Source organism: Monodelphis domestica, chromosome 5, assembly GCF_027887165.1.
Source record: "Monodelphis domestica isolate mMonDom1 chromosome 5, mMonDom1.pri, whole genome shotgun sequence".
NCBI lineage: Eukaryota > Metazoa > Chordata > Mammalia > Didelphimorphia > Didelphidae > Monodelphis > Monodelphis domestica.
The window spans coordinates 125273248-125561605 of NC_077231.1; the positions used below are offsets into that span (position 1 = coordinate 125273248).

Genomic DNA, 288358 nt, shown 5'->3' on the forward strand with positions numbered 1-288358 from the left:
TTAATTTTAATAGGCAGATCAATTTGGTCTGATCGACATTTTTCTTTCCTATTAATCCTCCCAGGATTTCTGAAAAGGAGGGACCCCAAACTCTGCTCTTAGTCTTAAGGATTCCACACTGATTTTCTATTGAACATCCTAGCTTCCCAATTTATCAACCTTTTGAACTCATAGGATTAAAATCTTCATTTTATCTCAGTCTGACACAGGAGTTCAGTCATGTGCCATCATCCAAGACAATTTTGTGATGTTACTTCTGTTATCTTAAACTCTGAAATTATTTTTTCTGATCCAAATCTCTTATACTTTCATGTCTCTACCTTATTCCTCTTAAATTTATTCTTTGTTTTCATCATGATCTCTGTCCCTCTTTGTTCTCTTAATTAATGATCCTTGTTCTAGTTTTTCTTATGTTCTTAGCACTGGATCCTTTGGAGAACCAGAACAACAATGGACTATCCTCCAGCTTTGACTCATCTGCCTCTTTATCTTTCCACTATTCACATCCAGATCACCATCATCCTACCATCTCTCCACCTTCCCTGCTCTTCCTCATGAACTGCTGACACTGCTAGAGGAAGTTATGCAACTATGTCAGATGAGTCTACAATGAAACAAATGTTATCTAAGCTGAATTGGCCCCTCTCTGTTGTGCAGTAGTCCTTTTATTCATCAGTATTATAATCCTCACATTGATTTTTCCAGACCTTTTCCTTTTTCTTCAAGACACTCATGCTACCCACTCCTGCTTTTTCTCAGCAGATGACCTTGTCTTCTTATGTAAAAGAAAATGGAGACTTTTTGTAAAAAGTCTCTCTGGCCCTTATTCCAAACCTCATTCATCTTTTCCTTCTTTGGTCCAGTCTCAGAGGACGAGGTAGCTTTTCTTTTTGTTAAAGTTAAACCACTTAATTTTTAAATATATCCTGTGCCCTCTAATAGCTTTCCCAAGGAATCATTCTTTTACTTTTTCTTATCTTCAGTGCACTCTGTATTGATTGGCATCATCTTTATTGCCTACAAACTTCCCCAGCTTTATCCTGTTTTAAAGAAACCTTAACTTTTTGATCCCTTAATCTGTCTTTCAATCTGTCCTTTTCCTTTCATTGATTATGTGCTCACTTTGCTTGATTGTTTACCAGTGGCAATTTGGCTTTTGATCCAGGTTGCTCTACTGAAAATGTGCTCCCTAAGGTTATAAATGGCCTATTAACTGCTAAATTTCATGATCTTTCCACTGCCCTCTCCTTCCATGATCTCTCTGTGACTTTTGGCATTGTTTACCACTCCATCTTTCTACATAGCTTTTATGTTGTCCTTTCCTCATCCTTCTTTTTTCCTTTGAGGGACATCAATGGAGAGGGTGGGTGAAGATGGGATAAGTCAATAAAGCAGCTGTTTATTTACATGGATAGTCAAAAGAATGGAGCTGGGGACAGAGCTGGTGGTGGAGGGAGGAGGAAAGAATAAGGCCTAAATGCAAGTTTTAGGGGAGAAAACTGGGAGCAGTTTTCAGACTTACTCTAGAGTGGGAAAGAACTAGATACTTTTATCTTCCTTGCCAGAAGTAGCATTCTTCACCCATCCCAAACTGAACTGATATACCAGTTTTAGTACCTCCTAAGTAGCCATTCTGATGCTGATGCTTCTGTACAGCACAGGGACCCAAAGATAACCCAGTTTCAGCAAAAGATACTACACTAACTAGCAGTATGCATAGGATCCAAGTGATCTCCATTCAGGCCACAGTGTTAACTGTTCCTTCTGAGTCCCATTTGCTTTATCATCAATGCCTCTTGGGCCATTAGCATGAATGTCTCTTAAAGCTGTCTTTATCTCTACATTATCTTCCTTGAATTCTTGAGTCATTAATTATCTTCAATGAAGTCTTGAGTCACTTCAAGATAGATGACTCTTATAGACACATATGTATATTTATATGTTCTTTTCTTTCATATATATATCTATATATGTAAATGTAGATATATATATGAGAGAGTTGCATATATATATATATATGTATATATATATATACATATCCTAATTTCTCTTTTGAACTTCACTTTTTTCTCTTTAATTGCTTGGTGGGCATCTCTATCTGGATGTCCTATGTATCTTAAACTCAGTATGTCCCAAATGGAACTTAATATCATTTTCTCACTTAACCTGCTCTTCCTTTAAAATTCCTTTTTTTCAGGGTAGTACTACTAGTCACCCAGAATCATAATCTCAGACTTAACCTCAATCCTATCTTTTTCCTTAATCCCTATATCTATTCAATAGCTAGGTCTTGTTAATTCTACCTCCACAACATTTTTTTTCATCAACCTCTTTTCATTTACTTCATTGCCATCCTACCTCAACCCTTTAGACTCTTAGAATATCCTCCTAATTGGTACTAGTCCCCCATTGCTAATATATTCTCCAGACTGTTGCCAAAAATATTTTTCCCAAGACACAAGAAACCATGCCACTACTTCTGTTCAGAAATTCTACTCTTAGATGAGCCATATTCCTTAGTCTGACATTTAAGGCATTCCACCATCTGTCTATTTTCCAGCTTTATGTCATATTTTGTCCCCTTATGTGTTCTTTATTCTAGCCTAACTGGACTACTATCTGATTCTCAAATGTGATGTTTTCTCTATGTCAAATTTGAATATTTGGACTTCACTCTCTATATTTCACTTTTCAGAATTTTGATTTTAATTTCAATAAACATTTATTAAGTGCTTGATACTATTTTGCCCTCACAGCCCTTCTCAGAGCTATTAGTGTTTTTCTCTCTTTCTTTCCTCAGTTATTTCTAGAATATTTTGCCTAAGCATTTAATTAATCTATTCATACCCCATCTTGTATCATGTTTACCTGTGAATTTATAGAATTTAAGTTCCCTAAGGAGGAAGATACATTCCTTGAATTCCCAGTGCTAGCATAGTACCTTGTATATAGGAGATATTTTGGCAACATGTTGAATGAATAGTTATAAGCTGGTACAAATAGCTAAGATTTATATAGTACTTTTAGGTTAAAACCATTTAGATTTTACTTAGATGGAAATTATAATGGACAGAGAGATTGTTTATGGGTTCTAGTTTTTGGTAATTCTTTTGTTTTTATCAAGATTTTCTTGTTGCTTTTGTAATCAGCCTTTTATTGTTTCTGACATTGTTCTGTGCTTCTTTTCAGACATCCTTTCTTACCTGACTCCACTGTCACCTTTCCACTAATTGTTGAGTGTTTAAATTCCTAACAACCTCTGATCCCTTTCTTCCACTCTGTCTAAAAAAACCAAAACAAAACCTGGAAAGGCAAATTGTCTTTTAAAAATTGTATCAAATACTAAGAATAGCTTACATTTTATATAAATTGAGTTCTACCATGAATTATAAATACCCCAACAACAGTGGCTATATTATAGAGATTAACTCTTAAATCAATAGGAACTTATGAAACCTTATCATAGAATATTGTAGTAAGGGAGGCAGCATGATGTAATGGAAACAGTGATAGTCAAGAGACCTTTGTTTCTGAGACCTACTAGTATGTGATCTTGGGCAAACCAGTTCTTCATTTCTTTATGTATAAATGGAAATAATAATTATTGCACTCCCAGATTTTCAGGGTTGTTGTGGGAAAAGGGCTTATTATATGAACTATTATTGCCAGAACATTTGAGAAGGTTTTTAGGCTAATGAAATTATTTTGGGGAAGTAATGTAATATAATGGAAATACCACTGGATTTTGAGGTCAAAAGACCTGGGTTCAAATGCTGTCTTTACTAGCTGTGTGACCCAAGACAAATCACTTTATTTTCTGGGCTTTCTTCAGTTTTCTGATCTGCAGAATGAGGGAATTGGACCAGTTGATGTCTAAGGGCCCTTTCAGATGTTAGTTGATGATTCTGTGCCTTCTACAATCACTCAGATACTTAGTAATTATGGTATTTCAGAAAGTTTCACTTTAGAGCAGTGATGGTGAACCTTTTAGAGACCAAGTGCCCAAACTGCAGCCTTCATGCTGCATGTGAGACCCCCCCTCCTTACTCCTGACAGAGGAGGGAGGAAGTGCTCCCTTTGGGCTGCTGAGCAGAGGGGCGGGTGATGAGAGTAATGTCCTCAGGTGTGTGTGGAGGGGGAGGGAGCAGCTCTCTCCAGCATACTCTGGTATGCACACCAAAGGTTTGTCAACACAGTTTCAGAGAAATAATAATATAATAATAATACATAGTAATACTAACAGCTAACATGTCAGTAGTACTTTCAAGTTTTTAAAAGGGCTTTATATATATTACCTAGTGATTCTCACTAGGCAAGTATTCTTATTATCCCTATTTTGTTGAGAGCTCAGGGTCACTTGGCTAATTAATAAGTATCTTAGGATGTGTTAGAACCACACTTTTCTTATGCCAAGTTCACCACTATTTCTTGTTTCTTCCTTCTGTAAAGTAATTGCTATTGACCAAATAAAGAGGGAGGTAGAATACAGAGGGATACAGCTGTCTGGAATCCAGTACTGAGGAGTGGAAATGTTAGGTGTAAAATAACTTTATTATGAACCTGAAGCTCCCTTTTCTTCCATCCCAGGGCTTCTGACTGGAAACTAGATCAGCCTGATTGGACTGGCCGTCTCCGAATCACTTCCAAAGGGAAGATTGCCTACATCAAACTTGAAGACAAAGTATCAGGTAAGCCCTTTAACAGTCAGCCCTTTAACAGATTTGAATATTTATGTTTTAGGAAGCATTCTGTGTTGTGAGATATCTTAAATGTGAATGCTAAACTTTACTTTTGCTCAAAAGATGTCTTTTCCTTCTTTCTCCTTTTTAATCCCTAAGGGGAGCTATTTGCCCAAGCACCAGTGGATCAATATCCAGGCATTGCTGTGGAGACAGTAACAGATTCTAGCCGATACTTTGTGATCCGGATTCAGGATGGCACTGGTAAGAGAGCCAAAGTTGGAGTTTGGGTGGGACTAAGGGAGAATCATTTATCAGTTTCAGTCTTGGCTCTGGTACCTTTGTGTCTATCTCACCCAAACTTTCTTGGCTCCCTACTAACTCATTAGTGATACTAAAGAGGAGATCCCATGTTTCATTGTTTCTTCTGTTAGTGGTTAGGGGAATCTTGATACATCATAGAAATGAGCAGATTGCCCAAGACAAACCTCTTAAGTGAGTTTGAATCAGCCAATCAATACATCGGGGGGGAAAAAAAACGAGCAACTCTTGCAGCACCTTTTCTCTGTGTGTTTGGTATATGTGGGAATTTCTGAAATATATTTCCTGTAAGCATATATTTAGTAGATTTAAGGGGAGTATTAGATTGCAGGTACATATGGCAAGGAGGTGGGAGAAGTCATAGTAGCAAATGTGAGTCAGGCTAATATATAGTTTGTAGAAGATGAATGGGAAGTTTATTTTGTTATTTTGCTGGTTTTTTTTTCTTTTGATTCATACATAAGGAATTCTCTTCCCATGTTCAAGATTGTGGATAGATAAGATAGACAGACCTGTTTCCCAGTTCAAGTGAGGGGATTTGTTGCTTATTCTGGGAGTGCAGAGGTTTGATGTGACCATAACCTGCTGGAATACCTTTTGTAGTACAAGACTGCCTTTACTATATCAATAATCAGTAATTTTACTGGGGTGGGAACTCCCTTCACTGGTCCCAATTACAACCTCCCTGACTTAGTGCTATTCTTCGAGAGCTGTTGTAACTGAGTAAGTGACCAGCATGCTGCAAATTTGATAATGAGTCTCTTTGGAAATTAAGTAGTTGGGGCATTGGACAATAGACAAGTAGTTAGACAGCAAGCTAGAACTCAAAGCTTTTGTAGCCAGGTCATTACCATGTTATGATGAGACATTTGAGTAGAACTTTAGTAGCTTCAAGGGCATATTAGAAATCTGAACCAGGGCCTTGGTCATTGCATTGGCAGTTGGCTTGGGTGTAGCAAGTGCTAGTAGAAAGAGTCCACAGTTAGCTAACTGCCTTCCATGTAGCAGGGTCTCTTAGAAGACTCACTCTCCCCTGAGCGTTGCCCTCCTTCCCACAGGACGTAGTGCTTTCATTGGCATCGGCTTCACAGATCGGGGTGATGCCTTTGACTTCAACGTTTCTCTGCAAGATCACTTCAAGTGAGTGTGACCTGCCTCTTAAATCAGGGAGAATAGCCTTCTGTTTTCTTTTTTTCTACTGCCTTGAATTCTTTACATTAATAAGCCCATCTGTTGTGAATCAAGATTTCTCCCTTTTCCCTCACTGCTCTTGACACTATGTCCATTCTAAATTTTGATCCCTTATTTCTATAAATCTGGGGTTGGAGCACTTTGTCTGAGGTTTTGGGTTTGTGTTTTTGGCCTTGTGGGATTTGACTTTAATTTTGATGAGAAAGAGAAAGCTCTATCAGGGCTGTTTGTGAATTGTGGGTGGGGAGTTATCTACTATTGTCTCTTTAGCTACTTTATCCTTCCCTTGAAGATGGGTAAAACAGGAATCTGAGATCACCAAAGAATCTCAGGAGATGGACAGTCGCCCCAAGTTGGATCTAGGCTTTAAGGAAGGACAGACTATCAAGTTGAGTATTGGGGTAAGTTTGTTGTATATATTCTTATGACCCAACCCTAGGAGGACCCTTGTTTTTCCTTCCTATATCCCCATCTGTTTCTGAAAATCTATCTTTTTTAGAATATTACAACAAAAAAAGCAGGAACCTCTAAGCCTCGACCTGCAGGAGCTGGGGGCCTGAGCCTACTGCCACCTCCACCTGGTGGCAAAGTGACTATTCCCCCACCCTCATCTTCAGTACCCATATCTAATCACGTCACCCCACCTCCTATCCAGAAATCCAACCAAGGTGGCAGTGATGCAGGTGAGTCTCTCTTTCACATTGAAAAGTAGCCTCTTCTGTTTTAACTGGGAAATTCATATGTGGTTGCAGGCTTTTCTCTCTGATCTATAGGAGTTTAAATTGCTCCTTGAAATGAACATCATGAAATAGAACATATCAGTTTTAGGCTTCCAGGCTAGTTCCATAGAAACAAAGGAATCAGGGTAGCTAGGTGACTCAGTGTATAAAGAGCCAGGCCTAGAGACAGGAGTTTCTGGGTTCAAATGTGACCTCAGACATTTCCTAGCTGTGGGACCCTGGGCAAGTCACTTAACCCCCATTGCCTAGCTCTTACCACTCTTCTTGGAACCATTAGTCAGTGTTGATTCAAAGTCAGAAGGTAAGAGTTTAAAAAAAGAAGAAGCAAAGGATTTGGAGCCTTTTTGATGGGTTTAGGAATATGGTTCCTCCTAGGTTCCTTGGCATTGAATAGGAAATAGTAAAAGGACAGATTCTATCAGTTATATTCTAGTAGGCTTTAGAGTTGATTCCATGATCATTTTATCTCATGATTTAGGGTATCAGAGTAAGGGCCTTGTTTTGTTGCTGCTCTCATTTTATCACATTCCTTTTAGAAAGTGGATAGGGACAAGGGTTCTTTTCCTTCCCTTCTTCCCTGCTCTATTTCATTAAATGGGGATGCTGAAATAAGGAATGAAACTTTCTTAAAACTTCTAATCCTGGAGGCAGCTGGGTGGCTCAGTAAATTGAGAGCCAGGCCTAGAGACAGGAGGTCCTGGGTTCAAATATGACTTCAGACACTATCTAGCTGTGTGACCTGGGCAAATCACTTAACCCCCATTGCCTAGCCCTTACCACTTTGCTGTCTTGGAACCAATGCATAGTTTTGATTCTAAGACAGAAGGTGAAGGTTTTAAAATTAAAAAAAAAAATTCTAGTCCCAGGAGTTAAGTGAATCCTAACAGTTTCCTAAACCATGCTTTCCTTGGTGTGGCCTCATGGCCACACCATACCACACCAATAAGATCACTGTCCAAAGACCCAGATTCATGTCCCAGGTCTGCCACTTCTAGAGCTTTAGTTTAGCTCTTCTTGGGGCTTTGGTTTTCTCAGCTGACAGATGAGAGATAAGACTGCTTCTCTTGATTTTCTCCCAGGGTTATTGTGATATATGTACTTTAAAAACTGTTAATGTATCACATAGATTGAGTTTTTGTGATTAATGAATTCTTTAGGGTGATTCCTTTTTTTTTTTCTCTAGTAGGCCATGGGAGAAAAAGGATGATTTGAGTGTTTAGACATTTTAAGAACCTTGAAATGGACTAGGAAAATTTCTTCTACTTCTTTGCAACTTTTAATAACCATGTCTTTTGGTTTTTCCTCTTTCTTTTCCTTCTCTGTGCTCAGATATCCTGTTAGACTTTGATTCTCCTGTTCCTATCTCAAAGACACCAGCACCTGCACCTGCTCCTGCTCCTGCTCCTGCTCCTGCAGTGACTGACCTATGGGGAGACTTCAGTACTGCATCCAGGTAATGGTCAGGGAGCAGAAGCTTACTTTAATCAGGGACTAGGGCATGGGTAGAAATTTTGGAGTGGAATATATTTAGTCATAGGACAACCCTAAGCACGGAAGAAGGATTGGTCTAGCTGCCTTCAGCTTAGATGCTTTTGGAAAAGATGGGCCTTAGCAGAGGTAGAGAGGATCATGAGAATGTTAGGCATAGAGGATAAAGAGGTCTGGGTGTAAGGTGCGAGTATAATTTTTTTACTTTTTTAACAGAAGGGATCATTGTAGTGATTCATTGGATTTTCATGGAACACTAAGTTGAAATTGCTTGGGAATTGCTGAGTAAATAATTGGATAGCTTTTTTCTTAATGTTACTTTCCTGGCTTTCTTTCTTGTCTCCTGGAATGCAGCTCTGTTCCAAACCAGACACCACAGCCGTCCAACTGGGTCCAATTCTGAGCAGCAGGGATAAACTTGAAGACCAAGAGAATTCAAGGGCACCAATATGAGGGGGGTGGGAATTGGGAAACTCCACCTTCTCCAGAACTGAAATTCCTGGACAATCTTTTTAAAAGCTTTCCTATTGCAATCAAGAGCTGGTATATGTTCCTCCCTACTGTTGATCAAATGCTGTGCAGCCCAGGGAGCATCTCCTGCTGCCTAACAAAGCTGAGAGGTGGGTGTGAGCCCACTTGTGACTGAGGAGACAGGGTGTATAGGGCCAGGATCTCTATTTCAAGGGGAATTTGGCTATACTCACAGTTGCTCACCTCTCCCTTTTTAATTCCTTACTCCCTTCTCCGAGGCCATCTGGTGGCCTTTTTTGGTGGCATTGTGGCAGGGTAGTCTTAAATAGCCTTTCTCTCAAGTAACACAGTGGGTAGATATAAACTTTTTTGCAGCTCCATTTGGTTTCTGCAATTGAAGGGACCTAATTCTTTGGGAATAGATGTTTAGGAGGTAAAGAAACACTGATCTCATCACCACCTTCTTTATCCCAGGGCTCTTAGGTTGGGATAGAGTTGTCTAAGGTTAATTTCAGGCCTGTGTGTTTACAAAAATCAGTGGTGAAAGGTGAGTATAAGGCCATGTAGATAGATAAGTGAAGCACTTGCTACCCACTTTCTGCTGTATTTTTTTCATACTGATCTCATTTGGGAAATGACAGTGCTGGGAGCAACTCCATTGCCCTCTTCTATGTTTACATGTCTCTCCCTTTGAGAAGAGGGTTGTATTGGTGCCATTTGCTCCATCACCTTGTGTTTCTTCACCAAGGCAATGTCTGACCGGGGAGTGTCTAGGTAAGATTTTTTTTAAGTAACTGTTCTCCCAAGTTACCCATTAGGTAGGCATTAGGTTCCCATTGCTCCATCTGGTTGCTTCATTTGAAGTAGACCTTCTCCTCTTGCCTTTTGTTGACCTAGAGTTAAAGGGGTCAGGATTTGTGCATTGGAGAAATGTGAAGTGCTTAGTCCTCTTGCAAGTGATGGTATAATGTGCCATTGGTACTTGGTGTCTGACCTGGATAGTTTTGTGGGACCATGTATATCTTCTCTGCCCTTCCCCCCAGAAAGCTTGGCTCTTTTAACCAGAGAGTTCATTTCCTATACTCAGCTCTTATGCTGCTATGCCCATACCTGCCATTTATAAAGAAAGCTCAGGAGAACCATAGCTACAGTAGTTTGACAAGTTTTGAAAAATGAAGGCTCTGATAACCTTTGCCCAGGGGTTTGATTTTGTTTGGTTTTGTGTTACTTCCCATTCCTCCTCCCAATGCTGTGAAGAGAGTTTCCTTTCCTATAAGAAAGGAAATTCTCATTTGTTTCTTAGTTAATTATGGTAAGAGGAGAATTTATTGTGATAAATAAGTATCACTCCCTTTTCTGCCATCAGTCCATTCTTTTATTCTGGATGAGAGAAGCCTTTGAGTCCAATCTGGAAATACAGATTATCATTTTTATCTCTGAAATCTTTTCTTGTCTTCATGGACTTGTGAGCCCATGTTTGTTTCTGTATTTTTTTCGTTTTTCTCTGTGCTGTGTATCAAGCAACTTTATACTTAATGAACTCTGGAAAGTCCTTTTTCATTTCAGATGGAAAACACTAAAGGAAAATATGGAGAATCACTAGTGGTTAACCATTGGGAGCCTCTTTCTCATCTTCCTTCACCTGTTCTTACTTTGCATTCCCTAAGATGATAATATATTATGTATTTGAACTGCTGCAAAAGTGAAAAAAAAAAGATATATGTATATAAAGCATAAGGTGTATTGGTGCAATAATGGTAATTAAAATATAGAAAAAAGTAGTGTCTGCTTCAACTTTGCTTTGCTTTTTTAATTACCCTATTGACTCTCTGATTAACTTTCTAAACTCTTTGATTAACAATATAGGAACACTTCAGACTTATGTTTATTTTTCAAGAAACTCATTGGACTTTCTGGATATGGACTAGGTTTATGCTTTGCCTAGGTCTCAGAAACTCCTCAGAAGATTTTGCCAGCTATGGACAATTCTTCATTTCTCTCATTATAATCTATATTATTCCTTATCGATATGTAACTCTAAACTTAAGCAGAAATATTAGAACTGTAAGATCTATAGAGATCACCCATTACAACCCCTTCATTTCATAGATGACGAATTTTGAGTCCTATCTAAATTGTGATTTGTTCTAGGATTACAATCCAGGTTTCCTGACATTGATTTTTTTAATATGCCACCATACATACATTTTATATATATATGTATGTATTTTTTTAAACCCTTAGTTTTTGTCTTAGAACCAATACTGCTTTCCTTGAGATTTCTCATTTTAAATGAAAGCAAAATTAAAAGGTACTATACTGATTTTTTTAAACACTTACCTTCTACCTTAGAATCAATATATTGATTCCAAGGCAAAATAGAGGTAAGGACTAGGCAATGGGGGTTAAGTGACTTGCCCAAGCTCATACAGCTAGGAAGTGTCTGAGGTCAAATTTGAACCCAAGACCTCCTATCTCCTGGCCTGACTCTTAATCCACTGAGTCACCTAGCTGTCCCGCTGATATAGTTTTTTAACAAATATAATTGAAAAACCAAATAAATGTTTTCCTCTTCAAACCTTTTATGAGGCTGCTACCAGTACTTAAAACATTTTTTGAATTTTTAAAGTTGTCTTTCAAAACCTGAGGCACCTAAGTAGTCTTAATGGTGACAAATCATTCTTCATCCTTTGAGAATGGCTTAAATTTTTTTCTTTCTAATTCATTTATAATAAATTAGTGCTGCTATTATTTCTTTTTTCTTTCATTCATTCATTCATTCATTTATTTATTTGTTTATTAAAACCCTTACCTTCCGTCTTGGAGTCAATACGGTGTATTGGCTCTAAGGCAGAAGAGTGGTAAGGGCTAGGCAATGGGGGTTAAGTGACTAGCCCAGGGTCACACAGCTGAGAAGTGTCTGAGGCCAGATTTGAACCCAGGACCTCCCATCACTAGGCCTGGCTCTCAATCCACTGAGCTACCCAGCTGCTGCTATTTCTAAGGTATCAGTCTCCCTGTTTGAGAGACAGTGTCAAGAGGTAGTGAATCAAGAACTGGCCTTCCAGGGCAATCTTGGTTTTCTAACACATAGCAACTTTGTAAGCTACAGCAAGTCGGTTAACCTGTCAGTGGGCCAGGTAATTCTACAGGACCAAACTGCAGAACAGTTATTCATCTGCATTTGGAGAGGCCATTGATGTTATGATAAAATTACAGGCCTAGCTGGACAAAAACAAAATCTGTTGGAGACAGGCAAAGGAAACAAAAATGTTTTGGCCTGAGCTAGGAATAAAACTTGGGGAACCAGATACCAAGTCTTTCTGGTGCTTTCTCAGCCCTACTCATTTGTTTTACTTAGAAATCACATAGGATATAAATATGTATATGTATTAACCATCATTAAAAACGATGCAAAATAATTGCAATGTGTGTAAAAAGTGAGAGGCAGAGTAGTATGTGTAGAGGCAACCTTAGTATCAGGAACCTCAGTTCAAGATTCCTCTTTGACATATTCTAGTAACAAGAGTACTTAAGAAACCATATGGGCAGCCATGTGGGAGATAGAGCAGTAAGATAGGTTTTAGTTACACCTAGATAAATAAATATTTATGTGGGATGAAAGAAAAAGAGGAGAAGGAAGACAGCTTCTCTCAACCATCCGGCCTGTATAGGGAGAAGGTGGAAAGTGGATAAATTCTCTAGGTCAATGTGAGGCAGGTTCATTCAGGCACACAAAAGCTCTGGTAGGAATATAGATATTTTTAATTTATTCATTTTATATTTATTATGTACCTGCATATGTAAGGTATTTTGTTCAATGGCAGGAATATCTCAAGCAGATCACTGAACCAGAGAAAGTTCTAACAGCCATGATTATATTAATTTTGGGGTAGTAGAACCCTTCCCTTGTAATCTCGCCATTGTCTTCTGTCTGCCTCTGGACTGGACAAGCTCAAAAGTTTCTGCCTTCCATAATTCTTTAGTCCATCCTTGTAGATGGCAAAAACAACCTTACTCATCAAGCTCTCGACTGATAAAGGATTATACTTACATGTTTCCTCTAATTTCAGGTGATGAATGACTGGATGTGAGGGCCAGGTGTTGGGGCTAACCCACTGTCAGCCATGGTGAGAGAACCCACTTACAAGGAGGAGGCCAGCTCTGAGTAAGAGAAATAGTGAAAGAGAGACAGATAGGAAAAAGCAGCAGCTATGTGATTGAGGGTGAGGACTGAGTCAGTAAACACACAACACAATGATTGTAGCTAAGACTCCTTTTATTATGTCAAAGAGAAAGATTTTTTATAGAAAGTAGAATGCTAAAAGCATTAAGTCATTTTTAGAAGGCATTTCTTTCCTGCAGAATATTGCTTATGAAAAGACTACCCAAAACATTTCTAGGGCTCCTCTAGAAACCCAAGCAAATTGAGGAAGAGTGACAGTTGATCTATTCTGAGTAACTTGGGGAAAGGAAAGTCTAGGTCAAATGACATTATAAAGGCTTTTTTGGTCTTCAAAATAAGGAACAGCTCAAGGTTTTTTTAATGACCATTTGGAGAGGAAGCTTTCAGGAATTCTACTTTTCTGAGTTTCAGCCAGACAACACTGTGGCTTCGAGATTTTGGCCTTGCCAGAAAACCCCAGGCAAACCTCCAAACTTGTCTTTATGACTGCTTTTTCCTCAGTGGGTCTAAATTGTCCTAGGTTACTCCATAAATTAGAATGTAAACTTGAGGGCAGGTATGACTTCACTTTTGCCTTGTATCCCTAGCACTTAAAAGTGCTCAGTGGATAGAGTACTGAACCTGGAGTCTTGAAGACCTGAGTTCAAATCTACTTCAGGTACACTAGCTGTGTGACCTTGCAGAAGTCACTTAACCTCTGCTTCAGTTTCCTTATCTGTAAAATGAGGATAGTAATTTTTCCTACTTCTCAGGGTCATTGTGAGATAAAATGAGATGATGTTTGTAAAGGGACTTGCAAAATTTAAAATGCTGTATAAATACTATCTATTGATCTTTAGCATTTGACTTGTGACCACCTCCTTTTTCTGGATATTTTTCTCTGGGTTTTTATGACCCTGCTCTCATATTTCTTATCTGTCTGACTAGTCCTCATTTTCAGATCCTCATCCATGACCTGCCTCCTATTTATGGGTGTAGCTTAAGTCTGTGTTCTTGATACTTTCCTTGTCTATCAAGGAGTTCATATTCTAATGACTTGTTATATGTTATTTCTCTTCATGAAGGCAACCTTTTGCTTGCTGTTCCTTTTCCCTGCCTTTACATGAGTTGTCCCTTTTGCCTAGTATTCTCTCCTTCCTCATTTCCACCTCTTAGAATCCCTATGTTTCTTTTGCTTTCTTAAATGGCCCCAGATTATTTAGAAGTTTTAGAGTTGATCTGTCCTATATACTTCGGTACTCATCTTTTGTTACCTAATCTTGCTCCTACACTAAATATCTTTTTCTTTAAACCTTTACTTTCTACTTTGAATTAATAGGAAGTACTATTCTAAGGCAGAAGAATAGCAAGGGTTAGGTATTTGGGGTTAAGTGACTTGCCCAGGGTCACACAGCTAGGAAGTATCTGAGGCCACATTTGAACCCTGGGCTTTCTGTTGCTAGGCCTGACTCTATCCATTGAATCAACTAGTTGCCCTTACAATATATATCTTTTAACAGAATCTGGATTGGTTGGTGAATTCTCAGTACATTCACATTGTGTTCTTTAAATGATTCCCATCTTATCAATTTTGAAAGACTTAGAATCACCAATCAACACTGAACAACCATGACTCCAAAGGACAGATGAAGAATGATGCTTATCTTCTGCCAAAGATGATAACTTGGGAGAGGATTGTGGGAAGATGGTAGAATAGGATTCAAGGTTATCTCACTCCAAATTCCCCCCCAAACAAAATAATGCCTCAGAGTCAACTCTAAAGCAAAGAAATAGTTAGGAATGAAACATTTCTGCCAAGGATAACTTGTAAGGAAGATCTCTGACTTCCCAGGTGATGGTCTCATCAGATTGAAATGTAAACACCCCTGAGGCAAATACCACAGAATCAACAAACAAGCCACCCCAGAGGCAAATACCACTAGAATCAATCAATAAACCCTTAGAGTGGTTGTATAGGGTTCAGCTTCAGCTCCAGAAATTTCTATCTACCCACTGTGGGAAGGTGGGATTGGGTAGTTGACCAGGGCCCAGATGCGTTCATTAGATACCACTCCGTCCCAGGCTGTGGCTTTGTGAGAGGGCTGAAGGGCAAAAATACCCCAGTGAGTGTGGTTTGGGAGTTTGAGAGAGGTGAGGATCCTGTTGGCTCTCTTCATCTCTGGACTGTAGAGTCCTGTAGTCCCAGGGCAGAGAAGCAAGTTAGCTTCTGGGAACCACAGGGAGTAAAAGCATTAGTTTTTAGTGATAGCACTGCTAGGGCCTGGCCCAGGTCAGGGCACCAGAGGTCATTCACAGACTGGGGTGTGAACAGTGGGAAACAGGGACTGTACTGGCCCTGGATTATAGAAAATGGAAGAATCAAGTTGGACTTGGGAAATAACAGCACAAAAACCCTGAAACCTGAGACATCATCCCCCACACCTTGGAAACAGAGCCCAACTTTAGCATAAAGCTAAAAGACTTCTGATTTTTTTTTTTAATGAGTAAGCAAAAGAGAAAGAACTCTCATAGTTAGCTACTACAGAGATACCAGGAGACCAGGGTTTACATTCAGAAGTCAGTGAAGTTAAAATACTGACTTCTAAAATGTCAAAGAAAAATGTAAAATGGTCACAAGCCCCAAAAGACTTTTTAGAAGAGCTTAAAAAAAGACTAAAAACCAAATGAAAGTGAAGGAAAATTAGAGAAAAAAAGCCATTCAAGAACATTATGAAAGGTAAATCAAATGGGAAAAGAAATCAAACATATTCAAGAAAATAAATTATTGGGGGCAGCAGGGTGGCTCAGTGGAATGAGAGCCAGGCCTAGAGATGGGGGTCCTGGGTTCAAATGGCCTCAGACACTTCCCAGCTTTGTGACCTTGGGCAAGTCACTTAACCCCCATTGCCTAGCCCTTACCACTCTTTAGCCTTGGAACCAATACACAGTATTGATTCCAAGATGGAAGGTAAGGGTTTAAAAAAAAAAGGAAAAGAAAACAAGTGATTAAAATTAGAATTTGACAAGGGAAAGCTAATAATTCCTTTTTTAAAAAACCCATACTTTCTGTTTTAGTAACCCTATGATAGAAGGGCAAGGGCTAAGTAAAGTAAATTAAAGTAAATAAAGTTAAATTACTTTCCAGAGTCACATAGCTAGGAAATAATCTGAGACCAAATTTGAACCCAGATCCTCTCAATTCCAGGATTGGCTCTCTGGCCACTGGGCCACCTAACTTTCCTGTAGCTAATGACTTCTTAAGACAACAAGAAATAACAAAACAAAATCAAAAGACTTAAAAAAATAGAATATAAAGCATATTATTACAAAAACAACTGATCTGGAAAACAGATCAAGGAGAGACAAAATAAAAATTGTCAAACTATCAGAAAGTTGTGATCAAAAAAGTTTAGACACCATACTTACAGAAATTTTTGAAGAAAATTGTCTAGAAATTCTAGAACTAGAAAGTAAAAATATAAATGGAAAATCCTCCAATCACCACCAGGAAAAGATCCTTGAAGTGAAGACCCATAATAGCATTATTGCTAAGTACCATAGTTCTCAGGTGAAGGAGAAAATACTACAAGTACCCTCAAAAAAATCCCCACCAATTTAAATTCTATGGAGCTATAGTCAGGAAAACACAAGACTTAACTGCCTCAACATTAAAAGAACAAAGGGCATGGAGCACTATTTCAAAGAGCAAAGGAGGTGGGCTTATAATAACATACCCAGAAAAAAATGAGTATAATTATACAAAGGTAAAAAATGAATATTTGACAAACTAAATGATTTTCAACTATTCTTGAGAAGACCAGAACTAAGAGAAAATTTGATATGCAAGAATCATAAAAAGGTAAACATGAAAGATCAATTATAAGAGGTCAAACTTTTACTTCTTATATGGGAAAATATCTGTAACCCTTAAGAATGATATCACTACTTGATAGTTTGAAAGAGCATATATAATAGAAAGCTTAAAGTCAAGTTGAATATAATGAAATGAGCCAAAAATAAATAATAAAATAGGACTGGAAGAGGCATGAGTGGAAGAACTGTTAATAGTTAAAGAAGGAGAAGGTTGAGGGCTGGTAGTCCTAGAACCCTATTCTCATCAGATCTAGATTAAAGAAGGGTAAAAGTTTTAATTTACAGAGAAATAGGGTAAGGTGATAGGATAAGGGAGAGACTCAAGGATGTGTAGATTAAGAGAAAAGTGGGCAAGGGGATGAGAGATGGGAGGGAATCTTAGAAGGGAGTTCATATTAAAAAACAGGACAAGATGAGATTAAAAAACAGACTTTTAGAGGAGTAGATAGAATAAGAACTAGGAAGAAAGGGGAAGAGATAAGAGAGGGACCCTAAAAGGTCAGGTTAATTTAGAATTAGGAGGACAAGAGAAGATCAGAAGCAGTGCTAATTAAGAAGGTAGTGACAAACAATGAGGAAAATATACAGCTTTTTTAATTAAAAAAAATTTTAAATCCTTACCTTCTGTCTTAGAACTGTATATTGGTTCTAAGGCAGAAGAGTGGTAAGGGCTAGGCAACTGGAGTTAAGAAACTTGCCCAGGGAAGTGCCCGAGGTCAAATTTGAACCCAGGACCTCCAGTCCACTGAGCCACCTAGCTGCCTAGTAATTATAATTTTGAAGGTGAATGGGATGAATTTACCCATAAAATAGAAATAGCAGAATGTATCAAAACCAAAATCTGACAATCTGTTATTTACAGAGATGAAGACTCAAGACACAGAATGAGATATTCATTTTTGGACATGACTATTATGAGAATTTGTTTTGCTTAACCATGTATATATGTCACAAGATTTCCCTCCCCCCAACTGGATGGGAGGGAAAGAAAATAAATGCTTCCTTATGACTCATTTTTCCTTATTAGGACTTTTTTCTCTTGGGTTTTCAGAATTAAGTTTTTTGGTTTTCCTGTCTGTCTTCCCTCAGAACCCTTTGAAATTTGCTCTTATTAAATAAAAAAAAGTAAAGTGAAAAAAATGGGAATAAAGAAAAGAGGGGGAAAACCCCCTGTTCTTCTAAGTTCTGTCTTGTATACTTGACATTTCTGTCATAATGTCTAGGAGGAAACAATCCCTTTCTTCCAATATTCTCATCATTTTCACACTATAAAGAATACAGTATCCTATTAGTTCACTGAAAGAGGTCCAGGGGAAGCTCAAAAACACTTGACTGGGCATCTGAGTTATCCTGTTAGAGTAAGAGTAATGAATTTGGGGAGAGGGTACCCATATTCCTCTGGAGACCTAGTGGGTACCCAATTATGCCCTGGGGCACAAAGGATTTACTTCTATCATTTTTTTCTGACTTCCCATCATTTTGTGGCTATCACTCCTCAATATAGCTGGCTAGCTTTACTGTCTTCCTGTGAAGGCCATGTTTACTTGTACTGGTCTTTGTTATTTTCCAACCTTCTTGAATCAGTTGACACTTCCTAGAAATCACTTCCTTCCTGTCAATGAGAATCAGATCCTGAATAGAATTTCTCCTTCTTGATTCTTTTACTTTTTGAAAGTTGAAATTATTATCCAGGCTCTTAAAGAAGTTTTTAGTTACTCTGCTTTGGAGGGCATGATGGTTGGCTAGGATAGTTGATAAATCTCACCACTGCTGTATCATGTCTCTGTGCCAGGCCTTTTATTTGTTAGACTATTACTTCTTTTTGTCCAAGTATTTGGAAGTATACTCTGATGTCAAAAATTTCTTTCTGCCTCTATTAGTCTTTACTAAAAAGCTCTTGAGGGTTCTTTATTCCTGATTATTTACATGGATTTTTTGCATAAGCTGTACACATTCAGACCCACATTTCAGTAGAAGCGGCATTCTGCCAAGTCTTTGAGATAGCCATGTGGTCAAATTTGCTTCTTTGCAGTATGATCTCTAGTTCATCTTGCATACGACCTACACTTCATGCATTTGTGCATAGACATTTGAGGCCATAGATTTTTACTACTGACTTATATTTTTCATTTTTTTCTCTTAAGATTTTATAGGTATTTCAACACATTATTCTGTGTCCTTTCTCTATATTAAAATTAAAAATGTTCAGATACCTCTCCTAGTTTCTTTATTTGCTGTATCTCAGTCCTAACAGGTGAAAGGGTTCTTTAGATGGTAGACTTCTGAGCAGCTAGGTGGGATAGAGAACCAGGACTAGAGATGGGAGGTTCTGGATTCAAATTTGGCCTCAGACACTTCTTAACTGGGGGATCCTGTGCAAATCACTGAGTGCCTGCCTTTCCTGCTCTTCTGCCTTTGAATGTAGGACAGAAAGTAAGGGTTTAAAAGAAAAAAAAGATTATAGCTCTGCTTGCCTTTCTTTGAACATTTAGGGCTTAGCATAGTGTCTGGCACATAGTAAGCACTTAATTAGTGCTCGTTCACTGATCAACACTGTTTGGCACATATTAGGTGCTTAATAAGTTTTTATTTGACTGAGCAGGGTTGGTATTTGCTGCATTAGAAGAGATCTGGTTGCATATTGGCACAAGCTCACTAGAGGGGGTCCTAAGCATCTGCAGTGATATAGAACGTTGACAGCTTGGTTTGTTGGAGATTTTTTGCTGCTAACAAGGTTTTACCACTCTGCTGTGCTCTCATTCCTTCTTGCTGTCTATTCTCCTTCTAGAGGATCTGCCATCACTTCCTTATAAATAGATAGCCTAATTAGGGCTAGCCAGGTAACTCTTCCAGCAAGTTCAGGCTTATAACACTTCTGAGACATCTATTTCTCTTCCTTTAACTCAAACCCTGCAGACATTTTCAACCAAAGGTGTCTCCATTCTCACTTGTGAGTGAATTAAGGCAACCAGACTTGCTTCACCTTCTCCTTTCCTTGTGCTCAGTCAGCATATTTCTTATGCAGGTACTTTTCCTACCAATTTTGGGACAGGAAAAGCTCTGGTCCTCTTTTCCATTTCTCATTTATACCTGTAGGAGAATGGGGTCACATCACACAAATTACCTTGAGACTCAGATGCCTCAAAAAAGGACTGGAATTTGAAATTATTCAAAATAATTTACTGAGTTACTTTGACCTTTCTGTTTTCTTCTGTCTCTCCCTCTCTCTTCTTTTCTTTCTCTCCCTCATCTCTCCCTCATTGGCTCTCTTATGGAGTGTGAGATGCAGGGGGGTACTTGCGCCAACTCCTACTGGCCTGAGCTGATTATTATATTTTCTGTGAAAGCACATCTTGGAAACTTGAAAACATCAAAAATCAAGGTTTGATTTGTTGCTCTGTTGGTTATCTGATCTTAAAGTGATGGAGAAAGTATTAATAATGTGGGCTAAACTTAAAAATGTACGTTGCATACATTTTTTTTCAGAGGGCTAGTTGTTCAAGATTTACTGGTATACCCAATAGCTGAGAATATGGGGCTCCTACCAGATACAACAAATGCATATGGGAGCCTTATTTTATTGAGCCAATACCCTTTACCTTAGTTGTCCATGGATGACTGGCAGCAAGAAAAGAAGTACAACCCTCCCTCCCCCCATCCACAGCACCTAGGTTATAGTGCTCCCTATATTGCCTCAGTTTCTGATACAAATTTAGGTTTGAGTAGTGTCAAAAACAAAACTTAAAGCATTTTCTACAAATGTCCACCAAGTTTATGTCTGAATTCACCATAACTGTTGGACAAATTGGCATCTTGTGTCTTGTGGATCACTCTTAGGAAATATTGAAGCTCCTCCTCTTATGTTTGGCTTCCAGGAAATTCCAATTAGTTCCTGGATTTCTGGAAACTAACTATGAAAGCATTTTGAAATTCTCAAGGCCACAATTATCTCCAATACTCCTTTACCTAAAAGCAGGAAAAAATAAAGATAGAGGCAAAGAACAGAGGCCCACAGGTGTAGGCCACATGTTGGCCCTGGAGGGAAAAGGTCTCTCCCTATCCAGAGGCTTAGAATGTGCCTCTCATTGAAACACGGCTATCTAGGAAAGAGAAAGAGGCTCACTTTGGATAGTTAGTATATTTTGAATGCACCACAGTTTCTGGCTTAGTAGTCAGGCTTTTCACCAAAGATTAGCAGACTGGAACTAGTTATAGAATGTCAAAATGTAAGGGTTAGATTTTAATGATTTGACTGAAATATATGTTCAAAGTCAAAAATGACTTTAATTGCAAAAGAGGTGGAAAGAATGAAAGAATAGAAATACAAAAGGGTAGAGAAGACATTAACCTAACTAACTAAATATTGTTCCAGTGCTTGTCTCAGCCAGGACTTGTTAACCTTCAACTGGAATTAAACTCTCTCCAGAAGATAAGAAGGGAAAACCAGCTATCTACTCTCCCAAGTTCCCTTCAAGAGGTAGGTCAAGACAATGATTGGTGCTGAAGATGACTTCTGAGGCTGACTTTCTTTGAGCTGACCTTCTACTTGATGCCAACTTCCTTCTTGGAGTGACTCTCTTCTTGGAGTCTACTCTCCTAGCTTCAGATATTCAGGGCCTTTTATAGTGACTTCTTGTCTCCTCCCCTCTTCACAGGGGCCAATCACATCTTCCAAATTGTCTAGTACTGCCCAGGGGGTTCACAGTTTCTGAGGGTGTGAACTCTTACCAGTTACTGAGTGATTGAGTTTCTGAGGGTATGAACTCTTTTTTGTGAATTCTTAACAAGTTTCTAATTGATTGAGTTTATTTTGCTGGCTTCTCACCTAGCACTAGGTAGGTTGTGAATTCACTAAGTGGTTTGTGAGCTCTTCCAACGAGTTCAAACTTGTGTTGATTCAACCAAAGGCGTGTTAACTCAAAATAGGCAAAGGGAATAAAGGATTCCCTTTCACAAGTGTGAACCCAGACTAGGCAAAGGGAACAAAGAATTCCCTTTTCACATAACCGTGCTCCAAATCAGGGAGACGGGCACTTTTATTATCCAGCATCATGCCTTTCAAGAGGCAGGGTCTCTAGCGCCTTCCACATAGCCTGGTAGCAGGCAGAGTATACTTCATGTGCTCTCAGAATAGGGTTCCTTTGGCTAGAACCCCATTACTTTAACAAAGGGAAGGCCTGGAAGTTGTTGTGAGGAATAATGAGCATGCTTATTCTTATTGTTCCTCTTTGCCTAGTGTTTTGGGGATAGGAGATATTACCTTCCCTAGTACTAGAGAAGGTAGCCAGGGATGTCAAGTTGTCCAGAGAATACCCTATCAGTAAAAATGTTTTGAGCATGTGCCCTGACTATGTAGATACATACATATAGTGTTTACCTAGCCATTTGTGTTAATACATTAAATAATTTATACTACTACATACCACCATATTATTACATTACAAACATGGATAAAATATGAATTTTAAAAGGATGAAGAATATTAAAGTTACACTTAGGAAGTGATGGGGTAGGGCAGTTGGGCATGATATTGAAATCAGTGAAGATAGAGTAGGCAGTAGGGGTATGGGGCAGGACTTATTTTCATTAGATTAGGGTAAAAGAGGGTAAAGGGTTTGTTAACTATTCCAGGCTGAATAATGGTGGTTGATGAAGACAAGTGATTAGGATATACTTTCTTTTCTCTTATATCATCATCTCCCTGGTTTGATGCCTGTAGTAGAAATCAATGGTGTGGAGTGGTGGGGCACACATGGTGCTAGCTATGTGCCCTTGGCAGCAAGAAAAGCAGCAGCACTAGGTCAGCACAATGGTGTGGCACCCTTCCAGGGATGCATTCCTGGCCATACCTACTAGATCATCTCCTTCCTGCTGTTCTCCTTCACCCCAGGCACTGCCAGTGCCATCAGCTCTTCTGTATTTAGAAACTGATACTACCACCCTCACTTTGTCATTACTTGATTCTGAAGGGTTGGGGGTGGGGCTTCCAACAACAATCCTGCAGACCAATGAAGAAGAGAGGTAAATAAGCTTCTACCTTTACCTCTGCTCCTGTGCTAATTAGCCCTGGTCCTCAATTGGCTAATTAGCCACAGTCATCAATCCCTGAAGATAAATAATATACGCTGTCTATATCCTACTCTGCCTTTCTAGTCTATTGTGCTCTCTTGTACCCTTTACTCTATTAACAAATGATACTTTATCCCATCTCTCTTTACCTCCTACTTTTTTCTTCTTTCTGGTACCAGTATCAACATAGCTTTCTTTAGAACAATGGTAAGGAGATTATGTCAGCTAGTAAGAGGGTCAGAATATCAATGCCATCCCATTAAGACATACAGGTAAATTTTTTGTTTGTTTGTTTGTTTTGTTTTATTTTGTTTTTGCATCCCCCAGCTCATAATGATGTCTGGCACATATTGTTTGTTGATTGACTGATAACTTTTATTTTGGTTTTGTGTCAGGGAAGTTCATGCCCTCCCCCTCCTGGGTTGCCAACCTGTTTTGTTAACATTCTTCACATGTCAGTGCTGCGTCCGTGAATGTAAATAAAAGGTCATGGGTGGAGCCCACCTGGGTCTTTGACATGGAACCTTTGACTGGAGGAGACAGGTGAGGGAGAGAGAGAGATTTCTCCAGGAGGGGGTGGCATGTGATCAGAATTTAGAGTAAGGAAGAGACTTTAAATCTATGCTTATCTACCTTTCCTATCTTAAGTGATTATTAATAAACTTTATGAAAAATTAGAACTGGTAGATATATTAATTTTAAATATAACAGTTTCTCAGACCAGACAGTGCACTCCACTGGTTTATATCCCAATAACCTCAATAAAATATGGTAAGGGATTAGGCAACCCAGAAGATACCTTCTATGTGGATCAACCACTCAACTCCTAATCTCTTAGTCCCAGCAAACAGAACCGTCTACCTTTAGGCTCTCAGGCTCAGGTCCTTTGCTAGATGGGAGTCTACATGGATGTAGCCATTCTAATAAATAACATTCACATACTTATCAACAGAAAATAATATAAAGAGAGAGAATTAAAAAATTATTTGGGGCATCACAAATATTAAACTAGTAAGGGGAAAATAGGAATGGGGAAAGAGAAAGTAAGTAATCTTAAAAGCTACATTTCTATCTAGAAAAGGTGAGGGGGTGGGTAAGAGTGAACACTTTAAAAGTGTAAGCCCCTTCCCACCCCCCAACTTCAAACCTTAAATACACATTTATAGAGTTTATTGAATTAATCTAGAAACTGGAAAGAATTATGGATAGGGGTTGGGGAATCTTTGCAAATAAAGAATGAGGAAGAAGAAGGAAGAAAAAATACAGTGAATCCTTAAGGTTAGTGGTTGGATGTATTTGTAAAGACTGGGATTTTAATTGTCTCTAGGGTTATAAGTGATGTCAAAATGTTTATCTGTGTATATGCATTAATAAGGTGTAAAACAAATTTAGAAAAATCATTGAATCAAACACTGCCTGAAAATATGACATGAAAAATTTCTAAGAAGTGGACACAAATGTACCAGAATAATGGTATGAGGATTCTTTTTGGACTAAATGTCTAAAATATTGTATACTCCAACAAAAATGTTTTCTCAACATCAAATCCCAAAGGCTCATAGAATGTCAGATCTCAGGGGGAACCTTAAAAACCATTGACGAGAAGCAGCTAGGTAGCATTATGGCTAGAGTACCAGGCCTGGAGTCTGGAAGACCTGATCTCAAATCTGGTCTGAGACACTTCTCAGCTATGTGACACTGGGGAAGTCATTTAACCCCAGTTGTCTAGTCCTTGCTGCTCTTCTGTCTTAGAATTGGTATTGACAGAAGGTAAAGGTTTTTTTTAAAAAAAGAAACCATTTAGGATAGTCCATTTTGGAGAGGAAGATACTGATATCCAGAGCAGATAAAGTGACTCATGGATTTTATAATCCACTCAAATGTATTACCAATTTTATTGTAATGTCTAGAGTTGGGGAGCTGATGAAGAAAAATCCATGATCAATTATATAAACTGCGTGATCAATTCAGTGCCTTTACAGAGTTTGAACTTTGTTTGGAGTCAGTAAGGTGCCTCTTCAATGAGATTGGGAGCACCCCCATTAGTGCCTTGATAAAAGTGCACAGTATTCCTAATTGATTTTTCACTAAATGAGGCTGCTGTCAAGATATTTGACTGAGCAGCAGTAGGAAAGACTGGTCACAGCAATTGCTCCTTTGTGTTGGCCATAAAATTGAACAGCAGATCACTCTTAGCCTACTTTTTGTTCCTCTTTCCTCTCTTTCCCTTGTACCATATTCTGTACTGTGGTGGCAAAGAAGGAAAGGGCTTTGACTTCTGTACCACTGCCTTCATGAACAGTATGAACAATTGATGGAAACTTGTAGCAGAAGCACATGACAGTATGTTTGCACATAGCTTGGGCAGAGAATGCTTGAGAATGTTAATATCTAGGGCACTGATAGATTCTGTGGAAGCACCAGGTAAGAATAAACTATGATTCCTACTTAGCCAAAGAGGAGCTCAGGGACAGTATTTTGGAACCTAAACCTCCTTTATGCGATGTGGAGATTTTGATCTCCTAGGCAATGATCCTAGAATCCTCTCATACTTAGAAAGACTATAAAATATTTTTAGTAAAAGTATGCTTAATTTAGCTAAGTTCTTAGGTACTTTCTGTTCAGAGATGTTGAATGCCTTTCCCAAAGTCATACAGCTCATAAATCACAGAATTCTGGAGTCAGACCCAGATTATTGGACCCCTTAATCAGATCTAGTCTATATGAAATCAATAGAAGGTCTTTGGGAATGTGTATGAGTTGATTATTATGTTAGCATCACTTCCATGTCTACCTTTGAAGCCTGGAGATATTTTCAGCTTTTTAGCAGTGTGGATTGGTTTTCCACCATCTGTTTCTTGGTAAAGAATTTCATCCCCCCTCCCTGCAATCCTTGTAAACCTGTTTCCTTGTTGTCTCTTTTCTGCTAGAAAATCAAGGGTTGGAATAATGTTTGGAAATCTCTAATTGCTGAAAGATTCTAGACAGAATTCCTAGGCTTACAATCCAACAGGTTTCTTGGTAGAAATTCTTCTCTCCTGCCAACAGTCTTTAATTCTTACTCCACACTACCTCAATGTTTTAGGACAGACAGGTTGGTTGTACTTGCTGTTAGACCTACCTAACCTGAAATAGCTTGTGTCCTATTCAGCATCTGGACAGCTCAATGACTCTCAGTGCTACCTTTGGCTTGGAGCTTTTATCAGTGACCCTGAAGAGCCCTCTAGTGGCAATCACTTTACAAAACAGCTCTTTTAATGAACTTTGACAAAGCCCTTGATAATTTTACTAAGCAAGAGCGCCCATTTGAAACGAGCCTTGGGATCTTCAATTCTCCCTTGATTTTCAAATCCAGTCTAGTAGGGGGAGAGGACATTTTTGGTGAAAAAATATGACCATGTTCACTAGGAAATCAGATTAGGGATTAGAGTCATCCATATGTTTTTTCCTCTTGTTCTCAACTTCTGAACCAGACTTTTTGAGAAAAAGAAGCACTGATCTTATTTACTGACTAATTAAAATGTCCTCTGATGTCTTTACTACTTATTAACTTGAAGGTTGAGCATAACTTCTTGGAGGACAGGAGATTAGTCTGAGTAGACAAGTTACACATTTTTTCGGTTTATGCTGTATAGATACCATGTTAACTGATCCCATTTGACAGAAGCGAATTTCCACACGCTTTTGAAGTAAACATGTTTTTAAGACTTGTCTGTTAAAGTTTAACTAAAGCTAAGATTAGCTTTGAGAAATTGAGGTAAGAGCCCAGAATTCTCTCTCAGATTGGATAGGACTAGAAAATATTTACAGTGAAACTATGGCATAGTTTAATCCTAAATTTTCATGCATTTTCTGAAATTCAGAGAGGTTAAATAAATTGTCCAAAGTCACAGAGTAAGTAACAGAGTTAAGAGTCAAATTCAGGTTTTTGGACTTGAAAATTCAGTGCTCTTTTCACTACCACACAACTTTAGCAAGATGAAAGCAACGAAATAGGAGAGAACTCTTCTGAGTAACAGAAATTGTTATAATATATGGAGGGATGTGCTATATTATGAAATGACTAAATTGGTGGTATTATAGTGGGAAATATTACCTTAGACTTTTAACTAACTTTCAAGTATTTGCAAATTAATGTGATAAAGTGATACAAATATACAATTTGAAAAATAAAGATGTTATGGTTAAAGAAACTAAAATTTAATGATCATTTAAAATATTATTAAAGAAGAGAAAATATAATGTTCCTATTATGTTCGGTATAAGTGGATCCTCAAAGTTTATTTTCTGTTGCTTTCTAGAACATAGAATGTGTTCCTTTGCTCTTATATGTCAATATGCTTTGTGGAAGCCATATAAATAGTGAAATAATTTCCTTTATCTGTTTAAGTTTAGAGATAACACATGACAGCAATATGAGTTTTATCATGGACATTTTAAGAAAATTTTATTCTGTATCTTCTGCAAAGCAAAATAAAGGGGAACAAAAGTTTCTTTTTTAGCTGATTGCACAGATGGCAGTTCCAAGGTCTCCTGGGGGGGAGTAAAAAATATATTGTTAAAGAAAAACTAAGACAATGTCACATGTTCTAATCTGACTCAACTGATTTACATAATAATACAGTTTAGAACTTTACTAGTTCAGTAATTTCAGAGCAATAGTAAACACTTTTAATCTTCATACTTTAAAACTTTTTTGTATTGAATTAGAGTCCTACATTTTCCAGTGTTCTTGCTTCACCTTTCATTTTCTGACCGAGCTGTCAGTCAGTGTCTGACTAGAGAATGAATATAGAACACCAATTAAGATGTTCACTCACTGGCTCCAAGCTGATTGAAAGTTCAGTAAGTTAATAACATTAGTGGAAAGAGGGAGAAGACATAGTCTTCTTCCCCCTGTATGCCCAATAACATACCTCTGGGGTTCCATCAGAATTAAACTGTATTCAATATGAGAAAACTTGTAAAAGAAGGATTGCTAGAATTTGATTGCTTATTAGTTGTGGAGGTCAATGGAAAGAGAGGATTTATAGATGACTGTTTGCCTAGGAGAAAAGATAGTACCATAGGGATAGACAGAAATAGGGAAATCAGGAGCTGGAGAGGGGAAAGAAGAAGTGTTTAATTTTAGATACGTTGATTTTTAAGTAAATGTAGTATAACCCAATAAAATATGCAATCGGTATTTAGAGGCAACCCCCCCCCATCTGGAATTTGGGGGAGAGGTTTGGGCTATAATTTGTGTAGTCATTCATAGGGCACTAACCTTCTATGAGGTTAAGAACTTTATGTAAACTTTGTTTTGTTATGCAAAGAACAGGTGCTTAAAGTTGGTAGGGCTGAGTTTAATTAAATTGTAAGGTCCAAGTTGAAATCTTGAGAGCAAATAAGATCACCTAAGGAGACAATCTTCAAGTTTCCTCCCATAAAGATCAGGCTCAGGATTAGGAGTAAGATAAAAAGCATATATTACCATACTGTTCTAGATGGGTAAGAACTGACTCAGGCTGATATGGTTCAGGCTTGGAACTAGAAGATAAATCACATATATATGATATGACATTTAATAAAAGGAAGTTTGCTAAAACAAATAGCATGGTAAAGAAATTCAGCAAAAGTACATTGTTTTTTCAGTTAAATGCAGTTTGTTTTGCTTCCATATTTGCCACTGGAGCATACCTGGTCAGAAGGATATTTGATTGCATGCAGTGAGGAAATATGTCAAACCTGTGGAGTTCTGACTACTCATGGATTGGGGGTTTATACCTTTGGTGATCAGGAAGCTACATCAATGGTTTGAACATTCATTCAACTAATTAAATTTTGTGGAAGGTTTCATTGATATTTTAAGGGAAAACTAGTTTATATGGAAGAAATATTTCAGTCTTCTTAGGGATGTATGGTGAATTTCAGTCTGCCATGGTTCCCAATCAGATTTATTAGCAGTGTTATTTCTACCCCGTGTAAAGAATGATATGAGTTTCAAGGAAGCTAAGGCTAACTAATAAATAGGAGCTATCATCTAACCATGAGGCAGCACTGCATATTGGACAAAGTGCTGAATTTTAAATGAGGAAGAACTGGGTTTAAACTCCATCTCGTGACACCTGTGGGGTTATTGGGAAATCACTTTATGTCTCAGCATCAGGCAACTTGCTAAGACTACATTTTCTAAATAGGCTACAGTCTTCATAAGTAGATGGAGTCTTGACATATTGAAATATTGTTTGACTATAGAGAGGTAGAAAATTATTAACATTTATGTAATTTTTAAAAGATTATATAATCCTTTCTATAAAAATCCGTCTCATTTGATTCTCAATAGTCCTTTGAGAGAGAGAGGTGCTATTATTATTCCTATTTTATAGATTAGAGGCTCAGAGAAACTGAGTGACCGGTTTGGGATCACATAGCTATGAATTGTCAACTTTTTTTTTTTGAAACCCAGTTTGCCCCAGTCACTTGGGAACTTGCCTTAAGGGAAGTCCTAAACTGACCTTGTCTTAGACTATATAATGGACTACCAAGCATCCATTGAGTGTCCTGAAGAGGAGTGTCTTTTTGTCTTAGAAGTTTCCTCCATTGTATCAGAGGTCCATTCCCAAGAAGACCACCACCTGGCTGGAACCATCCTTTTGTATCCATTGTAGGTTAGTCCACTCCCTGATACCCCAGCCTCTGACTCCAGCCTCTTTCCCTGGCCTGCTTGTAGCCAGTCAGTAAGTGTTTTTTTGTTCTTATTTCTCCCAAAGATATATAAGACCCCTATATTCTGTTCTTTGGAAAATTGTCTTTGGCAATGCATTTCCCCTTAGACACTGTTGCCAGAGTTCCAGAGCTTTGGCTCTGTGTGGTGTTAAGTGTAAAGATTTGGTCTTTCTGAGTACTTTAGTGGTTCTGTGTTTTTCCAAGTTGACAAAATATCTGAAGTGGGATTTGAATTCAAACTTTCCTGAGTCAGTCTAGTCTCGTGTCAGGCTGCCCAGGCAAGAACACTGATACAGGATTCAGGGGTCATCTTCCCAGGTAAACTTTGAGTGAATTTTAACCTCTGGGGACCTATGGGAGTTAGGAACTTTGCTCAACTGTAAAAGTAAATTCCATATATGTTTGCAGCTATCCAGGGGATGCTGCAAGAAAGGAGGACAAAGGCTGATGATCTCACTTCTAGCAAAGATAGAGAACATTAATTTTGTAGCAACTTGAATAAAGCATATATTGTTTAGATTCTGCCACTGCTAGGTGACAATATGGACTAAAAAGTGAATGCTAGTGTTACTTTTAGAAGGGAAGGTAAAGGGAGAATGAAATATTCTTTTTAAAAGGGAAAAGAAAAAGGATTTGAAGAGACAGAGGGGAATCTTGTTCTCTTGGAACACCACAACATTACAATACCACATAAAATAGGAAGGGGAAGAGAAAATCACTCAACACTTGGAACTAAATACATTTGAGAGCCTTCTCAAGTATTTAGAGTTAGATGCTATGAAGAGAAAGCTTCTTGTCCTTCAATAAATGGTGATTTGTCAATTTTCCTAAGTCTAGATAGATGGTCAACAAAGCAATAAATAAAGCTCTGTGGTAAAGATTTGTGGTATTTGATGTCTTGAGAAGTATAAATGCTTATACTGAACATTTAATAATCAGCTCTTGTAGGAGTCTGCTCCTACACAGCACTAATTATATTTTTCTTTATTATTAGCCCAATTCCTAGAAGAAGCTGTATGCATTAATTTCTTCCATTTTCTCTCCTCTTGTTTCCCAACTCTTTGCAACCTAGCTTTGGAATTTATAAACTTAAAGCTATCAATATTCTCCTAGTTGCCAAATATGATGTTTTTTTTCTCTTCTCTCTTCTTTCTTGAATTATTAGTTGCATTTGTTTGTTCCTGGATTCACTGTCCTCTGGGTTATCATGACATTATTATTTCTTAGTTCTATCTTTTTGCTACCCTTGCTCATTCTCCTTTTCTGGTTCATCATCCATCTCACAACTCCTAACTGTGGGTTCTTCCCAAGGGGTCTGTCTTGGGCCCACTTCTCACTCTCAGTCCATCAATAAGCATTTATTAAGCATTGCTCTAAGCACTGTTGATACAAAGAAATTAAAAAAAAATGGTACCTGCCCCAAAGGAGCTTACATTCTAATGTTGGGGTGGGGGGAGACAATATGCAAACAACTAGGAGTATACAAGATATAGTCAGGATAGATGGGAGGTAATCTCAGAAGGAAAGCATTAGCTTTAAAAGGAGCCAGAGAAGCCAGCATGCTCTCCCTCTTTTCCTCTACATCCTAGCTTCCTCTTGAACTCCATTCTTACCTAATCAGCCCAGCTGCTAATTGCATATTTGAAATTAAATACCTTACTCAACATGTCCAAAACAGAGCACATTATCTTTCCTCCATAATATTCTCTTCCAAACTTTCCTGTTTTTGTCCAAGTTTCCATCATTCTTTTGGTTCATAAGATTCATAAACCTAGTGTTATCCTCAGCTCCTCTCTATTCCTCATTCCACCCATCCGGTTGCCAAACCTTGCCATTTCTACCTCTGCATTTTTCTCACCTAATTCTTTCATTCATACAGTTCACACTTAGCTCAGGCCCGTATTACTCCTTGCCTAGATTATTGTAAATAGCCTCCTTGTTGACCTCCCTGCTTCAAGTATTTCTCCAATTCAGTCCATCCTATACAGGGCTGCCAAAATGATAATGCAGATTGGACCATATGATTTCCTTACTTAACTCTGGTGGGTCCCCATTGCTTCTAGGATAAAGTTACAAACTTCTTTTTAGCTTTTCAAATCCTTCATAACAGGCCCTAACCTCTCTTTCCATATTTTGTATTGGACATTTCTTTCTCTTCTCTGTCTGTCTTCCTTTCTCTCTCCCTGTGATGGCCATACCCAATGCCTGGAATGCACTCGTACCTCACAGAATGTCTCTGCACAATCTAATACAATTAAAATTAGAAGAAAAATAGGAAAAGTAATTTTTACTGAGAGTAAGGTTTAAGGTTAACCTATTAGCACTCTCTTCCTCTCCTTATAATAGTATTATTCCCCTCCCCTTCCCATGTGCCTCTTTGTGTGATATAGATTATCCTATTTATCTTATTCCTTCAAGTTTCCCTTGGTGCCATCATCTATTTCTCCCTCCCTTTTTCTTTTTTTTTTTGCATAACATTTTATACCACTTATTACCACAATCTCTACCTGTGAATGATTCTTCTAATTACTATAATAGTGAATATAATTTTAAGAGTTATAAATAACATTTTCCATATATTAATGTAAACAATTTGATCTTATTGAAGCCCTTAAAGAAGAAAATTTAGATAAAAAAGCATTTTCCCTCTTTCCCCTCTCTTTCTTATTTACCTTTTCATCTTTCTCTTAATTTTTCTGTTTGGATATCAAAATTTCCACTTAGTTCTGGTCTTTTCTTTACATATACTTGGAAATTTTCTATTTTGTTGAATGCCCAAACTTTCCCGTGGAAGTATATAGTCAGTTTTGATGGGTAGGTGATCCTTGGTTGAAGACCCAATTCTCTTGCCTTTTTGAATATCATCTTCCAAGCCTTGTGGTCCTTTCATGTGGAGGCTGCCAGATATTGTGCAATCCTGATTGGTGCTCCTTGATATCTGAATTGTCTCTTTGGCTTTTTGTAAAAATTTCTCCTTAGCTTGGAAGTTATTGAATTTGGCAATAACATTCCTGGGGGTTATCTTTTGAGTATTTAATGTAGAGGGTGTTCAGAACACCCTCTTTCAATGTCTATTTTCCCCCCTTGTTCAAGAACATCAGGGAAGTTTTCTTGGATAATTTCTTGTAGTATGATGTCAAGATTTCTGTTTATTTCTGGTTTTTCAGGTAGACCAATGATTCTCAAATTGTCTCTTCGAGACAGGTTTTCCTGATCTATCATCTTGTCAGTGAGATATTTTATGTTTTCTTCTATTTTGTCAGTCTTTTGACTTTGCTTTATTAATTCTTGCTGTTTTGCAAGATTATTGGCTTCCAGTTGCCTAATTCTGGTCTTTAAGGACTGGTTTTCCACTATAATCTTTTGATTTTCCTTTTCAGTTTGGTCTATCCTGCTTTTCATGGTTTCCAGGTGTTTCTCCAATTGGGAGTTACTGTCCTTTAAACTGTTATTTTTCTTTTTGAACTATTTCCCACTTTTCTTTCCAGAAGGCTTCCATCTTTTTGATAAGCTCCAATTTAAATTCTTCAAGAGCTTGTGGCCAATTTCCATTTTTTTGAAGGTTTTGGTGCATTTATTTTTTGTCCTCTTCTTCTATTTCCTCTGTAGTCTGGATTTTTCCACCATAAAAATTATCCAGGGTCAATGCCTTCTTGTTTTTCTTGGTGTTGGGAAGTTGTTTTTCCTGGGCATTGTTTACCATCACTATGGTGGTTTTCCCTTCCATTTCCAGTCAGAAGTCTATGTGAGGAGGGAAGGCTCTCTGTTTATGGAGTTATGGAACGTGGTTTTTGCCTGAGGCCACCTCTCCAGGCTCTGCAGCTTCTACTATTTACTGCCCTTCTCTGAGATATCTCTGTGCCCAAGGTCAGTGCTCTTTAGCCTGCTAGGGTCTCAAGTCTAGCTGCTCTCAGGGGTAGGTCTTTGGTGGTCATAGTCAGTTGCCAAGGACTTAGAGGTGCCCCTTGCTCACTCACTGATTCTAGAGCACTGGCTCTGTCTCTGGCTCCATAGGTTATTATTTTTTTAATTATAGAGAACTTTTTTGCAGAGTATGTTACATGTTTTATCTCATTTTGTCCTTACAATAACCTTGGGAGTAGGTACCATTCTTATCTCCATTCCCCAGAGGAGGAAATTGAAGTTGAGAGAGGTTAAATGACTTTCCTAAGCTCATACAGCTATTAAATGTCTAAGACTACATTTGAAACTCAGGTTTTCTTGACTCCACCTCTAGTGCTCTATCCTCCAAACTACCTAGTTGCCAATAAAATTGATTTCCATGCAGTGTTGTTCTGAATTACAACTCAAGCACTGATCCACACTAGCAAAGAAGAATGGTGAAAATAAATTACATCATTTTTCTATTAAAACATTTTAATATGTTGTTTTATCAAGGCAGCACTGCAATTAGTATTATTGTTATTGGGAATGAATGAGGAGTATTTATTGAAAAAATGTATTAAATGCAAAGAATTTAAAGTGGAAACCATTTGTCTTTTTAAATCATTACATGACCAAGGCATAATATATAATATAATTTTTTAAAAGAAAAAAAAAGGAGGTGATACAAAATGTGGATAAGATATCATAGGTGCTAACCTAAGGTGACAAATTTGCTTTTAGAGTTATCACTGAAACTTGGTGGGACAAGACACATGATAATAATATGACTCAAGAAGGCTATACCTTATTCAAAAGAACTTGGATGTATAAAACATTGGAAGAAGTGCTGGTTTATTAGGGAGGAGTAGTGAATTCGTATTGGCCATAGACTGAGCAATAGGCACAGGATTGCGTAGTCACTGTCCAGCAATGATTGAGGAAGTATGGAATGATTTTGGGGTATATGGGGTAAGAGGAAAGAGTTTACAAATTGATTGCCTGTAGGAAAGGGTAGCTTGTATTTTTAACCACGTAAAATTAAGTATCTGATTGTATTCAAAAAGGTTTTTATCATGTTTAAATTACAGATGAAAAGAAATAAAAGCTGGCCATCTAAGTGTCCTCATAGAAAAATACATTTCCTTGAAACCTATTTTCCTAAAAACCCTGTAATCATAATCAAGAATTTAAGTTAGTTCTTACTTGGAGGTACACATATATCAAGCAACATGATATCTGGAGGATAGGAGGAAAGGTAAATATCACGATAGCAAGGGACTGTTCATAGATTACAGAGTGGAGTATGATCCCAAACACAGAAAGGATTTCCTACAGATAGTTTACAAATCCTCATTTAACCTTTGCTTTAAGACTTCAGTATAATGGGAATTGGCTACCTCTTCAAGTAGCCTCTTTCCTTTAAAAAAAAAAAGTTGCTTTGATTATTAGGGAGTTTTTCCTGACGCGAAGCCTAATTTTACATTTTAAAAACTTTGGTCGAAACTTTGAAGTTAAGCAGAATTAAGGCACTTATATATAATTTGGAATTGTTACTAATTTACTGAGTATTCCTCTAATTAGACTGAATGCTACATTGAAGAAAGAAGTAAAATGTATAGTGTGGACATGTTAAAAACAATATCATGCATCAATAATGCAGATTGTTGGCTTACATGGACATATTGAGATTGTTGACCTCTTAATAATTGGGTCAAGAAGTTACAAAAGGGTCTTTTGTAGGAAGCTGTCTCCCCTTATTTCATTGATGTTGCCATTGCTAATCCAAAGGATATTATTTCTTCATACAAAATTGATCCTTTTTTTGACGATTTCATAACAATCTTGAATTTCTTAACAAAAGATTGGCGATTCTAATATGAGTCTATATTATTTTTCAATGTATCACAACTACCTCTTCTGTGCTATGTGATATGTATTTTTAGTACTCTAATTCTATTCCAAGACTATGAGATTGAAAGGTAGGTTCTTGTATCATATGGATGTTGCTTTAAAAATTATTTATTTATTTAATTAAGGATAAGCTGATTTTTCATTTTATGGGGATAAAAGATATTTCCTAATAATATTGTTTAAAGTTGAGTGTTGCCAGCTTCAAACCATAATTATACTCTCAAATGTAGATTTTAAAAGAAAAAAGGAAATGATTTCCTGTGTGTGTATGTGTGTGTGTATGAACCAAAGGGCTAGTTGACAAATATTTCTTCATCAGAAATAAAAAGGGAGAAAAGAATTATGGTTTCAACCTAAAACTTTGTAATTCTTTAGTTAATGAATACTATATGCACATATACATATATAGTATTCATTAACTAAAGAATATATTATGTATGTGTATATATATATATATATATATATACTATAAATAATAAAAATACTATCTTGAAGAGTTTGTCAGAAATATTTCCTTCATTTGGCAATGATTCCCCCAACAATTTCCCCCAATACATCTTCACATATTTTCTCTCATCTTCCTCCCTTTCCCCTCCTTTCCTCTCTCTACCTCCAATTACCTCCATGACTTCTTTCTCCTCTTCTCTCCCTCTTCCACATACTCTCCTTCTCTTCCTCTTTCCTTATCTCCCTCTCTCCCTTTTCCTCCCCACTTCCCAACCCAATTAAATATACTTACCAGAGTTGATGAGTTGCTCACCAAACACTTCTACTTCACAAAGGCTGAGAAACTCTTTAACTTTTGGCATGGTAACAGTTATAAAACGTCCTTGCATTCCATAACATTTAAAAATATGTTTCTCCCCTGGACTTATATTGACTTTATCTCCACACCTAAAGATGAACATATAGTGATAAGATTATCTTTCTGAAATAAAGATTATTTGAAAGACTATAAGGTAGATAGTTTATGGTAAAATGTTATCAATTTGGGGACCATGATAATATTTGCAGAATTAAACTTTAAAAAGTGCTAATGCTCAGATTGAGCTGAGACTGGTGAAGAAAGCTAAGAACAACAACAAAAATATTTTAAAGATATATTGAGGAAATAAGAAGAATTAGAGAGGAAATAGGGATACTGCTTGGGGTATATGGGACAATGCTAACCAAAAATGAGGAGAGGTGAGTGAGAGATTCAGCTGCTATTTTCCTTTTTTTTTTCCTGCCAAGAAGAGTGAGTTTTGCACTGGAAAGCACAGAACAAAAATAGGCGATAGGAGTCAACAAGTAAGAGAGCACCTAACTGCCTTTGGTGAATTAAAGTTACCAAGTTCAGATGAACCACATTGTAGGTTCCTAAGGAAACCTGGAAGATACGATTGCTGCGTTTTCAGAGGTCTTAAAAAGTCTGTTGAGAAAAGGAATTAAGAATAGGATTGGGGGCAGCTGGGTAGCTCAGTGGATTGAGAGCCAGGTCTAGAGACAGGAGGTCCTAGGTCCTAGGAGGTCCTAGGAGGTCCTAGGAGGCAAAATTTGACCTCAGACACTTCCCAGCTGTGTGACCCTGGGCTAGTCACTTAACCCTCATTGCCTAGCCCTTACCACTCTTCTGCCTTGGAATCAATACTATGTATTGATGGAAGGTAAGGATTAAAATAAAATGAATAGGATTCGAGAAAGGTAAATATTGTTTTAGGTGGTTTGGTGAATATAGTGCTAGGCCTCTAGTCAAGAAAATCTGAATTAAAATTTGTCCTCACACACTGTGACCCTGGGCAAGTCCATTTAACCTTGTTTGCTTCAATTACCTCATCTATAAAACTAGCTGGAGAAGGAAATGGCAAACCATTTAGTCTCTGTGCTAAGAGAGCTCCAAATAAGGCCATGAAGAATGGGAAACAACTGAATAACAAAAATATTTTCTCAATTTTCAAAGCTTGAATTGATTCCCTGAAAAATGCTAGAACATATTATTAAAAGGATAGTGACCCATTTAGAAAACTGAACAGGTTAAGGAGCCAGCATAACTTAATCCAAACCAGCTCTAGATCAAGACGACTTTTTTTTTGGACATGGTTACAACACTGGCAAATGAGGGAATGTGGTTTATCTAGATTTTAGCAAAGCATTTGATAAAAATCTCTCATGCTGTGTCTACAGATAAGACAGAAAAATATGGCCTATGTTGGTTTGGAATTGTTTGAATGCCTGAGTTTGAAGAGAAACCATGGATTTTTCAGCGTAAAAAGAGGTCTCTACTAGAGTGCCTTTGGGTATCTATGCCCCACTCTGAGCTGTTTAACATTATTTTTATCTGTGACTTAAATGAAGGCATAGATGCCTTGCTTATCAAATTTTCAGATGATATAATCCCGTGTGAGAGAGTTGACATACTGGATGGAAGAGTTAGGATTCAAAAAAGATTTTTATAGACTTAAAACTAATAAGATTTAATAAGATTTCTTTTAACTATTTGTATCTTTTCTCTCTGACAAGAGAAAAAAGTCAACATGTCAGTAGGGGCTTGTGAATTAGGTTTTTGAGTGGGTGTGGGTCCATAGAGTAACTTGAACTCAAGGTAGCTACTTTGGGGTTCCATATGTGAGTAGGAGGTGCTTTTGTCCTTCATCAATAATTACTGACCCCTTATGTCTACATGTCAGTCTTTTAAAAATATTTACTCTTATGTAATTGGCTGAAAGATATAGAGAATGCAAGTTCTTTCTATGCTCTTGTATAAAAATATATTGATTCCATAGAACAAAACATCTTAAATACTCTCTTCTAATAAATTGTCTTCCATTATTTGCCAAAATTATACAAGATCCTTTGAAAGATAGTACTGATCTGATCATTAGTATGGAGGCATATGATAGTGATGCTCACTGAAGGTGTTTGTTACTGTCATGGAGGAGATTCAAAACAAGTTCCACTAAAGAGGTATACTCTCTCCATAGAACTGTAAGCTTCACAAAGCCAGGAATTTTATAATTTTTTTTACCAATTTTGTCTGAAGTTCTTTCTATAGCATTTAGTGCACTGTTCACACTTAACATATTTTTTTGCTTAATAAAGGAAATTGTTGAAGTTATGAGAATGGATTAGGTTGCTAAGAGGGAGAATGCAGAAAGAGAAGAGAGAAGCTTTTCCGATATGTGTCAGTCTTCAAATTCCATCTTTCCTGTTTGAGGGGGTATATGGGAGAGGAATGTAATGTGGCATTCCAAAAGAAAAGAAGACTATCTCCTATGTTCTATTTTAAAATTATTTGAGATAGCCAGAGGGTCCAGGAAGGCTATTTGACCACTGCCACTGAGTCAGCTCAGAGATTTGGAGTGTCAAGGGGCTAGAATACACAAATGGGTTAGAAAGATTTTGCATCTGAGTTTACAATGAATCTTGATCTCAGATGAGAAATCTCTCCTGAAGGTTCATGTTAGATTGACTCAAGAAGTGGCTAGGAAGGTCATTTTTTGTAGTTGGAGAATGACATATTTCATAGCTTAAAAAGTTGTGGTGAACAAAAACCTATTCATTCATTTTGCAGAATGAAATAATACCTGGGATTTGATTTGCCACCATTTTCTTTTGAATCTCCTATCGTAATTTCATATTTTGCCATCGTTCCCACACAACGATCTCCTCTAGGGATGACCGTGACATTATCAACAATGAATTTTGAAGTTAGGTCTACCATCCACCAGGGTTCAAAATCCTTATTTGTGTGAGTACAAGAATTTTTGTAGAAATCACTGTCTTCATTCCCATCAACAGCTTTGCCAGATAAGCCAGTGGAGTGGAAAGTGCTGGACTGGTAGGTAAATTTCCCTAGTGCTATATTGACACCTGGAATATATAATAAGAATTTCAAATCAGTTATTATTTACTATGACAAAAAGAAAATTCCTTATAGAAAAACTACACTATACCATCAAATCCCAAATCTTATTTGTTTGGCAGTTACATATTTATAATGTATGTATATTTTCAGGAATATATACATACATAAGTTGTCAAATTATACATGAATGGTTGTTTTTTTAAAGTTTATGATATAGTTGTTTGGAGCTCAGAACATAATATTTTGCCATATTGGCACTGTAATGTTAATGTCATATAGGGGATTCATTTTTAGGTCAGCCCAACAAATAACATAGAGCATACTTAATATACTTATTAACTGATAGAACTGTAGAACCTAACAACCATGTATAACAAAGTCTCTATAGGAAAATTCATTTTGGGCTATAACTTGGGACTTCTGAAACAAATCTCCAGTTGTAGTCCTGATGAGAAAAAGTAGATTTCCCTGGAACAGTCACTGGAACCTCTTACCAGGCAGGCCTTCAAGGGTGGGAGGTTGAGAATGGAAGAGTTCTGGAGTGTGGAAGGGGAGGTGTCAGAGCCAGGACTTACTCTTGGTGTAAACCTATGGGAACATTTCTTGGTGACTCGTCAGGCATCTCATTTCTTTATTCCCCAAGTCTACCAGAGCTAGGGCTGTTTTTTTCTTCCTTCTACTACCAATACTCATTTCAGTGGGAGGAGGAATAGATTCTTTTTTTTCTTTTTCTTTTTTGATTTTTCTTCGGTCATTTCCAAACATAATTCATTGGAAACAAAGATCATTTTCTTTTCTTCCCTCCCCCTACCCCCTCTTCCATAGTCCACGCGCAATTCCACTGGGTATCACATGTGTTCTTGATTCGAACCCATTTCCATGTTGTTGGTAGAACCCATTTCCATGTTGCATTAGAGTGTTCATTTAGAGTCTCCTCAGTCATATCCCCTCCACCCTTGTAGTCAAGCAGTTCCTTTTCATCGGTGTTTTTACTCCCACAGTTTATCCTCTGCTTGTGGATAGTGTTTTTTCTCCTAGATCCCTGCAGATTGTTCAGGGACACTGCATTGACCCTAATGGAGAAGTCCATTACATTCGATTGTACCACAGTGTATCAGTCTCTGTGTACAATGTTTTCCTGGTTCTGCTCCTTTCACTCTGCATCACTTCCTGGAGGTTGTTCCAGTCTCCATGGAATTCCAAGGAGGAATAGATTCTTTCTCATTTTTCTTTCCCACTCTTCTAACTTTAAAGAATGTATATAGCACTTTGGGGGCTTCTAAGGGTTTTATTGCTAGCAACAATAGAGACAAGGCATAATGATAACAGAACCACAAAGAAATAGCTTATGTTTCTAGTTCTTTTTCCTTCCACAAAGTACATAAAGTGGACTCCCTCTTAGTACCACCACAGCTTTCTTTCTTTTTTGATCTACAGGGAAGGCTGGAAGAGCTTAAGGAGATAATGATTTGTCTTTGGAGACTCATAGAACTGAAATATAATGTATTTGTTTCTGAAGTATGTATCTTATCAACAACTACGTTTCAAAATTTATAAATGAAAGCTATCATTTCAGTTTAGGAAATGGTGCTGAGGTGTTGCTCTGGGGAAAAGAGCTTCAGCCAGGCTTGTAGGAGGTGGTCCTGGGAAATAAATGGGTTAGAGATTAGATACATAAGGACAGTGAAACTATTATGAATCATCTTCCTCAGTGGTACATAATGGATTCTTTTTTATTTCTTTCCTTTCAACAGCAGACCATACTATTTTTGGATGAAATTCTACATGAAGGCTGAAATGCAGATTAGTTTATCTGCTATTGTACTTGAGGTAATATTAAAAAGACTTTTTCAAGTCTTGAATGGGGACTGCTCTCTAAAGGAGTCTCCTTGTGACTGAGTTCCAGATTTGTTTCTCTGCGATCTTTTAATAATAAAGTTTCTACTCATCTGGCTCAAAATAGGAAGAAATGGTTCCTTTTTTGTTTACTAGCACATGAATCCAGGTGAGGAGAACTGAGGACTGGCTTCTCTTTGACTCTCAGGATCTAATGTGAGGATATCTTTTAAAAATCTTTTTTGTGGTTTCAAAGGAAGGGTGCTTATAGGTTCCTTAGCCAGTTTTTTTTTTTAACTTTCTCCCTCTAGCAAGTCAGTAAGAACTTTCATGTCTTGCTTTTTTCTTGCTTCTATTTGTCCTAATTAATTCCTGAGAGAAGTCTTTTGTATGCCAGTCAATGGTTTTTGAGAGATTCTTACTTTAGCAGACTCTTTTTTTGAGGGGCAGACCATGTCCCCATTGGTGGAATAACTGCAACTGGCAATCTCTCATTTCTTCAGGCATCCCTTTTTCACAGATGGAGCTGTATATCCTTGAAAATAATTCTATGGTCTGAGACAGGCTCTTTGGAGGGTTCTTGTGGAGTGACAGTGGAAGCTGTCTTTGATAGTGCACTTAAGAAAAAGAGTAACATACTAAGACTCAAATGGAAAAAAGGAAAGGGAGAAATCCTGCCCCTACCTTCCCCAATGAATTTATAGGACCTTTTTAATCTTCCATAGGTAGTTGCATTCAAAGTGAACATTAGGGACTCATTTCTCAAAATAACAGGGAAAAAATTCCTCCAGTAAATTAAAATAGTAAATGTTTCTTAGAATTGAGGAGAAAAGGAAAAGTCTCAAAGCTTGGTATAGATCCTGGGAAAGAAAGAATTTCTGGGTCAATGAATTTGTAGGCAAAAGTATCTGTTTTCTTGTACTGTATCTATACTTTAATGTGATGTAGTCAATTTAATGTGACTGTTAGACAGCTTTTTGTGGTAAGTTCTAAAGGGAGGAAGAATTTTCTGTAAGTACCCATGCTCCATTCTGAGTAGTATTTTTACTTTCTCCTGCTCTGAGCCAACCAGATGGATTAAGAAAAAGAGGTAAATGGGAGGAAAAATCTTACTTGATTTAACATTTGTTGTATATAATAATTTAAATAATTGACCCAACCAAAGGAAATAGTTGGAATCAGTTTTAAAGAAATGGGAACAATATCTGATAACTATTATACAAAATTTGTAATGAGTTGTTAGATTGGGAATTAAGAATTTGAATGTTTTTAATCCGTACCAGATTTGGCTTAGTACTAGGAAGAAAAGAATGCAAAAATCTTAAATAGGATACTAGCAAAAAGACTCCAGCAAGTCATCACAAGGGTTATCCACTACGATCAGGTAGGATTCATACCAGGAATGCAAGGATGGTTCAATATTAGGAAAACCATCCACATAATTGACCATATAAATAAGCAAACTGACAAAAATCACATGATTATCTCAATAGATGCAGAAAAAGCCTTTGACAAAATACAACACCCATTCCTATTGAAAACACTAGAAAGTATAGGAATAGAAAGGTCTTTCCTAAAAATAATAAACAGTATATACCTAAAACCATCAGCAAACATCACCTGCAATGGGGAAAAACTCGAAGCCTTCCCAATAAGATCAGGAGTCAAACAAGGATGCCCATTATCACCTTTATTATTTAATATTGTACTAGAAACACTAGCAGTAGCAATTAGAGAAGAAAAAGAAATTGAAGGTATTAAAATTGGCAATGAGAGACCAAGCTGTCACTCTTTGCGGATGATATGATGATTTATTTAAAGAATCCTAGGGAATCAACCAAAAATCTAATCAAAATAATCAATAACTTTAGCAAAGTTGCAGGATACAAAATAAACCCACATAAGTCATCAGCATTTCTATTTATCTCCAACACATCTCAGCAGCAAGAATTAGAAAGAGAAATTCCATTTAAAGTCACCCGAGACAATATAAAATACTTAGGAATCTATCTCCCGAGACAAACACAGGAACTATATGAACACAACTACAAAACACTCTCCACACAATTAAAACTAGATCTAAACAATTGGAAAAACATTGATTGCTCATGGGTGGGATGAGCTAACATAATAAAAATGACCATCCTACCCAAACTTATCTATCTATTTAGTGCCATACCCATTGAACTACCAAAAAACTATTTTACTGAATTAGAGAAAACCATAACAAAGTTCATTTGGAAGAATAAAGGACCAAGGATATCCAGGGAAATAATGAAAAAAATACAAAGGAAGGTGGCTTTGTAGTCCCAGATCTCAAACTATATTACAAAGCAGTGGTCATCAAAACAATTTGGTACTGGCTAAGCAGAGACAGAAAGGAGGATCAGTGGAATTGACTTGGGGTAAATGACCTCAGCAAGACAGTCTATGACAAACCCAAAGACACCAGCTTTTGGGACAAAATCCACTATTTGATAAAAACTGTTGGGAAAATTAGAAGATAGTGTGGGAGAGATTAGGTTTGGATCACCACCTCACACACTACACCAAGATAAACTCAGAATGGGTGAATGACTTGAATATAAAGAAGGAAACTATAAGTAAATTAGGTGAACACAGAATAGTATACATGTCAGACCTTTGGGAAGGGAAAGATTTTAAAACCAAGCAAGTCTTAGAAAGAGTCACAAAATGCAAAATAAATAATTTTGACTACATCAAATTAAAAAGTTTTTGTACAAACAAAACCAATGTAACTAAAATTAGAAGGAAAGCAACATATTGGGAAACAATCTTCATAACAAAAACCTCTGACAAAGTTCTAATTACTCAAATTTATAAAGAGCTAAACCAGTTGTACAAAAAATCAAGCCATTCTCCAATTGAAAAATGGGCAAGGGACATGAATAGACAATTTTTAGTTAAAGAAATCAAAACTATTAATAAGCACATGAAAAAGTTTTCTAAATCTCTTATAATCAGAGAGATGCAAATCAAAACAACTCTGAGGTATCACCTCACACCTAACAGATTGGCTAACATGGCAGCAAAGGAAAGTAATGAATACTGGAGGGGATGTGGCAAAGTAGGGACATTATTGCATTGCTGGTAGAGTTGTGAATTGATCCAACCATTCTGGAGGGCAATTTGAAACTATGCCCAAAGGGCAATAAAAGACTGTCTGCCCTTTGATCCAGCCATAGCACTGCTGGGTTTGTACCCCAAAGAGATAATAAGGAAAAAGACTTGTATAAGAATATTCATAGCTGCACTCTTTGTGGTGGCCAAAAATTGGAAAATGAGGGGATGCTCTTCAATTGGAGAATGGCTGAACAAATTGTGGTATATGTTGGTGATGGAATACAATTGTGCTAAAAGGAATAATAAAGTGGAGGAATTCCATGGAGACTGGAACAACCTCCAGGAAGTGATGCAGAGTGAGAGGAGCAGAACCAGGAGAACATTGTACACAGAGACTGATACACTGTGGTACAATCGAATGTAATGGACTTCTCCATTAGTGTCAATGCAATGTCCCTGAACAATCTGCAGGGATCTACAAGAAAAAAAAAAAAACTATCCTCAGGCAGAGGACAAACTGAGGGAGTAAAAACACCGAGGAAAAGCAACTGCTTGACTACAGAGGTTGAGGGGACATGATTGAGGAGAGACGCTAAATGAGCACCTTAATGCAAATACCAACAACAAGGAAATGGGTTCAGAGCAAGAACACATGTGATACCCAGTATGTATGTTCCTCTTTAAATTTTTTTTTCCTAACCTAACCAATGCAGGTTTTATTTATTTAAACCCTTACCTTCCATCTTAGAATCAATACTGGGTATTGGTTCTAAGGCAGAAGAATGATACGGGCTAGGCAATGGGGGTTAAGTGACTTGCCCAGGGTCACATAGCTAGGAAGTGTCTGAGGTCAAATTTGAACCCAGGACCTCCCATCTCTGGGCCTGACCTTCAATCCACTAAGCCACCTAGCTGCCCCCATATGTTTTATTTAATTTTTTTTTAAATTCTGTACTCCATTCCCTAAAGAAAAACGTAAACTACACACAGGTCTTGGAAAACTTGAATGGTATTAATGAAAATGCTTAAGCTTAATTTTGGAAGTAGGTAGTAAAAAACAACAGGTCAGGAGAACTTGATATCTTAATATTGCATAAGTGGTTTTATCTATTATGAGTCTTCAAGATATAAACAAATACCAGAAATACCTCCTATCACCTCTTGGAGCTTTTTATAGGATAACAGGTTTTTTCAGCCTTGAGAATTCAGCTTTCACAAAGAAGATATGTACAAAATGCCTTATACCCTTAAGGCTTGAAGCAATATGATCTTATATATGCATTGATCTGGGCACTTTTCCTTTGGAAAACAATTGTCTAAAATTCAAGTGTATATAATCTTGAAAAGTATAAAGTTAGGTTTGATAAGTAGCACAAGAAAGAAAATAATTAGGGAAAATAACTTCTTTACCAGATATTTATGATCTTCTAACCAGAGAATTGATTTTAGAGTTTAATGTTTAATGTTGATTATCACCAAAGGCTCCAATGGATTTGTAATAAATAAGAGTCTTTGAACAATATCCCTCTTTATAGAGAAGCTATATGTGCATGTCTTGTGAGCCTCCTTCCTTTTGTCTCCACCAGTAGTACTTTGGGCACTTTAACTTCCTCAGGACAGAGTTGTTGCTCCATCCATTCTCCTTTCTTCCCCAGGTTTCACTACTAACATCCACCGAAGACTTATCTTAGCTTTTCTGCATTGCTATAGATTTTATTCAACCATGGCAGACTTGGATATTCAAAAATATTTAAGAAAACATTCAGTTACATCACCACTGTACTATATTTATTGCCATATATTATTTACAATTTAAAAATTATTACTTGAACTTCATTTTGCTGTCTTAGTGTGAGAGTAACCCTAAAGAAGTAAATTGTTCCTTGCAACTAAATACACTCATGGAATAAGACCAAAATTTTATCAATAACACAGTAAATATTACTGAAATCTATATTGATTATGACTTCATTTTTAATTTTTATTGCCTTTATAGCTAGAGTTGGATAAAGATATCTTTTATTTACATTAGAGAAAAAAACCCCTTACCTTCTGTCTGAATATGGATTCTAAGACAGAGGAGATAAAGGGCTAGGCAATTGGGGTTAAGTGGCTTGCAGTCACACAACTGGGAAGTGTCTAAAGAGTTTAGATTTGATCTGGTGATCTGGTTGGTTAGTCTTAGGCATATGGTTGGACAGTTCCAGAAAAAGAGCTGTTCAAATCATAGAAGCATTAACTTGAGGTTGAATGGGGTCTCAGAAATCATCTGATCCATGAATGCATTGCTGGTGGAGTTGTGAATAAATCCAAACATGATGGAAGGCAATTTGGAATTATGCCCAAAGGGCTTTATAAGAGTGCTCACCCTTTTATCCAGCCATACCACTACTGGGTTTATACTGGGATAATACTGAAAAATGTATGTACAAAAATATTCAGAAAATTGATTGGGGAATGGCTGAACAAATTGTGGTATCTGATGGTGATGGAGTACTATTGTGCTATAAGGAATGATGAACTGGAGGGTTTCTGTATGAACTGGAAGAACCTCCATAAACTGATGCAGAGTGAAATGAGCAGAACCAAGAGTACATTATACACAGAAAGTGAACCATTGTGGGACTATCCAATGTGATGGACTTTACTACTAGTAGCAATACAATAATCCAGGAAATTTCCTAGGGACTTATGAGAAAGAATGCTATCCACGTTGAGAGAAAGAACTGTGGGAGTAGAAAATGTAGAAGAAAAACATATTACTTATCATTTGATTATATGGGCATATGAGTTGGAGTTTAGGCTTTAAAAGATTGCTCTATTACAAAAACAAATAATATGTAAATAAGTATCAAGTGATAACATTTTCCAATTGTTAAACAACCTTGCTACAGTGAGATAGCTAGCAAGTATTCCTCCCGGTAGCAATAAGAAAATATGTGGGAGACTGTACAGCTTTGTGTATGGGGGAATTTTCCTTCCTATGTTGCTGTTTCATTCTGATTGTAGGAAGCTTAGGTATTGTGGTGAAGAGAGTTCTGGGCATGAAGTCAGGAAAATCTGAGTTCAATGTCGGTGTTACACATACATATACATAATTTATATTTGCACACATTATCTGCATATTATATATGCTCTATACAGGAGCTAGTCATTATGAATAAGTTTTGTGCTTTGCTACTTGAAGCACCTCCTCCTCAGAGTCATTTGCATGTCTTAAGTCAGCAATAAGGTAGAAGTCCAAAGCTGGAAGAAACATACCCATTGTGTGGAGACCTTTCTATTAGAGAAGGAAGGAAGAGTGGAGTTTCCAAAAACTGGATTTGGGCTAAGTAAGGGGCTCCTTTGTTAGCTGTGAGCCAAACCAATAAAGGAATTAAATATGTATTGATTAGCCCTATTCCTGTGGTTCCTTTCCTTTAGTATGACCATCTATTTCTTTCCACTGAGGGATTCTATTCTTCTCCAGTTTCTCCTAGGCTTTCCTTCCTTCCTTCCTTCCTTCCTTCCTTCCTTCCTTCCTTCCTTCCTTCCTTCCTTCCTTCCTTCCTTCTTTCCTTCCTTCCTTCCTTCCTTCCTTCCTTCCTTCCTTCCTTCCTTCCTTCCTTCCTTCCTTCCTTCCTTCCTTCCTTCCTTCCTTCCTTCCTTCCTTCCTTCCTTCCTTCCTTCCTTCCTTCCTTCCTTCCTTCCTTCCTTCCTTCCTTCCTTCCTTCCTTCCTTCCTTCCTTCCTTCCTTCCTTCCTTCCTTCCTTCCTTCCTTCCGTCTTAGAGGCAATACTGAGTATTGGCTAGGCTTTGGGGGTTAAGTGACTTTCCCAGGGTCACAAAGCTAGGAAGTATCTGAGGCCATATATGAATCCAGGACCTTCCATCTCTGAGTCAGACTCTTAATCCACTGAGCCATATAGCTGCCCCATCTCCTAGGCTTTTCTATCTCAGAAGTAAGAACTTAACACTTTGGGGGCTTTTGAAGGGTTTTTATGGCTCGCAGCAATAGGGAGGGAGGTGAACTACATTGAAACTATGATTCTGTAAGAGACTGATATTGGAGGGACCCTGAAGCAATCATAAAGAAATATGAAATCGAATGATGTTCATTTGTAGAAAGGCTGTGGGATATAAATAGATAGATTCTTGAATTTAGAGGCAGGTAAGACCTGAATTTGAATTCTGTCTTTGATACTTGGCAGGATTCTGAATGAGTCACTTAATGTCTTGGAGCCTCAGTTTCCTTATTTGTAAAATGGGTATGATAATGTACAGAGTAACTACCTTCCAGAATTGTCCTATAGCCTGAATGCATCAAAGTGCTTTGAAATTATATAAATGCTTTGCAATATATAAACATCTATTACTGTAACCCAGTATTGTGTAAAATACTTTAAGGGAATTTCCCAGAGTGAATCCAGTAAGAAACCTGAACATAAAAAATTACTATTTCCTTCAATAGTGTGTTGTGAGGATCAGATCACATGACATATAAAAAGTATTTTGTAAACCTTAAAGTTCTCTGTTATACTCACCAATGGGTTTGTGAATGTCAGTTGGGGATTTTGGCAAGACATGAGGAAGAGAAGGAGCCAGTTTACCAAAGACTTGCACTTCACAGAAAGTTAGAAATGTATTTTTTCCTGGTATGCTGACAGTCACATATCTTCCATTCATTGACCCACAGAAGAAAGTCTCTGTTTTCCCAGCATCCAAAGAGGAAATTGTAGCACATCTAATAGAAACAACATTGTTATTCTGGTTGCTCAAAAAATTACTTTAAATACAACATAAGTAAAAGATGGTAAAGTATTGAGGGTTTTTTCTTTTGAAGAATATTGATAATTGAACCTGACTTTAATAATTTAAAAAATTTTGGTGATAGCTAATCCATGATATCACCATATTTTAATACAGGAGTAGGTGACTGTATCTATCGTGATATTTCATTTATTATAGATACCAACTTGACTACTCTGATGGCACTGAATGTATTTTCTGGCGTGAAATGACCTTGAATTTGTTGCTATCTTCTTGATGCTTCCATTTTCTTGTTATAAATTCTTTGTACTCCATGAGAAGTACTATCATTCTCATTCCACAAGAACTGCTATCACTATCATTTCCTCCTGCCTAGATGTAAAAACCTGTTCATTCTTCTCTCATTCTAGACTAAATCCATTTGACAATGAGGACTCTTACTTGGAGAAATATAATATTCTTAGGTAGAAGGGACCTTAGAGATTGTCTAGTCCAATACAGTATTCTCATTTTATAGATATGAAAACTAAGACTTAGAAAGATTAAATGACTTGTCTAAAATTCCATAGGAAGGTGTAAGCCTATGTCATTTAACACTAAATATGGTGATGTTCCCTCAAAAGTTCTTTGAACATTTCCTGACCTCCTTCAGCTTTTCTCCATTTTATGTTCCCTGATTTTTTAATGCTGTTTTATGTTTCTCTTTCACAAAACTCTTCTTTTTTCTTATTATTCAAACTTCCCTTATTTTGTTGTTGTTGAGTTGTGTCTTGATTCCTCTTCACTCCATTTGGGATTTTCTAGACAAAGATACTGGAGTGTTTTGCCATTTTCTTCTCAGACTCTCCCATTATCCTTTTCCTCAAATCACTAGCTCTGTTTTGTTTGTTCAGTCACAGTATCTATAGGATATGTTCCAAATTAGCCTTTTGAACAGGCAGAAGAGACTAAGTTTGCACAGTTTTCATTTAATAGGGTACGAGCCAGGGTTACTTTGTCTTAAAGACTTATCAATATTCTAAGATCCTCTATTAAGATGTGAAAACTCATCCATGGAAGATATTAAAGTCTTGTAGAAAAATCACTTTATATACCTTAAAAATCCATTTGGCTTTAAAACAACTTAAAAATACACAGTATTATCTTTGGAAAGTGATGTGGCCTCTTTAAAAGAACTTTATCTTTTTTTTCCAGAGGACAATTAGCATTCCAATAAGTATTGAAAGCCTACTATAAGTCTACTATAGACTTCAAAATGTGGACTGCTTTTTAAAGTAGATATTGCTTTGTAAAGCAATTGCTAGATACTTGGTAGTAAGAAGGCAGCTTTCTCCTTTTGAAAGAAGGAAAACCTTTCCCTTTTGATTCAGAGAAAGTAATTAGTCATAGGGGAAAAGAGAGCAAATGTAGGACTTAGGGGTATATGAATTTTATCTTATGCCTGCAGAAGAAATTGGTATAGGTAATAGAATCATCCAGATTGCTGAGCCAGTGGTGCAAGAAGGTTATTGACAACTATTTCTAGGTTTGGAAGAAAGTTTCCATTGGACTTATTTAATCCTCAGTTGTGAAGGAATTTTGACTAAAAGCAGAACCATTCAGATAAGACAGGAGCAGAGGAGCCAGAGGGAATAGCAAGGTCAACCCTTTAATTTGGATAATGAGATGAGAAAATGTACCTGAAAGGGATTTGTGCTGAAATATCTTAAAGCTGGAGTTGAGTTCATGCCCTGTGGAATTTTGACAGTGGGAACAAAGACTCCCACTGAGGGAGTGAGGAAAACCAGAGCTAGATTCACTGACACAGATGAGTATTAATGACAAAGATATCCTTCTTAGGTGTATGAAGAGTTTAAAAAATATTTTATTAAATTTAAATAATAACTTTTAACATGTTTAAATGATGCTTTAATTTTTAGAACATCTCATGCAGCATTCTTTAATATAAATGTATTTCAATAAAGATTTAAAAATGTTTATGTAGTTATTAGTACTGGAACCTGATTTCACTGGTATAGGGAACTCTGGGTGGGAAAATGCCTTCTATCACATATTTCTTATTGAGTTATCTAGGCCAGAGGTGTCTGGCACCCAGTTTGTAAGAGCAACATTCTCAAATGAATCCTGAACCATATTAAAAGGTAACTGGGAGATATTTAACAAAATAAAAATACAATAAAACATGGATAAACATTGCATTTTCAAACTAAGTCAAACTAAGTGGCTTCAGGGGTCCTTAGGTACGCATTCCCAAATGGAACCACATTTATTTGTTAGGACTTTAGTCATTAGCTACTTCCCAAGTGGAGATTACTAAGAGAGAAGGGCTGGCAGTTAGAAGATGGTAGGGGAATACCTGCAGAAAGAGAGGGTCCTAGGAGCAGAGACAGAACAGAACTGAAGACCAAGTTCACCTAATTCATCCTTCTGTTTAGCAATAGTCTTCCTTCGCAGTCTTTATGCATCAGGAAGAGAGCTTGGCAAGCTCCTCATGCTCTCCTCAGACCTCATTTCATTTCAGACATATCCTCTATGTCCTATGGTGGTTCCTTTTGCTTTTAATAACTCAGATTTTTGGAGCTCAGTGCCATGTGCCTGGAAAAGTTTATCTACCACGTGGTGCTGGATGGCGTGTTGGGAAGAGTGGATTTCAAATCTGCCTGCAGACACTGAGAATCAGGGCAGGAGCCTTAACCTTTGCCTGCCTCTGTTTTTTCATCTGTAACATGGGGATAATATGGCATCTACCTTTTAAAGTTAGGAGAATAAAATGAATGAATATTTGTAAAGCATTTTGAAACCTTAAAGAGCTACATAAACACTATTATAATTTTTTTCCATCACCACAAGTTTATTAAAGATTTACCACCTACAAGGACTGGCTCCTTTGATTAACTTCAAATAATCATTAAATATATATTGTTGGAATCCTGACTTTGATGCAGGTTATGTGACCAAGGGCAAATTACTTAATCTCTGTGAACTTCAGTTTCATCATCTGTAAAATGGGCTTAGTACTCCTTGTCCTACTTATTTCACAGGTCTCTTTTGGAGAAAGAACTTTGTAAACCTAGCAGTTCTATGTAAATGTGAGTTGTGATTATGAAGATGAAAATGATCTTGCTGCTGCTGCTGTTGCTGGGTAATTGTTAATGCAATTGCTTTTTTTCATTTCTTTGATTTTACTTTGCATTTGTCTTGTTTCCTTGGTCAGATTGTTAAATCCTCAAGGAAAGAGATGTATTTAATTTCTTTTGTAACTTTAAACACTAGTACACATAATACTGCTATGCTCCCACATCCATACAACAGTTATTCTATCATAGTAGAACCATGATGGCATTTTTATTGATGAGAGTCCTTTGCCCTCCCTTATGGCTTATTTGTGATACAACTGTACCTGAATTAAGTTAGTCTGTCTTTAATTTTTTGGAGAAAGACATTATTTGGCCATTTGTTATATCTATATAAACATAAAGTGAAGTAGAGAACTGAGGTACAAAGTGATCAGTATTTGGGTAGACACTTTCATTTGAAAGATTAATATATAGCAAGGGAAAATGTGGTTGAAATTCTATGAAAATGTCACAGTTTTCTATTTCCATTTTTCCTCTAAGACAATACCACAGATCACATGGAATGGATCCATATCGACTATATAAGTATTTGTGTATGTATGAATAAGCTCAAATACCGGATTCATACCTGGGATTGAATTTGCCACCACTGATTCCCGAGTCTCCAACAAGAATCACAGCTCCATTTAGCTGTTCATGACAACAGTCCTTTCTGTTGGTAATCGCAACATAATCCACAAGATAGGATGAATCCAAGTCTACCATCCACCAGGGTTCATACTCAGATAATGTCTGAATACAAGATCCTTTACTGAAGTTACCTGCCAAGCATCCATCAATGGCTCTCTCAGGAGATCCCAAAAGGCTACTGGTGCTTGACTGGAAAACATTCATTCCTTGGGACAGTAGTGGAGCTGAAATGATGAGAGAGGTAATAATAGAAAAGAGTTAATTTAGAAAATTTAATTTGATCACCAGTAAGATTAGTAGAAAAAAAACCAAGGTCAAATCATCAAAATCATAAAGGAGAAATCATGAGTATAAGTAAAGAAATTTATCTTAGATTATTATATGTAACATTCCCACTCTAAGGGACTTGGTTGGTTGGTTCTTGAAAGGATTGATCTATGCTATATGTAGGAGTGTATGGCTCATAATGATTGGCTGAGAGGCCTCTTGGCCAGTGATACAGGGTGATGGAAAGAGGCTTTGAAGAGAGAATTGGAGAAGCAGGGATATGAGAAAAGATTGGACTTCCCAGAGCCATAGATAGGTGTAGAAATCTTCTCCCTTGTACCCCCACCTGCATAGGTCCCTTCATTCTCAACACTGGAACCTTCAGAAACTTAAGAGAAGATTTTTCTGTTGAGATGGTTCTTTTCCTTGGGTGAGCTGAAATTTTATCTTGTTCTTGAGTTGAAAAACTCATTTACTCTCATGTTTTCTATTATCTATCCTAAAATATATCACTTTATTGATTTCTGTTCTACAGCTGGCTTGGATAAATATGTTTGCTTGCTACATACGACTGACTTTTGTATAATAAGTTTTTTATGGAAGGGAAGCTAAGCTATCTGAGAGAGTAAGCTAATACCTTCTCCTTTAGAATGACCTGGGAAAGTGAATTTTATTATAAACCTCTAAATACAACATGATGTCCCTAGACTGCAAATATCTGATATGTACCTTAGATACAGAAGAATGGAAGAGTGAACAAGCAGCCATGGCCTTCCTGTTCTGCACAAAAGTAAAAATTGCCATCTTCTTTGTGAAATGGGACATTCTGGGCTACCTGATGTCTCTCTAAGCAATACTTGTAACATAGACCTCTCCAGGGTCCTTGTGGCCCCAGCATAACTTTATTGAATATACATACTAATAAATTTGAGAAGTTAAAACAATAGATCATCTACGAAAGAATAAGATACCCAAATTAAAAAAAAACCCAAGGAGTGGAGAATTTCAATAGATAAATCTTAGAAGAAGTCAGACAATTGCAAGTAACTCCTGTATTATGTAGACTATTTTGAAATATTGAGAAGATGGCAATGGTCCTTCTGCAAGACTTATGTGATATTGGCCCTTAAATTGAATAGGGGCACAATTGAGAAAGAAAACTATAGAAAAAATATGTTAGTGTATTTTGTTATTCATATGATTATTTGTATTTAACACATTACTTTAATGATCCTTGACCTTAAAAAATTGATCTAAATGTAGCAGGTATTGATCTACTATGATTAAGCAGGTTATTATCTAGTATACAAAGATACATTAACATCAGAAAGGCAATCAGTATGATAAATTACAGTAACAAGAAAAAAGACTACATGATCATACCATTGGAAGCAGAGAAAGCTTCTTATAATATGTAGTTTTCATTTGTTTTAATATTAAAATATAGAAATATTTTTCTTATGATGATTAAAAACACACTTGTTCAAAACAATGAACTTATAGGTAATGGAGAAACACCAAGAGGGCTCTGATTTCTAAAAAGTATAAAATAGCGATGAACTTTCTATGGTCCAACTGATACAATTTTTGAAAGTAGTAATAGTATTAAGACATGAAAGAGAAATTTAGGAAATATGCATGACAATGAAAGAATGGTACATAAAAATACAGTTTATTTATGTGGGGCTTATTTCTATTTGTAGAGAGTTAAGTAGAATGAACATTAAAATGATTTTCTATAAAGTTATAACAAAATAGAAAAGTAGATACTTAAAGATATTAAGAACTATGAGAAAGCTCAATGAAGTACTACTAGATTTCAGAATATGTTGTAACCCTGACTTGCCATCACCATGGAGATGAGAGGTACTATCCCAGGCTCTACTAGCTACTAATCTTGTGGAACTGGGTTTTTGGGATGTTTTTGCAGATTTCTTTGGAATAAAGGCTAGAAGAGAAGGAGATGTTGAAAGTGAAGACTTAAGAATTTGTTTTCCTTCATGGCACCATTTAGACTTTCTAAACTTGAGCACCTTCAGGTTTGTGCTACTCTTGCTTTTCCCTATTAAAAACTGAAAGACATTGCCCTTGTTGTTGCTATTGGAGATGGGGATACCTATAGTGCCGATTGTATCAGGTTTGGTGGGATGACCCAGTTGTTCTCACATAGATAATATCCTCCTATGACTGAGTTGAAGGAAGAACCAATCACCTCTGCTCGTCTTATGAGAGGAAGAAATATAAAGTAGTTGGTATTTCTCTGGTGCATTTAGAAGCACACATAGCACTGTCTAAAAGATGAATTCAGGAAAAATTACTAGACAAGATCAAATACAATCAATTTATAAGTAAAAATGAAGTGCCTACTTTGTGGCCATTGCTGTGCTAGGTTTTAGGGGAACAAATGAAAAAATTAAATAGTTTCTGTTCTCAAGAAGCTTATATTCCCAACACAATTTTGAAAGAGTTGGAGAATTAGATTCTCATGGTGCTGAAAGAAGGAAAATAATAAATTATTGAGGGTTGGGTAGATGGAGGAGGAAGAGAATATTATTTCAATACTGCAAGGATACATTAGTGTTTGATATGGAATCAGGAAGTCTTGGGTTTTAATTCCATATGTGACCTGGACAAGTTATAACCCCTCTGAGACATAGTTTCTTCATTTAAAACAGGATGGATCTAAACTTGATGACTTCTAAGGTTCCTTCCACTTCTAAATCTATGATCTATGATCTGCATGAAATGGAATGGAATAAAGAGAACAGGATTTGCATCTATGTGTCAAATCATAATATCACAACAGATCCAAATTGGATTAAACTTCTAAATATTTTTTAAAAATACTTAAAAGCTCAAAGAAAAATGAGCAATATATTTGTCTGTGTCATTGAGAGAACCATTTTAGCCAAATAAATAGAAGGAATAATTGAAGCCAAAATTATTGAGTTTAATTATTCAAGGAGGGAAATATTTTGTACAATAAAAAGCAATACTTCTAAAATGAAAGAAATAGATTTGAAAAAGGTAGTTTGCAAGTTAACATATCAGGAGAAAGTTTGACATCACATCTAGGCTACAAGGAACAGGAATATACATATGTTCCTTGTGTGTGTGTATATGTGTATATGTGTATTTATATATACATATACACATATGTATGTATGTGTATGTGCCTATAAATAAATAAATAAATAAATATATATATATATATATATATGTTTCTCAGTAGAGTAATAGTCAAAGGATATTACCAGGGTATTTCAAAGGAGGAGATCTATTCTGCTCTTTATGATATGAAAAGATGATAAAATTCCCTAACAAGAGAGATGTAAATCAAGATAATCTTAAAATATTACTTGGATGGAAAAAATGCTAAACCAGTAAAATTCAACATTGGCAGGGCTATGGGGAAACAGAAACTAATACACTGTTGGTAGGACTATAGACCAGTGCAAACATTTTGTAGAGCAATTTGGCAATATAAGTCACAAAAATCAATAATATATTTTGACCCATTTCCATTATCAATGGCTTTATCTTTAAAATTTTTTTGAAAAGAAAAACAAAAAGATTTCTCTGTACACAAAATATTTAGAGAGGTTTTATTTAAAAAGATTAGAAATAATATATGCTCAATAACTGGACACATTGAATAGACCATAACCTATTAAACAATAGGATATTATAGTTTTATGAAAAAATAAATGTGGAATTTTTATAATAAGAGAAATTTTATGAAAAGATAAATGTGAAATAGAGGAAAGATCTACATGAAATGATTCAAAGCAAGATCAGCAGAACCTTAAATCCACTGAATTTCTCCAGCCTAAATGATGAGAATGGAGAATGTAAGGGACAAGTAACACAAAGGATTCTTTCTAACTTTAACAGATGATTTTATGGGATTTCTTAGGCAAGATTGTAGGCTATTTAGAGGCAAGGGCCTTAATCCCTGATTTAGTTTCTTTTCCCCCTCATATTCATCCAGTTGTGGAAAAAGACTTCAGAATTGTTTTAATTTGCACTTTTCTAATCAATAATTATTTGGATCATTTTTTCTTATGACTACATAAAGTTTTGATTTCTTCATCTGAAAATTGCCTGTTCATATCCTTTGACCATTTATCAAATGGGGAATGATTTGTTTTCTTATAGATTTGACTATATATCGGACAATATATCAGAGAAACAAGGCCATTGTCTTGACTTAGTTTCAATGATGAACTCAATACAGTGTATTGAGAAATGAATAAAAAACTAAAAAGAGGATGAAGAAGAATTAGAGAATAATATTTAATATAGTAGAAGCTAAGGAAATAATGGGAAAAGGTAAGAATTATATGGGAAGAAAAAAAAGCAGAGGGTGATGAAGAGAAGAGGGAAAATTTAAGTCATATAAATAGCAAGTAGGGAATGAAGCTTCATAGGGCATCCTTTTTCATTCCATTGGATATTAATAACATTGCCTTGAACTTTGAATAATTTACTTGCAAATCTTTCCAAATGATATTTAATTAATATTTTATTGAAAATATACTCACTGGCGCAGCCAGGCAGCTCAAGGGATAGAGAGCCAGGCATGGAGATGGGAGGTATTGGGTTCAAATGTGGCCTCAGACACTTCCTAGCTGTGTGATCCTGGGCAAGTCATTTAACCCCAGTTACCTAGCCTTTACTTCTCTTCTGCCTTGGAACCAAGACAGAAGATGAGGGTTAAAAAAAAGGAAATATACTCACCACAAGGTCTGATGTAGTTTTTGATGCCATCAGGTGTTGGGGTAGTACTGACAAAAGGCATTGATATATCTTTGTTAGAAGTGGGTGGCAAATTATGATGTGATGGATGAGAACCAGGTAGAGACTGTGTCATTTCGCTAAGGATTTGCACTTCACAAAAGGTTAATAACTTTCCTCTTCCTGGAATGGTGATAGTCACATATCTTCCCCTCAAAGACCCACAGTTGAAAGATTCGGTCTTTCCAGGACCCAAGGCAAAAATTCTTGCACATCTGCATAGAAAACAGATTGTTATTTGTGGAGCTGCTTGTGTAGAGAATGAAAATAGTCTAAACAGGAACTCAAACTCCCCCCCCCCCATTCCATTTGAAAGCAATTCTTGAAGCCAATATTGCTGGGGAGGTGGGGGGGGGGAGATTTGTCTTAATGGCCTGGAAATTAAAAAAAAAAAAGCCCAATTTCCCTGTCTTTGTTATCAGTAAGGTGCATTATTTAAGAATGATATGATGGGGGAGGGGGGTGCAGCTGGATGGCTCAATGGATTGAGAGCCAGGCCTAGAAATGGGAGGTCCTGGGTTCAAATCTGGTATCTGACACTTCCTAGATGTGTGACCCTGGGCAAGTCACTTCACCCCCATTGCCAAGCCCTTACCACTCTTCTGCCTTGGAACCAATACATAGTATTGATTCTAAGAAGGGAGGTAAGGGTTTGAAAAAAAAAAGAATGATATGATGGAAGTTTCTTCCCAGGTTTCAGAAAGGCATCGGAGTTCTACCTATGTTCCAAGCACATAGAAATGGAGAGTGACTTTTCACTTGACTTTTTCTCTTCTACTCAGCTCTTATTTCAGCTGACCTAATAAGTCAACAAATAATCCCCTTTCTTCTGGTTCTGATCTTTTTCTCTGGTCTGATTTTTTTTTTAACCAAGTTATTACCAGTTCTTCACTGCTGCAGTCAAGTTTATTTCCAAGTTCTTCAGCCTTCTGCTCATTTGGAACACAGGTCCCAGGATTTTTACCCCCTTAAGTAGTTTATATTAAATGTTCCCTTGTTCAGGAATGTTACAATAAGCTTTTTGCTGGTCACATCCTCAGTCTATTCTTAGTCTAACTTAGTGAGAGCATTTTGGAGACAGAAACCAAAAAATCAAGAAGAGGAATATTATCAGTAAAGCAATCAGGAGGGGATCCAAGCTGGAAAATAAATAAACAGGGGCTCATTGCTCAAGGGCCTTGAACAACTGGACACTTGCTCCTTGTCTCTTGCTTATATAACATGAAACTTCAATGCCTTTTTTTCTAGCAAGTCTTACCCTAAACCGAGCCAGTCTTCTCATCTCTACCACATTCCTCTTGGTAACTTACTTTCTTCCTTCTTGTATTTGCTCATACTAGGTTCTCAGTGTTCTTCCTTCACAGAAATCTGGGCTTATCCTTCTCTTCAAAAATTGGCTGAAAATTTGCTTAACCAATTTATAAGCATAAGAACAACTTGTGGGACTGAGATGGAGGAAGGGAGGAAATAACCAATTATATAATTGCCACTATGTGTCAGGCACTGTGCTAAGTGCTTTACAAAGATTATTTTATTTGATCCTCACAACAATCCTGAAAGGTGGGTGCTGCTATCACCCCCATTTTATAGTTGGGGAAACTAAGGCAAAGGGGAAGTGATTTGCCCAAGGTTGCAAATTTGAGGCTATACATTCTGACGTCGAGTTTTTCTGTATCTAGGCTTAGCTCTTTCATCTACTGTACCACCTAGTTGTTAGTGAGGGAGATCTGAGTCCATCTGGACTTGGGATCTTTCCTTGTTTGTCTCCTGCCTCCATCCTCTGCATCTGTCCTCTGTAGACCATCCTCTCATGCTATAACCTTCTCTTACTTATAACAAAGATCAGAGGAATGTGGGTGCTAGCAATAGGCTGGAAAGATTTCCTTCTCACCCCTTAATTTTTTGGGGGTGTTTAGTGCTAATTCTGAGACTACCTCATTGCTCTAAAGATACGTTTAGAACGTCCAGCCATAAAACCGATGTATGTATTTATGTGTAGGGCTGGTGGGTCCTGATTGCTCATGCCCTTGGCTCAATGCATACTGGTATAGAGGAAGCAATTCTAGGAACTCCCAAATCAGATGACTGTTAGTGTAGCTTCTGTGACTTATGAGCACAGCCGAGCGAGGCTGTCAGTTTGTATTGCTGAAGGACACCACCTGCTGGAGAGGGAGTCTCTGGGCACCTAAACGGTGAGCTTCTCTACCAAGGACTTCTCTTTGACCTTTTTCTGTCTCCTGTGTCATGTAAAGCATACCATAGACGCTCGGCCAGGTGAACGAATGAGCTAACAAAGACACAGATGAGGCAATATGAGCTCTTGTTAAGCAGGTGGGAAAGAGGAGTAAAACAACTTCTATTGGAGAGTTTTAGAAAAAAATTGGGGGACAAATATAATCAGGGAGCCAACTCTTAACCAACTGCCATTTCAAGTTGATTTGAACACGTGATTCGTGACATGGAAGAAGTAAAGGAGCAAAATTTGGGATTACCATGACAAAATCGACTTCAATGATTTACTTCAAGAAACAATGGAGAACTCAAACAGGGATATACTTGGTCTTGAGATAGCCCGAAAACGGAAAAGGATTGTATGGGTAATTTGAACAGATTCTTGTTCTTTCCAATTTTTGCATGTAATTAAAACCTCAAGCTCAAAGGAAGTGCAAAGTAGTAAGTAATTGAACCTTTCCCTTCTCATCCCCTTTCAGAGTTCATAGCTTGGATTCATACCTGGGATTTGACTTGCCACCTTTATCAAATGAGTCTCCAACCAGAATTTCAGCTCCATTGATCTGCTCATGGCAACAATCTCTTCGGTTGGTGATTGCCACAGTGGCCACAGGTTGTGTTGACTCCAAATCTATCATCCACCAGGGACCCGTTTCTTGGTGTGTTTGGATGCAAGAGCCTCTCCAAAAGTCACTTTCTAAAGAGCCATCCACAGCTCTTTCAGGAGACCCGGAGGGATCAAAGATGCTGGATTGGGAGACTCGTTTTCTCCTTAACGATATTTGAACTAAAATGAAAAGATACGCGATGTTAGAGTGAGTCAGCTGCCAAATGAATTGGTGAGGGGAGCAGGTCTTAAATAAGTCACTTACAAACTAATCTCGGGCAACATCTCAATTGGTGACTGATAATTTTTACAGTTTCTGCCCAATTTAAATCCATCATCCATCACAAATCAATCAACCAATACTGTTCTAAAAATGTGTACTTTGCCTTAGAATGATTAATATTCACATTTTTTTTACAAGATGAAAGAACTCTTTCTGGCCTTCATCCATTGCATTGGCTAATACGTGTCCCTTTCATCTTTCATCCCTTTCATCACAGACTTTATGTGTCTTGATAGTAGTTGTCTTACTCTCCTCTCCTCAACAATTCCCACTATTTTCCTCTCTACTTGTAAACTTGACAGCAACAAAGAACACATGGAAAATTGTATCCAAGCAAAGCCCGAGTTGGAGCCTGACCAGGAGCCTCATATGGAGCTTCTTGTTTGGCTAGACGGAAAATTGCTGTTTATTGTTTTCGGAACACATTTATGAAAAAAATAATACATTTAAAAATAAAGGGGGAGCAATTTGGTAGCTCATTGGATTGACAGCCAGGCCTAGAGATGGGAGATGCTGGGTTCAAATCTGGCCTCAGCCACTTCCTAGCTGTGTGACCTTGGGCAAGTCACTTAACCCCCCATTGCCTAGCCCTTATTGCTCTTCTGCCTTGGAACCAGCACACAGTATTGATTCTAAGATGGAAGGTAAGGGTTTAAAAAAAATAGAACATATTTATGACAAAATGTGTGGATGGTTTTTATTTTAATATCCTTTCCCTAAAACTAAGTTTATCATGAATTGTAAATTACATAAAATAAATTTATTTTCCCTTAAAAAAAAAGCAAAATATGGAACAGGGTGACACGGTGATTGGAATAACAGCATCAATTTGCAAATTCATGTTGTAGGCCAATCAACTGATGAATAAATATTTATTTTGCTCCTACTGGGCTAGGCCTGGAAAGCCAGGCCCAGTGCTATCAGCTATCAATACAAAGACAAAAATAAAACAATTTTTTCCCTCAAAGAGCTTATATTCCACCTGGGGAGAGAAGCCACATATAAACAACCACATACATGTAAGTTCAACTTATATTTTTGCATGAGAGGGAACTAGAAATTGAGAGAAAAGTCAATAAAAACTTTTAGTTCCCTTCAATTTAAAGCACTCTAAAAGATTAAGATAGGCTTAGTATTTCTTTTTGTTTGTTTGTTTGTTTGTTTCTTTTTTTTTTTAAACCCTCACCTTCCACCTTAGAATCAATACTGTGTATTGGTTCTAAGGCAGAAGAGTGGTAAGGGCTGGGCAATGGAGGTTAAGTGACTTGTCCAGGGTCACACAGCTGGGAAGTGTCTGAGGCCAGATTTGAACCTAGGACCTCTCATCCCTGGGGCTGGCTTTCCATCTACAGAGCCACCCAACTGCCCCCTGGCAAATTTTAACTTTTTACTTATTTTAATTTTAAACAAGAAATTGTTTATATTTCTAATATTAAAAAATAAAACTATGTTGATCTTATACACTATTATACATGTTCTTTATGCATTTTATCTGTGGCTTCTGCAAAACTCCTCCAAAATTCTCATTTAATTTCTTATACTCCCCTGCAATATATTGAAACCATGATGGGGAAAGTCACAATGTGGAAAGGATATCTGTATAATGTCCAAAGTTGGACCCAGAGAAGAGAAACAAGACACCTCCTTCCTTTCTTTGGAGAGAAGGAGGACTCTAGGTATGGCACGTTCTATAAACTGTTAGGAAAAGCATGCTCAATATGTTGATTAATTTTGCTAAACTGTTTTTCTTTGTTTTTTGTTATAAGGAAAGACTTTCTGAGTAGAGGATTTTTTCCCTCCAGAAACTAATGTAAAAATGCGAGTTATTGATAAAATGAAAACTAAAATAAAGAAAAGATTTGGGGAAAGAACACAAGACAAAGTAGGCCATGAGGTGGGGGGAAAAAGAAAAATAATCAAGGAGAATGCAAGCAAAGAGAAAATGGTTTTAGAGGGGGAGGAGCAGAATTAGGAGACATTTTAAGTTTCAAACACTTGTCCTGAATTTTGCTATCCATATTTATAACTGGTTCAAAAAGAATCTATAGATCATTATTGAATTCACTTCCCCAAAGAACTGTACTCACCGAAATAATTCTGATAAGGATTAGAACCAAAGATTATCTCTGTGGAAGTAGAACTTATAGAAAATCTTGTCCCTTGAATAGGAATGAACCCTTGGTTGTCACTGGAACCAGGGAGAGGACTAGAGAGAGAAGCTTTTGGATCTGACCCTAAGATTTGCACTTTACACAAAGTTAGCGTCTTTCTTCTCCCTGGAATAATGATAGTCACGTATCTTCCCTTCAGTACCCCACAGTCGAAAAATACAGTCTTCCTTGGAGGCATTGAAGAAATTATAGCACATCTGAGTAGAAAGCAGATTATTTATGAAGTTATTGGGATTTTACTTTGATGAATAGAAAAAAAAATATGAGTAGACTAGATTGTCAAGGCTTTGTAAGGGGCTTTCTCCAGTCATTATTCCTGTCACATGGAAACCACCTTAGTGACTTAGATTTACAGGAATAGAACTATTCAGTCAAAAACATGCTCACCTTAGGATAGGCAGAAAACCAAGGGAAATAGAACCAAATCTTCACTTACAAATGTTATGCACAGATTTAACTTTAGGGATCCTGGTAGTAAGTCTAGGGGACTAATGTTGATGATTTATATCACACACCTCTGGATAGAGGATTTAGGGATTCCAAAATGGAGAACAAGACAAAGATAATTTGGGGTGAATCACTTACTTTGGATTGAATTTTCCACCTTGAAAAGATGAATCTCCAACAAGAATCTCAGCTCCATTGATTTGTTCCTGGCAACAATCATTTCTGTTGGTCAGTGACACAAGGGCAACAGAAGATATTGAACCCAAATCTACCATCCACCAAGGATTGGATTCTTGGAGAGTTTGAATACAAGAACTTTTGCCAAAGTCTTTTTGGAAAGACATATCCAATGCTTTTTCAGGAGATGCAGAGTGATGGGACATGCTGGACTGTGAAGCTGTCTTTCCCATTGATATTAATGTCACTGAAATGAAGGGATTTGTAATGGCAATAGTCACCAAGTGAGAAGTGGAAATTCTCATTATTTTCCATGCAAAAAATAGAAAGTCTTAATTCCTAAATAGTTGATTTACAAAATGAAGACATCAGCCATCACCTTGGTTACTGTGTTACTCTCATCTCTTTCTCTGAAATTATTACTTGATGGAAGTTCAACCCTCCTTTCCCCATTCTCCCAGAATTCTTATTTTTGCCAGTAAATAAAGCCATAGCATAGTAAAAACAAAACAAAAACCCAAGCGATGATTGTTTTAGATCTCTGAATCTTTAATTTTATAGGTAGTGATTTGATCTTTGAGATAATTATAGCTTTTAAAATTCTTTTCAGCTCTATGTCAAAAGCAACATGATTTAGTGGCAAGAGTGTAGTCCTGTGATATGGAAATCACATTAAAAGACTGATATATATTAATTTAAGGTCACCAAGGAATTCAGATATGTAATTCCTAAATGAAAACTCAAGTCAGCAGTCAACCTTTTATGGAGTTTTTAATTACTAACAGGAGGAAGAAAGGTATTAGAGAGAGAGAGAGAGAGAGAGAGAGAGAGAGAGAGAGAGAGAGAGAGAGAGAGAGAGAGAGAGAGAGAGAAAGGGGAGAGAAGGGAATAGGGCTTAAATACTCCCTCTGCTTAGGCTGGGCCAAAGGCCCAAGCCCTTAGATAGCTGAGGCAAACAAAAACTGCCGTGGCTCTGATCACAGGAAATGCTTCCGGCCATCTAGTCAGTTGATCTACTATGACTAGACAAAATTTGCAATGTCCGGCCTTTGGCATTGTTATGAAATCTATCTGTAGGTGCTCAAAAGGTGTGTAAGCCAGAGGACGCACACCGAAAGCTTTTCCACGAAAGGCATATTGGTTATATGCTTGGCAGGTAGAGCAGGCTGAACACACTTTAGAGGCTATGGTAGTTATACCGGGGGCTATCCATACTCTCTTAACAGAGTCCACGATGCCCTGGGTACCAAAGTGACCATTTTTATGCATATATTGCCAAATTTGGTGATAGAAACTTTTAGGGAGCAGGGGTTTTCCTTCAGAAGACACCCATACTCCATTAATCTGTTTTGCTTTGAATTTTTGTTTCCATTTTTCCACTTCCTTTTCATTATAGGAAAGTGATAAATTTAAATCATCAGTGGTTGTTAATGTTAAAATTAATCCAGGTCCTTCTATGGCTGCTAGTTTTGCAGCGGCATCTGCTTGGTCATTTCCTCTAGAGACAGGGTCAGAGCCACCTGTATGGGCAGAGCAATGAACTACAGCTAGGGCTTCAGGCAGTTTGAGAGCAGAAAGAGCTTCATTAATAATTTCTGCATTAGCTATGGATTGTTCAGCTGAGGTTAAAAATCCTCTCTGGAGCCATAGCATCCTGACTGAGTGACAAATGCCAAAAGCATATCTAGAATCCATATAAATTGTTGCCTTTTTTCCCTTGGTAATTATACAGACATGTTTCAGAGCTATGAGTTCTGCCCCTTGAGCGCTAATATTAGAGGGCAGTGAAGCTGACCACTCAGTGGCAAATTCTGTGACTACAGCAGCTCCAGTGTAGCATATGCCATCTCTCATAAAAGAACCATCAGTAAATAAGACCAGATCTGAGTTGTTTAAGGGAGTGTCCAAGAGATCATCTCGAGGCTTTTCTGCCATGGACACTAGTGTTTCACAACTATGTAATGGTTCTCCTGAAGTTGGTAAGTCTGGAAGCAAGGTGGCAGGGTTAAGAGTTGAACAGTGCTTCAAGGTAATATTTTCATTGTTTAACAAGGTTATTTCATACCTTGTAATTCGCTGATCAGAAAATGCCTGTGTTCTATGTCTTAACAACAATGCTTCTACCTCATGTGGGCACATACTTGTCAATGGGCATCCTAATACTAGATCAACAATTTTTGTCACTAGTAAGGCTGTAGCAGCTACTCCTCTAAGACATGGTGGTGCTCCTGATGCTACTGGGTCCAGTTGGGCAGAATAATAGGCAATTAAGTGCTGAGAAGGTCCCAAAGTCTGAGTTAAAGCACCTGAAGCTACCCCTCTTCGCTCATGTACATACAAAGTAAATGGCTTGTTGTAATCTGGGATGCCTAGAGAGGGGGCAGACAGGATAGCCTTTGTTAGATCTGATAGAACTGACAGGTGTTCTGGTTGTAATTTGAGGGGTTTGGGGACCGAATCCCTTGTTAGTGCTATAAGGGGTTTAGTAATTTCCCCATAGCAAGGAATTCATTGTCTACAAAACCCTGTTGCTCCCAAAATTGCTCTTAACTGTTTCTTAGTGGTAGGAGCATTTAAATTTTGAATATTCTCAATATGTTTGGGAGAAATCAAGCGGGCACCTGCAGACAGGATGAACCCCAAATATTTTACTTTAGGGAGGCACCACTGAACCTTATCCTTTGAGATCTTATGACCTCTTTTGTGCAATTCCAAAAGAAGGTGCTTGCTATCTTCCTGACATGTTTCTGCATCTGTTGAGGCCAAGAGTAGGTCATCTACGTACTTGATTAATTTGCTGTTTTTAAATTTTATATTATCTGTATTTTGGCTCAAAATTTGCTCAAATAAGCTCGGGCTGTCTACGAAACCTTGTGGCAGACGACTCCAGCAGTATTTATGGCTCTGCCAGATGAAAGCAAAGATATGCCTTGAGTTCTCATGTATGGGTATCGAAAAGAAGGCTGAGCACAAGTCTACTACTGTAAAGTATGTAGCTGTGCTAGGAATAGAAGAAATAATAGTATTGATATTGGAAACTAAGGAGTGTCTTTTTATAACATGATTGTTCACAGCCCTCAAATCCTGCATGAATCTATAGAGGTGTTTGCCATCGGGCCCTCTTTTTGGTTTTTTAACGGGCAGGATGGGCATGTTGTATTCAGATTTACAAGGGATTATTATTCCCTGTGCAATTAATGAGTTAATTACTGGGGTAATTCCCTCAATTGCCTCTTTTGAGAGGGGACACTGAGGAATGGAAGGAGGTGGGATAGATTTAGTTTTTATCTGCACAGGAACAGCAGACTTAAGTAAGCCTACATTGGAAGAAGATGTGGCCCAAAGAGACTCTGGTATATCTTCAGGTATTGCAAAGGTAGGATGCTCTTTATTCTCCTGACTCTCTGAGAGAATTACAGGGAGTAAATTTAAAGATTCCTCTGGTACTTCCAATGATAAGGAACCATCTGGGGAGCAGGTTATTGTGGCTCTGAGTTTGCATAGAAGGTCCCTCCCGAGCAAAGTTAAAGGGGAGTCAGGCATCAAAAGGAAGGAATATTGTACCTCTAGGGGTCCTACAGACACCATTTTAGGAGGAAGTCTTTTAACTCTTTGGGTTATTCCTGATACTCCCATTACATTCTCTGAGCCAACAGAATAACATTGTAAATCAGGTGTTCTATTTAATACAGACCAGAAAGCTCCAGTGTCTAATAGACAATCATAATAGGTGTTACCCACCTTTAAAGTAACATGGGATTCATTAGTATGGGGGGGTAGTGGATAGGGACAATGGGTAGTAGGACATCAGGGTCTGGAAAATCAAAGGTTGTATCCTCTGATTCCTGTGCCCCAGCCCCCCCCCATACCTTCATTGTGTTTGGGAAGTTCCTTGGGCACCCCCCTGAAAAGTACTCCCCTGAACGGCACCCTCCTGAGGGGCGTTCGTGCCTCGAGTATTTTTTTGGACGAGCACCATTTTTTATATTTTGTTGTGGAGTTATTTCATTTGAGTTATCATTTCCCCAATATCCATTCCTATAGTCATCATTCCTAAAGTTGTGGTTTTCATTGTCATAATTATATTTATTTCTATAATTATCACGTCTGTAGTTGTTATTAAACTGAATATTCCTTCCTATAATCTTGAGAAAAGCTCTACACTGTACCATATTGTGGCTCTTCTTCCCACAGAAGTGGCAGGTAATGGATTGATAATTAGATTTCTGGAGACGGGCAATTGTCGTTGGTTCATTATCATGCCCACTTTCTAATTTAGTTATCTTATCTATTACACATCTCATTTTTTTCTTCATTTCCTCCATGTCATCATTATTTTCTTCTTCCTTTTCTTTGTTTCCCTTTAAAACATATATAGCTGTTTTTCGCAATTCTTCAAGGTCCATCTCTGACCATCTTGGACATTGTGTTCTAAAATAATTCTTAATTGCTTTGCAAGAGTTATTGACAAAGATTCTTCTAACTTGTCTTAAACTACTCTCTTTAGTTAAGTCCCAATCTAGGTATCTGTCCCCAAACTCGATAATTCTATCCATAAATCTGGAGGGTGATTCTTCTTCCTTTTGCTTAATTTTTTCCAGTTCCATCCACTTATCTGTATTGTCTGCACATTCCCTCATTGCCATAAGGATGGCCTCTCTACAACGGTATAGTTGTAGATAATCCTCAGGATTGTTATAGTCCCATTCGGGATCCTGAGATGGCCAATGTGCTGCATTAAGCTCCCGGGTTTTGTTGACATGAGGAATTATTTTATTTTTTTCATGTTCAGTTAAAAAAAAGCCTGTATCAGGTTCTCAAAGTCCTTGTAAGACGGATTATACTGAAAAAAATATGTCTCCCATCTTTTTGTTACTAGAAAGGGATCTTGTTCATATGTGGGGATATTTCATGTAAATTCATTTATTTCTTGGGGAGTAGAGGGTATCCTATGTGTTAAAGTCACCACATCCCCATTCCTTCCTATTTCAGGTACTTCTCTTAGAGGAAACAGGCCTCTAGTTGAATTTTGTACCTGTGGGTCAGTTTGACAAGGACAGGTTTCTCTAGGAGGATGAGATCTCCTTTGCGTTGGAATTTGGTTTTCTGTAGGAGAGGGAACATGAGAAACTGGGATTGCAGGGGAAGGGTTTTGGGGATTAAATTCAGTCAAGATTTGCATTATACGAGAGAAGCAGTCTGTTAACTGAGCTATAGGGAAGGTTTTTTCCATCTCTATTTTAGGGAAGGAAATTTCCTCATTCAAAGGTTCAGAAACAGGTCTGTTTCTGGTAGAGTGGGTGTTTGCCAATTGATCCTGTAAGAAACATTTTAGATCTTCTAATTGGGCTTGCATTTTATCCTCAATTTTTTTCATTTTAGCATCTCTAAATACAGTATTGAGGAGTACAAAAATGACAGTACATATTAATATAAAAAATTGGAGGTATCCTGCATTCCTCAATGCCCCTAATTCTTCAACTGCCATATAAATGTCAAAGAATGTAGTACTCATATATATATATATATATATATATATATATATATATATATATATATATATTTTGTAATTATTTCTCTAACAGTCTTCACAAAACACGTGGGGAGCAGGGCAAAGCAAAAACTTTCCACAGGGTTTTTTTTTTCCTTCTAATCTAGGAAGTTGTTCCTTAAGGGAAAGGATATTTAGAAACAGCTCTCCCAGCCAGGACTTTAGGGTCCTGTTGCTGAGATTTAAAACAGCTGTTTTCTATCTAACTATCAGAGTCACATAGCTGGGAAGTATCTGAGGTCAGACTTGAACCTAGGACCTTCTGTCTCTAGGCCTGGCTCTCAATCCACTGAACCACCCAGCTGCCCCTTAAGATTAAAGAGAAGAAAAAGAAAAACTGCTGATTCCAATTTAACATAAGGAGAAAAGAGAAGAGAGAAGAAGTTTTTTATACTCACTTGTTCTAGCAGCTGTGTCTTTAAGCCAAGTTAGCTGTTAAAAGGGACTAAGTGGTGAGAAGGTAGAATAAAAAGGCAAGAAAATTCAGAAGTTTATTGAGAGAATTCTTTAGACTCCTGTGTGGTCAGCCACAATGTGATATGGAAATCACTTTAAAAGACTGATATGTATTAATTTAAGGTCGCCAAGGAATTCAGCTATGTAATTCCTAAATGAAAACTCAAGTCAGCAGTCAACCTTTTATGGAGTTTTTAATTACTAACAGGAGGAAGAAAGGTATGAGAGAGAGAGAGAGAGAGAGAAAGAGAGAGAGAGAGAGAGAGAGAAAAAGAGAGAGAGAGAGAGAGAGAGAGAGAGAGAGAGAGAGAGAGAGAGAGAGAGAGAGAGAGAGAGAGAGAGAGAGAGAGAGAGAGAGAGAAAGGGGAGAGAAGGGAATAGGGCTTAAATAACCCCTTCTGCTTAGGCTGGGCCAAAGGCCCAAGGCCTTAGATAGCCGAGGCAAAGAAAAGAGATCAGTCCCTATCACTCATGTGACCAAAATGGAGAAACAGTCTGAGGGCCTCCACCTCAAGCACCAGGCTCCAACAACCTCCTTTCCTCCACACAGGAAGTCCCCAGACTCCTCAGCTATCCTCTACCTCACCTCCTATGTCTCCCCTGTGCCAATGGTGGCTCTAGCTTAACCCAGGACTGCCCAGAGGTCTGTCCCCTTTGCACATTTCTGTTGAAGGTCATATTCTCAAATAGTTAAATCTTGAGCTTTGCTGCAGCCCTTCCTAAATCTTGTTACCCTGAGTAGGGTGGAGATTGTAGTTTCCAAGACCTGATTCTGTCATTCCAAGTATCTCTATTGTTATTGATCAGGAAATAGCCAAATCCCATCCTCTAAAGAATGGTTTGAACAGGGTTGAGTAGTTTTTGAAATTCACAGTCCTAAAAATCAAGACGAGTTCAAGTCCCATCTGATCACACACACACACACACACACACACACAGAGTCTAGCTAACTCTAGTTGAGTCATTTAAAGCATCCTATATAACTCTCTAAGACTTACATTTCAGAAAAGTTGCCAATTTGCACTAATAGAAAGAATTTCCTTATCTAGGAGTTCCTTGTGCCAGTTAAATTACAGATTTTTCCAACTTTGTAGTTTTGAATATCTTGAAATTCTAAATAACAATGATGATAAAATAATAATAATAGCTAACATTTATATAGGCACATACCAATTATTGTGCTTAGTGCTTTACAATTACTATTTAATTTGATCCCCATAACAACCATATGAGGTAAGTGCTATTATTATCCGCATTTTTACAGATGAGGAAATTGAGGCAAACAGGTTAAGTGATTTTCCCAGGGTACCACAGTTAGTAAGTACTGGAGGTCACATTTGAACTTAGGTCTTCCTGACTCCAGACCCAATGCTCTGTGTGTACTATGGCACCACTTAGCTCCCCTCTAAATATTCTGAAATTAATGTAGTTCAACAGTATATTTGAAGGAGACCTCAGACTAAATCTAGTACAGACTGTTAAATTATGTAGAGCCTACTAAGTCTACTTGTGGTATCCTTTCAAGTGAGGCTTGCAGATATTGAGTAAAGAAAACAAATTGCAATATGGATGGATGGGTTTACCTGAGTGACTGACTGGGATATAGTGGAAGAGAGGAAGGAGAAAGACTTGATCTGAGGCCAAGGGATGTGGAATTATAATGGTAATCTGGAGACCTTTGGAATTGTGAAGAAAGCCAGAGATTAAATTTGGGGAAGGAGACATTTGGGAGGCCTTTAGGAGGTGAGGAAGAAGGAGAAGGAGTCAATCTGAAGAAAGAAGAGGACTCAAATAGAAGGAACAGAAGGATTTGGGAGGAAGAAGAATCTACAGAAAAGGAGAATTTTAATACAAAGGATTGAAATGGAAGAGAAGGATTTGAAGAGGAGGAGCAGAAATTTAAAGAAGAAAAGGACTAAAAAGATGGCAGTTGATGAGGCAAGATTAAACAGAGAAGTTGGTAAGACAAGTTAGAAAAGCAAAAGGAAGTTGGCTCTGGATGTGAAGTTGTTGATATGGTAAGTAGAATCAAAATGGCAATTGGAGAAAGCTCACAAACTCTTATCCACTTTGGTCCTCCAGAAGATCTCATTGAGTGAAGCTTTTCACTATTCTCATTCATCTGACACAGCTGCCAAAGTAATTTTTATTAAGTTCGTTTTGATCAGGCCATTCCCTTCCTCAACCAATTCCATTGGCTTCTGCTTATTTCTAGGATAAAATAGAAACTCCATTTAGCTTTCATCTTTCCAGCTTCATTGTCAATGGACAATGGCTCTACCTCCTTCATTCATCAACCAGCCTGACTTTCTTTCTGTTCCTTACATAGGACACTCCATTCTCATTTCTGTGACTTTGTGCCAGCTGTTACCTATGCCTGGGATGCACTCCCTCCTAATCTCTGCCTCAGATAGGGCCCATTTTCCTTTAAGACAAATCTCAAGACTCCAACTTCTATATGAAGACTCTTGATTTCAGACCTGCTTATAGGCTCCCATCTAAACTATCTTTTGTTTAACTATTTTGCATTTATTTAATTAGAAAGTGATGGAGAAGAAATTAAAGACCTTAAAGCCACGTATAGTCCCCCCCTTTTTATTGCTTTAAAGGACTTTGATAAAATAGAGGTGAGCAGGTCTTTGGTGATCTATAGGTGCCGTAGAGGTTAGCAGCTAGGATGGTAAAGGGCCTTTTCCTGAGTTCATGTTATATGAGGATTAATTAAGCTTGGAGAAGAGAAATTACAGAGAGGAGATGAGTAGATTGGGATGGATCAGATTCCTTTTGTTTATTCCCAAAATTTCAAAGATGCACATTTAAGCTTGATGTCAAGAAAAATTAAGTAATCAAAGCATAGGTGGTGCCATGGATAGAACACTGGGCTTGAAATCAGGAAGAATGTGTTAAAATCGGCTTATTTTTTTATAGTTGCTTCAGACACTAGCTAGCTATGTGAGCCTGGTCTTAAATTAATCCTTTTCCTCAGTTTCTTCATCTGTAAAATAATCTGGAGCAGGAAATGGCAAACCATTCTGCTAGTTTTGCCTAGGAACCCCCAAAATGGGGTCATAAAAAGTCAGGCACAATTGAAATGACTCAATAACAAATGACAAAAATAAAGCCATGTAAACGTAGGCTATTTCAAGATGTCGTGGTCCCCCTGTTTGGAGGTCTTTAAGCAGACACTGGACAACTTCTTACTAGGTATGTTATAAAGAGGATTTCTTTCAGATAGCTGCTGAGGTCCCTTCCCATTTTTAGCTTCTATGACTCTGTGACATGTGTTATTGGTATAATATTAGTACGAGGTTTTATGAATGTATCATGGCTATGTATACTTTGTTGGTATGCATAATGATGTGTAACTTTAAGCATTTTTAAAAATACAAAATACTTTATACATTTAAATATATAAATACTTATAAGATGTTTTATTGATATATGCACATCACTATGTTCCTGCACATAACATATATTTGGTTACAATATATAATTCTATTACATGTGCCATGTGTCATGTATTCCATGGGACTTCTATTCTTGAGCTTCATATATATCATATTGTCACATATTGCAATTATATACCATTGATTATATTTATTGTATGAACCCTAGCTAGCTGCATACAATTCTACTATATTTTGCACAGAGGCAGCACAGTATAGTAAGTAGATAGAAAGCTGACTTTGGATCAAGAAAGGATCTCTACTTAAAAAAAAATGAAATCATCTTCAAGACTTATGTGGTCCAGGGAACTAAGGCACAACCTTCTGACCAGGCTACCAATTGTGGCACCTCAGAGGTGAGGAAGTTACGCCCAACTGAATCAATACTGTATCTTTGCTACACGGTTGTTAAGAAAACATTTTTATTAGATCTCACAAAGTCTTTAAGTATCCCATTTCATTCCAATCCTAAGTATGAACAACTGGATTGGCTTGAATCAGGCTTAACCCATTCCATTGTATAAATATACATTTCCTAGAGCAAAGCACTAGGCCACATTTCTCCTGATGTTTTTGTAGACAGATAGAGAGATGTGGGCTCAATTAGAGTAAAATTAGTGGGTTCAGACTTGGTTCAATGGCTGGACCCCAAAATAGTTATTGATAGTTATAGGTAACTTCGAAGGAGTTTTCCAGAGGAGTTCCCTAAGGATCTGTGTTCAGCTCTGTGTTATTTAATATTTTGGGTCAATGTCTTAGATAAAGACAGCTCTAAAATGCTTGTCACATTAGCAAAAAAACATTAAACTTGGAGTTTGCACAATGGATTACAGTCAGAATTCAAAATGATTTTGACAAGAGTATTGGCTAGTTGAATTTTGGGATGAGTTGAATACATGATATTTAATAGGGATGAATGTGTGATTTTTAACTTTGTGTTCAAGAAATTAGCTTTACAAATGCAACATGCTTTGTGTGAGTGTGTTTGTGAGAAATAGTGTAGAATGCTGACATTTCACATGTCATTGGAGAAGTCCATATGAGAGAATTCAAATTTTGGTACACAAAGGTATTGGAAGATTGTTACTATTCCACTCCACCAAGGCATACGTTACATTGACAAAATGGGACCTACAATATTTATTTTTGATTGTTAGTTTTGTGTTTTAGGGTTGTTCTGGAGCCAGCTCGCACCAGCTTTCTAGAACCAATTGCCAACAAGAGCATTTGCCCCATGGAAATCAGCAAATGCTATGTAACCAGAGTTTTATTTGTCAATTTCTAGATTTATGAAAATTATAGAGAAAATGTTAAAAATGTTAAAAGTGTGGCATGTACTTTTTTTGGAGAGCCATTTGTTTAACATTTATCAGCATGCCCTTGGGAGTATCCCATCTGGTGATGTCCAATGTAAAATCTATGGCACTTGCTCATCTGGAGCTTTCTATGTCAATAGAATCAAAGGACCAGTGCCTTACAAAAATGGTCATTGGCACATGATTAAGGTAGCACAACTAGGTATTTGTTAAGGGCTAGACATGGGGGTTAAGTGACTTGCCCAAGATCACACAGCTAAGGAAATATCTGAGGTCAAATTTGAACCCAGGATCTCCAGGTCTAGCTCTCAATCTATTGAGCCACCCAGCTGTCCCAACCAGACATTTGGAACCTCAGCCTTCTCTCAAGTCTTGCTATAAAATTGCATTGCCCAGTTGAAAATCCCTTAGATGGAAAACTATTTGTCATGAGGTAATACTGAACTGGGAGAGGGACAGGGTCATCACTCATGAGTTGGCTAAAAGGAAGGCTGCTTGGACACAGATACCAAAAAATTTCTGTCTGCCTGATGGCCATGTTATAAAGTTAACTAGGAATTGAATATCTTTGGCTCAGTGATGTAATAAACCACAAAAAAGGAATGAGCAGAAAAAAAATTAATAGGAGGAGGGAAGAGGAGGAAGTGAAGAAGGAGAAAAATGTGGAAGGTAGAGATAAAAGTAGATTAGAAGGGATAAAAATAAAAGGTGTGATTTTCCAACAGGAAAAGGATCACTATAAGGAAAAAAATAGATTTTTCAGACCACATCTTATGAATAATATTTCCTTGAACCATTCAAGGTTTATAGGAAGAACTTTGTGACCTCACTGACCTCACTTTCCAAATAAATCTACTCACCAGAGGGTGTCAATTTAGAAAATAGTACCCAAAGCATATTACTGGAGAACCAATAGATGTGTGTACATTGGAGTGCTTCCATTAAATCGCATACCTAAATTGGAAATCTGTGTCCCAGAGTCACCAGCTTGTAGCTTCTCAGGGCCTTCAAATGCTTTCCCAAAGACTTGTACTTCACACATAGTTAAGAGCTTTCCTCTGCCAGGGATGGTGATAGTCACATATCGTCCCTTCATTGACCCACAGGAGAAAGACTCAGTTTTTCCAGGCCTCATGGCAGGAACCATAGCACACCTAAATAGAAACCATATTTTTATTTTTGAAGACATTGCAGTGAGAGAAAGCAGAGTATATAGGACATCATTAGAAGAGGATCACTCATTTTAATAGGATTTCTTTAGCCAATCTTTCTGTTCTTTTTATCCCTAGGAAATACTAAAAAGGGTGATCTGAATTGATTTTTAATAAGATCAGTCATTGAAGAGTGATATAACGAACAGCCTGTACTCCTCCCTGACTATGGCTCTAGAATCCTTCCTATTCGATAACTTGCACAAGAATAGTGATCTTTGATGCTCCCTTCTTTTTTCCATCCTTCATAGATTTCATTTTAATATGACATGTCAGGCACTGTGCCTATGATCCTATGACCTCAGTAGCTATTCTTTTTATAATGTGAGAAATGATTTTAACCCCTATTATTTCCTATTTCTAATTAGAATTATTCAGACCAGTGTGACCAATATGTATTGCTTTAGGTAGGTTAAAATATTTTTTCTTATATCAGACTTTTTAGGCTATGAGGAATAGGTTTAAGACTGCACACTAAGAGTCATGACTACACTTGCTTAACTACAAAATGTCCTAATTAGAGAACTTCCACCTATGTGGCCTGACGAGTAAGTGCCAACTTGGGGAAGGGGATCTCTGGACCTCCAGACCTTTTCCTCTGACATTATCTTCTTACTCAATCTAGGGATATAAGCACTCCATTTCCAATGTTATGACCCCTTAGTCAGTGATGGGTGTACATCCTGTCCATCCAAATGACCGTTTTATTGCTCCTTTTGTGACCACTCACAGAAAGTCCCCTACTTAATTTTCTAATGGAGAGATGCTGTATACTTTCATATTATTTCATGACTCATTTCTTCTCTCTACTCGCATGGCCATCACACTCATTCAGGCTTATTATTACTTCCTGCCTAGATTATCGAAATAGCTTCCTTGTCTGAATGCAGACTGAAGTATATTGTTTTTCATTTTATTTTCTTCATGGTTTTAAAAGGATACATATATATGTATATATGTATGATTATTCCTCTAATAACATGACCAATATGGAAATGCATTTTGCATGATCACACATGTACAGCCTAGGTTAAGTTGCTTGCCTTCTCAGGGAAGGGGGAGAGGAGGAAGAGAAGGAGACGATTTGGAACTCAAAATTTTGGAAAATGAATGTTGAAAATTGCTTAAGCATTTAATTGGAAAAATTAAATATTAAACAACAACAAAAAAGAAATAGCCCCCTAATCGATCCCCCTGCCCCAGGTATCTTTCTTCTTCAATCTGTTCTCCACTTAGTTATCAAAGAGATAAGCCTATGGGACAGGATAGACCACATCACTCTTTTACTCAGTACACTGCAGTGGATCCATAATACTAGTAGGATAAAGTATAAACCCTTATGAAGCCCTATCTGACAACCTATCTCAGCTTACCTTTCTAGCTTTATTATGTTATTTCTCTTTTTGTATCTATCTCATATCTCTGTACTTTTGTCCTGCTCCTCCCCATTCCTAGAATTGATGTTTTCATCATAGAATCATTAACTATTTTCCATATATTTTGTATAAAGATATATATATATATCTCACCTCTTCTGGCTAGACTGTAAGCACCTTAAGGTCAGGGGCTGTTTCACTTTTGCCTCTCAGCACCTAGGATAGTGTTTGGCACATAGTTGGTACTTAATATAGTCTTATTGGTTGATGATCTATGACTGATAATTCACCTAGATTTTGGCAAAGGTTTTTCATAAAGCATTTTATGGTATTCCAATGGAAAAGATGGAAAGATGTGGACTAGATGAAAGTATAATTCAGTGGATTCAAAGCTGTTTGAATGACTGGATCTGAAGTATAGCCATGAAAGGAAACCCAGATAGACATCGTGGCAATGCATACCCTTGACATCTAGAAATTTTTGTTTGCTTTTTCTATAATCCCAGGCTAAAACTCAGTCAATAAGAGTTCTGTGGTTACCATGGTGGGCTTGTGGGTCTGTCATCCATAATCTTAGGTAATGACTCAGCTGACTAGAACTTTCTCTTATCTCCAATCAAGGTTGGGGACTGGATAAAAAAGAACTATTGCATTAAGTTTTCCTCATCTCAAAAATCAGAATCAATCAAGTGACACACAGATCACTCTACAGAGTTCAAAAGATAAATCTTTTATCAATTCTTCCCCCAGCATCCCTCAATAACTTTACCCTCTAATAAAAAAATGACTTCAAAAATCCCAAAGGATTCTTAACAGGTTAGAACATAAGACTAAGTCATATATGATTAATTTTTTTAAACCCTTGCCTTCTGTCTTAGAATCAATACTGTGTATTGATTCCAAGGCAGAAGAGCAGTAAGGTCTAGGTAATGGGGGTTAAGTGACTTGCCCAGGGCAACATAGCTAGGAAGAGTCTGCAGTCACTTTGAACCCAAGACCTCCCTTCTCTAGTACTTGCTCTCTACTCACTGAGCCACCTAGCAGCCCCTGTGAGTAATTTTAATAGGAATAAATGTTTTGAACTTATGTTCAAACAATTGACTAAGTAAAAGGTAGGGGTTGCAGTGCTAAATAGCTCATCTGAAAAAGATCTAGGCATTTCATTGGACTGCAAGTTCCATATGTCAACAATGTAATATTATAGTCAAGAGAGTTTTTGTGATTTGTGACTACTTTAAGGAAGGCATAGTGTCTATAATTTGGGAGTATATAGTAGGTACTCTGTGCTCTTTCCTAGTCAGTTGTCATAGGAATATTGTTTTCAGTTTGGGGCACCAAATTTTAGCAAGGGCATTTACAATCTGAAGAATATCCAGGAAGCAACTAGGAGGCTGAAGGGCCTTGACTTCATATCACCTGTATGACTGATTGAAGAAACCGAGGATGTTTATTTGGCCTATAGATATAGGTGAGAGTGGGGTATGTTAAGTGTTTTCAAGAGTTTAAAGAACAGCTTCATGGAAAAGATTTCCTGACCATTAAAGTTATCTCAAAATGGGATAAGCTGCTTGGAGGGGTAGCGGATTCCATGATGGTCTTCAAACAATTAGATGAGCATTTGTTGGCTGTGTTGGAGAGGGGATTCATGTTCAGGAATGAGCAAGATTAGACTATTCTACCAAAGTAGGTTTAATTGGGTTGCTTCCTTGCTCAGGAAGCTCCAGTAGCTTCTTGGTAAAATGCACACTCCTCTGTTTGGCCTTTAAAGCTATTAACCATCTAGCTCCAATCTACCTTTCCAGACTTACTGTGTTATTCCCCTTCACACACTTAAAGTTTAGCCAAATCAGCCTTTACTTATTCTTCTTATGGGACACTTCATTTCCTATTGCCTGCCTTTGTAAAGCTGTTCTCTATGCCTGAAATTCACTTCTTCCTCCCTTCTGCCTTTGTATAATAATTCCTAGCTTTCTTGAAGGTTCAGTTTAAGTCAACTTCCTATACAGAAGGTTCTGTTTTCTGATCACCTAGTTACTAGTTCCTTTCTTAGAAACCATGTATTATTTGCTTAAAAAAAAAAAAAAACCTTTGAGGGCACCTGGTGGCTCAGTGGATTGAGAGCCAGGCCTAGAGATGGGAGGTCCTAGGTTCAAATCTGGCCTCAGCCACTTCCTAGTTGTGTGACCCTGGGCAAGTCACTTGACCCCACCCTTGCCTAGCCCTTACCACTGTACTAGAGGGGAATCAGGAATCAAAGTTTTGACAGGTAATTGAGAGAGAGGGAACAGATAAAGAGGAACACCACTTCTCCCTCCCCCCAGGCAGAGCTGTCTGGAAAATGGAGTTAGATCTGACCAGAGCTGAAGGGTAAGAGAAAACCACTTTAGTCTCTTTCTTCTTTAGTTGTATATATGATCCCCCTTTAGTACATTTAATATGTCTGAGTTCTCAGAAAGTTGAAAATGTCTATTTATTAGACAAGGGGTTGGGTATAATAAGTTAGGAAAGAGGAAACAGAAAGTCCCTGAACTATCTTCCTCCTATAGCTTTCTTCAGGGGTTTGAGGCTCAAGTCTAGGGACTAAGTCCCAGATGATCTTAATATCTTTGTAGGTTCAAGATGATGGTATTTCTTGGCACAGAGATATAGCTTTGAAGGAGTCTTCTGAAGGATAGGCTATTGTCTTCCCCAAAGGGAAAAAACTCTCTTTCTAATCACTATGAGACAGATGGTTAGTCTGAATCTTTTCTGTTGAAATGAAGGATTGGTAGCTAGATGTGGTCAGTGGAAATTGCTCCTTCTTCTCAGTTCAAAAGGGAAAAAGCTGAATCATCAACTACTCCTCTCCTTTTCTTAGCTGGAAATTCCATTCCCATCCTCAATTGGCAGCCAGAGTTCTATCTCCTTTTCTCATGAGGCAACATTGCAAATCCAGTCCTTGCCTTTACTTCAGCATTTCTTTCTTCCAAACCACTTTTCTGCCTTGGAACCAATAGTGGTTCCAAGACAGAAGGTAAGAGTTAAAAAAAAAACCCAAACCTTTACCTTCCAACTTAGAATCAATGCTTTGTATTGGTTCTAAGGCAGAAGAGCAGTAAGGGCTAGGTAATGGGGTTTAAGTGACTTGCCCAAGGTGACATAGCTAGAAAGGGTCTGCAGTCACTTTGAACTCCAAGACCTCCCTTCTTTAGGTCTGACTCTCTACTTACTGATCCACCTAATTGCCTCCAACAATACAGTTTTATATTTTAGTTATTGGCATATTTGTCAGATAAATTATCGAATCAGAGGTCTAGGGCTAGACAGAGTCTCAGAAGCTGGTTGGTATAATCACCTCATTCCATAAATGAAGAAACTGAGGCTGAGGTTAAGTTAAGTTACTTGCTTTCCTTGTTTAGAATATTGTAAGCTTTTGTAGTCATGGAAGGGACAATGTTGGATTTTACTACTAGATGTGCCCCTCAGCCCAGGATAATGCTTTATACTTAAATATTTGTTGAATGAATGAACATATTCAAGTAGAGAGGATGGAGGGAAGGGGAACATATTCTGAGGCAATCATAAATTTCATATCAATGGCATCATATTTACATTAAGTTTTATTGTCTTGGATTCATGAAATGTGGAGAATTCAGCACTTGAGAGAAAAGGGTTAGATACTTGATTTATATAGCTAGTCAATTCAGTTCTCCATTCCAGTTATCGCATTACAATGTCAGGCTTCCTGGGAATTAAAAGTGCTAAGTAAATAATTTACCTGGGATTCATCCTGCCATTCATATATTGGGAGTCTCCAATCAGGATCATGGCTCCATTCATGAGGTCAGAGCAACAATCTCTTCGGCTTGTAATTGATACAGAATCTACAGTATATGGTGAACCTAGATCTACCATCCACCAGGGATCATTCTCTGGGTAAGTTTGAATACAAGAACCTTTGTTAAAGTCACTAAGTAAAGATCCATCTACAGCTCTTTCAGGAGATCCTAAAGCACTGTAGACACTGGACTGGAAGGCTGGTTTCCCCCTTGATACCACTGGAACTAAAAGAGAAAAATAGAATGGCATTGGTGATTATCAATTAGCTGTGAGTTAGAAAGAAGTGCAGATTCTTTCTAGCAGAACTAAGATTTTACATTCTTCACACAAGGGGGAAATTATTAGGAAATAGCTCTTCAAAATGTTTGTATGTGATCCCAGTTAATAGCTGTCTTACTTGTCTATTGGAATTCAGGTTGGAAAGTGATAAGGATCTCTATCCCTTCTCCACTGCCACTATTACCATCTCTTCCTTTGAGGTCCCAGCTGCTCAGTTACTGTGTCTTTTCTACAGCATTCCCTGATTCCCTAGATGCAAATTATCTTTCATTTATTGAATGTCTTAGATTAAATCAAATTTCCACATAAGTTTTCTAAAGTTATATGATCCAAATCATCTCCCTTCTTTCTTCCCTCCCAGAGCTTGTAAGCAATTCAATCTGGGTTATACATGTATTATCTCACAAATTTGTTCTATAATTTTGATATAGGCGACTCAGTCTTCAAGAATGATTGATCACATTCTGAATTTCCTGCAGCGTTGGAATATTAAGTGCTCTGAAAGATCAAAATGAGTTAACTTTATATTTTGAGATGAGAGAGAATATCTGGTAGAATGCACAAGAGGGAAAGACAATTTTTATGGCTACTTTTAAGCTTCTTCCTTTGTATCTGAAATTCTTAACCTTTTTAAATTTCATAGTGCCTTTTGACAGGCTGGAGAACTATGGATATCTTCTTAGGATAGTGTTTTTAAATACATAAAATAAAATGTATATGATTGCAAAGGAAAGCAATTACACTGAAAGTTATCAAAATGTTACAAAAATAACTTCTCAGACTCCAAGTTAAGAATGCTGGCTTTATAGCAATCATATTTTCAACTATGAATGTTTTACAGAGAGAATTATAATGTTACTTGAATTCTTCTTGTTAAGAAAATATACTTACCAGCTGAATCCATGGCATTATCAGTCCCAGGTGATGAAGGGAGAGATTTAGGACTGATAGGCAGGTTATCAAGGGGGGGAAATTTTGATGCCTTTCCAAAGACTCGTACTTCACATAGAGATATCATTTTTTCTTTTCCTGGGTTGAGAACACTCACATATCTTCCATGAATCAGTCCACATCTGAAAGTCTCTGTTTTTTCACGATCCAGGAAACCAATGACTGCACATCTGAAGGCAAATTATATATATTTTTTGGTAAGGATGCTCATGAAAACAGTTTACATAGAGTCAGGTCAAAGATGATTAGCTTCTGGTCCCACTTATTTTAGTATGGTTTCTCAAGCCAACATTCAAAATTATTTACTTGCAGTAATAAAAAGCATTCCAGTGCCTAGCTTCCACAATGATGGAAACTGGAAACCATTGAAGTAAAGACCTCAAGAGAGAAGCATTATGGGAGACAGAAGAAGCTTTTGTCTCCATTGCAACCTCCTGCTTGACTAAAGTATGACCTGTGAACTTCAGAAGGTGGAAGGATTGGGACTTCTCACTAGTATCCTAAGCTGTCCTTGCCACACTTGGTGGTGGTGTCAGCATTGGGAGCCGAGAAAATATTAGAAACACTGAGGAAAGGCAGCTTCAGAACTCTACAAGGAACTCATCAGAAAGCTACATTATGCCTATGGGGAACTTCATGGGCACCCATGAAGGAGAGAAAAGAGCTTCCAGGAACCCAGTTCTGGGAATTATCCCTTTGCTACACATACTTTCCATACTTTCTCAGCTTGAATCAACTTTCCCTTGGGCTCTACATGTATTTGTGGCAGTGTGCCTTCAAGTTTTTGCTATATTTCTGTAGTAAATACTTATTCTTTTAAAAACCAAGTCTGACTAGCTAATTGATATCAGTTAATATTCAATGGAAGAACATACCAGTTATTGTTTTTGATGCACTAGGGTGATGCCTAGAATCTGGAAGATAATTATAGCCAGATAAAGGGACCTAGCTGCACAGTACTGATGGGAATTGGGAGAGAGAGCAAGAGAGATAAGCAAGAACCTATGTTATATAAATATAATTCTAAAAAGCTTTTTACAAAAATTAGAGAAAATTTAATCAATTATAAAGACTTTTAAAAAAAGTTACTTGTAGTCCACCAACATAATAAAACCTACAATACTACATAAATTTGCAGGTTTAATGCTAAACTCATCAAATCATGAAGATGATTCTTTAAGGAAAGAAGAAAAATAGAATTCATTCAAAAGAGGAAAAAGTCTGCAAACTCATAAGTAATAAATAAACACAAATATAAACAAAAGAATCTTGGCATTTAGACTTCAAAAATCATTAGAACAATTTGAAAGTCTAAAAAATTAAAAGGAATAGATCAGCAGAATGAATAAGTTAAATAAGAAACTAAAAATTGAAAATAATATTCCAGAATTGAATAAAACCAAAGACATAAATTATTAGGTGAAGGACTCCCTATTTTGTAAGAACTGTTAGGAAAATTGGAAAGCAATTTTGTCGAAGTGAGATTTAGATACACAGTTTATATCATGCATCATGGTAAGGGCTGAATGGATACTGCATCTGCATATAAAAGGTTATACCATAAAAAATTAAAGGAGAATAAGGGAGGATATTTTTATAATGATAGTTAAGGAAAAATTATTAAGAATTTAATAATTCAAATGAGATAAAAATAAATAATTATGCTTACATAGAACTAAAGAGATTTTTGCATAGATAAAATCTTTATCAATAATGTGATCATGGTCATAGATAAAATTCTTATCAAATTGGCTAATGGCATGTAGAAGACATGATTACCATGTATGCAAAATATGGTTATATAACAAATGTGGTTATATAACAATGTTGAAGTGATCTATATAGATCAAAGAATAAGACAAAACTAAGAAAATGAAATTTAATAGATGTATGTTTAAAATCCTACATTTTGGACTGCCCTATCCTCTTTTAACTGACTCTATCTATTAACAGGCAGTTTTCAAATGAAGAAATTAAAGCTATCTACAGTCATATGAAAATGCTTCAAATCATTACTGAATCAAGTAACAACTCTTAGGCACCATATAGACCTAGCAAATTGGCTACTATGAGAGAAAAAGAAAATTATAAATGTTGGAGGGGATTGGGATGTGTAGTAAAGGATTTTGACAGGGTAAGCTGAGAGCAAGAGATCCTGCAAACCAACATTCCACACAGAACTCTCAGGAGCACTGAGTACAGTTGGTGAACTCCTCTGGAAGAGGAGCTTTGTACTGATGTTACTGAGCCAGCACAGGTGTTGGAAACATTTCAGCAACCAAATGGTAGAGAACCATATGTGTCAGTAACTATTGGAGACCAGATTTGTGATCTTCTGATTGATACTGGAGTCAGTAAATCAGTTTTGCAAAGTTTTCCTATGAATTGTAGAACTGTTGGTACAATGGAAGTAATAGATGCTACTGGTAAACCTCAGAGAGTAGCAAAATTACAACCAAAAATGATTACTTTAGGTCCATTATTTGTGGAGCATGCATTTCTGTGTATGCCAGACTGTCCAATGAATCTTTTAGGTAGATATTTATTATGTAAACTAAGGGCAATGATCCAATGTACTGATACTGGTGATATCTCATTACATCTATCAGAAGAATCTCTGAAAGCTTTTCCATTGATGTTCTTAGATTCAGTCAGTACAGATGGTGACTTAGATTCAATCTATCCAATACCTGAGGATATACCTGAAGGTCTTTGGTCAAAGTATCCCACAGAATAGGAAGATCAGAATGGCAAAGTTGTATATCATTTTATACAGGATTTAAGAGCAATCAATGACTATGTAATCAAGACTCATCCTGTCCAGCTGCTATAATTTCTTCCATTCCAAATCAGTCAAGATATTTCACTGTGGTCGATTTATACTCAGATTTTTTCTCAATTCCAATTCTGCTACTGCAGTGTTAGTCCAGAAGTTAGCAGATTTAGTTTTGGGATGTCCATTGACTGTATATTGTTCACATCAAAAAGAAGAACTAATGAGGAAATTTCATACTCAAGCTTATTCACATCAACGAATTTCTAAGTATGAAATTATTCTCCTGGGTAGTAAGAACATCCAGTTGAGGAGGTATAGTGCATTAAATCCAGCTATGCTTCTTCCTGATTTGCCAAAAAATGGTGAACCATTACATGAGTGTGTTAAAGTATTAGATCTAGTGGATAAGCCTAGGGTGGATTTGAAAGACACTCCTATTGAAAAATGCAGACTTGGCATTATTCACAGATGATTCTTCATATTTGTGTGATGGAATTTGATGTACTGGTGCTGAAGTGGTCATAGAATTTGAGACACTGTGGCATGGCTCATTACTTAGCAAACTTAGTGCTCAAGGAGCAGAGCTGGTGGCATTGGAGTAAGCATGTCTTCTAGCTAATGGTAAAAGTGCTAATATTTTTACAGACTCTCGTTATGCATTTTCAGTATGTCATGCAACAGGGAAGAGATGGAAACAATGAGGTTTTATTACTGCATAGGGAAAACCAATTGCACATGCAGAAATAATAACTGAGTTGTTGGATGCTATCCAAAAACCTAAACAGCTAGCAGTGATCCATTGTAGAAGTCATACTTGTGGCAGAGATTCAGTTCTCTAAAGGAAATCATAGAGCTGATATAACTGCTAAGTTTGCAGCCAGGAATGCTCCAGTGTATATAATGAATTTGTCAACTATTGAGTCTGGTTATTTTGAAAGAGCTTATGTAGATTCAGAAATTCTTGGAGCAAGAAAAGAACAGGGAATATGGATTGCAGATGCTGGAAAACTGCTATAACCAAAAGATTTATATACCTATTTGTGTCAAGCCATTCACACAAAGGGTCATTTTGGTACTCAAGCTGTAGTAGACTACGTAAAAAAGCAATGAGTAGCACTGGGAGTAAGTACTATTGCAAATAAGAGCTGTACAAGTTGTTTTGTTTGCGAAAAATTCAATCAAGATACATTCAGAAAGGTTTGGGTGGTAGACCTTTGACATATTGTCCATTTGAGAGGTTGCAAATTGATTACATCAGCATGCCAAAAGCTGGAAGATACAAGTTTTGTCTTGTAATTGTTGATAGATTAACAAAATGACCTGAAGCTTTTCAATATAATACTAATATAGCTAGCTTTGTGGTGAAAGTGTTATTTAAGGAAATTGTTCCTTGGTTTGGTGTACCAATTATCATAGATTCTGATAAAGGATCTCATTTCACACAAGATATCCTGAAAAGAGTCTATGAGAATCTAGGAATAACACCTAAATATCATGTTCCTTATCATCCACAAAGTTCAGATCAAATGGAGTGGGTGAATAAGGAACTCAAGACTATGGTGGGGAAAATTTGTGCTGAAATTCATCTAAAAATGGCCAGATATTTTTCTCATAGTTTTGTTTTGCCTACATACAAGACCAAGTGCAGATTTACATATATCATCTTATAAAATGCTCGTTGGACATACTCCATTGAAGGCAAAAACTTGTAAGACAGTTTATAGATTTCTCTTAGGAGGAAATTGTCAACTTGCTTCATATTTATGTGCATTACAACAATGGCTTAGAGAACTGCATATGGGAGTATTGATCCAATCTGGCCCATTGGACTATACTCTTCATAATTTTCAACCAGGTGATATGATGTATGTGAAAAATTTTGCAAAAACATCAGCAACTCAAGAGAGCTGGGTAGGTCCTTATACAATTGTGTTAGTTTCACTACCTCCAGTGAAAGTATTAGGAAGAGATTCGTGGTATCATTTCTCACATATTAAATTAGCTCATGGAATTGATAATGAAAGTGTACAAATTGTAGAAGAAGAAAATGAAGAAGAATTCATGGAAAGCTGTGATTCATCAGTCAAATAGAGTCTTCAGTCAGAGCCTTCAGTAAGGAGAGGACCATTCTAGTGGAAGAGGATGTTCAGATGGAAGAGGACAATGCAGTTAAAGAGGAGGATTCAGAAAAGTGATGGACATTGTAAAAAAAAGACTGAAAGACTTATAAATAGTAAGCAGATAAAGACTTTGAAGGGAATTTTCAATGAAGAGGATCAAGAGATTGATGGACTAATAGTTTTAAGGAATTTTGGGAATTTAATATAATACAACATAACATATTCACAAGCATTCGTTACTATATTTTACTATCATGAATTTGGAGAGGAAGAATTCTTTAAACAAGATGAGAAGAGGAAAAATCTGAAGCTGTGGTAAGTATATTGCATGCAACAGTAACACAACAATAACACAACAGTAACACTGACATAACACTAACAAAATAACATAACAGCATGAATAACAACCTAACAAACACATATACACAAAAACATAAAAATGGTTAGATTACATTGATTCACTAGTTGAATGAGTGAAACAATGTTTAGCTAGATATTAATAATATATTATAATATATAATTTTATATATATATACATATATATATATATATAGTTAGTTAGTTAGTTAGTTAGTTAGTTAGTTGGTTTTGAACCCTTCTTTTAACTTTGTAAAGTGCTCTACAAATATTATCCCATTTTATTTTCAAGAGATAAAGCTTAGCATCATACCTGGCATTCAAAGTTCCTCCACCATCAGGAGAGTCCCCTACCAGGATCAGTGCTCCACGTAATTCTTCAGTACAACAGTCTTTTCGGGGAGTGATTGCCACAGATTTCACAGTTTGTGTACAACCCAAATCTACCATCCACCAAGGATTAACCTCTCTTTGTGTTTGAATACAAGTGCCTTTTTCAAAATCAGCTAGCAGTGATCCATCTACAGCTCTTTCAGGAGACCCCAAGGGATTGGAGATGCTGGACTGGAAGGCAGGTTTTCCCTTTGATAGCACTGGACCTGAAATGATGGGATATGTAAGGGAAAAGTCCATTAGCTATCAGCTTCACAGTACAAACGCTTTTCCTAGCATGAAGAAGTGCTCCCTATACCCAAGGATAAATAAAAAGTCCTACTATCTTAAGGAAGTGATCTAGAATGCTTAGTTATCATCATTTGACATTGCTAATAGATGTCATTCTCACTTTTATGAGTTCACAATATAATCCCATAACATGTGCTACAATAGTATACCTTTCTCTTCTAAGCAAGAATGTATAAAGGAAAAATCAAGTGTGCATGATGTTTAACATAGCATTCCCATTTAATTCTAAGGCAGAAGAGTGGTAAGGGCTAGACAATTGAAACTAAGTTCTCCCAACTCCAGGTCTGGTGCTCTATCCATTGTGCTACCTACTTGCCCTTTAACCATTTTTTTTAACCATTCATTTACTAAAAAGGACCTGGATTTAGAAACTTCAAGGGAAAAACGAGCCAATTAATTCCAGCCAATTTTACATGAAACATTCAAAGTGAAATTTCTATGAATTAAAAAATATTGAGAATATATTTAGAGATGTTTAAAATATTTGGTTATTAAAAACATAAAAGATTCCATTTGAAAACAGGACTCATTAAATATTTTATGGTTCTTATGATTGTTCTTAGGATATTAAAACTCCTTGCATTACTTTTTACAATGTGTAGAGATCTTTCTAAAAGGTGACTTGCAATACAAGATGCATTCACGTTTTGTAAGCTGGACGTGAAGCTGAGAGGAATAGGAAAAGAGATTAGAGGAATAAGGTGGAAACAAAAGAATAAAAAATGGAAAGGAACCTGAGTGAGAATTGGAAATATTTTAAAAAGGAAGAAAGTTTGAGGGAATAACATTTGAAAAGAATACACATTTGAGGAATTGTGCTTCCTCAGTAATATTTGATTTGAGGAAAGAAAGTCACAAAAATGCCACTGGTACATTGTGCCTGTGTATATATATATATACACTTACCGAAGTTGTTCTCCATGAGGTCAAAATTATATAAAGAATAAGAAGAATCATGACTGCTTAACTCTAGTTCATCAGGGAACACCTTGTCTGAATTCCAGATCTTTCCAAAGACTTTCACATCACAGAATGATAAAACCTTTTCTCTCCCTGGATGTATGATTGTAACATATCTTCCTTTCATTCCTTCACAGCTGACAACATGTTTTATCCCTAGATCCAAGAAGGGAATGCTTGCACATCTGGAAAGAAACAATATTGTTATGTGTGAGAGGATTGTGGTGATAGGGTATGGGCTGCTCAGGAGGAAAACTAAAGATGATTTGTTTGTCCCTTTTATGTTATCATGACTCAATAGCCAAAAGTTCAGCTCTATTTATATCCTAACAATTAAAAAAATTCCTGCCAACATGGGTTTTTTTTTTACTCAAATATTCTGGTCTTAAGGTCCCAGTTTTGAAAGAAAAAAGTTTTAACTTTATGTTCCTTAACATATCTAAGGGAGGAGGAACAGAGAGCAGATGAAAAGGGAGCATAGACTATGGCTACTCAAAAGTGACCATGATGAAGAATTGACTTAATTGGCCTAAAATGTGAATTTCTGCTGTTTGCCAATTTACCTTTCCAAATACCATTTTTGAAAAGTGATTCATCAGTCCGTTTGCCAACCCACCAGCATTTAAATGACACAGTTTCAGTCAATACCTAGCATTGAACTTTCCGCCCTGATAAGGTGAGTCTCCCACCAAAATCATGGTTCCTTTGATTTGTTCCTGACAGCAATCTTTTCGATTGGTGATTGACACAGATCCTATAGTTTGTGTTGAACCCAAATCAACCATCCACCAAGGGTCAGTCTCTTGTAGTGTTTGAACACAGTGGCCACTTTGAATAGAACCATCCATAGGTTTCTCAGGAAACTGAGAAGGAATGAAGACACTGGACTGAGAGGTTGGTCTTTGTTTTGACAATTCTGGACCTGAAATAATCAGAAAAATAGGGTAAGATATGAGAGACCTGGTGACAAGAGTAGCTTGAGAGAAATTTATGTATCATGAAACTTGGTATAATGGAAAGATTAATGGCTTCAGATACTGAGACCAGAATTATTTAGGATTAGGTTTGCCCCCAGGTGAAGGTTTCCCGAAGAAGAGGGGAGTTTAGATTTTAGATTTAGTTTAGAATTAGGTTTGTTTATATTTCCTCCCTTTCCTCCTATGTAAGGGGTTTTCCAAGGAGAGGGGAATTTAGAATTTTGGTTAAGTTTTGGATTAAGTTTTCCCCAGGTGAAGAGTCCCTCAAGGAAAGGATAATTTAGGATTAAGTTTAAATTTAAGTGCCCCCTGTAATCCCCCCACCCCCTGCCCTGGGTCCCCACCTCAACGAGAAGGTAGTTTAAGGTTAAATTTAGGATTAAGTTAAGATAAATTAAGGATTAGGTTTCCCCAAGGAAGGAATTTGGGTTTCAATGTTAGTAAAATATCTTTGGGTTCCCCTTTGAATAGACTTTTTGGTTGTAGACCAGTGAATGCTCCTGATAGTCATAACAATGATTAAATACCACACTTATGAGTTATGTGACATCTGGCATAAATCTATAAGGGAGTTAAGTGGTAATTTGTTCTTCTTTCCCCTCCCCCCAATTTGACTTTTTTCATTATTTCAAATTGAAAAAAAATTAAGGCTAGCTATTGAAAAGTCTTATTCTGATCAGATAAACTTTTGGTTTTGTTAGGCAGTTTTGAGATACTTTCTTCCTACCTCTCCCTGAAGGGATTTCTTCTTTATATTATGTCCTTACTCTTCTGTAGCCTCCTATAAAGTGGTATTTTGACTTTGCTTTTCAAGAAAAATCTTTGTTTTGTGCCATTTTTAGTGTTGTTTGAAGATTCTTCTACTTTGTTTTTTTCAGTTTTAATTTTTATTTTTTAAAGGTACGTGTAGAAACAATTTTTAATGATTATTAATCTGAAGTTTTGCTATCCAGATTCTCTCCCTCCTTCTTCTGATCTATCTCCTTGAGAAAGATAGTCTGACACAGGTTATTCCAATGCTGTAGTGTGATACATATTTCCATATTACTCATGCTGTGAAAGAAGACACATATCACACAAAGCAGAAACAACTCATCAAGGAAATAAAGTGAGAAATGGTATCCTTTGATCTGCATTCAGACCCTGACTTCCTTCATGAGTTCCTTGGGGTTATTTTAAAAAATTTGCATTGCTGATAATAGTTTAATCTTTCACAGCTGATCATTGTACCATATTTCTGTTACTGTACACATTGTCCCCCTTGTTCTGCTCACTTTATTTTGTTTCAGTTCATCAAAGTCTTTCCAGGTTTCTCTGAACTTATCCCGTTGGTAATTTCTTATGACACAATAGTATTCTATTACAACCATATACCACAACTTGTTTAGCCATTCCCCAATTGATGGACATCTCGGTTTTCCAATTCTTTACCATTACAAAAAGAGTTGCCATTAATATTTTTTGTATATATATACAACCTTTTATTTTTCTTTTGATCTCTTTGGGATATAGGTTTATGAGCGATATTGTTGGGTCAAAAGGTAATAGTTTTATGATTCTTTAAGTGTGGTTCCAATATTGCTCTTCAGAATGGTTGTATAAGTTAACAACTCCATCAATAGAATATTTGTGTTCCAATTTTTCCACATCCTCTCCAACATTTATCATTTTTCTTTTTGATAATGTTAGTCAATCTGGTAAGTGTGAGGTGGATCTCACAATCATTTTAATTTGCATTTTTCTAGTCAGTAATGACTGAGAGCATTTTTTTCATGTGAGTCAATATAGCTTTGATTTCTTTTGAAAACTCAAACAGGATAGTTTTGAAAATAACTTATTTAATTTAATTTATTATGAACTTTTGCAAAAGCAAACTGTTTGAAATTGACATTCACAATTTTGGGCAGAATGATCTTTTTCTATCCTACTATAATTGTTTCCCTTCTAATCTTGATTGCATTGGTTTTGTTTGTATAAAACCTTTTAAATTTAATATAATGAAAATTATCCATTTCACTTTTCATAATGTTCTCTGTCTTATTTAATCATAAAATCTTTTTTCCATCAAAATATTTTCCAATTTTCCCAGTAGGTTTTAAAAAAAATCAAATGGTGAGTTCTTTCAAAAGCTTAGCTTTTGGATTTGTTGATTATGGTCATTTACTAATGTATGTTCAGATTCTGCTACTATGTAAGGTTTTTTTTTTAAACCCTTACCTTCCGTCTTTGACTCCAAGGCAGAAGAGTGGTAAGGGCTAGGCAATGGGGGTCAAGTGACTTGCCCAGGGTCACACAGCTAGGAAGTGGCTGAGGCCAGATTTGAACCTAGGACCTCCCGTCTCTAGGCCGGGCTCTCAATCCACTGAGCTACCCAGCTGCACCCTATATAAGATTTTTAAGGGAAAAATGCAGCCAGCCAGAAAAACTTAAAAATCTGTAGCCAAAGAGTTTAGTATGCTGGTAAAGATGAAAGAAGTTTCCTACTGGAGCAGTTGTCCCAATAAGCAGGAGTAAGTCCCATTTTAGGTCTTCAGTGGCAGATTATATTTTAAAAACTGCTAAAAATCTTAGAAAATTTTGGACACTTGGAGATTAATTATTAAAGAGTCTGGAGAGTACAGTAGGCTCCCCATATCTGCAGGGGTATATTCCAAGACCAACTGTGAATGACTAAAACCCAGATATAAGTAAACACTTGCTTTTAACTTCTGGTAATTGAATCAGCAGATTAACATATCAACGGATACAGGGGCATAACTGCACTAACCATCACTACTACCTTTATGCTTTGGGCCATTATTATAGTAAATAAAGGCTTTTAAAAAAGAGGTACTATAATTATGTTCCAACAAATGTGATCAGTGAGAACACTAGAGGCTGACTGGAAGAAAGTTTCACATGGGAGTATGGGCGTGGAGACAAAAGGGACATTACATGGGTCATGTACTAGGCTTGTAGACTACCATGTTATATAGCCTATACTCACTTGGCAGGCAGTTTGAAATTTATGAAAAGTTTATTTTTTATTTTCTAGAATTTTCCAAATTTTCCAATTTTCTTTTTCTGTTGTTAATCACAGGTAACTGAATCAGCAGATACCAAATCAGTGGATAAGGGAGCACAACTATAATCATTTTAACATTGTAGGAGAGAAGTCCTGGGATTTTGGGAAACTCCAGGAACTCACTCCCTTCTCTTTGTCCTTTCTTGATAAAGCACTTAGCAGAAGCTAAACATGCTGAAATATTTTAGTGAATTCTGGGATACCGATCTGGAGAATTTGTTTTGGGGAAAAAGAAAACTTATACTATGTACAAGTTTCAGAGTAAATAGCACTTAGATAATTTTCCCTCTGAAAATTGATTATTGAAGCTATTATTAATGAAGGAATGCATCGAATTTGAAAGTAATCCCATAAAGAAGAAGAAAAAATAGGTATTTGCAGTTTGCCTCTTATAAACCTCTTGTTGACTGTGAAAAGACTAAAAGCTTTTCTGAATTAAGGAGCAACTTAAAAATGAATAAAATGTAATTAAGGAATGGAAAGGGTGACTTAAACCAAAAAGGAGATCATGAGGAAGGACTCCCTTTGACTTCCCCTTCCTTCCTCAGAGATGCCTTTCTGAGTCCTATCTCAGATCTCAGAGAATTCTCTTTGACTCCTACTGCATTTCCTTCCTCTTGGACCCAGTTAATGCATCTCATTTCAGATTGGGTTCCCAAATAAAGGTGTTGGACATTAAGAACAATAGCCAAAAAATGCAGGAAAAATACAGGGAGACTCAAGTTACACTTTAGTCTCATAAATTTATTATCTATCTGATTTAAGTGTAAAATATTTTATCTCTACCTCAGTTTCCTGATCTATAAAGAGGAAAGTAATAATGTTACTTACTTCTCAAGGTTGTTGTGAGAATCAAAAATATACAGTGCTTGTGCTTAACATAGTGACTGGCATATGCTAAGTACAATATAAATGTTGACTATTATTATTATTTCTTTAATTGAATGTAGTTACTCCATAACTCTCCTTTTGGAATCTCTTTCAGAGGAGATCAGTAGATTCTTTCAGGTTCTATTTTACTCTCAGATTCTAGGATGTCAGAGAAGTTTTCCTTGATAATTTATTGAAGTTTGATGTCCAAATACCTTTTTTTTTGCTCTTGGTTTTCAGCCAGTTCAATAATTTTCAAATGATCTCTCCATGATCTGTTTCCAAGGTTTGTTGTTTTTCCAGGGAGAAATTTAACATTTTTGTCTATTTTTTCATTCTTTTTCTTTTGTTCAATTTGTTTTTTCTTGAAGCCTCATCAATCTCCCACTTGCTTGATTCTATTTTTAAGGACTTGTTTTCTTCAGTGAACTTATGTAGCAGTGAATTTTTGTATCTCTTTTCCCATTTGGCCAATCCTACTTTTTAAGGAATTGTTATACTTGGAAAATTGTGGGAATGTGTTCCATTTTTGTGTGTGTTTCCTTTGTAAAGCTGTTGATTCTTTTCCCACAGTTTTATTGAATTACTCTCATTTCCCTCCCAGTTTTCCTTCTCACTTTCTTACCTTTTAAAGCCCTATTTGAATTCTTCCATTATATCTTTTGGGGCTTGAGCTCAATTTATATTTTCTTTGATGCTTTACATGCAGCTATTTTGACAATGGCATCCTTTTCTTTGTATCTTGAACCTCTTTGTTACCACAGTTACTATCTAGAATGAGATTTTTTTTCTGGTTCATTTTTATTAATCTTGTGATTATTTTACTGTATAATAAAGTTGAACTCTTCTTGTGGATCAGAGAGGGCTATCTCACATTTTTTTTTGTCTAAGATTGCTTCTGGCTTGCAACAGGGCTTGGGATCTAATGATGGTAGTTTTCACTAGTAGGTAAACTCCTTGTTGGCTTATAAACCTAGGAGAGACTCCACTGAGAGGAATCTCTGAGATCTGAGATAGGGCTCAGAACAGAATATCTGTGGTGGAGTAGGGTGGTCAAAGAGATGGCTTGTACTGAAGGTAGTCTCCCTGCTGAATGGCTCCACAAGCAGGGACTTAATGTTGGACGGCTTTGGGAGCAGAGTCTCACTGCTGGCTATACTCAAGGGCTGAAGCTTTGCTTTTGGTACGCCCCAGAGGTGGAAACTTGGTGCTAGCTGGCACCCTAGGGGTGGAGCCTCATTGCTGGCTAGCCCAAGAGAGGAGTCTTGTAGAAGGTTTGTAATAGGTTAGGGTCTCACTGCTAAGGGGCCAGTTCCTTGAGTGGCCTGCTTGGGTGCAGTCTGCCCTTGCTGCTGCCTGCTCAGACTTTTGCTCCCATTTCACTCTATTCAGTTAGAACTTTTATGCAGACTCTCTAGGCTGTTCTGGTCTGGAAAACTGTAACAATCTTCCAAAATTTGTTATGAACCTTTGTGAACTTTAAAAACTACTCCACCCTACTTAGACCATACTTTATGGGAAGATAAAGTTGTAATCTCCTGATTGAACAATGAAGGTACTTAGTTCTCACCTTATAGTGAGCCTAGAACTGTAAGCTAAGTCTAGTTTTAGATCTAATACAAAAAGGTATTAAGTAACTATAAAGGTTAAATTAATCACAAAAAGGTCAAGTAACTCACAAAAAGTGAACTTAACAAAAAAGTGTTAAGTAACTCTAAAGATATAATCAAATCAAAGAAGATGAGAACTAAAAGTATGGGCAGTCTTGGAGAAAAAGTCTTTAATGTGATTGGTAGATGTGAAAATTTAGAGGAGGAGACACAAGGATGAAAGGTCTATATATCTGAGATTTTTTCATCCTTCAAGGAGACACTCTCTCTCTTTCCCTAATTGGCAGTGCAGAGTTAGCTGAGAGCTATGTGAGAGCCTTTTGGTATCTTAGCATGGCTACAAGTTATTATCCGGTTTGGTGGTGAGTTTCAGGCTGAATTTTCCTCTTTTACTTTCAAACTTTTTCCTCTGAGAAGCCTCTAATCTTCTTCAGAGACCTAGAGTTAGGGAGTTTAAAACTCCCCCTGGCATAGGCCAGGTAGGAGAAATCCTATATCCTCTATCCTCCTTCTCCTTAAATTCCTTCTCTCTATGTTAATTAAATTACCATGAATTTCCAGACTGATTTGGGAATTTTATTTGGCAACCATTTAAATATAGATTTAAATTCATAACCCTAAAATTATCTGACACCTTTTGTTTGGAGTTGTTTGGAGGGGTGTTTGGGAGGGCCTAGGAGGATGGCTTTCTTATTCTATCATCTTTGCCCTAAAATTCCACTTTCTGTAACTCTTGAGTGGATTTTAGATGTGATTAGTATAAAATATTTAAAAGTGATAAGATTAATGATGTGTACATGGGATAATCTGGAAATGTTTTAGACTGAACTGATATCATCTGATTGGTAATAAATTTTGTTTCATGTTTTAAATGCATGATATTCTGTATGTTGTTATATTTCTAAATTCTCTTTATGTTGTGAAATTTGAAAGAGATCATTATATCAGAAATTCTGTTAAATTTTTTATCTATATGATATTAGATTATAAATTGAAGTGTTAAAATGTGATTAAATAGATATTCAAAAATGGTTAAATATGTAATAGGGTTCATTTTTAAGGGAGAAATAATAATTATGGATTTAAAGAAAGAAATTTGGAAAAAATGATTCCTGGTCATGGTGCTGTATAATTATAATAACAGTACATTTGCTAAAACAGAGAACTTTTATTTGAAAAATTTTTATTATAACTTATAAAAATTATGAAAATAAAGAGGGTGGTTTAAAGATATGACCTCAATACTTAATATGAGTCAACTGTCAGGTATTTGTTCTATGTCTGAAACACCAGAATGTGGTTGATTTTAATTTATAAGCCAAGGATAAATGAAATGTAACTATTGAGGGAATATGAGAAATTAATAATATTCAAGTCCAACGTTGTGAGTCATGAAATTTTGCTATTTGAGGTAAAAACTTTGGAGATTATAACTTAGTATTATTTTGAGATTTCATTACAAGGATGGTTGTGTGAATTGTCATAAAGCCATTAGTAGAAAACGGTATGTGCTATATGTAGTCTGAGAACTAGAGGTGAATGTCTACCCCTGGGAAAAGTTGAGGGGATGATCTTGGAATAACCCAAGGTAGGATCTTTTCAACTTCTTTTCCCCATCAAGCTATTTCTTGTTTGAACAGGAGATTTCCCTACCTGGTTAATCCTGAGGCTTGCTTTTGATATCCTGTGACTATATGATTGGCAACCAGATGTGACTCATGCCTGGAGTCAAATAGAGCTGAGGGAGTTTTTCCTCTGCTATGGTATATGTGAAGTCAATCTGTGTACTTGAGGGAATGAGTCTTAACATTGTTATAAATATGTTCCTCCTTTTCATTTCTTAGCAAACTTCTATATTCAGGGCAGGTTAGGAGTAGAAGTTTTATGATACTAAATTTATAATTAATAAGTCAATACTAGAACAACGCTGAGTTTCTATAGTAGGATGCAAGTATGAAAAATCTTACAATTTTAAACTGTATTTGTGGGCAGATTATAATACAAGGATGTTATCCTCCTAAAGGGGGAATTAAATAAAGTAATATGACCAAGATATAATATAAAGGTTTCTAGTTAAATGGTACAGTAAAAATTGAGAACTGTGAGAAATTGATGACGACAACACAGACACTAGCAAGCAGACGCAAGGAATGGAAGCTTGAAGGATTGTCAATCAAGGAGAGAAGGGAAGGTTCTAGAGAAGAATTTGGTCAGGGATACAGTTAAGAAAGTCAACATATGAAACTTCACTTCTGTCTGAACTGGGAGAGAGGAGCCAGCAGACCACTGCTCTGAATTCCTGACCAATAAATTAACCTTGGAAATGATTAGGACATAGCTCTGAAGATCCTTTTCAAGTTATTAACAAATTTCCCCTCAAAGACAAATCAACCTTACTTCCTTATATTGAACCGTATAACAGATTTGGGAAACCATAAATTCCCTCTACCCTATCCCAACTCCCTAACTTTCTTCCTTAAATGCCCTTTTGACAGTATTAAATTGTGGAATTAGTATATTGAAAGTTGCTGCTAACTTACCATCTCTGAAGAGCTATTAAAATCAACAGAAATAGACAGGAAATAGGTGAAGGGGAGGAGTGAGAATCTCAGTTTCTCCTCTAACCTTATTTCCTAGTGTAACCATTCCAGCACTTCTCTTACCATAAATACTCTAGTGAAAGAGCCTCTAATACAGAAAGCAACAGGATTAGATTGTTTTCTCTAAGAACTATATACATATGCTTATGTTTGGCTTCCAAATGTATCTAGAATGAAATGCAAGTTTTGATTATGTTCTGTTCTCCAAACTGAATTAAGGATTTTACATATAAAATCTCATTGATAGTTGTAAAGAAGGTGAAATTATATCCCTCATTTCAAAGTATTTGATATATTTTTTAAAACGTTACCTTCCATCTTAGAATTCATATTGTGTTTTGGTTCCAAAGCAGAAGAGTGGTAAGGGCTAGGCAATGGGGGTTAAGTGACTTGCCCAGGGTCACACAGCTGGGAAGTGGCTGAGACCAGATTTGAACCTAGATCTCCCATCTCTAGACCTGTCAGTCCACTGAGCCACCCAGCTGCCCATTATCCCTATTTGATAATTTTTAAGAAAAGAAGGGTTCATTTTAAAGTTAGTCTCACATGAATTTTTAAAAGATTCTTATTTCAGGTACAGGGTAAAGATAAAGGTAGCAAGTGGTATATAAAAACTGATTCTGAAGTTTCAAGTTAGGAGAACCAAATTTAAAAGCCTATACTAAATTGTATAGTCTTGTTATTAGCAGAATTATCTAGTAATGCCTACAAGCAATGTGAAACCAGAGAGACAGAGTCCCCTTCAGAGCTGTCCTGAGAATGAAGTCTATTCCAGAATGTCCAAAAGAAACTATCCAAGGAAAACTACATGGGACATCTGGGACTCAAAATGTGTTGATTAAATGGAAATTGGGCGTAGATTACTAGGATATAAGGATACCTGATGTTAATATTAACGATCACCATTGTATTGTTTTGGACTTCTGTTTCATGGTGTTTATGCTAGAAGTTTTTTTTGTTGTTGTTGTTAACTTGGTCACATATAAACTTCCTTTCTCAAAATCAGTCCATTGGGAGCCTTTTAAGCAGTTCGAATTGTAGACTGACTTGTGTGATTCTGAATATGAATATATGAAGAATCTTTAGACTTGTATTAATGATCCTTGGAGGAATTGGGCTACTCTCTTCTTTTTGAATCAAAAGGAGAAGTTGAGGAAATTAATAGCAAATGGTATTGAGAGAACCACACTGATGTCATCTTGTGGCTCCATTCTGAATCTAGCTAAGTTCCCTTTTTGTTCAGTTTTGGGTCTGGTTAAGTTTTTGCCTACTGAGAAAATTATATTCAATTTTGGGGATTGTGAGAAAGCATTATTGCATCTTTTGAACCTAGTCCTGCATGACTGTAAAGCTGGACCACCTCTACCTGCTGTTTAGGTACCTTTAACTAAGAATCTAGATTATGCTGGTCAGAAAACTAGTAATATTGATGCAAGAAGTTTCCTCACAATTATATATCTCAAGCAATCCATGTGTATTTTTAAAAACTTTAAAAACTTTCAATTACATGTGGAAACAATTTTTAAACAATCATTATTTGTCATTTTGCAAATTAGATTCTTTCACACCCTCCTCAATCTTTCATGATGTGATAAATATTCTGATATAGGCAATCAATCTACCTTATTTGAAAACTGGTCCTGTACTGATCAATAAATCATTATTTCTATATTCTTTTGATTATTCACAGACATGGGGGGAGTGGAACAGTTTTTTTTCTGATTTCAGGGAATTTAATCTATTTATTCTTCCCTTTCTAACTTGGGAAGCCCCATATCTTTCCTCCAAAAATAAAATTACATATTGTATCCTGATTAATGGTTGCCTTTTAATTAGTTGGTCACATTTGATTAATTGTTCTTAATATATAGAAATTTGTCTCTCCTCATGTTTGGGGTCCAGTGCCAAAGCTGAGAAAGGTTATTGGTGCTGCTTTGTTAGGCAATTAGCATGCGTTCCTTAATAAACCAAAATGCTCAGAAGTTCAATTTTTGTTTTGTCAGTCATTTCATCTTTCACCCATCATGGTTCAAATCTCAGGTCTAACACATTATATGGGTGACTTTGGAAAAGACCTTTCACCATTCTGAGCCTTCCTTTCATCATCTATAAAATGAGTGGGCTGGATTGACCATAAGTCCTTTGAAGATTTTTAAAGCTCTACAATACTCAGATCCTATGATTCATAATGAGCAAGAGGAGTTAGTCCAGGGACCAAAGGAGCAATTGTAACATGGATCAATTACCTGCAGTCATAATCAATATATATTGCTTTTAACTTAATGATCGATTACTACCTATAATCACTACATACAATGTCATTTATGCCATTGACCTGACCTGTAGAAAGGAAGAAACACGTCCATACAAAAGCTGTACTAGGAGCCTCAATTCTGCAAACTATTTAGCTATTGGATACCTGGAGGTCAACTTCTAGTTTCTAATTTTTCAACTGAGAGGAAGATTTTCAACCTTATTTTCTCCACTTGCCATATTGGCTACCCCTCCCAACTTTATATGGTCTGTATATCTGATCAAGTATCTATATATATCTATATCTATATATATAGATATATATATACACACATATAATATGTATATTATATGTATATATGTATGTGTGTTATATTTATCTAATATATTTATATGTGTGTATGTATATACATATGTACACATATATTTTTTAAATCCTTACTTTCAGAATCAATACTAAGTATCAGTTCCAAGGAAGAAGAGAGGTAAGGGCTAAGCAACTGGGGTTAAGTGACTTGACCAGGGTCACATGGCTAGGAAGTATCTGAAGACAGAGTTGAACCTATGACTCCCTGTCTCTAGGCTTGCCTCTCAATCCACTGAGTCACCTATCTGCCCTATTCTATATATTGTTTGAAAATCACTGATAAAAAATGAACTGAATAGGATAGAGATTTCACCTAGGAAATATCCTTGAAATGAAGATTTATTCATTAATCATTACTCTTTGCATATAGTAATTAAATAATTTACAATTATAATTTATTATTTGTTTATTTACTCACCTATTTCAAATTTCATATCTTCTCTACTTCCTCAAAACCAAAATAACCTTCCTTCATGTATCTGCATTAAATGTTTAGTCTAGGTCAGTGAAGGCATAGGGGAAAGGATTGAACTTTAATTGATTTCGTTACAGGGAACTCTGAGAAAAGGAAACTCCCTCCACTAATGAATTGGTGCTTCTCTGAAACTTAAGAGTTTTAGAGAGGTTTTTTTTGTGCTATTGTTCAGTCATAGAGACAGTATATGTCATAGGTGAGACTTGAACCCAGGTCCTCTTGGCTTTGTGAAGACTGGCTCTCTGTCCACTAAGTCAAATTGACTCCCAGGTATTCATGATAATTTAGGCCCAATTTGTTTCTCACTTCTCAATTTTTTTAATTTCCATTGCCATCCCAGCACTCTTGTCCAAGTATAACGTGATTTTTTTTAAATCATTGACACTCTTCTTTACAAGGTGAAATTTAACAGGGGTGGATGAAAATCAATGAACCTTGGGTTCAAATGATCAAGTTCCCATCGAACATTTGAAAGATAGAGGATTCATGTGAAGGAAAGTTGGTGTGTTAGATACTGGAGTAAGATCTCAGGCCTGTCATGTCCTCATTCTCAGGACCTCTTCTGATGGTTTTTTTTTTTTAATCTCCTTGGGACATTGTTCTTGAATGGGGAACCAGAGGACAGTTGTGGAAGCAATGAATGAACTTTTGCAAAAACAATTAGGGACTCTGGATTCCCCCCCCCCAATTTTCTTGAGCTTAACTTCATAACCCATTTTGCATGTATTACTAAGAAATATATATGTATATATAATAAACCAGTTCATTTTCAGCCTAGAGTCACAAGTTCCATATGATCCTTGTCTGCTATGTAGTTTTGACCTTTACTTATTCCAAAGCTAGATATTTTAGATGGCAAAAGAGATACAACATCATCACATACCTGGTATTAGGAGTGGTTGGAATTGGCATTCTTCCTACATTATGTGTTTTGAGGGAGAATCCTTAGGCTTCAATGTCCCTGATACTCACCTGGTAACTCTCTGCTCTCTTGATCATAAGCCTTGGGTAAAAAAGGCTGAGATTCTGGACTGGATGTTGCGATACTAGAAGAGATTGAATCTGATGCTTTTCCAAAGACTCGTACTTCACAGAAAGATAGAAATGTTCTTCTCTTTGGGTTGACAACACTCACATATCTTCCTTGCATTGTCTCACATTTGAAAAATTCTGTTTTTCCTTGACTCAAGGAATTGATGACTGCACACCTGAAGGCAAATCATATTTTTATTCATAAAGAATCAAATGTACCAATTGAAAATTGCTACACAGAGGACACTCAAAAGATCCATTAATTCTTTATATCATTTATTAGGACAGGTTCTCAGACCAACTTTGAACCTGGTTTAGGTTCAAATAATGTAAAGTTTCGTCAAGAAACTTTGATCACAGAAAGTTGTTCCCCATGGAAAATAATATCAACATCTACAATTTCTTTGGAATACCCATTTTAGGTTTGATACTTTCCCCTTCTTCCTTATCTTCACATTTAACTTCCATACTTCCTCAGATTTTGCATCTTGTTCATTCTTCGTTTTCTGTGACTTCATGTTCTGAATTTTACTTTTTTAAAAATCTTTTTTTTTCCACAAGTAGCTCAGTGTCTCCAGCACTAAAAGCATTGTTAGCACATAGAAGAAACTTTAAAATTACTATTAATTGGAAAATAATTGAATTAAAACTTTTGGTTCTTATGTGGTCTATGCCCACATTACTTCATGAGTGGGTAATTATAAATGGTTTTCCAACCAGAGTCTTCACCTCTTGTCTCTGTTCTTTTAGTTCACCCAAAGCATAGTTACCAGAGTATTCCTTTCTCAAACAAAATTTTTGGCTAGTCATTTCCCTAACCATGGTTCTATAGTGAAGATAAGACTTCTGATAAGGCCCAATCATGGCTTTCCTTCCTGACATTCAAATCCTAGAAACAATGGCGAGTACCACTTGACCACAACATCCGTTCTTCACTTTCCTAATTTTAAGCTAGTATATCTTACCCACTTCATGCTAGGGCCTGTTCTTACTGACCATCAGGTCCATACAAGAAAGATTAGTAGACATTAGATAAGAGAACAATGAAGGGAATCAAGTAAAGGCTATATGAATTAAATAGAAACAATTGCATTTCAATGAATCAGTGAGCTTTGACTTACTACTTCTTATGTGCTAGATACTGTACTAAGCACTGGAGAGTGATTATCAGTTCTTCTGGAAAGGGTCTTCCTCTCTGAAACATCACTATATGAGTAAAGTATTTGATCAAAAGAAGCTGACTCATCTCCCTCTGCCACATTCATTTAGTTGCCCAATCAAATGAAATTCTAGAACAACTCATTGATACAGGGAGATTTATGTATCAAACAGAAGGTTTGGAAAGAACATATTTCATATATCCTTGTTGCTCATTATTCAGATGGTCTTTGTTTTTTGTGTTCAATTTATAAATATTATAAATACAAATATTTAAAAATCTATTATACAAGTGTACAGTTAATCACAACTAATGTCTACACTGGCCATGCCCTAAAATATTTCTCTATTTATATTTAATATAGATTGTTGATGCCCACTCAGTACAGAGATAGAGAAGGAGCTAAGGAGTTGACCTATAGTTTCATAAGCAGAGGAAACTCCCAGGTGAAGAACTCCCTCTACTAATAGTGGTCAGTGTCTTCTCTATTATCTTTGACCTTATGGAGTCACAGAGGACGTGATGTGGGCTGAAGTGTCCCACTAAATCCTGCCAAATAGCTGTGAACAATCAGAAGAACAAAGAAACAATGACTAGTTGATTAGTATGAGCCATGTTTCAGATCTGACGTTTGGTTTGCTTAGATTTCATATTGTGAGAAAATTCCTCACATCAGACTTTAGACATAAGCTAAGTTCTTAGTTGGGGGTCTCTGAGCAGTCAATCAATTTTCCAGTCACATATAACTAGGTTTAAATGGTCAATTTCCACAATCATGGTCTTCCTTAGAGGCTGTACAGAAAGAGCAAAATAAGACCAAAAGTTGCTCTGGGGATATTTAACATGTCATTAGCATCATATTTACATCGTGGTTGGCTACCCTTGAGTGGGCAAAGAGAGTGGACCATAGGTAAAGTGACATCAGGTCCTTGGGAATGACAGTGCAACAACCACCCAGACAAATAAATGGCCCCTTCCTTAGTAACTAATCAAGATAAAAAGCATTCTTGAAAAGCCCTACCCACCTCACCTCCCTACCTTACTTAGATTCCTACCTTCCTTCCTTTCTTACACTTTCCACTAGCTAACTCTCTATCTCTACACTATTGACATATTCTCTTATATTAAAGCTATAATTTTGGGGGACTCACACTCCTTAGTTGGAAAAATGAGGGTTGAAGGCAGTGAGGAAAGGGTTGATGAAAATGGCTTCCCCCACGACTCCCTCCCAGAGTCCCTGAATTACTTGAGGGAGACAAAATGGAGATCTCCCCTTGGTGAAGGCTTACCCCTTGGTGGTCGTGCCAGCCCTCAAGGGTGGCGGGAAAGTCTTCTCTACAAGGAGAGGTTTGTGGGACCTCAATCTGGATATGTGCTCCTTTGGGGCGCTCACAAGTCTCCCCCTCATGTCTTCTAGAAAACAGGCAACAAGATGGAGTCTGCCTATGGGCTTACTCTCCAAATGTAAGTAAACGAGATTGAATTCACTATCTGATTGCTTATTTGATTTAATTGTTGATTGGGGCAAAAGTTAGCGGTTAGAGGGGTTATGGGTCATCCTAAATCTCTTTCTAAATACACTAATTATTGAAGTACACGATTTTCTTGTAGGCAGGGGAGAGGTAGAAAAAAGGGAAGAGAGCACTGCTCATCAATTTGAGTTGAATATCTCAATAGTTCATGGAAGGAAAGTCTTTGAAGAAATTAGGTTTCTTGACAGGAACCAGTGATGTTTTAAACAGGAACACACGATGTTAAGATTTCTGTCAGTGTCAGAAATCTCCAAAGGTGTCTTGAATGGCCCCAAGAAATACTCCTTCCACTCCCTTCTGGGTCTCAGCCCTCAAGACTCCCTCCTCAAGAGAATTTCCCAGAAGTCTTTGTCCAGTTTCCAACTGTTATTCCTGCCTCATACAACTATAGAGCTCTCAACATTTGCATTTTCACCAATGGTTCTTTTGTCCTACTCCCCATCATTACAAAGCTTATTCCCCCATCATGGAGTCTGTTTGACCTGTCAGATTCTTTAGATGAGACCCTAATTTCACTGTTCCCACATCAGACCTTAATGACTTGCCTGGAATTCCTCATATAAGATGTGTCAGAAGTAGAACTTGAATGTCGGTCTTCTTGACTTTGAGTCCAACTATTATCCATTATCCCATAAACCCTACTTTGCTCTCTGCTTGCAGACTGCTGCCAAAATAACATTCTTAAATCAGAGCTCTTACCATATTACTTCCTATCCCTTCAGTGAATGTTCATTGTTTTAGAATGATACAAAATCCTCAGATTAGCATTTAAAGCCTTTCCCCGTCTGGATTCAGCTTGTATTCACAGATACTTCATATTATCCCCTCTCACATACTTTAGAGTCTAGCTCACTAAATTTACATGCTTTTCCATGAAGTTGGCATTCCATTTTCTCTGAGTCTTTGCACTGGCTGTCCTATGTGCCTGGAATGACCTCCCTGCTCACCTCGATCTCTAAGAATCCTCAGTTTCTCTTAAGACTCAACTCAAGTGATACCTTTTTTTTTTAGGAAACCTTCCCTGGCTTCCCTAGTCTTTAATGCTCTCTACCTCCTCAAACAGTCTTACTCTTTTCTATCAGTTTATTGGAGTGAAATATAAGGAGAATTGTAGGTCTCCTACCCTTCTTGGTCCTCCTATAGTGAATGGAAGTTACAGGCTTTATCCTGAGTGGAGAAGTCATAAAATGAAGTAACAAGAGCTAGCAGCAAGACAGAGTGGCCTCAAGGTATCAGGAAAGATGCCTAGGTGGCATAATGACTAGAATGCTAGAATTAGAATCAGGAAGACATGAATGTTAATCCTACTTAAAGACACTCACTATTTGATTCTGGAAAAGCCACTTATTCTTTCTCAACTTCAGTCTCATCTATAAAGTATGATTCATAATAGCACTCACCTACAAGGAGGTAAGACAAAAATAAGAATAACTATATAACCAATGTTGTAAATCCTAGAACACTATATGAATGCTAGTTTTTATTTTTTTAAAATGTAATGGCCAGAATTTGGAACTATGCCCAAAGGGCGACAAAAGAATATCTACCCTTTGACCCAGCCATAGCACTGCTGGGTCTGTACCCCCAAAGAGATAATGGACAAAAAGACTTGTACAAAAATATTCATAGCTGCGCTCTTTGTGGTGGCCAAAAACTGGAAAACGAGGGGATGCCCATCAATTGGGGAATGGCTGAACAAACTGTGGTATATGTTGTTGATGGAATACTATTGTGCTAAAAGGAATAATAAAGTGGAGGAGTTCCATGGAGACTGGAACAACCTCCAGGAAGTGATGCAGAGCGAGAGGAGCAGAACCAGGAGAACATTGTACACAGAGACTAATACACTGTGGTATAATCGAACGTAATGGACTTCTCCATTAGTGGCGGTGTAATGTCCCTGAACAATCTGCAGGGATATAGGAGAAAAAAACACCATTCATAAGCAAAGGATAAACTATGGGAGTGGAAACACCGAGGAAAAGCAACTGCCTGAATACAGCGGTTGAGGGGACATGACAGAGGAGAGACTCTAAATGAACACTCTAATGCAAATATTATCAACAAAGCAATGGGTTCAAATCAAGAAAACATCTAATGCCCAGTGGATTTACGTGTCGGCTATGGGGGGTGGGGGGAGGAAAAGAAAATGATCTATGTCTTTAACGAATAATGCTTGGAAATGATCAAATAAAATATATTAAAAAAATGTAATGGCCAGAGATATAAATTCAACACGGTTCAGCAAGTTTTTCTTTTGCAGGACTAGTCTAAAGAAGGTCACACTTACTCTTATTCACTTAATAATGTGTAACTTTGGGTAATTTACTGAAATTATCTGGTTTGGTTTCTAAATCTTATAAAAGAAGAACCTAGATAACTTCGGTTTTCTGGACCACCTCTAAGTCTGTCGTCCTATGAGCCCATGATCTATGACTCTAGAAGGCAATTTCAGACATAACAGACATTCATATTCTTGGTTATAGTAATCATCTCCCTCTAAGTCTTTCCTTCTGCATCCTAATTTCTTTCAACATATGGCAAGAGCTCAAGGTTTTTAATGTCCTGATTGCCCTGTTCTAGATGATCTTCCATCCAGAGAGTCCTATCAGTCCTATCTCTTTTGGTAATCAGGCCATTTTTCTGTATCTTCTGCCTTTCTATTAGGGCCTTTCTAGCATTCACTCAAGATACTACTTTAATACTGGACATTTTCTAGTACACTGGAAATCATCTACAGTCTAGAAACACATCCCACTGCCAGCTACTATCACTTAGGCTGAATTTTATATCCCAAATCATACCAATATCTGGTCCTGTCTGCTATGAGACAGGGTATCTGGGCTTCACTGGGTATACCATTAGTACCTGCTGTAAGACTGGTTTTCAAGGAAAGGCTTTGAACATTTTAATCCTCTATCTTTCTCAATGAATCTCATCCTATCCACAAATCTTCCTGTTGAACTCATTCCTCAATATTTAGCATATGTTCACCCATTACTGGTGATTTTAAAGCCTCGTGCGCTACGTCCCATTCCCAATCCCCACTTGGTGCCTTCCTTAGTACAATTACCTTCAACCACATCTGCCTAAATATTCACTCAATCTTCTCCTTCCACTGTACTCCCTGGAATTGAGATGCATCTCTCCTTCTATTGCCCCTTTTAGACACTCCTACAACCATCCCTCAGCAGGCTTTCCTTTGAGGTCCATGTTATTAAAATTTATCATTGAATCTGGGTATTGGTTGCCCTTATTTGTAGAACTTCAGAACATTTCTCTTCTTTCCTCAATGAATTCAATGCCTAGCTCATAGTCTTTTTCTCTACTATAATTCCTGTCCTCCTACTAGGGGACTTCTATATACATATTAAGGCTCATTCAAATTCTCTCACCTCTCCTCCCCATAATATAAGTTCTCATGATCAACTGCTTCACTTTCCATCAACAAGATATATGCTCACATCTTTGATCATGCATTTGCCTATGTAGTTTGCTTCTATGCTTGTGATGTGCAAAATTATTTTACCTGGTCATTGTTTAACATTCCATCCTTGATTATTTTCTTTGTCTTCATCCTGACTTCCAATCTTCCCAACAATCAGTTCTTTCACAGGTCATCCCACCCACCTCAGCATTGGCTACATACTGTCTTCTCTTTTCTATCTCTGCTCACTGAAAAATCAGCACAAATCTATATTATCTTTTTTTTTAATCCTTACCTTCTGTCTAAGAATCAATACCATGCACCAGTTCTACCTTTGAACTGTGGTAAGGGCTAGGCAACAGCACTCCAGTGACTTGCCAGGGTCACACAACTATGAAGCATTTGAGGCCAGAATTGAACCAAGAACTCTCATTTCTAGGCCTGTCTCTCAATCCATTGAGTCACCTACTTGCCCACCAAATTATCTTCTACAGTCCAATCCTTGCTCCATTTTACTATAAAAGGTAATGTTTTGCTAAGCTACAACCTTGGATTCCTGTCACCAACCTCCTTTGCTCCTATTCATATATATTGCTAATCAAATTGGCGAAAATCAAGAAACCATACTGACAGAGTCAAATACAAATGTATGTTAAATAATATCCATTGGACTCCCAGTCAGGAAATCTTTTTATCCTTCCTTAATCAAATTGTTATCCACCTCACCAAAGAAGTAGTTCCCAAACATTTCCTTTTTCCCCTCAAACCATTTACAACATCCTTCCAAAAATCAGTTAATGCCTGATTCTTAACTAAAAAATATTGTGGCCATTTACTAAGAGCTCTAACGTTCTTCTCTGTTTTTCCTGATCTCACTCCATTTACATATCTTGTCCCACTATTTGATCCTTCACCAAGTCTCACACAAGTCAGGATACCTTCTCTTTGCCAAGGCAAATACCTCCACATACACTTTTCATTCTACATTTGTCCCTGCTCACCCCCAAGCTTCATTATCCAGGATGGATTTCATACTATTCCTTCCATGCAATCTATTGAGAATATAATAGGAATGAATGCTTCATGAATATGTGAAAAATCAATAAAGTCAAAGAATGGAATGATTATCCATCAAAAAAAGTGGGAGGAGGAAGATCTTTTATTGATTTGCTATTATTCTAATCTTATAGGATGTAGCATTCCTTGAGAGGTTGGGTCCCATTTAGGTCTCTAACTTGACTATCAGCCTAATCTAAAGTCCTCACTATTTTATTAATAAAAAGGACTTTACCAGATGACAGCAAAAACATAGGAACACCTGGAACAACCAGGAAATTCATAGCCATGACATTAATTTCATTGCTTTGATCTCACATAATGTTTGGAACTGAGTCAAGGACAAATCCTCTCATGAGATATTGAGGGATTATTGAATGGGAAAGTGTTGCATGCTTGAATCATCAAGAAAATATTCTCAATTCTTGCCAATTATTGCATATGATCAGAACAGCATGTATAAAGGAAGTAAAAATACTTTTTTGCCACACTATCAAATTTCAAGTATATTGGTTGTATTATAAGGAAGAGAGGGTTAGAGCAAGTTTTCAGAGGCATGAGACTAACAGGGAGAGAATTCTAGGTTGGGAAAGTAAGGGAGAGACAGTTAACTGAGATTTAGGGTCTTTCTCCAGTTTTGACCTGGAGGGACAGGCTGCTTTTCCTTAGTGGTTGATACAACCCTATACTACCCTGAATTCCCTATCCTGTCTTGCTGTCCAGCTGCCCTGTTGCACTGCTATCCTGTTGCCCTGCTGCTTTGCTGATCTGTTTTATCTACTGCAGTTTCTGGTGATCCTGAACCATCTGGCAACTGATTGTGAGACTAGGTCTGGGTCCTTTTGGATCTAAGACCTTCCCTGGGTCCTATCAGGCTTACACAAACCCTTTCCTTAAAATCAGCTAAGGATGGTTTAGTGTAGCTTAGCCAAGATCAAGAACTGGGAATTTAGGCAGTAAGGAGAGGATTAGAGTTGATTGCTAACATTTATATTAGCTAATATAAAGTTTATAAATTGATTTACAAATATTATCAAATTGTTTTCAAGAGATTAAGTTTACCTGGCATTGAAAATGCCACCAGTGTCAGGGGAATCCCCCACCAGGATCAGTGCTCCATGTAATTCTTCAGTACAACAATCTTGTCGAGGAGTGATTGCCACAGATTTCACTGTTTGTGTACATCCCAAATCTACCATCCACCAGGGATTAATCTCTTCTTGTGTCTGAATACAAGTGCCTCTTTCAAAATCATCTAGTAGAGACCCATCCACAGCTCTTTCAGGAGATGCAGTGGGACTGAAGATGCTGGACTGGAAGGTAGGTTTTCCCTTTGATAGCACTGGAGCTGAAATGATGAGATATATGAGGAGAGAAGTCCATCAGCCATCAGATGCAAAGTGCAGACTCCATTACATGAATGAAGAGTTGATTCCATTTCCCAAGGACCATAGAAGTCCTGCTACCTTAAAAATGTGATTTAGAATACCTAGTCACCAGCTATTGACATTGTTGCCTTTCTCACTTTTATGAGTTCACAATGTAATTCAATAAAACATACTAGAATGCCTTTCTCTTCTAGGAAGCAAAGTGGAATGGGAAATTTAAGCTTGCATGACATTTGCAAATCATTCGCTTTTCTCTGTTTTACTTGGCTTGTGTAGACCTAACAGAGATGAAAAGTAATTTTCTGCTTCTTTCATCCCAATAGTGACATTTTTTAATCACACAGAATTAGAAGGTCAGAAATGCTGCTTAAGGTGAACTCAAAATGGCACTGGCTATTGCGGATCTTGTCTTTATGTTGCATCTGTTGGCTAAATACCATGAAAATCATAAAATTTTGTGTGGTTACTTTTTGAAAGTCAATTGATACATTTTCCAAATAATAATTTTAATTCATTTTTAACTTATTCTTTTGCTAAGACAGACCTGGAAACCAAGATAGTGGAGTAAATGAAGATATAAACTTACTTGAAATCTCCCCAATTTCCTTCCAAACAACTTTAAAATAATGCTTCAATATGAATTCTGGAGTGGTAGAACCAATAAAAGGAAGAGATGAAACAATTTTCCATCCTAAGGCAACTTAAAAGGTCAGCAGGAAATTTCTGTCTGACTGGAGTGAGAGTAAAGCACATTCTAGGGTAGGTTATGCCCAGTAAACCAGTAGCAAAGCCTATGCCAAAACACAAGGCAGTCAGCAGTTGCTCACACCTAGCACAAGCAAGCAGCAGGGCCCTGTGTTCTGGTGCAAACCAGTACCAAAGTTTGGAACCCCAGTGAAAGCCAGAAGCAGGCCTTGGAAGTTAATAAATAAGCTGTGGTATGTGTGGCACTGTCAGCCCACAAATGGTAAAGAGATTGGACAACTAGTTAGCAAGAGATTACTGGGGACACTTTGTTGGCACTAGGAATAGAACTTTTGCATTGCCCATACACAATTCTGGGTCACATTCCCAGGGCAAGAAAGAGTACTAGCTTAAGAGAGGATTGGGCTGCATGGGAACTGGAACCAGAGTCATAGTTCCAGGGTGGAAAGGCGTACTCATGGTCATTTATAGAAGAAGAGTGAACATAGTTTTAAGACCAGACCACCTTAGAAGAACCGAAAACTTACAGACCCCCAGGTTTAGCTTTGAAAAACACCATCAAGAAAGGCCCAAAGTTTGGGAAAGTGCCTACTCTACCCTAAAAGCAGAGTCCAACTTTAACATAAAGTTGGAAGACAAAAAATAGTTGGAAAAATTAACAAAAAAAAAAAAGAAAAGAGAATCTGACCACCTAAAGTTACTATGATGACAGGGAAAATTAAGACACAAACCCAGAAGAAGACATCAAAGTCAAAATGGCTACATTCAAAGATAAATGTGGGTTGGCCTCATCCCCCCCTCACTGATTTATTGAAGAACTAAAAATGATTTTAAAAATCAAATAAAAGAGGCAGAGGAAAAATTGGGAAAAGAAATGAATGATACAAAAAAATCATGAAAAAAGAAATCACCTGCTTAGTTAAAGAGGCACAAAAACTCCTGAAGAAAATAATATTTTAAAAACAAAATAGTACAAACAGTAAAAGAGGAACAAAAACCCAATGAAGAGAATGTCTTAACCACATAGAAAAATATATGCAAAAAATTTACTAAAGAAATGAACTCCTTGAAGAGTAGAATTAGCCAAATGGAAAAAAGGAAGTACAAAAAGCTCATTGAAGATAATACTTTCTTAAAAATTAGAATTGGTCAAATGAAAGCTATTGACTTCATGAAACCTTAAGAAACAATAAAACAAAATAAAAAGAATGCAAAAATAGAAGAAAATGTGAAATATCTCATTGGAAAAAACAACTCACCTGGAAAATAGATTCAGGAGAGAGAATTTTAAAATTATTGGACTGCCTGAAAGCCATGAACAAAGAAGAGCTTAGACATCATTTTTCAAGAAATTATCAGGGAAAATTACCTTGATATTCTAGAATCAGAGAGTAAAATAGATTGAAAGAGTCTACCGATCATCTCCTGAAAGAGATGCCAAAATGAAAACTCACAGGAATATTATAGAAAAATTCTAGAACTCTCAGGTTAAGGAGAAAATATTGCAAGTATCCAAAAAGAAATAAATTGAAAACCATGGAGCCACAATCAGGATAGCATAAGATCTAGCAGTTTCTATCTTAAAGGATCAGAGGACCTGGAATATGATATTCAATGAGGTTGAAGGAACTAGAATTATAATAAAAAATTACCAATCCAGCAAAAGTGAGTATAAACCTTTGGGGAGAAGGGAATGGATATTTGGTGAAACAGAGGACTTTCAATTGCATACTTGAAGAAAAAACCAAAGCTGAATAAAAAAATTATCTTTCAAATACAAGACTCAAGAGAAGAATAAAAAGGTAAATAAGAAGGAGAAATTACAAGTTATTCAGTAAGTTTAAATGGTTTACATTCCTACATGGAAAGATGATGCTTATAAAAATTTTATTATTAGGGCAATTAGAGAATACATAGACAGAGAACATGGATCTGATTTGAGTATGACAGTACAACAGCTTAAAAAACAAGATTAGTTGGTCATCAAAACAATTTGGTACTGGCTAAGAGATAGAAAGGAGGATCAGTGGAATAGACTTGGGGTGAATGACCTCAGCAAGACAGTCTATGACAAACCCAAAGATCCCAGTTTTGGGGACCAAACCCCACTATTTGATAAAAACTGCTGGGAAAATTGGAAGATAGTATGGGAGAGATTAGGTTTGGATCAATATCTCACACCCTACACCAAGATAAACTCAGAATGGGTGAATGACCTGAATATAAAGAAGGAAACTATAAGCAAATTAGGTGAACACAGAATAGTATACTTGTCAGATCTTTGGGAAGGAAAAGATTTTAAAACCAAGCAAGACTTAGAAAGAGTCACAAAATGCAAAATAAATAATTTTGACTACATCAAATTAAAAAGTTTTTGTACAAACAAACCCAATGTAACTAAAATTAGAAGGAAAGCAACATATTGGGAAACAATCTTCATAACAAAAACCTCTGACAAAGGTCTAATTACTCAAATTTATAAAGAGCTAAACCAGTAAAAAAAATCAAGCCATTCTCCAATTGAAAAATGGGCAAGGGACATGAATAGGCAATTTTCAGTTAAAGAAATCAAAACTATTAATAAGCACATGAAAAAGTGTTCTAAATCTCTTATAATCAGAGAGATGCAAATCAAAACAACTCTGAGATATCACCTCACACCTAGCAGACTGGCTAACATGACAACAAAGGAAAGTAATGAATGCTGGAGGGGATGTGGCAAAGTTGGGACATTAATGCATTGCTGGTGGAGTTGTGAATTGATCCAACTATTCTGGAGGGCAATTTGGAACTATGCCCAAAGGGCGATAAAAGACTTTCTTCCCTTTGATCCAGCCATAGCACTGCTGGGTTTGTACCCCAAAGAAATAATAAGGAAAAAGATGTGTACAAAAATATTCATAGCTGCGCTCTTTGTGGTGGCCAAAAATTGGAAAATGAGGGGATGCCCTTCAATTGGGGAATGGCTGAACAAATTGTGGTATAAGTTGGTGATGGAATACTATTGTGCTCAAAGGAATAATAAAGTGGAGGCATTCCATGGGGACTGGAACAACCTCCAGGAATTGATGCAGAGTGAGAGGAGCAGAACCAGGAAAACATTATACACAGAGACTGATACACTGTGGTACAATCAAATGTAATGGACTTCTCCTTTAGTGGCAATGCAGTCTGAACAATTATGAGGAATCTACAAGAAAAACCACTATCCACATTCAGAGGAAACACTGTGGGAGTAAAAACACCAAAGGAAAACCACTGCTTGAATACATGGATCGAAGGGATATGGTTGGGGATGTAGACTAAATGAACATCCTAGTGCAAACATCAACAACATGGAAATAGGTTCTGATCAAGGACACAAGTAATAGACACAAATAATACCCAATGAAATTGCGCCTGGGCTGCAGGAAGGGTGGGTGGAGGGGAGGGAGGGAAATAATGTGATTATTGTAATCAAGGAATAATGTTCTAAATTGACTAAATAAACTAATTCAAATGGAAAGAAAGTAAAAAAATAAAATGTAAAGAAATAAAGACAAGACATTTTGTGGCAAAAAACAAAAAACAAAAAACAAAAAACCCAACCCCAACAAGATTAGTGGTTGAGGAAAAGTAATGCACTGGGCAAAGGGGAAAGAGAGGTAGAATTAGGTAAATTATCTCAAATGGAAGAGGTATAAAAGAGCTTTTGCAGTGGAGAGGAAGATGAGGGGATGGCAGACAATGGTTGAATCTAATTCTCTTTGGAATTGGTTCAGGGAGGGAATAACTTACATACTCAGATGGGTATAGGAATTTATTTTATTCTATGGGGAGGGAGGAAGGGAAGGTGATAAAAGAAGAGGGAGGCACTGATAGAAGGGAGGGTGGATTGGAGAGTCAGTGATCAGAAGCAAAACACTTTGGAAGAGGATGGGTTGAATGAAGATAGAAGAATAAACAGTGAAAAACTAGGATGGAGGGAAATTCACAGTTATCATAAATCTGAAAAAAATTTACAGCAGATTTCTCTTATAAAAACCTGATTTCTCAAGTATATAGAGAACTCCACCAAACTTATAACAATGGTTAAGGGATATGAAGACATAGTTTTCAAATGAAGTCAAAGCTGTCTATAGAAATGAAAAATGCTCTAAATCACAATTTATTAGAGAAATTAAAATAAAACCAATGCTGAGGTACCACCTCATACCTGTCATATTGGCTAGTGTGACAGAAAAAGAAAATGACAAATGTTGGGGTGTGTGGAAAAATTAGGACATTAAAGCACTTGGTATATTGTGAACTGATCCAAACATTCCATTTAAAATTTTTTTATTTAATTGATTAATTAAGAAAAAATTTCCATGGTTATGTAAAGGCTGGCAAAGGGATCCTGATCAGAAACTTGCTTGTTTGATGCACAGCTAGCTTAGTGGCAGTTGAGAGCCATCAAAGGATTCTGAGTAGAGAACTGGGAGCTGAGGAGAATTCTGACCAGCTCAGCACTTCCAGCTCTGGAAGGAAAATGGGGAGGAGCTTTTCCTGGCAGGGAATCTGAAGCCACAAGAGGGAAAAGAACCAGACTTTCCTACTTGTTGTTGTACCTGTCTAGAAATCCTTCCACAATCCCTCCTTCACTTGACTACAACTACCCAAGACTCAGAAGGAGTTTGGTTGGACTCTTTGACCAGAGCCAATCTGCCCTCTTCTTTGGGGTCTCTCTCTCTCCCTTGCCTTTCCTTGAACTGATTATAGAGATCTAGTTTAAGTTATAGTGGTATAGAGATTATAAGAAACTGTCAGCTGGGAAAGGGACTTAGGCATGGAAGCCTTGAGACTGGCCCCTTGAAATCCAATTGCTGTGGAAATTCCATCTTCTTTCCCCCTCATTCCTCCAATGTTACCATTCCCCTTCCCTTTAATAAATTTTCAGTTCAAGTCAGATTTTGGGTTTGGCCTGGAACAAGGGGAAGGTTGGGTGGTTGAGAATAGGATTCAAGGGTGAATTCTATCTCATCTGTGGCAAACTAGATCTGGTTGCTACAACCCTCCACAGAAGAGGGTTTGATTACAAACCTCTCTGCTTTGGATAACTGATCAGGGATATAGACATCTTCCCTTCTAGTTGTGCTTCCATTAGGACTCAAGGGATATAAATCATAAAATATCCTTTGAGAAGAGAGATAGAGAAGTTCTTCCTGTCTCTCTAAGGTTGCCCCAAGCTCTGGTGTCAACTAATCTTGAGGAGGGAGAGACTGCCATCTTTTCCTCAACCTTTCTGCTTCAACCATATTCCTTTCTCCACATTCCCCTTCAACCTCTCACTAGCGTTATATCCTTCCAGTTAGGACAAAACCTACTCATACCTCTTCATTTTAAAGAGAGAAGAGTCTCCCTGCTTCTTCTCTTTTACAGTTACATGATTCATGTTCTTTCTCCCCCCTCCTCACACCCCCTCCCCTAGCCAATGAGCAATTCCACTGGGTTTTTCATGTGTCATTTGATCCAATCATTCTAGAAAGAATTAAGACTTATGCCCCAAATGCAATAAAATTGTGTATACCCTTTGATCCAGAAATACTACTACTTACTAGATCTATATACTTGTAAAGATTAAAATTAATATCTGATACTCCAAGTATTATTTTAGTACCATTTATTAAAATCAACTTAGAGCAAAGAGGGAGGTAAAGCAAGAGAAAAGGCCCAGCTGTACCTAGCTCCTATTATAATTAAATATCTACCTACTTGTTAATTTTCATAAGGTTTATTAATAGAAAAGGTAGATCAGTTTAGATTTAAATCTCATTCTTACTCTAAGTTCTTAGACCATGTGTAGTCTAGTCTCCATTAACCTTTCTCTCCCTTGTTACCTGCCTGCTCTCTTCCAGAGTCTATGCCACCACTTCAAGTGAGCTTTGCCCCTTTCTTTTATTGACATTCAGTTCATTCACAGACATAAACCCTGGCGCAACTGTGGTATTTGAAAAATGTTGAAGAACAGGTCAGCAACCTAGGAGGAAGAGGGGATGAACTTCCCTTGACACACTCCCATGCTGCTCCAGTCAGAGAGAGAGCATGGGCAGCTGAAATGAAACTAAAACTCAATCAACATAAGGAGACATACAAACAGAAAAGGGAAAAGGGAATTCCAATCAATACATACTGAAGAGATTTAAAAAAGGAAAAAGATATTTATGCAAAAATATTTATAGCATCTATTTTTTGTGATGGTACAGAACAGGAAACTGAAGGATATTCATCAATGGGTGAATGGCTAAACAACTTGTGGTATATGATTGTGAGGGAATACTACTGTGCTATATAAGAAATGATGAATAGGGTGTACTCAGAAAAACCTGGAAAGACTTAAATGAATTGATGCAAAGAGAAGTGAGTAAAACTAGGATAATACTATGCATAGCAACACAAATACTGCATGATGATCAACTGTGAATAATTTAGCTATTTTAAGCAATATGATCCAAGACAGTTCCAAAAGCTATATTATGAAAAATTCTATCCACCTACAGAGAAAGAGATGGTAGAGTCTGAATGAAGACTGAAATAAGCTTTTAAAAACTTTTTATATTTTTCTTGGTCTGGGCTTTCTTTCATAGCATGATTAATATGCAAATAAGTTTTATGTGATTATACATGTATAAATCTATATCAAAGTGCTTGCCTTCTCGATGAGGGAGCAGAAGAGGGAGAAAAATAATTTGAGACTCAAAAGTCTAAAAAACAAATATGAAAATGGTTTTCATATAATGTGAAAAATAAATAAGTCTATCTCATTTATATCAATAAATAAATTTTTTAAAGGACATGGCTTCTTTCTAGAAATCTTAAGGGAAAATGAGTTAATTAATTCCAGCCAATTCTACATAAAACATTCCATCTGAAACTTCCAAGAATTAAGAAAAACATTGAGAATATCTTTGGAGATATTTAAAATGTCTAGTTATTAAAAATATAAAAAGATCCTAGTTTCAAATCTGGCTTCAGACACTTCCTAGCTGTGTGATCCTGGGCAAGTCACTTAACCCCCATTGCCAAGCCCTTATAACTCTTCTGCCTTAGAACCAATACTCAGTAATTGATTCTAAGATGGAAGGTAAGAGTTTAATATATATAAAACGGTCCATGGGATTACAGAAGGACTCTAAATATTTTATGATTCTGATGGTAGTACTTACTGTATTTATTCTTAATTCTTATCATACTTATCCCTTCAGCTCTTTCTGACAAGTAACTTACAATCCAGCATGATTTCATATTTTGTAAGATGGATAGGAATATTTAGAAGAATAGGAAAAGGGATTAAAGAAAGAAAGGATAAACAAAGAAATGGAAAGTAGAGAGAAAGCTGAGTGAATACTGGAAATATTTTTAAATGGGAGAAAGCTTGGAGTGGAATCAAAAGATTTCACAAAACTTTTTAGAAATTATGCCACATCCACAATATCCAATTCAATTAAAAAATTTCATTGATACATTGAGGTGAAAAAAAATACTACCAAAATTGTTTTCTGTGAGGTCAAAATCATATGAAGAAGAATAAGAACCAGCACTTGTTATCTCTTGATCATCATCAGAAAGAGATGGTAAGACATCAGAGGAATTATGGAAAAACTTGAATTCCAGATTTCCCTTGGGACTTTCACATCACAAAATGATAAAATCATTTCTTTTCCTGGTTTTGTGACTGTCACATATCTTCCTTTCATTTCTCCACAACTGGAAGGACAGAAGGACTTGCTAGATATTTTGTGCTTCTGATAGTACTTCTTAAAGTATTATTCCTTCTTGCCTTGCATATCACAATCCATAGAGCACTTTCTGAAAGCTGTCTTTCAATACAAGATGCATGCAAATTTTTGAACCAGATGAATGCTCAGAGGAGTAGGAAAAGAAATTAGAGGAAGAAGTCAAAAAAGAAATGGAAAACAGAGAGGAAGTTCATCAGAAAAAAAATTTTAAGAGGAAATTTTGGGGGAGAAGCATTAAAAGACAATACGCAGTGGCAGTCTCAGATACTTCCTAGTTGTGTGACCTTGTGCAAGGTAGTTAAACCCAAGTGCCTAGCCTTTACTGCTCTTTTGCCTTGGAACAGATACATGTATTGATTCTAAGGCAGAAAGTAAGGTGTTTTTTTTTGAAAAGATGGTACACTTTTCACAAAATGTCTGAGGAATTATGTCACCTCAACCATACATACTTTGAAGAAAAAGCAGTATAAACATGTCATGGATTCACAACATTGTGGAAAATTTACTCACCGATGTGGTTCTCTGAAAGATCAAAATTATATGATGTAGCTGAAGAATGAACACTCCTGGGTATTTCTGGGACATCATCAGAGACAGGTAATAAGGGATAAAAATCATCAATGGAAATTATAGAATTATTGTGGCCCGAATCCCAGGGTTTTCCAAAGATTTGTACATCACAAAATGACAAAACCTTTTCTCTTCCAGGATTGATGATTGTCACGTATCTTCCCTTCATTGTTCCACATTTGGACACCTGGGTCATCCCTAGACCCAAGGAAGGAACTTTTGCACATCTGAAGAGAAACCAGTGTCACTTGCTGAGAATGTCATGGTGAATGAATAAACACAGGCTACACCAAAGGACATCTATAGGTGAATAATTTATGCCCTTTTAAAAAATCATAATTCTGCAGCCCAATAGGTCAGCTCTACTTGTTCTCTACTTATTAAAAAATTCTTCCTGCCAATACATTCATATTTTGAAGACTGAAATTATGGAAAACTTATCTACATTGCTTGAAGAGATATAAGCATTTAAAAAAAAATTCATTCATATGGATGTGAAGGGAGTGATCTTCGACTCTTCTACATCTCACTCCATGCTTTGCTCCCAGACTAGGCAGCTAGACTGTCACTGTATATTGAGTCTTCTTCCCCTGCAACATCTCTCAGGTTAGCCTTTTTTGTTCTTTCTCCAGGAACCATCCTGGCCCTGGATATCTTCAATCAAACCTAATCAAACATTGTGCTAGTATTCAAAACCTTGTTATCACTGAATAGTTAACCCCTTGCTTATCTTCACCCCCACCTTTTTTAATATAGCAGCATTTCCCACAGAAGTCAGTACATTTTAGGCTGCTTTAGAAGAGGCATAGTGTTCAAGACTTGGGGAATTTATAGACCTACAGTGCTCTTCCTGGTCAGCCTACATATAGCGTTATGAGCAGCTGCCATATTTTAGGAGAGAGATTGTTAAGCTGAAGGTCATCCAGGAGAAGGTATTCAATAGAGGAAAGACGATATCTTGAGAGGATACCAATAGAGGGACTGGGGATTTTTAACCTTAAATAAATTTGAAGGGTCTTGATGGCAAAAACAGAACTAATGGCTTAGAACGTGAAATTTTTAGGCTTGTTTTTAGAAGCACTTCTTGAGTAGGATAGGTGCTGTTAGAAGTGAGTGCACTTGCAAATAACAAATGAGTGAGCAAGCAAATGAACAGAAGATTAAATGAATACTTACTGGATGCCATAGATGAATGGTTATAAACAGAAAATGAATTGAGCTAACACGCTTTCATCTTTCTGGTGGGAACTTGGATGAGGAATACCCTTGGGGTTAATTTTTTGGTAGCCTCAAATATCCTAAGTGGGTCAGTTTCAATCTTTTTAAGAATGAAAATATCTCATTATTGGACATTGTTTTTAGCTCCAAGATCTTTTTTAAATAAATAAAAATCATTTTACATCATGATCTCAAACATATCAATGGGAAAGGAGGAAATAGAGAAGGGGAGATTGTAGCTAACAAAGAATGAACATGCTCAGAATTATGCTAGAATCAACTTCATTACCTTAAATTTTTCATTTAATTTTAGTTTATAAAAATTTACCCTAAAAATAATAGGTTTAAAAATGGATAATCAAGTCCATTACCAGTCCACCAACTTGCAAAAAGTAAAGTTCAGATTCATACCTAGCATTCATTTTTCCATTCAGATCAGCTGAGTCTCCCACCAAAATAATGACTCCATTTATTTGTTCTTGACAGCAATCTTTTCTATTGGTGATTGATATGGAGTTTACAATTTGTGTTGAACCCAAATCTGCCATCCACCAGGGGTCATCCTCTTGCAGCGTTTGAACACAATTGCCACTTTGAGAAGATCCATCCATAGGTTTATCAGGAAATTGAGAAGGAATGAAGACAGTAGACTGAGATGTTTTTACTTTTTTGGTCTGTCCTGGACCTAATGGCAAATGGGGGACAGGTGTTAAACATAGGTGAAAAGTACAGCGGGGGGCAGGCAATTGTAAGGAGGTAGTTTTGTTCAGTGGAAAGATGGATGGTTCAGGGGTCAGAACTGTGTTCATTCCATTTCTGACCTTGTGCAAGCCCCCTTTTTCACTGCCTTGGGCCTCACCACCTCATCAGAGCTGGACTGTTTGTGCCTTAAAGCCTTTTTAAGCTCTACATCTCAGATCTTGTGACTTCATTAAAGGAGGAAGAGCTACTCCATGAACAAAAGGAATCCAGGTTCTCCCAGCTCTAGGTCTGATGCTCTATTCACTGTGCTACATAATTGCCTCTATACTTTCTTTCAAATCACTGATAAAAATATTGTACTAAGTAAGAACAAGGATGAATGAGGACCTAGATACTTCGCTTTATATGAACATCGATCTTTTTTTTAATTGAAAGTAGCAATTTTATTTGAGTTAAAATTATTTACAAAAATCCAAAGACATATTTCATGAAATTGGTTCAAATGATTTTTTCCTGACATTGGCTTTTGCTCCAAAGATCACAGCTGAGAAATACTGTATAAAATAAAAATAGGATTGGATTCAGAAAAGAACTCTACTGTTCTAATTTCCAATTGATAGTATTTATAGAAATATTTACAATGGAAAAAAGTTACTTTAAAACTTTAGTTAATTTGCAAGTCAGCCTCAAGAATCCTTGAATGCAGGGTTCTCTGAGGGTTTCAAACACACATACTGTAGTTCAAAGGTGACCAATATTGTGTCTCTATCAGTGCTTGACAATTGGTTATTATAAAAGACTGTTAAACACTGAGGTAAATCAATTCCCATTCAAAGCGATTACCAGTGTAACAGAGAAACAGAATTAGCCCTAATTTTCTTCATTATTTGTAACTTTTTCATTCATTTTAGCCTACATCTGTTTTCTGAAATCTAAAGATCAATGAAAAAAACATTATTCTAAGATTAATCAAACAAAAGAGACAGAGTGTATCTAGCTGATTTATCTGTGAACATCATTTGCCCATATACATATTTATAATCAATTTGCTCTCAATTTTTTAAATCCAGGGCAAACATGACCTCATTTTTTCCAAGTTACATTGGCATATGAACATTGGTCTATTAATCATTATACTTTCCAAATAGTTGTTAAATCATCTTTACTTATAATTTATTTTACTAACACCCCTCATATTTTATTTTCTTCCTAAAATCAAATGACCTTCCTCTTTTTTAAAAAATCTGTCCTAACATGCTTAGTCTACATTAATAAAGTAATAAGGATAAAGATGGTCTTTTGTTTTCATTGAAGGAAATTCTGAGGGGGAGGAAAATCCTTTACTAATTCATGTTGGCATGTCTCTCCAATTTAAGAGTCTTAGAAAGTTTTCTGGCATATGAAAGGTGAAGCAATATACCCAGGGTCACAAATGTGACAAATGTCAGAGATAATACTTGAACCCAAGGCTTCTTGGCTTTGAGGAGGTTGGCTCTCCCCAGTAAACCAAACTTCCTCCTAGGGCAGCAGACCCACATGGCAACTTGTTTCTCAACTCCTAACTTTTTATCTCTACTCCAACCCCAGCATTCTCTACTAAGTGTTTCATTGAAGTACAACATTTTATCCTTTACATTGAAACTGTTCCTAAAAAAAAAAAGATAACATTTAACTAGTGTGGAAAAGAGAGAAAGTATAAGGCATGCAGCAAGACAAGAAGCAATGGCTGGAGGGTGATCAGCTGTCAATCAAAGAAAGATTCCATTTGGAATGTTACTGGGAAACAGTTGGAGGCAAGAGCCAACTGCTGACTGAATTCTGGGCTTCTTGGCTGATGGTGGCGACTTGGAAGGAAGAAGCTGGGTTTATCTCTGGGACTTGGTATAATCAAACTGGAGGTGGCCTGGCTGATTTGAAGGCAGAAGAAGGACAATAGTCCATATCTTGCTCTGTTTCATGCTAGTGGTTGAATTGCCATTTCTCTCAATATCCTCACTGTAGGTAATAGGGAAACCTCCAACCCTCCATTCTCCATTCTCTAACCTCCATTCTCTACCTTTTCTTGTCTTCCCCAATAAACCCCTTACTTGAGACAAAATAAGATAAAGACTATAGCATTTGAAACATCATAGCTTATCCTGAGTGACTTAGAAGGAGGCTGAAGAAGAAGGGGGAAGGGGAAGCTGAAGGGAAGCAGAGGGGAGGAAGGGAGGTAGAGAGGGAGGAGGGTAGACAAAGAAAGAAGATAACTACCTGATTTATTAGTTATCATTTACCCATCAAATATACCCCTCCAATATTATCTATTACACTAGAATGGATGGAAAAATAATAAGCTTTGGGTTCAAGGTATCAAATGTTTGGGGGATGGGAGGTTAATGCTTTGCCTGATTGGTCTTTATAACGCTTGATGATGACAAGGATCAGAGGGGACACATTTATCATCTTTCTCTATTTGAATATAAGATGTTTATCCTTGGTTAGTCAATTATCATTCATGTTTACCTTTTTATGTTTCTAACTCTTGTGTTTGAACTTCAACATTTTTCCATAACTCTGGTCTTTTTTGTTTGTTTGTTTGTTTTGTTTTGAATCAGGAATACTTGGATGATCTTCTGTTTCATTAAAGGTTTTTTCCACTCCACATCAATCCCATCCCATATCATTATACTAAGTTTTTCATTGCTGTTTGAGTCAACACTTATAAACAGTCTTCTAAACAGTCTCAGGATGGAGAAAGGCTGCTTTTACCTGAATCGAAGCTTTGAGTATCCTTTCTATATAATTATTAAGAAAGGTTGTTTTTTTTTTCTGTTGAATAATCTAATCTCTAAGTGTCTCAATTTGTTTTAATTCTGAGCCTGAAACACTAAATCAGCCCGATTCAGACCTGGCAAAGAACAACCTTCATTCCCCAGCAAATTTGTGGATATTTTCTTTATAGATACTTCCAGATCCTCTGTGCCACTCTCACATTAAAAAGTCACTAGTATCTGCTCTTTCTACTCCATCCTAAGGGACCTTTCCATCTAAGCCCAATAAATAAAAACTACAGGGAATCCCATTTCAACTCACAAAGAAAAATTTCCTGGTAATGAGGCTGTCTAAAAATGAAATGGGCTACTTTAAAATTTCACTTGTCACTTGTAGTCTTCAATCTGGAAATGGATAGATACTTGCCATGATTGATATAGAGAAAGAATTTGTTATTTAGTTCAAAGTTAAGGATTTATTATTTAGTTCGAAGTTAGACTAGATAAATTTTGTGGTTCCGTCTGTCTCTAAGATTCTGATTATGTGAGATCTAAGTCATTGGAATAATCCCCAGGTGGGTTAAAGGTGTTTAGAATCATCCTAATTTTTACATCCATTTGATCAAATATTAAGCATATGAAAAAGAAAAAGATGAGTTCAGGTCACTTAACATAATCAACAGAGAAATTTCCTCAAAACCCCATTTGGTTTTGATTCTAGAGACATTGACTAAAGATCAATCATATATTTCCAAAGTCCTTACAAGATGGCATACTTCAAAATTCTAAAAGGTTCAATAGATTGTAAAGAAAGAAGAGATGAAAGATAGTATGTCCATTGGGTAAGGTAGACTTATCACAGAACCAAAATTGTCACCTCTGTACTTTTTCATTTTAATTTTCCTGGAAGATGATGCAGCAAGCACACTTTTTATTCTGATGAGTATATATTTTCAGAAGCAATAAGCTAACATTCTATTGGCTTGATTCTTTCATTGAGTTGACCAGTGAATTAAAATTGCTGGACCAGTCAATGAATACATGTGGCTAACTAATACTGTGAATTTAATATGAGATAACCAGACAGAATGGAGGAATGCAGGCTCTTTCTTGGTCATTCTATGCTACTCACTATTTAACTGAATAGTAGGAAATGAAAAGGTTAGTGAAAATGTGCACACTCAGACATCACACACATAAATACTAGAAGTAAGATAGCAAATATGATCATAATGTATTTACTCACCAATAATTTTAATAAAAACTTCATAGAAATCAGTCTTATAAAATTATAATTTATGTTTTGGCTAGTCTAATATAAATCAAATAAAAGAGGTCATTATTATTTTTTTTAAACCCTTACCTTCTGTCTTGGAGTCAATACTGTGTATTGACTCCAAGGCAGAAGAGTGGTAAGGGCTAGGCAATGGGGGTCAAGTGACTTGCCCAGAGTCACACAGCTGGGAAGTGTCTGAGGTCAGATTTGAACCTAGGACCTCCCGTCTCTAGGCCTGGCTCTCAATCCACTGAGCTACCCAGCTGCCCCCATGAGGTCATTATTTAGTATTTTAGTGTGTAGTTTTCCTTTACTACCACCAGAAACTTGACAAATACAAAAAAAAAATTCAACTGGAGTGGGGTTTTGGTGGGGCAGTTCATTCATATTTATATTATTATATTGTTATTCATACCTTCACTTTGTATTAAAAGGGAGGTTAATTTGTATTTGAGGGGTTAAGACTTTCAATATAAAGAGGGGGTACAGGAGAGATAGCTGATGTTTAGGGTTGGCTTAGAGAGAGGAGAGGGGGTTTTAAGATTTTCCCCTTCTGCCTTCCCTCCTTAGCTAAAGCTGCTCTCCCCAATTCACTCTTGTCCCTCTTGTCCCCCCTCCACTACTTGAGACCAAAGGGTCTTCCCTTGATCTGTACACTCACACTCAGCTTGGGGAACAGATAACTTTTAATGTCAACTCAATCAGGTAATACAAAAGAAATAATGGGCACAGTAAGAATGGGAAAGGAATGTGGGAAAAAGGGGTCCCTGTCTCTATCTAAACTCTTTTTCCTCCCTCCTCAAGTTTGTTGGGAACTCACATCTTGGCAGTCTGAGCCCCCTGAGAGAAAGTCAGGTTGACTCACCCCTGGGCAACAGGAGCTGAGGTAAAGTCTGTTCAGGTTTCTCTTCAGAAAGTCCCTTCAGTTGGGAAGTGTTAGGGGGAAAGATTTCTAGTCACCAGCAGGAAAAGTGGGTAACCCTAAGGAGAAAGTCTTTTCCCTTCTACTCTCTTTGGCTTCTCAAGACTGAGAGAGACCAATTCCTCTACCAGTTGGGGTCTTTTCTTCCTCAAGATTCCAATCCCTTGGGGCCCCTCCCCCATCGAGGTGATCAATTTCACACACTCTTCAGCCTGGCACTTTTTCTTTAGTGCCAGCCTCTGTCACAAATTTATGATATAGAACTAACTAGAGTCAACTATGAGCTAAGTAGGATGCCTGAAATCTGAGAATTGCTCAAGTAATTCATTCTGAAAACTTGAAAGACTTTTATGTTAGTGCAATTAAATTCAATTCAAAACTATTTTTAGTCATGTAGTCCCTACAAAATTGTGCTAGAGATACATACTGGAAACTTACATTATGAGTATCTTGCAGTGACTGTTTGCTTGTTTCTACTTGGTTCGGATTGGGACAGAGAAAAAACAAATTTTAGTATATGTTGGGTTTCCTTTGCAATTTTCATTAACAGCTTTACGTTAAAGTTTGTATTATATGGCAGAATAATTTCTCTAAAGGCATCTAATTCATCTGAGTAAAGATAATGTACCTACCAGGGGGCAGGTGTTGGGTAGAATCTTTGGTCATTGTCATTTTTTTATTCTTGTCATCTGCCATTTTAGAGAATACATGTACCTTACATATTGTTAAAAACTTTTTTTGATCCTGGAATGGTGACAGTCACCAATTTTCCTTTCATTTTCTTAGTAGAAAATTTGTTTCTACTAAGGTAGGAATCATAACACATCTAGACTTAAATCATATTGTCATTCTTTGGAGAATGCTTAGATTGTTTAAAGCATCTTAAAGTATAAAAATGTCACAAAATTACACATACTCAGTAGTAATTCTAAGCACAAAACCCAAGGATGTAAGAGACAGAAGAGAAAGACACACACATACAAAAAGGTAGTTCAGTGGGTAAAGGGCCAGGTCTGGACACAGAAGGTCCAGGGTTCAAATCTGAGCTCAGACTCTACTGTGTGACCCTGGGCAAGTCATTTAACCCCCATTGCCTAGTTTCACTGCTCTTTTGCTTTAGAACCAATATTTAGTATTGATCTTAAGATGGAAGGTGAAAGTTAAAAAAATTTATAGCAGAAATTCTTGTAGTAGCAAAGAGCTGGAAAGAATATGGTGCTCATAAACTGGAGAATAACTGGGTATTATGCCATAAGAAATTACAAATATGAAAAAGAAGAGAAATGTGGGATTTTTATGAATCAATGCACTTAATAACTGTGTACTGACTGATGCCATGAGAAACAAGCAGAATCAGGAAAACAATTTCCACAATGCATGCAACAAAATAAAAGAAAGCAACACTAGATGATTTTAAAACTCAGCTAGATGGGGCAGCTGGATGGGTCAGTGGATTGAGAGTCAGGCCTAGAGATGGGAGGTCCTAGGTTCAAATCTGGCCTCAGACACTTCCCAGCTGTGTGACCCTGGGCAAGTCACTTACCCCCATTGCCTAGCCCTTATCACTCTTCTGCCCACAGTATTGACTCCAAGATGAAAGGTAAGGGTTTAAAAAAAAAAACCAAAAAACGCTGCTAGATGATATGTCCAGACAGAACTTCATAGGAATGATAGTGAAGTACATCCCCTTCCTTTCAACTGAATGAAAGTTGAACATAAATGTAGAATTAGGCATATATTTTCAGACATGGCCAATATGTGACTTATTTTACTTTGCTGAACATATTTGTTAAAAAGGAAAGTGTAGAGGGCAAGAGAATCACTAGAGGTGACAATGATAGATAAAAAACAGACAGAATAAAACTTTCTTGTACATTTTAACTTATTTTTAATCTTTCTATCACATATAATGAAAATTCATTTGTCTTTTCAAATCTCTCTCTCTCTCTCTCTCTCTCTCTCTCTCTCTCTCTCTCCCTCTCTCTCTCTCTCTCTCTCTTTAAATCCTTACCTTTTGTCTTAGAATTAACACAAGAATTAGATCCAAGACAGAGGAGTAGTAAGGGCTAAGCAACTGGGGCTAAATGGCTTGCTCAGGGTCACACAGAAAGTGTCTGAGGCCAGATTTAAACTCTATCCACTGAGTCATCTAGCTGCAGACCCTCATTCTCTTTTCACAATTCAAATCTTGGGTAATTAATTTTCTCAACAAACACTGATTGATGCCTATTGATGCAAGCACTGTTTTGGGCAATGGACTATGCCAAGACAAATATGAACTAGCCTCTGTCATCAAGGATCTCATATTTTATTTGGAATAAGCATGTACACTGATGAAAATTTATATATATGAATGAAAGTAAGAAAGTAAAACAAATCCTTGTTTCCAGGATCCTTCAAAGACCACTGACAGGGGATCAACAATAATATCTGCCAGTTCCTTCACTACTAAAATGAAGTTATGATAGCATAGTTAAAATGAAAGAAAAATCTTTTAGAGTTGATTAACTAGAAAATTTTAAGTATGCAATAGATCTGTAAAAGGTAGGTAGGATTCTGAAGAACTTGGATTTCAAGTTGAAGAGTTTCTATTTTTTTCTTAGAGCAATAGGAATTCACCAAAGATGCCTGATCAATGGAGTAACATGGTCAGGCTTGAGAATATTTTGGCAATTGTGATTAGAATGGAATGTAAGAGGAAGATTGGAAGAGAGAAATTTATTTACAAGGCAATGTGATAGTTTAAGCAGACATGATGAGGAACAAACTAGGGTGATGACTACATAAGTAGAAAGAATGGGAGAGTTGTAAGTGATGTTCTAGAGAGAAAAATCAGTAAAACATGGCAAATGATTGGAAATGGAAAGGTGGTAAGGGAAAGGAATGTCTTGAATTTGACTCTAAGATTGGAACCTAGAAAGATGGAGGTGCCCTCAAAGGAATCAGGGAAATTTGGAGGAAGGGCAAACTTATGGCAGAAAATCATGAGTTTATATATGTTAAGTCTGACATGACTCTAGAATATATAGTTGGAGATATTCAACAATAATTTGAGGATTCAGGAATGCACCTTGAAAGAGAATTGAGCTAGATATATAGATCAGAGTATTATCTTCAAAGGGATGATAATTGAATCTATAGGAACTGATGAGATCACCAATGGTGAACATATAGAGTCAGAAGATATAAAGGTCCAGGGCAGAAGTTTTGGGTATATCCATAGCAAGGGAATAGAATATAAATGAAAAATAAATAAAAAAGAAAAAAGAGAAAATGGTTAGGCCAGAAGGAGGAAAACCAAGAGAGCAGTATTGTGAAAAAGTCAAGAGAAGAAAGACTCCAGGAGGAGAGGATGGTCAACAAACAAATCATAAAGGATGAAGATTGAGTAAAGGCCACCAAATTTAGTAACCTTGCAGAAAGAGATTTTGAATGGTAAGGTCAGAAGCTAGACTGACTAAATGATAGTATGATTATATGAATTTAGGCCTGATTGAGTGACCAGATCTATTAAAGTTCCTATTTCAACTTGGAAGGACTTCTCCATTGGAATGTCCCAATGATAAGTATTTCTATCAATGACTTCAATTAAAGCAGAGATGGCATCTCATCCAATTTGCAATTGAAACAAAGCTAGGAATGAGAACATATTGGGTGCAAGATCTCAAAAAGATCTTGAGACCTTGACAGGATAAATCAGGGGTTGGCAAATCTGGCCAGTCATATTTCTTTTTATAGCCTGCGAGTTAAGCATGCTACATTTTTGGATAAAACTCGGACAAACAATGGACTGTATTTTTTCTGCAGGCTATGCTTTGCTGACCCTTTTTTTAGATTATTGGTCTAATTCTAATAAGATAAATGAAATAGAGATTAATGTAAAATGTTGCCTTTGGGGTCAAAAACTAAATTTCATAAATATAAGATGGGTGCTTCATGGTTAGATAGCTGTCTTAAAAAAATCTGGATCTTTTGGAGGACTGAAAGTTTTATATCAATCATCATGGTGATATGGTAGCCAAGAAAAACTGAGGTAATCTTAGGCTATTATCAAGAGGCATAGCTTCCAGGAATAAGGAGGCTACTAGACCTTTGGATTTTGCCCTCATCAGACCACATCTGAAATATAGTGTTCAGCTCTTGGAAGGAAGGTTAGAAAATATCAAGATAAGGACAGCCAGAAGGTGAATGTTTTCAAGTGCATATCATATGAGGGTCAGTTGAAGGAACTAGGATGTTTAGCCTGGAAAAAAGAGGTCTCAAGTGGAACCAGAAAACTATATCCAAGAACTTATGAAAGACAATCCAGCAGGAAAGTGATTAGAATTGTTTTGCTTGGCTACAGAAAGAACTAGGAACAAAAAAGCCCAAGTTGGCAAAGAGGAAAATCTAGACTTGATCTCTGAGAAAAACTTCAGAGCAATTAGAACAAGCCCAAAGTGAAATAGACTACTTTGGGAGTGGGTTTTCCTTACTAGTATCTTCAAACAAAGGCAATTTAAGAACAAGTCGTGTGTGTTTATATCAAGGATTCTTTTGGGGGGAGGTTGGACTGAAAGATATCTGGGATCACTACCAACTCTGAGATTCTGTAAATGGGAAGAAAAGAAATTCTGGCAATGAGTGAAGACGATGTTTTCTTAGGGCTTGACTGGGAAAGGAATGAGAAATACAGCTTGAAGAAATGACATGGCCAAGTAAATGTTTTTTAAAGACAAGAAAGATCTGAACATGCAACAGAATACAACAAACTAAAAGCAGTTGAGTGACCTTGTTCGAGGCTGTTCCACAGCCTGTGGAGGTGGTGCTACTGAGGTTACTAGAGAAGGAAAGAGAAGGAAAGACTTCTACATTAGGGCTTTTGAAAGCTTCTGATGGGAAGCTTCCCTCATACAGATTTCTCTGTCTGTGCATTGTATACAGGGAAAGAGTGTGTGTATCCCTTCAGCATACATCTCTGCTCTGTACCTTGATGAATATAGAAGATGGCACTTGATGCCATCTCCATATGTAAAGGCATTACTTATTCAAGTAAGAACTGAGATTTAATCAGAAGGGTGCTCAGAAATAGATCCAGTTGAATTTCTATCATTAGACTGATTTTGAGACTAGATATTCTCTGTCTCTCTCTCTATCTCTTTGTCTCTCTGTCTCTGTCTCTCTGTCTCTCTCGCATCACCCAGGACAGAGCCTTGTGGGATACCCATGTTTAGTGGTTATCATCTAGATGAAGATCCAGGAAAAGAGACCAAAATGGAACAATCATATAGATAAGAAGAGCAGTGTCAGTAAGTAGCATATAAATAAGACCTAAGGTGAGGGATAGTGGGAGTAAGTCAACATTGAGATTTGAAAAGCCAGGATTAGGGCAGGGCAGCAATAGGACAAAGAAGCATGAGACTCAAGTTTAGAATATTGCATGGAGTATAGAACTGATTTAAACAAGAAATTGATTTAGTGAAGGAAGATCGTGTAGCTAGGTCAGGGATTATGGCATGGCAGATGAGCAAAGATTAGAGGAATTGGTAGTCCTGGTGAGGACCAAGAATTAGATATTTTAAGACAGAAAAAGAAGAAATGATAAAAGATGTGATTGGATAAAAGAATTTTGGAGTTTATAAACATGGAAGACTTGTGAGAGAAAAAAAGAAAAGAAACATGATAATTGGAATATAGAACTGAGAAGGAGTGGAAAAGTAATCAGAGTAAGGAACTGGGAAGTTAGAGTACTGAGGGAATAGAAAAACATATGCTGAAGTCCTCTAGGATGAAGGCACGACTTTGGATATGGAGAAAGACTGTGGCCTAGGTTCAGAATTTACTGAGGAAAGCAAAATGTTCTGGGGGTTGGTGAATAACAGTTACCAAGCTGATCCTGAAGGAAGTGAGGGGATCTAAGAGGTGGAGTTGATGAGACCATTTCAGGTATGGGGAACAACTGACAACAGTGGGAATAAGTATGTTAACTTAGAATGAGCAACTCTATTTTATTTTAAGCTTCTATGTTGTGACTAGATAGTTTTTTTTAAATTAAAGTTTTTTTTTTTCCTGTAGTAAAATAAGGGCTTGCATATTGTTTGGTATTAATGTGTGTGTTCTTCAAATCTTTTAATTATGTGTGTTTTAAATCTGATAAATAACTACTAATGGTATGCACATGCTAAATTTTATAAACCCCTGCTAAACACTTGCTAATGATGTTAGCTTTGATTGGTAGTTTCCTTTGCTCAAAGCTTAGATATCACCAATCAGAACTTAGATATAACTTGTAAATACTCTTTGCTAGAGCCAGAAAACGTACTGGAAACCTCAGCCAGTGGATGGTCACATTTGGAGATTCAAGCATCCCTTGTTTGCTGGAGAACAGTGTTGATTGATGAAAACTTGCCAGAACAGCACCTTGGAGTGAGACCTCCTGTATACCAGAGAGGGAATCTTGTCTTGAACATTGGTATGAGACCTGTGCTTCCTGAGATCTTGAAGAATTAGGTTGCTGATAAGTTCCTAAAGAGGTTGATGTTTGTATTATTGAATAGCAAGTAAAATTTCATTGTATCCATGGATCACACAAATTTATACACTAACAGTCTAATAAACATATGGTATTGTACATTGTTTTAATGTATACATCTGTATATGATGCCAATTAAAAGGCATAGAATCCTGAGATGGAGTGGGATGTGTGATGATCATTAAATAGGACAATATAACCAGAGTAAAGCATAAGAAGATTGAAAAGAAAGGAAGGGAAACCAAGGATCATTAAAGAACTGGTTATTGAACCTCTTAAAAAAAGAAGTAAGGAGTGATTATAAAGAGGAAGCATGGGTTCCCCCAAAACAAGTCACACTGAAATTTTCCTTTTTTGATAAGGTTACTAACCTAAATTAGGGGAATACTAAAGCCAGAAAGGATATTGTAAGATTATCTCAAACCTAAAGTAGATCATTATCTATGGCATCCAGATAAAGGAGATGAAGAGCAATAAATCATCTTTGCCTGAAGACTTCCTGCCTGGCATCTGTTATGACTAAAGAACTGATATCCTGCCCTTATCAAAGAAAAGTTCTAGCCACTTTGTCATAGCAGGCTGAAACTGAGATCTTTGAAGAAATGGGTGTTTCCACTGAGACTGATCCCAGCAGAGTAATACCCCTAGCAAGGAATAAGCTGACTCCAGAGGAATAATGTGCCAAACAGAGACACTTTGCCCAGTAGGAAGCAGATGCATTCAACCCATCAGCACAATGCACCCCGCAGAGCTGCTGCACTTAGCAAGGAGCTGACTAAATGGGAGCAATGCAATATCATTAGAAGAGGTCAGGGGTCCTACAGTGCTGAAGGTGTAAATTTTTCCACCAAATGTATTTCTCCTTGGATGGCCTCCTAATGCACCATCCCTATGAATGTTCATTCTCCCCCTGGTTCTATTCTTTCTTTCTTTTTTTTTTTGCTTGTTGGAAAGTGTGCTTAACTACAGATCTTTTTACTCAGTGATTTCCTTAAATGTCTTTGCTTTGAACTAATTTAATCCTGTGGTTGATTAGAGATAAACATAAGGACACCAGGAAGAAGGCTCATGCACTCTATCATTTTGAGGAGATATGAAACCACAAAATACCTTGAACCTGAAGTCCTACTTTGATTTGATAAAATATCTCACACTCTTCTTATGGAAATGATGATCAATAAAAATATAATTTCCCACATATAAATATATATTAAATATATGAAAAAGATGGATTCAAAATTGGTTGAAAGGACAGGTTTTACAATTAGTCATTAATTATTTGAAGTCAGTTTGAGAGGAGGTATCCAGTGGAATGTTCATAGGGTTTGTGCTCTGACTATCTACATGCCATTCTTCACTCTTTCCATTTGTTCAGACCATCTTCTTATCATAGAATTTGTTGATGATTTCTCTTACTCCTGTTGCTCTTCATAGCTCTCCATTGTCATACCTCCTAGGCACATCTCCATTGGAATTTGCATGATGTAAATTTTTAATTCTTTGGAGGTAGTTGTATTCCATGTCTTATTGCCACATGGAAACACTAGTAAAATGTTGGGATTTTTGAAAATAGGCCATTGCTTTTGGGGGAATTGGGGGGGCATTAAAATAGCTTTGCAATTTCCCAATTATGCCATCCATTTTTCTCTTCTTGTTCAATTCCAGGCACCACTTGCTATCCATCTGTACTGAATTGGTAGTTAGGTTTTAGAGGATGCTTACAGAAATGAATATTAAAATCTGGGCAATAGATGGTCTTTCTTTTGGTCATACCAAATTTCATTGAGTAATTACAGGTCACTTCCTGGGGGGCACTATAATATTTTGGGGCTTGATGTCAACAACAAACAAAAACATCTGTAAGACCTCGTTAGCTTGAAGTCTTTGTTGGAACTCCTTACAGGAGCACTCCCTATTTTATGCCTCTCTGGATATTTGTTATAACTCACAGAGGGACTCACAATACCCCATAAATGATTAGTGTAATTCTCCTCCCTCTCATGTTAGTTCCACTTTTTTTTCCAGTACAGTCATAGTTATTTGAACTCACTGTCACAATATGACTTGAACTCTCCTTAAAAGAAAAATGAATTTGGGGCTTCCTATGGGGAAATACTCTAACAATCCTCTGATATCACTCTCTTACACAGAGTCATTCTTATACAGCCTCCCAAGCTCTTCCCATAAAGCAAACCCACATTAGGGTAACTGGACAAGCAGCTAGGTACTTTCCCATCTGACCTGCCTTGTCTGAATAAGCCATAGTAATAGGGAAGAAGAAAGTGCTCTTTCATGGCATGGCCATAAGACTATTAGTCCTCTAGTTAGAGTCAGGTGGGCACTACTCTTTTTTTTCTCTATAAGGCATGCTGCTTAGAAATGCCTCTACTTTTCCTAGGAGACCAGATTGAAGAATTTTTAGACTCAATATGATACTCAGAAATAATTCAGAGGCTGGTAAGTCCCCAAGAAATCTACTTCTCTTCCTTGAAGGCAAGGTCTTGGGATTAGGTAGCCTAGAAAATTTTTTTTCTATTGGGAGATTGGGGTTCTGAAACCATTGTCCTCCCAATTATGTGGGTAGGTGAACACATGCAACTCCCATGTATCTTTCCAGGATATTCCATCATTGTGTCAGATGACAACTTTTGCATTGGAAAGTCTACTCTCTGGTCTCTGACTTGTGATCAGAAAGTTGGGACCAAGCACATTAGTGTTCATCTGCTTCTGCCCTAAAGTATGAACTCACTTTTCCTTGCTACTAAGGACCAAAGCTCTGATGAACTCTCAAGATCTGTTTGGAAGAAAGGTGAAGGGAACAGAGAAGCCAAAGGGGCTGAGATTATGTCAGCTCACTTTTATAGACTAGCACAAATGAGTGGCTTCTCCCCAGAGGCCATCTTGGAAAGAATCCAACCTAATCTAATCAAAACATCTTAGGGCACTAGTCACTTACATTCAATCAGTTGTTTGTTTTTCCTCTTGACAAGGTATGTCTAGGCATGAATAACCCCTATAGGGAGAGGTATGGGCAATCAAAAATTCTAAAAGAATAGGCTTTTCCTTTTGTCAGTTCATCAACTTGATCAGAGAACTCAACTCTACTCAACTTGCCCAGGGTCACACAGCTGGGAAGTGTCTGAGACTAGATTTGAACCTAGGACTTCCTGTCTATAGGCCTGGTTCTCAATCCACTGAACTACCCAACTGCTCCCTATATGTGTAATTCTTAATGGTTAAAATAAGTAAGATAGTAAAGCAGTTTTAGATGATATACCAGTATCAACAATTATTTTGTTTTGAAACACAAACAATTCCTGAATTTTTCAGTTTCATCAGCTTGAGTGCAAAAATGTACTTACTCATCAGTTCATCATCTTGCATGTTAGCCAAATCAAGGAACTTTCTTTGTTCCAAATATGTGGACTGACTTTCCTTAGGAGGTTCCATTTGAGTGAAGTTGGTCATTTCCTCAATGAATGATTCTTCATCTGAAAATATGATAGGAAAGATTTGTCTTTAAATCCTTTCTCTGACACATGTAGTCAGTTCCACTATAACACTTGTTTTGAAATTTCTTCTAATGTGATTGATATATTAGGAAGTAATTTGAGTATAACTTGAATTTCAATTTACTTCTTATGTGAGATTTTGTCAGGGAGAAAGAGAAAACTACACCTAGCTGAACAAAATAGACACATAAACACACTTCAGGTGTTTATCTACCAGTCACCCCAGGCACTAAATAAGTTAGTCTGGTAGGTTGGATAAAAAACTTTACAATAATTCACCACCCAAAACCCTTCCCATGCCCAGTTCCACAAGCAAACCTCAGGTCTTTTTTTTTTTTTAAAGGTAAAGTGCCCTGTTCGACAAAGGAGGGCTGTTTCATACCTGTGGTCCACTCTCTATCTACTTTCCACTCAGGATTTTACTCCCTGATTTGATGCTAACCAAGTCTGCCCTGTCACCTGTAACCATCAACTTTGTCAGGATGGCTGTACCTGAGCAAACCGAGGTCAGACACATTGCCACTATTTGTTGCAGTATGTATATATTTCCTAAGCATTTACTATACATAAAACTATTCTATTGTTTTTATTTCAGTCCTATCCTTTCTGTATTATTGATGAAGTTTTTGATTATTATATCCCTAACCCTACTTTTCCCATAAGTCCTTTGGTTTTTACTGCATGATTTTTTATATAGTACAGTGCTTTTGTGGAATGATTTTATCATGTTATCATTTCATTTTTCAATGATCCAGGCAACATTCTTAGACTTTAATATCTCAATGTGTTGTTTGATCTTTGTTAGTGGAGAGAAGAGTTTCCATATCAGGAGTAATTATTCTGATGAATGAATGATCAAACAAATGAATCATTTATTATGAGGATATAAACAGAAAAATAAGATAATCTGTGTTCTTGAAGAACCCTTATTCTAATGGGAGAGAGAGCATAGATATAATATTTCAGCTGCAAGTCAGAGGGAAAGGTCCCATGGTTCTTTGGAGTACTGCATCAAAGCAGATGATAATGCTTCTTTAAAGTCATTATTAGTTTCTGATACCGAACATTCTTTTCTGTATTTTCCACAGATGTGGTTACAGTAGCTATGGGAGTAGTCACTAGTTTGCATATGATGAAAACATTCCAAGCAAGAAAAGAGGCAGCAGGTAGGTGGTTTAATATTAAGGCTGGAATCAGGAAGATATGCATTCAAATCCAGCAGCTGAGTGACCATAGGCAAGCCACCTCAGTATCTTCATTTATAAAATGTGAGCAAGTACAAAAATATTTTAGTAGCTCTTTTTGTTGTGATAAAGAATTGGAAACTGAGGAGGTATGCATTGATAGGGGAACGGCTAAACAAGCTGTGGAATATTGTTGTAATGGAAAACTACTGTGCCCTACAAAATAATGAACAGGATGAGTTCAGAAAAAAACTTGGAAAAAGTTATATGAATTGATACAAAGTGAAGTTAGCAGAACCAGGAAAATAGTGTCTATAGTAATAGAAATATTGTAGCAGCAAAACAAAGTTCCAAGATAGCCCCAAGGGTTATCCACTACCCACAGCCAAAGTAGGAACTGTAGGAATCTGACTGCAGATTCCAATTCTTTCACTTTATTTCCTTCATGAGTTTTTTTTTTTATTATATACATGACATGACTTCAGTCACATCATGGAGAATATGAAAATATATATAGTATGAAATCACTGATATAAGCTACATAAGATTATTTACTGCCTGGGGGGCGGGGAGAGGGAAGGAGAGAATCTGAATGGCAAAATATCAGAAAACAATTGTCAAAAATTGTTTCTACATGTTAGGGACTGGACCTGTAATTTCACCAATATAGAGAACTCCCTTAGGTTGGCATAACTCTTTAAGGAGAATTTTTGCTTATGTCTGCATACTTCCAGTGGCTAGAACAGCCCTTTGTGTGTTTTTTTCCTTAATAATAATAGCTTTTGCAAAGCATTCTACAGACTTTATCTGATTTTATCTTCTCCTCAATCTTGGGAAGTAGATGCTATTATCACCCCCATTTTATCCCTTAGGTTTGACTATCATTCTCACTATCTCAATGCTTATTGCCAATTAGTGTCTGCCAGTGAATTTCTGCAACTATGTTATCAAGAAAGATGGTCTTGTACAAGACGAGAAGTTATTCTTTTTTCACAGTAATATAAATGTGAAATATAATATGCTATATTAGTATAATATATAATCAATTAATATAACAAGTATTTATTAACTGCTTATTAAGTACCAAGCTCTCCTAAATGGTCAGAGCTACTAAGTTCCTCTCCACAAGAAGCTTGCCTTCTATCAACAGAGGAGACATCATCTTGCATGTATAATATGCATAGGGAGAGAGGTAACTAGGTGGCACAGTACATAGTCACTAGGCAACCTATACGGATCCTTTTGTATGAATTAGCCTATATTTCTGTTTGAGTTTGACACTACTGCTCTTGTCAACTAGAATTATAATCTACAAAGCAGATGCCAACTTGGGTAGAAGGAAGTTCTTCCTGAGGGAGTTCTTTATATTGGTGAAATCACAGGTCCAGTCCCTAACAATCAATCAACCAATAAACATTTATTAAATGTCTATAATGTATACGGTCCCTATTAGGGCCATTGATACAGAAAAGTTTGCCTGAACAAAATCTGGGTCAAACATTGTTCAGAGAACCATCCAAATATCTAGAGTGGCACTTGGATGGATTCTTTAGGTAGAGACAAAAGGAGTAATTGTGAAAAATACAGAAGAATAGAATCCTCTTTATGGTATTTTTAGTATTTTATTTTTAACTTCCTCTCTTTCCCATCTCCTGTGGAATGTAAACTCCTTGAAGGGCAGGGACAATTTTGTTTTCATATTTATATCCATTGTTTTAAACATGCTAATTTCACAATAAACATTTCTTGAGTTGAATTGAACATTTCTTAGTTGCTAAATCCCTCTTGCCCCATGCTCCAAAATTTTTTTCATTTTTTTTTTAGTTATTTCAGTTGCTACCTAGGACTCTTGGTACCTCCCTCTGGTTTGTCTGATTCTTCTGCATGGTGGTCCTACAAATACTTGAAAAGGACAATCTTCTGATTCTCTTCTTTCTGCTAAGCATTCCCAGTTTCTTCATCTCATCCTCAAATGATCTTGAGGCCCTTCATCCTTCTCCTCCTCTTCCTCTGGACATGTTCTTGCTTATCAAATTATTTCCTAAAATGTGGTCTCCTGAACAGAACTCAACACTTTAGATGTGGTTTTGCTGTTGTTCAGTCACTTTTCAGTTGTGTCTGATTCTTCATGACCCTATTTGGGGGTTTTCTTGGCAAAGATATTAAATGGTTTGCCATTTCCTTCTCCAGTGCATGTTATAGATGAGGAAATTGAGGCAAACACTAGCTGTGTGACCCTGGACAAGTCAATTAACCTCTATTTGTCCAAAATTTCTTGTCAAAGTTTTTAGGGAAAATAAGAGCTGCCTCCCAGAGTTGTTGTGAGTTAAACATGTTCATATTTGCAAAGTGCTATGAATGTCACACTATATAAATGTTAGCTCATGTCATTATCAGAGTAGCTATGTGGCATAGTGGATAGAGCACTGGGCTTAGAATCAAGAAGATTCATTTTTCTGAGTTCAAATCTGGCCATGGCTATTTACTTAACTGTGTGATTCAGTGCAAGTCACTTACCATTGTTTTGCTAGTTCCTCACCTGCAAAATGAGATGGCAAACTACTCTGCCAAGAAAACCCTAAGTGTGGTTGTGAAGGCTTGGACACAACTGAACAACATTAATATTGTTTTTTATGTTTAGCCATCCCTACTTCATCTTAAACTTGTGATTTTTTGGAACTCAGCTGAAGGAAAGAATCTTTCATGCCATACTCTTACATTTCACTCTAGATTTGATTTTTATGCAACTGTCAGCATCAATATTTCATTAAGTCTCTCAAAGAATGGTGTATAAAAATGTTTTGGTAGGTACATAATAAAGACTGTCAGACCTTTGGGAGTAGCCAATAATAGTCACGTACTTGGACTTGGGAATAGGGTAGGTAGAATTTTCCTTGTCCTTCATGAGTGTTCATGCATTCAATTTTGTTGAACTCCATGAATTAGAAAAAGGTATTCATTTTTCGAAATGTTCTTTTTAACAATCTAAGAAGAATCTAGCCTGGCCAACATAGCATTTTAAAAATACATATAATCATTAAAGTTGAATTTTAGGTTGCAAAATATGTCTTCATTATATTGTACTTACCTGCCTTTGTGGGCTGCCAAAATAAGGTGACCATAAGCAGAGGAAAAAAGTGATGATACATAGCTGGCTTGTCATCTAGTACCACTATAGACCTTCCACTCTGTTTATATGTTGAGGGAAAGATTTTTTTTTAAACATTACTGAAGTAAACACCAGAGATTATGAGGAGTGCTTTAACCATTCAGGTAGTAAGATATCTTCCAATCAGAATTACTAGAAGAACAGTATCTGACCATATGATCTTATCACAGATTCTTAAATGTTATTTTCATCTACAGGCCATTTAACTGGAGCAAACTATTCCAGGAACTCCTGGCAAAAATCCCTCAGTAGAATTAATGAGAAGTATCGTCCTGCATTGGATGAGACTTTAATTGAAAATCCCAATCTATTATTATTATTATTTAAACCCTTACCTTCCATCTTGGAGTCAATACTGTGTATTGGCGCCAAGGCAGAAGAATGGTAAGGGCTAGGCAATGGGGGTCAAGTGACTTGCCCAGGGTCACACAGCTGGGAAGTGTCTGAGGTCAGATTTGAACCTAGGACCTTCCATCTCTAGGCCTGGCTCTCAATCCACTGAGCTACCCAGCTGCCTCTATCTCAATCTATTATTGAGGAAAATCATAACCAACTGCCAGAAATAAAAGAGAAGGCATATTACCAACATTGTGTAGGGGTTAAAATTAGGAGCTTGACAAATATAGGAGAGCAGTTTAACAAATTTTTGTTTTAATTGAGAAAAATAGCAAAGATGGAAAGATAGGAAAGAGAGAAAGATATTTAACAATCTATCCTAGTAATACCTAAAAACTACCTAAATCTTCTTATATCAACCTATAAACTACCTAAAAACTGTTGTTTGAGAGAGACTCACTAATAACTCTTCAGCCTAGGTAACCAGGTTGAAGCTACACTATGTAGTGTAGCTTCAACCTGGTTACCTAGGTAACTATATATATATATATATATATATAAATATATATAAATACATATATTCTAAGTAATTCACTAAACAGTGGACAGCTACCAACCCACACACTCTCCTTCAATCAGATTTTATAGCAGTCAACTGTCACCATCAACTGCCAGCAGCACCCTGCCCTCAGGAAACCTTAGAGCAAAAGCCCCTTCTCACATTTCATATTTCCGTTTATCTCTCACTCTCCAACTGTCATTCTTACATCACTTCCTCTATGAGAGCAGTTTCTATTTCCTTTAACTGTGGGTTGGTATCCATGGACACAGAACCTATTATCTTTTCCAGCCAGCTTTTTCCCCAGTTAAGTTAGAGCAAAGGATTAATAATTCCCTTTTATGTATCCCCCTGTGACCCTTTGGGAGAAGCTAGTCTCCCAATGGATCAGGCAAACCTATATCTTATACTTATCCTCATATTCTCTACTCAAAGTTGCCTACAATATTATCCTTTCTAACAGAAAACTATGAAAATACAAGGAACAGAGGGAAATAAAAGAGAAAATAAAGAAAGCAAAACCTGTCTTAGATTTTAAAAATTACAAATAATACAATTACAACGACAGCTAATACAATTACAAATAACAATCCTGACTACAGCCCATGGGCATAAGAATCTGAAGATATCACCTCAATTTCAACAAATACCACATAAAAATTTTACAATTATTATAAAATATTATGTATAAAAACATACAAGCTGTATAAAAATATACAATCCTGCTGAGGCAGGTGTTGACCAACACTTATAAAACTTTGTAACACATCATTTAATTAGTTTACTTTTCTCTATAGTCCTATGAAAGTATAATAAAAATAACCCTTTGTAAACAGAATACATTCCAGAACACAAAATACAAATTCTATAATATAATATAAATTATACACTTACCCATTGGCTTTTACTCATTGTATTTCAAAATCAAAACAATTACTGATACTGGTATCAGGTGCTTCAAGTACAATAAAATCAAATATATCCTATTGAAAAAAAATAAATTCAGAAGTTTCATGTCAGTGAAAATAGTGTCCAGTTGTCTTCAATGCATGTGATAGAATTCAGTCAATCAGTTTCAATGGAAGGTACTTGTTTCACATCTGAACAATGTATCCAAGAGGTCTTTTCTCCAACTTTTATAGCTGCTGGGGTGATTGACAGTACTTGAAATGGGCTTTCCCAGGCAGGCTGAGTTGTTTCTGTGCCCTGGAAATTCTTTATATATACTTTGTCTCCTGGGTTTAGATCATGAAGGGAAAGTCTATATATCCTGTCTGTACAAAGGCTCTGGATTCCTGAAGTTCTTGTATTTTTATTTGCAAATCTTGTATATAGGAAGCAATAGAAATACCTTTAGTCTGCATAGGCAGATGGCCAAAAAGCATCTCAAATGGTGAGATGTGTAGATTTCCCCTGGGCCTGTGTAAGAGGTAAAATAAAGCTAGAGGGAGAGCCTCAGACAATTTTAAATGACTCTCAGTACAGTTTTTCTATCATTGTCTTAAGTTCCCTGTTCATTCTTTTAACTTGGTCTGAGCTCTGGGCATGATGTGGTGCATGAAATTTGGAGTGATTCCTAAACAAGAATAAATTTGAGGTAAAACCAAGTCAGTAAAATGAGTTCCCCTGTCTGAATCAATCCATGCTGGCAGGTCAAAATGAGGTATAATTTCTTTTAAGAGTACCTTGACAACAAAAGCCACCATAGCTCATGTGGTAGGAAATGCTTCTGGCCATCTGGTCAGCTGATCTACTATGACTAGACAAAACTTATAATGTCCAGACTTTGGAATTGTAATAAAATCAACTTGTAGATATTCAAAAGGCGTGTAAGCCAGAGGACATCCACCAAAAGCTTTTCCATGAAAAGCATGCTGGTTATATGCTAGACAGGTGGGGCAGGCTGCACATACTTTAGAGGCAATGGTAGTTATACCAGGGGCTATCCATACTTTTTTTTAAACCCTTACCTTCCACCTTGGAGTCAATACTGTGTATTGGCTTCAAGGGGGAAGAGTGGTAAGGGCTAGGCAATGGCGGTGAAGTGACTTGCCCAGGATCACACAGCTGGGAAGTGTCTGAGGCCAGATTTGAACCTAGGACCTCCCATCTCTAGGCCTGGCTCTCAATCCACTGAGCTACCCAGCTGCTCCTATCCATACTTTTTAAAACAGAGTCTACTTGGGTTCCAAAATCACTGTTTTTATGAATTGATTGACATATTTGATGATAAAAATTTTGAGGGAGTAGGGGTTTTCCTTCAGATGATACCCATACTCCATTAATCTGTTTTGCTTTGAATTTTTGTTTCCATTTTTGTACTTCCTTTACATTATAAGAAAGGGATAAATTTGATTCATTAATAGTTGCCAAAGGTAAAATTAGTTCAGGCCCTTCTAAAGCAGCAAGTTTTGTGGCAGTATCTGCCTGGTGGTTTCCTCTAGAGACAGGGACAGTTTGTACCAATTTCTAACTCCAACCCTAACCCTAACCTTAACCCTAACCTGAAACCTAACCCTAACCCTAAATTCGTGCTGATTTCTAACCCTAAATTTGTGCTGATTTCTAACCCTAACCCTAACACTAACCCTAACCCTAACTCTAACCCTAACCCTAAATGAACAACAGCCTGTGTTCTATGACTTAACAACAAGGCTTCAACTTCATCAGGGCACATTATAGTTAGTGGGCATCCCAATACTAAATCAGCAGATTTAGTTACTAGCAAAGCTGTGGCAGCTATGCCTCAAAGAAATGGTGGTGCTCCTGAAGTTATTGGGTCCAGCTGGGCTGAATAATAAGCAATTGGATGTTGAACAGTCCCAAAGTTTGATTTAACACACCTGAAGCTACCTGTCTCCATTTGTGTACATGTAAAGTGAATGGTTTGTTTTAATCTGGGATGCCTAGAGCAGGGGCAGACAGGATAGCCTGTTTTAATTTAGAAAGAACTGATAGGTGTTCTGCATCTAACCTAATTGGTCAGTGACTAAGTCTCTTGTAAATGCAACAAGGGGTTTAATAATTTCCCCATAGCAAGGGATCTACTACCTACAAAATCCCATTGTTCTCAAAATTGCTCTCAACTGTTTCTTGGTGAAGAGAGTGCTCAATTTCTGAATATCTTTGACATGCTTTGGGGAAATGAAGCAGGCACCATCAGTTAAAATAAACCCAAAATATTCAATTTTGAAGAGATACCACTGAACCTTTTCCTTTGTGTCCTCTCTTATATAGTTCCAAAAGGAGATGTTTATTATCTTCTTGGCATTCTGTGGTAAGAGCAAATCATTTACAAAATGTATCAAAAGGCTCTCCTTAAACTCCAAATTTGCTAAATCTTGTCTTAAAATCTGTGAGAATTATGTGGGACTTTCCACACACCCCTGAGGCAAATTATACCATGTCAATACCATGTCACCTTTCTAGGTGAAGGTGGGGGTGGAGTCAAGATGGCAGCTTAGAGGCAGTGAAAGTTCAGACCTCTGAAAACCCTTCCTTACCGATTACAAACTAAATGCTCCTAGGGAACTGAAAATCAAACCTAACAACAAGACAGAGCAAAGGAACCCTCCTGCTGGACTCAACTTAAAAGGTACATTCCTCAAAAGTTTGAAATAGAGAACATTCAGGTTTAAGGGGAAGGAAGAATGAAGGTCCCAGGACTCCTCTCCCACCTAGAGCACTAAGCCTCCAGCAGCAGCTGGAACCTCTGGATATTCAAGGGTGCTGGTCTGCAGGAAATAACTTTCAGGCAAAGCTGTGCCTGGCTCAAAGCGTTGAACATAGGTGGTGGGGAAGCAGTTGGAGAAGAAGCTCAGAGCGCAGAGTGGGCAGCCTAGTTGCAGCAGTGGAGACACTCCATATGCCCTCCCCCCCTTTCCTGAGGTTTTGGCCTCAGGGCACATCCAGCTCAACCCAGTTGGACTTAATCCCATCAAAGCTTTCAGATGGCAGGGAATCCCAAGCTCCAACACCACTCCCCCACAGATTGCACTGAGAGATTTGCTGACTAAGCAAATCTCTTAGGGAATTCTTCCCAAGGTGGAAGGCTGACAGAAAAGCCCCAAACTTCAGATCCAACAAAAAAATGAAGGAGAAAGAGTGCAGGCAACTGCAGGGAGTAAAAAAGGGGTAAATATGAGCAAACAACAGAAAAAGAAAAAAGAAATTACAATCGACAGCTTCTATACAGGCAATGAGCAAAGAGCAAATGGAACAGGGAAGGATGAGTGAACACCAAGCAAAAAAAAAAACAAAAACAAAAACAAAAGAACAGAAACCCCAGCAAATTGGATACAGGCTTTGGAAAAACTCAAAATACAATTCAAAACACAATTAAGAGAGGCTGAAGACAACTGGGAAAACAACTTAAAAAGCAAGACAAGTCATCTGGAAGCAAAAAAAGGTGTCTTGAAAGCCAAAATTAATCAGCTTGAAAATGAGGCAAAGGAGATGAAAGATGACCTCCAAAGAAAATCAGACCAGAAGGAGGAGGATAACCAAAAAGTCAGGAATGAAATCCAGTCTTTAAAATCCAGAATACAACAACTAGAAACAAGTGACTTCACAAGGGAGTAGGAAACTATAAAACAAAATCAAAAGAGTGAAAAAATTGAGGAAAATCTGAATCACCTCATTCACAAAACTGAAGATTTAGAAAATCATTCCAGGAGAGACAACTTAAGAATCATTGTTCTACTGGAGGTCCATGACAAAAGAAAAAGCCTGTACATCATACTACAGGAAATTATCCAAGAAAACTTCCCCAATATTCTAGAACAAGAGGGAAAAGTGGAGATTGAAAGAATCCAGAGATCACCTCCTGTACTTAATCCCCAACTGACAACACCCAGGAATGTTATAGCCAAATTCAAGAACTATCAGACCAAGGAAAAAATATTACAAGTTGCTAAGAAGAAGTCATTCAGATACCATGGAACCACAGTAAGGAAAACACAGAATCTGGCTGCATCTACACTGAAGGACCAAAAGACATGGAATATGATATTCTGGAAGGCAAGGGAACTAGGTCTACAACCAAGAATCGACTACCCAGCAAAACTGACTATATTCTTACAGGGGAAAGTATGGTCATTTAAAAAAATAGAAGCATTCCAAGGATTTGTAAAGAAAAGCCCATACCTGAACAGAAAATTTGATGCCTGCACACAGAACTCAAGAGAATCATCAAAAGGTAATTAAGAAAGAGGGAAAAAGAAAAACAAAGCCAAAAAACAAAAAATCTTTTTTTAAGAAACCCAATAATTTAAAATGGTATCTATCTCTAGGTGAAGGCAAATATATTTCGGGAATCATCATGAATGAGTAGTGAGAAAAACGCAGAACACAAATCTACTACTGTAAAAGGAATCGAGGAAATAATTGTGGATGGACTTGAAATCACAGGGTGTCTTTTGATCACATGATTATACCCCTTAAATCTTGTATAAATTGAGACAGGTTTTCCATTTTCATCTAGTTTCAACTTTTTTTTAACAGACAAGATAGATGTATTGTATTCTGATTTGCATGGAATTATTATTTTCTGTTCAATTAAAGAATTTATCACTGGGGCAATTCCCTTGATTGCCTCTTTTGATAGGGGATACTGAGGAATAGAAGGAAATGGGTCACCTTTTGCCTTAATTTGAATAGGAATAGCTGATTTAAGTAGGCCTACATTGGAAGAAGTTCTGGCCCAGAGAAATTCAGGTATATCAGTTGGTATTTCAAAGGTGGGAGGTTTGTCTACCTCCTGACTATCCATGAGAAGTACAGGGAAAAAATTTAAAGATTCCTCAGGCAATTTTAGTGTCATAGTGCCATCTTGAGAACAGGTTATTGTGGCTCTTAGTTTACACAAAAGGTCTCTCTCTAACAAATTTATAGGACAGTTAGGCATTAGAAGGAAAGAATGTTCCACTGATAGAGGTCCCACAGACACCATTTGAGGTGAAAGCTTTGGGACCTTCAGAAGTGGTCCTGACACCCCTATTAGTTTTACAGAATCAATGGAATCACAACCAGAACCAGGTGTACTCATTAACAGCAATCTAGAGGTGTTAGTATCTAAAAGACAATCATAATAAGTTTTTCTGCCTTTCAAAATTACATGTGGTTCATTACTATTTGGGGGAGAATGGTTGGGGATAACTAGTATTAAAATATCAGTGTCTTAGAAATCAAAGATTTCATTTTCTGATTCCAGAGTCCTTTTTCCTCACTCAGACCTTCATAAAGGTCCCTGGCCATTTCTCTGAGGTTCCTCTTGTTGAGGGGGATTTCCATTCTGAATGTTGTGTGGATGAGCCATATTTTGGATATATTGTTGTAACATTTCATTTTCTTCATTCAGATTGTTATTTCTAAATGAATTTCTATTATTATTATTATTGTTTATATGTATTTCTAGAATAGTTGTTGTCATTTCTAGAATAGTTGTTGTTCCTAAAGTTTCCATTATTTCTGAACACCTGATTCCAGCTTCTACATTTTAACATTAAGTGACCCCTTTTTCCACATAAATAACACATGGGTATCTGATTTGTAGATTATCTCAAAGGGGCCATGACCACCCCATATTTTAATTTTTCTCCTTAATACTTTTGTTTCTTTTCTCAATGCATCCACAAAGTCACTGTCATCTTCACCTCCCTTTTCATGGCCATTATATATACATACTGCCACTTTCCTTAATTCCTCAAGGTCCATATTAGTTCAATTTGGATAGTGGGTTTTAAAATAGTCCTTGATGACCCTGCAACAGTTTTTCACAAACTGCCTTCTTATCTGTCTGACAATCCTTTCTCTGGTCAGATCCAGAGCTATACATCTACCTCCCAGCTCAACAAGTCTGTCCATGAACTGGGAAGAATTTTCACCATTTTTTTGGTCTGAGATCTTCAAATATTGTTCAGGAACTAGGTCTGTCATAACATGCTTTCATGGCTATTAGTAATGCCTCCCTAGCCTGACACAGTGTTATGTAATCACTTTCATTATTCCCATTCCATTGTGGGTCTTGCCAGGGCCAATGAAATGCTCCCCTTCCCTGAGTCTGATTGGCAATAGAGATGATCTTATTTTTCTCCCTTTCTGTTAAAAATGCCTGTAATAAATTTTCAAAGTTAATCCAAGTGGAGTCATATGTTTGAAAAATATTCTCTAGCTTTTTGATAACTGCTATAAGCTCAACCTCAAAAGAAGGGATATGCTGCTTAAATTTCTCAATATCTTGAGGGGTGAAGCATGTTTGATGTCTTACAGAAACTAATTCTTCTTTATGATTAAAGGTGGGTACTTCTCTTAAGGGGAATAGAACTGTAGCTAGATTATTTCTTGTTTTTTTCTCTTGGTTCCTTGCTTGAGTTGTCAAGGAGTAGGTGAAAGGAGTAGTAGTAGTAGGAACGAAAGAGAGACAGGTTGGGTAGAGTGAGGTAGTTTTGGTAAATTGAGAGATAATTTGAACTACTTAGCTACTTGAGATGTAATTTTCAAGTTATTCTATCTGAGTCTCAATTAAGCAATCTTTCCATTGTTTTTTTCTTGTTGGAGAGAAATAGGTAAACTATTTTGTAAATTTTGTAAATTTGTAAGGATCCTATCAGAATGAATAATCCCAGAAATAGTAATAACCAGAGATAAACTAAAATTGTGAGCTGTACCAGCTTGAAAGCTCTCCAGGAGCAGAAGTTGTTTGAGATAGGCCGGAAACTGCTCCTTCACAGCATGTGCCATGATCTCTAGCCCCATACTGAATTGCCTATATATTCTTAAAAATCCTAACTCCAGCAGGAATAGTTTAATAATAAGTGAGGAAAATATTCAGAACAGAATATTAAAAGATTAATCAAACTCTTACCTGGCTTGCTAAGAAATGTAGGGGTTAAAATTAGGAGCTTGACAAAGATAGAAGAGCAGTTTATCAAAATTTTGTTTTAATTGAGAAAAAATAGTAAAGATGGAAAGATAGGAAAGAGAGAAAGAGATATTTAACTATATCCCTAGTACTACCTAAAACTACTTAAATCTTATATAACCTATAAACTACCTAAAAACTGTCATTTGAGAGAGTCTCACTAATAACTCTTCAGCCTAGTTAATCAGGCCTAGTTAATCTAAAGATATAGATATATTCTAACTAACTCACTAAACAATTGGACATCTACCAACCCACATATTCTCCTTCAATTGGATTTTACAGCATCCAGCTGTCACCAGCAAGTGTCAGCAGCACTCTGTCCTCAGGAAACCTTAGAGCAAAAGTCCCTTCTCAAACTTCATACTTCTGTTTATCTCTCACTCTCCAACTGTCATTCTTACATCACTTCCTCTCTGAGAGCAGTTTCTATTTCCTTTAACTGTGGGTTGGTCTCCATGGTAACAGAGCCTCTTATCTTTGGGCCTGCCTCTCTGTCCACTGAGCCAGCCAGTTCTTTCCCCAATTAAGTTAGAGAAAGGAAAGGAATATTACTAACATTGGTAGGGTAAGATAGTGGTGTCAAATTTAGGTAGAAATGGAGGGACCACTAAACTGAACATAAGGATCACTGTGGGTCACATATGGACTTAAAATACATATTAGCATCATCAATTTTTTATTGTTTTTGTTCTATTCTCTTTTGACCTGGATTCTGTTGTATTTTTATTCCTTTTGACATTTTCCAATTACATTTTAATTTGGTTCAGGCTACACTGGACAACTGGAGTGGTATTTGAGACTAGAAAAAAGCATCAAACATTTACAGACTATCAGAGTCATTTGGGAACAAAATTATAAAAGATATTCCTCTCCCCCCACCTCTTGGGTGTTTTAATATAGGGCACTGAACTTTATACTAGACTTGTGGTCACCTTTTTCATATTGACCAATAGAAATAGTATTGTCATAACATTTACTTATAGATATAACTATTTTTCCATGATATCTTTTTGGTGCTTAAGTAAATAAAAGTGTCTAATAAAGATAGATCAGAAACTAAATTGCTCTCTTTTGTGCATATATACAAAATTTCCATTTTATACTAAGTTATAATTTATACTATGATCAAGAATTCAACATAAATACTTGCAATAAGTTATGGTCAGTTTTCTCCTTTTAAGAAGAAAAGATAGTTCTCTATTGATGATTTACAGTACCTTAAAAATGTCTTTTTCTTCTCAGAAAGACAAGACACTCTCAAAGTGCCTTTGGACTATTTCTCATATTTTCATTCTTACACCTTTTTTTGGGGGGGGGGAATTTAAAGTTTTTTGTAACTTGGCCCCATTCTACCTGTCTAGTGTCCATTCTACTCCTAAGTGTTCAAAGGAGGGCTAATATTTCTGGTATGAGGGCTTGCTGAGCCCTTTGCAGGGCATCTAATACACCTTTAGTATCCATCCACCTGGCACTCAGTTCTCACCTGTGGTTCCATGAATCTGTAGCATGCACAGCTGTCATACTCTGATGAACCATTTTGGCAGATAGGTTAAATCAGGCTAAGGGTAACTGATGAGTCACAAACTCTTTGGTGAATTAGGGTGGTGTCTATCCCAAATATGTGAAGACTTTCCCTGGTAGAATGGGTAGATAAATACAATTTGTTTTATTGGCCATAAAGGTGGTTGTAGCAAGGTACTCTGTACTTAAGTTTAGAGCTTGGTCATATATAGAAGATGCCAAGGTCATCCACTGCATCCCAGATCATCACCAGTCATCCTGACTTTTGTCTTGCCATAGGATTTTGATAATGCTGGAAGAGAGAGTAAGGTTTATGACTGAGGAATTCTGCCTCATATAAATCCAATTCATTCACAAGTTAAGACATCTCCTCATGATGTTATTGGTCTTTTTCAAACAAAGGACAAACAATGACAACAACTTTGGGGGCAAATTCTGAAGCTATCTTAATAGTCCTTGAAAATTAGATATTGATGCAATCAAATTGCCAAGGACTTCCTTCTTTATTCTTGCACATGTTGTAAAGTTAATATTTCTGGGTTCTTTACTATATGATTTGGCTACATACAAACTAAAGTGAATAAGATAAATATAATCTTATGGTTCTGTGTGATTCATTCATAATCACGCTGACAAACTATGCCTCTTCGATGGAATATCATTAGCCCTGTAAATGAAAAATGTCAATATAAGTCTGGCCTTTGACATTAAAAATAGAAATCACATCAAGTTACATTATGTACCAATTGATTGTTATGAGAATCAACTGTTCTGAGTGTTCTGTACTTAAAAACCACTCTGTTCTCAGATATACTTGAGAAAGCATCAATTAAGAAAAATGATTCTAGTATACTATTTGAAACAATTTGCCTGAGTTTAATATTGATAATGCTGATTTACACCAACCTCAAAGATCACAAAATGCCATGGAAAAGATGAATTTTGCTCCTCTTTATGAATTTAAATTTCTTTTGGTGAATAGCAAATAACCACTCTTCAAAAGTCTTCATACAACACTTCTGTAGAACAAAGTAAGTACAAAGAAATTTAAAATCAGGACAATTTTGATACACCAACTATCTCCAAACCTTCCTAAGATGCTTCTAGTTGTATGGATATAACAGTGCAATTTCTAGAGATGGAAAGGGGAGAAATTCCTTCATTTCTTTCCCTGTCCTACATTGCTACTCTGAAAACTACTGAAAAATTATTATGGTTGATTATGGAAATGTGAGGGAAAAATAATTCCATGTCCCTGTTCTTGTACTCAGAGTGGCTATTAGCCTGTGATCCCTATCCAAGATCCAAAAATATGCCCCCATAGTTGAATACTTACATATGTAATTCTCATCTTTTCATCTGAGTTGCAAGCTTTAACCTAATACAACCCTACTTATACATCATCATTTACTACTCTCTCCATATAAATGAAAATGAAAAAAAATCCAATCTTTTGAATGACTTGGGACTGAAGGAGGCCATTCCATAAACATGTGTTTCTAATAAAATAGAAATTAGCAATCCATCCTAAGTATTTTAGGCAATGACAGATGCCCTTTAAATTGATTAATCATGTATATGAGGAGTAATGTGTTAATTTCTTATTTAAAAATAATAACCAATTAACAAATGGAAAACATTAATTTAAAATTATAGATGATGAATAAAATTATTCAAGCCTTTGCCAGTCAATTGAATAAAATTCACCTTTCCATTAAAATTACATATTCAAAGTCTTAAAGCAATATTTAATTGTAACACTTTTGGAATGGCATTTTCATTTCCAGTTATAGGGTTAACTTTAATCCTAACCCTCACCTTTTTTATTCCTTGATATTCTTTGTATCATAATCTCCTTTGAAACTTTGAGTTCTGAACACTCTCTTCTTGAAACTATTCTCCTGGTGCCCCTCCTGGTTCTCTACTGAATGTTGATGATGGTTGCCAGAATTACTGTTGAGACAAGACTAACATTTCAAAGAAAGTTGTTAAGTAGTTGAACTTTAAGGAAATCCTATTCAAATATCTTTGTAATTTTGCTTGAAATTCAAATTTCTTTATATCACAATATGTAGCCCAAGTAGCAGCAATTTTTAAACTGAAGTCCATGAATTTTTAAAGAACATTTTGATAACTACATTTTAATATAATTGATTTTCTTTGTGATTCTATGTATTTTATTTTATGCTTTAAAAATAATTTTCTGAAAAAGAGATCCACAGGTTTCATTAGCTTACCACAAAAATATTAAGAACTTTTTACTATGTAAGTGTATGGTCTATTATTAGATATGTTGGTGCACATTTGGTCAATGCCACTATGATGCTACCATCTTTGCTACTCTCCTAAATTGCATTTTTCATGAATGAAATTTGGTTCTGCTATCACCTAGAAGAAAGAATACCTTGGACACTAAAGAATATGTGAAAGACAAAAAAATAAAATAAAAAAGACAAATTAATTCAATAGAAGCTAAAAAGCAGAAAGAAAATCCTGCTGATCAGTGGACCAGGGAGCTTGGTCAGTAAAGCAGCTCTATTTTATCTATTTGTAGAAGGAAAGATCTAGAAACTGAATAAAAACAGCTCAGGTACCACAAAGAAAAGAAGCAGCCTTGGGAAAAGTTTGAACCCCAGTGGCTGGGCAGGCAAACATAGATGTTTATGTAAGATATCACTAAACATGGTTTCCAGGAACAAAGAGGTGATAATCTCACTATATTCTGTTCTTGTCAGATCTTTTCTGGTGTATTACCCTCAAATTCAAAGTTGTCCAACTTCCAACATTTTGCACCAATTTCAAAACAGCAATGAAATAACATCTTGAAAAAATTCTTATAGGTTACCATCTGCCTAATATTTATAAGGATCTGTACCAACCCAAAGCAAACAAACAAAAAGAACACATTCTCAGGCTCTTTTCACCATGCCACATAATGCCCCAAGTTGAGATACTACACAACACTGGGGATTGAGAATATGAATACTCCTCATACCCTACTTTTTGCCTTTTACATATTCCTTAGTGTTCAAGGTGTTCTTTCTTTTGGGTGATACCAGAGGCAAATTTCATTCATCTGAGTAGTAACTCATTCATTAATTAACAATTACCTACATTCTTTTATCATATGTAATAAGTAATTTAGGAGAGTAACAGAGAAGTTAACATCATAATGACATTCTATAAATGTGCACCAACATATCAAATAACAAGCTTTTTTGGTCTTAAACATTTTTTTAAATTGCCAATACAATTTTAAATTGTTTTCTGACATTTTGAGGTCTATATTCTCTCCTTCCCTCCCTCTCCTCCTCCTCCTCTCTGAGAGGGCAAATATGATGTAGGTCACATATATGCTATCATGCAATACATATTTCCAAGCTCATCTTGTGAAAGAAGATTCATATTGCTTATATGAGAAACAATTCATGAAGGAAATAAAGTAAGGAATGATATGCTTTAATCTACATTTAGACTTCCATCAGAGGGTTCTATGGAGACAGGTAGCTTTTTAAATTTATCATGAGTCTCTTGGAGTTGTCTTGAATCCTTGCACTATTGATAATAGATATGTTATTTAGAGTTGATCATTGTACATTATTGCTGCTATTGTGTATAACAATAGACCTTTGATCACACCCTAGATAGCAAATAGTTCTTAACATTATGTGTGTCATGTCTCCTTTGGTAAGCTAGTAAAATCAGTGGACCTCTTCACAGAATATTATTTGTAAAGCATAAAATAAAATGCATAGGTTTATAAAGGAAACCAATTATATTGAAATAGTTATCAAAACATTTTCTTAAAAATTCATGGAATCCAGCTTAAAAAACCAATGCAATATGGGTTGTTGTATATTGTATATTGTATGTTGTATATTGTAATACAGATAAACTTGAATTTCTTTCATTTATTTATTTATTTTTAATTAATTAATTTAGTCAATTTAGAACATTATTCCTTGGTTACAATAATCACATTATTTCCTTCCCTCCCCTCCACCCACCCTTCCCACAGCCAACATGCAATTTCATTGGGTATTACCAGTTTCCTTGATCAGAATCTATTTCCATGTTGTTGGTGTTCGCATTAGGATGCTCATTTAGTCTACATACGCAGCCATATACCCTCGTCCCATGTAGTCAAGTAGTTCTTTTTCTTCGGTGTTTTTACTCCTGCAGTGTTTCCTCTGGTTGTGGAGAGTGGTTTTTCTCGTAGATTCCTCTGGGTTGTTCAGGATCACTGCATTGCCCCTAATGGAGAAGTCCATTACCTTCGATTGTACCACAGTGTATCAGTCTCTGTGTACAATGTTCTCCTGGTTCTGCTCCTCTCGCTCTGCATCACTTCCTGGAGGTTGTTCCAGTCTCCATGGAATTCCTCCACTTTATTATTCCTTTTAGCACAATAGTATTCCATTACCAACATATACCATAATTTGCTCAGCCATTCCCCAATTGAAGGGCATCCCCTCATTTTCCAATTTTTGGCCACCACAAAGAGTGCAGCTATGAATATTCTTGTACAAGTCTTTTTCCTTATTATTTCTTTGGGGTACAAACCCAGCAGTGCTATGGCTGGATCAAAGGGAAGAAAGTCTTTTATCGCCCTTTGGGCATAGTTCCAAATTGCCCTCTAGAATAGTTGGATCAATTCACAACTCCACCAGCAATGCATTAATGTCCCAACTTTGCCACATCCCCTCCAGCGTTCATTACTTTCCATAGCTGTCCTGTTAGCCAATCTGCTAGGTGTGAGGTGAGATAAACTTGAATTTCAAGCAAAATTACTCTGGTACTTAAATAGGATCTCCTTGAAGTCCCACCATTTGAGAACTTTCTTAGAAATGTTAACCTTGTCTCAACAATAATTTGGGGTCATTGGACCTTTCTAGAAGAAGGAGAAGGGTATCTTCAGGAGACAACCAAGTTAGCAAGGAAGTGGAGAAAATGTTATGGAAAACAGGGTCAAGAATTTTTCCATAATGGAACAGGGGATCCATAGCAATCAGTGAAAGAAAGCAGTGAGGAGGAGATAGGAGAGGCTATGGAAAGTATTATAGCAGCTTGGATGTGATGGATATAAGGATTTAGAGAAACAGAACATGGAGAAAGGATTTTTGTGCAGGGGTTAGGGGTGGAAAAGAGGGATGAGAGAAAAAGTATATTGTGAGATAGAAGAGAAAAAGGAGATGAAGCACTGAAACATTATCTATCCATTTAAGTACTATATACTATTTACTGTAGTAAATAATTCCATATCTCTGTAGTAAATAATTATTTCCATAGATTTCCATTAATTTCCATTAATTCCATAGAGATATGGAATTATTCCTCGCCAAAAACTGTTCTTGACTCCCCTCATGCCCACACATAAAATATTGTCTGATGTGTGTTCCAAGTTCCCTCTAGACTCTTTTCTCAGCTAGTGGTCAGAGAACCAACAATTGGATCTACTAGTTGATGCTGAAGTGTAAATGACTAAGGTTTTCCCTTTAGAAGTACTTGAATGTTAACAAAAGATCCTTGGACACATAAGGCATTAATACAAAGGAAAAAATTCCCAATCATGGAATTTCAGGGCCTGGGGGCAGTTGCTAGATAATGTATAAATCTATGTATTTATATTTGTTGTTCTTGTTGTTGTTCAGTCATTTCAGTCATGTCTGACTCTTCTTGACCCCATTTGAGATTTTCTTGGCAAATTTCCTTCTCTAGTTCATTTTTTTAACAGATGAGGAAGTAAGGCAAATAGGGTCAAATGACTTACCCAAGGTCACACAGATACTACGTGTTTGAGGCCTAGTTTAAACTTAGAAAGATGAGTTTTCTTGATGCTAGGCCAGGCACTCTATCCACTGTATCATCTAGCTTCCCCATACATTTCTATACATTTATACATATTTTCTCTCTATGTTTATATATTATGACTGGAAGGCTTTTCTGGCATTTCTTAACTCAAAACAGGGAGATGCCTAACTTTTTCTATCCTCTGTTCAAATTCAGCTTGGGAGCAGGCATGGAATTTTTAAAAATCACATTCTCTAACCCTGCCAGTTCCTGAAGAACAACCAGAAAACCTTTATTTAACTTTTATTTTCATTTTAGTCTAATTGAGAAAAAGTATATTCTACTTTTTTAGATGAAGCCAAGTATAATATAATCAGACAATGCATGTGCTCCACTACATAGCTTTATTTGTCCTTTCTATCTATATTATCTTTCCATCAAAGGTGATCAAGCATATTAAATTACAGAATGTACTAATTTAGCTTTGAAGATATCTACTGTTCATACTGGTCTAGAAGCAGAAGGCTTTATGTTTTCAAATCCATTTCATATACTTGGCAAACACATTTCACAATTTATGTATTTGCAAATGGCAGCCTTTTCATGATATCATCTAGCTGTTCTCTAAAGATGGAATTTAAACTATGAATCATTTTAATTGAACATTTTTATTTAATTTATTAATTTAGAATATTTTCCATGGTTACATGATTCATGCTCTTTCCCTCCCCTCAGCCAACACACAATTCCACTGGATTTTATTTTTGTCATTGATCAAGACCTATTTCCATGTTGTTGATAATTGCACTAGGGTTATTGCTTAGAGTCTACATCCCCAGTATGAACCATTTTAAAAATGGTGTCTTTAGGGGGTCTTGCTCTAATTTTTGAATATCCAATGGATTCAAACTCATAACTGAAAAGACTAAACATCAGAGACATAAAAGTAAGGACAACAGCAACTTCTGTGCAATATAAATGTCCATCAAGTATGGCAAGTGCAAAAGCACACAGTTTCAAGTTTTAGAATATGCTATGGGCTCTGGTCAAGTGGTGGGTACCACTACCTTCCAAGCAGGTGATGAGCCAGATAACACTTAGATATTGTGTTTGGTTGGGGTGTAGGACAGGGCAAGGGTGAGGAATTCATTTAGAGGAAACAAGATAAACTAAGCCTGGTAGAAGATAAATGAAGGTCAAGGGGTAAGCTGGGGGAGGTTGAAGATAATAAATGTTGACACCCAGACCTTGACATGCCAAGGAATTTATATCCTGTGTGAAGCATATATCTGAATGCAGAGATAAGGCTTAGAGAGATAATGTTAGATTCAAACCAAATTTTATGAAAAATGAAAGAAACAATGCTAATGTTAATGAACCAGTTTTTTAAAAAAATGTTTTTACTGGCTGCCTGGTTGGAAATAATCCTCTTTTTAGAGGCTTAATGTTTATTTACATACATATAGACTATAGTGTAGATGGAAGAAAAATAGGATTTGATAGCACCAATTTAAAATACTTGTTCTGAATTCCAGGTAACCTAGGCTATAGGATATTGCAATAAAATCCAAATGGGAGAGAAATAGAATTATAAAAAATATTACTGAAATTTCCCATCATGACTAATAATATTGATATTCTTTAAATTAATTAATTAAATTAAACTGTGTAGATCAAATATATATATATATATATACCATTGCAGCACAACATATTAAATGTTCACCAATTTATCTTTATTTTTATTTTTTTAGACACTTAAATGTTTATTTACTATAAATGGGAATATTTTAAAAACAAGAATGACATTGTTTGATTTATTTTATTTATAGGTAGAATTTAGAGTTGAGCTGTCCTCACTTCCCTCTTATACTTCCCTCTTGAATGACCTTTTTTTCTTGAAAAGGCTAGACAAGATAAAGATTGTGACCATGGAGCAGAATAAAGCTACATATAGCATGATCCCAGCACTTCCTGTAGTTATACTAAACTTACTTCTCCAAGCTAACAGTTGTCAGTTTTTTTTATTTGATCATTTCCAAACATTATTCATTGGAGACAAAGATCATTTTCTTTTCCTCCCCCCCCTCCCATAGCTGACGTGTGATTCCACTGGGTATCATATGTGTTCTTGATTCGAACCCATTTCCATGTTGTTGGTATTTGCCTTAGGGTGTTCATTTAGAGTCTCTCCTTAATCATGTCCCCTCCACCCCTGTAGTCAAGCAGTTGCTTTTCCTCGGTGTTTTTACTTATTAACAAAGAAAGTGATGTGGGCTGACATTGGGCAGTAAGGGGCAGTAATAGGAATGGGACCTTCATACTCTGAAATCTTGCATTTCTCACTAGTTAGCTCTGGTTAAATATCAACTACAAAGCCTGTAGTTCTTGCATTAGTCAAATATGAATTGTAGATTGTTCAATTATCCACTCTGTGTACCAGATCTGTAACATTCTATATACTAGGTATCATCTTTTTACCTACTCTGTTTTATTAATTGTTTATATTGTTCTTAGAAAGAATTAATTACCTATAGTGATCCTCCAATGTACCGAATTCCCCTCATGTTCCCATTCTAGAGGGGCATCAAGATCTCTCCCACATTGACAAATGGTTATCAGGTGGACAATGGAGGAACCTGGAACCTGCACATTAGAGGCTCTGGCACTCCAAAAGAATCCTTCAATCTTGCACATGCTCTTTTTTCCCTATGGCAACAAACCCCCAAACATGCCTCCACCTGGAAAGGGAGATGCTAACCTGAGTTTGGAAAGGGAGATGCTAAGCTACCAGACCCCAATAAATATGCCAACCCTGATCCATAGGGTATGAAAGTTGTCAGTCTTTGGTGGAAGTTGCCATTCTACAGCAGATGTGCTACTCCATATTATCAGGTCCAAAGAAGCTATTCGACTAGCCCTTGGGCTTATCCATCTGCCTCAAGGCTACCTGATTAGCCCCCAGGCTATTCCACCAGCTATTATACCACCATAAACCACCCCTTCCTCAAATAAAATTCTTTTCTTACTTCTGTACTGAATGGAGTTTGAGTCTCCCTTTCTTGGGGCAAGATCCTGCTAAAAACTTTGGTGTGTTTCTCCCACATCAAAAGGAGGGTAGAGATGACTTAAAGTAAGAGAGAGTGAATAGGAAGACAGAAGAATATGACTTTTGTTTCACAAGGGAAGATCGTAGGAGAGGATTGAGAAACAGCTGAGGCTGTAGGGCCATTACTGTCTATCAGCTCATTTACATGCAACTATTTTTATGACTGACCAGGCTAAAACTTATCTGTTTCGATAATCTAACAAATGATAAATCAAACACATTTTCTGAGACTATGGGGTAACTAAAACCAGGGCTATGTTTATGACTAGTAGAAAAGATAAGCTCCTGATTCTTTTAATCTCATGGGCATGACAAACCTGTCTAGAGAGTTAAAGAATGGATAGGAGAGTAAAATGAGGCAAGTGAGTGAAGACTTAGCATGGGATGGAAAAGCCAATGCTAATGGGGCTGTGTGAAGAAAAAAAGAAGCAAAACTGAGTTGGATGACAAGAAGATTTCAGCTCTCATTCCTGATTGCCTGGAGGAGGATGTTGCAGAAATCTTTGTCCATTTGTTCTAAGAGAGATGACTGTGTAAGGAGTGTAGAAATTAATCATGATGATCATCAACGGCATATGGATGATCTTGCTAGGTGTCATTGGATATGGTCAGGGCACTGGTAGGAAAATCCTGAGACCCTGACATGTAGAATGGAGATATATGGTAAGACCTGGAGGCTTTCCCCTCCAAATTATAATAGACACCAACCCATTAGAGTCCCCTACCTACCAACAATACCCTCTTTGGAGGCTATGATGATTGCTATGACTAAAAGGAGATTGATAAAATCAGAATGGCCTGTAGGGGCCTCAAAAGTGAATTCAGAGTAATTATTCTTAGAAAAAATTATAAGACCTGTTAAAGTATACTGTCAAGGGATAAGAACATAGTTGTTTTCCTGGCTTCTTTGGATCTCTGATAGGATGAGGGTGGAATAAAATTGAGTTATGCTGAGCAGAACTGATTTTGTAGCAGTAGTTCAACTAGGATGCCACCTTAAATTCTTATACTAAAGGGAGAATAATCAGGTGAATTCTTTCTGAAATATTTTCTCCAAGGTTGATTCTAGAGGTAACCTATTGCCCACTGAGAGCCTATGGAGGGACTTGAGAGAACTTTGCAGACAATAGGAATGGGATTCTAAAGATTTCGGGAAAAATGAATGAATGATAGCATAGACCATGCTTCAATCTGTTTCCAATTTCATTCATATCATGACCCTGAGTATTTTAAATGAGCCTAACTATTGGAGCCACATGATGTGTGAGGCTCTAGCCACCAAGAGAGATGCCCTTATGTCTGCTTTTGTGCAGCAAGACATTAGTGGAGTGTATTTATTACTGACATGGAAATGGAGATAGGAGAGAAGATTGGTCCAACAATAAGTGATGCAGACAGAAAGCTCAATTTATGACAATCAAGGGAGTATAGACTTGGGAGTAAAAATAGAAGGCTTTTAGATGTGATTACTTAATCATAGTATCCCTAAGGAGAAATGAGTATAGGAGTTAAATGGTGTCTAGGTCCTGTAGCCAATTCCTAACTCTTAGGTCCTTTCAGTTATCAATATCCTTGAGACTTCTGGGGAAAAATGAAATGGCCCTTTAGGAAAGACAGAGTACGTCTTGGGGACTACAGGTTGATTAGCTAAGTGAAGAGAAAAATTATGACCAGGGCCATTTGCTTGCCTGGTTGCCACAAGCAGAGGACAATAGGGACAAAGAAATCAGTATAAGAGGTACTACTACTACCCAGATATGAAAAAATGGCATACTGGGAGAAGCCAGGGGAACTGAGAATAGATTGAAACAGCAAATGTGTTTGTTGACATGGCCAGGCTCCAGTCCATTACCCATTTAACTTCTTCCCTGGAGTTTTGCCCTGGAAAATCAGCCCCTCCGTCCCCACCCCTCCCCCAGCTGAATTCCTTCTAATCCCTCTCTATCCTCTTTTTTATTAGTCAGAATTACTATTTGTGAGGGAGAAAGATCTTCATTCCTACTTGACTTCAACCTTGGGTGTCTTCCCTTGGCAGTCTCATTCCTTTTAATATTTGTGTTTCAATATTTATCTACCTTAGTCCTTTTACCTTGATTTTGTCTGTCTATAGCTTTTGGAAAGCAAATCTCTTTATTTCTTAGCTCACTCCACAACTTTAAAATGTATCATTTGTACTATCTTTGATGTGACTCTCCCAGGAAATTCATCTTATATCTATTTATTTTTGTAAGAATATCATCTTGTGCTATGTTAGTATCCTGTATCATTTCCATTATACTTTCATACTCCAAGGAAAATGGAGATTTTTCTTTTAAAAGTTCGCTGTTTCTCCTGTTAATTCAGTAGCTGGATATCTGCAGCAAGTTTTTAGTTGAGGAAAAAAGCTGTTCTAACTGAAGTGTAAAATGTTTATCAATGGAAAAAAGACAGGATAGGAATGCATCCATATAATGCATAAAATATTATCCCCAGAAAGAGAGAGAGAGAGACTCTTAATAAATAAAACAAATCATTTGAAGAATGTTCATTGAAAGCAGGTGCTGGAAGTTCTCTCTCATCCTGGGCACAGAAGTTTCAAGAAAAGGCCCAATTTAGAATGTTTGCTCTGTCAAGAAATATGCAGCCCAATGTATATGAGGAGTATAGTCTACAATACCTTTTTCTATTATGTCCACAAGGAGTGACTACTGCAAAGTGCCTATCAGGAGGAGCTTTCCTTGAATCTAGTAGATTTCCTCTGTGAAGTCTGAGCACTTGGTGTTTCTTCCCAAATATTTAGTTAAGTTCTTCCCATCTTTAATTGTTGCAAAGCAGGCAGTCTTGATCTTGGGCATGCATCCCTGTGTGTCACAGCATCATAATGGAATTCGGAACAGGGCAGTGGGACTGACCAGGTCATTCCCAGCAATGTCTGGAGCTATTCTGTGAACTGATTTAAAGACTGAAATTCCATTGATGCCAATGTGTTCACTTGGTGTGACACTGAGACTCTCTATCAGGCCAGCACACGAATCACTAGGGATGTTCCTATAACAAATTTAGCATCACTTACAAGTTTAGCACCAGAAGAGAACCAAACTAAGACAGTTTTTATGCTAAATCCAAACATACTGTATCTAGGTACATCTAGTTAAATTTAATATCTACAATTTTCTGCAACTTCCCTGTACTTTTGGAGAAAAAGGCCATTAGATATTTGCATGATATTTCCTTTGTGCACTGTGATCAAATTGCTTTGGTGATTGTTCCTGGCATACTCAAAAGCAAACTCTATGATCTGTTTGCTTGATTCCTCAATAATGGGCTTGTTACTCTGGACAACATCCTAGACAATGACATAGTCAACATGGCTATATTTGCTTTTGGTAGTCTCCCAAATCATGACAACATTTATATCTGTTTTGTTGCCTTTGATGGAGACACATGGACACATTCATGTAAAGGTCAAAAGTTTTATGAAGCAGAAGATTCACCAAAGGATGTTCAGCTACTATGGGAGTCTTATAGGCACCTTTCAGTCGCAATTTGTTTTTGTCCATAGATTCCTTGGCTTTGGGAGGGCTTGTCCACTTTCTTACAGATCCTTTAATCACAGTGACATTTTTCTCTTCCCATTGAAGGGGTGCTTTGACAGCATCAAAAATCTTCATAACAGAAGCTGAGATTTCTTGTCCAATACCATTTTTTGGGATAAAAAATATTGATAAACTATTATATACCCCTCTTGAGCTTATTCTAATCTCCAGCATGCCTAGGGAAATTTGAGATATCTCCTGCTCATATTGGAGCATATAGTGACCACTGTAAGGATGATATTAGAAAATAAATATTATTTTATTGGTTTAGAGATAAGAAGTGGCTGGCTTGATAAAAGAACTAGAGCTTGAAGCAGAGCTGAGAGAGCAGGTTGATTTCAGATGTTGACAGTTATAACCATTTTTCTGTGTCAATTACTCTCTCTAGCAGTTGGGGGTTGCTCTCTGGCAGTTGGCAGAGACACACACTCGGACACTCTCTCTCAGGGCTGGGGGAGATAACATCTTTGTCTCTCTCTGTCTGAGGGAAAGATCTGAAGGAGCTTAGTGTTTTCCTTTCCCAACTTGGGAAACACTAGTGACTATCTATTATGGTTTTTATGGATTGGTTTATATCTGAGAAGACCAAAGAAAGATCTGGTCTTTGGTTTTGGACTCTGAGTCTGTTAAGACTCAGAGTCTTAACTTGATTCTTGTTGAGACTCAACCAGCTAGCCTTTGCTACTTTATAATTTGAAGGCGAAGTTAAGACTTATAAGGATAATAGCAGTAGTTTTTATTTATATAGTATAAATTTGGGTTAGTCAGATCAGGGAGGATTAGTGTAGCCTGTGAAACACAGGGGAAGTGGTTCCTTGCAGAACCAGGGAGTTTATTTGGGTGGATTTAGAATCCCTTAGAATTAGAAATCCTTCTTTATCCTTATAAATTTCAACAAATATTTTATTTTTATAATAAGAGTCTCTTTGCTCTTTGTTGTCCTTGTGCCTGGCCCTGAAGGGAAGTTCACATTTGAGTTTCACTTCATCACTATCAAAAGTATCCAAACAGTTTTAAACCTATATTGAACAGTTTTTCTATATAAATATTTTATTTTTATAACTCATCAATTTATTTTTACACCATGTAATCATGGATGTTCTTGCTCTAATCTGCATTACTGTGGGACCCATTGGTAATAGCCCCACCTTTCCCTTTTAATAGCTCCAGCCCCTGACAACATCATAGGAATGGATATTTTGTGGCCAAATCCTCATGGAGCCTCCCTGCCCAGAGGAGTTGGTGCCATCATTAAGATAAAGGTTAGGGAGGTCCCTATGATTTCTTCCCCTAGAAGTTAAGGTTTTTGATACAAAATCCATGGGAAAATGAAGTACTATGGGACTTTCCCATTTTATTCCCTGGCCTAGCCTGCAAAAAATCAATGGGTCTTGAAGACTGATAATACACTGTAAATGTTGGATGGAGTTGTAACTATAGCTGTCCTTGCTGTTTCTGGTGTAGTAATGTGAATCTTAAAACTGCTCAAACTCTACCTTAAAACATTTGGTTAAGGCTATTCCCATTTAAACAACAGAGGCACTTGATCAGGAAGGTATTGGGAACTTTAAAATTACTCCACCCATTCTTAGGTATACCTTAAGGGGAAGATAAAGTTGTAAAACTCCTTACTGAACAATTAAAAAGTCCCCAACCCACACTTATAGTGAGGCCAAGCCCTTAAGCTAGGTCTATTTTTAGATTGAATACAAAAGGGCGCTAAGTACCTATGAAGGTCAAATTAATCACTAAAAGGGTAAGCTTAGCGAACAGATGTGAAATACTCAGAAGTTTTAGTCTACCCAGAGAAGATGATAACAAGATGTGAATTAAGAAGGTGATATCAAGATGTGAATGAAGAATGGTCAGTCCTTTGAAAAAGCATCTACTGTGATTGGTAGATGTGAAAATTTAGGGGAGGGGGGCAGCTGGGTATCTCAGTGGATTGAGAGCTAGGCCTAGAGACGGGAGGTCCTAGGTTCAAATCTGGCCTCAGACACTTCCCAGCTGTGTGACCCTGGGCAAGTCACTTGACCCCCATTGCCTAGCCCATACCACTCTTCTGCTTTAGAGCCAATACACAGTATTGACTCCAAGACAGAAGGTAAGGGTTTTAAAAAAAAATTTAGGGGAGGTGACACAAGAGAAATTTCTCTTTAAAAGGAGCTGTCTGAACCAGTTCAAGGGGAGTTCGGATCAGTTGAGCTCAGGAGTTGAACTGGAGGGTCTCTCTGAACACTAGAGTTTTGCTTGGAAAGATCTTGTGGTTAGTGATTAAAGACTGACTTAGTTTCTCTCTTAAAGAGAAAAGGCCTAAGCCATTGGCCTAGGCCCTAGCCTTTCCTACTATTTCTTCTTACTCTGTCTCTTTCCCTTTCTTTAATTACTTCATTTATATTAATTAAAATCTCCATAAAACCCAGCTGACTTAGGTGTTTCATATTTGGGAATTTTCCCCATGGCAACCACTTATTTTTGATATAAAATCAAGATGCTAAAAATTATCTTTACAGGTTGGGCAATTCACAGTCTTGAAACCCATATTTTTGCAGTCACAGTTTCTACAACAAATGAACCATATACCTGGTGAGTGTATATTGTATCTGATCTTACTAATGTTACTTCTTCTGAATCAGAGATCCTGACCGAAAGATTAATTTTGTCTTTGCCTATAAAGGCCAACAAAATACCTTTTCCACTTTCTTCAGAGATATGAAATTTATGTGACTCTCTGGCCCACTCTGATTCACTAGGAACTGAAGAGGCAACTCCTACCACTTCTGATATCATTGCCATATTATATTAAATTCTATAGATTGGCCCCAACAAAGACGCTGTAACCAAGGCCCTAACCAGATCTCATCATCCACCTTTGGGGAAGGGGATGGAAAATGTAATCTTTAAAGGGGGAAAAGCCCAAGTCTGTCTTTTTTCTCATTAATGGCTAAATTTAATGACTTTTTTTTTTACTTAATGCATCTGTAGCTGCTGATACTGTTTACCACCCTCTTGTCCAGGATGCTCTTTTCCTTCCATGACTTGTGTGATACCACAATTAGGAAGTATCTAAGGCCAGATTTGAACTAAAGACCTTCTGTGTCTAGACCTGGTTCTCAATCCACTGAGCTACCTAATTGCCTTCTGATTGATTTGTTTTTAATTTTTATTCAAATAACCCCCAAATCTACTTCGCTAGACCTTTTTTCCTTCAGAACTACAGCCCTGAAGTGTCAATTGACTTTTGGACATCTCTCCCTATCTAAAGACAATTGTCCAAAACAGGATTCATTCCATTTACACAATTATCCATCCTTTCTCCAAACTTATTTTTCTTCAGGGAACTATCATCTTTATTATCATCAATTTTAGAAAATTCAGTAATTTCTGACTATTCTCTCTCCTTCAACCTTTTTCCTAACCAACTTTTTTTGTCAATACTATCATATGTATCTTTATGACATCTTTTTTATGCATCCTCTTCACATTACTCATATGGCTTTTATTTCAGGCCCTCATCAACTATATCAGTTGCAAAATTCAACTGAAATAGTCACCTATTTGGTTTTTCTATGCCTATTCTTTTCTCTCCTTTAATCCAACTTCAACACAACTGCCAAATTATTTCTAAGATTCAGGTCTCACAATAGCACAGCCTTAAATTTTTTTCCATTGTTTTCTTATTTTCTCTAGGACAAAAGAAAATTCTTCATCCTAGTACTTAAAACCAAACCTCTTCCAACACCCATATTTCTCAAGTAAGGAACTGGAGTCCCCAAGAAGCTAAGTAGGAGTCAGCATCTTTAGATCTTTAGTTCTACATCTAGTTTTTTTTTTCACTCTACTGTTATGTTGCCATTTTTTCTGACAAATCACAAATGTAGAAGCTACAGAAGACAGTAATAACCTGAAGGTCATTTTATATTTTTATCAGTTTTGTGTGTTGTTATGGGCAACAATTTATAGTCCTCCTATAATAGTCATTGGGGCTGTACTTGAAGTCTTTATGGAACATGCCTAAGATTGTAATTCACTGAATGGCTTCATTAGAACTAAATATAAGCAATGAAGAAGCATGATTTAAAGTTTTCAACTCTGTCCTTTTTAACATTTTTATCAATGGCTTAGGTAAAGACAATATTTCAAATTTGTGGATGATACAAAATTATTAGGAATATTTTAATCCATCATTAAAAATTAGATCCCAAAATATTTCAACAAGATGAAATTTAATTGAAATAAATTTAAATTCCTGCTGCAAGGGCTGAGGCCTCTCAGGCAAAGGACTAACTCTCCCTGCCCAGGATGAGCCAGGGATCAGAGTAAATTACTTAGTGCTTAGACTAAATATCTTACCCTATCCTCTTTCTGATTTTCTAACTTCACTCTTTCTATATTTTGTAAATAAATTATAAATAAATCTTTTTAGAATAAATTAAATTTATGGTGACCCTATATTAAAATAATCCAGTCCAACTTTTTATGAAGTAACCCCTTTTTCTGGGGATACAGGGAACCTCTCTCAAGAGGATAAGTCTCTCGTGGGACTAGTCTCTTCAGAAAACCCAGGAAAGGAGTCAGCCTTTTCACACACCATGTGTCAGTCCAAAGGAAAAGATTTAAGAACAGACTCACCAGGAATAGGGTCTCAGGTCCAGTCAGCAGATTATTCTCCAGTATCAACTCCAGAAAAGAACTCATTCTCACAGGAAGTTGTAATTCCTTTTAAAGACACTTTCCTTTGTGTCACTTCCTGTGACTTCTTCCACTTTTTAAGTGGACAAAGCCTTGCTTAGGACTGCCCAGGAGGCAGTCAGTTGATTCTGATTCATCACCCACTATTGTACATGTGGGTCACAGACCTTCCCACTAAATGAGTAAGTGGGATGTTTACACTTTTGGTGATTAGATCTAAAAATGGGCAGGGGAGTTAATTTAATTTTCACAATCAAGGGAGAATTAAATTTAATCATCACATTAGGGAGACATACAACAAAAAGAGTTAGGCATAGGATCCTGGGAAAATTGGATCCCACTTTTATTATAACCATAAAAAATGGCACTGAAAGAAACCCGAGTAAGCCATTTTATTCATCTTCCTAACTTCAGTCAATATTAGAGCAAAACCAAGATGAGTAATTATTTATCCCACTCTTAGGGAAAGAGGAAATGGTTGCATTCATATTCAAATGGTGAAGCATTTGCCTTGCATCCAGTGGAAAGTATTTTTCTCACCCAAGGATGTCACTGTTCCAAATGGACATTTCCAAATTCTCACAACAGATAAAGATAAAGGAATTGAAGGGATTAGGAAAGCAAGTGGTTAATAGTGGGAATTGGTTCCCCACCCCCCCAAAATCAGCTTCTAGTCTTATTTATTAATTCAATAGTTCTTTCACTTTTGATTTTATTAATTTCTCCTTTAATTTTTAGGATCTCTAATTTAGTTTTCATCTGGGGAGTTTTAATTTATTCACTTTTCAAGTTTTTTAATTTGAATTTCCAATTCATTGACCTCTGCCCTCCCTAATTTGTTAATATATGAACTCAAGGATATAAACTCTCCTCTGAGTACTGCTTTGCCTGCATCCCATAAATTTTGAAAAGATGTCTCATCATTGTCATTTTCTTGAATGAAATTATTAATTGTTTCTATGATTTCTTCTTTAACTAACCAATTTTGGAGAACCATATTATTTAATTTTCAATTAATTTTTTATTTGCCTCTCTATGTACCCTTACTAATTATTATTTTTATTGCATCATGATCTGAAATGGTTGTATTTTTTAATTCTGATTTTTTGCACTTGTTCGCCATGTTTTTGTGCTCTAGTACATGGCCAATCTTTGTGAATGTACCATGTGCTGCTGAAAAGAAGGTGTATTCCTTTTTGTCCCTATTTATTTTTCTCCACATATCTATTAACTCTATTTTTTCTCAGATTTTATTCACATCTCTTATGTCTTTCTCATTTATTTTTTGATTTGATTAATTTAGATCTGGTAGAGGAAGGTTCAAGTCTCCCACTAGTATAGTTTTACTATCTATTTCCTTCTTCAATGCCACTAATTTCTCCCTTAGAAATTTGGATGCTATACCATTTGGTGCATACATGTTGATTGCTGATATTTCCTCATTGTCTATAGTAATTCCCTTCCCTATCTCTTTTTATCAGATCTATTTTTAATTTGGCTTTGTCAGGTATCATGATTGCAACTCCTGCCTTCTTTTTCTCAGTTGAGGCCCAATAGATTTTCCTCCAGCCTTTAAATTTTACCCTTTGGGTGTCTACCTGCCTCATGTGTTTCTTGTAGACAACATATGGTAGGATTTTGGTTTCTAATCTACTCTGCTATTTGCTTTCATTTTATGTATGATTTCATTCCATTCATGTTCAGAGTTATGATTACCACTTGTGTATTCCCCAACAGTTTGATATTCTCTCCTAGTTCTGTCCTTTCTTCTCTTGCTATATCCTTTTAAACCAGTGGTTTGCTTTTAATCAGTCCTCCTAATTCCCACCCTTATTATACTTCCCTTTCTTCCCCCTCCTTTTTTGATCCCTTCTTTTTCTTATTTTTTAGGGTCTCTTAAATTCCCTCCCCCCTCTCTTTCCCTCCCTTTTTGAACTCCCCACCCCACTCCCCCTTTAGTTTTTCCATTTTCATTTTCTCTATAGGGAAGATAAAATTTGATACCCCAATGGATCTAGATGCTCTTCCCTCTCAGAACTGATTTCACTGACAGTAAGTTCCTCTCCCACTTATAATAGTATTCTTCCCCTCCCATTCCCATGCAACTCTGTGTGATATAGATTGTCCTGTTTATCTTATTCCTTCAAGTTTCTCTTGATGCCATATTCTATTCCCCCCACCCCTTTCCTTTTTTTTTGCATATCATCTTAGACTAATTATTACCCCCAATCTTTACCTATGAATGATTCTTCTTATTACTATAATAGTGAATATAATTTTTGAGAGTTTACAAATAATGTTTTTCCATATATTAATATGAACAACTAGATCTTATTGAAGCCCTTAAAGAAGAAAATTTTCCCCTTTCCCCTCCCTTTCTTATTTACCTTTTCATGTTTCTCTTGATTTTTGTGTTTGGATATCAAACTCTCCACTTAGTTGTGGTCTTTTCTTTACAAATACTTGGAAATCTTCTATTTTGTAGAGTGCCCAGACTTTCTCCTGGGACTATATAGTCAGTTTGGATGGGTAGGTGATCCTTGGTTGAAGACCCAATTCTCTTGCCTTCCTAAATATCATATTCCAAGCCTTTAGTGTGGAAGATGCTAGATATAGTGTAATCCTGATTGGTGCTCCTTGATATCTGAATTTTCTCCTTTTGGCTTCTTGTAAAATTTTCTCCTTAGCTTGGAAGTTCTTGAATTTGGCTATTACATTCCTGAGGGTTGTCTTTTGACGGTTTGCTGTAGAGGGTGTTCTATGAACTCTTTTAATGTCTATTTTGCTCTCTTGTTCAAGAACATCAGGGAATTTTTCTTGGATAATTTCTTGTAGTATGATGGCAATATTTCTGTTTATTTCTGGGCTTTCAGGTAGACCAATGACTGTCATATTGGCTCTTTGAGACTGGTTCTCATGGTCTATCATCTTGTCAGTGAGATATTTTATGTTTCCTTCCATTTTGTCAGTCTTTTGACTTTGTTTTATTAATTCTTGCTATTTTTTGAGATCATTGGCTTCCAATTGCCCAATTCTGGTCTTTGGTTTTCTACTATAATCTTTTGATTTTCCTTTTTGTTTTGGTCTGTCCTGCTTTTCATGGCTTCCAGTTGTTCAATTTTCATCTCCAGTTGGGAGTTCCTGTCTTTTAAACTGTTATTTTCTTTTTGAAGTATTTTCAACTTTTCTTGCCAAAATTCATCCATATTTCTCATAAGCTCTGCTTTAAATTCTTCAAGAGCTTGTAGCCAATTCCTATTTTGGGGGGAAAGTTCCTATGTATTTATTTGTTCATCCACTTCTGCTATTTCCTCTGTAGTCTGGATTTTTCCTCCATAAAGATTATCCAGGGTCAGAGCCTTCTTCTTGTTCCTCTTGGTGTTGGGAGGTTGTGTTTCCTGGGCATTGTTTGCCATTGCTACACTGGTTTTTCCTTCCCTTTCCAGTCAGAAATCTGAGTGAGGAGGGCAGGATCTCTGTGTATGGAGCTATTTTATGTCAGGGAATTGCGCTTATTTACTCTCCCCCTCTCAACTCAGAAAGTTCTTATATTTCCTCCAACTAGAAATAAAATTACTTAGCTTTGTATTCTGCTGAATTGTGTTCTCTTAATTAATTGACCTTATTTGATTGATTTTAAGGTATAAAAGTCTGTATTCCCCTATATTCAATCAAAGTCCAGTCCTAAGCTGAGGAAGGGGCTTGATCTGAATTCATTAGGCAAGTGGAATGGATTGCTTAATAAATTTATATGCTCGAAAGCTCAAAACTTGCTTTCTCAGTCATTTCATCTTTCCCCCACTACAAGGAAAAGTAATTCATGGGGATCTCTGAAGAGTATAAGACACTCAGAAAAAAAAAAGTATTTTTTTCCTACTTGATCTATTAGTATCAAGGCATGTTTTAGCAGTATGGAGGTCATGGAATCATTAACTTTGGAGTGGAAAAGACCTCAAAGATCACACTGTGATATAATATCCTCATATTATAGATGAGAAAACTGAAGCTCAAAAGAATCTGTAACTTGCCCAAAATCATACAAGCATCAGAACTGGAGAATCCAAAGTTAGACCTTCTGACTCAAAATTGCCAGGTTTTCATTCCCCATTTACAATAGCCTACTTGCTTGATAATGACAACTATAAGAATAATGGTTTCTTTCCAAATTTTTTGGAAACAACCACATTGCAAAGATCCATCATTAGTCTCCTTGCTACCTCTATTGCCTTTAAAAGCAATACATTATGAACCATTTTGCCCTGAAACTGGGGAAGCAAAACCAACCATGTAGAACCACAGGTATCTCATTTTTCCTGATTCCTCTCTTTCCTTCCTCCCTTTCTCACTTCTGAAACTTGCATTTTTGCCACTGTACTTTACCCATTTTAATATATTTTTCTGAATGGATCAGCAGGTTCAATTAAAAAAGCTTTGAGATCCATAGCTTTTAATTTACCTTCTTTAGTGTTTCTCCTCATTGAGACTCTTTTCTGGACTTTTAAGCTTTTCTGTTGCTATTTTAGACACTTCACTTTTTCCCATATTCTTTTACAATATAGAGATTTCCCTGGGTATGATAATCTAAGGGGGCGAAGAATTATTTCTGATTTCTGAAGGTTAAACGCATTCAAAGAATTTTAGTACCAAAAGGACCTTAGAGATTATCTCTCTAAAGAGAGATTGGCTTTCTTTAGAATGGAAATGTAGGCTTAGAGAGACTCACTCTTCTATTATTTTGTAAAACTACCATACTACTATATCCAATGTTCTATATGTGTAGTTAGTCACAGACCCTAGAGTAGAACATAGATTTTTCATACCACTCTGCCTCCTTTATATCCCATTTTTCTTATTATTTTTTCTTTAAAAAAATCAGTATCATTGTCCTAGCTTTCATTTTGGTATTTCCTCTTGTACCATTGTGAATATTTTCTTATTTTTTTTTAATTGATCAAGGAGAGAGAACTTTCCAAGGGCTATTTGGTTTCTTCAATATTGGTTTCTTCTTCCCTTTTAATTTACTTCCTTTTATATTCTTCCTCCCTGGAGAATATAACCTATTAAATCCAGAAGTTGCCATGAAAATTGTATGCTGTTTTGTGACCAGCAAGACTGATTATTGAAAAAGTTTGTTTTTGGAGTCTCTACTTTGGGTTTCCTTTCCCCCCACTTTAGTATAACACATAAAGACTCTGTTCACTTTCCAATACCAACTTGCACGGGCAGGTAGGTCTATCAAGAATGGATGACTTAGTACTATCATTTATAAGACCCTATTTGGTGTATTTGTTCTCATTTTAGTCATCAATGACTACATCCCCAATGTCAACCACCAAATAGAAAATACCCAAATAAGTTGATCCCTCAATATCTCCTTAATGTCAATTCACCAATGAACACAAATTAGCTTTTACAAAGGAATATTTACTGAAAAAAAAAACCCTATGAAATCAGGATCTCACTCTGATCCACCATCCTTGGGGAGTATGAACTTAAAGTGGTTATTGTAAATATTCCTTTCACCAAAATTCACTTTTAGGTGTGGGATAGTTAATGGATAAGTAGGACATAGCATGTTAGGAGGTGGGTAGATTCACTTCTGGGATCATTCATTCAGGTCACTCCTCAGGGTTGGTTCATCTGCCAGTAGGGACATAACAGATCTTGTGACTGAAGCTAGGGATTCTTGGAGGTGGAAGTAAGGAGGTAGTATGGGCTAGGAGAAGGAATGTTGCCTTTTAAGACAAGGACCACCTGTTCTGTTTAAATACAGGCTTAAAATGTTGCATTTCCCCTTTTGTCCCAGAATGAATTTGGGATGACCAACTTGGTTTCTTTCCAACTAATGCTTTCATTTATTTACAGAGAACATTACATCTCCCATGGGCATCATTATCCTTGCTTGAACAGATAATGAATGATCAGAAATTGTTCTCCAGAAAGACATTGCTTAGAGGTGGAAAATGCTTTGTCAGTGAGCTCAGATATTTTACTCAACAAAATCTTAGATAATATTTAAAACTGTACTGAATGCAATATTAGTAATAATAACGTTAGTATTTATGGAATGATTTAAGGTTTGCCATATGCTTTAATGTATATGAACTCATTTTACCCTCGCAATAACCTTGTGAGATAGATGCTATTGTCCTTGTTTTATAGATGAAAAAATTGAGGCATAGAAAGAGGTTGACCCTATCCAAGTTGTACAGTTAATAAGTGTCTGAGGTAGGATTTTAACTCGGCTGTCCTGACTTAAAATCCTGCATGCTACCCACTACACACACACACCACCTAGCTGACCAGTAGTAATTATATTTTAGTCACTAATTTCACTAAGAATCATCACCCAGTAAAGTAATTAAATTACTAACAATATCAAAACAAATTAAAAAATTTTTAATCTATGAAAATCACATACTATACAGAACTATACAAACTATACAAAAGAATGGTTAGGTGTTGGGAAAACACCTCAAAATAAATGCAAACAAAGCAGAGCCAGAGAGTGTATGTGTGGATGGGGTTGGGGAGGGATCAGGGGCCAGATATACTTTATGGAAAATAGTGATACTCAGTGACTGAGAGTCCCAATTCAAGAACTGAGGTTGAAATTGCACCTGAATAAAAGAAATTAATAGTGATTACCAAGATATTTTATAGTTTCAGAGAAACTTTAAACTTTAATACAATCTGGAAGACAATAAATTCAAACTAATTCCAAACGTAGTAAAAAAAAATGATTTGACCACAAAGACTACAAGTGTAGCTAGAAGAAAGGAAACACGAGATCCAAAACATAATTATAATTTAAATCATAACTTGGAAAGAAACAATTGGAAAAAGGAAAAATATCTTTTTTAAAAATAATCTTTACCTTCCATCTTAGTATCAATACTGTGATTGGTTCTCAGGCAGAAGAGCAGTAAGGGTTAGGCAGTGGGGGTTAAGTGATTTGCCCAGGGTCACCCAGCTAGGAAGTGTCTGAGGCCAGATTTGAACGTAGGACCTTTATTTTCTAGACTTAGCTCTCAATCCATTGAACCATCTTGTAAGAAAAGGTGATGAACTTTACTTAAGGAATTAACTCGCTGAAAATTAGAATGAACTGAACTGAAATTAATGACAGAAAAAACAATCAGAAATATGAGAATGGAATCAAAAGACAGGGGAAAAAAAGGAAAATATCGAAGTATTTACTATAAAAAATAAGTTACATGGAAAATAAGTAAAAAAAAACAACCATTTAAGAATCTTTGTCCACTCTGAAAACCATGACCAAACAAGAACATTGGATGAATATATTAAGAAATCATAAATGAAAATTTCCTGATATTCTTAAAACTAGAGAGCAAAATGAAACTACCACCTCTTGAAAGAAATGCCAAATTGAAGACTCCCGGGAGCATTATAAACCCCAAATCTAGGACTTCCAGGTCAAAGGAAAAAATACTGCAAACAGGTAGAAATACTGATTTTGAGTTCCAAGGATGCAGCCATGTTCATATAAAACTAAGTAGTTGCCAGAATAAGTGAGGGGAAATATTGGAATATGATATTCCAAAAGACAAATGATAAAGGTTTTCCACCAAGAAGAATTTACCCTATAAAATCAAATATAATCCTATACAGATTTTTAATGGAATGGAGGACTTTCAAGCATTTCTGATAAGCTGACCAAATATGTGAAAATTCAATCACTGGAATAAAGTAAAACATAGAAAAGTGAAGATATTTGAACTAATAGAAGGATATACTTGTAGATAAAGTGCTTATATTCTAATAAAGGGAAGTTCTTTATCTATTGAGATGATCATATAGTTTTGAATGGGTTGGTTTTTAATATGTTTATGTTGGTTTTCCTAATATATCACTGGTATAAATCCCACTTTGTCATTCTTAGATGTTCTTAGATAAATAGCTGTAGTCTGAGAGGATTTTATTTAAATTTTTTTTGTGCCAATATTCATTAATGATATTGGTCCATAGCTCTCCTCCTGTGTTTCATCTTTCTTGAATTGGACATTAGAATTATATTTATCTCATGAAAGAATTTGGATAAAGTGCTTTCTTTCTCAGTTTTTGAGAATAATTTGCCAAATGTGGATACTATTTATTCTTTACAAATTTGATAGAATCATTCTATACATCCATCAGGACAGAATTTTTTTTTCCTTTGATAATTCCTTTTTTTTTTCTTTCATCTAGATCTATTTCCTTGTCTGAAACTAAGGTAAGACCTCTAATCTTCTGATAGATGGTTTGAGTATTTTATATTTTGGAAGGTATTCCTCTCTTGTATTTTGTTTAGTTAGCCAATAACTGTGCATAACATGTTTTGATTATTCTTTTTTATTTCTTCTGGTTTTGAAGTGATTTAACTTTGTTCATTTGCCCTTATATTAATTTGATTTTCTGCTCTCTTCTTTTGAATCAGATTAAGTAAAGACATCCATTTTTTTAGACTTTTCAAAGAATTAGCTTTTAATTTTATCATTTTTGTGAGTTTTTTCCAATTTATCAATTTCCCCTCCAATTTTTAGTATATCCTCTTTTGTGCTCATTTTAAGTTTATTTGTTGACTTTCTTAGTTTTTTTTAAATGGGCAACTAGGTGGCACAGTGGGCAGAGCACTGGGTCTGAAGCCAGAAAGACTCATCTTCCTGAGTTCAAATTTGGCCTCAGACACTTCCTAGCTGTGGGACCCTGGGAGAATTATTTAACCCTGTTGCCTTAGTTCCTCATCTATAAAGAATGAGCTGGAGAAGAAATGGCAAACCACTTTGGTATCTTTACCAAGAAAACCCCAAATAGGGTCATGAAGAGTCAGACATGACTGAACACTCCTGAACAATAAAAAACTTTAAATGCATATTCAGTTCATTAATACTTTAAAAAATTATTAATGTATGTTTGTAGGGATATCCTTTCCCCCCTTGAGGATTACTGTAGTTACATCTTAGTTATGATCTCTTATTTCAAAATTATATTTTTCTTTTACATATTTATTATTTCTATGATTTGTTCTTTAACTCACTTATTAGAGTATTTAATGAATTGTTGTTTTGTTCTATATCTTTTGCTTATGACCCATGAACCAATTATTATTTTTATTGCACTATGATCTATAAAGTACATATTAACTCTTTCTGCCTATTTACCTGTGTTTACAATATCTCTGGGTCAATCATGGCCAATTTTTATAAAAGTTGCGCCTGTACACATCTGTGCATATGAACATATATTCTTTTGCAGCCCCATTGAGATGACATAACTATTTTAAATCTTGTGTTTTTGACAATCTGTACAATTCTATATTTCCCCTCTTGTTTATCTTTATGTATGATTTATCTAAAACTGAAAGTGATATTGAAGTCTCTTGTTACTTTGTGGTGCTATGTCTTCTTGTAGTTCAATGAATGTTTCTTTTATGAATTTGAACACTAAAGCATTTGGAGCATAAATTTAATTCTATTATTGGTTTGTTGTCTATAGTTTCTTTCAACATAATGTAGTTTCCTTGTTTATTCCTTTTATTTTTTGAATGCTTTTGCTTTGTAAGATAACACGACTGCAGTTCCTGATTTTTAAAAAAATTCACTTGATGCATAGTAAAATTTTCCCATTCTCTCTTTTATTTTATAAACAAGGGATTGTAGTTTTGTTTTCTTGTCCAGTGTCATTTCCCCCTTTTATTCACTCCTTTATAGGTAAAGTTTTAAGTTATTTACTTTTTCCTCTATTTGTTTCTAATATTGTTTCCCCCCTCAAGTTCTTTTCCTCCCTCTTCTGCTGTAAATATAGCACTATGTTCTTTCAGTTACTTTATTCTTTTTTAAGGTGGCCATTTTCCCACTGGCTACCTCTTCCCTCCACCCTTTCTCCCAATCCCCACTGCCTCTTTATTTTTGGAGTTTATTTTACTAGTTTCCTTTTCTTTCTTGCTTCTATCTTGTTTACTTCTTCCTTTCTCAGATAATCAAAATAGATTCCCTCTTCTCCCTTTTCAACTAGTTCTGTTCATTAGTTCAAAATTTGTGTGTGTGTGTGTGTGTGTGTGCCTTTTTCAAGAGAGTTTCTTTATGTTTTTATTATCCATCCTCTGCTGGATCCTCATTCTCTAGTTTGTGTCTCCTATAAATATCTAGAATCTATTTTCTGCATTCCTTATGAAATTAAAACTTCTGAGGAATCCATCCCAGGCTCTCCATTTAGACATTTTCTGCCCATCTTGTTGAGTAGCACCTCCGTTTCCCTTTTTCCATTGTGCTTGCTCCCAGAACAATGCCAGTTCTTGCAGGGGACAGAGAAGACATTCTGCCAAGGTAGGATATGCTTCCCCTTCTGCCCATTCTTGATTAGGCAGTCCACTCCTAATCTCTGTCTTCCTCCTGGATACCTTCTTTCCTCATTTGCCTCAAAATCATCTCCATGGGTTGATACTTTCCTATTCCTCCAGATGGCGGTTGCCCCTAGGAGTTCCAATTCCCATCTCGTCCACAAGGCAGGTTAAATGATTAAAAAAAAATATTTTTATTGTCATAAAACACACTTTCATATTGGTCAGTGTTATAAGAGCAAAGCCATATATACATAACCCAAACCCCAAAATAAAATCCTAAATACACTGATGTGAAAGACAACTCCAACAGGTTTTTCTCCAGGTTTTGTCTGGAAGTGGATAACATTCCCCATCATAAGTCTTTCAGGATTGTCCCAGATCATTGCTGTTTTCACAGATAATCATTGTCCAATATTGCTGTTGCTGTATACAATGTTCTCTCAGTTCTGCTCCTGCAGATCTTTCCAGTTTTTTTCCTGAAATTATCTTATAATTTCTTATAGCACAATATTTTTCATGACCAACATGCTCCACAATTTATTCAGCCATTTCCCAATTGATGGACATCCCCTCCTTTTCCAATTCTTTGCCACTACAAAAAGAGCTGCTATAAATATTTTTGTACAAATAAGTCTTTCCCCCTTTTCTCTTTGGGATATAGACCTATTAGTGGTATTACCAGATCAAAAAGTACACAGTTTTATAGTTCTTTGGGCATAGTTCCAAATTGCCCTCCAGAATGGTTGGATCAGTTCACAACTCCACCAACAATGCATTAGTGTCGCAATTTTACCATATCCCCTCCAACATTTACCATTTTCCTTTACTGCCATATTGGCCAATCTGATAGATGTGAGGAGGTACTTCAGCATTTAAATTTGCATTTCTCTAATTATGAGTGATTTAGAATATTTTTTCATATGATTATTGATAGCTTTGATTCCTTCGTCTAAAAATTGTTCATACCCTTTAACCATTTGTCAATTGGGGAATGGCTTGTATTTTTATAAATATGAGAAGTTAGAACTTTATCAGAGAAATTTGTTATAATTTTTTTGCAATTTGTTGTTTCCCTTTTAATCTTGGTTACATTAGTTTTGTTTGTACATAAGCTTTTTAATTTAATATAACCAAAATTATTCATTTTATATCTTATAATTTAGTTGGGTGATAAATTCTTCCCTTCTCCAAAGATCTGCCAGGCAAACTATTCTGTGTTCCCCTAATTTAGTATCATTCCTAATTTTAGAGTATCACTCTTTAAATCTAAATCATATATGCATTTTGTCCTTATTTTGGGACAGGCTGTGAAATATTGGTCTGTATCTATCTAGTTTCTACTAAATTGTTTTTCCAATTTTCCCAGCAGTTTTTGTTAAAGAATGCGGTCTTATTCCAAAAACTGGGGTCTTTGGATTTATCAGACACTAGGTTGCTGAGGTCATTTGCTGCTGGATATTGTGTATCTAATTTACTACATCGATTTACCATTCTATTTCTTAGCCAGTACCAGATTGTTTTGATTATTGCTATTTTATAAATACAACTTGAGACTTGGTACTACTAGACTTCCTTCCTTTACATTTTTTTCTTTTCATTAGTTCCTTTGATATTCCTTTTGTTCAGGTTAAGTGATTTTTTTTTCAAGCAACTAATTCCCCAGATCACATCCAGCATGAAGTTCTCATCTCATTTCACAGAACATTTCTCTTTATCCATAGGAACATTCATCGGTGGAATCCCTCACTACCAAACAAGAGCCCTCTTCTGCATGCCCACTCTCCTGCAGGCTAATTTCTTGGGGCCAGAAGAGTTAAATTCTCCTCACTGCTGGTCTTCTGTTTGATGGAGGCACATCAAAAATTCCTCTTTGCCCGCTTCCACTTTCATGTACCCTCCCATTTTGTAATGCAGTCCTATAAGGTAGAGTGTCACAAGGTTCTGTTCATAATGTCACCTTTTCTTTTTCTCTCTTCTTGGGAATATTTAGAAAGAAGTTTCTTACTTGGTGGTCTCTCTGATGCCACTCAGTAGCGGCTGCTGTTCTTGGCTTCCAGCAGTCTTTCATTCCTCTTGGATTTCTGTTGTTGGGGGTGTTCGAGAAGCAAATAATCTCTTAATATCTGGTTTCCTTTCTAAGAAAGTTTCAAATGTTTCTATTATTGAATGTACACTTTTTTAATTTATTTTTTTTATTTGGTCATTTCCAAACATTATTCACTGGAGACAAAGATCATTTTCTTTTCCTCCCCCCCTCCCCACCTCTCCCATAGCTGACACGCGATTCCACTGGTTATCACATGTGTTCTTGATTTGAACTCATTTCCATGTTGTTGGTATTTGCATTAGAGTGTTCATTTTGAGTCTCTCCTCAATCATGTCCCCTCCACCCCTGTAGTCAAGCAGTTGCATTTCCTCCGTGTTTTTACTCCCACAGTTTGTCCTCTGCTTGTGGATAGTGTTTTTTCTCCTAGATCCCTGCAGATTGTTCAGGGACATTACACCGCCACTAATGGAGAAGTCCATTACGTTCGATTATACCACAGTGTCTCAGTCTCTGTGTACAATGTTTTCCTGGTTCTGCTCCTCTCGCTCTGCATCACTTCCTGGAGGTTGTTCCAGACTCCAGCACAATAGTATTCCATCACCAACATATACCACAATTTGTTCAGCCATTCCCCAATTGAAGGGCATCCCCTCATTTTCCAATTTTTGGCCACCACAAAGAGCACAGTTATGAATATTCTTGTACAGGTCTTTTTCCTTATCTCTTCGGGGTATTGAATGTACCTTTTTAAAAAATTTAAAGTTCAGATTTGTAGAGTAGATCATCTTTGTGAGCTATATGTAGAGCCCCATTGCAAGTATAGAAGTCTTTGTTACTCAAATTTACTTTCCTTTGTAGTTGAAGATCTTTTTTTCTGAATTCTTACAGAACTTGTTTTTGAATTGAATTGTTAAATTTAACCATTAAGTAACTTGGAATAACAAGATTTTTTTTCTAGGAGCAATCTATATATTCTTTCAGTTGATACTTAGGTTTTGGAAGTTCTGGGAAGTTCTCTTGTATTATTTTCTGTGTTATGATTCTTAGATTTTTTTTTCTTCATCATATTTTTTCTGGCAGACTCATGATCCTTAGGGTGTCTCTCTGTGCACTCAGTCTTTGAGATAAGAGCAGCAACTTATTTTATAGGAATTCCAACACATGCAAATTCGGATATATGTGACTGGCAATCCAAAAAAATAGAGGCAAAAAATTCATAAAATAAAAAAATTAATTTCCCACAAAATCCCTGCCATTTCCCCAAGTTCTATAAAGTTTGGCAGCAGTTCACCCAATCAAGTTCAAGTTAGTGTGAGTTATTACACTGGTAGGTCCAAACATTAGTTCCACATCAGTCTTTGTTCAGAGTTCTCACTTGAGAAACGTTGTGTCCTGTCAGAGCAGTGCTTCTCTGTTTCAAGACTATTTAGTTATTATAATAGCCCCAAAATACAATAGTAGTGATGCTGGTAGCTCTCATAGGCCCAAGAAAAGTCAAAGTCCTTAGGTGTGTTTGTATAAGAAATACTTAGGAAATAATGGAATTTGCTGTTACATACTATTGTAAGATAAAAATTAATATCCAACACTCCAAGTATTATATTTTATAAGATTTATTAATAATCACTTGAAGTAGAGGAAATAAAAAGACAAAAGTAAAGCCTGAGTAAAGAGAAGTTTCTTGATTGCAGTAGCAGGAGAAGAGCAAGAGAGCGAGAGAGTGGGGTTACAGAAAATTTATCTCCAAAACCTAAGGATGCAATGCGAGGATGAAAAGTGGGATTCTGGGAAAGGGAATCCTGGGGTACAAAATTCTAATTACACACTATTTTCAACTTATGTGAAGAGTTAAGGAACGTGTTGGTCAGGTAAAAGGGGTTCTACTGTATATTTTCTTTGGGTAATATGTTTTCTTTGAAAGCTTTTTTTCTTTTATTTTTCTGGATTATTCACTTCTCTGTATTTGTATTCCCAATCTATTGTTATTGTTCCTTCTGTTGTTTTTTTTTATAACACCATTACAGATTCCACTTTTTCTGTTCCACTTAACATTTTAGTCATACTGCCCATAAATTTTGAATTCTCTTTTTTTTTCAACTACTCAGGAATAGGGTACTATAGTTTTTCATGTTCTTTTCAGATTTCACTGCGTTCTCCAACAAGTGTTTCTTTTGTTTTGCAGTATTTAGTCAGAGATGCTTGAGCTAATTTATTTCACCTGGAGGATGTATTTCCTTTGGCTGTTAGTATTTTCCCTGTTGATTTATCTGCTTATGTCTAAGGCTTCAAGGTTTCTTCCTAAGATTTTAGGTAATGTCTTCCCCCTTTCTTATGCCTCAATTTCTGACTCTCTCCTCTGATGGTAGTTTCCCTGAAGGCTGGATCTCAAAAGCATCTCAGGCTCCTTTGCCACTGGGCAATTCATGGTTCACCAGCCTACCCAGCTAGTCGTCGTGCTCTTTTCCCACATACATACTCCTGTGGCCTGGCAGTTCAGAGCATTGCCACACTGCAGCCAGGCTTGGGTGACTTATCATTTGGGAGTTTGGGCCTCTGAGACTCTGGGAGACCTGGGATCAGATCAAGCTCTATTTCAAACCCAGATGTTTCCTGCCCCTTTCCCTGTTTGTGTTTCAGAAATTTTTTGTAGTACAGAATGCAGTGGTGCTGCTGGGGGCCTCAGCAAGCTTTCTACAGCTTCAAGAGGTACCAAAGCACTGGCTGATTGTCATAGCTGGAATCAGCTTTCATAGCTTGGAGATAGGATCTCCATGGCCAGTGGAGAGAGGGAGGCACAGAAAGGACCAGTATGTGGGGTTGGGTTTTGTTCCAAGCCCCTGTATTGAGCACATGGGTTGCTGGTGCAGCAGTGGACAGGTATGTGGTGAGGCCGAGGGTCTTGAGTGAGCTAAGTGTAGGCTCAGTTCATGTTGGCTTTTTCTTCTTTGGATTCCAGGTGTCCATGGAGGAAGCTGAAGTAGCTTTATCTGTGGCACATAATTTGTTTTATTTTGAGAGATCACGGAGTTGAGAAAATCTAGACCTCTTTTTGTCAATATGGCCCAGTGATTTACAGGTTAAGAATTTTAATAATTTCTAACTTCCTGATAAGGATGTTCCATGTATATTGTACAGAGTACAATAATTACTAGGATAACTGCTAGGTAGATGAATTAAGAATATAAAATGGACACCAGAGTAATACAGCGAGTGATTACATACCAAGCTAGAAGGCCATTATTTAAAGAGAAACAAAACTATAAGCCTCACAAGAAATATCATAAAACCTGACGTCACAAGGGCAATATGTAATTCCTGACAAATTTTGTCATTTTCATGTCTTCCTCTCAATAATGCTGACTCTTCTTTATTAAAACATATTCATCTACATTCCCCATTTCCCCACATACTTAACCAGAACTGACCCCAACAACCTGAGTTGTATTTATACGTTAACTGAATACCAAAGACAAGGTTTATTTTTGTAGAACATTTATTTCTTTCATGAGAGACACTCAATTTTTTTTTTGTCACTGAGAAGTCATCTCAATTAATACATATTATATTTTCCTTCCCCAAGCATCCTGCTTCGTAGTAGGGAAATGAAGCTGTGATCCATTTCACTACAAGTAAAATGTTACAAAATATTTACAAGGAAAGTTAAAAAACAAACAAAACCAGAAGTAAAAACACAAAAACACTGGATGAAATGCACTAGTTTCTAACAAAATATCTACTCCAGTGGCTTACCCAACCACTTCAGGATTTAAAAAATAAAAGTAGAGACACTAAAATCCTGTCTATCTCATGCCTTCAAAGAAAAATGGAAATGGTGGTGGTGGTGGGTATAGTAGAGATGTGAAGGGACATTGCTCTAGAAGTTTACCAGTCTACTCTGAAATATCTTTTTCTTCTGTGCAGTGAATTATGACCAAAGCTAAATAACATTAAGACAATCCTTGCACTGAAGTTAGGAAATGCTCCGATAAGAATAAAAATTAACTCCTCTGCACTTAGGTCCAATATATAAGAACCCCTTCCTCTATGAACCATTTTTTCTAATATGAATTTGTGGGATTAAAACTTTCTCTGGCATCACAGGTTGTCACAGTAGCCCCTCCATCTCTTTCATGAAGGCTTCATACACATCATCCTTGGTTTGTACCGAAACAGGAGCAGAGGGGCCAGATTTGGGGACTGCTTTGGCAAGGGGTATAGTAGAATCCTCTTCTGATTTTCTTTGGGGAGCAGCAGTAGCTCCTTTGTTCTCTCGTCGAACTCTCAGTGCAGTGGGCACAAACCTGGTAATTTCTGCCTTGGGATTAGTGATTTGTGGCTTGGCACTGATGGTTGCTGTGGCTTTCTTCTCAATAGTGGCTGCACTGGTATCATCCACTTTGGGTCTCTGAATCAAATTGGGTGGGGCACTTAAAACCCCTGGATTCGGTAAGGGAGCTGGTGGAAAAAGCCCAGGTGGAGCAGGTCCAAGAGGAGGCACCAAAGGTGGGCGCATCATACCAGGACGAGGTGGAGGGATGCCTATTATGAAGAAAACATGTGAAATGAGAACCACACAAATAACCTAAATAAGCACAACCATTCACATCAAATCTTTCCCTGCTAGTTAGGTCTTATTCTAACCCCAAACAAGCATAATGAGCTAGCTTATGTGGCAAAGTGGGAGAGACATTATACTGGTGATTCCTTTAAAAAAGGGACATGTAATTTATCGGACAGTTTTCAGGGAATGGTGCCTAATCTAATGAAAGTCTTTTATATTGACATCCTTGGCCATATTCAGTGCACTTACCTCCATAAATAGTCTTCCCTTATTTGAACAAATCGATCCATTACAAGCTTGCTATTTAATCTTAATGTGGCCCTCACTATACTGCATCATAACAATCTTTTAAAAATTATTCCTTCAGTATCACATAGTTCCAACAAAAACTGTTCCAAACTTTCAAAACTTTCTCAAGCCCAAAACACTAGTTCCATGTTCAGCCAACTTTCAGTGCCCTCTAGTGAAAACAAAACAAAACACAAAAAAAGCCAAAGCTAAGAATTAGAAGTTCTCTCCTCCCCTAATAAACACCCCCTCAAAATATTTTTATGTCAATACTCTTTCTCTCATTTATAAAAGTAAGAATCTCAGGAAGAGATGGTCCTGCTTTTAGTGCAAAGGAACAAATCACAGATTAGGAGTCAGAAGACTTGGTTTGAATTAGGGATTTGCCACTTACAACTAGTGTAAATTTGGGTCAATCATTTAAGTTGTCTGGACTTTATTTTCCTCATTAGAAAAACGCAGACGAATACTTGTAGTGCCTATTTAACAGGGCTGTGAAAATTAAATGAGATAAAGAATGCAAAAGGGCTTTGTAAACTTTAAACTACAACAGAATTATCAATAATTTTTTTCAAAATGAGGTATCAGAGGTCCCATTCTAGCTCTAAATCTGTTACCCTTTCAAAGGTTAACCCATCCCTTTCTGTTACCTTAGGAACTTGCCCTTCCCTTCTTTTCACCCTGTTCTTTCCTTATTCATTGATAGATCCACTTGCCTAACAAACATGACCACACTTCAGTTCTTAACAAGAACAAAAATATATTGCATGACCTGCAATATATTAAGCATTTAATGTTTATTAATGATCCTCTCAAATGATCTCTCTTTGATTTCTCCCCCCGCCTCAAAAAAAAAAACCCTAGAAAAAGGAGTTTTAACATCACTTCCTCTTCTCTTAGACATTCTCTTCTCTTGCTTTCTGGGACATTTTTTCTAGTTTCCTACTTTTCTTCCTATCCTACCACTCCAGTCTCCTTAATATCATCCATCTTGTGACCTTTAAGTATGAGTGTTCTCCAAAAACTGTCTTCTATTATCTCCTCTCATTCTCTGTATTCCCTTTGATGATTTCTCTTGTTTCCATGGGTTCAGCTATTCCCTCTATGCAAGTGACTCCCCAAGTCTTTATATTAAGACTTACTCTCAAAACTTCATCATCATCTCACTCGTAAGACTCTGTCCCATTGTTAACTATCTATTCAACATCTTCATATAGACATTTTGTTGACATCATAAACTCATCAAGTCCAAGATGGAACTAATTATCTTCTTTAAATCTGCCCCCTTTCCAAAACTTCTGCTACTTCTTTTTTTTTACTTAATTTTTATCCCCTCCTTCAATTAATTACATGTAAACAAAAAATTTTAACATTTAAAAAAATCTTTTTAAGTTTCAAATTTTCTCCCTATCACCTCCTTAACGTGAGCAATGTGATAGATTATACATGTGCAGTTATGCAAAATATTTCCACATTAGCCATGTTACCAAATAAAGCAGACAAAAAACAAGAATGATAAGAGTAAAAGCATGATTCAATCTGCATTCAAACACGATCAGTTCTTTCTCTGAATGTAGACAGCATTTTTTGTCCTTCTGAATAGTTTTCAATCATTTATATAGCTGAGAATAGCTGTCTTTAACAGTGACCATTGTATATTGCTGTCATTGTGTACAATGTTCTTCTGGATTTGCTCATTTTTATATTATTTCATGTATGTCTTGCCAGGTATTTTTAAAAGCATCTTGTTTGTAATTTCTTATATCACAGTATATCACACAAACATATACCACAACTTGTTCAGTCATTTCCCAAATGATGGGCACCCCACCCAGTTTCCAATTCTTTGCCACCACAAAAAGAGCCACTATAAATATTTTTGTATACAGATCCTTTGTGTAGTTTTATATATATAGGTTCTTTTCCTTTTTGCTTTAATCTGTTTGGGATACAGATCTAGAAGTGGTATTGTTGTCTCAAAGGGTATATGTATTCATATAGCCTTTTGGGCATTATTTCCAAACTCTTCTCCAGAATGACTGGATCAGTTCAAAACTCCACAACAGTGCACTGGTGTCCCTATTTTTCCACATCTCTGACATTTGTTGTTTTTCTTTTCTGTGATATTAGCTGCCAATCTGACAGATGTGAAGTGGTACCTCTGAGTTGTCTTAATTTGAATTCTCTTATTAATAGTGATTTAGGGCATTTTTTCATATGACTATAGTTTTGATTTCTTCCCCAAACTGCCTGTTCATATCCTTTGGCCATTTATCAATTGGAGAATGACTAGCATTCACATAAATTTGACTCAGTTCTCTATATAGTTGAGAAATGAGGCCTTTATCAGAGAAAGTTGCTATAACATCCCCCTCCACACCCCAGCTTCTTGCTTTCCTTCTTAACTTGGCTGAATTGGTTTTGTTTGTGCAAGTCCTTTTTAATTTGATATAATCAAAACTATCCATTTTACATCCCTAAATACTCTTATTTGGTCATAATTTTTCCCCTTATCCATAAGTCTTGGAAGGTAAAATAAGTCTATGCTCCCCTAATTGAGCTCCTTGTTTCTTTTGAGAGAATCTCTATCTTTTCAGTAAATATAGGTTCACAACTTTATAATTACTCTGCTTCTTCCCTCTCCCATACTCATAAAATTTTATATTCAACAATTCTTCTTGCATCTGTCCCTTTTTCACTCATTTCAAGTCCTCAGTACACTATACAGACTATTGCAACAGTTATTTAATTGTTTTCCCTGCTTCCTCCTCTCCCATCTATATTTCACAAAGTTGGCGAAATATCCTTCCTCCGGTGTAGGTCAAATCTTGACATTTCTCCGCTTTACAACATTCAATGATTCTCCATTGCCTTTCTCAATAAAATGCAAATATCTTACCTTGGCATTTAATATTTAATCTATACTTCCTTGGATTTACCTTATATTAATCTGGTTTATATACTCTTTCTAGACAAATTGATTTAATAGCTTTTGTCCATATAGTGTAAGCCTTTCCATTTCCCTTCTATGTGACTCCAGAGACCATCTCTTATGCCCTGAATGCACTCTTTCCCTTTCCTCTACTTCTCAAGTTCTAGCTCAGATGCCAATTCCTAGGCAAAGCCTGTACTAATCCTTATCCTGGCAAAGTATTAACCTCTCCTCTACTTTCTCAAATTAACATAAATTTGACTTAATTCTTAATACATTTTATTTTGTCCTTGTAAACTCCTTGAAGGCTGGGTTATTTTGTTTTTTGGTCTGTACCTACTACTTGCTGGGAGCATAATTATGATGCTGGGAAGGCCTTTTAAAAATAGCTCAGGGACATCTCTATGTTAATACAAGGCATTTTAGTGGAAACAGCGGAAATCCAAATAGCCTAAAGAATTTTAAATGTAAGGTAAAATTGGCAATTACTCTCTTTTTCCAAGTACAAATTCAAATTTGATAACTGTAGATTCTCTTGTTAGCCTGAACAAATCAGTTCCATTGTTGAGGCCAAGTTTAAAGATTTAATTCCCAAATCCAAAAGACATGTATTTTTGTTCAAAGGGCTTAATTTACCTCCCTAACCTTGCTAATGCATACAGCATAAAGACAAAGTACCATTCAAAAGAATCTGATATCATTTTTGGAGAAATAGCAAATGTTCTATTTATAGACTGGCATTTCCCCCCACATACCAAAGTCAGTAGAATTATATATTAAAAATAAAGTTATAACTACATTTAGTTACATTTTCTGAATACTTCATTGAAAAGGTTCTAGGTTTCTTAATATAGAGTATATCTGATGTTTTATGTAGCATATGAGGAATTTGATGGTTGTAAAAACAAAAACGTCCTTAGAAAGTCTATCTTCTGATTAGCAAGCACTTGGATTCAGTGTACAGAAGGAAAGGAATAACAATGGCAGTAACAATGAGAGTTTAAAACCTCTAAATGGCAAATTCTAAGTAGCTATTGCTTGAGCTACCCTGGACTTGGAAAAGTTCCAATGTGGTACTACTTTAATATGACAAATGACTTGTTCACATTGAGGAGCTTAGAAAATACATCATGGAAATGAGGTGGAATAATTCTTCCTCAGATCCAAATTATGTAAATTTGATATTCTCTCTGACTAACATAAAATGTATAAGTTCTATAATTTCCTTCTTTACCTATGCAACATTAATTAATAGAGGATAATGAATACCCCAATTTAACCCTTTACCTGGAGGTGCTGGGGGAGGTAACCTTGGAGGTGGTCCTCGTGGAGGAGGACCAGGAGGAAGACCAGGAGGTGGGCCTGGTGGTGGACCAGGAGGCCTGCCTGGTGGAGGACCAGGAGGTAGAAGCCGGGGTAAAGGCCCTCGAAGCCCTGGCATTCCAGGTGGTCTTAAGAATGGAGGAGCTCCTGTAAAAGAAAAAAAAATTAAATCAAAGTAAGTTTACTTACAAATGGCATGTCAGTCCAAAAATACTGAACTTAAAAGTCACCTCGGAAAAATAAATGAAATTTGCACATGAATAGTCCTCTGACAAACTTATCACTCTTATTTATGTAATGTTAAGATTTAGTATTGAAATTGTGCTTGCTGATCTCTCCCCTAGGTAATAACTAAAATAAAGTAAATAATTATAGTGCAAACAGAAGTCTTTTGAATCCATAATGAAGCAATGAGATATAGCTATGGACCACTGGGAACCAGAACATGAAATATACTTCTCTGTTAATCATAGATGATTTCAGTAAATCATTTAAGAAGCAGGATCACAAATATCAGGTTCTATACATTATCAATTGGTTTTAAGTAACTTTATATCAGTTCATAAGACATTGTTCCTTATCTGTTGGGGTTGCTGTTTAAGAACAGAATGAACTATACACCTAAGACTGAATTTCTAATTTTCTAATTGTGTGAAAACCAGAATTTTACAATCAAAAGTTTAAACACCCCCAAATTCCTTCTCCAAAAACCAATATCAAAAGCCCCAATATGTCTGTGAGTTGGACGTGTGGCAAAATCAATTCTGATATTTATTAGATATAATTAGAGGAAATAAAGCTACACTGAGGAAAGTTTAAGAGAAAAATGGACAGTTGTGAAAGTATTTAATATTAGGAACAAACACTTCAAAGCCTGGATTCTAGGACACACAGCTAGCTCTTACTTATCCTCTAACCTATTCCATAAAAGATTTGCATATCATGGGTTTACCTGGAGGTGGACCAGGAGGAAGGCCAGTGGGTGGTCCAGGTGGTCGTAATGGTGGAGCAGGTGGTGGTCCAAGAGGGGGTGGTCCTGGCATGGGAGGTGCCTGTATTTGAGCAGGAGGAACAGATTGTGGAGGTGGCTGCTGTTGTTGGGAAGCAGGAGATGATGCTGCCCCATCAGGAAGAGAGTCTTCTTTGTGCTGCTGCTGTGCTGTGTCCTCTGACTCCGAGTCATCAGAATCCTCCTCATCATCATCCTCTGAAAATTCTTCCACTTCTCGGCCCTCTTCAGGAATTTCTTGACCTGAAGAAAATATACAAATAGAAAATTAGAGGTGGTGGTAGAGGGTTGGGAGAAGTTAGCTTTCTTTAGATATCTCTTAGTTAAGGCAGCACCACAGAAGGTACTGTGAGAAGTATTAGAAGCAATGAATATGGAGTCAGGAAAGACCTGACTTTTCCACTGGGTATTTATGGGTGATGATGGGTAACTAAATTAACACTTCCAAACCCCAAGTTCCTCAACTGTAAATAGAACTAATTCCTAAAGTTCTGACATTATAGGGTTTTTATGAGGATTAAATGAAATAATAGTTTGCACCCATAAGATGTTATATAAATGTTAAATATTATCACTATTACAAAAGCTTTCTGGAAATTAATGCTGATAAAAACACTCAACATGATCAAATAATCATCATTAATGAAAGGTTTAGGAAAAAGATCTACTGATCTTCACCTGCCATTCTAAGCATCATAGCTTGAAGAGGTGTTAATTCCTTCATGTTTTTCTTTTTCTTTCGTGATTTTCCAGGAACATCAGCAAATCGTACACTCAGACCTAAAAAAAACAAAACAAAACAGAGAAACACTAAAGTTTAAGAGGTATATCATGGCTCATGACTGCTACCTCTTCATTTTTTACTTCAGCCGAAGCACAGATTCTGGTTCATTACTTCCCCCTTTCCCTTTAAATTTTGACTGCATCTTTCTGTCTTAAATGTTTCTTATAAACAACTTATTGATGGATTCTGCTCTCTACTTCTGCTTTTTTAAGGGTGGGTTCTTCCTCTTGCACTTATGATTACTAATGTATTTTTTCTTCCATCCAGTTCTCTTATACATTTTTTTCTGTTTTCTAAATCTTAAAGAATTTATTTTGCTTAAGACAAATCCCCCCCATCTGTCCTCTTTCTTCTCTTCTCTTTTACTGTTTTATTTTTGAATGAGATATATTTTCTATATCCAACAGTATATATGGGAGTGTATTAATTCTTTGACAGGTTCAAATGCCACCTATTCCCATTCTCTCCTTCTGTATATTGTCTTCTATTTGTGCACTTGAATTATGTGAGATAATCTTACTCATCTTTTTTTTTACTTTTCCTTCTTCCATTATAATACTCTACTCCTCCTTAATATCACCGAAACAGAGCCATTCTAAGGCTCTCTAAGACCTCTTTTATGAGCCCTGATGATGATAAAGTTCTGATAGGCTACTTGTATCATTCTCTCTCTATTAAAATGTAAACAATTTATCTTTAAGGATAGTTGTTAAAGCTTGTCTATCTTTGAATGCTTCTTTTGTCTCCTGTGTTTGCATTTCAGATTTTCTACTAAACTGGTCATTAGTAATACTTGGCAATTCATTCATCCATCTCACTGCCCCCTTTAAGATTAGTCAGTTTTACTGGGTAAATTTTTTTTTCCCTAGAATATGGTATTCCAAACTCATTGCTCAGTTAAGACTAGTGGCTTGTTTAATTTTGTGTAATAGTGACTATGGCTCCTCAAATTTGAATTCTTTCTTTGGTTGTTCTTGTTTTGTTTTGTTTTGCTTTTTTGACTTAGAAACTCTGGATTTTGGCTTTATCTTCCTGGAAGTTTCCTATTGAGGTTGTGCGTGCATGCATGTGTGTTGGGGATTTTTACTTTCTACTATGGTTCTAAAAGATCTGGGCAGTTTTCTTTTTTTTTTTTTTGGGGCAGTTTTCTTTTATGATTTCTTGAAACAATGTTTAGGCTTTTTTTTTGTTGTTGTTGTTGTTGATGACTTTCATGAATCATTCTTAAATTATCTTTCTTCAATCTGTTTTCCAGATCAGATGTTTTTGTTATACAGTGCGCCTCACATTTTCTCAATCTTTTGATTTTGTTTTTATATTTCTTGTCTCAATTTTTTAGCTTCTATTTGATCCATTCTAATTTTCAGGGTATTTGTTACATAGGTAAAGATTTATACATAGCTGTTAATTATGTTTTCAAATCTTTTTCCCATAGCTCTCATTTCTTTTCTCAATTTTTCCTCTAAGCACTTAGTTTTAACAATCACTTTTTAGTTTTTTTTTTTTAATTAACTCAGAAATTCTGGTTGGACTTGTACTTAAGTTGAGGTTTTTGCCTATAAATGTTTTGTAGCTTTGTGGGTTTATGTTTTGAGCATTCTGACCAACATACTCTGGGGTATAGTGTGTTATATTATTCTAGGATCTCAGGGACACCCTGGGCTAGAGACCTGCATATGCTTTTACTGCTCTCAAAGTAGTGTAATCTGAAGCAAAAATCTGATCACTGCCCTCCTGATCTGAAGCCAGAAAGTTTGATTAATTTTGAATAAGAGCAAAACTCCTTAAGGTCTGTCCCTAGTTGGATGTTTCCAGTAGACTGCTGCTAGGCTCAAACTTATCAGCCAGTTTGGAAGTTCTACAGGTTTAGAGCAAAAGAACTGTAGGTTTATTTGACATGGGATTGCTACCCTGGTTATTTCATTGCAGTTTTCAGATTAAGATAAATACTGGACACTTAAGATTGTGCTTTGATCTTGGGATAAACCATGGGCTCATTACTCTCTGAGGCATAGAAAAGAATCTGCTGAAAAGTATTCATGTTTAATACATACTGCTCTACCCCTACCCCCACTTCTAGTTCTTTGAAAGTCACCAAAAATCTTATCTGGATTCAGTTCTTCAAATCTGGACATTTAAATGAATTTTTTCATCAACGTGAAATACGGAGCTCTAGAATTCTTCATGCAGTTATTCTTTTGTAGTCAATTTTAACTAGGGCACTTGCTACATTACCCTATGTCCGTGTCGGTTAACCTAAGTAACATGTGCCAGAGGGGGCTGCTCTCCGCTCCCTCTTGCCTGAGGACACTGCTCACATGACTCACCCCTCTGCTCAGCAGTCCAATGAGAGTGCTTCCTCCCTCCCCTGTCTGGGGTAAGGAGGTAGCTCTCATGTGGGTATATAAGGGTGGGCATTCAGGCTCTAAGAGGTTTGCCATCACTGCCCTATGTGATTTAATTCCCCAAATACAGATATTATTTCATAAAGAAAACTTATATGTAGACTTTCCTAAAGTATTTTAAAAGTATCTTTAATCTATAAAATGTGCTATGCTTAAGTATAGTAGAACCTTCCTTTTGTAAATGTTTAAAGAAGTGCCCAATTGACTGAATTTGCACACACCTGACTTTTTGTCCTCATTAGTCTCTCTCTCTTCTTCATCACGATGCATGAACTCTTCTCCTTCACTGTCGGCATCTGACCTATCAGTGTCACTGTCATCACTGCTGTCATCATGCTTATCTTGATCCATGTCTTCAGGATAACCTTCATCTTCACTCGTGCTGGAAGCATCATCATCATGACTTCGATGAGCTGAAACAGGAGGAAAACAGAGAACAAATATTAACTAAGTTTTCCTCAATTTACTAAACAAAAATATAGATATCATGACTTAGGAAACAATACAACCTAAAAAGTAACTAAAGTGTTAAAATACTTCTATCAAATAGTCTGTTCCTCATTATCATTATAATCTCATTACCAAGTAGTTTAAAATGAAATCTTGACAGAATAGGCAAATGGCTCAGTGTATAGAGTTCCAGGCCTGGAGTCAGAAGGACCTAGGTTCAAATCTGGCCTCACACACTTTCCAGTTATGTGATGCTGGGCACACTTAACCCTTATTGCTTAGCCCTACACCAGTCTTCTGTCCTGAAACCATTACAGTGTTGATTCTAAGATGGAAGGTAGGAATTCTAAAAATTAAAACAAAACAAAAACTTGAAAGAATGTTAGGATTTAAATAGCATAACCCACTAGAGCTGAGTAAAAATACTGTACTAGATGAAATTTAGAAAAATAGTAATAAATCAAGAAGTATCTTTTCAAAAAAAAAAAAAAAAGAGCCTGGTAAGAAGGGGAACCTCTGGTACCTGTCTCCATACTCTATCCCATCTACTTCTGATTTCTGCTTCTCCATTCAACACAAACTCTCTCAATGTTTCCCAACTAGCTCTGCCTGTCCGTTCCATTGTGCTCTCTACAACACTCTTTTCATCATTAACAAACTGCCTTTCATTTAAAACTACTCTTTCTCTTCTCCTTCCATCTTCTGGCATTCATGTAGATCTAGCTCCTCCCAGAAAGTGCTATAGCATGGTCTTCTTCCAGTACATATTGCACATTTTCCCTTCCCCCACTCAGATCCACTCTTTTAGGAATTGGTCCTTGTTCATTTCTACTCTCATCTCCTCAGCAAGTCCCTTCCTTTGAGGTTTATTCTATTGAACTATATCACCAAGCCTGAAATGATAGAAGGTATCTTTTGGATCCCAGTCATTCTTCCCTTCCTTTTCTCAAGGAATTCTGTACTTTGCTTACAGTGTTTCTCTTCGCCTTAATTTTTGCTTTCATCCCAAGAGCCTTAGTCTCAATCTCAACTCCCATGACCTATTCCTTTTCTGTATCACAGCTAGAAATGGCTACATCCTTGATCCCATTGTTTTCCACAAGTATTTTACATCTGATCAAGAATGCTGAAATTCTTTAATATGACAATATAACCTTCTAGCTGTCATTCTATGCCTTCCTATATCTCCCTCCTCTAAAATTCATTTTTCATCCTTACCTTCACCTCCAGAGTTCAATTTGTTCCTCAGTACTCTCCCCCAGGTCATTAGCTATGCGTGGATTCCCTTTTCGATCTTGTTACTTTGGTTAACTGGTTCAATCACACTGGGCTCTACTTTCAATTTCATTTCCCTCATCCTACTGCTGTGCTAATACCTTGCCAAAACTCAAATACAAATTATTCCCACCATCTACCTTATTTGCTCCTGCTCAACTGATAGAGGAAGTTACGAAATATGTCAAAGAGAGGCACTACAAATTTGTTACCTACCTTCAACTGGACTTTCACTACAGCAAGGAAATTTATTTTGCCTTAACTGATTCCCTATGACACCAACCAAAGTTGTTAGAAATCTTCTCAAAATTCTCACAACTAACATTCTTTTTCTTCCTCTCCCCCTCTCTCTGTATTTGATTGTAAACTTTTTAAGGACAGGGCCTATTCAGTTTTTGTTTTTGTATCCCTAGTGCCTACCAATGCTCTTTACATGTGAACAGGAGGTTCCTAACAAATGCATGGTTCAGTAGTGATGAATGTGGAGTATAGGCTGTGGCCCAATTCCAACCCTGGTATTTCCTCCCATCTGTGTATCACCAGGTAAGTCACTTAACCTACTTGGGCCTCACTGATCTATAAAATCAAATAGGTGGACTAACTAACATCCAAGTTTCCTTCTAGTTCTAAATCTGTGATGTTCTAACTTTTTCACTAAGTTGAACTACACAGAACAGCCATATTTCTAGTATATTCAACAAATGCTATCTGAAGACAATGAAAAATGACATAAACAAAGGAAGTAGCTGACATCTTACCAAGGTCTGGACTATATAAAATGTCCTCCTCTCGCCGCCGAGGGGCAAGTTCTAGGGCAAAGCCCACTTTACGACCATACATCTGCAGAACTTGGGGAGGAGGTGGTCCAGGAGGTGGCCCAGGAGGCTTTCTGCCAGGAGGCAAACGAGGGACACCATGTCCAAGAAGAGGAAGTATAGAAATTGCCCTGGTGGGAGGTCTGGGAAGAGAAAATTTTTACTGATTTTTTTTTTCAAGTCAGTTCTCTCAATTAGCAAGAGATTCCAAAATTTCAAATATAATCAAAGGGATTAATTTCCATTGTAGAATGAACAATACACTCAGGAGGTCAATGTTTATTATAGGCCTGCCACTAACTAGTTTTGTGATCATGATCAGTTACTTTTATCTCTTCTGGGCTCTAGTTTACTCATTTGGAAAATCATGGAGTGGATTATGTCATCTCTTAGCTCTCTTTTAGTTCTAGAATTTGAGAGAACTTCAAGTTCATTTCTACACACACATCAGGAATACTTCATTGGATTTTTGAACTCATTAATATGAGTAATAACAATAGACATTTATATGGTTTTGCAAACTACTTTACATATATATGTGTGTGTATATATATATATATATTTTTTATATATATATAAAATTTAAGTCCCATAAACATTTATTAGCTCCATTATATAAATTAGGAAACTAAGATTCAGAGAGATTAATGCCTTGCCACGGTCATATCGCTGTTACTAGTGGGAGGCTTAGATTCCAAGAGGCTCTTTTCACCCTGCTTTGTGGCTGCTCTATTCCATCCTTCTTTACTGTAGACCAAAACTCATTTGTGCTTTCTTACTGGGTAGAATTCTTGTCCATTGTTTCACCACAAATTCTCCAGAGGACATATCCCACGTGACATAGGACTGTACTCTAGATCTTACTATTTCATACATGCTAGCACACTGCTAAGGATATCTTTTACTATCAAACAACACAGACCCAAAGATTCTTTAAAATCCCCTCTCTATCCACTGCATATTTGAAGATTATAATCTTATTTTGTGCTTAATAACTGCTATTTAACTATGATAATGCTCCTTTACCCATAGGCAGAGGTTTTTTTGAGAATAGAGGGTGGCTGTGCACCAGGCAATGGGATGTCTTGGATCAAGATGTTAGAAGGAGCATGAGGCATATCTGGCAATGGGATGCTTTCCACTTCAACATGTTGAGCATTCTGGAAAATAAATAAGTAGATGAAAAATCAATACAAGAACAAAAGAGGCAAATTCAATATAGGAATCAATTATTTTGCAAACTGGATTAATTTCTATTCAAATAGAAATATGAAAATAATAAGAACATAATATAAACAAGAGGCAATCTTAAATGAACAATACCAATAACTTTCCAAATAGAAGACATCTCTCTCTTCAACCAAAGGATCAAAACAATCAAATTTGTGTTTTAATTCTACTCTTTTTGGGATGTAATTTCTTTGAAATAAAATAAATGTTAAAATACAATGTATTTGAATGAATACAATGTAAACGTCTGGGTAAACAGGGAGGGCATTGTAAAATTTTATAAAATAGCACAAAACTATGGGATGAAATAACAAAAAACCAGAGCAATCTGTGACCATGTTCTATAGAACCAGTAAGTGTAAAATAAACCTCTTCTTATAAGATTAGGCCTTGGTGGTGAGATTACCATGACAGTCTCCCCTTCAAGGATTAAGCTTATAGACCAAACTCATGGAAAAATATAGGCAATACTATTTTTCAAATGTTAGTACAATTAGTACAGACCCCCAAATAATATTTTGTTTGCCACTAAGCTTTCATTCTCCTAAGAGGAGAGGAGTCCTCTTTTATGCCAGAGGACTATCACAAAACACTTATACTCACTGATAAGAAATTCTTTCCTATATTGTTTAGGTAGGCTGGGTTTAGGCATGTGTCACCTTTCCTGAAATTTTCTGTTCCAATCTATAGGCAATATCCAGTCTAGTATGTGACTGCAGAGCAATTTGTTATTTGTTTTAAATAGTTATTGCAATATATTTGTTAGAGGAGTTTTATAATTAGGTCCCCCCCGCCCATACCTAAGCTCTCTTAACAAATTGGCCAAATAATATTCATATCAATAGGAGATAAGAGTACATAAATGAAATAATTTAACCCAAAATGTTACATTAAAAGATATGAAGCTGAAAAGACCCATTTTTTAAAAACCAGAAGAAAAAATAAATTATTTTGAGGTTCTTCATTAAAAAAACAAACTTGATTACCTTTACTGCATCAAAGTATTGACTGAGTTGGGCCCTTTTCTGCTCATATTCTACCTCTAACTTTCTAAGTTCTTTGTAGATATCTGGATTTTCCTTTTCATAGAGTCGGAGAATGCGCTCAAAAGTTTCACGAAGCTTTTTTCGTTTATCTTTTAGCACCTTCTCATTTAGTTGTGGTTGTTGTACTGGATTGAACTCTGATGGAAGAGAAACAGATAATTTTTTAAAAAAGGGTAACTTTCTTGGGTAATATATGTTATGTCATATATGGTTCATAGAGATCATAAATTTAGAGCTGGAAGGAATCTTAGAGATCATCATTTGCAACTCCTTCATTTTATAGATGAAGCTGAGGCCTAACCCACATAGGGTGTAAAGAGCCCATATTTTAAATACAGGGTCTCTGATTCAAATCTAGTACTTTCCATTGCACCACAAATCAAAGACATTGACCTATACTGATTATGCAATGTTCACCAAAAAAAACCACCACACCCCTATAAATGGTATTTAATAAATGAGTATATTCTATTCTCTCTCTAAAGAAATAGTACCAGATGGCTTAACTTCTATAAACAAGTATAAATATTGATAATTATTTCTCTAAGAATGACTACTTTCATCTCTATAAAGTCCTAAAACTTTAAATAAACTATCCTACAACTCATTAAGCCAAAGTATTCACACAAAAATCTGGTCCTCCTGCATCCTCCTACTTACCCATCTCATCTAATTTCTCCATGTCCCGGATAATTTGTTTGGGATCCTTCATCTTTAGTACTGCAGCTCGTACCATCATTCGTTGTTTCTTATTCTAAGAATGTTAAAGGATGGCAGAAAATCAAAGGGTTGAATTTCAAATAATATTTTATTTCAACTCTTACTGAATTGTGGTCTTTATCTAAGCTATTACTCACCTATTCTAACACATCAAAGTTCAGTTAAAAAATATAATCACATAATTTTTTAAAAAAAGAAAAACATTTTTTGAATCCCAATTGATCTTTAGTAGATCTATGTAATGCTATGTTAGCATATACCCCTGTTGTACATTGGCATTTTCAGTGGAGTTTGGAGATGAATTCTAAGCCAACTTAAACGATTACCAATCATGTGTGGTGAAAAGAAATTTCTCTAGTTATTCTTATTAGTTTATAATATGAAACCATTGTAGGGAATTATTTGTTCATTCACCTAACAAATATTTATCCACTGTATAAATCAATAAAGTAAAACCCTTGATTTTCTTAAGAAAATTTTCATATCACAAACCTAACATTGACTGATTTCAGAATATAATTAATGATGCAAAATATAGCTTTTTGGAACCAAAAAACTGTGATAAAAATTACAGTAAAGGTTATGATAGCACATTTATGACAAGAAACTTTCCTTCTTTGTTTTGCAAGCTTCTAATTGAGACTGAAAGCTCTCCATGCACTTATTCAGACTATTAGAAATTAATTCTGTACTACTTATTTTTTTCTTCTTGAATGAGTGGGATGGTTAAAAATAAGTATTTGAAAGGTAAAAATCAATGTAAATATTAACAAAATATTTTTACTTTATAAAATGAGGAACAAACCAAGGTGAGAGATCAAAAAAAAGGTAAAATTATCATAAATCTGGATTTTGAAATGGTTGATCCCAAAACTTTAATAAAAAAAAAATCATAACAACAGTGCTCATACAATAGTGTGAGTAGCTGTTTCTAGAAGAAAAAAAACCCATACCTTTTTTAATTCCCTCTTCCGGGCTTCTTTTCCTATGAAGGAAAGAAAGAAAAGAACACATGATATAAAATACTGAATATTAGCATTTCTTTCTTTGTGCCAATCTCAACTAGGCTGAATTTTCAGTGTCTATAACTGTCTTCCCCAAAAGATCATATTTCAAATTATTTGGAGGTGGACATACACAAGCCATTCTTCAAACAGTATTTCTGTTGATGTATTACTCTCTTGGTTCTGCTCATTTCACTCTTCATAAATTTCAAGTCTTTCCATGTTTTAAGAAAATTAACTTGTTCATCATTTCTGATGGTGCAGTATGTATTACATCACAATCATATGCCACAACTTGTTTGGCCATTCCTCAATTGATGAGCATCCCCCCTCAATTTTCATAATAAAAATAACAAGATATTGTTAGAAAAATTATTATGGATAAATAGTATATCTAATATATAAAATTAAAACAAAAATGTTATATACCATATTATTGCCAAAAGACTCACTGAATCCAGAGTTCTTTGAAATTCCAAAGATCCAGAGAACCTTAAATATATTTTAGTTCTGCCAACTAATCTCCCCTCTCCCCAACTTTCAAGTCAAAAAATTTACATTAGAGAAACTAAATAATTTGGCAAATTAAATAGGTTGACCTTCCTAGCTTGGCTGTTCCAGTAATAAAATTAAAACAGACTCCTTAGTACCTACATTTTATAATATTTGTTTATCTTTGTATCATTATCCTATATCAGTATATACTTACGAGCCTGGTCAGTGGGGTTCATGAACTTCCCACTCTTGGTGGATGATGTAGATCTCCGCCCCATTTTCACAGGTTATGTGATACAGTCAGTTAAAGGAGAATAAAAACCTTAAAAAAAAAAATCGGTTATTCTCTAAAATTGCCTTTGCTTCTAGAATCCTTATTTTTCAACAACTTTTCTTAAAAGCACACTTTTACATTAATGTTTCTATAAACAGTTGGTAATTCTTTTTTCAGGTATATGGATTTGCCCAGCATTTTGAATTTGAGTTTTAGATTAATTTGATTCTGTTTTCTAGAGGACACATGACCAGAAAGATCAGCAGAATCAAATAGGTCATTAGCAATTCTGTCTTCCAGTTGCTGACTATATCTCAGAATAGTAATAAATTTGGAGAACAAAGCCGATATCCCTTAAAAATCAACTAAATTTAAAAACGAATACAAAGATGAACAATTCAAGTCAATTTAGATAATTAGGATCCAGGAGGCATAGGATATATTTATTAGCTTGCATACATACATTAAAAAAAAAAAGACATTAGGTCTTTTCTTACTGTCATTACTTTAAATTAAAAAAAAAAATCATTTTTCTTTCTTTCAAACCTTTACCTTCCCTCTTAGAATCAATACTGTATTGGTTCCAAGGCAGAAGAGTGGTAAGGGCTAGGCAATGGGGAATAAGTGATTTGCCCAGGGTTACACAGCTAGGAAGTGTCTGAGGCCATATTTGAACCCAGGATCTCCCATCTCTGAGCCTGACTCTCAATCCACTGAGCTACCCAGCTGCCCCCTAAATAGGTTTCTAAGAGTTAATATATATAGAACAAATGTATGTATGTATTTAATACGTATAGAACAAATATTCATTCTCTTACATACCCAACAAAGTGATATTTGAAGACCACTAAGGATAAAATATATATTACTCTCTGAGATAGGGCATTCTTGTGGTTAACTCTAAATGTTAGTCTTCTCTTATGCCAGATTTAAATCTGCTTCTTACTTTTGGCTTTGTCCTCTGGAGGAACTAAGTTGAATAAGTTGTCTTTCAAATATTTATAGACTAGCTATCATGTCTACCAAATCTTCTCTTTTCTCAGCTTTTGCTATAACCTATTTTCATATGGCTCTATCTCTTTAGTTCTTCCTAAAATGTGGTCTCCTGTTTCTATATGTAGTCTGATTAGGGAAAAGTACACTGATACAAGCATCTTCTTTCTGGTTACTATGCACATATTAACACAACCTAAGATCACATTAGCCTATCTGACTAAAGGCTTCAGTGTTGACTCATAATGACCTCACAATCCATTAAAACTCCTAGATGTCATTCATAAGAATTATCTCACAATGTAAATTACTACCTAGATTTAACTTAAAAATTAATATCTCTGTACACATGTACCTAGAATCCAGTATACATTACTTATTATATTAATGTCACAAATTACAAAGCCAATTTCTCAGATTCTAAATGCAGTCCTGAATTCAATTCCACATGCTTTAATGATGCCAGGCAAACAATAAATTGGAATTGATGGTTTTCTCATTAAAATGAGTTTAACATTAAAAATACTCAGAAAATGCCAAATATACAAAAAAATCATTTCCTCAGAATTTAGTTGTGATTGAATACAAACTGGACTTTCTACATTAAAGATAGCACAAAATATCACATTATCATCAAATCTAAGGTTTTAAGGCACCCATTACTTTCAACATATTTTCTAGGGGATATTGCTTTGACCATATACTGGCTTCTGATTAATGTTAAAAGGTCTTTCAACTTAAGAAGCGAGAAATTGAAAGCTCTAGAAATGTCCCTCATCCATTAGATTTCAGTGTTTTGCTGAAGACACTGTAAATAGGATATGTCCTCCTTAGGCAAACTTTAAGCATATCAAAAAGGGCCACCCTGCTATGAAGTGTCGCTGCTCTATTAACAGTAAACTGTGCCTCTACATGACTCTATACATCTTTTCCCAGGAAAATTCTTGAAGTTTTTATACCTGCTTTTTGTCAACTGGGCAGGAAGCAATGCAACTCAGGCTAAGTAACTCAGGAATGCAAATTGATATTCAGTCATGTCTGACTCTATAACCACATGAACTTGTTTTTGGCACTGTTTCAGCAAAGATAATGGAGTGGTTTGGCATTTCCTTTTACAATATATCCCCATTTTACAAATGAAGGACTGAGGCAAATAGGGGTTAAGTGACTTGCCCAAGGCCACATGGTTAGCTATTAAAGAGTCTGAGGATGGATTTGAACACAGATCTTCCTGACTCCAGGCCTGGAGCTCTATACACTGCACCACCAAGCTGCCCTGGTATGCAAATTACTTTTGAAGAAAGAAATGACAAGTTTTTGGTTTTGTTTTGTTATATTCTGCTTATCAGCAAAAGTCCAAGTGGTTCTCTAAGTTTTTCACAGTCTTGTAACATCCACTTGCAAAAAATATTTTAGACACTTTTTACTTCTAAGCTCGGAATTCTAATCAAGCAGCAGAATTGTTTTGGAAATATATTAACTCTCAAATGGAAAAAGAATACAGCAATAACCTAATGCCATGTTACAAATCATAAAGAATAATTCATCTCAGAGGAGAAAAACAATGCGTTAAGTGGGGTTTCATATGAGGAATTAACATTAGGACTAGTGTGTCAAATGATGAAAAATTTTATCAATTTTACTTTGAAATATTTTCATTCTATTTCTATTTTCTTTGCCTTATGAATTTTTTAATGCATTGCATAAATTAATGTTTTGCTTGGTCCTTCTAGTGCTAAAGAATATGCTTAAAAATTCTTATTAATTCAATGCCAAATTGTGTAAAATAAGTGACTGTAGCAAAAGGGACACATTGCAATTTTTTCCACATGTAAAAAGTTGTCAAGTTTAAGTCAACAAATTATTTTACTTTCTTAATATATACTTTGTAATGCAATCTACTTAGAATCTATCAAAGTATCAATGAAGTAGAGTAATAATAAAACTTATCAAATGAAATATTTGAAAAGCTATTAATACAGTGCATGGCACAGTAAATACTTAAAACAAAATGCATATTCCTAGTAATTTTCAAGTTGAGAATCATCTAGACAAATACATTTCCTTCTGTAAGTAATTTCATTTCTTTCACAGAAACTTGTAGACAAATAGCTTTTTATTTTATGTTTTTTCTTCAATTCAACAAACAAGAGAAAATGAAAGAACAAGGTTAGGAGAGAAATCTAAGACTTAAAGAATAAACTCACTACTATAACCCTTCACTATGGTATTTGTGATACATATGCTATATAGGGAATCATTAACCTAGAAGTACAGGTGCCAAAGATAACCATTGAGAGAAGCATGGGGGTGGAAAATAGGATCACCTACCATTCTTTTATTTTCCTACCTAAAACTAACTTAAAAGACTTGCCTGTCTTCCTAACTTTAAATCATGGATGCTTTGACTTTTAAGAATTTAGGAGCACAAGTAAGATCCTTCACATTCTTATTAGATAACCTGAAGTAGACAGGAGAAGAGGAGACAAATATTCCAATCTCATGTTTCATCCTCCTAAGATCCCAAAGGATAGCTAGGGAAGAGGAGATAACATAACATCCTTCTTTCCCCTCCCACCAGCAATATTTACTTTGGAACCCATTCCTAGCCTTTCCTTAAAAAAAATTAAGCATCCTTAACAATTATCAGTGATAGGATTTTTTTTTCTATTCAAAATGGGAAAACTGGAAATCTATCTTTGGAGTTGCCACATTATCTGGGACTGTAGTAGTCTTATTATCTTCAGCCAGCTGTAAAAAAATATCCTTTAACAAATCTCATTTGGACATATGTCTTGTTTGTGGGTTTTTTCCTTTTCCTGTTTATAGAGCAGATGTTAGTTTGTCACATAATCATTCATTTGGAGGAGCCCCACTGCTGCCAAATGTAGGAGGTAAAATGGATGGGAAAAAGTGATCATGTCACTCTCATTTTAAAGCTAAAAGAAATAACACTCATATAAACTGTAGCAGTTAATGGCCCTAGTTTAGTTGAGTAGCAAGTGGGAAGAATGTGGCTAATTCAAATGAAAAAGTCTTGAAGATTTTTTTAGTGGTGTGAAAGCTCAAAACTTCAGTAACAGAAATAAAAATAGCTAGAGAAATCTTAGGCTATATTAATAGAAGCATAATATCTAGAATAAGGAAAGTAATAGGGCTATTTTACTTTGTCCTGATTAGATAATATCAATTATAGTAGGTTCACATCTGGGTACCATGTTTTAGAAAGGATACTGATAAGCTACAGTGAAACTGGAGAGAAACCAGATAGAGGGGACTTGAGGCTATACTATATGGTGTTGGTTGAAGAAATTGCGAAAATTTAGGCTAGGAAAACAAAGAACAGAAGGAAATATTTTGTTATGTGTATTACATATTATTATGTGAAGATCTGCTGCAATGGAAAAGTAAATAAGACTTATTTTGATAGAGTACAGCAAATAACAGTGAGTGCCTAGTAGAGAGAAAGATTTTGCTTTCATATGCATAAGGAAAGCTAAACTTAAAGAGTTGTTTCAGAAAGAATGGACTGTTTTCATAAGTGGTAAGTTCATCACTACTGGAGTCTGATCAATCATTATGTATATTCCCCCTTAATTATGCTTTTTTCTAACAACTGGAAATTTCTTCCAACTCCAAAATTCTGTGATCTAGTATTTTGGATATAAACCACACCTTGAGATGATCACATAATGTGACAAACTAGTAAAATTATTAACAAGTGCTGTTTATTCATGAATGTTTGATCATGAAGTAGTAGAAATATAACTAGATTTCTTTTAAAAACATTCTACAATTTGATTTCTCCACTAATTTGTAACATTCATTCCACTCCTGCCCCTTAAAAAAGGTTTTAATTTTCTTTCAAACTTTCTATGTTTAACATATGTGTTCACATAAAGAAGAGCAGTAAATTGCTGAGAAATATAAAGAAACAATTTATTCCCTAGCAGTAGTTCCAAAGATCTGGTCACCAGCAGTTTGTAACATATCATCAATTATAATTTGTTAATATCTTCCAAAGAATAGTGTCATTTATATACTTTTACTCTTTAGGGTCTTTGGAGGTTCCAAGTTGCTTGTGATTTCCCCCATCAAAGTTACTTTGTATTTATTCTATATTTTGTACATATTTTTATGTATTATTCATTATGTATACAGTATGCAACTGTGTATGATATTTTCTCCCAGCAGGTTATTAAGTTCTTTGAAAGTATTCCCAGTGCACATCTTAAGAGCTTAAGTCATTGATTGACAACTGAAAAACATCCTGCCTGAAGATTTAATATTTCCTTCTCAAAGTCTGGGTGAGAAAGACATAAGCAAATAAACGACAAACTTATTTATCCGATGATTTCACAGATTTTTTTTTTCCTTCAAAACTATCTTTGGATTCCTAGAGATGTAGTGATGTAAAATCTAAAGAGCTGTTGCCTGGAGAATTTGGTTCATATTCCAGTTCTAGTGTGTACATTCAAGTGTGGAAGTAGACAAATTACAATATCTAGATTCCTTTCATCATTTGCAAGAAGCACATAATACTTGCTTTAACAATACTTTAATAAGAAGCCAATTCTGTGGCAAGAATATTCCAATACTTCCGGAATAAAAAGGAGCTAGGTTCAAATTCCACCTACGGCTGATTACTATCTGCAGTGACCTTGAGCAGGTCACTTAACCTCCTTGGACCTCAGTTTCCTAATCCATAAAACGGGAGAATGAAGTAGATATGGTCTTTGAGACCCCTTTTCCAGATCTTAATCCTATTAAGAAAAAAATTACATAAATGGGATTTACTATTATTCCCCAGTCCTTCAAAATTTTCATTTCTTACCACCTTCTTCTAATAACAGTCCTTTAACCAAAAAAGATTGAGAAACTGGAACAAACATCTGGTAACCACAGTTTAGGAAAGCTAAGTTTTTGCCCAAAGACATGACAGTTGCTGGAAGAAACCCACAACACCCTCAAAATCCATTGAAAACCTAAAGGAGGTTCAGGGGAGTATCTAGGAGAGGCGAGAACTCAGCTCCAAGATTCGGGCTCATTCCCTTATACCAGGGGCCTGGCAGGCTCACTCACACTCGCCTAAAACGAGCAGCAACAACAGGGACAACCACAGAGGCCATCCAGGCCTCCGAAAGGACCCGCAGCGACGAATGGCCCCCCGAATCCAGGCCTACAAGGGAGGACAACAAGCACTTTCCCCAAACCAGTGCAACAAGAAAGCCACAAACCGAGCCCAAGCGAGTCAGCAACCTGACCCCGTGCGGGCCTCCTCCCCACGACTAGGCAGGGATCAGCTGGACTCCGCCGCCTCCCGAGGCCAGGGGGCGGATCTCTCCCCGGATGCTTCAAAAGGACCGCGCAGGCGTCCGGAAGTGGGGTCTGGGGATAAGGAAGCGGGGAAGAAGAGCCTCGAGATATCCTCGAATTTACCTTTAGGCTGCTCGCTGGGGCCACCGAGGGCCGCAGGCCCGCGCGCCACGCCGGCTCGCGCTCCCTCCTACCTCTCCTCGGGCCGGGGGCGGGGGCGCCTTTGCCTTCGCCTCTCGCCGGGGCCCTAAGCCACCGCCATCTTGAAGCCGCGCGCCGCACCGCCTCTTCACGTCACTTCTGTTTTCTCAGCGCGTTGCTAACGTCGCAAAGCATTTCCGGCCCCTGCAACCATAGAGAGGGCCTCGGAGCTAGAGGAACTTCCGCTTTTGAATTAGCACTCCTCCTACCACGCGCTTCCTCAGTGCAGACTGGGAAAGTAGTGGGTTTGGTGCCTGCGTTGCTATGTTGCTCTTAGGCCCACCCTCTTCCCCCTGCCCGTATCACCTCGGGAGTTCTTGTTTCAGCACACAAAGACAATAGTCATCCTCGGTTACCGAGAGACTACTATTACTCTACCTCCTAATACAATTATCTAGGCCGTGGACGGAAAAAGAGCCAGAGAAGCAGGGAAGGGATCTGATTGGCTGGAGGGGGCCTTTGTTCCCCTTCGAACACTGAGCCTGCGCATTCTATTACCTCGTTGCTATTGGTTCGCCCTCTCCTTTAGATTGGACCACTGTTTTATTGCCCTTTAAGGTTTAACCCCGTTGTTTACTGGAGTCTGGGTAATGCTAGTTAGCCAGCCCACCTCTTCACCCTCAGTGAACGACGAATTACCTTCATTTTTCTCTAGTCCCTGAGAACTTCTTCCTTCCCCCATCCCCATCCCCACAGGAACATGTCCGTCACTGCAAGCATTTCACTTCTTAAAAAAGCATAAGTTTGTGGGGAGGGGTCCTGCTTCCAGTCACATAAACTAGGAATTCTTCTGGTGGGTTGAAGAGCTTTTAGGATCAAACTGGAGGAGGTCCCCAAGCCCAGTATCTAGTTTTTACAGATGAGGGAAGAGATCCAGACAAGTTAGATAATTTGTTCACCAAGAATCCATTAACTTTGTTCTCAGCACTGAGTTACAAAAAGATAGCTCCTATTTTTGAGGAACTCTCCATTTATGGGGTAGACAACGTGCAAATAAATGTGTACAAACAAGGTATATACAGGAAAATTTGGAGATAAAAAGGGAAGCTACTAAAATTCAGAAAGACTGGGAAAGGTTTCCTGTAAAAGGTAGGGTTTGAGCTGGAATTGGAAGCCAGGAGTTGGAGATCAGGAAAGAGAATTCCAGCCATTGGAGACATTCTAAAACATGAAAAGACCTGTAGGGAGATGGAGTGTTTTGTATGAGGAATAGTGTTACTGGATCAAAGAACAGCAGTGGGGGCTAATGGGGTATAAAAGTAAGAATATGGGTAGAGGAGGAATTGGTCAATTGTGAAGGACTTTGAATATCTAACCGAGCCAACTCTCCTCTCCAATGAACTTCTGAAGTCAGGCTGGTGGTTGACCCAAACAGATAAAATGGCCGTAGAAACCCTTTCTGTTTAGTAAAGACTTCTGACCTTTTTCTCTGAGGTTGGAAGATTCCATTTCCTTCTCTTAAGGTGTGTGATATTACAGAACATCTGTGGTATGTGCCAGATTAACTCCAATTCAATTCTAACCGACTTTTTTGGTTCTGGCCAAGTCACTGGGCCATTTTGCTGCAATTTACAAATCTGAAAAATGTGTTAACACTACTGGGCATCATGGACATGAACACAAAAAAAAACAGTATCTTATTCTTAAGCACCTTAGCTAATATACTGGAGCCATATGACATATTGACAAAGAAGCAAATAAAGAATATATAGGAAATAAATATAAAATGAATGAGAGAAGGTAAGAAGAAGAGAATTTTAAGGAGATAAAGATACAGTCAATGAAAATACACAAGGACAAGAAGTTGAGTGTTTATAGGGACCAGCAAGTAAGAACCAAGTTTGCCTGGAAGATAAAGTGTATGGGAGTGTATGGGAGTGTAATTTGTAACCAGTCTGGACAAAGACTGTAGACGCTTTAAATCCAAGAGTTTGTATTTTGTCCCAGAAATAATGGGGAGCTACCAGCTCTTATAACACCAATGAGAGCTAGGATTTATATCATGGTTAAGGTTTACCAAACATTTTACAAATTTTATCTCATGTAATCCTTAAAATGACCTTGTGAAACTAGGTGCTATTTCCCTCATTTTTACAGACAAGGAAACTCAGAATAAGAGACATTTATGTGATTTGTCCAGGGTCACATAGGTAGAAAACTTCTGAGGTGGCAACTAAATTATACATTTTCTGACTCCCCTATTCACTACTCTAACTTAGGTAACTTCTTAAGCAGGAAATTAAAAGGTTATATGCTTTAGGAATATCAATTTGGCAACTGTATGGAGGATGGATAGGAACGTAGGAAGACTAGATGTAGGAAGGCAACAATTAGGAAGCTATTGCTATTAATAGACCAGATGAGAGATGTTGAGGGCCAGGACTATTTCTTTTGTAATATGAATAGAGAAAATTGATTGAAGAGAAGTTGAGGACTGTGTTATTGAGGAGACTTGGCAAATGATTGTATATCTGAGAAATGGCAAAAAGAAAAAGATAATAGATTTCTAGGCTTTAAATCTGAGTTAATGCAAGAGTGGTGGTACCTTTTAAAGAAACAGGGAAATTATAATGGGTGAGAGAGGATTGTAGGGGGAAAGATAGTAACTTTATTTGGATACTTTGGGATTGAGATGCCTATGGGATATCTAAGTGGAGGTGTCTTGCTGGCAACATGAAAAGGAATTTCAGGACAGAGATTAAGGGCTATGTAAATTTGGGAGTCAAATATATAGAGCAGGATCACTTTTTCATTTATGTTTTGTTGGCAAAGATTATATTGAAAACTGAATAAGAGGAAATGCTGAAACCTGGAAAAGCATGAAGTGCTACACAGATGTCAAGTGATGACTTTCAGCCTGTTGCTTAGCTGAGAACCTCAAGGCCTCTATGAGGTCATTGTTTCATCCCTGCTGCTCATTATTCATTTTACTATATAGTCTCTCTACCTCACTAGAAGCACCCTTGCTTCTTCCCTTTCATTTCTCTCTTTTCCTCTCTCTACCATTTCTCTCTTTCTCTCCCCCCCCTCCCTCCCCCTTTAACCATGGAAAGCTAGAGGTAAGGATATTTTGAATAGATGATTTTAAACTAAATTCTGAACACTTGCAGTATACTTAAGTTTTTTATATACCTATAACTTTCTGTTTATTGGTAAATAGGTTAATTATGAACCCAACCATCCTCTTAACTCTGAATAAACATTTTTAAGTGTTGATGAGAAACTATATTATATGTAATATTTAATAACTATATAATAATTACCTTTGTAAATTTTTCTTTTTGATTTGGTTCTAGTTTAATTTTTGAGTTTCCTAGAAGAATAATAACCAGCTCATAAAGCTCCTAACCCCAGGTAAGTAACTTTCCTAAGTATTTTTTTAATTTTTGGAGGTAAAATTCTATTTAGTGAATAACAGAGGCATATTGTAGTAGAGAGAAAATGATGAAGTAATACATTTTGAAGCAGAAGTCATCTGATCTTTAGCTTTTTAATAGTGAATATTTTATTTTGGGATGTTTTGTCTTCATGTGAATAAAATATTCAAACTTATATTCTGCCATCAATAGTAAAACTACTTTTTAAGCCTAAGCAATGTTAAAAGTTAAGTACTTGTAGCAGGCTTAGTAGTAAATAACAACATAGATCTGCAGAGGAAATAGATTTTTAACCACAGGCCCACCATAATACCACCTGCATTCCCAGAAAACTGGAGAAGCAGTACCCAAGGGCCACTTACATTAATAACAATGGCTTTTAAAAATATATATATATATATTCTATGTATCTCAAAGCATTACTTGAATATATAGTATATATATATACATATATCTTTTATATATGTATATATATATATTGCTACAGGAGATTGGGACATTCTTTTCATCATGACACAGCAAATCAGTGAATATTAGGGATTTGGAAATAGAAGCTTGGTATCTGTAACTAAAACTCATTATTCTACCCAAATTAAAATATCTGTCTGTGATATTTGTATTGAGAATTTTGTAATTAGTAAAAAGTACTTAAGATCACTACTTAATTTCACTTCCATTCACATCTAACAATCAAACTTTTCATTCACTTTCAACTTTAGTATAGTACTAGTACTTAAGATTATGTTCCTTAACTAAGGCCCAGAACTTAGTGAAGTATAAGTATTAGAGATCTAAATGATCCCTGAAACCCTTGGCATATAGCTGCATTTCTCCAGGTAATTTAGTCAAATAAGGAGAGTAGAAGAGACAAAAAGAGAGGTCTTTGCCTAGTGCCTTATAAGAGCAATGCTGATCTGCTGGAGCAGTTTGGAAGAGTAGTTAATGAAGCTCTGAGGTACACTCTTTGCCCTTCATATTTGAGATCTCCCTCGAGATCATTATGAGCTCAGGCAGACAAGAGAGCTGATCTAGTGATGGTTTTAGAAGCAAGTGGTACTTTGTCTCTAGTATCTCTAGTCTCTAGGTCTCTAGTACCTCTGAATCACACCCTTTATCCCTGACTACAACTGCCAATAGCCACCCATCTCCAATTTTGCCACTGCCTGAAGCTGAAAATGTGTAGGAAATCAGCCTAATCTGAGAAATAAGGCTGAAATTGAAGCAATAGAAACTGAAGTTGGTAGTAAAGTACAGACTTATCATTTCAATTGGCATTTCAAAGTTTTCGTGACCTCCTTAATGGCATGATGGTATTTTTCTGAAGCAGATTTAAACTCCACCAGGTGTTCTTCATAGTTTCTAATTGCTGCTTGAAGCTGATTTCTCTCCACTGCTCCTAGTATGGCTTGGAGGATCATATCTAGTCCAAATCTGAGAACAGCAACCCCGATCCCACCAAGCAGAGATGCACCAATTTGGGCCAACACAGTAACCAATTTGTTAATGACAACGGTTGCAACATTTGAGCAGATGAGTTTTACAGCTACTGTACTGGCAGTAGAAGTGGCTTCTCCCAGGATGACTGAAATAACTTTCTGCACAATTGCAATTTTATCTATTTCCCTTTCTCTGATATCCTGAAGTTTTCTATACAATGTTGGCTCCAATTGTTCTTTTAGCACATCATCAACCCTTTGTACTTCCTTTTGGATCTTCTTCATGGCTTTTATGATGATGTCACAATTTTCTTTTATGGTGCCATTCCTTTTCATTTCTATGGAATCCAGTCTGCAGGCCAAGTGTGTATTCAGAACCCTGTTCAGTTCATTGGTAGCATCAAAGCTGTCTGATAAGCGATCAAGCAGTTCCTGGTGTAGGTTATTTAGTTCCTGTCTCCTCTTTGAGTTCTCTGGGTAGAAAAAATCACTCTGAGCCATCTTCCAAGTGGATCTCTGACAAAGAAAAGTTTAATGTTTTCTAAATCTTAATAAAATATTGATATTTCAGTGTACTTTACTAGGAAATATTTCATTTCATACATAGCAAAGCAACATTACTCTTTGAAAGATTGCCTTAATATTATATGGCACAAGAACACATAGAAGAGTGTGTGGGGTGTATAACACAAACTAGCATATTACATAAAATTTATTCATAATTCTTGTAGAGGGCAAGAACTGCTCAAGAGGAAATAATCTCAAAAACATCAAATTCAGGAGAAGAAATACAAAGGTCAAAGAGATGTACAACTGATATGATCTCTGGTTCTCTCCCTGTACTTTTGTGTGTGTGTATTCATTCAAGCAGCCACAAATGAACATTTCACATGTAGTTTAACCAAAGTGAATACCATACAGAGAGATTGCCAGCTATGTAGTGAGCTTTAAGCCTCTTTAATGTAGCCATGTTGTACTATTATATTGATTCATTTTGAGTTTGCATTCCATGTTTTTTTTTTTTTCATGCTAAACATTGTCTGGCCACACTTCCCATTCTCAAACTAGTGGAGCTGATTTTTTTTTTAAAGCCAAGTCCAGGATTTTGCATTTCTCTATTTATTTATTTTTACTAGATTTAGCCCTATATTCTAACCTAATCCTTTGATATTTATTGTCGCTGAATGTCCCAAATTTGGGAGCTACATCTGATCCTGGGGTCGAGGGAAGTGGTATGAAACTTCAGCCTTCAAAACATCGAATCTCTTCTGAATAATAATAATAATAGTATCAAGGCTCTTGAAGCTTCTGGACATTTTAATTTATGATTGAACATGAACACTTTTGAATGTGGTGAGACTAGAACACTAGGGTAGCTTCCTTTCATCATCCCTATTCCAAACAGCAGTTTCATGCCTACTAGGCAGAGGGAGAGCACCTTCTCTGTTTGCCTGGAGCTTTTCTGCACTCTTTTTTTTTTTGCTGCCCTCCACTGACCATTCTGATGTGGATCAGATGACATATCTATAGGCTAGGAAGGTAAAAATAGAGAAATAAGGCTGGGGATAGGCCTGGGATATCCCCACCTCCACCTTAGATTTGTTTGTGTGTGTGTGTGTGTGTGTGTGTGTGTGTGTGTAAACCATTAGGAGAAAGTTGAGGCAATGTAGCATCACAGGTCTGGAGAGCAGCCAGAACAAATTCCTAGTGGGTGGTGGGAAGGGATCTTTTCTTGCTTGGCAAAGTAGCCCCTACTATTGCCATCCCTTTTCTCCTACCATCTTTCATAGGAATTTCGTAAAGGAATACCTATAGCTATGTCTCCTGCTGAATGAGTGAAGGTGGCAGCAAAAGGTTTGGGCAGCTTAAAAAAATAAAGGGCATTATAAAATTAATTAAACATAGTTGTTTTTCAAAAGAAAACAAAGAAGGCCCTTGATGGAAAGTTATATACAGAATTAAAAATTTATCTTCAAAAGGGTATATTGCAAGGTTAAATACCTCATTATTTATTCTTTTCAGGATGGCATCATTAGGTGTCAGAGGTAGAGATCTCAGAGTCTGTCTAGATAAGGTTCAAGTGCCTTCTCCTTCACCTTCTTTATTTTTAGCACAATAAAACATGTTATTGCAGGGCAATAGCATGTTATTAATGATTAGACTATTCAATGAACCCAGGTGAGTGACCTTAGTGCCTTATCTGCTATACCTTCTCATTGATGTTTCTCCAAGGATTGTTTTACTGTCGGTGGTTCTTGCCTTTAAAAGATGTTACCAGCTTGAATTAAAGCACACTCATTCTATCATCAGTAGATGAGGTCCTTCTGACCCTAATCTTTTTCTCTGGTCTCTCATTTTCCCTCACCCTTACCTGAGGAACTCCTGGTCCCAGTTTTGCCTCTCAGGGGGCATCTTACAATTAGGAATCAGAAGGCATATAACTTGATGAAATTATTTAGGATAATGTATACTACACTTGGGCTTTGTTAAGATAAACTGCAAATTCCATTAAAGGGGAAAATATATATATATATTATGTAAGCAAGGACATTCTATACAAGTGTTAATTAAGGAAACAATAGTAGTACCATGTCATGGATAAAGTTAAAGCAGTGTTAGCCTAATTAACGGTGTAATAAGGAAGGTATACCTTCCTAGACTTGGGCTATACCAATTCACTGAATGCCTATAGAAAGAGAATAAACACAAGTGTGTGGCTCTTTGTAATGTTTACTTGGTTGAAAATTTTGAAGCTATATCTACCCAAACTAGTTTGATCTTGTGTCTTCTTTGAAGCTGGAAAAAAAAGAAAGGAAGAATGGTCCATTTGGATCTTAGTTGGCTACCTGAAAAATAAATATCCAGTACCAAATCATGAATTTCAGAGAATCCATCTAAACTTTAGTCATGTCCTCCATAGCTAGGGGATACTCAAAAACACTGTGACATTGATTATGATGTAGTATTTTAAAATGGCCACTGGACAAAGGAAGTATTGAAGATATATGTTTTCCCTGAGGAAAGTATAAAAAGGAAAAGCTTAGTTTTCCCCTTTCAAACTTTTACCTGGTGCCACTTGAACATTTTCATGCAAATCTTGAAGTGTTTTTTGAATGAGGAAAAGCAAAAACTTTTTTGAAAGTAGTTTAGAAATAGAAAACCTTTATTTTTAGATTTATATGGCTAGGCCTGAAGTGGACACTCAAAGGAGTCATTAAAATAGGCCTGTAGTTCTTTGTATTGCTAGTCATTTTCAAAAGTCATTTTCACATCTTTGGCTTCTAGTTTTCAAATTTATATTAGTAATGAAAAAATGTTTTTGTTTTGTACTTAGAAGAAACTAGCTATAGACCTACCTAAATACTTAGGGAAGAGTTTCTTTTGTATCCAGAAAAAAGGTAATTTTTTTGGCTACTATTAGCAATTACCACCTGAAGAACCAACTAAAAATAAGAAAGTAGTCATGATGAAATCAGCTGGGGCCACAAAGTCAGACACAACTGAACAATAAAATCACACCTTTCCCAAGAAAATTTCTTGACTCCTCTTTTCTCCCCAGTAGATAATTGTATTCCCCACTAGCCCTCACATTACTTTGCCTTGTAATTCTTTATTGAATTCTTTAATTGTAAGGGATCTGTTCCACACTTCCTCTGTCAATTAATTTAAGGTAATCAACATAAGGTAGTGGTAGAATTTAATTTAATTAAAAATTGTTTTAAAATCCTTAACTTCTGTCTTGGAATCAATACTGCATATTGGTTTCAAGGCAGAAGAATGGTAAGAGCTAGATAATGGGGGTTAAGTGACTTGCCCAGGATCACACAGCTGGGAAATGTCTGAGGTCAAATTTGAACCCAGGATCTCCCATCTCTGGGCCTGGCTCTCAATCCACTGAGCTACCCAGCTGCCCCCTAGTGGTAGAATTTTAAATGTGTGAACAAGTATGGTTTACACCTTGTGGTCCCTTATAAGATAAGAATCTTTGATTGAAGCTAACAAACAAGATGGCTGCTACTCGGGGACTTTAAACAGCAAAGGGCTTTTAGCAGTTATTCCAACAGCAAAGCAGTCAAATTTTAGGATTTCCCACGTCCAGAAATGCTTTGAAGAATTAGGGTTAGACCTTTAGACCTGTACCAGAGGACAATAAAGGGCAGAGGCTGAGAAGAGAGCCCAGACAGTGTGTTATGCTCCCCTCCCACCTACTCCCAGGTTACCTCAGGTCCATTCTGTTGGAGAGTCTGAACTAGTAGGAAATAATGTATAAAATTTGGAACAGAGACATTGCCTCACCTAGAACAAACAGGTACCCAGAAATATGCAGAGAGACGTCACTTGAGAGAAGTAAATAGCTTCAATGCATATAACCCCTTGAACCAAGAAACAATATTGGTCCTCAAGAAAGGACTTGTTGGAACTAGGAGTTACGAGTTTACCCTTTGGTCACACATATTTTGTATATATATATATATATATATATATATATATATATATATATATTCACTACCATCCTACTCTAAGTTGAAGGTTACTCTTCCCTGGGTACTGGCTGATTGTACTGAATAGGAGAGGGCGCCCCAGGATTTGGAGGTGGAAACACACACCCATGGGACCTTTTGAGCTATGGCACTAGAAACCCAGACAATCAAGGTTATCCCTAGAGTCCTGAAGGAAGTATGTAGCAACCATCTTCTGGGGATGAGCCCCAATATAAATGGGAGTTGGGAAAGTGGCCCAAAGGGGGTGCTACACCATGTAATATTTATCATAGCTTTTTGTGTTGGTGCTTTTTTCCTCTACTAGACTATAATGTCTATAAGGAAGGAAGGAACGAAATAAATAGATATTAAGTGGCTACTATGTACCAAGTACTGTGCTGATTACTGTATAAGTATCTCATTTGATTCTCACAATAATCTTGGGAAAGTAGATGCTATTATCCTCATTTTACAATTGAGCAAATGGAGGTAGAGAGAGTTTAAGCGACTTACCTGGGTTACACAGCCAATAAGTTTTGATGATACATCTTCTGGATCTAGAACCCAGAACCATATTCACTGTGCTACCTCGCTATTTCCAATCCTCTTTCTATGTATTCTCTATAAGGGTAAAAACTTTTATCTAAGCTGTGTTTCTTCCCCTATTTGAGAGCATAGTGCTCTGTGTATGAAGAAGGCATTAATGTTTGGTATTTTGGTTACAAAATGCTGATGAATAACATGAATAAAAGCACAGCCTTTGTTTGTAAGGAGCTAACAACTCTTAGTAGTTAGCTGTCTCCTTTAGAGTATGAGGAGAAGACCGTCTGTACAAATTGCATTCTCTGGCTCATTACCAATCCATTTGGACATGATAATCTCATTTGGCTTTGGCAATGTATGAGGAGAAATATTAGATCACTTCAACTTTATACATTAAGTAGCACAATAGTTAAAATTGCAGGGAGAATTCTGCATTTCCCCATCCTTGGGACAAGTTTGGGAGGGTACCCAGGGAAACTTTATGTATATTCATACTAGACTGAGACTATACTATAGAGAATCAAGGTCATTACATTTTATTAGCCACATACATATATAGATTGAAGCTATGGGCAAACACCTTCAACTTGATAGTGGTCTCATGATTGATTTTAGAATTTATGCTTTTTTGAAAAATTTCTGGGGGCAGCAGGGTGGCTCAGTGGATTGAGAGCCAGGCCCAGAGATAGGAGGTCCTGGGTTCACATCTGGCCTCAGATACTTCCTAGCTATGTGTGCCTGGGCAAGTCACTTAACCCCCATTTCCTTGCCCTTACTGCACTTCTGCCTTGGAGCCAATACATAGTATTGATTCCAAGATGGAATGTAAGGGTTTAAAAAAAAAAAGAATTTCCATGTAACAAAATTTCTGTTTTAGTCATCATAAGCATCTATGGAATGCTTATTATAAATATTTATGAAATGAGGATAATAATTCTTGTACTACTTTCAGAGGGTTGTGAGTGAAATATTTTTCATAAGCCTTAGTGTGCTAAATAAACAATTATTATAGACAAGGGTATATATAGAAAAGTGATCAGTAACATGCTTACTTTCCTTAAGGAGCTTAAAATCAATTTAGAGATGCACAGCATGTTTAAACACACTTACAACATACAAGTGAGATACAAGAGCCTACTGTAGCACCAAAGGAGTATTAGATAGTTCCTGGTCATTAATAAATACAATACATAGAAACATTTTTGTCTAACTGATACACATTCACACAATGGCCACTTAATCCTTTATAATTTTTAAAAAGTTATTTTTGCTTTTTAAATCTTTTGCTTTTTAAAATCTAACTTTGCTTTTTAAAATCTAACTTTAATTCTACTACTCTTGAAAGAACAGAATTTACTTTCTTCCTAGCCCAGAGGCTTCTGTGGAGCCTGGAGAAGCCAAGCATCACAGGGTCCCATAATTTTGTAATTAAATTGTCCTTAAATGAATTGATATGCTTTGCCAAATTCCACCCTATGGATGGATAGTGCTATACAGTGAGATTTCAGCAGCAATAGAATTGCCTACCTGTCTGTACTTCTGAGTTGTGTAGTCCCAGTGAATGTTTAAAAGAATTGTGGGGGATGCTTTTTCATCTAGTTGTTTCTGGAATGTGATGACACAGGTTTATTGTGTTTGTTGGGCTCTGCTAGGTCCTGCTGCCTGCCTTGTTATGTCATTTTTGCATCTCTTAGTGTTTTCAAACCACCTTCTTGCCTATTAATATTAATCTAGCTATTTTAGAATAATAAAGATCACAAGGCAAATAAATGAGTCTTTATTTGCTTTTCTAAACTTTGTGTTGTTGAAAAATATTGTAGTCCAGTGCAAAGAAACAAAATCTATAGATTAGGCTCACTGGCAAGGAACACAGATTTTCAGAATGATTTATTTATAGTGCTGTGGGTTGAAACTGGGGTATGTTTCCATATCTCAGGGTAATCTGAAAAGATCACTTTAATTGTTAACTTTGTGCCTCCTGTATAAGTACTTCACATCCTTAAGTCATTGTTTCTTTGTCATGCTACTATATCTACTTTATAGAGGTTATATTATATAGAGAAGTCAGAGTTATAGGTTTAACTTAATTATATTACATGGAGAAATCAGTTATATATTTAATCTCTGTAAATTTGGTTTTTCATTATTGCATAACTGGAAACTTCACCCTCTAATCATAGCTAATAAATAGTGTATTAGTGGGGAAATTGAGAAGGTTATATTTAGAGTTAGGCAAAAGAGTACACTCATAAGTCCTTTTCAATGATAATTATGATGGTGATTGGATCAATTCCTTGGATCACTGTTTTATAGGGCAGAATCTTCAGGAGAACTTCAGATGGGAGCCGATACTTATCCAAACCTAGAATTGTCAATTCAATCAATCAATAAAGCTATTAAGCCCTTATTATGCACCACACTATGGAATAAGGGTTGGGGGAAACAGAGACAAAAGTCAAGCAATCCTTCTCTTACATTATTGCAGAATATATACAAAATGAATTCAAGGTAGTTTGGAGAGAAAGGAAGAGGCATAAGCAAAAAAATCTTTGTGTAGAAGGTGGTACTTGAGCTGAATCCTGAAGAAAACTATGGATTTAAAGAGGCAAGAAGTGAAAAAAAGGACAGTAAATTCAAAGGCATGGGGATGGGGAGCTGTAGTAACTTTTGTGAAGAACAAGTTGATCACCAGAGTATATATAGGACAGGAATAATATATAAGTAAACTAGAAAGGTGGGAAGGTACTGACTTTGAAGAACTAGTCAAGTTCCCTGTAACACTTAAGTCTCTTAGGTTAGGCTTTATGGTCCTCATTACTCTACTTCCTCTTATCAGGTCCCATTTGTCTTACCAAAACAGTATTCCGCTTTATCCAGGTGAGACAATCCAAAGGACAGAATCTTAAGTAAAAATAGATTAGGAAAGGTGAAAGAAGTGAATATTTTCTTTTTTTGTATACTGACTTGCCCATACTAGGTATGGAAATCCTAGTGTGGGATAGGCTGCCTTGAGTGGCAACTTATACACTACCTTCTATTGTTTCCTTGAACAAATTTAGAAGCCATTTTTGGCATTGAAAGCTCTTAAATGAAGACCCTAATCCAAAAATACCTTTCTTTCTCTTTTCCAAAAGGATTATTTTGATTATTCTAGTCAGTTTACCTTCTCAGTAGGATTGATTTTTATCTATCTATCTATCTATCTATCTATCTATCTATCTATCTATCTCTGTCTATCTGTCTGTCTGTCTGTCTGTCTGATCTATCTCTTTTTATCTATTTCTGAACAGGTTAGTTTTATATACCGGTTTATGTTTCTTCACATATATCTCATTTATTTTTATGAGTTTGGGCTGTCTTCTCTCCTTAGATCCTTTTAGGACAGGATCAACACTGAAAACAGCATTTTTTTGTATCTTCCAACAGGTGACTCTCTCAACCATTCCACGCATTAGATTCATTAATGTTGTTTTAATTTACTTATATTTTCTCTTCACAATGAGATCCCCTCTGCTCCCAAAGGACATTATAAAAATGATAAGGGACTTTTGAGAACATCTTCTAAACTCTTTCATGTTATAGATGAAGAAAATGAAACCCATTATGGAGGCTGTATTGTATAGTATAGTATAGGGGAAAAAATAGAGGATTCGAAATCAGAACAACTTTCTGATACTTAGGTCAGTTATTTAACCCCTCTGGGCCTCAGTTTTCATATTTATGCAGGTAGATTAAATAATCTCTAAGGCTTCTTCTAGCTCTAAAACTTCTCTAATGTGAGGTGACTTACTAAATGCCATATTACTAGTTAGCAATAAAGCCAGAATTGGAATTCACATTCCCTGACCAGAACAGAGTTTGGTGTGCTGTATATTAATCATATGAGACATCTTCAAACTAAAGGGAGGTATAAGACTATTTTTAGTTTAGGCGTTAACTATGTGATCAGGAATTACAATAAGTCTATATACAGTTGACATAGTGACTACTTACAGTACCTTAGCGAAGAGACTATGATTTTTTTTCTTCCTATACTTTGATTTTCTTCACTTTGGTTTCCTGATTTGTTTTGCAGTGCTTCTACTTCGTTCTTGGAAGAATGTCATTAATGTCAGAAGCAGATAAAGAAAGATTATGCCAGTGCAGTAACACTTTTTACAATAGCCTACAAAAGCTTAATACTTCCATAAATACCTTCATTGGATTACTCACCAACTGTGGCTGCCCAGTACCTTGTATCAGTGTCAATGAATGTGGAACCATTAAGGATTACTTTGAATCCGTAGCATGTTACTTGAAGAAGGTCCAGTGTGACATAGAATCAAAAGACAGAGCCAGATGTTGTGATCCTTGTAGGAGTGATCCATGTCAATTTGCCAAGATGACAACAGCCGTGTCTTCTGTGGAAACTCCCTGTTCAAAAAGTACTAAAATGTTATGTGAGTCAACTAAAATTGCTGACTGCAACCCCTGCAGTCCCTGCAACCCCTGCAACCCCTGCAGTCCCTGCAACCCCTGCAACCCCTGCAGCCCCTGCAATCCCTGCAATCCTTGCAACCCCTGCAATCCCTGCAACCCCTGCAACCCTTGCAACCCTTGCAACCCTTGCAGCCCCTGCGGCCCCTGTGGTCCCTGTGTTCCCTGCGGCCCCTGTGGCCCACTTGTTTGTATGCTGAAAAATGTCAACTTTTTTGAGAGTATGGAAACTGCTCTTTGTCAGCTGATGAAGTCCTCAGTCATGGAACTCCGACTAACAGATCTCCGTAAAACTACCTGTGAAGCAGGACCTGCCCGAGCAATTTGTTGTTCACCTTGTCCACCACCTTGTCCACCACCTTGTCCACCGTCACCTATGGACATTCTAGAAAAATTGAGCAAGCTGATAGAATGTCCACCTCCCTGCCCACCCCCATGTCCACCCCCTTGTCCACCCCCCTGCCTACCCTCTTGTCTACCCCCTTGTTTACCTGCCTGCATACCATCCTGTCTATCCCCTTGTCTACCTCCTTGTCTGCCTCCTTGTCTATCCCCCTGTCCACCCCCCTGTCCTCCCTGCCCACCCCCCTGCCCCTGTCCACCGTTGTCACTTGCTGATCATCTCCAAGATATTTGCAAGACTATGGAGCCTGTTGCAATGTTAATGCAACAAGTCATTAAGAATATGGAAGCCAATCTGGACGCACTGAAATTATGCTAGTAGCTCCACAATTAGTTAGTAGTGGAACTGCAGAGGAGAGATGTTTTGTTTACTAGAAGAGCAATTCTAATCCCACTCATGATTCCTCACCGTTAAGAAGCTAGGAAGCTCATATATCTGTTAGAAACGAGGCACTGAGGAGCTTTAATTTCGGGAGCAATAGGCCTATGATTTAATTTGAAGTACAAGTCTAGGGAACTATCAAACAGCAAGTCATTTACTTCTCTTCTTGCTTGTTTAAAACTCAAAATAAATTTCCTTTGGTGTGGCATCTGCTTAACAAAATAAAAAAAAATTCAAAAGACCAAACATCACTGCTATATTTGACAATTTTTCTGAGCACTAAATGGTTCTCTTAGAGCAAAACTAAAATTTTTGGCTTTTCAACTTTGAGATAATTTACATTATATACCTGCTGTCTGCAAAAACAAAAACTCAAAAAATTGGCAAGTCCAAGATTGTATAAACCTTATCCTTGAGCAATGGATATTGGCCAACCTCACAAGATAGCCTGAGGGATGATTAGATTTAGGGCAGTAAAAAAATACTTTCCCCCCTCCTTTTAAAAAAATCCTTTCTGTTTTAGCTCTTAAGACAGAAGGTCAAGGGCTAGGCAGATGTGATTAAATGACTGGCCTAAGGTCACACATCTAGGAAGTATCTGAGGCCATGCTGTCCCCTACTTGCCTTTTTTTGCCTACCTGATCACCCATGCCAGTTCTTACAGTGCTTAAAATAGTGTATTGAAAATAGTAAGTGCTCAGTGTTTGTTAATTTGTTTTCCCAGAAAGAAATAGCCCAAGTGAATGTATAGTATTGGATTATGTGAATTGGGCCAGTGCAATTATAAATTTCTTCTCGAAATATAGACTACCTCAGGATGTAATAGATTATCCCTTGCCTAACAGTTTTTAGACAGAAATCAGATGATTCCTTGGTAATGTAATAGTAGAAGAAATGTTCAGGCATGAGTTGACTAGATGGTATTTGAAGTCCCTTCTGATGATCAGATTCTGTGATTTTGTGATCTCTGTTTTACCTTCTTACCTTCAGACTTTGGAGTTTGAGAAACACTTGTCCCAACTAGTGGACTGTATATTTTGTTAGTGCTTAAAAATATATGTATTCTCATCAGTATGGCAATATCTTTTAATAGTGCAGCTTAGAATTCCTGAATATCTTATGGGGCCAAAAAGCAATCACCTGATGGCCAGCCTTTTGGTGATGAGCCTCTTTGAACTCTAATCAGCTAGCCCTCAAACACTACTATTATCCTCAAAATATTTCCATCTTGTTGCAACTGCCAGAGTTTATACTCAGCTGGCATATTCTTTGGGAACTCAGGTCAGCACCATATCACAATGAAGCATTTGCAGTAAGACTTTAGTAATGTTCTCCCTTTACTATCAAAATTAAATAAGAAATAATAAGGATAAGCAAGTGGTATAGAGTGAGCGTCATCTTATAAAAGGCCAAGGAAAATATTAAATTGATAGTGTGGAATTGTTCTTGAGAAACAAGGAGCAATTTCCTTTTAATTATACAATAAACACATGGTATCTTATAGTACAGGCCCTTAATGTTCTCCCTTTACTATCAAAATTAAATAAGAAATAATAAGGATAAGCAAGTGGTATAGAGTGAGCGTCATCTTATAAAAGGCCAAGGAAAATATTAAATTGATAGTGTGGAATTGTTCTTGAGAAACAAGGAGCAATTTCCTTTTAATTATACAATAAACACATGGTATCTTATAGTACAGGCCCTTACCAATGGCAATACACTTCCACTGTTTTATGCATGAAATATTTTACCTGCTATAGAAGAGGAAATTTCAACCAGATGTTATAGATGCAAAGATAACTAAGAAAGCAGGGATGAGACAAAGTTTTTAAATAGGCCAACTGAGATTCTACTCAAAAGAGTATTCGCTTAGTAATGTTCACCATATAGCTCTCTATTACTCTTTCAGAAGCCCTATATGAGGTTTGGAGAGATTTATTCTGAGGCTTAAAAGACTAGAATATTAGTGTTTTTAAAATGGTCTTTGAGAAAGTGATAAATGTTGGAGGGGGTGTGGCAAAATTGGGACACTAATACACTGCTGGTGGAGTTGTGAATTAGTCCAAGTATTCTGGAGGGCAATTTGGAATTATGCCTAAATTGCTTTAAAAGAATGCCTGCCATTTGATCTAGCCATAGCACTGCTGGGTTTTTATCCCAAAGAGATAAGGAAAAAGACTTGTACAAACATCTTTATAGCCGTGCTCTTTGTGGTGGCAAAAAATTGGAAAATGATTGTGGTATATGTTGGTGATGGAATATTTTTGTGCTGAAAGGAATGATGAACTGGAGGAATTCCATGTGAACTTGAAAGAGCTCCAAGAATTGATGCAGAGTGAAATGAGCAGAACCAGGAGAACATTGTACACAGAGACTGATACACTGTGGCACAATCCAATGTAATAAAAGACTTTTCTACCAGCAGCAGTGCAAAGACCCAGGACAATTCTGAGGGACTTATGAGAAAGAACACTATCCAAATCCAGAGAAAGAACTGTGGGAGTAGAAAAAGAAGAAAAAACACATGATTGACCACATGGTTTGATGGGGATATGATTGGGGTTTTGATGTTAAAAGATTGCTCTATTGCAAATATGAAAAACATGGAAATAGGCTTTGAACAATGATACATGTATAACCCAGTGGGAATTGCTTGTCATATTCGGAAGTGGGGAGGAAAGAGCGGGGGGTGGGGGGTGGGGGAGGGGAAGAAATCAAGAATCATGTAAGGATGGAAAAATATTCTAAATAAAAATTTTTTAAATTAAAAAAATAAAAATGGCCTTTGATTCAGGGAAGAAGCTTAGGTTCATTAAAAACAACAAAATACTACAGATCCTAAAAGGCCATCCATTCTGTTGTTATCCTCCTATTCAATTCACTGCCCATTTGCACTGTCTTGTCTTGTGTATAAACAGATGAGCTCTATGAGTGGTTCATCTAACTTCATCATAGTCTGGACAGCAGGCATTCTTCATTCACTTGGTTCTTTTTATGTGGAGGTGGATAGTTAGGCTAAATGTTTAGACTGATTATGGATGCCATTTCCGAAGCTCTATAGAGTTCTAGGCCTAGCTTTAATCAGTATGATGAAAGAACACTGTTTATGGAGCCAGAGAACTGTATTCAAATCATGCCTCTGATGAACAAGCCATGTGGCCTTGATCATCAGCCTCTTAACCTCCTTGTCCTTCTGTTTCCTTTCCTATAAAAAGAGAGGATTGAATTAAATGGCTATACAAGTATCTTTTCCACATTGGGACTTTCTTCATTGCAATTTCAATATATTGATGGATTGGTATAAGAAATTAAATGTGAATTTTTTTGGGAGATTTACAAAAGCTACAGATGACATACATAGGCTAAAAGATGACAGAAAAAAATTGGAAACTCAGAAATGCATACAATGTATGTATGGCATTACATATTATCAATAAATTTTAGCTTTTAATATCATTAGTATACACAATTTCTATTGTATACATTCCACAAAAGAAAAAAGAAAAAAAAATCAAATTTCTTCTTTGGTATAAAAGGAAGACCAAAAAAATTAACCCAGATTTTCCAGAATACAGGGGCTCTATGTCCCTAACCTCCATGATGTGGAAGGGATTCCTGTACTATATCTTTTAGCCAGCTGTGTTGTTTTAAAGATTTAAGTTACTATGGAACATTACCTGTACTTTCTAATACAATTATATTCAAATGTCATAATTTATTTAACCATTTTCCAATTGCATAGAAAAGGCATTTCTGATTATAGTATTAAAAAAAGCAGTGGATATTTTCTTACAGATTGTTTCTTTTAATGATGTTTTTGAGAATTGCTGTGTCAGAAGGTATGATGAAATTGTTACTCTTGTTGAATATTGATATATTGTCTCCAAAATGTTACTAGACAGCTGTCTTGTGAAATACATATTAGAGTTACAAAATCTGGGTCAATTTCCTTTATCTGAGATGCTTAATGCAATGATAATTTCCCCCCAATACAAATCTTCTTTTCAAGTATAACTGCACCAATTTAATACATGCTAAATTAGAGTTTTGTTTGTCTGATTGGACATATTAATTTCTTTTATATTTCCTGTCAGTTAGTTGGGAATTTGTACTCAATTTAATAAAGGTAGTAAATAGTCTATCAAGTTTGTTGATTTTCAAAAATACTGCTTTTTATGCTTCAATCCCAGTAAAGCCAAGAAAAATAAACTACTGTTTGAAAAGAACTGTGCAAAAAAAACTAGAAAGCAGTTTGGGGAGGGGGAAAGGATGGTTCAGCATCATGTACCATATAACAGAATAAGTTTGAAAAGAATGCTTTACTTAAATATAAAAGATCTAGTAATTTCTCATATGTTCAATTAAAGGACCTTTTAATAAACAAAATAAATTCAGCTAAGATAAAAAGGAAAACCTTTGATTAAGAAAAATCCTTCCATCAAATACCTTTGATAAAGAAGTGATCAGTTTATTTGCCACAATGAAGATATTTGTTCATTCTCCCTTGTTTTGAAACAATAGCTGGCTTCTAAGTCCCTGTAAATGTGTTTCCTATTCTGTAAGCCACATCCAAATTCTATTCTATTCAGACTTATTTATATAATTTTTTTCTTGTAATTAGGTGTTCTGAATTGTCATGAATGAAATCCACCAGAAGAAGACTGAGGCATGTTTTCTCTAAGCAAGACAGCATTTTATTAACAGGCGATACTACTTGCCAATAGAATGGATCAATGCCTGCCTTTATGTCAAAGACATGGAGAAGGACAGTTCCCCTTTTATAGGTTTTGGGGAATATAGAATGACGAACAGAACAGGATAGTAGAGGGAATAATACATTTAGTCAGTTGGTGACATTATGGGGTTGAGGACCACAATGCGATTGGTTACATAAATGAGGTGCAAAGGACAATATGCTTGGTTAAAATTTAAGAATGAGGGGCTAGCAACAGCCCCCACCATCTCTGTGACTAAGAAATGCCCATTATTTGAGTCTGCTTGCAAGGTTAAAGGTACTGGACCAGATGCCTTTGAAGGACAGAAGGTGGTGTACAGATACTGGTCCAGATACTCTGGTAGCCACTGATATCCCTAAAGGATAACAGATTTCCTTGAGATAAAAAAAAGGACAGTGATTAGCTGGAGAGTGGATTTCGAAACATACCTCATTACTGCCTGGCTGAATTTCTGCATTAAGTTCAGAGATAAAGAACCATGACTTAGGGAGTTATAGGACAAAATCAATTTACTTTAAATAGAATCAATAAAAAATGATATAAAATCAACTAAATTTTCTCAGTATGTAGTCAGTTTCAATATTACAATGTCTCTTTATACATACCCTGATATCTTACACAATATCATCTTTTTATATTTTCTCCTGCCACCTTTCTTATGGGCTAGGGATAATTGCATATACTAGACACAAGCTTAATAAGGAGTCACCAAAAAGACATGTTATTTCGGATTGGGATCCCCTTGGGGATTGATTGACCAATAACTGACTCAATAAGTGTTCTTTACTAGCTGATTCTGCCCTTTTGGATACTTCTTCTTCTACTCTGGCTATCCGAGGATTAGGCAACCAAAGAAAATGAACATTCTACATATTGCTACACATACTTGATATCAGTGAGGCTCATGGCATACTTCAGAGTTCAGGAAGCTGAACCTAGAGGCCAACTATGAATGAAGCTACCATGTTAGAGCAGTGATTTTAGACTGCAAGACTGCTGACTTCTCTCTGATTCCATACATTCTTCAAGAAATATTTTTAGCTTTATCATGGGAAGTCTTATATATCATTTCCAATATGTTGTAATTCCTGTTTCTGTTGCAAATCACTTTATCTCTCTCTTACCTCAATTTCCTCATCCAGGTGGGAGGTATGGATTAGATGGTTTCTAAGATCCCTAAATACCTGGTCCTATAAGATATATACCAAATGAATTTTGTCATTGTTGTTCAGTCATGTCTGAATCTTTGTGAGCCCATTTGAGGTTTTCTTGGCAAAGATACTGGAGTGGTTTGCCATTTCTTTGTCCACCTCATTTTACAGATATGGAACTGAAATATTCAGGGTTAAATGACTTGTCCAGGGTCACACATATTAATTATCTGAGGCCCCAGATTTGAACTCAGGAAGATGAGTTTTCTTGACTCCAGGCCTGGCACTCTAACCATTATGCTACCTAGCAACCTCTGGAAATTAATGCAATTATATAAGACCAAGAGACATTCTACTATAGGTAAACGAAATGAACATAAGAATAGAAAATACTATGAATCTGAAAGATTGCCCCCAAATCATTAATAATAAGAGAAATACATATTAAAATAATCTTGAGATATCACCTCATACCTAGCACATTGGCAAATGACACACTATGGAAACTGCTGATATTGGAGGGGACTAGACAGGATTTAGTGATGGAGTAGCTATAAATTTGTTCAGATAATCCAGAAAGCAATTAAGAATTATGCAAAAAAGAAATGACTAAAATCTCCATGGCTTTTGAATCAGTAATCCCACTCCTGGACATAAAAGTTCAGGAGGTAAAAGATAGAAAATGAGGCCTTGACATTCATTATGGCCCTTTTTATGGTAGCAAAGAACAAAGTAAGTGCCAATTGAGTAGGAACGAAAAAGCAAATTGTGGTATATAAATGAAACAGACTATAAGAAATGACTATAAAGAGCTCAGAGAAATTTGGGAAGATGTGAATTCTTCCTCAATGAACTGAGCAAATTTAGGGCAAAAATATAATCAATCATAATAAGAGTGTAAACAAAGAACAACAACAACACAAAAAGAAACTGAATCATAGTTGGCCCCAGAGAAGCCATGTGAAAATGTACCTCCTTTCATTAAAGAAAGGTGAGAAACTATGAATATTGAATCTTGGATATGTAGGCATGGTGCTGGTTGCTTTTGTTAAACATCTTTTTTAACCTTTAGGTTATTACCAGGGGAATTCACTGAGTATAGGAGAGGTATATTTGGAAATCAATGTGATATTGAAGTGAAAGTCATCAACAAAACTTAAAAATTAGTTGAGTTCCTTCTCTCAAAGGATATAATCATTTGCATAGTGTAACTCCTTGATACGGTTCTCATACACATACCTCTTTGCAAATCTCTTCCTTATACTTTTACATCACAGAAATTCTTTTTTGATTGGCAGTTTTAAAAATCACTACTCATTTTTACTTTCAGGTAAGGTAGGAGATGAATTAATGAGTCTCTGGTCAGATGAGGAGGGGGGAAGAAGAATGGAGTTAGCCCTCCACTTATAAGTGAGACTGGGGAGGAAAAGCCAGAAAGAATTTTTACACTACATTGCTAGTACCAGTTAGTCCCCAAGAGTTTTTATTGAGAACTAGGTATGATCTTTACCTTGCAATGGGTCCCAACTCAGGCTAGGTTTAGGGGTGGGGAAACAAGATTCCATGGACCTTAGTGATAGAAGACTCCTTTCCAGCTGTCTGAGTTTGCGTGGTGGTATCTCCAGAACTGATAGGTCCAGACCAATGCACAGGGTAGGAGGTATAAAAATTAAATTAGTTTCTACTGATAAAAATATTATATTTTTATGAGGTTTATTAAGATTATTAGAAATCAAGGATAAAAAATAATAAAACATGAGCCTAGGGCACATAAGCCCATTCACATCTTACTATATCTTGCCATCTCCAAATACAGGAAGAGAGCTCTTGGGAGGCAGAGAGCCCTTTAAATACTAAATTGTGATCTTGCCCCAGGTGGAGACTCAGGTGAGATTATAGGGAATTCTGGGAAGTACCAAGGACTTCTGGGGATTGAAGTCTAGGGTTCAAATTTCCATTTTTACAGAGGAAAGGGTAAAAAATCCATATTCCCTCCAACTCCCAAATGCCAGGAGTTGTTAAATTGCTCCTATTTTGACTGAAGGGAAGGGATCATGATCAAAAGCATCATTTTAATTTAAGGCAAGTTTGGGGTCCAAGATAGGACTTTGGGATAGTGTGGTCTCCTAGGCAGCAGTAATAGTTTCCATTTAACCCTTTTCCATATTAAAAAAAAATGACTTCCCTTGTTTTCTTAATCTTTGTCTTTGTTATCATTGGGCTATATTTCTGAAACAATGAAGGGATTTGAACAGAGCTGAGTCCTCTGATGTCTTACTGCCTTACCATTTTATGAGAAGTCATCAACATTTTAGAGTGTTGGCTTCCAAGCTGTCATCTTCTTCAGACTGACTGTGTTCCCAAAGATTGACCTCTGGCTTGCTTTCCTTCCATAAGTGGAGGCCAGTCCTGATGTTGATCCTGCTCATTGGCCATTGAACAGTCTGAAGCCTAGTGGGCTGTGCCCAATTGTCCCCCTGACATTACTTCATACATACAACTTTTGTTTACAGAGTTTTTCACTAGGAGCTAGAGACAAGACCAGCTGATACAAGAATATGACTGTGGGTAGCAAAACTGGGAAAGAAAAAAACATTCATTGGGTTCAAATTTTAGCTGACTTTTGGATGGGAGGAAAAATAAAACTAGAATATAATCATTCTTTAGTGAAAAAGAAAACAATTCTGATTGAAGCTAAGTTCTTCAGCCAATCCTCACAGATGGCAACAAAGATGTGGGGGAAGGAAGAAAAGATTCAATTGAATAAACAGTTGCTTCAGTGATCTTACTTTAGTTATTTCATTTAAAAGATTAACCAGGAAAATAACAAATTGTAATGCACGAGTAGCTGGCCATTCTAGATATGTTTTTAGGAATTCTGAATATCACAAGGATCATTTTCAAATTTCATAATTTCCATTAGTAAAAAGTAGATAAGACAACAGCAAATTTATGGGTAGATACTCCCAAGCTTGTGTAAAGAATGCATTAGGGAACAAATTGTGGTATATGTTGGTGATGGAATACTATTGTGCTAAAAGGAATAATAAAGTGGAGGAATTCCATGGAGACTGGAACAACCTCCAGGAAGTGATGCAGAGTGAGAGGAGCAGAACCAGGAGAACATTGTACACAGAGACTGATACACTGTGGTACAATCAAACGTAATGGACTTCTCCATTAATGGCTTTACAATGTCCCTGAATAATCTGCAGGGATCTATGAGAAAAAAAAAAACTATCCTCAAGCAGAGGACAACCTGAGGAAGTAAAAACACAGAGGAAAAGCAACTGCTTGACTACAGAGGTTGAGGGGACATGATCGATGAGAGATGCTAAATGAGCGCCCTAATGCAAATACCAACAACAAGGAAATGGGTTCGGAGCAAGGACACAAAAAGTTGGCTGGGGAGGGGGGAGGGGAGGAAAAGAAAATGATCTCTGTTTCCAATGAATAATGTATGAAAATGACCAAATAAAATGTTTTAAAAACTTAAAAAAAAAAAAAGAATGCATTAGGAGGCAGGTAGGTGGCTCAGTGGATTAAGAGTCTGGCCTAGAGATGTGAGGTCCTGGGTTCAAATTTGGCCTCAGACACTTCCTAGCTGTGTAACCCTGGGCAAGTCACTTCACCCCCATTGCCAAGCCCTTATCACTCACAGAGAGAGAGAGAGAGAGAGAGAGAGAGAGAGAGAGAGAGAGAGAGAGAGAGAGAGAGAGATCTTGGAATCAATCTTCAAAGAGATGATAATCAACACTATGGAAGCTACTGAGATAAAATATATCTGGAAAAGATCAGAGCCTTTGGGGATACCTCTGATTAAGGAGTGTGACATATATTAAGAACCACTGAAGGAAAGTGAGGCAAGGATTGAGTAGTTACATAGGGCAGAGAGCTGTGTCACAGAAACCTAGAGAGGACAGAAGATTATCCAGGAGGAGAGGTGATTAATAATTTCAAGTTCTACAGAGTTTAAGAAGTATGAGCATTGAGTAAAGGTCATTAGATTAGGCACTCAAGAGATCATTGATAACTTTGGAGAGAATAGTTTCAGTTGAATGATGAGGTCAGAAGAGAGATTACAGAGTATTTATAAGAGAATGAAAAGAAAAGACAAGCAAATGTTTAGTATAGAGAGTTTTCTCAAAGAGTGTATCTGAGAAGAAATAAAGGAGAGATGTAGGATGTTGATTGGTAGACATGGTAGTGAGAGCTTTTTTTTAAGGAAGGAGCCAGTTGATAGAGTGAAACTGTGGATAAAAGAATAGGAATGTCTGGGGGGGGGCAATCTGTTGGAGAAGACCAAGAGAGATGGTGGGATCAAGAGTGTAGGTATGGAGCTGGCGTCTTCTCAAGGAAAAGGGCCACCTTTTCACCTGAGACAACAGACTAGATAGTAATGTAATCAAATTAGGAAAACCCCTAAGCCATAATGACAAGCCTTGACTGAAAAGAAAAACAAAACTGAGACAAGTCCATAAACCCCAATAAATGTAGATGAGAAACATCTAAGATGCTGTTGGAGCATCTTGCTCAAACAAAAATTATTACATGAAACCAAAATAGAATAATGTCCAAGACAGATAGTATAAATTTGGGTTAGTTAGATCAGGGAGGATTAGCGTAGCCTGTGAAACACAGGAGAAGTGGTTCCTTGTGGAACCTGGGAGGTTATTTGGGTGGATTTAGATTCCCTTAGAATTATTAAACCTATATAGGAATTTGAATCTGAAGCCTAGACTAAAATATCATTAGCCTCTACAATCAACCCTTAGGAATAGAATAATCACCTTACAATCACACATTAAGAAAGATACCTACATTCATTACATTAAAAAAAAAAAAAGAATCTCAGTCACACACATGAGGATGGCATAAACATCCTGTATAAAATTTCATTCACGTGCATCAACATATTTACTCTTATATGCATGCACACGCTAATCTTATGTACACGCATGATCCTATAGTTCTGGATACCTGAGATCATCTTTCAAGGTGAGATGACAGGCAAGTATGTATCCTGTAAAGGAGAAGGCACTCCGGACCTGTGACAAACTTCAAGCAATACCAAAGGATGGAAGATACACAGACAACTGGCAAGAACTTTGAATCAAAGACATTATGGGGAATGAACTTTGGGAAAATGGGTCACATAAGATCAATTGCCGATCACATTAACCTCACATATAGGAAAGTACATTCACATGCACATTGGAATAAATATGCATCCACCACGACATATCTAGAACACGAACAAATTTTACACTGACAATAGGGGCTGTGCCATAAATAAGGACAATCCTTAAATTGTACATCTGCAAATAAATCTCTACTACAAGAGGATATATATGTATATATGTATTTAAATAGCACGTGACATGTAAATGTGTACAAATAGCAGACATGTGTATATATATGTATGTATATAACATAATAATGATATAATCCAGTAATATAGATAGAAAGGAGAGTTAAAAATACTGTTAATAGACAGGGACAGAGTAGTTTAGGGTGGAAAAGGGAATACCAGTAATATAGATAGAAAGGAGAGTTAAAAATACTGTTAATAGACAGGGACAGAGTAGTTTAGGGTGGAAAAGGGAATATTGTAACTAGAGAGGTAACATAGAGACAGAATAAATCATATTTCATTAGATACAAGTTAATATATATGTATACCTATAAATGTTGTTACATTGGAATTAGCATTATATGAGACATAGTATAGTTCAATTTTACTTAAGATTTAAATTTTATATTGAATGCAATAGGAATGACTTTTGTATTAAGAAATTGTTATATTGTAAAAATTTTGTTGGCACAGAATTCTAACCCTCTTCCTACAACTCAGTCTTAGCATAAGATAGGAACTTAGATTAGCAAATAGACAGATTAGGATAAGATTTATTATTTTGGGAGGGGGGAGGTTAGATGGGAACAATAAGTAACATAGATAGATTAGAATAGACATAGTAAGTAAGTGACTGGAGTGGGCCAGGGTGGCACCACACAAACAACAGGAAATGGAGGATTTGTGACAGAGGCTGGCACTAGAGAAAAAGTGCCAGGCTGAAGAGTATGTGGAATTGATCACCTGGATGGGGGAGGGGCCCAGGAGTGGAATCTGGAGGAGGAGAAGACTCTGGCTGGGAGAGCAGTGAGGGTCTCTCGGTCTTGAGAAGCCAAAGAGAGAAGTTGGGAAAAAGACTTTCTCCTGAGGGTTATCCATTTTTCCTGCTGGTGACTGGAAATCTTTCCCCCTAACACTTCCCAATTGAAGGGACTTCTGAAGAAAAACCTGAGCAGACTTTACCTCAGCTCCTGTTGCCCAGGGGTGAGTAAACCTGACTTTCTCTTAGGGGGCTCAGGCTGCCAAGGCCCAAGCTCCCCACAAACTCAAGGAGGGAGGGGAAAGGGTTTAGATAGAGATAGGGACCCCTTTCCCATGTTCCCATTCTTCCTTGCCCATTATTTCCTTTTGTATTACCTGATTGAGTTGACATTAAAAGTTATCTGTTCTCCAAACTGAGTGTGAGTGAACAGATCAAGGGGAGACCCTTTGGTCTCCAGTAGTGGAGGGGGGACAAGAGCAAATTGGGGGGAGCAGCTTTAGCTAAGGAGGGAAGGCAGAAGGGGGAAAATCTTCAAATCCCCTCTCCTCTCTCTGAGCCAACTCATTACATCTACTGTCTCCCCTGAACCCTGCTTTGAGAAGGGGGTTCTCCTCTCTTTCCCCTTCTCCATAGGGAAAATCCAAACTTCCCTCAGGGCACAAACTTCCCTCTCTTATCTTTTTCTAATACACAAGATAGCAGAAGAAGATGTCGGAGAGATCTCAGATGCGAAGGAAAAGAGATGAGGAAGCTCTTGCCAAATGGCTTCAATTATTTTGATGTGCCAAAGATTTCAAGCAGAGAAGGTACATAGATCAGATGCCCTGGGACATTTGGAATAGCCGCTGTAAAGAGTGGGATGGTGAATCAAGTAAGAATAGAAGGATTGCCTTGTTGTAATGAAGTCTTAGTTGAGATTCAATAACATAAATCTGTAGTGAAGCTGGGCTTGAGATAGGGAAGGGATGACAAAGTAGTCCTAGAAAAGAATTGAGGGGTAGAGAGAATAGAGGTCATAGAGGGGCAGCTGGATAGCTCAGTGAATTGAGATCCAGACCTAGAGGTGGAAGGTCCTGGGTTCAGGTCTTGCCTCAGACATTTCCTAGCTGTGTGACCCTGGGTAAGTCACTTAACCCCCACTGCCTAACTCTTACCACTCTTCTGCCTTAGAGCCAATACACAGTATTGATTCTAAGAGGGAAGGGAAGGGTTTTTTTCTTTTTTTTTTTAAAGAGAGAGAATAGAGGTCATAGTTAAGACAAAAAAATATGGTTAGAGGTCTCAAGGCATAGGGAAAGATTGAATGATAAAATATTATGGTTAGATAAAAGAATTTAATGAATATCATCAATAAATATTTTCATTCCATAACAAAAAATATAGACAAAATAACATTTTTTTAAACCCTTACCTTCTGTCTTAGAATTGATACCTAATATTGGTTCCAAAGCAGAAGAATGGTAAGGAATAGGTAATTGGGGTTAAGTGACTTGCCCAGGGTCACATAGCTAGGAAGAATCTAAGGCCATATTTGAACCTAGGACCCTCCAGTCTGTGAATTTTAGATTTACTCCACCCTGCTTAGTCTAACAAAAGAGGAATGTCTACACCCCTACTTAAGGAATAAGTATTGAGAAGGATGGCCTATGACAAACATGTGCTAGCAAATGACAAATCAGAAACAACAGACAGACCCCTGGGCTGTCCTAAGTCAATCTTAAGCTACCATGAGTACATGTGAGATGCAGGAAAGTTATGTAAAAACCGTCTATATATTTCGCATCACTTCCTCTCTCTGGCCTCTTTTCTTGGAGAGGTGGCTCTGGTGGCAGCGTGCTGAGTGTTTTGGCATCTTGGTGTGGCAGCAGCTATTGTCCGGATTTGGTGGTGAGTTTCCTTGATACAATACTGGGAGAAGTTTAGTAGCCTAGTTCATGTGAGGCATCTTCACTGAGCTCTCTCGGAGTTAGGCTGATTCTTTTCTTGTTTACCTTCCAAACACTATCCTCTTAGGAAAGTCTCTAATCTTCTGAAAAGACCTTGTGGTGGGGGTATTTGAACTCCCCCTGGCACAGGCCAAGCGGGAGAAATCCTATACTCTCTTCCCCTCTATTCTCCTTCATTTTTTCCCTCTATATTAATTAAACCACCATAAAATTTCCAAATAGACTTGGGTATTTTATTTGGGATATTCCCTGGTGACCAATTTAAATTACATTAAGGCACAACCATAAAATTACCCTTACAAGTCTCTGGGCCTGATTCTCTATCCACTGAGCCACCTAGCTGCCCCTCATATTTTTAAAGGACTATCTCATGAAACCAGTCTGTGAAACTTAACTTAATTAGGATTTTTAAAAAGAAAGGACCTGTAATGGATGGGGAAATGGAGCTACCACTACATTTACTTTGAGGTTAGGGAGTGAGAGAGATGGAATGGAGCAAGAAAGTGGAGAGGGGGGATAGATTGTTCCTCCCCTCTCTTTCCTTAGTAAAAACAGCACTAGTTGTCTTCAGAATTACAGAATATATCCCTTCAGAGACTGGGTTGAATGTAAATCAAGGACTGAAACTGATTCTTCTTCCTTGAGGAGAAAGTACAGCTCTCCTCCCCAAACTTCAGATCTCTCTCCCTGGATATTTTGAGGCAGACACTTGATCTAAGGAATAACTATTTATCCTAAAGGGGCACACACAAGATAGGGTAAATAGTATTGTTGGTAAGGAAATGGGAAGTGGGAAATAGGAAACCCTTAAGGGCTAATAACTGACCCGCTCCCCAAATCCTGAAGGGTCAGGCTGCTTGCCTGACCCTATGAGAGCTGTCTTGACTTTTATCTGCCCTGGTTGTAGTATGAAGTTTAAGGACACACTTTAGGGGATGGAGTGGAAAATCTTCAGCTGGATGACTTTATAATAAAAGTCCTATTCATTCCTTTTCTCATCACCTGGATCCAAGGGGTTTTGGGTTCATAGAGAGATGGTCAATGTTGAGAAGGTCCTCTGCCTCAGAGATTTCTCTTAGACCAACCACACTTGAGAAGCTCCCAAAGAGAAGTGAAGTAACTGCTTTGAATCTTCTCAGCTCTTCTGTTCTTTCCCAGAATTCTCTGTCTTTCCTTGCTCCTCCCCCACTTGAGTTGCTTTTCTTGCATATCAATTCTGGTTTTTCCTCTCTTACAGACCTCAGATATCATCTAGTTCAACTTTCATTTTACATATGAGGAAGAGATCCATTTAAGTGAAATGATTAACCAAATTCCAAATAACAAAGATTTTTATTAGACTCAAATCCAAGTCTTCTGACTTCAAATCCAGTCCACTTTCCACTAAAATAGTAGTGTCAAACTCAAATAGCAATGGGACCCTAAATCATAGATCCCTATAGATAGCATATTGACTTAGAAAACCACACATTAACATTAACTATGCTCTAGTATATTTTAAGTTATTTTCTTAAGCATTTTCCAATTGTATTTTAATCTAGTTTTCATACTCAGGAGTGTTGTGGCTCACATACAGCTGTTGGGCTGTTTGACACACCTACACTAAGACATAGCTGTTAGAGAAGCCTATAGGAAAGTTGCCATACTTCTTAGCTTATCTTGCTTAAATGTGTTTTTGCAAGTCTGGATTTATAAGTTATGTATTTAAAGAAATACTCAATTTCTTTTGTCCCCACCATAGAAAAGAACTATTTACTTTGGAGCAAGGAATCATAAGTTTTGTTTTTCTATCATTACTAGTTATAATAGTGAAACACATTTCCTTTCAGCATAACAAATAATCATCTTGGCCTCAGTGGGAGAATTCACTTGCTCTTACTTTTTAAAAATCCTCCACTTGTGACAGTACTCAATTTTTATTATGTTTAAAACAGAAGAGATAATTCAATAGGAAATAAGCAACCAAGAAATTTTCACCAAGAAAATTCCAGCAGTCAGTGAAAGACAACATTGACTGTAAACAATTCCATATATTTTTTTTCCAGAAATGTACTTAACAATCTCTTAATTGTGTAAAACATGCAAATCAAGTTAGTAAATAGCACAGCCCACAGTAGTTGGTATGAGCCAAGGGAATTTTGGAAGAGCTTTTTTCTTTTTTTGCTGTTAAAATTCAATGAGCAAGTCAACAATACTCCATTATGATTTTATTATTTATTTATTTATTAAGCCTCCAAAACAAACATAGCTCTATTATGTTTGCTGAAAAATATATTTGCATTTCCAATTGATTGATCTCTGCTCTCCCTAGTTTGTTAATATATGCACTCAGGGATATGAATTTACCTCTGATTACCGCTTTGGCTGCATCCTAAAAGGTTTGAAAGGATGTCTCGCCATTGTCATTTTCCTTGGTGAAATTATTAATTGTTTCTATGATTTCTTCTCTAACTAAACGATTTTGGAGTATCATATTGTTTAATTTCCAATTAGTTTTTGATTTGGTTTTCCATGTACCATTACTGATTATTATTTTTATTGCCTTGTGATCTGAAAAGGCTGCATTTATTATTTCTGCTTTTCTGCATTTGTGTACCATGTTTCTGTGACCTAATGTATGGTCAATCTTTGTGAATGTGCCATGTGGTGCTGAGAAGAAGGTGCATTCCTTTTTATCCCTATTTATTTTTCTCCATATGTCTATTAATTCTAATTTTTCTAAGATTTCATTCACTTCTTTTACGTCTTTCTTATTTATTTTTTGATTTGATTTATCTAAATTTGATAATGGTTGGTTCAAGTCTCCCACTAATATGGTTTTACTGTCTATTTCTTCCTTCAATTCTCCTAGTTTCTCCATTAGAAATTTGGGTGCTATATTATTTGGTGCATACATGTTGACTAGTGATATTTCCTCATTATCTAAAGTCCCTTTTAACAAAATATAATTACCTTCCCTATCCCTTTTGATCAGGTCTATTTTTGCTTTGGCTTTATCAGATATCATGATTGCCACTCCTGCCTTCTTTCTGTCAGTTGAGGCCCAGAAGGTCTTACTCCATCCTTTAATTCTGACCTTGTGGGTGTCTACCCGCCTCATGTGTGTTTCTTGGAGACAACATATGGTAGGGTTTTGGATTCTAATCCATTCTGCTATTCGTCTACGTTTTATGGGTGAGTTCATCCCATTCACGTTCAACGTTATGACTGTCACTGGTGAACTCCCTGGCATTTTGATATCCTTCCCTAATTCTAACCTTTCTTCTTCAGCTCTACCTTTTAGTCCAGTGATTTACTTTAAATCAGTCCCCCTTGTATTTCCCTTTCTACCCCCCTCCCTTCTTATTCCCTTCCTTATTTTCCCCTGTAGTCTTTTTAAAATCCCCCCCCCTCTCCCTCCCTTGTACTGCTTCCTTCCCCAGCAGTCTGTTTTTTACCCTTCTACTCCCCTATAGGGCGCAAATCTATTCTCTCCCCCAATGGATTGGATTGTTCTTTCCTCTTTGGGTCAGTTTCAAAGTACGTAAGAGTTGAGTATTTCCTATCTCCAACCTCTTTACCCTTCCAGTGTATCGATGTTCTCCCCCCTCCCGCCATGAGCTTTTTTGTGACATATAAATTTACCCCCATTTGTTTCTTTTCCCATTTCTTTTAGTCATAACCTCTTTTCTTTTTTAGCTTTAGTCATGTATATATATATATATATATACATACACATGTATATGTATTTATGAATGCATATATCTATATACCTATTTATGTCTTGTCCTTTCATCCTATACAGTTTGTCACTGTTCCCTCTGAGTGTAGTTCTTCTAGCTGCTTAGGTGATAGCAACAGTTTTTAAGAGTTGCCAATGACCTCTTTTCTTATAGGGATACATATCATTTTAACTTATTGAGTCTCTTAAAAAAACTTTTTTGTTGTTGTTGTTTTCCCCCTCTTTTTTAATTACCTTTTGATGATTCTTTTGAGTTCTGTGGTTGGACTTCAAATTCTCTGTTCAGGTCTGGTCTTTTATTTATGAATGCTTGGAACTCTTCTGTTGTGTTAAATGACCATACTTTCCCCTGTAAGAATATAGTCAATTTTGATGGGTATTTTATTCTTGGCTATAGGCCTAGTTCCCTTGCTTTCCAGAATATCGTATTCCATGCCTTTCGGTCCTTCAGTGTGGATGCAGACAGATCCTGTGTTATCCTCACCGTGTTTCCATGGTATCTGAATGACTTCTTCTTGGCAGCTTGTAATACCTGTTCTTTCATCTGATTGTTTTTGAATTTGGCTATAACATTTCTTGGTGTTGTCCATTGGGGATTAAATACAGGGGGTGATCTGTGGATTCTTTCAATCTCCACTTTCCCCTCTTGTTCTAGGATCTCGGGACAGTTTTCCTGGATAATTTCCTCTAGTATTCTGTCCAGGCTTTTTCTTTTGTCGTGGTCTTCTGGTCGTTCAATTATTCTTAAATTGTCTCTTCTTGAACGATTTTCTAAATCATCTGTTTTGTGAATGAGATGCTTCACATTTTCCTCAATTTTTTCATTCTTTTTGTTTTGTTTTATAGTGTCCTGCTGCCTTGTGAGGTCACTTGATTCTAGTTGTTTTACTCTGGTTCTTAAAGATTGGATTTCATCTCTGGCTTTTTGGTCGTCTTTTTCCTTCTGGTCTGATTTTCTTTGAAGATCGTCTTTCATCCTCTTTATCTCGCCTTTCATCTCCTTTGCCTCATCTTTCATCTCCTTTGCCTCATTTTCCAGCTGGATGATTTTGGCTTTCAGGACACTATTTTCTTGTTTTAGTTCAAGTGCCTCTGTTTCCAGATGACTTATCTTAATTTTTAAATTCTTTTCCCAATTGTCTTCAGCCTCTCTTAGTTGTGTTTTGAGTTCTTCCACAGCCTGTATCCAATTCGCTGGTATTTCTGGTTTATCGTTTGCTGATCTCTCCCCCTCTGTTCCATTTGGTGAGTAGTAGCTGTCTATTGTAGTTTCTTTCTTCTGTTTCTGTTGTTTGTTCAAATTCACCCCTTCTTTCCTCCCCGTATTTGTCTGTGCTCTTGTTCCTCTCATTTTTTTTTGTTTTTTGGGGACTTCTATCAGTCTCCCCTCTTGGAGCTTTAACAGAGGATCTCTTGGTGTAATCTCTGGGGGAGGGTTGTTGGGGGTTTGAGCTTTCCTGTCCTCTGGAGGCTTTTGATTGGCTTAAAGTTCAGCAGTCAATGAGGATGGATGGGGAGCCTGGGCTTCCCTGTGTTCTGGAGACTTTTGATGGAATTGAGTTCAGCTTAGTTGGGCTGGGTTTACTCTGAGTTTTAAACTTCCTGGACGGCTGGAGCAGATATGGAGGATCTCCAAAGCTCTGGCCAGGCTGCTAGGTCTATGCTCCTTCTAGGCTGCCATCTTGACCTTGCCTCTAGGTTTCTGTTTTTTCAGAAGACTCTGCTCTCTAAGGGGGGAGGGGTTGTGGCTTGCCTGGGCTCTGAGGGCTCCTGATGGGATTAGGTTCAGGTGGTGTGGGCCAAATGATCCCTGAGCCAAAAAAAGGAAGAAGAAGAAAAAAAAAGCAGCAACCTCCTCTTCCACAGTCTGTGTTGAATGCCTGGAAACTGGCCCGGGTTACTTTTAAGGTAAGCTCTTCGGAGCAACCCCTTTGCCAGCCCTGAGTTTGCTGTCCTTTCAGTAGCTCTGAGGGCTCCTGATGGGATTGGGTTCAGCTGGTGCTCTAAAGCTTGGACCGCCCTTGAGACTCAGATGGAAGGATCCAGCCAAGGGGCTACAGGCTTCCCCCTTCTCTCTATGTTTTCCTGCTGTCTGTGTTGGGCGCCCCGGAGACTGGATCAGGTTGCTTTCAAGGTGAGTCTTCAGAGCCCTGAGGTTCCCGCTGCTGCCTTGGGCTCAGCACTCTGGGTTGGAGGGGATGGGTCCTGGGACCTTCTTTCTCTCTACCCCTTGGATCCGAGTGATCTAGGGTTCTGGCTTTTGGGGTGTGGTACCTTTTGATCCAGGTCCAGGAGGAGGTTTCCCCAGGTCTATCCTGTTGTTCAGCTTGAATTTCGGTGGCCTAGGAGCACTCTGTTTGCGATTGTTAAGGAAGGGTTTCCGAGGTCTGAACTTTCGCTGCTTCTACGCCACCATCTTGACCGGAAGTCTTGCTGAAAAATATAAAATAATAAACGAAAATGTAAAGTAATTTGTATGTGACAGGCATTATGCTACACACAGGAGATACAAATACAAAAATGAAAACAGGTTCTGTCCTCAGGAATTTACATTCTCTTAGAAGGAGATAATAGAGCCCAAGGGTAGAAAAGGAGGACTATTTTGGTGTAGAAAGTGTTAAACTATAAAAAAACAAACTCCAGAACTATTAAATATTTAGAAAAACCAAGTCGTTAATCAGGAAAGGAAGAAGTCCAATATTTGGCCCCTTACTCAAGAGTCTGGTGCCAAAACTTTTATTGGGTCTATACCCTGGGACTCTGGGAACATTATCCCTGTCAGTGACACCTTGCTAAGAATCCAAAGAGCCATTAAAGTTGGGAAGCTTAAATACCTTTAAACTAAGTAAACTGGAGGTCCTCAAGTCTAACTAGGCTACAAGTTTGGAGGCTTTTAGATTCCACATTGGCAAAAGTTACAGGGATTTTTAGGGGAACCATCTTGTCTGAGTCTTCATGAGATTTCCTTCTTTACTGGAGTGGTTGCCATTTCTTTCTCCAGGTCATTTTACAGGTGAGGAAACTGAGGCAAAGAGAGTTAAGTGTCTTGTGTAGAGTCACACAAATAATAAATGTTTGAGGCTGAATTTGAACTCAAATTTTCCTGACTGCAGTACAAGTACTCTATCCATTGCACCCCCTAGGTGCCCAGGGGAACTGGAGGGAAGTAGATTGACATACCCTTTTTAGGAACAATGACAGTTGATTTGATTATTTATGTTCACAGAATTAGAAAATAGGGGAGCTGTTATTGGGAAAAATCACAGACTAAATAGTCAGAAAAAAAGCCACTCTTTAATTAAGGAAAGGTGTTTAGCACTAAAATTTAGGCATTCTCCCAGAGTTGTGCACTATCAACCCATGCAGAGTCCCCAGATTCTGGCATCTCCGATCATCAAACTCCTGGGAGTGCCACCTCTCTAGATAACTCCATGGAGCCATTAAAGTGGGAAGCTTAAATACCTTTCTAGGGGACTGAGGATGAGAGGGATAATTGATTGGCTTTAAAATAGTAACAAACAAAAATGAGGTGTTCCAGATAGGAATAAAAGTGAGGGGCTGATGCTTTACAATGGACACTGTAAAGATTAAAATTAATATCTGAATACTTCAAGTATTTTTAATACTATTTATTAAAATCAACTTAGAGCAAAGAGAAATTAAAAAATAAAAGATAAACCTAGCCAGCAACTCCATTCCTCTACTCTGGTCCAGCCAGAGAGGGCGCTTTCTGGAGAGAGCACCAGTGTGGAAGAAGTCGAAACTGAGTACCAAATTAACCAATGAAGCACGATAGGAAAAGGAAAAGGGGATTGTGGGAAATGTAGTCTCTAGGGTTCAAGATTCTAAATCATTACAACACAAAAGGGGAAGATCTAGCTAAAGGCTGGTTTACCTAGGTAAAGGATTTTGGCCTAAGGGGAGAAACAATTGGGACAAAAGAGATACATAACACCTGATGGGATTAGCCCTCCTCACCTAAACTACTTTAAGGTCTCTTGTTAGTCTGAGACTCTGAGGTTGAACTTTCCCTTCAGAGAGAAACTCTCATGTGACAAGGTCAAACTTGGGACTTTTCATCTTTAAGCTAACTAAACTGGAGGTCCTCGAATCTTACTAGGCTACAAGTTTAGGGGATTCTAGATCCCACATTGATAGGGCCACATGTTACTCCCATGGCAGATGGTGACTAGTGAAGTTCTGGGAGTTACTTGAAGCATAGCTGGAACCCTAACTTAGATGGAGTAGAAAACGGAGATAACCACCAGCCACAATAGTGGAGCCCCAGGGCATGAGTTCTGGGTAAGATGGTATTAAGTCTTCCAGGCCTATAGAGGTAACCAGCATTTTAGACAATGGGACCTCAGAGTGGGCATTCTTGGTATGAAAGGATTCATTTCTCCATGCCTCTATTCCATTCCACCATTAGTAACTGAGTTGAACTCTCCTGAGCAACACCCATTTGTCCTTTTGTGTGGTCAGTGGTGTTAAGCCTTGACCACAAGTGGGGTGTGTCAACTTGAAATCTAGAAACCCCCAAATTTAGTTAGCTTGAAAACTGAAAACATCAAGTTTGACCTGTCACATGAGAATTTCTCTTGCAGGAAAACCCAAGTTTCATAAGTTTTGAATTAACAATAGACATTAAAGTGCTTTGGGTGGAACTAGCTACACTCAATCAGATGTTAAATTCCCTTTTGTCCCAGCAGATTCTCCCATTGTGTCAAAGCCCTTTCTCCGGTATCCCAGCTCTTGGGCTGGATCTTTCCCTTTTGTGTCCATTGTAAAACTTCAGCCTCTCCTTGATAATCCTGTTTAGAACTACTCATTTCTTTGTAGTTATAATCTAATCAACCATACTATCCTGTATTCAGTCCCCAGAGGTATATAAATTCCCCAGGTTTTGTGTTTCCTCAGAGCTACCATATCCTGCAGTGATTTCTCCTAGAGATAATGGCCCCTGAATCCAGGATATAAACCCTGTATAGATTTTGGTGTTGGACTGAATATTGGACCTATCCCTTGTAACAGTTAAATTTAGTTTCTCTGCCAAAAATATTATATTTTTATGAGGTTTATTAAAGATTAAGAAATAAAGAAAATACAAAGTAAGAAAAGCACACATCTAGGAGGGCTGAAAAGCCCATTCACAGCAACTTACTCTATATCTTGAGAGACATGTGCTTAGAAGCAGAAGCAGAGAGAGGGGCTAAGTAGGCGGAGAGTCAGTTTACATACAAATTGTGTTCTCACACTCAGGTGAGGACTCAGGGTGATATTATAGAAAATTCTGGGAACTACCAAGGACTTCTGGGAATTGAAGGCTGGGGTTCAAATCTCCATTTTATATTCCCCCACATTTAATCCTATTTGGAAGAGTTTCCCCAAAAGGATCATGAAAACATAATCAACTTAAAGATTACAATAATTTGAGGATAAGAGAAAAAAAGAATAAAACCAATAATTGCTAGATGCATTGACAAAAAAAAAAGAAACCACTTAGGGGGCAGCCCCCTTTAGCATGAAAGTATAGAAACAAATAAATGTTCAATCAACCACACCCAAAGTTCATTCTTGATCTTCTCGTGCAGCTTATGGTCTGGGGGCATCTTCATGTTGTCTTCTCCAAACAGTTCAGTTTCTGGATTGGAGAGGTAGTATGTTTCTTAACCTAAAATTCTTCTCAAAAGGAATTTAAACTTTGCAATTTAAAATTTTTATAATTTAATAATATCTTTATATTATTAAATATAATAATTTAATAATATTTTTACATTTCCCTCTTGAAGAGGGTGATTGAAAAACACAGGATCACTTAGGGATGCATGGCTGAGGTATGAGGTATATGAATCAATTGGCAAGAGAAATTAAAAAGACATCAGAAAAATCCAAATAAAAAAGAAAATTTCTGGATGAAAATATAGACGATCAAAGTCTTATGTCTCAAACATCTAAGTAAAGGAAAAATAAATCTATAACAGGTCCTTGAATCAGGGACCAATTAAAATAATATAAACAAGTAAGAATTTACCCAGTAAGTAGCCAGGACTACAGAAAGTTTGCCACACTATGAAAGACAGAAAAGGGACTAGATTATAGGATCCAGGTTAGGAGCCAAGTTAGGGATACTCATCTGTAAGTATTTTCAGAGTGAGTGTGGATACAAGGAAGGCCTATGTCTTAATGTATGTTAAGCGTCGCAATCTTGAGTCTTCACACTAGGTTCAAGTCCTTTGCATTGGCTTAGAAGTACATCAATCCTTCCTGGATTGGTTTATTTGGCCCTGTGCAATGGCTCTTTTGCATATCTTGTCCTGGAATCAGGCAGAATCATTAAGCAGAGTCTCATAATTTTAAAAAAATAATTAATGGCATCATTTTTACAGTTTCAAGCTTTTGGGGCATGCATTGACATTATAGCAAATGTATGTTAAACTTATATTCCTGCAAAATCAAAAAAGTTAAAGAAAATCTTAATACTGGTGATATGTGCTTCCAGTATAAAAAGGAGAGAAAAAAACTGAAATAGCATATTGCACATGCAGGAAAAATATAATAATAAAAGAGTTTTAAAATTCAAAAATAAAGCTTATAATCATTGACACACTGTGTCAGCTAAGAAAATATAGAATACAAGGCTTTCTCACCAAAAATGAGATCCATTTCCTCTTCATATCTGGCCATGTTCCACTGTGAGTACAAGCAAATGAATTTCACAAGGTTTTCTTTTTTATAAATTTTTTGATATAAATTTTTAAATAAAGAACAGTAGTACAAATATGTAGGTGTCAATATCCCCCAAATTCTCAATATTCCAGTTAATTACAATAACAAACAAACCCACTATCATATTTCACATAAGTTGCTATATGGCCTTTTAAAAAGTCTATGAACTGATGGATATTTGTCATAATTTTACAAATGTAGCAAATCTTTCAACCTTGGTAAACATATTTTTAAAGAAAATAAAACTTATTTTGGGTCTAGAACATCATCAAGAAATCTAGATATCATTCTAGTGGAAATAAAGTAGTGAGCTGAAGAGTTATAAATGAGAGATGCTCCCTTTTTTGGGGGGGGAAGGCTTCTAGGGGTACTATGCCCTGGGATTAATTTCCCAGCTTCCATCCACATTTTTATAAATGTAGGAGTTGGGATTATAATTGTATTTCACTTCAGGTACTAAAATGGGCCTTACCTTGTGTTAGGGGCAGGTAAAATGACCAGAGATTATTAAGAAAAATTCTAAAAATCATTTCTAAAGAACCCTTAAAATCAATTTGAGATATTTAGCTCATTAAATTTTCCAAAGGTTGTTATAGCAATTTTCTGATGGAGTCCATCTATCCTCTATGTGACAATTTACAAAATCAAAAATAGAAAAGCTATTTTTATATGGGCCTACTCAATAATATGTGTTTAGTATAGTTATAGGGGAAAAACAACAGAATTTAACAGTAGTTAAAACCCAGTACATTAAACTGATTCAGTGTAATAGAATTGTATTGAATGCAGTAATATATGAACTTAAAATCACAAAGTTAAACCTTAAACAAAACAATCAACAAAATGCAATAGAATACAGAGATTTTTATAAAACATGGAGTCTGAAATGTCTCAAAAATATAACCTCCAGTCTCTTTAAAGTTCCTTGGATTTTTATCCATTTAGATGCCTATTGTCAGAAGGCAGAAGATAGGTAAGGGGTAGGCAATAGGGGTTAAATGACCTGCCCAGGGCCACACTGCCAGGCAGTGTCTGAGGCCAGATTTTAACCCAGGACTTCTCGTCTCTAGGCCTGGCTCTCAATCCACTGAGCCACTGAGTTGCCCGCCCCCTCGCCCCATCCGAGTGAGGGTGGGTTTTTGGAATCTCAAATTTGGCTAAAGAGTTGCAGGGAGTTGAATTTTTCTCCTGACTGCCAGGTGAGATAAATGAAAGAATCAATGCAGTCAAAATATATCCTTTTACATCAGCCATGCTTATGAGTTCCTGTTTGGAAAAGTCTCTTCCTTCTCCTCTTTCTCCCCCTCTGCTATCCCCTGCCCCCAGTCCAGAGGCTAATCGTAGCCTAAGGAAAAATCACCCCCATTTTTACCAGCTGGTAGAAGTCAGTACTGGGTCTGGGGTGATGGGTCAGAATTGCTGGGTTGGGAGGTTCATCTGGGTCCGGATTGCAGGCAGCAGTCGGGTGGGTGGGGCTGGGACCAAGTGAGCACAATAGCCAGGAGCAGGAGCCAGAGCCAGGAGCCAGGGGCTTGCTAAAAAGCCTTGGAGAAACATGGCTTAGAAATCATTATCTAGGCTATCTTTTCTTTTCTTTTCTTTTTTTTTTCATAAATTGAGTTTTCTCATCCCATTTGGTTGCCATAAGTGTAACAGTTAAGTTTGGTTTCTCTGCCAAAAGTATTGTATTTTTATGAGGTTTATTAAAGATTAATAAATAAAAAAATACAAAATAAGAAAAGCACGTGTCTAGGAGGGCTGAAAAGCCCATTCACAGTCATTTACTCTACATCTTGAGAGACGTGTGTGCTTAGAAGCGGAAGCAGAGAAAGGGACTAAGTAGGCAGAGAGTCAGTTTAAATACAAATTGTGTTCTCGCACTCAGGTGAGGACTCAGGGTGATATTATAGGGAATTCTGGGAACTACCAAGGACTTCTGGGGATTGAAGGCTGGGGTTCAAATCTTCATTTTACACCCTATTCTGATTAAAGACTTGGTTTTTCTGACTATTTAATAGTTCTGTGTTTGTTTCTTTATTTTTTCAGTTTAACACTATGATGACAAGTCCAAGTATTATGAGAATGGGAGAAAAATCTAGAGAGGAAAACTATAAAGTCTTTTCAGTGTGGGTTTATAGTTGAATAGTTTGACCAACAACAACCTTTTGGGCTTCCAATTAAGATGGTGACATCAAAGTTTTAGAGCAACTTTGTTTTTTCTTAGACACCACAGCAAAGATCTAAAAGGGCTCCTGAATCAGTGATCAAGAACACCAAAGAGAAATATCACAAAGCTCTTCCATCTAGTTTTGTTCTAGACAAGATGATGGCTAGAAATCTAATATAGTGTTTCAGATGGAAGGGGGCCTGAAACTAGCAGAGCCTTGACCCTTGCCATTTGGAATAGCAGTGAGTGACAGAGGAAGCTCCCATAAGTCACTATACAGGGAGACTAGACTTCATCCTTTCCATGAATCATTGCATTGATCTCTTTCTTTGACCAATATTCCCCTCTGACCTATAGCAGGAGACAGGACCAGCCCAACACCCAGGCTGCCTACATGTGTCAGGGGACCTTGCACAAGGGATCTGGTATTAGCATCATCTCTGATGTTCAATTAGGGCCTTCCAGGACCATAGCAGGAGAGAGTCATCTTCTGCTTGAGAAATGTAGAAGGAGAATGAGACAGAGAGGGGGATCTCCTATCAGCAGTCATCCTCTTTAATACAAAACGTTTCTGCTGCCAGTCAACTTTAAGTGAGGAAATCAAGAGCTCTTGATTTTTCATACTCACAAATGAGAAAAAAAAAAGAGGTTTGCAAGGCTATTTCCAAAGCTAGGGATAGAAATCACAGAATTGTTTTTTGCTCACCTATGTTAATGGAAAGATGAACAAAGCATGAGAATCAGTTCAGCCTTAAATTTCTCTAGTCCAGTACACATTCTCTAGACGTCCTGTTCAACCATCCCCTCATTGGAATTTCCATCAAGAAAGTTATAGTTCAAAGATGTGGAACAAGAACAGAAACACTTTCTTAAACTAATTCACTCTTCACTCCACCTCTGGCCCCTCTTCTCTACAGCCTCAGTTAATCAACTAGGTTGCATTTGGCACATTTATACATTTCCCAATTCTAAAAAAGTCTCTAGGTTCCTGAGAAAAATCAAACATTGAAACCTCCAAATGCCTCCCCACAGTGTCCTGAAATGCCATATGAAAAAGTCTCAAGGAGTTAATCTATCCCAGTTCCCAGACAAATCTCAAGTTAGCAGTCTTTAGCAAGGGCCTGAGATTATTATAATAGTTCAGATAAGATAAAAATTTGAATTATACTGATTGTAATATAGGTAGAGAGAAGAGAATAGATATAATATGGTAAGAGTTAAATTAATGTCCAATACTTCAAGTATTATTTTATAAAGTTTATTATCTGACAAAATAGAACCACATGACTAATTTTTTTCTACCTGCTCAAAAGCCTGCTTCACCTGAGGGGATGCCCTTCATGGGGAATGGCTGAACAAATTGTGGTATATGTTGGTGATGGAATACTATTGTGCTCAAAGGAATAATAAAGTGGAAGAATTCCATGGGAACCGGAACAACCTCCAGGAAGTGATGCAGAACAAAAGGAGCAGAACCAGGAGAATGTTGTACACCGAGACTGATATATTGTGGTACAATCAAATGTAATGGACTTCTCCATTAGTGGCAATGCAGTGATCCTAAACAACCTGGAGGGATCTACAAGAAAGAACACTATCGGCATTCAAAGGAAAAACTGTGGGAGTAGAAACACCAAAGAAAAACAATTGCTTGATTACATGGGTCGAGGGGGATATGATTGGGGATGTAGACTCGAAATGAACATCCTAATGCAAACATCAACAACATGGAAATAAGTTCTGATCAAGACCACATGTAAGACCTAGTGGAATTGCGCGTTGGCTATGGGAAGGGTAGAGGGAGGGGAGGGAGGAATAGAATATGATTTTTGTAACCAAGGAATAATGTTTGAGATTGACCCCCCAAAAAAAGCCTGCTCTACCAAAGTCACGGCAGGAAGGAAAGAAGAAGGTAGGCTGAAAAAGGGAGAGTTTATACCTCAGTATGTAATGACACCCATGATCAAAGCAGTGGCATCTCATTGACTACATCATTGTACGCTGGCGAGACATCCAGGATGTACAGAGCCATGAGAGGAGCTGAATGCTGGACAGATCACCGATTGATTAGAGCGACTCTTGAAATGCACATTGCGCCTCGCCATCCAAAACGGACCCAGACAGTTCGCACATCTTGCAACGGGAGTCGTCTCAGAGATCCATTTTATCTGCAAACATTCTAGTCCTGCGTGAAAGACAAACTGTCTGCCAAGGGACCACTCACTGGAAGCCCAACCGAGAAATGGAACCAGTTCAGAGACTCGGTGATGGAAACATCAAAGGCAGTCCTAGATCCCAAACAATGCAACCACCAGGACTGGTTCGATGAGAACAACACTGCTATTGAAGACCTGTTGAACAAAAAGAACAAAGCCTTTATGGGGTGGCAAAATAACCCAAACTCTGATCCTAAAAACGACAGATTCAAGTCTCTCCAAGCTATGGCACAGTATGAGATCAGGAAGATGCAAGACCGATGGTGGGAAAAAAAGGCAGAAGAAATTCAGCACTTTGCTGACATGAAAAACTATAAACAATTTTTCAGTGCCCTCAAGACTGTCTATGGGCCATTAAAATCCTCCCCCTCCCCCCTTGCTATCCTCTGATGGTGACACTCTCATAAAAGACAAAAAAGGCATCAGCAACAGGTGGAAAGAACACTTCAGCCAGCTCTTCAACCTACCCTCCTCAGTCTACCAAAGGGGCCTTGACTAGATCCCCTAAAACCGCACCATTGAGCAACTTGACATCCTTCCTTCATTAGAAGAAGTCCAAAAAGCCATTAAACAAATGAGTGTAGGCAAGGCACCTGGTAAAGATGGGATCCCAACCAAGGTGTACAAGGCCTTAAATGGAAAGGCGCTTCAGGCATTCCATATAGTGCTGACCAGCATATGGGAAGAGGAAGACATGCCCTCAGAACTCAGAGATGCCTCTATCGTAGTCCTATACAAGAACAAAGGCTCACGAGCAGCCTGTGACAACCACAGAGGCATCTCACTACTCTCCACTGCTGGAAAGATCCTCGCCCGTGTTATAATCAACAGACTCTTGTCATCTGTCTCAGAGCAGAACCTTCCTGAATCACAATGCGGCTTCCGACCAGATCGCAGCACCATCGACATGGTCTTCACAGTGAGGCAAATGCAGGAAAAATGCCTTGAGTAGAACCTGAGTCTCTACATTGTCTTCATAGACCTGACAAAGGTGTTCAACACAGTGAATAGGGACGCATTGTGGGTGATCCTTAGCAAGCTCGGTTGCCCAGCAAAATTCGTCAAACTGATCCAGCTCTTTCATGTCGACATGACAGGGGAAGTCCTATCTGGTGGAGAGACTTCCGACCGTTTCAATATCTCCAATGGCGTGAAACAAGGCTGCGTCCTTGCTCTGGTGCTCTTCAACCTATCCTTCACTCAAGTATTACGACATGCTATGATGGATCTAGACCTGGGCATCTACATCAAATACCGACTGGATGGCTCACTATTCGACCTTCACTGCCTGACCGCAAAAACAAAGACAACAGAGAGACTCATCCTGGAAGCTCTCTTCGCAGATGACTGTGCTCTCATGGCCCACCAAGAAAATCGCCTTCAAATCATTGTGGACAGGTTCTCTACTGCAACAAAACTATTTGGCCTGACCATCAGCCTCAGCAAAACAGAGGTGCTGTTCCAACCTGCACCAGTGAGGCCAACGAACCAGCCGTCATTAACTATCGATGGCATGCAGGTTTCTAACGTCAACACTTTCAAGCACCTGGGCAGCACGATCACCAACGACGGGTCCCTAGACCACGAGATTAATGCCAGGATCCAAAAGGCCAGTCAGGCACTCGGGTGGCTGCGCTCTAAAGTCCTCCAACACAGCGGTGTAAGCACTGCGACGAAGCTCAAAGTGTATAACGCAGTGGTCCTCAGCTCGCTCCTGTACAGTTGCGAGACATGGACACTGTACTGGAAGCACATGAAATTGCTGGAGCAATTCCACCAACGCTCTCTCCTGTCAATCATGAGGATCCAATGGCAGGACTGAATCACCAACCAGGAAGTCCTCGACAGAGCCAACTCCACCAGCATCGAAGTCATGGTCCTCAAAACCCAGCTATGATGGTCTGGACACGTCATCCGCATGGACCCAAAGCGAATACCAAGACAGGTATTCTATGGTGAACTGTCAGCTGGACTCAGGAAACAAGGCCGACCAAAGAGAAGATTCAAGGATCAGCTAAAGTCCAACTTGAAGTGGGCTGGCATTACACCAAAGCAACTAGAACTCGCTGCCTCTGACAGAAGCAGCTGGCGAACCCACATTAACCATGCCGCCACCACCTTTGAAGATGAGCGACGTCGACGTCTTGCCACTGCGCGTGAATACCGACACCAGGCCAAAACTGCACCTCCCTTAACAACTGGTGTTCCATGGTCCATGTGCCACAAACTTTGCGCCTCAGTCTTTGGACTTCAAAGCCACATGAGGGTACATCAATAGATAATAATGCACAAAGACAATTGTCGTTCTCGGCTTCTGAGAGACTACTACTATGTAATGACAGGAGGACAGCAGGGTGATGGGTAACGTAGTTCAAGGGCTCAAGATTTCTAATTACACACAGATACTATGAAGGTAGAATTGAAGAAACATAATGTTATTATGTGAACTTGCCCTCCAGATGATGCCCTAATGGGCCCCTTGTCCCAAGAACTAAAACTGACATATCCTTATTTATGTATTGCCATAAGGATATGTTAGCTCAAGGCTTCAGATTTCACTGACCTAGGTCACCAGCCAGACCATATGTTAAAAGGAAGCATCTGGGACTAAGATTGATGTGTCTTCACTTTTGGCAACCCCCACCCCTAGCTCCTCTATATAAGCCAGACCTAGGTAATGCTCTGGGTCTTCCACTTCTTGTGGAGGCCCAAGCTATAGCTTGAATAAAGTACCTCTTGTGTATTGCATTACCGTGTGTGTCTCCTCCTTGGAATCTGAACCAGAACCGGACCAAACAGAATAAAAAGTACTTGTAAACTGATTAGATGTGGGGTGAGGAAAAATGAGTTATGGTACCATAGATATGTAACTAGAAGTACTTCAGAAACATTCTAGTCCAACCATTCCATTTTACAATGGATAAAACCAAGTCCTGTGTCACATAGTAGTAAATATTAGAGGCAGGATTTAAAACTATGTCTTGGCTTTGATGCATGTTAGAACTCTTTCACTTATATCATGCTATCTGTCTCAAAAATGTCTTAGAGTTGGAAACCATGGTGAATTGAATGATAGCCACATCCTGAATAAAAAAGATCAGAAGAGGAGGGGGAGAGAGAGAGAGAGAGAGACAGACAGACAGACAGACAGAGAGAGAGAGAGAGAGAGAGAGAGAGAGAGAGAGAGAGTGAAGATAATAAGTTCTATTTTAGATATTTGAGATATTGACAGGACATCCAGTTCAAAGTGGCAGTGGAACTCAGGAAAGAGACTAATATTAGCCAAATAGATTTGAGAATCTATGAGAATTGATGGGATTATCAAGTACATAAAAAAAAGAAGAGTGCACAACCTGGGCATGCCATGGATGAAGATATAACAAAAGAGACTGAAAAGGAGCAGTTGGACAAGTTGGAAGAAAACTCATAGGAAACAGTGTCATGAAAATCCAGAGGACAGTGAATTTTACAGAAGGAGAAAATGATAAATGTTGCAGAGAGGTAAAAAAGGATGAGCTTCAGGAACAGGCCATTGGATTTGTAAAGTAAGAGATCATTTGTAATTTTGCAGAAAGTAGTTTCAGAAGAATGACGAGGAGCCAGATAGAAGAATGTTTAGAAGCGAGTGAGAGGAGAGGAAGTGGACAGACCTCTTATAGATAGTATTTACTAGTAGTTCTGCTGAAGAACAGCTGGAGGGCATGATGGCATCAAGTGAAGGATTTTTAAGGAAGGAGAGAAGGGCATATTGATAGGTAACATGGAAAGAATTAATAGGAAGAGAGATTATGTATATATATATATATATATATATATATATATATATGAGAGAGAGAGAGAGAGAGAGAGAGAGAGAGAGAGAGAGAGAGAGAGAGAGAGAGAGAGATAAAGAGAGAGAGATAGAGATGATTGTAAGGGTAATATGCTAGAGAAGAGCAACTACGACCAAGGGTTAGCTTTGGAAAGTAGAAGTGCCATTTCATTATTAAAGACTGGAGAGAAGGAAAAGATAGTCAGGAATGATTTCAGAGGGATATGAGATAAGGAGGAGAGGAGAAATGGGAGCTGTTGGTAAATGGAATCAATATTTTTGGAGAAGTATGAGATAATATATGTAGAAGAGAGAACTTGTTATGGGGAAATAGAATAGTATGGGAGACTTGAGAAGAGAAGAGAAGAGAAGGTTTGGAACAATTGTTATGAGTGAGATAGAGAATCAATTGGGGGGAACAATAGGATTGTCTTGCTTCAATGAGGGTCTGGGGGTCTGGGTTAGATTCCCTAGCATATATTCAAATCTGGCTTCAGATACTTCCTAGCTGTGTGACCCTGGGCAAGTCACTTAAACCCCATTGCCTAGCCCTTACTACTCTTCTGCCTTAGAACCAATACCCAGTATTCATTTTAAGAAGGGAAGTGAGGGTTTTAATTTTTTAAAATAAGGAAGAAACTACAACCAGTACTGGAATCAGCGGCCAAGTTTCTCTGGGAGGGAACCAGCTCTCAATGAGTGCCAGAAGATGGCACTAATAAGAAAAGCACTGGCAAAAGATATGAGGAAGTCCATTAATAATGAAGCAAGCATTCTAAAGGGCTCCATAAATATTTGCTAAATTAAGTTTGTATTTTGAGTAGGGCTTCATCATGTGGTGGAATTCACCATTACATTAATAATGATATTATATGTGCTTGTGTGGGAAAATGACATCATGAAATAATACTAGTGAGGCTCTCCCCCTAGTGTTTCGATCTTAAATCACATTTCCAAGCTGGGTTCCCAGAAGGATGATTGCTGCTCTCAGAGTTCTGGGCCAGCTACATGGGGCTATAATCCTAACACTTTTGCTCCTAAATTCCTCCTTAGTGTATTTCTCATCAATAACCAACTAATAAGTCAATAAACATGAAATGTCTACTATGGACCAGTCACTGGGCTAAGTGTTGGGGATACAAAGATCTTTTTCCCACCAGTTGTCCATTAACCCCTTTACCATCTCTGTGCTAAGAGCTCCGGAAGTTGTTGTTTCTGCCACTGTTGCTGCCCCTGCGTGTGCAGGCTGGGGACAGGTCTCCACGCTGGGTGTCCTAGACTTCTTCTGCTGACCTCTTTCATTTTAATCAAATATCATTTCCAGTACATATTGGAGGAACAAAGATGGCAGATTAGGGGACAACTCTCCCAATATTCCTCTCCACACAACTTTAAAATAACCCCTCAAATCAGACAGAGCAGTAGGATCAACCAAGTCAGGGTGAGACACAGAGGAATCCAGAAAATAAAATACACCATGGCACAATGATTGTAACCATGTAACTGGAAAGAACTAGGGCAACAAAACGAAAACTGAACACTGTTATTCATCTTAGTCCTGAAAGGAGAGAAGAAAATGTTTCCACTTCTTTGCAGAGGTAGTGAAGAATATTGCTTATGCTACTCAGTTGATGTGGCAATTAATTTTGCTCAATAGCTTTTTCTTCTTTATTCTGTATTACAAGAGATGGCTCACCAGGCAGGGGACATTCAGAAGAAATAAAGGTGATAGGAAAAAGTTATTATATGAATTTTTTAAAGAAAGAAGGTACAATTGTTGATCACTTAAGACCCTCCTACTTCTAATATGATATGAAATAAACACGTTATGAAAAGATATCTCCTATGTTTGTTATGAGCAGCAAATGACTTGGGTAAGGCACTCCACAAACCTGGAAAGACTATGTAAACGTCAACATTTTCTTTTTCTTTTAGATGTACTTTCTGAGCTTGAATTAAAATGATCACCAGAGGGCAGCAGAGACCTGGTATAAAGTAGCAACATTTTACAACATGGGAAACAAAGTATGGGCCAATTTTTCCCCTTTATGTTGGAATCTTTCTAGCAAATACATTTTTCGGGAAAAAAAATTAAGCAAATTGCTCCCAGAGAATGCGCATGGTTAAGAAGGTGAGTGAGGCCGAACTTTTTAGATTGTATAAAACTTTTGAAAAAACCCATGTGTGCCAGTGAACTGGAGCCCTTAGACATGGTCTCCTTTCTCATAAAAACCTTGTAAAGAATACCTGGATAATGATTTGATACTACTAAAGTTGAAATTGGTCTTACTTTAGTTAAACCTCTACATAAACATGAACACGCCCATGGATCTATATATGTACACCCACACATCCCTACATATCTGTGTGGCAGCTAGCCTTGGACCCAGGAAGCATGAAATTCAAGATGAGCCTCTGATACCTCTACACTATTAGATACTGAACAGACCTCTCAATGGCCCATGTAGTTTTCTAAGACTACAAGCTGACAAAGCAATTATTATCTTGTGTGGTGGACGTTTCCTTACCAGGAACTCCTGATGCCAATGAAATGAGAGCTCCAGACTTTAAAAACAAATAAAACAGTACATGTAAAGACATAGGACAAGACAGAGGAAAGAGACTGTCTTGCTTTTGTACTTGAATTTGAGGTGTAGTTTTCTGCATAAGCCATGTTCTTATGCTTGAAAGGAGAAGTTGGCCATCCAGAGGTGACTGCTTCACTCCCTCTTAACCATGCAGATTCGTATTCATATTATTAATTATTGATCAGTGTACATCTCCAGGTTATGTGTCTAACAAGATGGACCAGCAGGCATTTTCTCCAGTCCCCAATAACTTTTTTTTAATAAAGGAGGAATTACTTGCCAGAGATAGAGTAATTATAACTATTTCCAGAGGATAAGAAAGTAAGAAGTATAACAAGATGACTGTTGTGTGAATTAAGAGTGGAGAATAACCAGCCGGAAGATGCTTATTCAGCATCTCTCCCTTTACCAACCTTTATGCTCTGAAGAAACACAAACCAACTGACAGAATTGTGTTTTGCAGCCCACTTTAGTCTGCTGGCACATTCCACCCCTGCACTTCCCTCAGCATCCTGTTGCAACAAGCAGTAGATCTTAACTCCAGCATGTGATATGGAGAGGGAGGTATAGTGGTAGTAGGAGAGGGAGAAATATGATTTCTTACTTCCTGGAATGAGCCCTAAGTAAGGGAACCAAAAGTCTATTCTAAACATTCATAGCAGTGTATAAGTGGAAATTTTGCATCCTTTGGACTTCATCGCTCATTTCCCAGAATTCTTCCCTTGTCCCAAGAATCCTTTCCCCTTTCTGTTTATGTAGGCCCTTTACATTCTGGTTTTTAAACTGTGGGTAACACCTCTCTCATTCTCCTTTTCACATGTGAGGCTGGTGAGCTCTCTCTGTTTCTCTAGCCTTTTATTTTCCTTTGCTTCAAGTTTTATTATTCATAAATCTTATATATATATATAATGCTTGGAGTACTGGATATTAATTTTTAAAATTTACAGCAGCCTCCCCTAACCCTTTGAAAAGAGGCATACCTTAATTCAATCTAGTTATAACACTAAAGAATGGAAGTCACTGGGGTAGGATGCCAGTATGGGTATCAATTAAATAAACATGACAAGCAAAGGAAATTGAACCAACTGTGGTGAAACACAGAACTCTATAGATTTCCCAATTGCATAATATTGCACCAGGATATTTGAGCAGTTCAAGAAAGAAAAAAATGCCTAAAAAGTCCTATAATGTATTTATTGGCTTTGTTGACTATCATAAAACTTTTGACTCAGTTCCAAATTAACATTTTATTCCTCTTATATGAATATCTATAACATATTCTAGCATAGTGGAAATTCTTAGCCTATTTGATATGTATATGGAAAACTACTCTTTATTTAAAACTCTAAGGGTTAAAAGTAGGAGTTCAACATAAGTGAGGAGAGCAGTTGAATAAAAGCATTTAGTTTAATTTGAGAAGTACAGATAGAGAATAGAAAAAGAAGAAAGATAGATTATTATTCTAATACCCTATGACTATACCTAAATTCCTAAGACAATCTAAATTTTCTAATAACTTGCTTCTAACTGTCTTCTGAGGACAGGTTCTTCTTGCCTAGTAAACACCAGGTTTGCTCTAACTTACTCTATCTAAAATTGATTCATAAATGACTATCTTCCTAAATAATTAGACATAAATCCTCCAATCAGTTTCTATCACCCATTTGTCAGTAGCCAACTGCCAATTGCCCTTGCCTCAGAGATGGACCTCCTGTTCTCTCCTGATCCAGAGGTAAAAAGCCCCTGTCAGAGTTGCTTCCCTTTTCTCTCTCCTGGTCTCCCTGGTAACAGAATCTTCAGCTCTGGCTCACTGACACCTGTCAACTCTGATCTACTTAGAAACCCCACTCTCCTGTTTCTTAAGGAGACAGAGGGAGAGATTAAGAAAATCCATTTAACAAAATATTCCACTAAAAGAAGAGCATCAAGAACAATTCATATAAAAATGTAATATTTTTTAAGGAAACAATTTGAGCCTTACATCATTTTGTCTATTTTAAAATCCATTGTTATTTCTTCTTAGGAATTAAGTATGCCTTCCAAATGAAAGGAGATCAACTAAAGTATATTATTATTAATCATTTGATATTTACAGATGATATCAAACTACAGGGGCCTATTAAAAATGAATCAAACAGCTCCTTCATCTTGTATTATCTTTCTCAAATAAAATCAAAATGTTTTTTAAACTTAATAAGTGTAAAATTCTTGGCATGCAAGGAGAGACAGAGACTGGATATTTAAGCTTGAATTCAAAAGTCACATCAAACCAGTGATTGAAGATTATGCCAACAAGTATTTTGATTCTTTCCAGGTTAGATACATTGAGCATAAAGATGTCAAAGAAAAAGAAGTCTGGGATTGAGTGCATTGAGAGACTTACTGGCATTCTGAAATAAAAGCCAATTAGAATGAACATATTTAAAGAAATTAACATCTATGTAATATCATCCTTATCTTATACTTCCCAAATTGTAAAACCAACTGTGAGGATTTGGAAAGCACCCTATTAAGTACCAGGACAATATTAACAAAATATAAAACTCATCATTCTAAGACAGCTGTAGAAGGAAGAAGAATATTGATAAGTACTTTTCAAGCACATGACAAACAGGTCAACCACCACCTGAAATACTTTTGGAATAAGTAAGCATCATTTAACCAAGTAAGACTGTAAAGGATGATAAGAGGTATATGCCATTGGATTTATTCAATATAACAGAATGACTTTCCTGGATGGATACCATGAAATAATGAAGTTCCAAGAATGGAATCAAAAAGACACTAGTATAAACTGTTTGTCAAATGAGACCAACTCAGGACAGGTAATTGCCACCAGAAATCTTTGAAGAGTTATCTTTAAGGAGTACAATTTAATGATCAATGTAAATCATACAAGGAAATGATGGAAACTGTGTTATCACTGTATATATCCCTGAAGGATAGCAATTTCTCAGCACCCAAATATCTAGCAAGACATAGCCTCTCTGATTAGAATTATACATCAGAAACATGTTCTCTTTTAAGGATTGACAGATGAGAAATTTCCATCCTAGATAATTCAGTCAATATCCATTAATATCCCCACAGAAGAAAATTACCATAGAATGTTCCTATGATCAGTAAGATAAAGCACAATTCTCAAAAATTTAAGAACAACCTTTTTAAGGATGACATTTCAAATATTCATAATATCAAAACTACATTGAATAAAATATTTTCAAAGAATTTTGAGAATTGGCTATGAAAATAAAAAATCATGTGTAAATAAGATGAGGTATATATCCTCATTATCCTTCCTGTTACTGGGAATTTAGCAAGGATGCTTTCAGGGAGCCTACGGAGAATGAGCTTATATCCCAATATTTTTATTTAACTACAGAAAGTAATTTTTAAAAATCTATCTGTTTAATAATTTGAAAATAGAATATGAAAGAAAAAATTACAGGATAGCTACTTGTCCCAGGACTCTATAAACTTAACCAAAAAGGATGAGAAGAATAAAATAATTTTATCATTTTCTCTGGGGAGGGGAAGAATGTCCTAGACTTGCATAGACTTCTGGGATTTGGAATTTGAGCCCTTGGGTTGTTGGCGAGAAGTACTATAATTTTTTTCTCTCATTGTGTTTCTTCTCCCCTCTCCACTTTTTGGCAGTATCTCCTTTATTTAGTTCTTCATTAATCCTAAATCATGCAATCAATATTCCTTGCCCTAGAAGATAAGTGAAAAACTCCAAATCCTAGAAATACATTAAGATCCAGACCATTTTTCCCTCCTCCAAAAGATGTGTATCTAAATGCTACATTAATGAATAATAATAATTTCATTTTATAGTGTATTAAGTGACTTTCTATTGCACCATATTCAGTTTCTACTTTGTTTAATAAAAAGGTTCAAGCTTTTTTTTTTTTTGTACATAGGTGTGCAGGATTTCTTTATAACAATTTCCCTATTTGTTAAAAGGGGGAAACAGTACCCTTCAGTGATCCTGGAGACATTAATCTATCTTTTTGGAGATAATATCTGTAAGAGAGTTTTGTCATTTCAGAGGTGCTATACAAGTTCAAGGTACAGCAAGTATATTTAATTGCATAAATGCGCATCAAGCAACTTTTTAGATGTGCAAAATTAGTATTCTATCAGAGGAACTTCTTGGTACTTACTACCACCTTTAACTTTTAAAAACTGGCCTTTAAATTTTGTTTCATCCTGGCAGATCTTTGTGCAAAGCCCAAATTGCATTCAAGAAAAACATCATTTTGCAGACCAGCTTACCATAACCACACAGTTCCACATTCATGTAAACTATTCATAAAAGCTCAACTGTGCCTTTAGATCAAGAAAGAAAATTTGACCAAGTTAGTGTCTTGGGATTTTGAGTATAATTATATAAACATTGACACTAGGTGATTAATAGCAAGGCTCATGGGCCTATGTACACCACATATTAAGATTCAGCATTTGTCATGCATTGGCTGAGGAGCTGGGTGATTAGGAACCTAATATTTGAAGATATATCCTAAATTAGACATGTTTCTTAAATGGCCAACTTTATCAAAGGACACACATATGTGTAATCATCTATGCTGTGTAGTTTCAGAGATGCAGGAGAGGGAACTTTCTCAAAAGGTCCTGTTTATTTAGCTGACATCTTAACAAGGATCAAAGCAATTTATATTGCAATTAGAGTAGGGCTTCAAAATACTCCAGAGTAGAACTTCTTGCCAATATAATTTCCTGACTGGGCAAACTCTCACAAACTTACTCCAGCAAAACCCTGAAGTTAATGATCAAGAAATCTAATGAAAAAGAAATTAAATGAAAAAAAACTATAACAAATGATTTCTTTTACTCCAGTACTGCATAAAAACAAACCCAGAGGTAAAGGAGTGCTACCAGCAAAGTCAGGAGTGCCCAGTGGTGTACCAGAGATGGGACAAATGTAGCCTGAAAGGCTCTATGTCCATAAGCATCAAAAGCAAAGAATTCTCTTTAGGGAGAAAGACACAGGGGATTGTAGTAGGCAATAGCCAGCCCTGGAACATAAGGCTCAGTTTGTGACAGCTAAGGCCTAAGGTCTCTGAGATCCCTAATGCTCTGTCTGGAGATGCCAGAGAAGGCTCTTGAAAGTCCAGCTCCCTAAACCTCCCAAATGAAGGAAGTATAGGTCAGTGCAAGAACTAGCTGACTCAGGGTAAGACCACATAAAGCCACAAACCAAAAGAACATTACAGGTTGATCCTGGCCATAGAACATGAGTAGATCAGATGATAAACACCAATCACTATGAAAGTTTATTGGAAATTTAGAAATTCCTCTAAAGAAAGCAAGTAATTCTCATACAACTGTAAGCAGAGACTTAAAGGAAAAAGTCAGTTTCTCAAAGGACAAAATGAATATCTAGAATAATAGGAGAAATGAAGCAAATCAATAAAAATGAAATAAAAGTTCTAGCAAAAAGAAATAGAAACTGAATAAGGAGTTTTGAAAAGAAAGTGGTAGACCTTCCCTAAGAAACTGTATCTGAAAACTAGATTAAACCAAACTAAAATCATGACTGAAACAAGAAGTATTAAAACAAGGTTAAAGGGTTGAAAAAAATGGGAAAAAAGGTAATATATTTGGTATTGAATACAACTGAGCTGGAAAACATCCATGAGAGAAAATTTAATAATGACAAATAGTTTAAAAGATTTAAGAATAAAAATCAGTCCCTGAAAATTATGATAAAGTCTTTTTTCCTATGCTCGCTTTAATATTATGTTCTTTTTTATTTGAAAAATTTTTTTAATTAATTGATTTAGAATATTTTTCCATGGCTACATGATTCATGTTTTTTCCCCTCCCCTCCTTTCCTCCCTCTCCTGTAGCCAATGAGCAATTCCACTGGGTTTTACATGTGTCATTGATCAAGACCTCTTTCCATATTATTAATATTTGCGTTAGGGAGATCATTTAGAGTCTACATTCCCAATCATATCCCTATCGACCCATATGATCAAGCAGTTGTTTTTCTTCTATGTTTTTACTACCACAGTTCTTTCTCTGGATGTATATTGCGATCCTTCTCATATGTCCCTCAGAATTGTCCTGGATCATTGCATTGCTGCTAGTAGAGAAGTCCATTACATTCAATTGTGCCACAGTATATCAGTCTCTGTGTATAATGTTCTCCTGGTTCTCCTTTCACTCTGTATCAATTCCTGGAAGTCTTTCCAGTTCACATGGAATTCCTCCAGTCTATTATTTTTTTTATCACAATAGTATTCCATCACCAGCAGATACCACAATTTGTTCAGTCATTCCTCAATTGAAGGGCATCCCCACATTTTTCCAATTTTTTGCCACCACAAAGAACATGACTATAAATATTTTGGTACAAGTCTTTTCCTTTATGATTTTTTTGGGATATAAACCCAGCAGTGGTATGGCTGGATCAAAGGGCAGGCAGTCTTTTAAAACCCTTTGGGCATAGTTCCAAATTGCCCTCCAGAATGGTTGGATCAATTCACAACTCCACCATAATTCATTAATGTCCCAATTTTGTCACATACCCTCCAACTTTTATTACTTTTCTTTGCTGCCATGTTAGCCAATCTGCTAGGTGTGAGGTGGTACCTCAGAGTCATTTTGATTTGCATTTATCTAATTATAAGAGATTTAGAACACTTTTCCACATGCTTATTGAAAGTTTTGATTTCTTTTTCTGAAAATTGCCTATTTATGTCCCTTGCCCATTTTTCAATTGGGGAATGGCTTGCTTTTTATGTACAACTGATTTAGCTCCTTATATATATATATAGCTCTGACCTTTGTCAGAGGTTTTTGTTATAAAGATTTTTTCCCAATTTGTTGCTTCCCTTCTAATTTTGATTGCATTGGCTTTGTTTGTACAAAACCTTTTTAAGTTAATGTAATCAAAATAATTTATTTTATATTTTGTAATTTTTTCTAACTCTTACTTGGTCTTAAAATCTTGCCTTTCCCATTGATCTGACAGGTATACTATTCTTTGTTCACCTAATTTACTTAGTTTCCTTCTTTATATTCAAGTCATTCACCCATTCTGAATTTATTTTGATGTAGGGTGTGAGATATTTATTTAAGCCTAGACTTTCCCATAGTGTTTTCCAATTTTCCCAGCTTTTTTTTTTGTCAAATAGTGAGTTTTTGTCTCCAAAACTTGATCTTAGGGTTTATCATACACTGTTTTGCTGAGGTCATTTACCCCAAGTCTATTCCATTGAACCTCCTTCTGTCTCTTAACTAGTACCATATTGTTTTGATTACCACTGCATTATAGTACAATTTAAGATCTGGTACTGCTAGACCCCACTCCTTCAATTTTTTTTTCATTATTTCCCTTGATATTCTTGATCATTTGTTCTTTCAAATGAACTTTGTCATAGTTTTTTTCTAATTCAGTAAAGAAGTTTCCTGGTAGTTTGATAGGTATGACACTAAATGAGTAAATCAATTTGGGTAGGATTGTCATTTTTATTATGTTAGCTTGTCCTACCCATGAGCAATTAATGTTTTTCCAATTGTTTAGATTTACTTTAATTGCGTGGAAAGTGTTTTATAGTTTTGTTCATATAATTACTGTTTTCTTGGCAGATACATTCCTAAGTATTTTATAATGTCTAGGGCGATTTTAAATGGAATTTCTCTTTCTAACTCTTGCTGCTGAGATGTGTTGGAAATATATGGAAATTCTGATGAATTATGTGGATTTATTTTGTATCCTGCAACTTTGCCAAAGTTGTTGATTATTTCTACTAGCTTTTTAGTTGATTCTCTAGGATTCTTTAAGTAGACCATCTTATCATCTGCAAAGAGTGATAGCTTGGTCTCCTCATTGCCTATTTTAATACCTTCAATTTCTTTTTCTTCTCTAATTGCTACTGTTAATGTTTCTGGTACAATGTTAAATAATAGAGGTGATATTGGGCATCCTTGTTTCACTCCTGATCTTGTTGGGAAGGCTTCTAACTAATCACCATTACAGACAATGCTTGCTGATGGTTTTAAATATATACTGTTTATTATTTTCAGGAAAGACTCTTCTGTTCCTATACCTTCTAGTGTTTTTAATAAGGATGAGTGTTGTATTTTGCCAAAGGCTTTTTCTGCATCTATTGAGATAATCCTGTGATTTTCGTTGGTTTGCTTGTTGATATGGTCAATTATGTGGATGGTTTTCCCAATATTGAACCATCCTTGAATTTCTGGTATAAATCCCACCTGATCATAATAATAATGTTTTTGATCACTTCCTGGAGTCTTTTTGCTAGTATTCTCTTTAAGATTTTTGCATCTATGTTCATTAAGGCAATTGGTCTATAGTTTTCTTTCTCTGTTTTTGATCTGTCTGGTTTTGGAATCAGTACTATATTTGTGTCATAAAAGGAATTTGGTAAAACTCCTTCTTTGCTTATTATGTCAAATTGTTTATATAGTATTGGGATTAGTTGTTCTTTAAATGTTTGATAGAATTCACTTGTGAATCCATCAGGCCCTGGGGATGTTTTCTTAGGGAATTCTTTGATGGCTTGTTCAATTTCTTTTTCTGATATGGGATTATTTAAGTATTCTATTTCTTTCTCTGTTAATCTAGACAATTTATATTTTTGTAAATATTCTTCCATATCACCTAGATTGCCATATTTATTGCCATATAATTGGGCAAAATAATTTTTAATGATTGCCTTAATTTCCTCTTCATTAGAGGTGAGCTCTCTCTTTTCATCTTTGAAAATGTTAATTTGGTTTTCTTCTTTCCTTCTTTCTAATTTCCTTAAAATTAGATTAACTAGCACTTTATCTATTTTATTTGTTTTTTAAAGTACCAGCTGCTATTCTTATTTATTAATTCAACAGTTCTTTCATTTTCAATTTTATTAATTTCTCCTTTAATTTCTAGGATTACTGATTCAGTTTTTATCTGGAAATTTTTAATTTATTCTCTTTCTAGTTTTTTAATTTGCATGCCCAATCATTGACCTTTGCTCTCCCTAATTTGTTAAAATATGCACTCCAGGACACAAATTTCCCCCTGAGTACTGCTTTGGCAGCATCTCATAGATTTTGATATGATGTCTCATCATTGTCATTCTTTTCAATGAAATTATTAATTGTTTCTATGATTTGTTCTTTAACTGATTTTGGAGAATTATATTATTTAATTTCCAATTAATTTTTGATTTGCCCCTCCATATACCCTTGCTAATTATTATTTTCATTGCATTATGATCCAAAAGATTGCATTTATTATTTCTGCTTTTTTGCATTTGTTTGCCATGTTTTTATGACCCAGTACATGAACAATCTTTGTGAATGTACCATATGCGACTGAGAATAAGGTGTATTCTTTTTTGTTCCTATTTATTTTTTCCATATATCTATTAATTCCAAATTTTCTAAGATTTAATTCATATCGCTTATCTATTTTTTGTTTATTTTTTTGTTTGATTTAACTAGATCTGATAGAGGGAGACTCAGGCCTCCCATTAGTATAGTTTTACTATGTATTTCCTCCTTAAGATTCAATAGTTTCTCCTTTAAAAATTTGAATGCTATACCATTTGGTGCATACATGTTGATTACTGATATTTCCTCATATATACTACCTTTTGTCAGAATGTAATTACCTTTCCTATCTCTTTTAATCAGATTTATTTTTACTTTGGTTTTGTCAGATATCATGATTGCAACTCTTGCCTTCTTTTTCTCAGTTGATGCCCAATAAATTTTGGTCTGGCCTTTAAATTTTACCCTGCGGGCATCTACCTGCCTCATGTGTGTTTCTTGTAAATATCATAATGGTGGGATTTTGGTTTCTAATCCACTCTATTTGCTTCCATTTTATGGGTGAGTTCATCCCATTCACATTCGGAGTTATGATTACCACCTGTGTATTCTTCATCATTTTTATTTCCTTTTCTAGTGCTGCCCTTTGTTCTTTCACTATTTCTTTCTACACCAGTGTTTTGCTTTTAATCAGTCCCCCTAATCCCCACCCTTATTTAATTTCCCTTTCCACCCTCTCCCTTCTTATTCCTCTCTTATTTGTCTCTAGGGTCTATTAAATTCCTTCCCCTCTCCCTTTCCCTCCCTTTTTGTACTCCACTCTCCATTCCCCCTCTCCCCCGGTCTTTTCCTTTCAAATTTCCCATAGGGTAAGATAGATTTTGATATCTCAGTTTATCTAGATGCACTTCCCTCTCAGAATTGATTTCACTGAGAGTAAAATTTAAGTATTACCTATTAGCAATTTCTTTCTTCCCTTCTTATAATACTATTCTCCCCAACCCCATGTGCCTCTTTATATGATATTGATTATTCTATTTTTCTTATTCCTTCAAGTTTCTCTTAATGCTATCTTCTATTCCCCCTTTTCTTTTTTTGTATATCATTTTAAACCACTTAGTACCCCAAACTATCTGTGAATAGTTCGCCTAACTACTATAATAGTAAATACAATTTTGACAGTTACAAATAACATTTTTCTATATAGGAATTTAAACAATTTGACCTTATTGAAGTCCTTAAAAAACAGAAAAAAATTTCCTCCCTCTCTTGTTTACCTTTTCATGTTTCTCTTAATTTTTGTACTTGGACTTAAAATTTTCTGTTTAATTCTGGTCTTTTCTTTATAAGTACTTGGAACTCTTCTATTTTGTTAAATGCCCATACTTTCCCCTGGAATTATATAGTCAATTTTGATGGGTAGGTGATACCTGATTGTAGACTCAATTCTCTTGCCTTTCTGAATATCATATTCCAAACCTTGTGGTCCTTTAGTGTGGAGGCTGCCAGATCCTGTGCAATCCTGATTGATGCTCCTTGATATCTGAATTGTCTCTTTCTGGCTTCTTGTAATATTTTCTGCTTAGCTTGGAAGCTCCTGAATTGGCAATTACATTCCTGGGAGTTGTCTTTTGAGGATTTAATGTAGAAGGTGATCTATGGAACCTTTCAATGCCTATTTTGCCCTCTTGTTGAAGAATATCAGGGCAATTTTCTTGGATAATTTCTTGTAGTATGATGTCAAAGTTTCTGTTTATTTCTAAGTTTTCAGGTAGACCTATGATTTTCAAATTGTCTCTTTTAGGCCAGTTTTCCATGTCAGTTTTTTTTTCAATGAGATATTTTATGTTTCCTTCTATTTTTTCATTCTTTTGACTGCTTTATTAATTCTCACTATCTTGTGAGATCATTAGCTTCTACTTGCCCAGTTCTGGTCTTTACAAACTGGTTTTCCACTATGGTCTTTTGGTTTTCCTTTTTGGTTTGGTCTATCCTGCTTTTCATGGCTTCCATCTGTTCAATTCTAGTCTCTAATTTGCTTATCATTTCATTTGATTTCTGACCTTCCCTGAGAACCTAGAGATTGCCCCACACTCACTCCGACTCTGGTGCCGGAGGTGGAGTGGGGGAGGGATGATGAGCTCATGCTTTGGTGGGAGTAATTTTGCCCCCTTTTAGCATCTACAGAAGAAAGGAATTCAAATATTGAGGAATTATAGTTGGGATCATATAAGACCTGGCATCTTCTACTAAAAATAAGAGAAGATCTTAGAATATAATATTTCAAAAGATAAAATGTGTAAGTTTTATGGATTGGTTGTGTTACAAAGGATTGAAAAGGGGAAAGAGTAAGGAGGGTAAAAGGAGTATTTTGGGGTAGAAAGGAGTAAAAAGACATTTGAACTTGCTCATTCTTATTGTTGGGGTACCTGAGAAAAAATGGTTTACAAACATAAAGGAGGAAACAAGGAAGTTCCATCTCCCAATTGATAAATGGGGAAAAGATATGGCCAGACAATTTTCCAATGAAGAAATCAAAACCATACATAGATATATGAAAAAAGGTAAACCAAAGCAATTCTGATTATCGTCTCACATCCATCAAAATGGCTAAAATGATAATAGGACAAAATGACAAGTGTTGGAGAGGAATGTAGAAAAATGGGGACACTAAAACATTGTTGGCAGAGCTATGATCTGATCCAACCATCTTGGAAAGCAATTTGGAATTACACCCAGAGAGTTATAAAATTGTGTATGCTAATGTCATTGCTAGGTCTGTTTTTCAAGGAGATCAGGGGAAAAGGAAAAGAACCTATACATTCCAAAATATTTAAAATAGTTCTCTTTGTGGTAGCAAAGAACTAGGAATCGAAGGGATACCCATTAATTGGGGAATGGTTAAACAAATTGTGGTATATGATTGTGATGTAATGATATTGCTCTATAAGAAATTATGAGCAGGTTAATTAAATCTTTATTTTTTTAAGACTTGGAATGAACTACATGGGATAATGAACAGAGAAATGTGCAGAACCAAGAGAACATTATACAGATTTAATATTTGAAGAATAGCTTGTATATGTTATCTCCAGAGAATGAAGTGGGAAAATGGAAACAAAAGAAATAATTTATATATGCATATTTGTCTTCTGGATGATGCCTTCTATGAGGGGAGGAAGGGGCTGAGACATAAATTCAATTAATTAAAAACTAAGAGGGAATGGGGGTGAATAGGCATCATATGTAACTAATGCTTATCTGCAATGGATAAAGGAGGACTGAACATGAAGCACACACAAAGTTTGTATAAATATATAATATTCAATAGGTAAATAAGCAGGGAGAGGGGAGGAGAGATTAAGAAGCAAGATAATGTGAACAAAATATAAACAAAAAGTATTTCCTGATCCTGAAGATGGGATCAAAATTAATAAAAAGAAAAGAAATATTATCTAATGGGGTTCCTGAGATTTCCCTCTTAGACAATTGAGAAATGGATGGACAAATTGTGATATAAGGATGTAATAGAATATTATTGTGTAGTTAGATTTGATGAAAGGAGTGACTTCACCAAATCCTAAGTGGTATGACCTGAGTATAGTGAGCAGAATAAGGAGAACATTGTAAAGGAAAACAAATTATAAAGACATAGGAACACTGATCAATAAAGACCAAACCCTGTCTCCAGAGGATCTATGAAGAATCATGTTATCTATCTCCTGACAGAGAGAGGTGGATACAATGTAAAGGGACATACAGTTTTGGATATAGTGTTTACACACATTAATTTTACTTGATTCTGCTTATTTGTTAAAAGATTTTTTTCATGCTCTTCTCTAGTTTTTTTTTTTAATGGGGGATAGGGACACTATTTAGCAATAGTGTGATGCCAAAAATAAGAGGGCTATTTAGCACTTTAAAAGCATGCATAGAAAAGAAAATAAGAAAATCGATAAGAAATCACAGAATTCAGTTTATAAATACTCTGCTGTTTGTATGGAATTATTATTATTATTATTTTGGTTTTTAACTTTAGAAACTTTTTTTAAAACCCTTACCTTCCACCTTGGAATCAATACTATGTATTGGTTGCAAGGCAAAGAGTGGTAAGGGCTAGGCAATGGGGGTCAAGTGACTTGCCCAGGGTCACACAGCTGGGAAGTGTCTGAGGTCAGATTTGAACCTAGCACCTCCTGTCTCTAGGCCTGGCTCTCAATCCACTGAGCTACCCAGCTGCCCCCTAAATTTAGCAACTTAAAAAATACTCTGGAATAGATGAAAACCTAATTTAAAATACGAATGTCACCTCAGTACAACAAACATACGCCGAGCTTCCTTTGTGTTCCATCTGTTCCATCAAGATATAAAGCTTAGATATTCCTATAGTCTAGTAGAAGATACTCCAGAATTGTCAACAAGTGCCTTTGACACTTCATCTGCACTTAATAAAGGTTGAATTGATAAGTACATAAGAGAGATGCAAAGTGCAATTTGAGGTGGGAAGAGGTGGAAACTGACAACAAATTAGAGAATTAAGAAAAGGTTTACTAGACTTGTCATTTAAGCTTAAATTAAACAGGTGACAAACAATTCATTGTGTGGAGGGATAAAGGGGAGATCATCACAAGCATAGGGAGCATTATGAACATAGAAATGGAAATGGGAAGGTACTTGGTATGTAAGGGAAATGCCCAGTAATATAGTTTTGTTGGATGATAGCTATAGTACAGTGAGTTATAATTGAGACGGGAAGGTGTCAGATAGTGAAAGAGCCTTGAATTACTGAGCAAATGAGTTTGAACTTTATGGAAGAGAGAAATATTGAAGGATTTTAAGTTAAGCAATATCATACCATATTTTCTGAAAGCAAGTTTTGGTCATGGAGGGTGAGAGAGAGGAAATATTAATTCAGGGAGGAAACACACATACACACACACAGAAAAGCAGTAGACTCAAAAGGGAAGACAAAGAAAGGAGAGGCTAATGATGCTGATGACAAACTTAACAATTTTGTTTATGGTTGGTCATCTTGGTCCAATAGTTTTTCAAAGCCTGAGGACTTTGTGGAAAGATATTTAATTGTTTATGGTAAATTCAGATGTATTTAACTTAGAGTTTTAAATACATTTGCATTTTATTCAACATTCAATAAGTTTCCAATTTCAAGAATGGTTAATAAAGGAAATAAATTCTATTCTGCCATAGTCAAGTATAATATTTAAAAAATGGCATATAAGATGCTATCATGTGTTAAGGATAAAATTATGGTTGGACTGAATATATATGAGTGTGGTTGCCGAAATTAATTATTCAAGTACGAATGACTTTTATGGTAGTTTATTTACAAATAGAAAGAGTGAAAGCAAGGAAAATGAGAGAGAGAGAGAGAGAGAGAGAGAGAGAGAGAGAATTACTCTGGACTGATCTGAACTGGAAGGGCTTTATAGGCCCCAGCAATGGGGGGACCCAGAGGCAAATTAAACAAAGATTCTAGCCACAAGGCCTTCCCCAAGATGAGGGGCCTTTCTAGAGGCTAGTCCTTTCAGAAAAACTATGAAAAGGGTCACCCAAGTGGCAGTCCAACGGGAAGTAGTCTGAGGTCTCAAGCCTGAGCTTCTCCAAGGCCAAGTTCAAAGGGAAAAACCTCACAGTTTTTTTAAAGACAGTTCTTTGCACTACTTCTTGTACCTTCCTTCCACTTTTTATATGGATCAATGGCAGCTTTAACTTTGCTTTGGACTGCCCAGGGGACAGTCAGCTGTTTTTGATTCATCACTTGCTAGCACATGTGGGTCATAGACTTCCCTCCACCACTTAAGGATTAAGTGAGGGTGTATACATTCCTGGTGGCTAAAATCTAAAGAATAAATAGGGAAGTTAATCCCATCTTCACAATCCCCCCCATGTCATTTGGGAGACTAGTCTCCTCAATTGATCATTTAACATAATCATTTTGTACCTCTAAAAATCATCTAACTATAGGTGCATATAAAATTGCACCTTCTATGAGGAAACTACAATAGTTAGAGATAAGAGGAAAATAAAAGAGAGAGAAAGCAAAGCCAATGAAAGGAGTGAGAGGGGGTTTTACTATGGCTACAAGAAGGGAGGCTGGTGAGGGTATAGGTAGGCAAAGAAGAGGGAGAACATTGGCTATCTCTTCCTGTTGACTTTGGGCACTCAGGGCAGAGGCAGGTGCCCCCTTCCTGTCCCCTCCCTCCCCGGGCAGATCACATTACACTCTCTATCATTATGACCTTGCTGCTCTCAGATACCAGGGTCAGGGTGGTCAGGCCCCTGACATCAGAGTCCTGAGCGTTATAGTCCAAGTGATGGAGACCCCATACTGGCTGGACCAGGTCTTACCAACACTCAATGAATGTCCCTTTGGCCCCTAGAAGGTGATAAAGGAAGAAAAGTGGCACACACAGAATGGAGGAGAAGGCAAAGCACCAGCCCACAGCTTTGTCCCACCATGGGTACACATAGGTGGTGTTGTACACATGGATTCAGAAAAATATGAGTTAGCAAAAAGATGTTCTTTCCCTTTGGCTTTCTTTTTAAATTCATTTCAATTATGCATTTGAACATTCCTACAACTGATATTTCATGGACTAATCATAGATAAGGAAACTTTATCAATGTAGGTCAACACCTTCTTTGCAAGTTATAGACTTAATTTCCTAGAGTAGAGGTAAACACTAAGGAATAAATTATTTAATCCTACATAGGGGGTTTGTCCTTACCCTTACTTCTATAGGCAGAAATTCATACATCAGTATCACCTTGACTTTTGAAATGGGCTATTTTAGTGACATAAAGAAAAGTCAATCAGAGCTGTATGTATCTCTTTAGAGGATGGGGTGCAAAAGGAGATGCTGAAGTTGTGGACAGGAGAGAAGGAAGTCAAGGCCAATATGAAGGGAATCTCATAGAGCAGCACTGGGTTTCCAAGTTTGTGTGCCCAGAAGACAATTTTAAGCTGTCTGTGAGCCCTGTGCATTACCAGAGAGAGCAAAGGAAGTGCTTAATTTGGGCAGCTGTACAGAGGGATGCGGCATGCAAAAAATGTCCTCAGGTGCTGGGAAGAGGAGAAATGGAGCAGCTCCGCTGTGCTGGGCTGGCATGCGTGCCAAGACTTCGCCAATGCTGTCATAGAGTGTGGAAAAGCTCAGATTTTCATCTCCTGGATTCACCTTCATTGTAATAGAGTTGACTTTCTTGTGAGTCATTTGTGTTTGTTTGAAGTTAAAACTGGGGAGAGTAGCTATTTCCCTAGGGAGTTGGGTTGGTGATCTCTACAAGGTTACCAAAAACCCTTGTGTACTTTTGTACCAAAAACCCCACTAGGGGGCAGAGGGGAGAAAAGGGATGGAATGATTTTCCTCCAGGCTTGCAATGCAGTGAGATTTTTTCCCCTCCCCTTTAAAACAACTTATTTTGATTATTCATTAAAATTTTTTTTGAGTTCTAAATTCTTTCCCTCTCCCACCCATTGAGAAGGCAAGCAATATGACATGCTTACACATGTGAAGACACACAGTACATATTTTTATATTATCCATGTTGCCAAAAAAGAGCAAGAAACATAAAGTAAAAAAAGGATGCTTCAATCTGTACTGAATTCCTCAGATCTCTGGAGGTGGGTAATTTTTCATCATGGGTGCTTTGTAATTGTCTTGGGTTATTGTACAGATTGTAGTAGCCAAGCCCCTTACAGTTGATCATTGTAACAATATTGCTGATACTGTGTACAATATTTTTATAGTTCTGCTTACTTACCTTTGTATCAGCTAATATGTCTTCCCAGATTTTTCTGAAACTCTCCTGCTCATCATTTCTTATAGTACAGTAGTATTCCATTACAATCATATACCAGAACTTGTTTAGCCATTCCCCAGTTGATAGGCATCCCCTCAGTTTCTAATTCTTTGTCACCACAAAAAGAACTGCTATCGATATTTTTGTACATATAGGTCCTTTTCCATTTTCTTTGATCTCTTCGAGATACTACCACCTAGTAGTGGCATTAACAGGTCATACACAGTTTTATAGCTCTTGGGCAGAGTTGCAAATTATTCTCCAGAATGACTGATCCAGTTCACATTGATTCCACCAGCAGTACGTTTGTGTACTTATTTTTTTCCACATCCCCTCCAGCATTTAGAATTCTCTTTTTCTGTCATTTTAGCCATTCTGGTAAGTGTGAGTTGCAATCTCAGAGTTGTTTTCATTTGAATGTCTCTAATTAGTAATGCTTTAGAACATTTTTTATGTGACTATTGATAGTTTTGATTTCTTCTTCTGAAAACTAATGCATATTAGTTTTAGAATATTAACAGAGAGAGGAAAGCCATGACTACAAGAGAAGCACCCATATGTTAAGGACAGTCACCAGGTTTAGGGAAGGGAAGGAAGGAAGTAGAAGCAACTGCTGCAATCAGTTAATCAACCAATTATTTAACAAGCATGTATTCAGAGCCCACTGTTTGCTAGGTACTAGGACTGCAAAGACTAAATTAAAAGAGAAGTGGGAGTCAGAAAGAATGAATTCTTCTGGATATGCTAATTTTTAGATACCTAGGGAATGTCTAATTAAAAATTGTGACATAATTTTGTCTCAAGAGAGACTAGTGCTACATATATAGACATAAGTCTGTTAGCTTATGAGGTTAGCAAGTGAAAGATTACAGAGGAAAAAAAGAGGACAAGAGCTTTCAGGTACTCAGAGGAAGGGGACATGATATGGATGATGATTTAGCTAAGTTAACAGGGAAGCAGTCAAACAAGTAGGAAAAGGATCAAGAGAGGGTAAGGCTATCAAAATGGGTAGTTAGGCACCTTAGTGTTGCAGAAAGCCAGGCCTGAAGTCAGAGAGACTTCCTGAGTTCAAATCTGCCTCCAGATACTTATTAGATATGCAACCTGGGCAAATCACTTAACCACTGTTTGCCTCAGTTGCCCCATCTATGAAATGAGAAGGAAGTGGCAAAGCACTCCAGTATCTTTGCTAAGAAAACCCCAAATGGGATCAGGAAGAGTCAGGCACATCTGAAACAACTCAACAACACAGTGTTATGAATCCTCAGAGAGGAGAGAATACCCTCAAAGTGAACAAAAGTTTCATATTCTGCAGAGTGGTCAAGAAGGACAACTGAGAAAAGGCCACTAAGTTGTTAATTAAGAGATCCATGAATAACTTTTGAGAATGATGAGAACAGAAATTAGATTATAGAAGTTTCCAAAGAGAATGAGGGGAAAAGAAATGAAGATGTCAAGTATAAATGTGTTTTTCAAGGAGTTTAGCTGAGAAGGGAAGGGAAGTAGAGGATACATCATAGGCAGCTAAAATGTTTTTATATGCACTATTGTTTAGTCAGGCAGTCAATATCTAATATCTATTTATTTATTTTTTAAAACCCTTACCTTCCATTTTAGAATCCATACTATGTATTGGTTCCAAGGCAGAAGAGCAGTAAAGGCTAAGCTTACTTAGCCGGTAAGCAATGGGAGTTAAGTGACTTGCTCAGGACACAGCTAGGAAGTATCTGAGGTCAGATCTGAACTCAGGACCTCCCATCTCTGGGCCTTCCTCTCAATCTACTAAGCCACTGAGGTGCCCCCAGTCAATATTTATTAAGGATCTATTATGTGGCAGACTCTGAATTGCTAGAGGCAAAGAAAATAAAAAGACACTTCCTGCCTTTAAGAAGCTCACCACTGAATGGAGACAACATGCAAATAGCTATGTAAAAACAAGCTATATACAGAATAAATAGGACATAATCAAAAGAAAAAAGGCGTTGGATTGGGGTGACCAGGAAAAACTTGCAGTCAAGGGTGAGATTTTTATTTGGGGTTTGGAAGGAAGTCAGGGAAATCATCGTATTAGGAGATGAGAAGGAAGAATATTCCAAGTATGGGAAACAAAAAGTGAAAATGCTAGGAGTTGGGAGATAGACTATTTAAGGAATAACAAGGAGGCCAGTGTTTGGAGTGTACCTGAGGATAGAGGGAGGTAAAGTTTAAAAAAAACTGGCAAAGTTGAGGGGAAAGGATTGTAAATGGCTTTAAATGCTAAGTAGAGGATTAAAAAACAAAACAAAACAAACCAAAAAAACCTTCCCTTCCTAGAATCAATACTGTGTATTGGTTCCAAGGCAGAAGAATGGTAAGGCTAGGCAATGGGGGTTTAGTGACTTGCCCAGGGTCACACAGCTAGGAATTGTCTGAGGCCAGATTTGAACCTAGAACCTCTTGTCTCTAGGCCTGGCTCTCTATCTACTGTACCACCTAGCTGCCCCCAGGAGGATTTCGTATTTGATCCTCGAGTTGATAGAGAGCCACTGGAGTTTATTGAGTATAGTTTTCTTATCTGTAAAGTAGCTTTCTAGTCAGATAATTATTAACAAACTAATCTAATAATTATAATAATAACAATGATATGATAGTCTAATAATAATAATCTAATAATTATTACTATAATAATAAGTTCAGTTAACTTTTAACATATGGATTTGGATATTGTGTGTATATATACATAAATGTGCATTATGTATACTGTATAATTTTCATAAAATCCAAGACTTAAAATTTTTTGAGAAAAATTTAAGAAAAAGAATATCTCTAAATCCTTGAATCAAGAAAGTGAACTGTTTGAAGAAAGTGCCATAAAGAAACCTACACTGCATCAGAAGATCCAGAATGAGCTTTGGGATATAATTAATTGAACTGAAGGGAGTTGAACACATTTATTCTGAATATAAACTCTTATGCCAAAGGAGACCATCCCTGAATTGGCTTTTTGTCAATGTGCCCAGCAAACATTGGTTTTGCTCTCTCTCTTTTATTTTCCTCTTATCTCCAACTATTATAATTTCCTCTTAGAAAGTACAATATGGTATGCACCTTTAACTGGAAGATCTTTAGAGGTATAAGCTGGTTATGTTAAATGATTCATTGGGGAGACTAGTCTCCCAAAGAATCTCAGGGGAGATTGTGAAGAGTGAATCAAACTCTCTGTCTAACAATCAGCGACTTATAAGTTAATCAATCCCAAACTTAAGTACCCTTACTTAGTACCTTACCAGTCACTAAGTATGAGTGTTCACAAGTCCACTTGCTAGAGTGGGTGATATATCCAGAGGCCACTGCCCCCTTAACTCCCCCCACCCCAACCCTCGGGCAGTGCTAGGCAAATTGAAAGATTGCAATTGATTCCCCTAAAGTTGGGAAGGGACAGAAAGTGCCATGGAAAAAGGACGATAAAAAGTTCTGAACTTCTTGTCAAAGAGACTTCTCCTTTTTTCTTCTTTGGGGACTTCTTTGGAGGATGACTCCTTTGGGCTTTTGGACTTCGACTTTGACTTGGAGCTTTAGGCCTTTCGACTGGAGTTTTTGGCTTCTGGAATTTGGCTTTTGGCTTTGGACCTTCTTGGAGTTGGGCACTCTCTTGTTGGGCTCACTGCTGCCTTGGTGAGCTTAGCTCATGAGGGTTTTTCTGCATTGGGACCTTGCCTGGATCCTGCCTGGCTTGCTGGTGAGTGATCAGGATTCCCACATGGAGATTGGAACTCTGTCAGAGAGTGAGCTTCATTACACTGGATCAGCATTTAGAGTAGGCTAGGCAGTCTCCTTACCTCTTTCCCTTCCACAATTCTCTCTTTTTATGAATATTCCAATTAAACAAAATAGCTAAAAGCTGGTGATAGTTTTCCTGACTTAAGGGATAATAACCAGCAACCACTTTTTTATAACTTATTTAGTCAAAATCCCAATTTAACCATTACAATACATTTATTATCTCTTTTTAAAATTATTTTTAAATTAAATTAAATTTTTATTATTACTCTTTTTATGACATCTTTAAATATAATATACTTTGTCTGTTGAAGCTATAAATTTTTATTTCTGCTTGTCTTATAGCATGTCTGCATTGCCTGCTTTTTTACTTTAAATCACTTGATGCATAGTGAATTTTGTTGTCATTGCTTATTTTAATTTTTTATTTGTCTTTATTTTTTAGGTTTGGTTTTATATGCAGAATATTTATTGATGTTTTTTTTCCAAATCCATTCTCTCATTCTCTTTTGTTTATTGGATTGTTTAATCCATTTGTTTTACCTCCTCTGGTTTCTCACCCCAGTTTAAGTTCGTGCACTCATGGTTGTGTTGCCCACAGAATTACTGCCCTCTCTGGTTCTAGGTGTGACCCTATGGGTCAGAGTTCTTAGTACTATAGTTCAGACCAGTATACTTTCCATTAAGAATATGCTAGTAGACTCTTATTTAGCTCTTAGGAAAGGTGGCATAGCAAAAACAGTCCTTAAAAACTATACTTCCAACTCTCCTCTCCCCCAAACTGGAGTGAAATTTACCACAAATACACATAGTGTCCTTGGGAAGAGTGGGCTCAAAGTACTACTATGGCAGTGAGACACATGACTACGATACATGGGTGGCAAAGGCAACTTACAACTCCTAGTACTTCAAAGCCTGGGAACCCTTTCTTCCTAGAGTCTTCACAGAAGCTGTGAGAACCCGAGGTGTACGGTCTTTACTAGAGAGGTTGATCCATTAGCTCTCAGGTTTTGATTGTCTCCACAACTTAACTCTTGATTGCTAGGACTAGCTCTTTGCAACTGTTTCCTCCTTTAGGTGATGGTGTTTCTGCAGTCATCTTCTGTATTCAGAATGTTGTGTTTATTTTTTTTTTGCTTCCTCCCAGTTGCAATGTCTGCTAGTGGTTGAGCAGTAGACTTCACTACTTTGAAACTCAGCTTCAAATCCACATCCCTGATGAAGCCAGAGGTAGGAATAACTCTCTCTCTCCACCTCCCTTGTAGAAGTCTCCACCACAGGTAGCTCTGGGTTTGCAATGTTTCCCACTCACAAATTCCTGCAGTTCTTTCCTTTTTGATTCAATTAGAGAAGTATTTCCACCTCATAATGGGATCATAGAGTTAAACCTGGGAGCACATTAAAAACTCATCACTTATGAATATATTCTTTGTGTTAGTGTTAATTGCAGATGATCCTAGGAAATCCAGATGTTGTTAGAACAATGGGCTTAGTTAGCATGGGTTGAATAATGAACACAATGATCTCTCCCCAACAGTATGTACTCAGTTGGCCAGATGACTCAAAATCTGTATAGGATGAACTTATATAAGAATACTGTAATATAGTGGAAAGAGACTTGACTTGGAGTCTGAAGACTGTATTGGCATTGACAGGTCTCCATTTCTTTATTTGTAAAATGGAGACAATACTTATCCTACTCATATTAAAGGACCACTGTGAGGGTGGATTAAGATAAAGAATGTGCTTTGAGCTTTACATGCCATGAAATATTGTTTTGAGGAGATGACCTTTAGGAAGAATGGAAGAGGACTGAGTTGGATGGAAGATGGATTTTAGTATCTATAGAGTTTCAGCTATGGGATTTCCTGGATTTTTTCCCAGCAGTTGGACAAGCTGAACTTAGGCTGTGTAAATTGTTCTGTTGTTTATCCATCCAATTAGGCACAAGAAAGATTTATAAGAAATGATTACTTAACAAAAATGTTAATTTTTCAAGAAAGCAATGACCTTAGTGAATTGAGCAAGGGAGAAACGGAATTATTTGAGGTGTAGACTTTGAAATATTCTACGTAAAGTGATCCCTATTAACATCCTCACCAGGACTCCTAGAAAAATGATAGGAGTGTATGTCGAAAATATGCAAAGAAAACAATAGCCCTGACTTGCCATCAGGAACTATAGTGCTCCAGGATGCTGGTTCATTCTGTGAACATGTCCAAAACGGAACTCATTATTCTTTCCCCCAAATTCACCTCTTTTCTGAACTTCACTATTTCTGTCAAAGCCATCATCATGCCTCCCTTTACTCCTCTCCAGTTTAAAAATGTTTAAGTCTTTCTTGACTCCTCTTTCATTCTTCTTCATACCATAGAGTTAATCAGTGGTCAAGTTTTATCCATTCTACTTTTGTTACATCTCTGAAATTATCCCTGTGTCTCCAATAATATGGCTCCCACCTTGGTTCAAGCCCTTATTACCTCCATCTTGGATCAGTATAATAACTTCCTACTTGATTTCTCTGCCTCAGGTCTTTTTGTAAAAATGGAGATTTGAACCCCAGACTTCAATCCCCAGAAGTCCTTGGTATTTCCCAGAATTCCCTATAATCTCACCTGAGTCTCCACCTGGGCGAGATCACAATTGGTATTTAACTGACAGTAACGCCTACCTCTCTCTCTTCTATGATCTGTACTTCCATTGCAATGATGTAGTAAGTAAGCTAAGTGTGGATATTCCAAATTGGCTAATCAGCCATGGCACATGGTTTTCTTACTTTGTATTTTCTTTATTTCTTGATTTCTAATAATCCTTAATAAACCTCAAAATATAATATTTTTATTACTAGAGACTAATTTAAAAATTTACAGTTTTGGCAACCACAATACTCAGATGAGAACATCTCAATTTTTTTTTTTTAAAGATAGCCTAGATCCTGCCAAGGCTTTTTAGGAAAGCTGATTCTGATTCAACTCGCTCCTGCTGCCTGTTCATGCCTCCATTCATCCGCTCCAGACCTGCTTGACCCAGATTGCTCTCCTAGTCCTGACCTGCCCCAGCCTAGCCCCAGGACCCAGGCTGCTGGTAGCTACTCCTGTGTCTTCAGGAATCACAAACCAACTGGTAAAAACTGGGGTGTTCTTAGTCTCCACGTGGCAGGGGACCATGGGAGGAGAGAACAAGGAGAAGGAAGAGACTTTTCCAAACAGGAAGTATGGCATATTCTATGAGAGAATGCCTATTTCAAAGGATATTTTTTTGAGTGCACTGTTCCTTTTATTTATCTCACCTGAGATTCAGAAGAGAAATTCATCTCCCTGCAACTCTTTGCCTGTTGGACCTGCCCAATTTGAGATTCCAAAAACCCATGTTCTCTGCTATGGGAGATCCCACATTACTTTCTATTACAGCACTAACAAAAGGAATCTAAATGGATTTAAAAAATGAACTTTAAAGAAACTGGACGTTATATTTTTAAGGCTTTTCAGACTCCAATGTTTTATAAAAATCTCTATATTTTATTGCATTTTGCTGATTGTTTTAAGATTTAATTTGTTGGTTTTAAGTTCATATATTAATGTATTCAATACTATTCTGTTACACTGAATCATTTTAATGCACTGGGTTTTAACTACTGTTATGTTCTGTTGCTTTCCCCCCATAACTATACTGAACAAGTATTATTGAATAAGCCCACATATAAAAAACAGCTTTTTTTCAATTTTGACTTTGTAAATTGTCACATAGAGGATAGATGGACTTCATCAAACTGGTCACAATTATATAACAACCTTTGGAAATTTTAATGAACTAAATATCTCAAATTGATTTTAAGGGGTCTTTTAGACATGAATTTTAGATTTTTTCAACAACTCTGATCATTTTGCCTGCCTCTAACAGGAGGTAAGGTCCATTTTAGTAGTTGAAGTGAAATACAATTATAATCCCCACCTCCCACATTTATAAAAATGTGAATGGATGGGACATCATAGTCTCATACCAAAGGAGCTGGGAAGTTAATCCCAGGGCATGGTACCCCTGGCTGTCTCCTAAAAGAGGTGCATCTCTCATTTGTAACTCTTCAGCTTACTTTACTTCCACCAGAACAATCTAGATTTCTTGATGATGTTCTAGACCCAAATAAATTTTATTTTTTTTTAATGTATTTGCCAAGGTTGAAAGATTTGCTACATCTGTAAAAATTGTGACAAAAATTCATCAGTTCATAGGCTTTTAAAAATGCCATACAACAACTTACATGAAATATGATAGTGGGTTTGTTTGCTATTGTAATTAATTAGGCTATTGAGAATTTTGGGGATATTGATACCTTTTGAATGTGCATTACATGCTATACTACTGTTCTTTATAAAAAAACAACTGTTATTTTGTGAAATTCATTTGCTCATACTCACGGTGGATCATGGCCAGGTATGAAGAGGAAATGGATCTCATTTTTGGTGAGAAACCTTGTATTCTACATTTCCTTAGCTGACCCAGTGTATCAATGATTATAAGCTATATTTTTTATTTTTAAAACTCTTTTATTATTATATTTTCTTGCATGTGCAATATACTATTTTAGCCTTTTATTTTTCTCTCTTTTTACATTTGAAGCACATGTCACCAGTATAAAAATTTTCTTTAACTTTTTTGATTTTGCAGTAATATAAGTTTAAAATATATTTGCTATAATGTCAATGCATACCCAGAAGTTTGAAACTATAGAAGTGATGCCCTTGATTATTTAAAAAAAATTATGGGACTTTGCTTAATGATTCTGTCTGATTCCAGGACAAGAGAATACAAAAAAAAGCTAAATTGTACAGTGCCAAAGGAGGACAGATTTAACCTGAATAGTGCCAAAAGAGCACACAGGTCAAAAAAAGAAGAAACCAATCCAGGTAGGATTGATGCACTTCTAAGCCAATACTAAGGACTTGAACCTAGTGTGAGACTCGAGGTTGTGATGCTTGACATATGTTAAGATGTAGGCCTTCCTCGTATCCACACTCTTCATGAAAATGCTTACATACAAGTATCTCAAATTCAGTTCCTACCTGGCTCCCTATTCTGTCTTTCATAATGTGGCAAATTTCTGTTGTCCTGGCTACTGACTGTGTGAATGCATCATTGCTTAAATCATTTTAATTGGGCCCTGATTCAAGGACCTGTTGTAGATTTATTTTTCCTTTACTTAGAATTTTTGCACATAAGACTTTGATAGTCTATATTTCATCCAGAAATTATCTTTTTTATTTGGATTTTTTTTGCTGTTTTAAAAAATTTCTCTTGCCAATTGATTCATAGCCCTCATAACTCAGCCATGCATCCCTAAGTGATCCCTGTGTTTTTCAATCACCCTCTTCAGGGGGGGGGGGGTGTATAAATATTATTATTTTAAATTGCAAAGTTTAAATTCCTTTTGATAGTAATTTTATGTTAAGAAACATGCTACTTCTCCGAATCCAGAAACTGAACTGTCTGGAGAAGACACCATGAAGATGCCTCCACAGACCACAAACTGCATGAGAAGGTCCAGAGTGAACTTTGGGATGTGGTGATTTGGACTGTGTTGGGTTTGAATGCATTTGTTTTGTATGTATACTCTTATGCCAAAGGGGACTGCCCCCTAACTGGCTTTTTGTCAATGTGCTTAGCAATCATTGGTTTTGTTCTCTTTTCCTTCTTTATCTACAAATTATTGCAATCTTAGATTATGTTTCCATGATCCTTTTGGGGAAACTGGCTTCCCAATATGATCACAGGTGGGTTTGTAAAAATGGAGATTTGAACCCCAGACTTCAATCCCCAGAAGTCCTTGGTATTTCCCAGAATTCCCTATAATCTCACCTGAGTCTCCACCTGGGTGAGATCACAATTGGTATTTAACTGACAGTAACGCCTACCTCTCTCTCTTCTATGATCTGTACTTCCATTGCAATGATGTAGTAAGTAAGCTAAGTGTGGATATTCCAAATTGGCTAATCAGCCATGGCACATGGTTTTCTTACTTTGTATTTTCTTTATTCCTTGATTTCTAATAATACTTAATAAACCTCAAATATAATACTTTTATTACTAGAGACTAATTTTAAATTTTACACTTTCCCCTTTCTAATCCATCTTATAGACTCAAATGACACTCCTGAGGCATAGTTTGGACCATGCCATTCATGGTAGGTGGTTCAGTAAACTTTCTATTACCTATAGGATCAAATATAAAACTCTCCATCATTTAAAGCTCTTTTCAGCCTTTGATTATATTACTCCTCTCTGTACACTATCCTGTCTAGACAAATTTGCCTTCTTGCTGTTTCTTATTGGTGACATTCTCAGTATCCTGTTACTATGCTGTTAAACTGTCTCTTTTACATGCGAAATATACTCCCTCCTCACCTCTGCCTCTAAGAATTTCTAGTATTTTCAAAAGCTCAGCTCAAGCACTACCTCATATCTGTGGATTTCCAATCCCCCCAAATCTCAGTTGCTATTGATCCTGACATTTCCTTATATTTATTTTGCAAGTACTTTTTGGGGATATTTTTCCTCCTCAGAAAATATAAGCTCTCTGAAGGCATAGATCATTTCATTTTTGTCTTTGAATACTGAGTGCCTCATATAAAGAGGCTACTTAAGAAATACTTGTTGACTGATTCCCTGGAATCTATAGGAAGCAGACTATTTTATTGACCACCCATTGTGCTCATTAATTGTATCTTAAAGTAATGAGTCTCTCTTTGAGCTTAAAGTATAATGAGAGAGATAAAGGAAACACACTAAAAACAGATCTGATACAATGAAAAGAATTAGAGAAGTATAAATACAGTAGTGCAGGATTCCTTATATAAATATAGGGGTGGTGGGAAGCACAGTGTGGTGGAATGTGAGCAGATTTCTATAGGGAATGCTCAATAGAGTAAATAGGTTTTGGACAGGGTTGGCAAAGAGGTTCAAATACAAGAGTGACATGGAATAAGGTAGCATCATATTGTTTAAAGGAGGCAGCTAGGTGACTCAATGGACAGAGAGTTGGAATTTGAGTCAGGAAGACTGGAGTTCAAATCTCACCTCGGACACTCACTAGTTGTGTAATTGCGGGCAAGTCACTTAACCTCTGTTTGTGTTAATCCACTGAAAAAGGAAATGGCAAACCACTCCAATATCTTTGCCAAGAAAACCTCATATGGGGCCATAAAGAGTTGGACTTAACTGAATAACAACAAATATTGTTTAAAAAGCAAAAGGAAAGAAACCTTGAAGAGGACTAAGAGTCAAGAGACCTGGCTTCTATTGCATATAAGATAAACCAACTCACTGGGTGATGCTGGGTAACTAAAATACTTAATCAGTCTTAGTCTCAGTTTCTTCATCTGTAAATTAAAGGGACTGGGCTAGATGACTGCAATAGTCCATTCAAGCTCTACAAACCATGGGGTTGTATAAATCACTTATGACTTAGCTGAAGATCCAAGCTAGGTAATAAGAATACTAGACTAACATTAATTTTGATGTAAACAAGAGAGGCATTTATAAGCCACTGAAAGGTTTTGAGCTAGAAACGACACAACGAATCATTCATGACATTTAAAAAAATTCTTAAATGTTTTATTGATGTTTTGGTCTTCTTTTACATCATTGTCACTTCCCAATGACATCCCCCATATAAAATACATTAATGACATCTAAAAGTAGAATAAGCAAAACACTCAGTAATATATTAGCCAAAATAATGAAGCACCAATCCTTGATAGAATGGGATGACAGAGTATCGTGAACACCTAAATGATATATTAGACTTTTTTTCTCACCTCCCTCCCTACACCCTGTTCATAGAAAGGATTCTATTACTAACAGAATTTAAGAAATTCACTCTCTATTTAATGCTATATATGTTGAATGTTCACTCTGACAGATCCTTCAGTGAGTTAAGTGTGCAACTAAACAGTTTCTATAAAAATTAAACTCATAAAATAAAGGTATCAAATCAGGAGTTTATTGTGCAATAAGCATAAATCCCAGTTCCCCTCTGACCTCCATTACACTGTTATTGAAAGATGTAATAGAGAATCTAATAATCTTTTGATAAGGAAGAAGACAAAAAATAAGAGATAAAAGAACATGCAGTTAACAAGTGATCCATATCTTTCCATGACATTACTGTATTTGTACATAAATCCAAGCTCCAGGCTCAGGAAAGGGAGACTCCAAAATTCTAGATTCAAATATTTCTTTGTTGCCTGAAATAACGATTATAGGCAGCACTATATCCATGAATGAAGGCATAGCGTGAACAGAGTGTGTAATCATCACATGCTTCCCGATGGATTTCATGGGTTGGCTTGGTGCGTTCTCTGACCCTATAAAATCGAGGAAGGAGAAAGAAAAGAGTGAACCATTGGGATTCATGAATTGATCATGGTGATATAAGAAAAAGAGGGGGGGAGGAGATGACATTTTTGGAAAGAGAAAAAAGTAACAAAGTGATTGAGAGAAAAATGAAAGAAGAAAAAGAGAAAGGGAAGGGGAAGGATAATTATCATTTAGTTTTTCTTCCCTCTTCCTTAAGTCCTTCCACAAACTCAATATTCTTCACCATTCTGTCTTGTTCCCTTTGTACTCAGATTTAGTTCTAAGTTGCTCCCTAAGGACTTGGTTAGAGTTAAGAGTTCTTACTTTTTACTGAAGATCCCCTCCCCAAAGTTGAGTTCTTCAAAAATTAATAAAAATTAAAAATAATAATAAATGATAGTTTAAGAATAATAATAGTTTAAACTTTAAAAGTTTAAAGCTGTACCAAGACTTTTGGGATGTCCTGCTTTAATTTTTGCAAAGCGCTTTACATGTGTTATCTCTTTTGATACTTATAACAATCCTGCAGAGTAAGTCCTATTATTACCCCCATTTTACAGATGGGGAAACTGAGGCTGAAAGAGATTATTTATCTTTCCCAGAGTCACACAGCTAGTCAATGTCTGAGACCAGATTTGAATTCAAATCTCCTTCAAGTTGTCTAAAT

The 288358-nt window shown here is 36.8% G+C and overlaps 6 protein-coding genes and 1 pseudogene across 11 annotated transcripts in view; 2 read left to right on the top strand and 5 right to left on the bottom strand.

Annotated features, from left to right (window-relative positions):
• Positions 1-15745, top strand: part of NECAP1 (NECAP endocytosis associated 1) — an 18721-nt gene extending 2976 nt beyond the window's left edge. Inside the window, exons 2-8 of one of the 2 annotated variants that reach the window (XM_056799289.1) lie at positions 4588-4688; positions 4839-4943; positions 6059-6140; positions 6484-6592; positions 6691-6874; positions 8261-8384; positions 8774-10671. In XM_056799289.1, coding sequence (XP_056655267.1) covers positions 4588-4688; positions 4839-4943; positions 6059-6140; positions 6484-6592; positions 6691-6874; positions 8261-8384; positions 8774-8822 — 754 coding nt within the window. In that variant the 3' untranslated portion in view covers positions 8823-10671. Of the gene's footprint in view, positions 1-4587; positions 4689-4838; positions 4944-6058; positions 6141-6483; positions 6593-6690; positions 6875-8260; positions 8385-8773; positions 10672-12963 lie in introns of those variants that run through there. The other variant, XM_056799290.1, reaches the window with a different exon arrangement.
• An 11668-nt stretch (positions 15746-27413) lies between these two features.
• LOC103103854 (uncharacterized) lies at positions 27414-143044 on the bottom strand. Of its 4 annotated transcripts, XM_056799285.1 has the most exons (20): positions 142943-143044; positions 136651-136779; positions 110549-110834; positions 102253-102488; positions 89713-89986; positions 89011-89249; positions 87734-88019; positions 82108-82337; positions 80876-81161; positions 75486-75685; positions 63724-64009; positions 63055-63335; positions 60579-60864; positions 57789-58060; positions 52720-53005; positions 48789-48988; positions 39065-39350; positions 36241-36395; positions 28471-28526; positions 27414-27530 (listed from the first exon to the last, which is right to left on the bottom strand). In XM_056799285.1, exons 1-19 carry the CDS (start codon positions 142944-142946, stop codon positions 28480-28482), a joined length of 4269 nt encoding a protein of 1422 aa, XP_056655263.1. In that variant the 5' UTR covers positions 142947-143044; the 3' UTR covers positions 27414-27530; positions 28471-28479. The 4 variants fall into 4 exon arrangements, with proteins under 4 accessions (XP_056655263.1, XP_056655264.1, XP_056655265.1 ...); XM_056799286.1 differs by lacking the exon at positions 28471-28526; XM_056799287.1 differs by lacking the exons at positions 27414-27530; positions 63055-63335; positions 63724-64009 and having other exon boundaries at positions 27577-28526.
• A 19972-nt stretch (positions 143045-163016) lies between these two features.
• Positions 163017-164141, bottom strand: LOC100013243 (isocitrate dehydrogenase [NAD] subunit alpha, mitochondrial-like; annotated as a pseudogene).
• Positions 164142-184523: 20382 nt separating this feature from the next.
• Positions 184524-208591, bottom strand: WBP11 (WW domain binding protein 11). Of its 2 annotated transcripts, none has more exons than XM_001364105.5 (12): positions 208092-208591; positions 201600-201707; positions 200840-200871; positions 199827-199920; positions 199107-199303; positions 197917-198050; positions 196834-197033; positions 194572-194763; positions 191840-191941; positions 191105-191404; positions 190117-190299; positions 184524-185587 (listed from the first exon to the last, which is right to left on the bottom strand). In XM_001364105.5, exons 2-12 carry the CDS (start codon positions 201661-201663, stop codon positions 185154-185156), a joined length of 1932 nt encoding a protein of 643 aa, XP_001364142.1. In that variant the 5' UTR covers positions 201664-201707; positions 208092-208591; the 3' UTR covers positions 184524-185153. The 2 variants fall into 2 exon arrangements, with proteins under 2 accessions (XP_001364142.1, XP_007503672.1); XM_007503610.3 differs by lacking the exon at positions 208092-208591 and adding an exon at positions 207890-208030.
• Positions 208592-211091: 2500 nt separating this feature from the next.
• On the top strand, positions 211092-223512 carry LOC103103394 (DBF4-type zinc finger-containing protein 2 homolog). Its single transcript, XM_056799292.1, has 3 exons — positions 211092-211228; positions 211466-211523; positions 222082-223512. Exon 3 carries the CDS (start codon positions 222106-222108, stop codon positions 223201-223203), a length of 1098 nt encoding a protein of 365 aa, XP_056655270.1. The 5' UTR covers positions 211092-211228; positions 211466-211523; positions 222082-222105; the 3' UTR covers positions 223204-223512.
• Positions 211463-221034, bottom strand: SMCO3 (single-pass membrane protein with coiled-coil domains 3). Its single transcript, XM_007503609.3, has 2 exons — positions 219534-221034; positions 211463-213498 (listed from the first exon to the last, which is right to left on the bottom strand). Exon 2 carries the CDS (start codon positions 213481-213483, stop codon positions 212806-212808), a length of 678 nt encoding a protein of 225 aa, XP_007503671.1. The 5' UTR covers positions 213484-213498; positions 219534-221034; the 3' UTR covers positions 211463-212805.
• Positions 223513-286920: 63408 nt separating the features above from the next.
• The window catches only part of MGP (matrix Gla protein), a 5324-nt gene continuing 3886 nt past the window's right edge, over positions 286921-288358 (bottom strand). Inside the window, exon 4 of the mRNA XM_001367470.5 lies at positions 286921-287699. Coding sequence (XP_001367507.1) covers positions 287561-287699 — 139 coding nt within the window. The 3' untranslated portion in view covers positions 286921-287560. The remainder of the gene's footprint in view (positions 287700-288358) is intronic.

Excerpts from the sequence above, each read along its gene's own strand:
- LOC103103394 (XM_056799292.1), top strand. The coding sequence starts at position 222,106 with ATGTCATTAATGTCAGAAGCAGATAAAGAAAGATTATGCCAGTGCAGT.
- LOC103103854 (XM_056799285.1), bottom strand. Across the intron at positions 48,989-52,719 it reads GGTGGCAAATTCAATCCCAG|ATGTGCTACAATTTCCTCTT; the intron begins GTATGAATCCGG and ends TGTTTCTATTAG. Across the intron at positions 39,351-48,788 it reads TGACATTCACAAACCCATTG|GTGTCAATATAGCACTAGGG; the intron begins GTGAGTATAACA and ends TATATATTCCAG.
- WBP11 (XM_001364105.5), bottom strand. The coding sequence starts at position 201,663 with ATGGGGCGGAGATCTACATCATCCACCAAGAGTGGGAAGTTCATGAAC. Across the intron at positions 199,921-200,839 it reads GGAAGAGGGAATTAAAAAAG|AATAAGAAACAACGAATGAT; the intron begins GTATGGGTTTTT and ends TAACATTCTTAG. Across the intron at positions 199,304-199,826 it reads GGAGAAATTAGATGAGATGG|AGTTCAATCCAGTACAACAA; the intron begins GTAAGTAGGAGG and ends CTCTTCCATCAG.
- SMCO3 (XM_007503609.3), bottom strand. The coding sequence starts at position 213,483 with ATGGCTCAGAGTGATTTTTTCTACCCAGAGAACTCAAAGAGGAGACAG.